The sequence below is a fragment of the Ambystoma mexicanum genome, chromosome 13, assembly GCF_040938575.1.
Source record: "Ambystoma mexicanum isolate Mex_15411 chromosome 13, UKY_AmexF1_1, whole genome shotgun sequence".
Classification (NCBI taxonomy): Eukaryota; Metazoa; Chordata; class Amphibia; order Caudata; family Ambystomatidae; genus Ambystoma; species Ambystoma mexicanum.
The window spans coordinates 262224024-262512381 of NC_090938.1; positions in this window are offsets into that span (position 1 = coordinate 262224024).

Consider the following 288358-nt stretch of genomic DNA (forward strand, 5'->3'; position numbering starts at 1 on the left):
GGGGGTGAGGGTAATAGGGGACATGAGTGGGGGCCTGGTGCAGGCTGCCCCTGCACTGCTGGGGGGTGGGGGTGGTGGTATACATGAGTGGGGGCCTGGTGGAGGCTGCCCCTGCACTGCTGGGGGGTGGGGGTGGTGGGAGACATGAGTGGGGGCCTGGTGGAGGCTGCCCCTGCACTGCTGGGTGGTGGGGGTGGTGGGAGACATGAGTGGGGGCCTGGTGGAGGCTGCCCCTGGTGGCTGGGGGGTGGGGGTGGTGGGAGACATGAGTGGGGGCCTGGTGGAGTCTGCCCCTGCACTGCTGGGGGGTGGGGGTGGTGGGAGAAATGAGTGGGGGCCTGGTGGAGGCTCCCCCTGGTGGCTGGGGGTGAGGGTGGTGGGAGACATGAGTTGGACATGAGTTGGGGCCTGGTGGAGGGTGCCCCTGGTGGCTGGGGGGTGGGGGTGGTGGGAGACATGAGTGGGGGCCTGGTGGAGGGTGCCCCTGCACTGCTGGGGGTGGGGGTGTTGGTAGACATGAGTGGGGGCCTGGTGGAGGCTGCCCCTGCACTGCTGGGGGGTGGGGGTGGTGGGAGACATGAGTGGGGGCCTGGTGGAGGCTGCCCCTGGTGGCTGGGGGGTGGGGGTGGTGGGAGACATGAGTGGGTACCTGGTGGAGGCTGCCCCTGCACTGCTGGGGGGTGGGGGTAATAGGGGACATGAGTGGGGGCCTGGTGGAGGCTGCCCCTGGTGGCTGGGGGGTGGGGGTGGTGGGAGACATGTGTTGGTGATCAGTAGTGCAAGGTGACATGTGGGTTGGCTGGTGGGCATGGCCATGGTGGATGGGTTGCCTGTGGGACATGAGCAGGGGTGCAGGGTAGTACCCTGTGGTGTGGGCTGCCTGCAGGGGCCGTGGAGGGTGTAGAGGGAACACCTGGGGGGACCAACATGGCCAAATAGCATTCCCCGGCACCACCGAAATACACGTACCCTGCAGAAATCGCGTGTGAATCTTCTGCGCACATCGGAATACACGTACCCAGGCCAATCGCGTGTGGAACTTCCCGCGTACCCCAAAGTACACGTACCCAGGCCAATCGCGTGTGGAACTTCCCGCGCACCCCCACCTAGCCAGGCCAATCGCGTGTGGAACTTCCCGCGCATCCCGTAGTACACGTACCCAGGCCAATCGCGTGTGGAACTTCCCACACACCCCCACCTACCCAGGCCAATTGCGTGTGGAACTTCCCGCGCACCCCCACCTACCCAGGCCAATCGCGTGTGGAACTTCCCGCGCACCCCGTAGTACACGTACCCAGGCCAATCGCGTGTGGAACTTCCCATGCACCCCCACCTACCCAGGCTAATCGCGTGTGGTACTTCCCGCACACCCCGTAGTACACGTACCCAGGCTAATCGCGTGTGGAACTTCCTGCGCACCCCGAAGTACACGTACCCAGGCTAATTGCGTGTGGAACTTCCCGTGCACCCAGGAACACGCGCACACGCTATTTTTCACACAGCGGGTGTCCGTGTTTGTCGGTGCCCCTTTGCACCTCATTTGTCCTAGAGGGCCACTGTATGGGCGATTCATCATGGCTGTATATGGGTGCTTTTTGTTAGCGCACATTTTGGCGCACATTTTTTTCAGTCGCAGGGGCGCTACCGCCTTCTTTCTTGTGGCGTACTTGTTTGGCCCTGTGCGCGTCTTTGACCGTGCGCTGGTTTGCCCTATTCGATTCCATGAATACGGGTTGTAGGCAAGCGTGTGGGCGTTCCGCGCACTTGCCTCCTGTACTTCCCCGTGACGCCCATATTTTCACGCGTTGTTCCCCATTCCGAGTGTTACGCCCCGTGTTCCGCCTACTTTTGTGATGTGCGCCGCGCTATGTGCGATTTTGCAGTGGCCGTGGCGCATGCTGTTGGATGACCTGTGCGCCGGCGTGCGTGGCGCACATTTTTAGCGCACATCCAATGTTTTTCTCTTGCACAGACTTCCATGAATCGCTGTGCGCTGGTTTTCCTGCGATTTTCGCACTTGGACTGCGATTTTCGCACTTTTCCTGCGATTCGCACGTTTTGGCACCTCTGCGCGGGAATTTTCGGCGCACATTAATTCCATGAATCGACCCCATAATGTCTTTCTACAACCCATAGAAATAGGCAGTTTTAAATTAATTGTAATTGGGGTCAAAAGATACATCAAAGCGAGAAAAAGCTCTTTTTAAATCTTGTAAAAACTGGTGAGGGGATGTGTTTGGCCCAGCTGTAATCATGTAAGGAACTTTCTTCGCCTCTTGTAATGATTGGAATGGAGAAAAATGCTGTCTAATCTCCTTTTCAAACTCTGCCCATGTCTGTTCTGCTGTTCATTTAATTCTATAATGATACTGGCTGTGGGAGCATCCAGAGTTAAATGAAAGTATTGTCCATATTGTTCTTTAGGTATCTGGAGGGCTTTACATATATTGTGCACCGCTTCTAAATGGTCTTGTATGCAGCACTCCCCTCCTTTTTGAATGGTTTGATTAGGGCCTTATTTGATTTCATTATTTTGATAGGGCTACTTGTTGCTATGCATGGGACTGCACTACTTTGTGATTCAACCCTTGTTTCAGACGTATGGGATTGGTGGCGGCCCCCAATGGGTGTGTCAAATCCCCCAAGGGCGCTGTAACCAAGTTCAGTCACTGGCCCAGCCACTGGGGTACTAGCTCTCTGTGTAAAAATAGAATTCACCTCAATTCCATTGAATGTGGTGCCCTGTAGTTTGTCCTGGGACCTGGAAAAGCATATTTGCTGTCCCAAATCCTTGCACTTTTTAAGGAGCCTATCTGCCTCCTTACGCAAATAATTGTTTTCATCACCCATCTTATTAATCACATTTTGCATATCGCTCATTTGCATTTTGCATTCATTGAATTCTTTGTCTTTCTTGTCTCTTTCTTGAAACATTTTAACTATCTCTTGTTCAGCATTTTGAAGATCACTTTCTTTCTCAAAATGTTCTTTTTGTAAAATCTGCATTTCCAAAATAACCTTGTCTTTATCTTGTCTAATATGATCTACCAACCCTTTCAAGTGTTTTAATTCCTCCTCACTATCCTCAAACTGTTTCTTTCTTTGGGACAATTGAGTGTCAAGATCTTTACATTTTGACTGCATGTCCTTTTGGCATACCTCCAGTTCTGCTCTTAATTTTTCCTCTTGTTCACTGGCTCCTTCTAGTTCAATTTGGAATCTGTTAATCAGCTTGGTATCATTTTCTTGTATTCGCAGAGACCTATTTAAAATGAACCATGTCTTGGCACATAGCCGTATCAGACAATCTTTCTCTGCATGTTTATCAGCAGCATTTAATAATCTCAAAAGACAGACCTGAATGATGCTACCTTCTGCAAAAATGTTGTCCAATGGTTCTTTCTGCACTTCACCATAAAACGGTCATGCCACTCTGTGGCATTATTTGATGACCATATCCCATGTGCATATAACTTTGCCTCCAGATATTGCACTAATTCTGGGAATGTGGCCTCCATTTGAGACATTCTGAAATTCACTTCTAGTGTCATACTGCTCTCATAAAATGGGTTCCCATTAATGCACGTATGGTAATTTTAGACAGACTTGCCATGCCCAGTAGGTGCTCTACAGCCACTTTCCCGGTCAACGCACCATTATCTATAATAGATTTTTGATTTATTGGGGTAAATTTGGGATTTGGCTGTATTTTCTTACTGTAAAAATAGTGCCTGCAATTTGGTGGTAAATTAGTCTTGCACTTAGATCGAGTTTGGCATCACATTATTTTAGTGACCATACCTTGTTAGCTTATATTGGTGGTAATTTCAATGGTATTTTGTTTTGTGATAATTATTTCTGTGGTATAGTGGTGAGCATGGCTTTCTTCTTTATACTATAAGCCCATCATAAAACAAAACTTTCCCTTCTATTAGAATACCTCTTAGTGATCTATAAAGAGCCTCAGACTTATGCACTGTTAGAACCCAATGATTTTATTTAGAGCGCCACCTATAGTGTGTGGCTGGTATCACTAGCTTATATACATCCAGTAATCTATGTTTCATAAAGTATCACTGCCTTATTTATATCCAGTAATCTATGTGTCATAAAGTATCACTGGCTTATTTACATCCAGTAATCTATGAATCAGATCATTTCCCATCAGCATGCAAGAAAAGGGCATTCATCATACCGCACACAAACCTTCTCTTATCTGTTACTTTACTTGCATTGGTAAATTGGCAAATGCACTACTGCACTAATATGAGCCTGCCCTTTAGACATTACCTGTGTAAAACAATTCACAGGTGCATGAATGACACAAGATCCCATTTGTTTTCATAGGTACTTATTATAATAAATTACATTTACATGTCATCAGGTATTACCATGGTTATTTACAGCATCCTCTGGAATACAAAAGACAGCAAAACAGAACAAGCAGGTCTATTTGAAACATAGATTAATGTTCCACATTCAGAGAATAACAAAAATAAACTTGCAGTGATTTCCTAACCTTTCTACACTGTAATAAATCTTTACCAAACATACGGCATTCAAATGATCCTCACTTGGCACATATCTTACCAAGATTAGCACTTCTTTGAAGTTCTCAGCACGACCTTGCTCCACTCGCAAAGGCAGGCCCGGTGACAGCACAAAATGCTTCTATAAATCTTGTGTGGGGAGCACCAACGAGATATCTCTCATAGCCAGCACTCCAACCCCTTGAAGCTTCGTCTGTCTTCACAGCCCAGTCTGAACTAACTTTTCTCTGCATGTCTTGTCCCAAGAAACCCTCTGTGCTTCCCCTTTTGACATTTTTCATCTGCCTATAATTTCCCCCAATCAGGTTAACAGGAATGCATTCTGTATCAACCCTCTGGTTTAGAACAATGAGGGCTTTAGGCCTCCCTGAATAAATGTTTCATTCTGTTTCCTGCTGCCTCTTTCCCTCTGCTCTCCACAAGCTAACACAGAAAAGAAAATGCCAGTGTGCATTTAAAAATTAATTACAGCAGTGCCACCAAACATGGATTTTCAACTCATTTTGCACTTGAGACTACATCATAATGTTAAGGAAGTTAGAATTTAGTGTTTTAGCAATCTTAATTATGTTAGTCAATTATAACTTAATGTAGTCTCCATGTATTAGGTATCCCAAAAAAATATGGTGCACTTCATTATTTGGCCTAGCAGCACTAAGCTTTTTTTTGCGTGCATTACAGTCTCTGCAATTTCAAGTTGGGCTTGGCTGTGTTGTAAAACCTGTATTTTGCATGCCACCAACAACACCTTTATATGTCATAATGGCAAAAAAAGATATATATATATATTTATATATTACATGGCCACGGTAGTGGCCATGTAGTTATGGTTAAGTTGCTGTTTCCATAGGAAGAACACTTTTTGGGTGTCTTATAACTTTGCTCTCCCTGGACGGATCCTCACCAAACTTTGCAAAAAAAGTATTTGGGTCACTCTGAATATTTTTGCAAAGTTTGGTGAGGATTTGTCCAGGGGGGGCAAAGTTATAGGGGGGGTCCCAAAACTTTTTTTTTTCCCATAGACTGAATGGGAAAAAAAAAATGCTCGCGCCTACAGCCCAAACTGCTGGATGGATTTCCACTAAATTTGGACCAGGAGCAGCAGCCTGGTCCCGAAAGTGTGCTTTTGCAAATTTGGTGAAAATCCGTCCAGTAGTTTTTTTTAAAATTACCAAAAAGTAGGTAAAAAAAAATTACTGATATCTGTGTTCGGTTCGCGGACACAATTCCCTGTTCGCTCCGCGGACAGTGTCCTGATTGGCCAATCGTCTTGCGTGATGTTCGCGGACATGCAACGTGTTCGCTGATTGGACGGCGTGGAGCATGAAGCGCGTCAGATTTTTCAGTAGCGCCCGCCATCTTGGATTCGCAGACGTCCACGGACAGTGCGGTGAAACTTTGTTCAAAATATGTATTTTGTAGAGTGTGTTGGTGTGTAGGAGTGTTTGGGGAGGGTGGGAGTGTATGAGATAGGATGAAAGTTGTGTTTTTTATGTGTTAGACGTTCTTTTTGTGTTCGATTTGTTTGCGGACATCACGGGTGTTCTGAAATGTTCTAAATAAACTGACTGGGGGGTGTTCTAAGGACTCAATATGTGTCCGTTTTGTTCGCAAGCTAAGTGAAACTGTTCTAAGAACACTCGCGGTGTCCGGGGAGTGTTCGTAGGGGGTGTCCTGAGGACGCTGTCCGTATTGTTCTCTGTCAAGTTGAATGTGTTCTAAGAACACCCGCGGTGTCCTGAAATGTTCGCAAATAAACAAAATGGGGGTGTTCTGAAGACGTTTTTGAGAACACTCCCAGTGTCCTGGAATGTTCGTAGGGGGTGTCCTTAGGACGCTGTCCGTATTGTTCGTTGTTAAGTTGAAAGTGTTCTAAGAACTATCGCGTTGTTCTGAAATGTTCGTAGGGGGTGTCCTGAAAACGATGTCCGTATTGTTCGCTGGCAAGTTCAAAGTGTTCTAAGAACACTCACATTGTTCGCGGACATTAAAAGTTTCCCATAGATCATAGTTGAAATGTTTGACTCTACGGATGTGATATGCTGCGGTGGTTCTAAGAACACTCGCGGTGTCCGGGGAGTGTTCGTAGGGGGTGTCCTGAGGACGCTGTCCGTATTGTTCTCTGTCAAGTTGAATGTGTCCTAAGAACACTCGCGGTGTTCAGAAATGTTCGCAAATAAACAAGATGGTGGTGTTCTGAAGACGCTTCTAAGAACACTCCCGGTGTCCTGGAATGTTCGTAGGGGGTGTCCTGAGGACACTGTCCGTATTGTTCTCTGTCAAGTTGAATGTGTTCTAAGAACACCCGCGGTGTCCTGAAATGTTCGCAAATAAACAAAATGGGGGTGTTCTGAAGATGCTTCTAAGAACACTCGCGGTGTCCGGGGAGTGTTCGTAGGGGGTGTCCTGAGGACGCTGTCCGTATTGTTCTCTGTCAAGTTGAATGTGTCCTAAGAACACTCGCGGTGTCCTGAAATGTTCGCAAATAAACAAGATGGTGGTGTTCTGAAGATGCTTCTAAGAACACTCGTGGTGTCCGGGGAGTGTTCGTAGGGGGTGTCCTGAGGACGCTGTCCGTATTGTTCTCTGTCAAGTTGAATGTGTTCTAAGAACACCCGCGGTGTCCTGAAATGTTTGCAAATAAACAAAATGGGGGTGTTCTGAAGACGATTTTGAGAACACTCCCGGTGTCCTGGAATGTTCGTAGGGGGTGTCCTTAGGACGCTGTCCGTATTGTTCGTTGTTAAGTTGAAAGTGTTCTAAGAACTATTGCGTTGTTCTGAAATGTTCGTAGGGGGTGTCCTGAAAACGGTGTCTGTATTGTTCGCTGGCAAGTTCAATGTGTTCTAAGAGCACTCACATTGTTCGCAGACATTAAAAGTTTCGCATAGATCATAGTTGAAATGTTTGACTCCATGAATGTGATATGCTGCGGTGGTTGTTGCCAGGGCATAGAGTCTTGGGTACATGGCTATTTGGCCATGCACCCAAGACTGTATGCCCTGGCAACAACCACCGCAGCATATCACACTCATATTTGCTTATAACTTTGGGTGAAAAACAAATGTATGGTTCTCTGTCAAGTTGAATGTGTCCTAAGAACACTTGCGGTGTCCTGAAATGTTCGCAAATAAACAAGATGGTGGTGTTCTGAAGACGCTTCTAAGAACAATCGCGGTGTCTGGGGAGTGTTCGTAGGGGGTGTCCTGAGGACGCTGTCCGTATTGTTCTCTGTCAAGTTGAATGTGTCCTAAGAACACTCGCGGTGTCCTGAAATGTTCGCAAATAAACAAGATGGTGGTGTTCTGAAGAAGCTTCTAAGAACACTCCCGGTGTCCTGGAATGTTCGTAGGGGGTGTCCTGAGGACGCTGTCCGTATTGTTCTCTGTCAAGTTGAATGTGACCTAAGAACACTCGCGGTGTCCTGAAATGTTCGCAAATAAACAAGATGGTGGTGTTCTGAAGACGCTTCTAAGAACACTCGCGGTGTCCGGGGAGTGTTCGTAGGGGGTGTCCTGAGGACGCTGTCCGTATTGTTCTCTGTCAAGTTGAATGTGTCCTAAGAACACTCCCGGTGTCCTGAAATGTTCGCAAATAAACAAGATGGTGGTGTTCTGAAGAAGCTTCTAAGAACACTCCCGGTGTCCTGGAATGTTCGTAGGGGGTGTCCTGAGGACGCTGTCCGTATTGTTCTCTGTCAAGTTGAATGTGTCCTAAGAACACTCGCGGTGTTCTGAAATGTTCGCAAATAAACAAGATGGTGGTGTTCTGAAGACGCTTCTAAGAACACTCGGGGTGTCCGGGGAGTGTTCGTAGGGGATGTCCTTAGGACGCTGTCCGTATTGTTCGTTGTTAAGTTGAAAGTGTTCTAAGAACTATCGCGTTGTTCTGAAATGTTCGTAGGGGGTGTCCTGAAAACGGTGTCCATATTGTTCGCTGGCAAGTTCAAAGTGTTCTAAGAACACTCACATTGTTCGCGGACATTAAAAGTTTCCCATAGATCATAGTTGAAATGTTTGACTCTATGGATGTGATATGCTGCGGTGGTTGTTGCCAGGGCATAGAGTCTTGGGTGCATGGCCATTTGGCCATGCACCCATGACTGTATGCCCTGGCAACAACCACCGCAGCATATCACATTCATATTTGCTTATAACTTTGGGTGAAAAACAAATGTATAAGGAACAAAGGTATTAGATACTATGGATGTGATATGCTGCTATGGTTGTCCTTATTATTGTATACTTACTGTTTGGTCTAGTAATTGGAGTCCATGTTTTTCTTCTTCATTTCTGTGATAAAAGAAAATAGCATGTTAGTATTAGTATTTTGTAATTACTTATTACATTGTATAAGCAATATACTTTTATTTTTTTTCGACCCTCATATTTAGTAGAGTACAAATCAGAGTACTGTGCAATTTGCTCAGTTTCTGTATTTGTTGCTAAAATCATTGGGTCTGTGGGAGAAAAGAAAATCCATGTTGGATTAAAAAAAACCCTTTTTCTGTTATGCTACAGTTTATTTGTTTGTTTGTTTTCAGTGTTCACTTGTTGTTTCTGGCTAATGCTTTAGACTTTGCTTTGTTGTATTTTTTTTGGAGCAGTAACAGATTCTTCATTTGTTTTGATATTATAAAATTTTGGAGCAGTTAGATACCAAATGGCGCATTCTAACTGTCTATTTTTTTAATATATTTTAGTGGTTTTGATTTATCTATTTGGATATTGTTAAATTTTGGGACAGTTAGATACCAATTGGCGTATTCTAACTGTGTATTTTTTGGCCTAATTTAGTGGTATTCATTTATCTGATTAGTTGTTGTAGAATCTTTGAGCTGTTAGGTAGCATTTGGAGTATTCTAACAGTTTATATTATTTTAACACAAATTTATAATTTTGGGACAGTTAGATACCAATTGGCGTATTCTATCTGTGTATTTTTTGGTCTAATTTAGTGGAAACAAAGCAACATCCAGACATAATTGTAATTCATTGTGGAGGGAACAGTTTAGGACATGTGACTGGAATTTTTTTGCAATTTGCTATGAAAGAAGGACTTAGGAAGGTTATGGACATGTTTCCTAATTCTCAAGTGATATTTTCACGGATTGCGCAGAGACAAATGTTGCTTCGTTCTTCTTCATTTGGTCCACAAATGGAAAAAGCAAGGCGCAATGTTAATAAGGCTGTTTGTGCCTTTCTAAGAGATTTTGGCATGTCTTCTTTTCACAATGAAATTATTATGTTTTGTAGTACATACATTTTTCGCAGAGATGGAGTCCATCTTACTTATGCTGGCAATCAGATTTTTCTGAGAAATGTACAAAATGCATTGCGACCTTTTTTGGAATTACAACAATGATTTTGAAGTAGATGTTAAGCATTTACAATTTTTGACTTACAAACACCACCCAAAGGCTCTTTTCAGAGCCACCACTTCTTTCCAGAGAAAATTACAATGTTTGTGATGGAGTAGCAACCCAATTTTTTTAATGTTCACGAACTGTCCGCGGACTTCTAAAAAATACAAAGAGCCCTGCTTCATTTATTTTCACTTCTATTTTTTAACTGGGAAAGGCGGCTCTGAAAAGAGCCTTATTTTTTTTGATTTTTGTAATTTTGTATTTTTTTTGGTTTTTCAGACACGACACACTAGGAGAGGAGGGTAAAGGAGGGTAAAGGGGGGGACACCAACCACAGGGATAAGAAAGGGTGAGCTGAGAGAGGAAGATGTAGAGTGGGTTTTATTTGGGTAGTGAGCAGGTCTTCTCGTGCTCTGAGACGATAGTCTCAAAAGCACTCCGAAGTCGCTCCCCCCTGCAGAGTACTGTGTCACAGTACATACATACAACTGTGACCCTGGAAAGGTAAGGGTCATCAGCATTCTGTATGGCCTGTGAGGCAGCTTGAGGAAGACGCTGTCCCACAGAGGTGGTCCTTGTGGTGACAGGATCAGAAACAGAGGATGAAGTAGAGGAAATCAACCTGCTACGTTCTTCGCAAGGTACAACCCTGCGAATAGCCCCAGAGTGAAATGACCTCAGGTGTCGCTTCATAGTAGTGGTCCCAAAGCTGTACTTACCGTGCTTCCCGCGACTGAATATCATTTTGCACTCATTGCAGGTAACACGGTTCGCACGAGCCTTAGGAACATTACCATGAATGGTAAATAACCGCCACACCCAAGACTCACGCCTAGTGCGGGTAGTAGGGTTTTCCTCTACCTCATTCTCATCATCCTCTTCTTCCTCCTCCGCATCCTCACTCCTGTTCCCCTCTTCAGGCCCTTGGGGAGGTGGTGGTGGTGGAGGGGGTGGGGGTGGTGCTGAAGCAGGTGCAGCACCAAGTGGCAGTTCAGCAGCCAAGGATGCCATCTCGATGATGGTGTAGTCTGCAGGTGGCAGCAAAAATCACTGTGTTCTGAAGAATAGCCAGAAACACAATGGGAATAAGCTCTTGGGCGTGGTCTTTTATAGGGGTGCTTGTGCGCGGTTCGCGGACATGCGCACTGTCCGCGGACAGATCGAACACAAAAAAAGGATCGAAAAGTTTCAAAAGGTATATAGAAACTCAAGATTGCTATGTGGGACTTGTGCCATGGTGACATTTTATTGAAAAATATTATGGATTAACTGAAAAGGTACTTTTAAATTGTTTGGGGACTCGAACAGTGTCCGTATTTCAGGACACACGATGAGCGTGGGCACGGTCATATGATCCGTTCGCGAACTAGTCCGCGAAGGAAGCGCCTGTCCGCAGGACACCAAGTGCACGGAGATTGGTTAGCGCATGCGCATTGATGTCCTACGGACACTGTTCGGGTTCTGAAGTAATTAAAAGTGCGTCACACGTGAAACGAACATTTCAGGACACCGCGTGTGTTCTTAGAACAGTTTAAACTTGGTAGCGAACAGTAAGGACAGGTATAGTGTTCTTCAGGACACCTCCATTTTCGTTTACGTACGAACATTTCAGGACACCAATAGCGTTCTTAGAACAGTTTGAACTTGCTAGCGAACAGTACCGGACAGGTATAGTGTTCTTTAGGACACTTTAATTTTTGTTTGTTTACGAACAATTCAGGACACCGCGTGTGTTCTTAGTACAGTTTCATGTTGCTAGCGAACAGTACGAACAGGTGTGGTGTTCTTCAGGACACCTCCATTTTCGTTTATGTACGAACATTTCAGAACACTCGCACTGTCCGCGGACACTTTTATTGTTTTTTTTTTAAAAAACGGAAACTATTCACAATACAATATAAAAATTAAACTTTATTTAACATATATTAATAATTTATGACAGAGAAGGTGAGGCAGAAACAGAAACAAAAACAGGAGAATTTGGGGTTTCAACATGATTGGTATTAGGTGAAGAAGGGATGGAAGTCTCATCAAAACGTTTTGGATTATGGAGAGGGTTTGGGGATAATTGACAGGGATATGGTGAGGAGGGACAAGTACATGTGGGGCAATGGTACGAGGTTTTTGGTTTGAAATGATTTTCTACAAAAGTTTTTAAATTATTAAAATTAGCCAACAATACATCAATTTTTTCTTCTATATTGTGAAGACTGTTATCCATAACAGGGTTTTCTGAAGTTTGTTTCTATTTTGGTATGCTCTGTACAAAAAATATATATATATGTTAAATCTATATAAAAAAATTAATAAATAAATGGTTTATATTATAAAGTGTTTACCATTAGTTTCACTATCTTGTGACATTTCTTCATGTGGGAAATTGTCCTCTAGCCATTCCAGAGTACTAGACATTTCTGTGAGAAAAAAAAAAGATAATATATTTTTTAATATAATACAGAAAGTTTATAAATATATGAGTAAAATGAAGTACACTTACTATTTCTGGTAAGATAAGTCCTATGTATTCAGTGGGTCTGGTGTTGTTCTCAGTTCTGTTGTGTCTGTGAGGTAATTATGTTGGAAGCCAATTTATCTTCTTGTAGTATATTCCATTTCAGAACATATTGTATTTAAATGAATGGTTAGTGTGTTACATATATGGGTTACATTTCTTATGTATTACTATATATAATGTGTTTGTGTGCTGCTTTTTGAATTTGTTAAATGTTCCTATATTATGATATAACAATCAAACATACCCCCCCCACACAGTTTTTAGGTAGTGGTACTGTGCTCCGAACATGTCCACGAACATTAAATAAGTTTGCGGACATCAAGTTCATAAGAAGAGATCTAGTCAGTTCCATATGACATGTATATAAAGTCAAAGTCATTATTGTTAAGTTGTGCTACTAAAAACCTATGAAATTCAGTGAAAAAACTTTGTTAAAGGGACGTTATGGTTAAGTTGCGCTACTAAAAACCTATCAAATTCAGTGAAAAAACGTTGTTAAAGGGACGTTATGGTTCCAAGTAAAACCGAAAAACCCTTGAAATTCGCCAGTTATGGTAAGCTAAGCAACCATAACTCGCGCCACCACCGTGCACTGCTAAGACTAACACCCAGGACATCAAAGATGACATCACCAATGTCATTGATGACATCACTGATGACATCACATGTCTGGCTCACTATTTTTTCTTTTGCTGACATATCTAGGCCACATGGTTTTCTTCAGTAGCAGTCAGAAACTAAGAATTTTATTTTATTTGTAGACATATCCTTCTAGTAGGTTCTTACAGTAATTCCCTTAGAGTACAGTCACATCATATGAAACATATACATATGGGAAAACACAAGCTTGAAAGACAGCAATCCTTTTTGTGCATAAAGATAATCACTAGACTTATGAGCAGTTTCTGATAGTTCTGTTGTTTTTTTTTATGGCTGTACTTTCCCTGTATATGGTCATATTTGTATACATTGTACTCACACTACTTTCCTTAGGGTCCAATCACATCAAGTGATACATATACATAGGCTAAATAGCAGCTTTGAAACAGAGCAATCATTTATTTGCATGAATCTAATCAGTTAAGTTATGAATTGTTTCTGCTACTACTTGTGCTTTTTTGCTAACTTCACTTTCCCTGTATATACCCATATTGGTATGTGTTCTTGTGTCTTTGTGTTTTGTCTATAGTAATGCAATTATGTAATACATGGGTTTTATTAGCTACTTATTACATATTTCACAGTACACAAAAATTTGTTAAGAAAACAATTATCATTTAATTATTCAACATATTAACATTACGTACGAATATCATACCTTCATCTTGTACGCTGCACACAATGTTATGTTTCTGTATGAGCAGCTTATTATACTAGATAGAACCCCATAATAGGATGCTATTTATATCAATGCATCGTTCAATGCACTTATTAGGGTATATTTCTTGCAATGATTCTTGACACTTTTTTCGCAACATAATAAGAATCCCTTCTACACATATTTCATGAGAAGTACATAAACATGCACGGTGGTGGCGCGAGTTATGGTTGCTTAGCTTACCATAACTGGCGAATTTCAAGGGTTTTTCGGTTTTACTTGGAACCATAACGTCCCTTTAACAAAGTTTTTTCACTGAATCTCATAGGTTTTTAGTAGCGCAACTTAACCATAACGTCCCTTTAACAAAGTTTTTTTCACTGATATATATATATATATATATATATATATATATATATATATATATATATATATATATATATATATATATGCAATATTACTGCTGGCAACAAAAATGCCACTACATTTTGCAATAAAAAAATGCCATTACATTTTGGTAAAATATATGTCCATTGCTCCCATGTTGGGCAGGGTTCGATTAGAATTTTAAATGCTGCTTGTCATGCAAGTGTTTACAATGGATCCCTATGCGTCTGCCTGTTTTATTCTGGTGCATAAAGCAGGTGGTCACCACAGGGATCACCAGCATTTACACTAGCATGACAATTCATGCCAAAGCAAATCCTGGAGCATTTGTATGGCAGAGGAAGGAGATGGGGGGAACACAAGTTGAATTCCGCCCTTCCTATCTGCCATACAATTGAGCCGTGACCTTAATTGACGGAGTAAAAGTCTTACGCAAGGCCTTTACTCCTTTCATTAATGTTGCTGCTAAAATGAAAATTAGCCTCTCATTGTTACATTTTCTGCATATTTTAAGTTTATTATTTTCCTTTATAAATAAGTGATCCATTACAAGTTAACACATAGGGAGATCATTTTGATAGAAGTAGGGTTGACATTTTTCAGTAAACCTTAGCTTTTTTGCTAATTTCTCTCATCTGCCAACTCACAAAAGCTTTCCTTGCTTTTTTGTATATAGGTTTCAATATATCAGAGACATAGTGATAGTGAGTGTGAGTAAAAGTGAGAGTGAGAGAGAATTTGACAGTGTTGAAGTGAGCAAGCTAGTGAAATGGGACCTGTCTGTAATACGGGGTGTTAAAAGAGTGCAGGGCTGCAGGTGGTTTTGCATTGTAAGGTCCTCTTCCCCTTCTGCCAACCAACCAACTTCCCACTAGTATCTCCTATCGCCTTAGATAACATGCAACACCACCCCCAACTGTCGCCAACGCCTAGTTATTAGCACATCAACATGTATTTATTCATTTATATGCATACATACTCACAGGGAAACAAGCTCTTTGGTCACAAAATAGCATACAAAAGGTAATGCAGCAGATTAACAGGCAGCAGTGAGCCTCTTACAATGGAGAAAGTTTGTGTGGCATGATGACCAGGTTTGAGAAGGGATATATTAGACAGATACCGGGCAACATACAATGATCAAACTTAGGAGAAGAAAGTGTCAGCAGGTAGACAGTCTAGCCATCTAAACATGATCTGCGACCTCAAACTATCAAGTGCTAGTGTGGTGGGAAAAAGAGAGGGAAGAGGAATCCAGTTAGCAGAGAAGGAAGGTGTTAGTAGTAAGGCTGGAGAGGTGAGTCAAGAGAATAGCTCAGAAGCAAGGAGGTGGCCTTTCAATTTGCTCTTGAATACATCGATGTGTACCATGTATCAAATTGCAGAGGGGAAGGAGCTCCAAGTAAGTAGAGCAAGAACAATGAAAGAGCAAAAGTGAGATGAAGCACAGGGTGGGCGGGATGCCACAAGGGTGGTGTAGGAGGCAGAGTGAATGCTGCAAGAGGGTTTGTAGGAGTTGATAGAAGAGGATAACTACAGTAGTCTTACCATGGGTTAATTTATGCATTATTAAGAGAAATTTGAATTTAGACCTGTTTGGCAAAATCAGCCAGTCAACTTGTTGGTAATAGGCAGAAGTAGGGATGAAGCAAGTGATTTCAAAGAGTGTACTGATAGCAAAGTTAATAATCTTATCAATGGGACTACAGAGGATACTGGCACAGTAGTCCAGTTTAGAGAAGAGAAGAGTGTTTAGGAGATATTTGGCAGTTTTGAAGGGAAGGAATTTCACACTTATTTTTCAAAGCACATGTCCAGCTAAAATCAAGGCACCTGAAAAAATAGGAAGATCAAAGCAGACATTTTTGAGATATTTGGGCTGAAACAATATTTGTTTTCCTGTGGGAAAACCACATGTTAAAAGCTGTTCAAAAGGCAATAAAAGTGAACATTTTCTAAACTATGAAGCTATTAATGTACACATTTGACATTTTGCATGCAGAGGTGGCTGCCTCAAAAGATTTCTTTGGACTAGTTTCAGATTTTTTCATGCATGTTTTTGAAAGTTATTAAGAAAAGTATTTTTTCTGAAATGGCATAAAGACATTGGGGCTCATTACGAGTCTGGCAGTAACCATGCCGGTACTACTGGCAGGTTGCCGCCGGACCCCTAAATATTTCCCAGCGCCAGACTTGCTGGAAACACCGGGGTATTACAACCGCAGTGTTCCAGAAAGTCAGGCACTGATAAATTGTATGTCCCCATTCCCATGGAGTCCAATGGGACTCCATGGGAATGGGGACCACGGGAGCACCGGCACTGTTATTCCATGATGGTCTGCCTAGCGTGGCCGCTGTGTCCAGCAGGTTTTGCCCCGTTGGGCACAGCGGCTTCGACAAGCAGATTTGTAGTATGCCGGTAAGCTTACTGGCACCGTTGTTTCCAGACCAACATACTTGGAATGAGCCCCATTGTCTTACCCTTAACCATGCCTAGTGCTAGCATGCAGGCACAATATATAAAGGGCTGATTCACTAATCTAAATAAGTACCTTAAGTAAGACAAAATGTACTAGGCTCAAAAGAAATTGTGAAAGGACTTAGGCTCTTACTTAAGCTACTTATTTGGAGGTCATTAAGTTAAGAGTTCAGCAGAATACAGACAAAGTGGTGGTAATGGAATTACTGCCACATTTACCATTCCGCTTAATTATGAGTTGCTGGTAATACCCTCAATGGTAATTACACCGACGGTATCACCGCTGACTGCACAGGGCACAGGTTGCTGGGAGGCGTAGGAGGAAAGGTCATGGAAGGTGAGCACCCATTCCAAGGGTCAGGCCTCTCCCTGGACCCTCATGTACGTTCAGCTGGTAATCCTGTACCGGCTGAAAAGGCAGACCACAGATGAGCCGCTCGCCATTATCCAGGGGAGCGTTGAGAGCAGGATTAACAACAGAACTGCTGTGCCCCCACTGGTGAAGCTGGCATCCATCCTGCAATTCCTGGGAACAGGCCCCTTTCAGCACTCCGTGGCCATGCTGCACGGCATGTCGCAGCCAACATTTTATATTGTGCCTGGACAGGTGCTGGAAGCTAAACTGCACCATATGTGATGGTATATCGCCCTGCCCACCACCCCAGCCCAGTAGAAATCCATGAAGGCACAGTGTTATGTTGTGGCACACATGCTAAACGTCATTGCCGCCCTGGGCTGCACCCATGTGGCATTGTTGGCCACCCAGGCACATGAAGCGGTGTACCGCAACATGAAGAACTATCACTCACTCCACGTCCAAGTGACCTGCGATCCTTAACTCTACATCACACAATGTTGTGCCCCTGGTTCCACCCACAATGACATGGTCCTATGCAACAGTAAACTGCCTGGATACATGGAGAGGTACAGAGGCCAATGTATGTGGATAGTGGGTGAGTACAAGTGTCATCACTTAATGTCAATTTGCTGAACTGCAGAAAAGTATTGTGAAGAGGGTGCATAGGCAAAAGAGACAAATTAATGCCCTCACAACGTCATGTAAATCCAGGACTTGCCCTCTCAACACACAAATGACAACCTACTACACAAAGGACTAGGACATGATGTACAATGCTGCATGAATATGCATATGCACATTGGCACAACAACCTACCAACACACACGCACATGAATACAGGCACCACCATGCAACATAATGCATCCCTAATCATTGTACCACAAAGAGCAACACAATACCAAAGAAAAGTAACACTGGCAGTTTTTCATCACTCAGATATAAGATGTCATCATGGAATAGATGCAGACAACAGAAACCCGCTAAGGTACAACTAACCAACCAGGGCACATTCATGAGAGCAATGTATAGGCCTAAAACAGGCACCATGGCATCCTGCTATAGCAATACAGACCCTAGAAATGGCAACTGCTGGCAGTGAGCTGTGTGCATGGGGTAACACAACAATGCAAATATTGATAGAGTCCATGTGCACATACTGTGATAGCAAGACACACGGTGCAATGAGACATAGAATGCATGCACAGAATGTCAATCAATATGCTGTATTAAATGGCAACACATCCATAATTACTTTTAACTGACACCTTTGACTTTGTCATTGCAGGTGACTCTGGATCCCAGCTGCTGTGGCTCATGACACCTGTGTGGAATCCACAGATGACACAGGAGGTGGCCTAAAATGACTCACACAACAGGATCAGGCTCTGTATTGAGCAGAACCTTTTCCCCTGAAGGCCCATTTACGTAGTCTGGACTGGAGGGCCACTCAAGTATAGGCCTGAAAAGGTTTGCAATATTGTGCGTGTCTGTGCCATGCTGCACAATGTGGGCCTCAGGAGGAATGTCCCTCTACCCCCTTAAGTGGAGATGCCACCCCCTGAAGAGGCGGATACACTGCTTGTGGCTGATGCAGCTGCATGTCGTGGCCAGGATGAGGGCAGAGCTGGATGAATGGTTCATCAGGAACTCATGGACAATTTTTAATTAGCACATTTCTTTAACATGCCATGCACCACTGTATATATTATCATAGGAATGTCCTGGAATTGCTTCAGGTGAACTCATATTTAATGTGAAAATGTGCAGACACCCAACACACCCTACCTCCACTTTTGACCTTCCCACAAATCCATCCCCAACACACCTTCCCACAACCTCCCCCCACCTCATAATACCATCCCCCACACACCCTCCCCCAACCCCCTTCATAACAACACCATCCCCAAGACTGCTTCCCCCAACTCCCCCCTCCCTATGGCCTCACTATAGCACCATTCCCAACACACTCTCCCCACCTGTCTGCTCCCCACAACACCATCCCCACCACAAACTCCCCCACCTCTCCCTCCCCACAACACCATCCCCAACACATCATCCCATCCCTTCCCACATCACCATCCCCAACAAACCCTCCCCACCTGTCTGCTCCCCACAACACCATCCCCAACACACCATCCCATCCCTCTCCACATCACCATCCCCAACACACCCTCCCCACCTCCTCCTCCCCACATCCCCCTTCCGAAAACACCATGCTCAAGACACCCTCCCCCCAACTTCCCCCTTTTCACAGCACCATCCCAAACACACCCTTGAGCCTGTCTACAAATGTCCAGTCACTTGCATGGCCTCTTTCCATTACTGTTGTCCCCCAGTTCCGTTGGGCTAGAATGCATACTGAGCAATACCTTGGGGTGCTGGGCAATGAGCCCTCTATGGAGGTGACAGAGCTGGAATGCTCAAACTCTGGCCCGCGGATATGTTGCATGCTGAGCTGCATGGTGGCCTGCATGGCCTCAGGAAAGCCTGATATGCCAACTGTTAAGTCCTGCGCCCTCTGCCCATTGACAGTCAGGGCAGCAGATGTTGCAACTGCCTGATATTGGTCAAAGTCCATGGCCCTCAAAACCCTGCATGTGGCACCCTGGACAGATTACCCGAATGGCCTGGACGTGGAGGACCTGCATGTTGGCTAGTGTTTCCAGGTACACCTGGCACTGTTCCAGCATGTCCAGCTTTCTTATCAGTGCATCATCCTATGTAGCATGGGGAATGTGTTGAGGGGTAGGGGGTAGAGTGGGACGGAAGCACGATGACCCATAGGACCCGATGTCTGAGTCACCCTCGGTCTCCTGCCCTGGCCATGCTGCCCATGATGCTGGCTGTCCCCCTCAGTAGACCAGAGTGTTTCCTGGACCTGTTGGGTGGTTGGATACACAGTGTCTCCTGCACGCCTGCCAGAAACCGGCTCCCACATCACCTTCACATTGGCCGGCTATTAGGGGCAGTTGGAGGTGACAGGGGTGCAGTCCCTGTGTCTGTGTACCCTTCACTTCCAAAGAGTGCAGTACTGGTGCTGGCACTGGCAGGTGTGGAGCTGCTGGACCCTGGTGTCGCTTACTGTCCCTTTCACCTGCCCCTCCATCGCTCGGTGGTGCAGGGGTTGTGGCTGATGGTGTAGCCCTGGAGGTCCGGCCATGGGATATTGGTGGCTCTTCACCCTCCTCCACCTCCTCCCCCTTAATTGGCAACAAACAGGTTGGGTGAGAAATTACATGCTGTCAGTCAACATGTGCACATGTACATTATCTTGCTAGTCACACATGCTACATGGTGGAAGGACATCCCACACATGTGGATTTAAGGGCATGGTTGTTTGCAGGCCATTGCATATGACCACAGCAAGGTGGATGGAGTGGTTCATGAGGGTGTACATCCCATTGGCAGGTGCTCTTTGCCCATTATGGTGCCATGGTAGCCTTTCCATACGGTTGGGCTAAGGGTCCACTTTGGCACTTGGCCTTTCTCAGCACATGTAGGTGCTGCACATAGTTGCATGTGCACCCATGATACGATATAATATGATAATTTATTTGTATTGTGCTCACACACAAGTGTTTCAGAGCGTGACGAGGCAAGGGAGGAAAACGGGAGAAACAAAACAACGATCTTACTAGGCCCAGTGACATTGAGAACGTGCAAGTGCATGGGAAAGGGAAAGTGGAAAAAGTGCATGGAAGGGTGAGAGTGGAAAGTGCGGAGCAGAGGAGAAACAGATAAATAATAATACATAAAAATAAATAGAATAATAGAGGCAATAAACAATGGTAGTGCAGCCAGCAAGTGGCAAGTGTTGTGTTTACGGCAGCAGACTTGATAAGTCTGATAAGTGCAGAAAAGAAGAAAATGAGGGTGAGGGGGACTGTTTGGGTACAGATACAGTCCCCAGTGCAAGGGGTGACCAGGTGAAAGTGCAGGACGGTGGCAGGGTGAGCAGGTACCTGGGCCCAGGGGGCAGAAGGTAGTCAGGTGCACAATGCCAAGAGAGAGCAGATCAGCAAGGGAGAGGGGGGCGAAGGCAGAAGCAAAGAGGAAGGTCTTGAGGTGCTTCCGGAATCAGAGATGGTTCTCCTCAAGTTTTAGAGTGGCAGGGAGGCTGTTCCAGAGGGAGAACCCAGCCGAAGAGAGAGATCTACCCCCAGCTAATTTCTTTGGAAAACAACTGACCCTGAGGGAGTTAGAGATAGAGGAACAAAGCGCTCCAGACAGAAGGTATTTGCAGAGGGATAGCTGAAGATATTTTGGACCCAGGCCTGAGAAAGCCTGGTGGACAATGCAGAGGGTTTTTAATGTAATCCTTGCATCCACTGGGAGCCGATGGAGCGATTTCAGAGCTGGAGAAATACGATCACAGGGCTTGAGGCCAAGGACAATTCTTGCAGTCCTGTTCTGGATTATTTGCAGAGGGCGCAAAAGAGAGGCAGGTAGATTTAGGAAGAGGCTGTCACAATAGTCCAACCTAGAGAGAACCAGAGCTTGGGAGACAGTGAGCTTCTGGGGTAAGGTGAGGAAAGGCAGAGTACCTCTGAGGAGGTGCAGTAGGAAGTTTGACTTTTTAGAGACGTCAGAGATGCGGATACAGAAGGAAAGTGTGGAGTCAAAGATTACCCTGAGGTTCTTAGCCTCGCAGGTGGGGGTAGGAGGCGGGCCAAGGGAGGCCGGCCAGAGAGTGAGGGGAAAGGATGGTGAAGGTGTGCCGATGAGGAGGATCTCTGTCTTACTGGCATTCAGACAATGATCATTGGTGGCACACCAATCTTGAATGGCAGTGAGGCAATCAGAGATGAGAGAGGCAGAGGAGGTGGCCGAGGGCAGCCTGAACATGAGTTAAGTGTCATTAGCGTAGCACTGGGATTTTGAGCAGAAAATGGCAATGCAGTGGGCGAGAGTTGCCAGGTATTGGTTGAAAAGCCAGGGCGAGAGGTAGACCCCTGGGGAACACCACAGGTAGAGAGGAAGATAGATGATAGGAAGGACCCGAGTAGGACCTGGGAGGGTCTCTCAGAGAGGAAAGAGGTCAGCCAGGCAAGAGCCTGATCAGTGATACCCAGGTTAATACCTAGACGGTTGAGCATGATGGTATGGTTGACCGCGTCAAAGGCAGACGAGAGATCGAGTAGGATGAGCACAGAGGGAATGTTAGAGTCAAGGTTGGAGAGCATATCTTCACGGATGTTCAGGAGAGCAGTTTCGGTGCCTCTGGCCACTCTGAAGCCAGACTGGTGGTCATGGAGACAGCCAACAGAATCGGAAGGAAGGTTAAGCTGAGAGATGACCAGCTTTTCCAGGAGTTACCAGAAAGGGAGTAATGGAAATTGGGCGATAGTTGGCAGAACAGGAAGGATTAGCTGTGGGTTTCTTGAAATGAGGATGCACAAGGGAGTGCTTTATAGGGGAGGGGAAGGATCCTGAGGCAAAGGAGTGGTTGCAAAAATCGGCAAGGGCAGGAGTGAGAGTGTCAATGTGGTCCTTAATGGTTTTAGAGGAACAGGGATGAACCTGTTTTGACGAGGCTTTCATAGATCGGACTTGTCTAGCAACCTCATCAGGGGAGAAAAGAGGAAAGGACGAGAAGGATGGTGGGGGGTGTTTAATGGTGGGTCAGCAAGCACAGGCTGAGAGGGAATAGGAGGGGAAGGGGAGCAGACGGTGGACAGGATGTCCTGGGTTTTTTAGATAAAGTGAGAGTCAAGGGCATTGCACAGAACCTTGGAGGCAAGGGAAGGGGTAGAAACTGCAGCAGGGTTGGCAAGCTCCTTGCATATTTTAAAGAGTTTGGCCCAGTTTGGCATGCATGCCCAGTGCATTGTCTGGAGTGGGGTGGGTCTGGGGGGATCGAGGGGGCATTCACACTCACCAGATTGGTCTTGGCAGCTGGCTCTGGTCTCAGCTCCACCAACTCCCTCAAACCTCTCAATGTGGAGAATGGAGCTAGCCACAAGTTCAAGACAAGGCACTCCATGGTGGCCCCTCTGTGGCCAATGACTTTGGCTGGTGTTGTGAGAAGAGGCTGCACACACCCTGACCTTGAGGTCATTCCATCTTTTTCTGCAGTCCTCCCCATCCCCATCCCAGTGGGCTGTGCCCACAGTTGTCACCTTCTGGCAGATGGACGCCCAGATGGTTGACCTCCGCTGCCCTTATGTTTTGCAGTGGGGGCTGCCATATAGTTCAATGAGAACCTGTAGCTCTGCCTCACTGAATTTAGGATTTCTGAGCCTGTGTTCAGGCACCTTAGCTTTGGATGTATACTTTTGCTGTGGTTTGCTATAGGAAGCGGTGGATTCAGATCGGATTGGGTTTTCAAAATGGCAGCAGATGTGCTTCCCGTTCCGGTGATGTCGCTATTTCTGCCAACAGTTTAGTTAGCAACGAAAGTATAGCAACAGTAATTCCACCGTATATGATTGGATTTACCATTGCAGGCTCAGTTTTGGCGGTAATTCTGCCGGGTGGAATTACCATTACCATCAATGGTGTGCGCGCTCTCCTAAAAATGTGTAATATAGCGGTAATTCTGCCAGACAACACTGCGTTAATGGTAATTCCGCAACTCGTAATGAGCCCCATTGTATGGTAGATCCAAAAAGTGAATGGAAAAATCAATCCAAGGAAGCATTAATGGAGTGCACAATGTGTAAGAAAAACATCTTTAATACATGCAAATTACACGTGCGAGGGTCAGTCAGCTCCGTAGAACTGAAATCTGAAAATGCTCTTGACTGGCCCACATTGAATTACAGTATTTTAAGACAAAAAACACAAAATGTGAATAGATTGCAAGTACCAAGTACATGTTAACCCCACGTTCCCTATTGTTTCCCACCTATATAGAAATCTAAACGCAATATACATTAGTATGCACTATTTGATAGTACATTACCCATGACCATCATAAGTGCAGCTCCCTATGAAATACCTAATTTTGCAGGCAGCTGAAAGTACTCCATCCTGATAGGCCAAATGTATACATATAACATTTACTAAAATGGCATACCCTCATTGGTCCAGATGTGCCGTCCCACCGAAACAAGAACCACGGCTAAGTGCCCTAAATAACAGAAGTCAACACACTCGAAAAGTGCCTAGTTCAAAATGGCAGGACTTCAGCTAATGTGGCAAGAGGCCTTTATGCCAATGAAAACCAGTAACAATATCTTTGCTTCCCATCATTCCACCCTATACTCTGTAGCCTATTGGTCTCTAGAATGTGGCAAAACTGAATGCAATTAGAAAGTTGTTTGAACTGCAGCATAAAATGAAAAAAACACTGACACTAAAAATGACAAAAATGTTTGTGATAATAGAATTTCCACAGCTTGTACTTCCTCCCACGTTTAAGGTATTGCACCTGCATCCTACCTTTCCCCCTTTAGTTAATTTATTATCAAACTTTTTTATGCTTCTTTTATTGCGTCTACATCAGTCTTTTGTACCCATATCTTACTAACATAGTGCAGGTTGCCTCCTTGCACTGCATATTCCTCTGGGGTATTAGCCCAAACACAGTAACCCCATCCCATGTGCAGTCAACATACTCTTTGCAATAGTTCTTTGAGTCGGAAGGAGGATAAGGACGTGTTCCTGGTAGACCAATCGGTTGCTCTATTCTAACGATGTGGTACTCATTCTCGCCATTCCATCTGTCTGTCTGTGTGTGTGCATGTTTCAAAAGTGACATCACCTGTTTTAAGTGTAATTGACATCATAGGCATTCCCTTGGGCAGCGTCTTTGTGCAGTAATTCATAACCAGCTGGCAAGAAAAAGAAGGATAAGCAACAGAACAAGAACAGGAATCAGCACTTTACCCATATATTATTATATTACATATTATATATTAATATATTACCCATCCACAATGGTACCCACGAAAACAAAGACGTAAACCAATCTTTTTCTGTGACCCCCTTCCTTCTCAACCCTATTGTGAAAAGTGTGTAGCGAGTGGACTGCTTCAGTTAAGGTGCCCTTCTCTGCGTCACTGGAAGGTATTTAATTACAGCAGGGACTACCTATCTTGGTGCAGATGCCACCCTCCACGGCAGTTAGTAAGTCGAGTATGTTTCTATTTTGGAGGGTGGTAAATCTAATTGCTCTCAGTTACCCTCTAACAGCACCTGGTCTATGCTAGTTTTTTTCTGCAAGTTGGATGAGCTCCCAATTCGGAGCCATTTCGCTGCTGCCTGTAAGCCGGTAGCAAGAAGAGAAGCAAAAAATGTTTTAGCTTTACTAAACAGCCTAAACTCTTCATGAATACTGAAGAAGACTACTGAATACTAAATACTCTCCCTCTAGATCTTTACGTTCCTCCGGCACAAACTCTCTGTGTGTAAAGCGCTTCGCTAACAAGCGAGCTGGTGGCTGAACTCTTTCCTCAGCAGGCTTCATCCTATGGAAAACCTCCCCCTTCCTCTTGGCCTTGAGCCAGAGCGTCCTTCCTCCTCTGCTGAACCCCACTGTTGCTAAAATGGTGATAAGGGCCCTTATGTGGCCTCCTGGGTCCTGGCCTCCCAAAGCCAATCACCTACAGCCTCTACCCGCTCCCAGCACTTGCCTTGGCACCCACTGGCCCATGCCACCACAGGTCTGTACTTATTTATTAGCAGCTGATCATTCCAATAAGGCATTACAGCTGCTTACTCCCTAGCACTTCCCTCTTGATACACCTAGCTCCTACCCCCCACTCCCTCATCCCTTCTCTCTCTATCTGCTCACAAGGCCTAGTAGGTCTTCTCTATCTTTCATTGTTACAATGTACAAGATGTATAAGCACCTTACAAATGCACAATAAATAAATAAATACATACAAAATAGCATTTAGTCTGTTACTAGAGTCCTGGGAGGGATAACTGCTACAGCAATGGTGTTGCAAGCCCAAGGAGCACCGGGCCCACTGATGCATAAGGTGCACTGGTTTCAACATGGGGTGCTTGCTGATTGTGGTGAGATTGACATATGGGACAACGAGAATGGGATATTACAGTGTTGCCAAGAAACACACACCCTTCCAGAGTGTTGGCAATTGGGTGTAGGCCAGACCCCCACAAATCCAATTGACATCCATGAGGGCTGCTGCCCCCCCTTCGATGTCTGGAAGATCGATTGTCTTGTTACACCATATATTAGTCCCCACATGCATGCTGCCATTGCCTAGGAAACATGGGGAGACTTGTGTAGAGTTTCAGTAGTTGGGTAGGCTTCTCATGCTGACCAATCCAAGTAACTTTGTAACATAGTTCTCCCAAATAACAAAACAGGTCTAATTTGTTTGTGATAATGCACTTTTTGATAGTCCAACCATCCCTACTGCTTTGAACCCAATCAGTCCTTCAACCCACCCATCTCTGTGATAAACAGCCCTTTCTATCTGCAATTGAGGTCTTGTTTTTGCATTGATGATGCTTGTGTCCTACTTCATCAGGACACCCGTTCAGGGGTGGTACCATTAAGACATCTTCACTTTACCTCTGCCCTACTGTCTGATAGTTCAGTATAAGATTATTTGAATTCTCGGACTCTTCTATCTTCCTAATCTGTATGTGCAACCTGTGGCGTCAACTTCTACCTATTGTGCTTGTACCCTGTGTCCCTGAATCAATACCTTACATAAGGCAAAATGCACTAAACATTGTACTCCTTCTGGTGGTAATTCCTGTGGTATAAACAGTCTGGGTGTGCCTGTTGCATTGGGGATTAAAGAAAACACATAGCAAGAGTTGCTTTACTTCCCTTTTCCCACTACCTTCATGTGGTTGTAACACATATTTTCACTTTCAGGGTGATGCACATGTTTGCCACTACCTAAATAAACTCCTGGGTTTGAAACATCCCTTCTAATTCTGATCAGGGATATACTACTATTCACTGGTACACATGCAGTGTTAATGACGTCAACAGACCCACCCCTAGAAACAGCCGTATAAATTCAACCATAAGGAAGAGATAGGAAAAAAGGGAAAAATAATACAAGGCTTAATCTTTTCAACATTGTCTGTTGATCGTGAATGCTGTGAAAAAGTGTTAATGTTTGTCCGCCCAAAGGGGTGCATTAAGTTCAGAGAATTTAAAGAAATATCAATATCACTCATCTTTTTCTCCCCCTTTTCCTTCTCCTATTACTGGAAAGGGGCTTTGGATCTGATGTCCTTCCGGGTGTTATATGAATCAACCTCTTCCAACCTGCAACCATGACTGCTGTGGGTGTGGCGTAGATGACGGTGTCCTTCAAATTTGGGTTGAACCACTTCTCTATGAAATTGCGGATGAATATTTTATTGCCGTTGAAGAGCTGCTGTTTCTGTGGAAGTGCTGAATCTTGTTGTTCTGTTGGTGTGTCCCTCACAGGTCGCTATAGCTTTCTTGGGTTTGGCCTGATCTGGCAGGAGATAAATCTGACAGATTTTGTTAAGTGCCTAAAATGTCCCTGAAATTCATAACCTAGAATCTGTGCAGAATTTGGTGGATCGGAAGCTACGCATGCGGGTGTCAGTGGAGTATGCAGCCTCCTGCCTGTTACTATCTCCTGTGGAGTAAAATGATAATCTGACCCCGGCAAACAATGGTAAAGGCAGACAGTAAAGCCAACTCTTTTTCAAGGCACATTTTTGCAGGACAATGTTTCAATAGACCATTTAGGTGTTCCACAACACTGTTGGCTTGCAGGTGATACTCTGAGCACAACATGTGCAATATACCCAATAAAAGGGACATTTCTTTGAAGAGCAGATTAAAGAAGTGAGTCCCATTATCAGATTTGGGGACATCACATGTTCCTCAACGGCAAAACTCTTCACATACCAGAAATGTAGCTGCAAATTTGCCATTAGAGTGGACACAAGGACTTGCTTCAAGCCACAAAGAGAACGGGCACAGCAAAATAATTAGATAATGGATGTTACTGCACCTGTTAAACATTTACATGTAGTCAATGTGGAGGTGTTGAAATGGTACCTTCAATTTCTTAAGGGTGTGGCCCGTAGTGTACATTTGGCATTTGATACAATTAAGTATTAAATTATCAAGATGCTTTTGGAGGTTGGGAACAAAGCATTCTTCCTGTAAATCAGCTACACTGTATGGCTTGGATACATTCATTGGGTAGTGCAACTGTAAGTAGTTCCTGGGGCATTACAGATTTTCCTGAAATATTCTCTCTCCAAATGAAATTTGTGGGGGATCAAGAACACCCTCTTTTGTTCCATAACTCCTCTCTTGCTGGGCAGCCTGTCCCTGTAATTCGATAATCTGGGTCACTGGGATTGCATTGCAAGGAATCTTTAGTTCTACTTGGTGTAATATTACCTCTGGGGACACTGAGGGATTCCAGATATGTTGTTTTTCTTGCTGCTTAAGCTGATGCCTCGTTCCCTCAAGAGAGTGTGTCTGTATTCTTGGTGTGAGCTGCACACTCTACTACTGCCACGGCTGTGGGAAGTGTTAATGCATCAATTAACCTAGAAAATAAGGCAGCATGTTGAACAGATGTGCCATCTGAATTCTTGAACTCTTTCATCCGCCACCTTGAAAGGCCTAAATGAACTGTCAATGTGACATAAGCGGAATTGGAGTAAATATTAGTGAAGCACACTTTGGATATTTCTAATGCTGTTATTAGTGCTATGAGTTCTGCAATCAAGAATCTTAAATCTAACAAGGAGATAATAATAAAAGAAGCGGACAAGGGTGATAATAGTGTGATCTTAGACAAAACAGATTACATTAGAATGGCCAAAACACATCTGGCAACCCCAGGATGTTAAAACATTGGACAAAAAAGCTTTATAACAGAAAGCATGAAAGAACTACAAAACTAGTCAAAAAGATGGCACCAAAAATTGCTTATCAGTGTTGATGAAAAGTCAGTCATGCTCATTATCAAACCAAAGGTCCCAACAATATACTTCTGGCCAAACTTTCATAAGGAATACACTGATCTACCAGAAGTAAGACCTGTTGTTAGTGGAATTGGGTGGGCTACAGAGAATGTATCAAACATTTTTCTTTTTTTTTTATTTTACTTGTATTTAATCATTTATGATTTTTTACAAGATTGTCATACAAAAATGATTTTATACAATAATTCAAAATCTATAAAATTTTTCATGAAATTAAAATTCATCAAATTAATCATCTATTGTCATAGGCAAACAAAGGTTATTCATGAAATTGACAGAGGCAATAAGTATACTCATGTTAGGTGAGTTTAGTAGACAAGACCATGTTAGGAAAGATTTCGTAATTGTAGGGAATTTTCCTTCCATGTGGCAACCCCTAAACTTTTTGCTATTGTTTTTAACCTTGTTGTTGACTTTGCCAGAGAAGTACAGCCTTCTGCCGCACTTCTCTGGGCTTTCGCTCCTTTCTTACGGGGAAACTGACATGCCCTTAAGACAGTCAGTACCGGGGAACATGGTTTCCCGTAGTTTCTTCTATCGTGTCGCAGCTTTAGTGCAACACGACACAAGAGGGCACTGTAAGCTAAGTTACAGCTCTCTTGGGTCTCTAGCCTTCTACAGGCCCTAGATACTCTTTTAGGAATGTATTTGATCGGTGCAAGTCATTCAGGGACTCGAATGGTGGCAGCGATCGTATTGTTTATTTTGAGCTCCTTTTGGCGTTCTGAGCACGTTTTTGCACTGAACCCAAAATGGTGGCCTGGCTCCCAAAATGGCCAGGCCGCGAGGCTCCTTTGTCTTGTCCACTGACCGTCTTGCTCCCTTCACCTTCCCCAGGTCCGGCGACCCGGGGCCTTCCTTATTTGGGCATGTACTTTCCCGCGAAACGTGGTTGCTTTCGCGGGCTTCTACATGTCGTTTGTGTGCCTCCAGGGTGTGGGCTGGGATGTCTGGTCCCAATACACATCCTGGGTGCCAGAGAGTCTAGGGTGGTGTGAATGCCTGGGACCACCGTGGTCCGTGATTGGTCCACGTATGGTATGTGTTTTGATGAGCAGATCTCCCATTGGCTCCCCTCCGTTTTGGCGCGAAGGGAACCGTGGATAAGAGGGGGCTGGAAACACCACTACCATGTCGATCTCCTGAGTTCTCACGAACGAAGGAATACAGGAGCCAAGTATCCTGCAACTACGAGGCTGGACCGAGGAATCGCTGGTGACCCGCTGAAGGAATCCTCCTTTGCACTGCTGTCGTCCGGAGAGCCCCTGTCCTCCTTTGATCGAACCAGAAGGCCTGTACTGGTGCTTCGACCTTTGGAATAGCAGGAACAGCTATTCCCGGCATCTTCAACCATCTCCCGCCAAGTAAGCCTTCGGAAGCGTCTCTGGGCCATCCAGTTGACTGACCAGCTTACAAAGGGGTTTGGCTCTGCAACCGCCGCCAGGTTGTGTTGTATTGCGAGTCCTTGTCCCTCTCCCACGCTTCGTACGCTTGGCGTTCCCAGGTCTGAAGGGAGGAGGGTTCATTTGGCTCGAATACACACGGCCGCTCCGTTGTCCTGTGCGGCAACAAAACTGTGCTGGTTTCGTCGATTGGGATGTCTTTTTGCTCTACACGACTACAAAGCGTCTCCTGCTCTTCTGAACCTGCCAGCTGCTGAAACTATCGTGGAGAAGCCTGGGTCTGCTTGCTTCGGGGACCGGTGAGTAGTATATCTAGGATCTGGTCGCCCTCCTGCAGTATCCCATTGCTTTTCCCTGCTGTGTAAAAACAGCACCCTTTTGCCGCGCTCGCGCTCTGCTTCTGCCCGCTGTGGAGGCTGCGCTTGAGTTGCGGAACCTGTTCTTCTTCTGCTGTGCACTAACGTGAACCGCCTGACTTCCTCCGAAGAGCTTCCCCTTGTGCCCGTCGGCACCGGCGTGGCAGGTACTTTGAGCACAAGGCTCCACTCTTCGCAGGGCTCGGACTTCCATCTAGTTAGGTGCCTATGAAGGCGAACTAAGTCGAAAGCATTATCGCACTGCCTGTTTTCCTTCCCTGGCAGGTGGACTACATATTTCGTGCTTTAAACGCTTGCGACTGTGTATTTGTATATATATTGTGTTGATATGGTATGTGTTGGTTTAATATTGTGATATTGTGATTTTCTCGCTACGGTCATTATTTTAAAGGCCTTAAAATAAATGTGTATCTATTTTTGATATAACAACTGTTTGGAGTAGTTTGTTAGCGCTCTTGCTTTGTGTGCTCATTGCGGGCTTTCAGTCACCCTCACCCCTCTTGAGACCTAGTCTTGACCGCCGCGATCGCTACCTTGATTGGTCTGGCTTGTCCAGAGGTTACCCTGTTCCAAGTAATTAGGTTGGCCTTCTGAACTTCTGCGCCACCAGGACAGAGTTCAGAAATCCGTCTTAACAAATTGGTGTACATCGGTGGGATACGACTGAAGGTATCCAGTGTTGCGCTCGAACTAAGGCATTTCAGGTTATTCCAAACAGTACACGTAGTGAATTGTTATAGTATAACTTTAAAAAGGCCATAGTCCTATCAAACAGTATGGAAACAAGTACGTTGTTAACTTTAAATGCTTCCAAATCAGAAACGCTGAAAAAGATGTGTGCGGAGAGAGGTGTTTCCTCTCAAGGCACGAAATTGGAAATGATCCAAAGAATCGTGGCGTGGCAAGAAGCGCAGCTTGACGCTATTACTTCAGAGGACAGTGCGGAAGGTGGTGGGGCTGCTCTCACTGGTAGAACCGACGGTTCTGCCGCCGCACTGTTCCACCGCGACCACGAGGACAGGGAGGACGAGCTGTCTAATGTTTCCTCTGCCAGTGCTGATGGGGAGGCTATGCTTGAATTCAAGAAGCAAGAGCTGCGGTTTAGGCAGCAGGAGCTTGAATTCAGCATAGCCAAACTAAAAATCGAACAGGCAGAAAAACAAAAAGACAGGGATCACCAGTTGGAACTGGCCAAGCTTCAGGTTGCAAATGGATCCAAGGGTCCTGGACATGGGTCTGGGGCCTCCTCTCATCCACGGTTTCCAAAAGATCTGCTCAGTGTGTATGAAGAGAGGAATGACATTATGGACTGGCTGAATGCGTTTGAGTATGCATGCGAGGTCCAGGAAGTTGACAATGCTGATAAGATTGCGTGGTTGCTCAGTAGACTGCCCCATTCTGGCTGTAGTGCCATTATAGAAATGTCGAAGGCTGAGCGGGCTGATTTCGCAATGTTAAAGCAGACTCTCATTTTAAAGTTTGGGAAGACTCCGGCCCAATATTTAAAGCGTTTTCGAGAGTATAAGAAAAAGGAAGGTGGTACTTGGGTATCTTATGTCGCTGAATCTTTGAAAAACTTAACTGGCTGGGTCGAAGGCTATAAGGTTTCTACCTTCGACGGCATGATAAATCTTGTCATGCTGGAACACATTTTTGCTTCTTCTTCCCCGGAGCTTAAGCAGCATTTGGCCGATTCGAAGGAGATAGATCCTAAGAAGCTGGCCATTGCAGCAGACTTATGGGTGTCACATCGAGTGTCCCATAAGGACAAAACTCATCCTGGTAAGCAGGAGGAGGGGAAAAAGTCCAAAGATATGGAGGGTGGGGAATCTGCAAAATCTTCTTCCCAAAAGGGCCACAAAAAGAAAAACAAGGGTACGACACAAGAGAACTCACAGGGTAGTGGAGGTGCGCCTCCGAAACAGAACTCTGGTTACAATAAGCCTCCCTACGTAAACAGACCCACTGGGGCTTGTTTTTCTTGTGGAGCAACTGACCATGTGAAGGGGGATCCCCGTTGTAAGGTTAGACCTTTGGGGGTCCACTCCGCTAATCTGGCCTTCTCCTCCTACGAGGAAGAAGAGATTACAGGAGCATCCTTCTCCTCGGACTCATTTCCCAGCGGAATAGAGGCCGAGGTAGTTTTAGTGTCCCTGGGTTCCTGGGAGCCTAAAGTCGCAGAGGCGTATGCTAGGATTCCGGATAATACCAAGCACTACTTTAAAGACAGTGTGCTGATCAATGGAGTGGATACTCCAGCTCTTAGGGATAGTGGGTGCAGTCGAACTGTAGTGGATTCTACCTTGGTAGACTCAGAGGAAGTTGCCAGAGCTACTCTGATGCCCACTAAGTTGGCTGACGGCCCCCTCCGTATGTTTCCCGTGATCCCTGTTAATCTAACTTTAAATGGTACAGCTGTCAGGATTCCAGTGAGCATTCAGAGAAACGTCCCGGGAAAGGTCTTATTAGGTAATGATCTCAGAGCTTTAGGGCTCGTAGGAGACACTGCCGAACGACCCTACACACGGTCTCAAGCACGGGCAGCATTGGCCAAGTCCAATACGCCGCCCCAGCCGAAGGGGAAACCCAAGGTGAAAGGAGTCTACAAGTCAAGACGGGGGAAAGAGAATATTCCCCCGAGCTCGCCTACCACTGCGGTGGAGGAAGTTGGTCAATCGCCCGAGCCTGACGAGGAGGTGGCGATGCCTGAAGTATTCGACCCCAACGATCATCCTGAACTAAAAGACTTGTTAGTTGAAGGAGGTCCTGATAGGGACGAATTCAGTAAAGGCCAACGTGAGTGCCCATCTCTGGAAGGCCTAAGGAGACAGGCCTGCTCCCAGCTTGAGGGTGAACCTCCTGGGAAGCATAGGATTTATCGGGAAGGTGGACTCCTGTATAGTGAGCCCACAGAGTCTACAGAAGGAGACCATAGGAGGTTGGTGGTTCCCCTTGCTGTTAGACCCTTCCTCCTGCAGTTGGCGCATGAAGTTCCCCTTGCTGGTCACCTTGGTATGAGGAGGACCAAGCAAAGGTTATCCATGCACTTCTACTGGCCCAAGATGGGGGTGCAAGTAGAAAGTCACTGCAGGAGTTGCGCCTCCTGCCAGTTGTCTGGTAAGGTTGGCGCGACAATCCAAGCTCCGTTGGTACCGCTCCCAGTTGTGGGGGTACCATTTGAAAGGGTAGGGATCGACATCGTCGGTCCCCTTGACCCGCAAACATCCTCGGGCAATAGGTTTATCCTGGTGCTGGTCGACCATGCAACCAGGTATCCTGAGGCCATCCCATTGAAAACTGTAACTGCCAAGTCATTTGCAAAAGCTTTACTCGGCATATTCACTAGGGTTGGCTTCCCTAAAGAAGTTGTGTCAGATCGTGGCAGCAACTTTATGTCGAAGTATATGCAGGCTATGTGGAAAGAATGTGGGGTCACCTACAAGTTCTCTTCTGCATACCACCCCCAGACCAATGGTCTGGTGGAACGTTTCAACAGAACGTTAAAGAGCATGATTGGGGCTCTGGAGGAGCCCCAGAGAAGAAAATGGGATCTTCTTTTACCATGCTTGCTGTTTGCCTACCGAGAGGTACCACAGGAGGGTGTTGGCTTCAGCCCCTTCGAACTTCTGTTCGGTCATCCCGTACGGGGGCCCTTAGCCATTGTCAAGGAGGGATGGGAGATGCCCACTCCCCCTGTTACTACCAATGTAGTTGACTATGTGCTAGGGCTCAAAAAACGGATGGTACTTCTGATGGGCTTGGCTAGTGATAAGTTGAAGGCAGGGCAAGCGCTGGTGAAACATTGGTACGACCAGAAAGCTTCCCTCATCAACTTTACACCTGGTCAGCAAGTCCTGATCATGAATCCAATAAGGCCTCGCGCTTTACAGGACAAATGGTCAGGCCCTTACACAGTGGTGGAGCCCCTGGGTGAGGTGAACTATTTAGTGGACCTTGGAAGGCCTGGACAGGCTCCAAAAGTGTTCCACGTGAATAGGCTGAAGGCTTTCGTCCCAAGAGTCGAAATCGCAGCACTGCTACTGGCTTCAGATATTGAGGAAGAGGAGTCAGAACCTCTCCCCGACCTGTTCCAAAGCGGTCCTTCAGATAGCTCCGTTGAGGGTGTCCGAGTGGCCCCTCACCTGACTTCTGATCAGCAGGCTGAGGTGAAAAGTTTGCTTAGGCAGTTTTCCCCCCTGTTTTCACAGTCCCCTGGTTTGACACCTTGGTGCAAACATAACATTGACACAGGAGACAGTGTACCTACCAAAAGTAGGGGATACAGGATGTCAGATAAAGTACGGTCTTATATTAAGACCGAGGTCAACAAGATGTTAGATCTTGGGGTGATTGAACCCTCTAGTAGTCCTTGGTCCAGTCCTGTGGTTCTGGTTCCAAAGGCAGGCACTTCTGAATTGAGGTTCTGCGTGGATTACAGGGCTCTGAATGCTGTCACCAAGACAGATGCCCACCCCTTGCCTCGAACAGATGAGCTGGTGGATACTTTGGGTGCCTCCAAGTACCTCAGCACGTTTGACCTTACTGCTGGCTATTGGCAAATAGCTTTGGCAGAACATGCCAGGGAGAAGACAGCATTTTCGACGCCAGACGGCCTTTACCAATTCCGGGTAATGCCGTTCGGGTTGAAGAATGCACCTGCCACTTTCCAGAGGCTTGTGAATCATGTGTTGAATGGGTTGGACGAATTCTGTCTTGCATATCTGGACGATATAGCAGTTTTCAGTGCCACCTGGGAAGACCATGTGAAACACCTCGGGATTGTGCTCCAGGCTCTTCAGAAAGCCCACTTGACCATAAAGGCTAGTAAATGCCAGATTGGACAAGGCTCAGTGGTTTACCTTGGACATGAAGTAGGTGGAGGGAGGATACAGCCTCTACCCACTAAAGTACAAGCAGTACAAGACTGGCCTACCCCCACTACGCAAACCCAAGTGAGAGCCTTCTTAGGACTCACGGGGTATTATCGCAATTTTGTGGCAGACTATGGCACCATAGCTGCTCCTCTGACTGCCCTCACAACTCCGAAGAAACCCAAGAAGGTAACTTGGACCGACGAGTGTGAGAAGGCCTTCAATGGCTTAAAAGACTCCTTGTGCCAGGCCCCTGTGCTCAGGGCCCCTGATTATCAAAGACCTTTTATCGTGCAGACGGATGCCTCTGACACTGGGATAGGAGCTGTACTATCACAAGTAGATGAGAAGGGTAAGGAACACCCTATCGGTTTTATTAGTCGCCAGCTTAAGGACAGAGAGCTCAGGTGGTCCACGGTAGAGAAAAAATGTTTCTCTGTTGTGTGGGCCCTAAGGAAGCTGAGGCCCTACCTCTATGGGACCCACTTCACTGTGCAGACTGACCATAAGCCGTTAAAGTGGCTAATGAACATGAAGGGGGAGAATCCAAAGTTGCTTAGGTGGTCCATAAGTCTTCAAGGCTTCGACTTCACTATTGAGCATAGACCAGGTGTCCAACATAGCAATGCTGATGGGTTGTCCAGAATGTTTAACCGACCTGAACAAGAGACTCATCCAGGGGTGGATTAGTTCCCCCTGTCCATAGTCTGGGAGGGGCGAGTGTTAGGAAAGATTTCGTAATTGTAGGGAATTTTCCTTCCATGTGGCAACCCCTAAACTTGTTGCTATTGTTTTTAACCTTGTTGTTGACTTTGCCAGAGAAGTACAGCCTTCTGCCGCACTTCTCTGGGCTTTCGCTCCTTTCTTACGGGGAAACTGACATGCCCTTAAGACAGTCAGTACCGGGGAACGTGGTTTCCCGTAGTTTCTTCTATCGTGTCACAGCTTTAGTGCAACACGACACAAGAGGGCACTGTAAGCTAAGTTACAGCTCTCTTGGGTCTCTAGCCTTCTACAGGCCCTAGATACTCTTTTAGGAATGTATTTGATCGGTGCAAGTCATTCAGGGACTCGAATGGTGGCAGCGATCGTATTGTTTATTTTGAGCTCCTTTTGGCGTTCTGAGCACGTTTTTGCACTGAACCCAAAATGGTGGCCTGGCTCCCAAAATGGCCAGGCCGCGAGGCTCCTTTGTCTTGTCCACTGACCGTCTTGCTCCCTTCACCTTCCCCAGGTCCGGCGACCCGGGGCCTTCCTTATTTGGGCATGTACTTTCCCGCGAAACGTGGTTGCTTTCGCGGGCTTCTACATGTCGTTTGTGTGCCTCCAGGGTGTGGGCTGGGATGTCTGGTCCCAATACACATCCTGGGTGCCAGAGAGTCTAGGGTGGTGTGAATGCCTGGGACCACCGTGGTCCGTGATTGGTCCACGTATGGTATGTGTTTTGATGAGCAGATCTCCCATTGGCTCCCCTCCGTTTTGGCGCGAAGGGAACCGTGGATAAGAGGGGGCTGGAAACACCACTACCATGTCGATCTCCTGAGTTCTCACGAACGAAGGAATACAGGAGCCAAGTATCCTGCAGCTACGAGGCTGGACCGAGGAATCGCTGGTGACCCGCTGAAGGAATCCTCCTTTGCACTGCTGTCGTCCGGAGAGCCCCTGTCCTCCTTTGATCGAACCAGAAGGCCTGTACTGGTGCTTCGACCTTTGGAATAGCAGGAACAGCTATTCCCGGCATCTTCAACCATCTCCCGCCAAGTAAGCCTTCGGAAGCGTCTCTGGGCCATCCAGTTGACTGACCAGCTTACAAAGGGGTTTGGCTCTGCAACTGCCGCCAGGTTGTGTTGTATTGCGAGTCCTTGTCCCTCTCCCACGCTTCGTACGCTTGGCGTTCCCAGGTCTGAAGGGAGGAGGGTTCATTTGGCTCGAATACACACGGCCGCTCCGTTGTCCTGTGCGGCAACAAAACTGTGCTGGTTTCGTCGATTGGGACGTCTTTTTGCTCTACACGACTACAAAGCGTCTCCTGCTCTTCTGAACCTGCCAGCTGCTGAAACTATCGTGGAGAAGCCTGGGTCTGCTTGCTTCGGGGACCGGTGAGTAGTATATCTAGGATCTGGTCGCCCTCCTGCAGTATCCCATTGCTTTTCCCTGCTGTGTAAAAACAGCACCCTTTTGCCGCGCTCGCGCTCTGCTTCTGCCCGCTGTGGAGGCTGCGCTTGAGTTGCGGAACCTGTTCTTCTTCTGCTGTGCACTAACGTGAACCGCCTGACTTCCTCCGAAGAGCTTCCCCTTGTGCCCGTCGGCACCGGCGTGGCAGGTACTTTGAGCACAAGGCTCCACTCTTCGCAGGGCTCGGACTTCCATCTAGTTAGGTGCCTATGAAGGCGAACTAAGTCGAAAGCATTATCGCACTGCCTGTTTTCCTTCCCTGGCAGGTGGACTACATATTTCGTGCTTTAAACGCTTGCGACTGTGTATTTGTATATATATTGTGTTGATATGGTATGTGTTGGTTTAATATTGTGATATTGTGATTTTCTCGCTACAGTCATTATTTTAAAGGCCTTAAAATAAATGTGTATCTATTTTTGATATAACAACTGTTTGGAGTAGTTTGTTAGCGCTCTTGCTTTGTGTGCTCATTGCGGGCTTTCAGTCACCCTCACCCCTCTTGAGACCTAGTCTTGACCGCCGCGATCGCTACCTTGATTGGTCTGGCTTGTCCAGAGGTTACCCTGTTCCAAGTAATTAGGTTGGCCTTCTGAACTTCTGCGCCACCAGGACAGAGTTCAGAAATCCGTCTTAACAGACCATCTCAGGTTCGGTTGGATATTAGCAACAGTGGATAAATGTCTTTTAAACATGTTGATTCGTATTGAACATAATGCAGGGCACTCAACAATTAAGTGCTCTAAAGTTTCCTTTTGAAGCAGATTGTTACAAAATCTACAACCATTATCTGATTCGGCTAGTTGTCTACGCTGTGCCAAGATATCTCGTGTAGGCCATAAGTTGAAACGTAATTTCATAATCGCCATACGAACATGTGGTGAGGGCGATTTAATCAAATAGTTTGCCATAGTTCCCAATTTTTTGTCAGGGAAGATGAGGATGTTAAAATTTTTGTAACCTAAACAGATCTCTCGGTTATCAAAATGAATTGACAGAATCATTAGGCCACAAGTGTACAAACTTAACTCGTAATTCCGAGATACTATGCACATTCTAGAAATACTAACTGATGTAGAATGGAATAAAGAGTACATGTTTGTCACCATGGATGTAAAAGCGTTATATACGTGTATAGATCACAACTTGGCAATCAAAACAATTGATTTCACATATGAAACTGTATCGGCTTCACATTAGCTGCTCATAGAATGTGAAGAACCTCTTCCAGACCTACTAGATCAGCCAACGCCAATTGCCTCCAAGGTCAGCGCTTCAAACTTTCCACCATAGGAGGAAATAGCTTCCCGGTTAAGGCTGCGCAGTTATGGAACTCCCTCCCTCATGACTTCAGAGAACCCCAGCCCTTCGCAAACTTTAGACTGAACCTTACTAGGTGGTTAAGAGCCAAGGACAGCCAACTAAGCTAACTCGCGTGACCCTATATGCCACACTGTACATAACTGTATATGATTCATATTTCGCGACCTTGACTACGCAGGAGATTGCTCCCCGCTCCCCTGTTCCTTGATCGCTCCTTGTACATAATTGCTTACTGTAACACTGTCGATGCCTATACTATCTGCTTATTTCATGTACGTGCAACTAGCTGAGCATATCTGTAACCAAGCTCAGCATATTTCTGCACCCTCGTATTATTCTTATGTAACTGTAACCAAGTTGAGCATATCCTTATCTTTTTGCGCCCTGATGCTCCAGGGCATGGCGCGCCATACAAATAATAAACTAAACTAAACTAAAGGAACTGTTGTACTTTATGTTAAAAAATTATGTTTTTATTTTCAATGAGACATTATACCAGCAAACACTAAGGTCATAGCGATGGGCACCTGCTTTGCACAAGCTATGGCAAATCTGTATGTAGGGGAATTTGAATACAAACATGAATGCAATCATCCAAGCCTGTCACAGAAGGGTATAAAATGGCAACACTATATAGATCCTATTTTTATGATATGGAATGGTAGCGAGACAGAAATAAATGAATTTTGTAAGTACCTCAATGACAACAACTATGGCTACAATTCACAATTGAGACAAGCAGGACTGAGATGACATTCCTGGACCTATACATATTTGTGGACGGTGATAGGTTGGAAAAAAAGACCTATCACAAAAAGACTGAGGTTAACACCACCCTACAAGCTAATTGCTGTCACTTAAAGTGTACAATTCACAATATCGCTATTGGGGAGTTCAATAAGGCAAGAAGAAAATACAGCCAGGACAGTATGTATAGCACTGAAAGTAGCCTCATCCAAGACAGATTTAGCTCATGAGGATACACCAAGTAATGCATTCAAAAAGATAAAGTAAAAGTGGATGGCAAAATAAGGGTAGACTACCTCAAACCCAATGACAAAAACAACAGGCTGACTCAGTAAGGATGATCACACAATGCACTAGGGACAATGCAGCATTATGAAAAATCTTCCAAGGGAACTGGCACTTACTATGACTTGACCCAGACCTATTAAACTACATATCACACAAATCTAACATTATCTGTACTAAGGCCCCCGCCTTACGCACAGAACTCAGCCCGAGTTTCATGGACGGAACTAGACATGAACATCAAACTAACATTTTGATTGGCAAACCACTTAAGGGGTTTTACAAATGCACCAATTGTAACATGTTCAAATATGCCGTCAATAATATACAAAGTTACAAAACTTCAAATGGAAGGGATGTGAAAATTAATAAATTTGTCAACTGCAGAACGACATTTGTCATTTATGTGATGATATGTGTATGTAACAAAATCTATGTTGGTAGTATACGCAAACACCTGGGAAGCATCTCTAACCAATGGAACCAGTCAGCATTTTCAGAAAACCATCAGAATGACAAGAAAGAAAACATCAAATTCTTCAGAGCAAAACCCTTGGACTGGGACAAACGACTGTGTGATCGTGAAAAATGCTTACGTCAACATGAGTGCAAACTAATATGTAACCTTGAAGAGCAAGCATTGAAGGACTAAATAGGCACACAGAAATACACCACTTTTTGTGGTAGAATGAATGGACCTAGTGGAAGTGGATACAGGATACCCCCAATGACCCCTACTCCTGATCTGAATCTAATAGAAAAATGACGGGGGAATCAAACGAAACCCCTGCCCTATGACTAACACTGATGTCCCCACTCATAATATGGAATAGACCCTTACCCATTAAGGTTTTTCTAATCAAATTAACCATTTTTGGGTATTTTGTGTCCTGATGCCTGCAGGCTTTCGGCGCACTATAAGTGAAAATATCAATAACAATAACCAGGTTTACAGGTCTGTACATCACATTTCCACAATGGACTATGATTACAGAACAACACGTGGGACTGCCAGGAAATGCAATTCTGACAATATAGAGGTATTGATAATATCTATTTACTTGTTATGAACGGCCCGATACATTTCCAATTTCGAGAGGGTCCTCACATGATAAACCAGACACATGGTAATGATTTATCTGATGACAGAAGCACACTCGATCATACACAAAAAGGTCATACAACAACTGGTATCTGGTAATGTGCAAGATGGCTACTTGCTGTTTACACATGTGCAATAAGCAAATACAACTAGATCAGTTCTAAATAATTGTCTCACGAAGAAGGAATATAATATATACTTGACACTTGGTAACTAGCGCAACATCACGTATGAAAAATCTCACAATACCATTTGACCAGGATCGGTGGGGACGGCCTGTAAAGCACTTCCGGATGACATCAGTGAATACGCCTCATAAACCCAGGTCGCATGCTTTCTTGTCAAAGCAGCTACATCACGGGAGGAACGAGACACGTAGCAGAGCAACAACTGTAACCACGGACACCAAAGTTATTAAGGTAAGAAATAGTAATCATCAATAATGACTTCTATAGTGAACACATTACTACATGGGGCAACAGCGCCAATCTTACCTACACCACGCTATGTGCTTGTAAACTTTAGATTTACTAATGCTGTAATCGCACATTATCGTTGCACTAAAATTGACTACCTGGGATCCCTCGCTGCGATATACCTAACTTGAGGCAACCGTGCCATCCATATTTATATCGCTTTATGCACTTTCAAAACTTAGATACACTAATGCATTATTCGCACACTATCAATGCATTAAGTTTTACTGCCAGGTAGCCCAGGCCCCCTTGCCACAGTATACACAATATCAGTAATGTAATTCGATAACCCAAGGAATAACAGGAACAAACCGAATCCAATGGCATTCCCTAGGTTCGGTGGTCGTGACTTACTATATGTAAAAGAGATATGATTACAAATGGAGAAGATAATGGCTCCTGTAATCAGACCGGCATTTTACGCGATGCATACCATGCGTCCAATTAATGAACCTCTGACACAATAGAACAGAGCCGGAAAATATTCTCAATTTTTAAGAATAGAGCAAATGTCATGATTTTAACAAAGCCTTTGCCCCACTCGGAGGTTGATTAGTAAAACCTCTAATTACATGCTGCTCAATGAAAATAAATGACAAACAATCGCACTCATTGAGATTCTTGCTAACTAACCTAGTATGACACTATGAGCAACATGGCATAATGATCCTGCCACCGCCACAAAATGGAAACTATGGATTGCACTACCCTACCTTCAGGGTAACTGGAACATTTGCAACTTACATGAGCATCTGGCACATGACCGACATGCTCCCCAGTGGTGAAAAGGCACAACTTTGGTACTACTTGAGCAAACTAAACACAGTCGCTAATGCACTATAATGGCAGAATGTAAAATTCGCTAAATACGGTCGAAAGAGCACCACGGCATAGTTAGCTCAGGGTTACAAACGGACCATCTAGTAATGATGTAATATAGCTGTACCTTTAGGGAAGAGCCCATTACCAGCAAAGTCTCATAACTTGCAATTCCAGCTGCAATAACCACAGAGGATACTGGACCCAAGGAAACTCAATAAGCAATGGCTTTATGACAATAACAAGAACCCACGATCGGAACAGCCTTATCTTACACATAAGGTAAGCAGCATCACAATTGCTTTTACTTTAACACATGCTTGTGTGATCTTAACACTGAACCCACCACTCAAATTAGAACCTCTTCCATTTTCCTGTTCCCCTCCAACCCCTCAGAACCACAGGAGACTTGTCTACTCAGTCACAAACTACGGAAAACATAGAAATAATTGTTTTTACAGTATGAGTACTATGTCAATTAAGGCAAACAATATGCCTAAAGTCATATGTTAAACATTCAATGAAAAACTGTTGTATGAACTGCTTTATTTGAGCCTAGAGAAAGCCAGAAGAAGGGCGAAACACATGCAAGTGCCTCCTAGCAAGGTTTTGTTGGCACCACGATATCAACACGCATGACGGGCGAGAAACTAATAACAAAACTTTATTGAATACACTGTGGAAAACTGAATAAACTATAAACGTGATGTCATCATTGTGGTCAAAGGCTGCGCAACAGGAGCGAAGTTCAGGTGGCTTCACTGAATTTCATGGGTTTTGTTGCATCAAGTTCTCACCCTAATGTCCCTGCAACTAACGTTTTTTGTTTGAATAATACAGGCCCTGTAGTTATGGTTCAGTTGCTCAACTCATAGCAAGAGCACTTTTTCTGTGGCCTATAAATTTGCACTCCCTGGACAAATCCTCATAAAAGTTTGCAAAATAATTATGTGGATCCCTCGCAATGCTTCTGCGAAGATTGGTCCGGTTTTGTCCAGGGGGTGCAAAGTTATAGTGGGGTCCCAAAATGTGTTAAAGTCCATATCGATGCAATGGAAAAGAAAATGTGCTCATGCCTACAGCCCAAACCACTGGACAGATTTTCACAAATTTTAGAATTTTGAGAATGGGGTTCATAGTGATGTTGAGGACATAGGCGATGTGTTGTCAAAGCATTGGCTTACAAAGTATTGTTGGTTCTATAATATTATTTTAGAAGGAGTGTTTGAAATTAGAGGTTTATGCTGCAATTATGGAGAAATATTTTTGACAGGGAGCAAAGGTTTTTTCTCTTTGGGAAAAAACAATGATTTAATCATCTGAAGAAAGATCACAGAGAAATCTTCCAAGGTTTCTTGAACTGTAATAGCAGTAAAGAATATTTCTCTTATTGAAAATATATGTTTTGGTTATTTATTGGTAAAATGACCACAGGACAACTTTTTAAGTATATTACAAGAGGAAAATACCTTTGATGCCTTTAAAGTAGCAGCAGTTACAACAGCAGCCAATGAACTGTAGTGCCATGTCAGATGGATTATAGCCGCGGGTACCACTAAACTAATTGGACATTGTGTATTCTTGGTGGGTGTAGCCACATCTATAACTATTGCCTTAGCCACAGGTATGGCGATTCCAATTTCTGTGCATTGATCAGGTTGTTTCATTGATTTTGCACTACACAATTTTACATGTGTTTCTGATTCTATGCCCCCATGTGTACCTTTATGTTCTATGCCCCCATGTGTACCTTTATGTTGTTTGAGTTGTTATACCTTGTCAATATGTGTTTTTGAATCTTGAAAAATGTTACAGGTAGCCATGGCTACTGGCAGTTGACTCAATCCGCGGCTATGAATGCTCCAATCGTATGTCGTACTTTGCGGTGGGCTTTGGTAGCCATGAGCATGAACCTGCTCATTGTACCCTTGGTTGTAGCTGGTTGTATTTTGATGCTGTGCTCATATTATTTTTGTATGTGTTAACACTGATTTTTACATATGTTTCTGTTTGGATGTTCTCACCTCAAGGCATGTGTGATTTAAATTTGAAAACTTTGCAATATGTGTATTCCAGCACAATTTTTTGTACCTGCGTCTGTAGGAGGGTCTGTGCCATCTAACCAGGGTTATTGCAGTGGTTATGTAATTTGTCAAATTAAGGAAGAAAATGTGTTTTATTCAATTGTGTTTGTACATGTTCTACAAAGTATTCTTTTGAAGGATTGTATTGGGGTTTATTAACTGGTATAGGTTGTAATAACAACGTGTTGGGCATGTTACGTGTTTGCTTTCTACAGTCCTCTTTTTGTGCTAATGATTTCTGAAAGCTATTAAAGTGACCTTTTTGTGAACTTTTGACATTCTGATTGCAGAACTCAGAGTGTGCACATGTTCTGTGTTTGGCTAATGTGAACATCTATTCATTATATGGAGCAGCTGAAGGGGAGTGATTGAGTTTTTTCAAAATGTTATATATTTTATGAATGTTTGTATTTCTAAGATAAATTTAGTATGTTTAGGTGTCTTATTTAGTCAAGTTTATAAGTAATGCCGGTCAAGTGGCAAAGCGAGTAGAGCACTCGCTTTGACATCCGTGCAGAGCTTGCTAACGCAGGTTCGGAACCCGGTTGGGCCAAACTCAGCCTTTCATCCTTCCGAGGTCGATAAATGAGCACCACACACCGTGGGTAATAATAAGCAGTGCTCAGATACCTGAGGGTTTGTAGCGCTATATAAAATTCCAAATTATTATTAATGTTTTTAAAGTATACTTTTTATGAGAGTGATGAAGCAGTATCAAATGGTATGCTTTGGTTATGTGTGACAAAAATATATTTACAATTAAAGGTTGTTTCTCATTGACATTGGAAGATGTGATATGAAGGGGGTGCATAAGAAACCCTAGTGTCAACCAAGCAACACAACTATACCCATGACAAATAACTTGATTATGATGTTCAACAATGCTTGTTTGCTTATTTGTGGAGATTTGTGGATTCTGCTAGTTTACTGGGAAAGTTCATTTGAACTGGGAAATTTAGAGTCAACATTTATTCTCTTGAGAAGAGGTGTGGGAATTGTACTGTGAGGTTATGGCCATAGTATTACAGGTATTATTAATGTATTTTGGCATTTCAGGCAAAATACAACTGGTAAACGGTTTCTGAGAAATGATGAAGCAAAGTCAAGAAGGCGAATTAATAGTGGCTAAGTGAGTAGGGTCTCATAGTTTGCATTTCAGCTTTATGCAGTAGTGTACTAAATGTGTTTGGCTCTTTCTGTATAGTTATGATCTTGCAAATGACATGGTTTATGCATATATTTCTCTTAATATGTGCATGCTTTATCATGAATTGTTAGTTTATGAAAGAAATGGGTACTATGGCATATAAGATCAGCTCACTTTTCATTTAGGATTTTCATTCAAAAATTGTACTGTGACAACCACAGATATATCACAAACCAACAAACTTAATGCCCACCTAGTGAAACTCTACTTTTCTCATATTTATTCTATATGAGCAGCTATATAGCATCTCACATTACTCAAGTACATAGAGGAGAGGTCTTCATAGGGCACTCTTTTATACTGCAGTACTTCCGCTCCCATCAAGTGGCCAAAGTGAGCGGAAATGGTCAGGAGCAGAGTTCCACTACTTTTATATTTTACTGTTATCAGTTCCACTACTTTTTGTGCAACATTTTCATCATTCTATAACTGTTCTTTGTGAAGTTAAAACACATTTCTCCACGTTACCACCCATTAGCAGTTACAGCTGAACTGAAATCTGTTTCAAGTCAATTGGCTGTCAAACAACATGGCTGCAGCCCTTAAAAAAATGTGTTGCACATTGCTCCCTGTCCGGGTCACTAGTTTATTTGGTATACTTCTACCACGGCTTCCATCTATTTTTTTTTAAACAATGTTTATTAATTTTAACAAACAAGATCAACCAGAAAAAAAAAGAAGAGGAAAAAAAAAGAAAAGGTCAGACAGTGAGTATCAATTATAGCTTCCAAATAATATATACAGTATTGTGATATGTCCACTGCCTTCCGATTACCCTTCCCCCAAACGTGAGCCAATTACACCTCACCACCTTCTATCATTCCATCTGGGGGTGTCCTTCTCTCTGCACCCCCTGAGGAGTCATCATCTCATGAGCTGGTCAGGACAGACGGAGACAGTGCAGCTACTAAGTGCCTCCAGGCCACCAATGTCGCTGCTTCCCCGTCTCCCCCTCTGTTGACTGCTTCACTCCACACCACTGTTTCCACATCCACCCACTTCTGTAAGTCGTGCCACCAGACTTCTACCTTTGGTCTATTGTTTGCTTTCCAGCCCATAGCTATTCTGCGCTTGGCAAGTATATAAGTCAAGTCCTTGAGTTTACTCACATGGTCCAACTTACGTGGCCTAGAAAAAAAACCCACCATGCACGCCCACAGGGAATCAACCTCCAGCTTTATCCCTTTCTTGGTCATAAGGGGGGCCACCTGCCCCCAGAATCTCCTTATTTCTGGGCACGCCCAGGACATATGCATCATTCCTGCGTTCACCTCCCCACATTTAGGACATGTTTGTATTCCTGCATCTTTGAACCGTGCAATCCTCTGAGGACTCATGTACGCCCTACGGCTAATATATAGCTGGATTTGTTGCAGCCTCATGTTCCTGGACACTTTTTTGTGGTATCTCTGCACCCTCACCCACAACCCGTCACTCATAGTTTCCCCGGCTTCCTCTTCCCAATCTCTTCCCAACTGGAGCACCTCCTTTCCCACCCTCAACATTAGCAGTTTTTAAATTCGGGATACCTCATGGCTTCCTTCTGATATGTCAAAAATGTTCCCTATGGCCGTGTCGGGCAGACCTTCCAGCACTATTTCTGCCCAAGTGTCTTTTAACATTTGCATCAATCTGTTGTAAGTGATATACTGTCCCCGGTGTAGACCAATGTCTTCCACCAGTGTATCAAACTCAAATCAAATTATCTTCCTCAATTGCCCGTCTACTCCATTCAGTGCCACTAGCGGCATTTGTGGAGAACACAGGATTGGGTTCTCCATGACTCTACACGCCCATTGCCAGATCTTCCATCCCAAATCTAACATTCTTGACCTCCCGTCCTGCTGTGGTTTCGGCAACCATATCCATTCCCTTAGGAAAAACGGGACATATTCAGCCCTCAACAGTCTAGACTACGATGTGGAGTCTTCCGTTAACCATCTAGCCACATATTGTAATTGGCTGGCCAAATAGTAAATCTCAAAATTGGGCAATTTAATGCCCCCTTGGTCATATGTGTTCTGCAGCTTCCATAGTGCTATTCTGTTTCTAGTGTTGTGCCATATGAACCCTCTGCATATACTCTGGAGTTTACCAAAGAGTCGCCTAGGTATCATTTATGGTATATTTACAAAAAAGTGCAACAACCTAGGTAGCACCACCATCTTCAACAATGCCACTCTCCCCATCATGGCTAACGGAAGCTTGGCCCAGAACCTCATGCTTTTTTCAATGTTAGCTATGGCCTACTCTATGTTTTGTTTGTATTCTGCCTCGACTGTGTGATATTCCTCAATCCCCAGGTATCTAAAGGTCCTAGTCTCCCACTATATTTGTAATACTGGCAGTTCCTCACGTGGTATCCCTTTATATCTACCCAGGCGAAATATACATTATTTCTTAGGATTCACTGTAATGCCAGACAGAGCCACATAGCACTCCATCACTTCCAAAATATATTGTAGGTTCTCCTCAGGATATCCCAAATACAACAGCATATCATCAGCATACATCGATATCAGGTGTTGCCCTCCCTTTGTGCTGATCCCCACCTCTCCATATTGTTGTCTCAAATATCTCGCATGGGGTTCTAATGCTAAAATGAACAGCATCGGAGACCACGGGCACCCCTGTTTAGTGCCCCTTCTAAGTTGCCATTGATCTGAGATGGTCACTCCCATCTTAACTTGAGCCAGTGATGTACTGTACAGCAGTTGTACCCACCTCAAGTATGTGGGCCCACCCCCATAGTCCTTCAAGGTCACCATCATTATTGCATCCTCTTGTGGGTCCTTCTCTGTATGTTCTATGACATGATGGAGCCTCCAAAGCTTGTCAGATATGCTTCTGCATGGGACATACCCGGTCTGATCGGGGTGTATACGTTTGTTGATAACCAGTCTCAGCCTTTTCGCTAGCACTGCTGAGAGTATTTTGCTATCCTGATTAAGCATGGATAGAGGTCTATATGACTCGCAGTCCATGCGTGGTTTGTTGGGCTTAAGATGCAGGATAATAATCGCCTCCCTTAGAGATTCTGCCAGCATCCCAACACTTCATTGAGCATTGTTAGTAACGGGGGGAGCAACTCCGCTCTACCTTTTGTAGAAGTCGCTGGGGAGTCCATCCGCCCCTGGTGCCTTACCAGTAGGCAAAAGCTTAATCACTGCAGCGCGATTGGAACCTCCAAGTTCTCCCGCTCCGTAGTCCCCAATTTGGGAAGGCCTATGTCCTCCATTGTTTCCATCACGTCTGCCTCTGCCCCCTCTCTGACATCCCTATACAACAGCTGGTAAAACTCCAAAAGCCTTTATTCACTCCTTCTTGGGTGTCTAGTATTTGTCCATCCATTCCCCATATTGCTCTAATTTTTTGGCTGGGTGTCTCACTCTTATATAACCAGGCTAACAGCCTGCCCGGCTTGTCTCCCCTTGCATGTTGTCTTTCCACTTCTTTTTTATAATTCAGTTTGCATAATCTCTCCTAATACTCTCCACAATCCTGCTGCAATTGCTTTATAGTTCCAGCCTCTTCAGGGGAATGCCCTGTCCTACGCATTATTGTCTCTAATTTCTTTTCTGCTTCGTGTAGCTCATGCGTTATTCCTCCTGGCCGACCTTTAGATTTGGATATTGCTACTCCTCTCACCACCACCTTAAAAGCCTCCCATAATGTGCCCGCCGATTCTACACTCCCGCTGTTATGTGCAAAGTATGCCACTATTTCTCCCCTCAGATCTTCCCTGAATACTGTATCTTTCAAGGCCTCGGCCCTAAGTCTCCATGTCGGGATCCATGCTCTGGCTGGCGAGTACTGCCATGTTACAACCAGTGGCAAGTGGTCAGAGAGAACTGTAGCTTTATATTCAGACTGCACTAGTTCTGTCACCATCTCTGGGACTGCAAACATATAATCTAGTCACGTGTGCAGGTTTTGTGGGGGCCGAGAAATGAGAATATTCTCTATCCTGTGGGTGGTGTATCCTCCAAACTTCCACCAGTCAGAAATCATTCAATAGTGTCTTCAGGGCTTTAGCCACTGTGGTAGGCTTTTCCTGCTTTTCATCTGATCTGTCGACCCTTGGATCTAACGTGCAGTTAAAGTCCCCTTCCCATACAACTGGTCCTCCAACATATGGGCTAATGTTGCTGTATAGAGTTCTGAAATAGTTGATTCAGGGTATATGTGTTGATAATGCTCAGTTCTCTATTTTCTACTAGTCCTCTTATGAGCACCATCCTCCCATTGGGCTCTATTGTAGACTGTAACAGCTTAAAAGGGATGTGTGGCACTATCCACACAATCACCCCTCTGGCATACGCCAAATAGGTTGCTCATATGGTGATTCCTCTCAATTTCCTCCCCACCACTTCCTGTTTTTTTTTTGTCAAGTGAGTTTCCTGTAATAAAGCAATATCTATTTTAAGATACATCATGACCTTATTCCTTTTCAAGTAACTATGGAGTCCCCTGACTTTCCAGGTGGCTATCTTAAGGTCATATCCATATCCTTTTTTGCCCCTGTCTCCCGTAGTCTCCCCTCCCAAGTGCAGTGATTTGTAGGTGCTTGTTTCCCCACCCCCTTTAACACCATCTCCAACTCCCCAGCTCACCCCCACACCCTGCCGTCCTAATCCCCAACTGTTGCCCAGCTCCATCCCTGGATCTCAGGCTACCCTGAATCTAGTCCTTTCTTGGACTCCACCAGAACTCGGAACACAGCAAGTGGATACAACCCTACTGGTGTCTCAACTAAACTAACTACTGGGGATAAGAACGCACTACCCATTTTCTCTCGAATCAATGCAACAGTATACTTGCACACCTGAATTTTGCCTGATTTTACCCGTGTGTATATTCTAGTCCCACTAGTCCACATTTTGGGCGTATGTCACGGTCTATATTTACTCCTCTGTTTACACATCCAGTGTAGAAAGAGCTGAAAACCACAAAGCACACGTATTGAGTAGTTGGTTGGTTCAGTTGATTAAAGATATTCTGAAAAACCTTAAAATGTTAGTACCAGTGTACCATAATGGGTTTCAGTACTATGTTGCAATTATGGCAAAATTTAAAAGCCGATAAATTAACATCTGCATAATCAAGCAGTAGTGGGGTGCAGGGTCACTTATCCTGTCCGCCTCGATCCTGGCCATCCGTATCCGCCGGGCAACCTTGAGCGTCCAACCAACTCGCTGTCTCCTTGGTGGTCTCGAAGAAGAATGTGTTGCCCTTGTGTAGGACCTTGAGCTTTGCAGGATACAAAAGCATGTATTTAAAGCCAGATTTTCTCAGTCATCTTTTCACCGCCACATAGTTTACATGTTGTCTCTGTACCAGCATGGCGTAATCTGGATATGCTGTGACAGTTGCTGATGCCCTGTTTATCATTCATCCCTTGCAAAAATATTCCAGGATCTTTTCTCTAGCTTTATAGTTCAGTATCTTGGCGCACCGGGCTCCTGGCTGGCGCTTCCTTTTTGGGGCCCTGTGCGCTCTTTCAATTGTGAACCCTTGGGTGAGCCTGCCTGCCCCTATCTCTTGGATCAGCATGTTCTCCACGTAATTTGTTGGGTCCATGCCCTCCTCTCCTTCAAGTAGCCCAACCACTCGAATGTTGTTATGTCTTGCTCGGCCTTCTGCTTCCTCTGCTCGGCTTTCCAAGTTGTGCACGTGTTGCTGCAGAATATGAACCTCCTTGGCATTGGTCGTGCTGACGTCCTTGTTGGTTGGTATTCACTGCACTTTGTAGGCCGCTCGTGCGCTCTGCCAGTGCTCTTACATCCTGTCTTAAGAGGTTAACATCCACACTGACCGTGTCAATTTTGAGTTTCAGCTCCGTTATGGCGTCAAGGATTCGATGATCATCATGCGGTAGGGTGGTTGTCCCCCATGTGTCACCCTTTACATGTGAGGACATGTCTGTGGATTGCGGTGGTTTGGTGAAGATGTCCAAAGTGGGTTGTTTCCCTATAGCTTTGCTGCTTTTGAACACCATCACTTTAGTCATTTACTGGCCTTAATCGCTCGCTACACCAAGTTATGTTGTCCTGTGCAGTGCAAATTTTCGTCTTCCGGCCCTGGTTATTCTCGGAAATAATAAAGAAACATAATGATTGACCTTCACATCCCAATTTACTTTTTACAGCTTTTCTGCGAGATGCCCTCAAGAAACCATCAACAATGTGCCATATGAAAGAATCGTGTGCAGGGAAGTAACTTTTTAAATGTTATTATTTTTAAAAGTAGTGTTCTTAAATCTGTACATACACATATTGTAGATAATACAATATCTGTTATCAATAATACTTTTAAAAATCTGCAATTTCAAGTAGGAGATGTGCCAAATGAACAAATTGATAGAACCAAGAATGTTTTAGTGAAAGTAAGAAAAGAAAACATTTATCAAATCTGTTAGTAGCTAATAAAAAAAACAAAGATTTTTAGAAGAAAAGATAGCAAATGTGCTATCAATATGAAACAGAGGAATAAAGATATATATTTTGGAAAATGTACCACTCTTGAGTTTTTACAAATCTTTGGAAAAGTGTGAACCCAAAATCTAGAAATGTTGTAAGGCGTTTTTTGCAAAAGAAAAAAGTAGAAGTAATAATTAAAAAAGCTTTTCATTTGAAAAAAAAAATGTTAATTTTCGTATTGAATAAACTTAAGAAATTACTTAAGGTGACTTCACCATTCTATATAAATATAGAAATAGTTAATGTACTTACATGTGACAAAATTTGTGATGTATTTGGTAGTGAGTGGAAACACACTTCTCATACTGAAAGATTTTTTAATGAGGAGAGTTACATTCAAGGAAATAATGTTCACCTAGCATTGATGATAGTGGACGTAGCTATAAAGTCTGAAATGGTGTGATTTCTAAAAAAAGAAGAAATCATTAGGTCTAATAATACTGAAATGGAAAGGTTAGATCAGTCTAGAATAAAACCTAGAAAGCATTGTGAGGTACGGATGTGCAATGTCTTGTGCAATATTGATACGTTTCCTTGTAAAGTCTTAAAGAGATTTTTGCAGGTTTTGCACAAAAATAATAATGTTTAAAGGCAAATCAAGATGCTACAGAGAAAATATGACTGTGAAGTTCATGAAAGAACAGGACTTCTGGGTCACTCTCTAGCTTATCTTGATAAAAGTAGATGTAAGAGTCAGTTTTATCATATCTTATATGGATGCTGGCTGCACATCATACTAAAATGAGACACCTACTGAGCCATCAGTAGCCGTGTCGCAATGGATATAAAGCAGTGCCAGTAATGCCCCCAAAACGCCCCAGTGCGCAGGAAAAAGCCAGTGAAATGTCTACTACGGCGCAAGGCCCCGCGTCATACGTGGGACAGCACACAGCCCCCCGTCGTAATTGTGTGAAAAATTGTGTGAAAAATCACAGCACACCCCGGCCGCAGCAGCCAAATCGAGTGGAAAGACCTGCGCCTACCCCATCCGCACACCAACGAAATTGCGTACCCCATTCGCACAAGCCAAATCACCCAGGCATCCTAGTGGAGGAATTCAATAATGCTATGTCCTTTGCCCTTGACAGAGTTGCTCCGCTTAAACCTAGGAACAGCAAACCAAAAAAGCACCTGAACTCCTGGTTTACACCCCACCTAAAAAACTTAAGACTACAGAAGAGAAAATGCGAAACAGCATGGAACCAGCATCCTACCGCTGAAAATAAAACTAACCTAATAAACATCTGTTCGCAATACAAAAAAGATATTATCTTGGCCAAACAAGAAACCTATAATAACAGGATCACCCAAGCCAACTCCAGTATGAAGGAGCTATTCACAATCCTAAAAGAATTGGAAACTCATATCGCAGTACAGGATGACTCCATTAAAGATAAAACTTGGTGTACAGACATACAACTGGCACTAACCAATAAAGTGGTCAACCTCCAAACTAAAATTGCCCTAAAGAAAGCCTCATTACCAACCCAACCTCCTTTGGACAAAACTCCCACACCTAAACCTAAAGAATCTACCCAATTCCGTTTCTCTAAGGTCTCAGTGACTGAGGTAGAGAAGACCATTCTGACACTTAAACCGTCTAATTGCAAAGGTGACCAATGCCCCGCACAACTGATCAAGGATGTGGCTAGAGATCTAGCCCCCGTCATCACAAAACTTATTAATGCCTCCTTCACTACGGGACCATCCCACACAACTTAAAGGAATCCTGGGTACTTCCCCTTCTGAAAAAACAAACACTGGACCCCAACATTCCCACAAATTATAGACCCATCACCACGGTGCCTTTCTTACTAAAAATATTAGACAAGGTAGCGTACACCCAAATCCAGAACTTCCTTGAGATGAACCATCTCCTTGGCACCCGCCATTCCGGTTTCCGTCCGCAACACGGCACATAGACTGCCCTTATTGACTTAAAGGCCCAAATAGACTCACTCAGAGACGAGGGCAAATTAGCTCTCCTCCTCCTTCTAGACCTCTCAGCCGCCTTTGATTTGGTGGACCTATGCGGCCCACTTCTCAGGGGAGGCTATAGTCTGGATACAGTCATTCCTTAGTCATTCCTTAGTGACAGGACCATGAGGGTGTTCTCCCCCGCAGCAGCAGCAGACCCGATACCTATCACTTGTGGAGTGCCCCAGGGATCCTGTGTCTCGCCAACACTCTATAATATCTTCACCAAGCCACTCTTAATCTGGGTATCACCTATACCAACTATGCAGACGATACCCAGATTCTCCTACCACTTACAGGGGATTACGTTGAAGATCTGGCTCTGGTGAACAGAGTCTATAGCATCGTTCAAGCATGGATGGCCAACCATGGCCTATGCTTGAACGATGACAAAACAGAGCTCATCATCCTGGGCACTACAGCCCGCATCTCCAAAATCAACCAAAACTACTCAGCCTTCATCATCGATGGCAACACTATCAAGGTCGCCAGAGAAGTAAAAACCCTAGGTTTCTACCTTGATGCGACACTATCCTTTACCAAACAGGTGAACTCACTGGCCTCATCCACGGCCTATACATGTAAATTAATACAAGCTGGGAAACAATTCTTATCAGATGACAGCTGTCTTATCCTAGCCAGAGCCCTCACCTTATCAAAATTAGACCATTGTAACGCCCTTCACATAGGGACAACTAAACAAATCCTCAAAATAATTCAAGTGCTCCAAAATAATGCACTTAGAGTGGCCCTAAGTATCCCTAGAAGAGCACATACCTCAGAAATAAGACGTAAAAACAAATGGCTTTCCACCCAAGAAAAAATCAACCTTAAATCTGCCTCCCTCATCCACAAATGCTTAAACAACAAAGCCCCCCACTACCTTTCAGAACGTTTTAATAGAAAAAATCCCACTAGACTTACAAGGACAGTCAGCCCTAATTGCCTCCTAGTGCCCAGATTTAAACTAACCATTATCGGAGGATCCAGCTTCCCAGTCAAGGCAGCTCAATTATGGAACACCCTACCTCATGCACTTAGATCCGACCAAACGTTCAACAACTTCAGAAAGAACACCATAAAATGGCTCATCGAGAATGCGACATAAATGGCACTCTACCCCTTGCACCTCCACTTGTACTTCACCTGACTCGCAATGACTTACTATATTGTTCATCATAGATTTGACTGTTTGGCTGCGCCTTATCTGCACTTGTACTTGTCTCATCTTGCAGAGTCAAGAAATGTCCTCTTTGCCTGCTCTGTAACTTGTAACGTCTGTAACTAAGCTGTAAACCTCCTTATCTCTTGCGCCCTGCTACCTCAGGGTCCGGTGCGCACAATAAATAAACAAACAAACAAACAAACAAACAAGCAAACAAACATGGAAAGGCCTGCGCGTACCCTGTCTGCACCCCTGCGTAATCACATAACCCGCTCGAACCAGCCAAATCGTGTGGAAAGGCCTGCGCCTACCCCATCCCCACCCCTTTGAAATCACATACCCTGCTCGCACAAACCAAATCACGTGGAAAGGCCTGCGCATAACCCGTCCGCACCCCTGTGTAATAGTGTACCCCCTCCACTAGCCAAATCGTGTGGAAAGGCCCGCGCTTACCCTGTCCGCACCCCAGCCAAATCGCGTACCCTGCTTGCACCAGCCATATTGAGTGGAATGCCCAGCGCGTACCCCGTCCGCACCTCAGTGACATTGCATACCCCACTCGCACCAGCCAAATCATGTGGAAAGGGCTGCGCATTCCCCGTCCACACCCCAGCAAAATCGCGTACCCTGCTCGCACCAGCCAAATCTCGTGGAAAGGCCTGCGCATACCTCGTCCACACCACTGCATAATTGCATACCCCGCTCGCACGAGCCAATTCACTTGGAAAGGACGCGCATATACCATCCACACCCCTGCGTAATCATGTACCCCACTCACACCAGCCAAATCCCCCATGACCATACCACACAGGCAGCCGACAACACTGGGACCCCCACCATCACCTGTGACCATACCCTGCAGGCAGCCCACAACACATGGAATCCCCACCATCACCTGTGACCATATCCCGCAGGCAGCCCACACCACATGGGCCCTCATCACCCGTGACCATATCCCGCAGGCAGCCTACAACACTGGGACCCCCACCATCACCTGTGACCATACCCTGCAGGCAGCTCACAACAAATGGAAGCCCCACCATCACCTGTGACCATATCCCGCAGGCAGCCCACACCACATGGGCCCTCATCACCCGTGACCATATCCCGCAGGCAGCCCACAACACATGGGCCTCCCCCATCACCTGTGACCATACCCCGCAGGTAGCCCAAAACACATGCCCCCCATCACCCTTGACCATACCCTGCAGGCAGCCCACAAGACCAGCACAGCCCTGGAGGAGAAGGAGCCCTTCCAAAACTGCAGGAGCAGTGCATCGATGTAGGAGGGAAGCTGGAGCTTCCTTCCACATTAGAGGTAGGCCCTTGGGCACTTCCAACCTCTTAAAATCACCCTGAATGCATGGGCGAAAAACGTTGAGATTGTGCTTCGTATCCTACAAAAATACGATTTCATTTTGCTGCCTAATTTGCCCGACGCCGTTTTAGTGCTTTATTGTGCTTTCCCATGTGTTCCTGCCTCACTGGACTACGTGGTAGCCATTCCAAGATGGCCGTCATTTGCTACTAAGCATCGGCCTCTCTGCTTTGTCCACATAGGCAGCTGCCACTTCCTCATTGGCTGCCTTCACCCTCATTTGGCCCAACCAGCAACCGGCAGGCGTAAGCCGGCCTCCACCACCAAGGCCGACACAATAAGGATTCTGCCTGTCCCAGCCTGTCCTTTGCCTGGCACTTGCCTTTTGCAGCAACTCTGAATCTCAGACCCGACCTCAGACTGCTACCACAAGGTTCTGTGACTCACAGAACTCTCCCTTGAACAAGGCCTGGACCGCGCCCATAAACGCCCCTTGGTTGCGTTTCCCGCTTCCTTATTGACACTTTGGGCTTAAGTACGAGCCAATGTCCCGGCTAACTGTAAGATTTGATGTTTGCTGTCCTACATGCTCCCTTAACTACTATCTGCCGCGGTAACTGCATTACTAATCTGAAAGATTTGAGCGTTGCATTTTTTGTTGTGTTTCATGGTGCAACTCAATCCCTATTGTCTCTTGTATCTGCGCTCTGACTCGCTTAACTATATGCTTTGCCATAATCATGCACTGAGACACAATAGTCTGTATGCCTCTGACTACTGGGTGGCACTAATTAGGTTAAGATGATACCTAGCATGTTGCTAGTACTGCTGACTAGACGCCCACCCACATTGTAAATGTACTGTAAATGCACCCTCTTGCCTATATATGTACCACTACATGTCTTGCCTCAAGGCAGCTAAACTTTGAATTTTAGTCACTGCCTTGATTGTCACATTTAGGTGCCTTTTACTTTATGCATATTAGTCATTGCTGGGAGTGTCACATTTAGGTGCCTCTTATTCCATCCTCTTATTCCATGCATTTTTAGTCATTGCTTTGATTGTCGCATTTAGGTGCCCCTTATTCTCTGCACTTTAGTGATTGCTGGGAGTGTCATACTTAGGTGCCTCTTATTCTATGCATTTTTATTTATTGCTTTGGTTGTCACATTTAGGTGCCCCTTATTCTCTGCATTTTAGTCATTGCTGGGAGTGTCATACTTAGGTGCATCTTATTCTATGCATTTTTAGTCATTGCTTTGATTGTCGCATTTAGGTGCCCCTTATCCTCTGCATTTTAGTCATTGCTGGGAGTGTCATACTTAGGTGCCTCTTATTCTATGCATTTTTAGTCATTGCTTTGATTGTCACATTTAGGTGCCCCTTATTCTCTACATTTTAGTAATTGCTGGGAGTGTCATACTTAGGTGCCTCTTATTCTATGCATTTTTAGTCATTGCTTTGATTGTCGCATTTAGGTGCCCCTTATTCTTTGCATTTTAGTCACTGCTGGGATTGTCACACGTAGGTGCCATTGCTACCTGTCTCCCATCATGTGCACTACTAAGACTCGCCTTATATACATACCCTGTTCCCTACTCTGGACTATCCTCACTATCACCTCAATAATGGCCCCTTCTAATGCCACACCTTGCAACCTGCACGAGAGAAATATGCGACTTAGAGCGAGACTGCCACGTCTATACGACCTCAAAAAAAAAAGAACTAGACCCCCCGGTTCCACATCTACTCTAACTGACTCTGACCCTAACCCCTTTGCCCTAGCTGCTGAAAGGCGCCCCAAAATACACACTGACCTATTTCACAACCAGAAGAGACCCTACCTTCCAAATCCTATACTCATCCAAAAAAAAATCACAACCCCTACCTTATCAGGAGCCCTCATCAATGCAAGGTCCCTCATAGCACACAACACGGAAATTACCGACATACTAGCCATGGACAACCTTGATCTCCTAGCTATTACTTAGACTTGGCTCCATGATGCCGCTGGCCCTGCACTCATGATTGCTATACTAGATGATTACACTATACTATGAGCCGATCGGCCCAACTCTAGAGGAGGCGGCCTTGCCATCATCGCCAAAACTAACTTAGCTGTAAGACTTACCCCACGCCCAGCCATCACATCTTGCGAACTTCTTTCTGCTAAAATACCTATCTCTAATAACAGTACACTAAATGTCCTGCTGGTGTACAGACCACCAGGCCCACTAGGTAACTTTGAGGAAGACCTATCTAGCTTTCTCACAAATATCATCAAAGACTCCACCCAGCTCCTTCTACTAGGTGACTTTAACCTGGGATTCAATGACGATGAAGACAAACAGGCCCACTCCATCCAATCAATCTTAGTCGATCATGGCCTTACCCAAAAAGTCTTAGCCCCGACACATATAAAAGGACGGACATTAGATTGGATAGCCAACCGAAACTGTGCCACTACCATCTCTAATATTTTACCACAAACATGAACTGACCACCACCTCATCTGCTTCTCATCCACCATAGAACCTCCTATATTAGATAAGCTAGAAACGGTACCACCTATGCCTACCAGAAGCAAAAAAGAAATCACGTCTGAAAAACTACTCCCACTCCACCTACCAGCTCTCACTGCTAGCGCTTCTAATACTGACCCTAATATGCTAGTTGAGACATTTAATAACACTATGTCCAAAGCCTTGGATAAAATTGCCCCTATCAAACTGCGCAAAAGCAAACAAGAATCTCATCTCAACTCATGGTTCTCCCCTCACCTCAAAGAATTACGGATCCAAAAACGTAAACTCCAAGCTATTTGGAGGCATACACCTTCAGTTGAGAATAAAACTCTACTTGACAACCTTGCTAAAAAATATAAGAAGGAAATAATCCAAACTAAAAAGAACACATTTAATGAGAGAATTAGTAAAGCCAACTCTAACTCCAAATAACTTTTTGCCATCCTCCGGGAAATGGAAAACCTGATTGCTCCCACAGATAATGTCCCCAAGGACAAACAATGGTGCACCAGCATCCAAAACGCCTTAGCTAATAAAATCCCACCCTCCAATCCAAAATTGCAAAGAAGAAAGCATCCTTGAACCCCACTGGAACGACACTTCCCACATCATAGATACACCTAGAACAGTCACTCAAAGTAACTGCAAACCATTCAGATTTATCAACATATCCATATTGGAAACTGAAAAGGTGATATTATCTTTGAAAACGTCCAACTGCCAAGGTGACAGTTGCCCAGCACAAGTCATTAAGGATGCAGCTAGATACCTACCGCCCTTCATTTATAAATTAATAAATGCCTCCTTTAGATCCAGCACTGTACCTACCAACCTCAAAGAATCTTGGGTACGGCCTCTCCTTAAAAAACAGACCCTTGACCCAGCCATCCCGACCAATTATAGGCCCATCACCACGGTCCCATTTCTCCTTAAAATCATCGACAGAGTAGCTTTCCTCCAAATCCAAAATTATCTGGAGACAAACCAACTACTAGGATCACGCCAATCTGGCTTCAGACCACTACATGGTACTGAAACGGCCCTAATCGACCTTAAGACACAAATCGATGAGTTGAAGGATAAAGGTAAAACAGCTATGCTCCTCCTCCTTGACTTATCGGCGGCCTTCGACCTAGTGGACCACGCAGTGTTATGCAACCATCTAGCGTCTGCCGTCCATTTCTCAAGTGAAGCTATAGCCTGGGTACAATCCTTCCTAGCCAACTGTACGTTGAGAGTGTTCTCCCCATTAGCCTCAGCGGACCCAATACATATCACCTGTGGCGTCCCACAAGGTTCATGTGTCTCCCCCACTATGTACGACATCTTTACTAAGCCACTCTTCGACAAACTTGACAGATTGGGGGTAACCTACACCAATTATGTGGATGATACGCAGATCCTCATACCCCTATCTGGCAACTTTGTTGAAGACACAGCTCTAGTTAACAAGATTTACCTCATCATTCAGGCATGGATGGCCTCCCACGGCCTCTGCCTGAATGACGACAAAACTGAGATACTGATCTTTGGTTCCGACTCTAACCTCAAAAAACTCAGCCCTAATTATCTCGCCTTCAATATAGATGGCAATATAATCAAAGTGGCAACTGAGGTTAAAACTCTAGGTTTCTAACTCGATTCCACTCTATCCCTCAAAAAACAAGTTAATTCCCTTGCTTCCACCACAGCCTATACCTGCAAATTAATCAGGGCCTGCAGACCCTACTTGTCCAAAACTAATTGTATCACACTAGCCAGTGCCTTAGTAATGTCCAAATTGGGATACTGTAACGCCCTATACGCGGGCACTAATAAAACTGTCATAAACAAATTGCAAATACTACAGAATATTGCTCTTAGAGCAGCCTTGGACATACCCCGCAGAGCACACATATCCAACATCAGGAAAGACCATCATTGGTTTAAAATAAGTGACAGAGTTCTCCTTAAAACACTATCGCTCACACACAAAGGACTGAACAACACTGCGCCCCCATACATCTCGGCTAGACTGACCAGAAAATCCTCTACTCACTACACTAGAGCCACCAACCACACCTTACTTGAAACTCCCAAATTTAGACTAACTAAAGCGGGTGGAGCAAGCTTCCCTGTTAGAGCGGCCCGTGCCTGGAATGCTCTCCCTACTGCACTGAGAGCTAATCTACCTTACTATAGATTCAGACGTAATGTGAAAAGCTGGCTTTGGATCAATGACAACTAACTACTTTGACTCTTCCAATACCGGACTACAAACTACCTCATTGCCCACAAGATGTGAGGGACACACATCTTGTATCTCTTGTATATTAGTATATTTGTATTGTATATATGTTAATAACACATTTAATGCATCTTCTGTATGTATCCTCGGTATGTATGTAACCTAAGCTTAAGTATTCTTGCTACTGCTGCGCCCGGCTACCCCTGGGTTTTGGAGCGCATTATCAAATAATAAACTAAACTAAATAATAAACTAAACTAAACACATGGGTCCCCCATCACCCGTGACAATACCCCACAGGCAGCTCACAACACATGGGGCCCCCACCATCACCTGTGACCATACGCCGCAGGCAGCCCACACCACATGGGACTCCCACCATCACCTGTGACCATTCCCTGCAGACAGGCCCCACCACATGTCGCCACCACCCACCTGTGATGGCAACCTGCAGGCATGCCCTGCCACAGGTCCCCACCACACACCTATGACAGCAACTTGCAGGCATGCCCCACCACATGTCCCCACCACCCACCTGTGACTGCAACCTGCAGACAGGCCCCGCCATATGTCGCCACCACCCACCTGGGATGGCAACCTGCAGGCAGGTCCTGCCACATGTACCCACCATCCACCTTTGACTGAAACCTGCAGGCAGACCCTGTCACATGTCGCCACCACCCATCTGTGATGGCAACCTGCAGTCAGGCCCCACCACATGTCCCCATCCCCCACACCCAAAAACACTGTGGACCGATAGACATGAATGCAGCAGATGTTAAAGGAAATGCCACCACACACTGCACAGTCCATGTGCACCTTAACACCCTTAACACCCATCCATTGGCTATGCACACCACAACATGCCAGATGGCAATGAAGTGAAACATGACAAATGCATGCATGTGTGCACAAACATATAAAACAACGGCCAGCATCATTGACATAGAACAGAGTAAGCAAGAGCAAAACGTGCCCTAAACAACAGACACCACTTTGATTTCAAATAAAAAATATGTATTAAAAACAGTATTTAAGTCATACTCATATAAAACACATTTACCAATGCACCACCAAATGAGCAAATAAATAAAATATTGTCAAATAGAAAATCAACTGTAAGTCCAAAAAATGAAGATAAAAGCAAAGATGTGGTCCATGTCCATGAAGTTGTGAAAAAATGAAAACACAAATCCAAACAAAACCATTACTCCATGGTGAAATGAAACATATCTGTTAAAAAGAGAACTATTAACAAAAATCCGGGGGTCCATTCTCCCTAACCATATTCGAAAAAGAAGAAAAACATAAAATCGAACTATGTACAATACGTGGAGGAAAGTCCAAAAACTCCAAAGGAAAAAAATTACAAAAGGACACTTAAACCTAAATAACTATGCACAGTGGCAGCGGGCTAGTCCTGTGACTCATCATTTTCCCCCAAAGTCTCAGCCAGGGCATCATCGAACTCTGTGTCGATTTCCCCTAGGCGGTCCTGTGCTCTTCCTTCAAGGGCTTGCAGGGACTCCAACATGCTCCTCTCATACTCCCTGCAAGTCTCCTCGAGGAACTCTGCCCGCCTCTCTGCCCGACGCAGGGTATTCTCCATCCTGGCGATGGTGAGTTGTTCCCTCTGTGCCCGCTGCCACTCTGCTCCGATCTGCTGGCCAAAACGCCCCAACACGGAAGACATCCTTGTTGTGAGGTCCAAATTTCCCTCCTGCCCAATGGCCGATACCTGCCCCAATTCCATTGGAAGCCCTGAGTCCCGTCACCTCCTACGCTAAGCCTGCTGCTGCCGCATAGCCCGGTGCCTGCGCCTCAAGGACAGCCTCCAGGATGATGACAACACCGGGGCTGTCGTGCATGTGCCCTGCTGCTTGGTGCCTGCTCTTCCTCCATTGCCACATGTCCTATCGCCGGCTGGTCCTCGGTGGTGACCACCTCTGCTGATCCTCCTTCAACTCCCGACTGTGGCAAGGATGTGATCTCCACCAGACTGGCAGACGGGGTTGGGACAGGTACACAGGGGGCCCTGGTGGTATCTGGGCCGGAAGACGGCAGGGAGGATAACTGGTGCACAGAGGAGGAAGAGGAGGAGGGGGTTGCAGCAGTTGCCTTCACACATTCCAAATTCGTGACCAGGAACTGAGGTATCCAGTTAACGAGGCGACAGATCTCAATGAGATGATGTGCAAGCCCCCGATTAGAAGCCTGCACATCATCACGAATGGTGCCTGTATGCCTCGCGATACTGGCTAGCAACGGTTCCACCCTGTCACGAATTGCTTCATCCGCAGGTAGTGGTAAATCCGTTTGCGTGGATACATCTGCCACCTGGGAATAGGTCTGGCCTGAGGCATGACCGCAGGTGCATACTGGTGCAGTCGCAGTTCCAGGGACAAGATTAGGCACAGGCCCCTTCACAGTGACCTGCACTGCCTCCGGCCCCTGACCCTGGACTGCACCATTCACCTCTATGTTATCACCCCCACAGGGCGCCATGTGCTGGGCTGATGCGGCCTCCTCCTCCACCTCCACCAACCTGGATGCCTCCCCATTGTGTTCTGCATCGGATTGCTCCTGTGTGGGCTCACCTGTCCCTCCCACCGCCGAGGAGCCCACAACCAACTTCAGCAGCTGCAGCCGTTGTTGCGCACGCGGCACCAGTGTCCTCGCTCCCGGAAAATGATGGTACCTGGGAGGATGACTGGGCCATGCGTCTGTGCCTGGTGGAGGCATCCCTGCTGCTGTGCTCCACAGCACCTTCTCCGCCCACTTCTTCCATTGTCGCTGTGGATAGGGAAACATAGAACACAAACATCAGGCAACTGAACATATGTGTGTATGTGTGTTTGTCACAATGCTAATGTACATCAGTGGCACTGTCAGAGGTCAAAGGCATCATCACCGTCCATTACACACAGGGAAGTCCTATTCACACACATGCACAATCATGTCTCTAATGCATAACAGACATTCACATCCTTGGACAAGGCACTGGCAGCACGTCAGAATTGTGCCTCCAGCTCACATGCATCATGGGTCATACACTTCCCATTCACACACATCACCTGACAGTCATGAAGCAGGCCATGGAGATATCACATGACTATGCACCCGAGGGCAAATTGGCAGCGTGAGGCAATCACAAATCAAGAACTCAAGTAACATACATCCCGGAGTGTTGGACAGTCACACACTCACTACTCAGAGACATGCACATGTACACCATTCATGTCCATGATGTTGACATAAGCGCCCATGTGGCACACCTCTCGCATGCCCCAGTCCTGACACAGGTATGCAAACATGTGCGCATCATTACATGCCGGTGTGTATCACGTATTGCAACACAGACACCATTGATGTGGGTCACGCTTGAATGAACTCACATGCAGTGCTGTCAGGGACAGGCACACAGACATCTGTACATGAGGCATGCCAGACATGAGCCCAAGGTGCACACTCCAGCCACACGTCAACATGCACATGCACTATAGTGGACAAGAACACATGAATACTTACCAGTCGACACCAGACAGAGCACCAACTCCAAGACCTGCGTGTACAGTGCTGGGTAGAAGTGCTCCAGGACCCTCATCTCGTCGGTGGTCAACCAGCCCTGGCACCCCACTCCCTCATCACTAGCCTTGAGGAGGTGCCGGGCCTTGTTGAGGGTCCTGGACTTGAAGTCTTCCCAGCGCTTGTGGACATGATGGTAGTCGCGAGGTGCCACCCCCTCTGCATTGATGGCACCCATGATATCTGCCCAGATATTCTTCATTGCCAACTTGCGATGGGCCGTGGAAAAAGGCATCATGATGCCCCAGGACTTGCTCCACCAGGATGCCAACTTCCCTGGGTGAGAAGGTGACAGCCCTCTGCCTCTCTGCCAGGGGGTTGCAACTTGCCTCAAATGGTGTTGTGTCAGACATGGTAACCCCAGAGACAGGTGTGGGTGGGCAAGGTGGTCCTGGGGCTGGGCTGCGGATGGGTGGTATGGCAGATGGGAGTCTTCAGGATCAGCAGCGGTGGTCACAATGACAAGATCACTGGCAATGGCTTCAGAGCAGGCACCAAAATGCAGGGCACATGGGCAGCAGGCACACAGAGTGACTCTGCACGTGCGGAAACAGTGCGTAAGCGTGAAATCAGAGGAAAGGCCCTAAGTGTGTAACTTACGTGACACGTGCTGAACATTGGCCGTGGCATTCAGGGTTGGGATAAAGTTAAGCATAGGAGAGCATCACACACTTGCTGAGTTGTAGTGGACGGACGTGTGGACTTCGTTTCCTCGCGATCTCTTCACTGCGTGCGAGCCTCTTCTTTTGGTGGGGTATTGCCTCCGCACAAATGCGCGCGTACTTTTGAGGCTGACGGTGAGTTGCGTATGCATGTTGTTATCTGTGGGTGCCCTTGTGTGCCACACAATCCCCTTATTTAACATCACTGTAGCTAATTTACATGTCCTTCGCGTACATATTTTTTGTGTTGCTGGGTACAGCAGCGTAATGTGTTAGGTTATTTTCTTTACACCTGAGCTGTAGAGGGGTCGTGTACATGTTTATTTCATTTTGGGGTGCCTGTGCGTCATGCGGCCCATTTATTTTTTCCCCAGGGGTTACATTGAGCCTTGCTGGGGCACACTGGTACGTTTGACATCACGTATACTGCCCCCTCACTCAGATTGCCCAGGACACCATTCCATCTGTGCCATGACTGGGAGGGCAACTAGTGCGAAGGAAGGCAAAGGTGGCTGGGGTGGCAGAGGCACCTGAGGTGGTGGAGGCTCCCAAGATGGCATAGGTGCCCCAGGTGGCGGATGTGTCCAGCCCCGTGCAGGGGGAGCCAGGCCCCCCACCCAACAGGGTCAGGAAGCTGCAGGGGCAGCTGAAGCAACCACCACCCAGCCTCCAGGTCACTCATCCATGCCTGTGGTGCTCCCGCCTCAGTCCACAGAGACGCAGGGGCAGATGCCATCCGTGCATCGAGGGGGAAGGGAAATGCTGTGCAGTGTCATGGCACCGGCACCCAGGGCCCAGATGCAGCAGTGTCACCTTCTGTATGCACCCACCAGGGTCAGGTAGCTGAAGGGGCAGATGTAGCAACCAACACCCAGCCTCCAGGTTACTGATCCTTGCCTGTAGTGCTCCCCGCCCTGGTCCACGGAGATACAGGGGCAGATGCCATCCGTTCATCGAGGGCGAAGGGAAATGATGTGCAGCATCATGACATCGGTACCCAGGTACAGCCACCTGCAAGGGCACCTACAGTCACACCATCAGTGTTTGATGCCACAGCCCAGGCAACCAGTGCTCCGGCCCCTACCGAACCAAGTGGTCCCTGCCACTTGGGCTGTACACGGGCTCGTAAGAAGGCAAAGCATGCAGTAGGCAAACGGGCTCAGTCCCAAGGCACGGCACAGGAGACCTGCACGTCGAGGAAGATGAGCTTCAATGTTGAGGATCTCCAGGTCTACGTGGACTACGTGCAGCTTCCCCAACGCGATATTCTTGTGCAGGCAGGGAGCACACAAACGCCTGCCCAACGTATGGGCAGTGTGTCGCTGACCTTATCAACACCTTGGGTCATGAGAGGTGCTCAGCTGCTGATGCAATGAAGCGTTGGTATGACCTGCGGAGCTGAGCCCAGGGTAAGATGGGTGCCAACTACGCCTCTACTCTGGTGACTGGAGGTGGGTCAACAGAAGAGGATGATGAACTCACTCCACAGAAGGAGATCATAGGTGTTATGATTTATGTGGAGCAGATCCGAGGCATGGGAGACCTGCCAATCTATGAGGATAAGTCTGGTAAGTGGTGATGCGTGTGTCTCCAGGTCATGTGTATGCTGCGTGGATGAAGTGAGCTGGTTGTCTAGCAATTCTGGCTGCATTGGCATGATTGCAATGGGTGAACCATGTCATGGTGGACTGACACATGCTTGTTGACCTGCAGACTGCATACACACAATGTGGTGCACACCGTGATGAACACCATCACCACACCAGCTCACTCCTTCCATGTCACTCTGTCCAGGCTCTCTTGGCCCTCTTCCTTCTCCAACCGTTGATGGCGTATAGCCTGTCACAATCTTGCACTCCACACTCGCCTTCTCTCCGCACATCTCTGACGGGTCACCGTGCCAGCTGCACCTCCTCAGGGGGATTCCTCCTTTCCTCTGATTACCCCAGTAGCTCAGTGTCTCCAGAGGCCTGATCATACTTATGGTGGTGTACTGCAACATCCTATGGCCAGTCGTTGTGCCTGTACTCTCTTCCCTCTGCAACTCAATGTTAGGGAGAAACCTGTGCAGTTCCCTCTGGGACCACTGCAAAAGATTTAGGACTACAGGTGTTTGGCAGTAAACCCACTTGGTAGCAGTCTGTACCACACAGATTCACTTGGTAGCTGTGGCTAAGCAGTCAGACTTCCCTCAAGAAGAGTTAGGCAGTATACAGAGTATTCACAATAGGTCAAGAGAACACAACAGAACAAGTAAACACTGACCAGGGCTTGGTGTAAAAGAGATATCATTATTTATTTAAAACCACATCTAGAAAAACACACAGGCACTAATAGTAAGCAATTCAAAAACACGGTCACTAAAAGATATACACTCCCTTAATAGAATATTAGACAAGTCTTAAGTAAAGCCCCACTTATTTTCAGACAGCGGTGAGCGCTTAACCTAGATGGCACTCTAATAATTTGTTTTAGAAAGGGAGAGAAAAGCAGAGAATAAATTGAAACAGATCCCAACACTTTTTCACGAACACAACAAGAGAGGAATGCAAAGTAACACCGGGAATTCAGAGTCAGTAGGCCGGATCCGCTTTAAGAGGATCAGAACAAAATGTGTCCAAGGTCACACGGTTGCAGTGCACAAAAGTCTTGTAACGGTTCAAAAAGGAGTTGGACCAAAGAAAGGGACCATTTAGAGGGTCAAGGCGGCCAGCCCAGCCCAGAAGGTTAAGGGGTTATTATTACCTTGTAGCAATCTTTAGAAAGTGAGGCCTGGCGGACATGGCACTTTAAAGTGGTGAGAATACTCCAGCGGGGGCAGTTGTTCCTGGCAGCGGATGCAAGTCAGTGCCTCGTCCGGGGGAAGAGAGGATCTCGTCGGGGAGGAAGACAGGAGTCCATTGCACTGCCAGGGAAGAAACCCGCCGCAGAGTTTCTCAGGTACAAGGAGCAGTCCGTTGATTCGCGGTCCAGTGGTAAGTGGCTATCCGGCTGCCAGGTTGCTTGGCACGGGCAATTAGACCACAAACCGGTCTGGGGTGAGAAGAGAAGAAGGAAACTGGTTGTGCCCACCAGTCAGGGGAAGAAGCCTCTCCAGCCGGGAGACCTTCTCTGTCGTCGGGAAGTGGTGAGTCGGTTCTGCAGGGCTCCACCGGTGGTGTCGTCGTGGTAGGTCGGCTCAACTTTTCCCTCGTCGGATTCTCAGGTCCTGTGGCGACTTCTGAAGTTCCAGTCCCCAAAGCCCTGCTTTTATGCAGCATACCCCCATTCACTCAGCCTAGCTGTCAATCAAACATGCTAAGTGGTGAGCCGGCCGACTCACCACTTGGGCCAATCACACAAGAGTGTGACTTGAGTTACCAAGGTAACTCAGTCCAGGGTGCCTAAACCCCCTCCCACACCCCCTCTGGTAACCAGACAGAGTGGCACCACTTTTGGAGGCTTCTGTGGAGAAGCCCGCCAAAAAGTGGAACAAAGGGCTCGACTTGGGTTGGAGTCACAGAAGAGAACACAAACGCCATTTTAGAATCGAGTCCTGGCACAAAATACCAACAGGCGAATTAATATTAATTAAAGAAACCGGCGGTATGTTCGGGGATATGAGAATTAAATAATTAAAGTTGGTAGCCTCGAACAATGGGAAAATCCCATAGGGAAATATTCGCGGTCGAATATAAAAAGTAGTTTCCACTGCCATCAGCCAAAACTCGATCAGGTCCAACCAGACCGAAACACGTGTCTGGGATGCTGTTGGTACTCTTGTTCAGAGGAGAATTGCCTAGCATTTCGGTGCTGGACTGCCCCAGGGAAGGACAAAGACTGATATGTTTGGGATATTTCTTCTCTGTGAAAGATAGTGAGCTAAAGACTCTGGGTAAGTCTCTCATAACCAGGACTAATGTCTGGCAGAGAGACTCCCAGGACCCCCCTTGTCAATTTGCATATTCAAGTAACTTTGGGTCTCACCCTAAATTAGTAGGGGAATCCAGACGTGGACCCCTTGCTCACTATTCTTAGAGAGGCACAGCTCCTCCCTACTGATGAGGTCCAACCAGACCGAAACACGTGTCTGGGATGCTGTTGGTACTCTTGTTCAGAGGAGAATTGCCTAGCATTTCGGTGCTGGACTGCCCCAGGGCAGGACAAAGACTGATATGTTTGGGATATTTCTTCTCTGTGAAATATAGTGAGCTAAAGACTCTGGGTAAGTCTCTCGTAACCAGGACTAATGTCTGGCAGAGAGACTCCCAGGACCCCCCTTGTCAATTTGTCTATGGTGAGGTGTCACTATGACACCCCTGTGTTACTGCACAGAGGGTGTTGTGTAACACACATAGTAAAAACACATGAGACCCTATGGAGTAAAGGACCCCATAGCCCATAAAACACATTAACAATCAAAGGAATACCATAAATCATGTCCAAGAGTGGGACAAAAACAGTCTCACTCTTGGCAGGAGAAAAAAACAAACTCCAGAAATCCAGCAAAGCTGCTGGGGGACTCACTAGGTTAGGAAATTCAGCCTAAAGAGAGAATTCTCGCTAACACTCGCCCCCCCCCCCAGACTAAGGGACAGGAGGATTTAATCCACTCCTGGATGCATCTCATACCTCTAGTTGATGACATACATCCTAGAGAAACCATCAGCATTTTGGTGGTGACACCCTGACCTGTGCTCAATGGTGAAATCAAACCCTTGCAGGCAGATTGACCATCTCAATAGATTTGGGTTTTCCCCTTTCATTTGCATTAACCATCTCAAGGGTTGGTGGTCAGTCTGAATGACAAAAGTAGAACCATACAAGTATGGCATAAACTTCTTCAGAGCCCACACAATAGCAAAACACTCTCGTTCAATGGTTGTCCACCTTGTTTCAGGATCCTTCAGTTTTCTACTGATTAAGCAAATGGGGTGCTCCCTACCTTTCCCATCCAGTTGACTGAGGACTGCACCTATTCCTACATTTGAAGCATCTGTTTGCACAATGAAAGTTCTGGTGGTAGTCAGGAGCTCTGAGTACTGGGGCTTGGCAAAGAGCCTTTTTCAGGGTTTCAAAGGCCCAATTACATTCCTCATTCCACCTAACCTTTTTAGGGAATTTAGGAGAGGAGATGACATTCCGTGGAGAAACTATGGATCCATAGTTCTCAATGAAATTCCTGTAATACCCAGTGAGACCTAAGAAGGCTCTCACCTGGGTTTGAGTAGTAGGTGTTGTCCAATTTTGCACAGCTTCAATCTTACTGGGCAAAGGCCTTATTTCTCCACCTCCTACCTCATGTCCAAGTCAGACCACTTTACTCTGTCCAATCTGGCATTTACTTGCCTTTATGGTCAGATTGGCCTTTCCAAGAGCCTTTAAAAACATATCTCAGGTGGTCCACATGTTCTTCCCAGGAATTGCTGAACACTGCTATGTCATCCAAGTATGCCATGCAGAAGTCCTCCATCCCATTCAGAGCCTGGTTTACCATCCTTTGAAATGTAGCAGGTGCATTTTTCAATCCAAAAGGCATAACCTTAAACTGGTATAAGCGAACTGGGGTAGAAAATGCAGTTTTCTCCTTGGCATGGTCTGGCAGGGCTATTTGCCAATAGCCTGACGTCAAGTCAAATGTGCTGAGGAACTTGGCTGCACCAAGTCTATCCAGCAACTCATGTGTCCTTGGCAAAGGGTGGGCATCAGTCTTAGTGGCTGTATTAAGAGCTCTGTAATACACACAGAATCTAAGTTCTTTAGATCCTGCCTTTGGTACTAACACAACTGGGCTAGACCATGGACTAGTAGAGAGCTCTATTACCCCGAGATCAAGCATCTTGGGGACCTCACCTTTGATGTGGGTTCTTACATTTTCTGACTTTCGATATCCTCTGCTTTTGACTGGCAGACAGTCACCAGTGAGTATGTCATGCTGTCCCCAAGGGGCCAAGCCTGGTGAAAGTAAGAACAGCGAGGCAAACTGATTCAACATAGATTTGCACTCTTCCTGTTGCTCAGGTGTCAGATTTGTAGCGAGATTTACTCCTTCAATCTTTTCGTCTAAAGGTAAGCCTCTGAGGAGATCAGGAAGAGCTTCACTCTCTTCTTCTTCCTCTGATGATGCTAGAAGCAAAGCTCCTACATCAGGTCTGGAGACATACGCTTTTAGTCTGTTGGTGTGGAAGACTGTTGAAGCCTCCTTGGGGTTGCCCAAGTCCACCAGATAGTTGACCTCTCCAAGTTTACCCACAACTTTGAAGGGTCCCATCCATTTGTCTTGCAAGGCCCTCTGCCTTGTTGGAATCATAACGAGAACTAGCTGGTCCTGAGTAAACTCGACCATGATAGCCTTTTGGTCATGCCAGTGCTTGACCAATGCTTGTCCAGCTTACAAGTTATCACTTGCTTCTGCCATCATTTGTGACATTCTCCCACGGAGACCTATCACGTAGTCAGTCACTCTGACTGGTTTGGGGGAAGGAGCACTCTCCAACCCCTCCAGGATCAGGGCCATTGGACCTCTGACTGGATGACCATAAAGAAGTTCAATGGGAGAATAACCTACTCCCTCCTGAGGGACTTCTCTATAAGCAAAGAGAAGGCATGGCAGTAGAAGGTCCCACTTTCTTTTAAGGGGGTCCTCTAAAGCACCTATCATGTTCTTCATGGTTCTGTTGAACCTTTCAACCAGTCCATTTGTCTGAGGGTGGTATGCGGTTGAGAACTTGTAAGTAACTCCACAGGTTTACCACATGGCTTTCATGTAGTGGGACATAAAATTTGACCCCCTGTCAGAGATTACTTCCTTAGGAAACCCAACCCTGGTAAAAATACCAAGGAGGGCCTTAGCCACAGTCGGAGCTGTAACAGTCCTCATAGGAATTGCCCCAGGGTACCTAGTAGCATGGTCTACTACAACAAGTATAAACCTGTTGCCTGAGGAGGTTGGAGGATCAAGGGGACCAACAATGTCAATCCCTACTCTCCCAAATGGGACTCCCACAACTGGGAGAGGCACTAAAGGTGCCACATTCTTGGAGCCAACCTTACCAGAAGTCTGGCAGGTGTGGCAGCTCCTGCAGTATTTATCTACTTCAGCCCCCATCTTTGGCCAATAAAAGTAGAGTGAGAGCCTTTCCTTAGTCTTCTTGAAACTCAAGTGACCAGCCAAAGGAATCTCATGGGCTAACTGCAAGAACTGTGGTCTGTTCTCTTGGGGTACTACAAGTCGTTTGTTGTCCCCAGGTGCAGACTCGGTTGGTTCACTGTAGAAGAGGCCATCTTCCCAATGTAACCTAAATTTCCCAGGCTCTTGCCCTTCAGCCTGAGCATCTGCCTGGCGGTGAAGACCTTCCAGAGTTGGACATTCTATCTGTCCCTTACTGAAGTCTTCCCTGTTGGGTCCACCTTCTGCCAGTAAAGACTGCAGCTCAGGATGGTCAACAGGATCCAGATCTCCAATGAGTTCCTGGCCTTCCACTATCTCTTCTTCAGAGTCTGGTTCAACCACACAGGGTTGTGCCTCCCTCTCAACCTCAGCTGGGGGGGGGAGTTACTGGTGTAACTTTGGACAACATAGGGGAAGTCCGTGTTGGCTGCACTGGAGTGCTCACTGCTGGTTTCTTGTTAGAAGTCTTAGGTTTCCCCTTTGCTTCCTGTTGCTTAGAGACAGCAGCTGACATCTCCAGTGGAGCAGGAGTGATCTCTTTCTTCAGCATCTCCTTGGGAGAACCTATCAGGGTTCTCTCCCTTGCAGGTCTGGTGAGCTCCTGTAACCTTTTACTAGGAGGTCTGCGGGTATGTGACACTACTCCAAGAGTTTTCAAGTCATTACCCAGCAGAACCCTTCCTGGCACCTCACTTTGTATGCTGACAGGTATCTTCACAGTCATGTCATTAGACTGGATGAGAACTGGTAATTGGGGAAGCATCTGCACAGGCCCTCCAGCTAACTTGGTGAGGGGTTTGGGTGCCTTAGCAACATCCTCAGCCTGAAAAAACGATTTGACCACTACAGTTATGCTGGCCCCAGTGTCCCTAATGGCAGGAGTCTCCTGACCATTCACCTGGACACTGTCCTTATAATACTCTTTAGTATTATCTGGGATAGAATTATAGACATCTAAGTTCTGTTGTTCCCACAAACCCAGAGACACTAAAGAAACACTTTCTGAGACTCCAAATGGGTTCATCAGCCAGTAATAGAAAGTTTCCACTTGCCATTTGTACTTCCTCCTCTGGAGCGAAGGCTAAGGAGACAAGCTGGACCCCTGAAGGTTTACCCTTATATCTGGGATCTCCTTTCACATGGTCAGTAGAGCCACAAACAAAGCATTTGCCAAATGCTTTCTGGAATGGTGGCTTGTTCTAACCTCCTTCTGGTTTGGCACCAGGAGGTACACTAGCCTGATTTGGTTTCCCTGGTGGCTTACCCTTTTGTTTCTGTTTGGGGCCCTCTTTGGAATTGGAGTTATTAGAATTCTCTTTGGAGTCCTTCTTTGGCTGTTTGTCCTCATCCTTTTTCTGAGTAGCCCCAGAATCCTTGTGAGTGGCCCTGTTGGCAACCCACAAGTCAGCAGCCTTAGCTAACTTCCTGGAATCGAATTCCTTTGAATCAGCCAAGTGCTGTCTGAGCTCAGGAGAGCAGGCATCATACATTGACTCCAACATTACAAGATTCTTCATTCCTTCATAAGTGTTAACTCTGTAACCCTTAATGCATCCCTCTAAGTTTTTCAAACTTTCACTCACCCAGGCCAAGGGGTACCATCATGCTTTTTGAGGGTCATAAACCTCTTAAGGTACTGGTAAGGGGTCTTCCCAAATCTAGCTATCAAAGCTAGTTTCACACATTCATAATCCTTCTTATCCACCTCCCCCAACTCCTTTACCACATCAGTTGCAACAGGGGGAAGCCTAGAGAACAATCAGGGAAGTAACTCATTCCCTATGATGTCCTGGAGCCCATGATTATACTCAAACATTTTCAACCAATCCAACACATCCAACTTAGGTTCATACATTCCCACTAATTCCTTAGGCATCCGGGGTCTTTTGGGATTGGAACTCCTAGAAGAACCAGAGGAGAGAGAAGCATTTTCCACAGACAACTTTTTTCATTTCTAGTTCATGATTAAGCTCTATTTCTCTGAGTCTTAACTCAGCTTGCTTCTGCTCAGCATGGGCATTCATTCTTCTGAACTCTAGCTCTTGGTTTCTTTCAGATTGAGCAATAAAACATTTGTACTCTAATTCAAGCTTCATTTTTTCAACTTCAAAATAAGCAGGGTTACATGTAGGACCTGGTATAGGCCCAGTAGGTACAGTAGGTAAGGCAGACAGAGGCTCAGAGTGGCTAACTTCATTAGGTTCACTTTCCTCTTCTGACTCATTATCAAGACTTTGATTCAGATCACTACCATCACTGTTTTCTACATTTGCTGGGGGGGTAGATTCCTCTGTAACACCCAGACTTTGGTTTTCTAACAATCTTTCTATAAGTTCCATTTTCTTGCCCTTCTCAGAGAGATTCTTATGTCTACACAATACTTTTAAGCAATCAGCAGTTTTGGCAGACAATGATTCTAGGGTATAACTCTCCATAGCAGACATAGTTAGAAAATCAGCTTTTTAGTGCTAAGCTCTGTGGTTAGTTGTCCTAAAGTGTTCAACAAGCACTCTAAAGTGTATACTCAATACAAATCCCACCGCTGTACACCAGTGTTAGGCAGAAACCTGTGCAGTTCCCTCTGGGACCACTGCAAAAGATTTAGGACTACAGGTGTTTGGCAGTAAACCCACTTGGTAGCAGTCTGTACCACACATTCACTTGGTAGCTGTGGCTGAGCAATCAGACTTCCCTCAATAAGGGTTAGGCAGTATAAAGAGTATTCACAATAGGTCAAGAAAACACAATAGAACAAGTAAACACTGACCAGGGATTGGTGTAAAAGAGATATAATTATTTATTTAAAACCACATCTAGAAAAACACACAAGCACTAATAGTAAGCAATTCAAAAACACGGTCACTAAAAGATATACACTCCCTTAAAAGAATATTACAAGTCTTAAGTAAAGCCCCACTTATTTTCAGACAGCGGTGAGAGCTTAACGTAGATGGCACTCTAATAATTCGTTTTAAAAAGGGAGAGAAAAGCAGAGAATAAATTGAAACAGATCCCAACACTTTTTTACAAACACAACAAGAGAGGAAGGCAAAGTAACACCGGGAATTCAGAGTCAGTAGGCTGGATCCGCTTTAAGAGGATCAAAACGAAATGCGTCCAAGGTCACGCGGTTGCAGTGCACAAAAGTCTTGTAACGGTTCAAAAAGGAGTTGAACCAAAGAAAGGGACCAGTTAGAGGGTTAAGGCGGCCAGCCCAGTCCAGAAGGTTAAGGGGTTATTAATACCTTGTAGCAATCTTTAGAAAGGGAGGCCTGGCGGATCCGGTACCTTAAAGTGGTGAGAATACTCCAGCGGGGGCAGTTGTTCCTGGCAGCGGATGCAAGTCGGTGCTTTGTCCAGGGGAAGAAAGGATCTCGTCAGGGAGGAAGACAGGAGTCCATTGCACTGCCAGGGAAGAAACCAGCCGCAGAGTTTCTCAGGTACAAGGAGCGGTCCGTTGATTCGCGGTCCAGTGGTAAGTAGCTATCCGGCTGCCGGGGTGCTTGGCACGGGCAATTCGACCACAAACCGATCTGGGGTGCGAAGAGAAGAAGGTAAACTGGTTGTGCCCACCAGTCAGGGGAAGAAGCCTCTCCAGCCGGGAGATCTTCTCTGTCGTCAGGAAGTGGTGAGTCGGTTCCGCAGGGCTCCACCGGTGGTGTCGTCGTGGTAGGTCGGCTCAGCTTCTCCCTCGTCAGATTCTCAGGTCCTGTGGCGACTTCTGAAGTTCCAGTCCCCAAAGCCCTGCTTTTATGCAGCATACCCCCATTCACTCAGCCTAGCTGTCAATCAAACATGCTAAGTGGTGATCCGGCCGGCTCACCACTTGGGCCAATCACACAAGAGTGTGACTTGCGTTACCAAGGTAACTCAGTCCAGGGTGCCTAAACCCCCTCCCACACCCACTGTGGTACCCAGACAGAGTGGCACCACTTTTGGAGGCTTCTGTGGAGAAGCCCGCCAAAAAGTGGAACAAAGGGCTCGACTTGGGTTGGAGTCACAGAAGAGAACACAAACGCCATTTTAGAATCAAGTCCTGGCAAAAAATACCAACCGGCGAATTAATATTAATTAAATAAACCGGCGGTATGTTCGAGGCTATGAGAATTAAATAATTAAAGTTGGTAGCCTCGAACAATGGGAAAATCCCATAGGGAAATATTCGCGGTCGAATATAAAAAGTAGTTTCCACTGTCACCAGCCAAAACTCGATCAGGGGGGACGGAGACGTGCCCCCTCGACTAACAGACCCCGGGGCAATCGAATTGCCCCGACCAGTATGACCACAATATGATGGTTTGTACTGGTTTCTGTTAATAATTTGGGACCAGTAAAGCCAATGGTGACTTTACATGCCCTGGGAGACAGTAGTCAGTCCCAGGGTATGAAGTCTATTGTGGAGTGTCACTATGACACCCCTGTGTTACTGCACGAAGGGAGCTGTGTAACACACATAGTAAAAATACATGAGACCCTCTGGAGTAAAGGACCCCATACCCCATAAAACACATTAACAGTCAAAGGAACACCATAAATCATGTCCAAGAGTGGGAGAAAAAGAGTCTCACTCTTGGCAGGAGAAAAAAATAAACTCCAGAATTCCAGCAAAGCTGCTGGGGGACTCACTAGGTTCGGAAATTCAGCCTAAAGAGAGAATTCTCCCTAACACTCAACCTAGCCTGGGCAGTGAGGATTGTCCTTTTGTTTTGGTGCCAGGTATTGTTTCTCCCTAGGACTGTGATGATTGCACTGGCTCTCTGTGGCTACGACTGGTCATTGTCAATCGCTCTGCGTTGTCCACTGGGCCTTATGGCTCCTTCAACTCCATCTTCCCGATTGGCTGCCTTCTCATGGTATTTGACCATCCCTTTCCTACTCCCTCAGGGTCTGTGACTTCTCTGAGCAAATAGTTGGTGGTTTATGTGTATCTTCGGCTGGGGACTTCCTCTGCTACAGCCTCCCTGCATCAATGACACTGGAAGTGAACCTTCTCTGGGTCTGTGGGCTCTTATGGTCATTCTTCATGTGTTCTGCTTTCTCTGCCTCCTCTCCCCTACTGGAGTCCTGGATGACTGGGAAAATGTACTAGTCACCTGCCCACACTATGATCTCCGACATGAGCCTCTGAGCCACCAGTTGTACCCATGCACTGCCTCCTTGCCATAATCCACACTCAGTGGCTGTTAACTGTATCCCTACAATCCTCTAGCAGATATTGACGGGTCATGTCTGCCGATACAATTCCACCAATACACCGCATTTTCATTGATTATAAAGTAGTTGTATTTATTTGGTATGCCATTCCCATGTACTGCACTGCCCACTCACACTTCCAACCCCAGGTCTCTTCTTTACCATGCCTATTCACCTATTCACTTGCTTGATGTCAATGTGAGCTGGCCTCATGGGTTTGGCCTGTCTGGCTTCACTCCATTCCACCACCCTTGCATCTTCGCAATGTGTGACACCTGTGTGCATTGAGTATGTGATTTACATGTCATGTCATGTCACTTCCATTGTGCATGGCTCTGGGACAGTAGTTAGCAAGTCACATCTAATGCAGTATTGCAGATCAGGTCTGGCTATGGTACGTGGCATATGTGTTTTTGCATCTGTGATGTTGGTGCATGAACTATGCCAGTCAGGTGCTCATGTGTGTTGCAGGCGCTATGCACCATGCACTACAGGTTATATTTAGCCTTTCCACACAGCTCCGTGGCTGCTTCCAAACTAACCTTCACTTGCATTGACACTGCGTAGGTGCGGGAGTTTGTGACATGGCAGTTTGATGTGTTACATGGGGACATTGTGATGCCTATGTGTGTGGTCTATGGTATTTACATGGCTCTTCATTTTCTTCCTGTCCATGTGCAGGTGATGAGGCACTGAATGTAGAGGAGGAGGTGGAGGAGGAACAGGATAGTGTGCCATGACCAACCACCAGTGGAGGACGTGGTGTGGTAGCCCATGAAGATCCACTGGTGCTACAGGCCATCCTGGCCCAGACACAGTCTGAGTCCGCCTCCAAGGAAGCCTTAGGCTCTGGTGGTGAATCAGATATGGAGATCTTTGTGATGTCGCAGGTGAGTGCATTGACTGTGGGTTCTGTTGCATCCCATATGTCTGTAGGGGGGAACACCCATCACACAGCCAGTCAGTGTCATGACGTCCATCTGTGGTGGTTACAGTTGCAGGGTCACGCTCCACAGTATTGACTCCTGGTCCTGGGGCAGCAGATAAAGGGAGGGATGCAGTCCTGCAGCCACAGGTGGCGTCATCACATCAAGGGCCAGGTACCCTTATCTAGGCAGGCGTGGTGTCTGCCAACGCGATAGCCATGTGTTAGCTGGCAATACTGTGTGGGAGCAGTCCATGTATGCTTTTGCACAACAACAGGCTAATTCACATGAGATGTTGGGTCAGGGCATGGATAGGGTGGCTAATTCCATGATACCCCGAGCAAGACAGCTGGAGCACCAGCAGCAGCCATTGCGGTCCACATGCTGCTCATACAGGCTGAACTTGGTGGCCAGCAACAGGAGCAGACGGGCGGAACTGAGGGCTCTGCGTGCATCCTTGGCTGCAGAGGGTCGGGCCAACAGGCAAGCCGTGAGGTCAGAGTATAGGTCCCTACACCGGCTGCACTCGAGGCATCCAGCAGTATACGGTCTGAACAGCAGAAGCAACTGATGAATCGTACCATCACAGAGGAACTGCGTGCATCCCGTAAGATGTTGCATGGAGACCTCTGGGCCATCATGTTGCAGATACAAGCATCTCACTCCTGCATGGCCACTGCCATGGAGGATCAGACCAGGGCTATGTGCGGTTATCCTCCCTTTCCACTACCACATTCTGATGCAGCACCAGAGGGTGGTTACCGCAGTGACAAGTCTCCCACTCCATCATACCTCTGTGGCCCATTATCCCAAGGAGGGTCCTTTTTTGACATCCACACATGTGGTTGTTGACGTGCACCCTGCACCTCCTCCCTCCTGGGTGCCCCCCGGTTCTCTATGGGCATTTTTGTATTTTTTTATTAGTTTTTTGTCTATTGTGCATTTATTTGATAGTGTGTTGCTTTGTGTGTCAGCTGAGGGCACCCACTGTAGGTTCCAGCTGGTGCCATAGAGGCTTATCTCGTGTTGGTGTTTGTGCCTTGGGTCCAGACACATATGCCACTCCTGCTTCCCCTTTCTATGGGCTTGCTAGGAGTGCAGCCTGTGAAAGTAATTTACACAGTGGCATTGGGCTTCCATTCTATCTGTTGGCAGTCTCAAGTCCGACCTGTGTATACACACCTAATGTGTATTTGGGTATGGTCACGGTTAGACAGATTGAATCTTGGGTACTGTGTTTCTGGTTTGTTGTACTGGCCAATTGATGTTTCTGTGTAAATGATTATGTTGATGTGTGAGTCATTTGTGGACTTTTTAGATTGATCGTTGCATGCTTTGTGACAGTAGTGTTATGTGTTGGCCATTTATTTCTCTGTTTTGACATTGCATGCCATGGCATGGTGTGTCAAGCAGGTGATATGAAGTGTGGGAGGGTTTAGGTGACATACTGGCATTTTGATGTGTACTTTGTCATTCTGTTTCTGGACTACTCCATCTTCAATGTGTTCCTTTTGTGCACTTAGGGATGGACACAATGTAGCACTCCCAAGGACACATTCTGAGGGTGTTAAGTTTGGGACAGATGATTGCCCCTTTGTCATCATCGATTGTGACCTGGAATGTGCCAGGCCTGTGTGCACACTGCAGGGGTTGGATTTTAGGTGAAGAATTGTGCCACAAGCTGGGTACGGGCAGCCTCGCCATGTGCGCTTTCCCCTCCCATGCGCAGCCGCCGTGCATGTGGTTGGGCATGTGGGGGCACCACCATGTCCACCGGTACACCACGCTGTGTTGCAATGTTGTTCAGGACACATGCTGCCACAATGATCCTGCACACTACTGGTGGCGCATATAGTACCTCACCACCTGAGAGGTCAAGGGAGCGGAAGCGTGACTTTAGCAATCCAAATGTGCGCTCCACTATGGCTCTAGTTGCAATGTGGGCTGCGGTGTATCTTACCTGGGGTGGTGTGGTGGGGTTCCGTATTGGCGTCATCATGTAGGTTCTCAGGGGGTAGGCACTGTTCCCTGTAGAGGTGAGATGGGTTGTCAGTGGTGTGGTTTTGTCTGTGTGAGACAAGCATGCATTTGCAGGGCCATTTGTACTCAACAATGAGCCATGTGTTGCTATGCCTTCCAGCTTCCAGGGCCCGCTGTAGGGGTGACATTCTGAATAGGGAACTATCATGGGTGGACCCTGGATAGTTGGCATATACAGAGGTGATGATTCCCTTGGCATAACATACAACCTGCAAGTTGATGGAATGCCAATGCTTGTGATTGCAATAGATGTGCTCTGTGGCCCTAGGGGGACGTAGGGCCACATGGGTGCAATCAATGGCACCAAGTACTTTAGGGAAGTGCGCCACCCCATAAAAGTCCTGGACCACGGCCTGCCTTTCTGTGGGTGTTCTGGGCATGTATATGTGCATGCGGACTGAGGGGCATGCAGTCATGATTGTCAACACCTTTTGTATGCGGCGTGAGTGCGTGGCCTGTGAAATGCCCCCGACAATGGCAGCTGTCTGCTGAAATGACCCAGTGGCCAAACAATGCAGTACATTGAGCACCTTTTCCAAGGTGCTCAGTGCTTGGGAGCACAGGGTGGATGATGTGAGGTCATCTTCCCACTCCTTGACCAGGTCTAATATGATATGGGGTGGGATCCTATACCTGCCATAGACCTGGTCATTAGGCATCCTGCACTGCCCCGGGAATGCTTCAAAGCCAGGCATCACCTCCCAAAGCACTATCTTCGGGTGGCAGCCCAGCAGCACGGCACCCAGCACCTGATCGAGGCACCAGCAGGAAGCAGGATCCCAGAATGAACTCTCCACACCTCAGCTCAGCTGCTTATTTTTTCTCTCTCTGTACATCATAGTTAGATCTGCCTTTCTTTTGATGTGCCTGCCACCTCCCAAGATTCTACCAATCACATTACAAAGGCCTTCATGTAACTTTTTACTTCCTTTGAGAACAAAAGGAGTTTTCAGATTGCACAATAATACATCTCAATTTTTTTTATATTTCACTTCCATGAAGAAATACCAAGGCAAAATATCCATGCGAGTTTGCTGAAATTGCATTTCAATGTTAATCAGGAAAAATAATTAGTTAAGGTTTTGTTAATAGGGAAGTTATATATGTTATTTTCCTCCAAATGCAATTCTTCACAGACTCTTGACAGATAAGAATGCCCCAAATGGGAACTCTCCTAATTGTGTCTATGTGCACTGCACACCAAATCCACTGTTTTCTTTCTGCATTCTGTTTTGCAATGAAATGCCTGACTGTTCTAATAACCCAATGTGGCATTTCCTTCGAGTTAATCCCATTACCATGCTGAACTGCACCCCTAATTTGCACCCACTTTAAAAATGTCTGCATGTTCCATTTAGTGTTTCTTAAAGTGAAAACATTTTGCTGAGTGCTTTTAAAAATGAGCACTCATTTGCTGGCTGCTACTGATAACACTGTCATTAGTACACCTCTACACCCATTTTATTTCTTCAATTAAAACACTATTATATGTTTCTACATATTCCCTCCTTTTTCGTACAACTATGACTGGTAAATTCATAATTGGAGGAAATGCACATCAATTTCTAAAATGTATGTGTCACAGGATATCTCTCCTTCCCCATTGTCGCTAGTAGCATGAACAACATCCTAATTTTTATAGTCAAAGCAATCAGCCATTCGCCCAACAACATTACCAAAATTGCCACACACCATACTCCACCCCACCCAGGTTCCCCAATAGAAGGTATATATCTCCATTATGCCCAATTTATTCACAGTGATGTTATTTTTTCTCAAGTTCATCTTAATGGTGTGCCTTTCCTTATGGCTCAACGCAAATTCCACATCTGGGTCAATCGGGAACAAGTCCCTTTTGAAAAAAATCAATATTTTCCACCTAACTTTCCCATATATCATTAGCAACATGAAACAGAGTTAAACCCCCAATTCAGACAATTGTGTCCTTTGGAACATATATGTAAAATACATTGTATTTCAACTGCTTAACAACAAATGTTCTATGATTTAAATGGGTGACCATGTAGTTTTTCAGAGAAGTATTGACCAACCACCTGTTCTTAATCAGCTTAGCCTGTGACAGTTCCTCACTACCCAAATTGCTAATGACCACTTCACATCCCCCCGACACCCCCGGATTAGGTGTCAACCCACAAATGGCATCTGCAGCATGGGGAGCAAATGGTTTACCTGGACACATGTAATTTTGCTCTTTAAATCTCATATATGTGTCCAACTTTGGAATCAAGTAAACATCGGTTCCCAGGACAGAAATGCCACCACCTCTGGAGTTTTGATTTTTATATATTTACTGTTTTGCCAAAATCCCACATTGTGTATCAATTTAGTTGGGTAAATGAGCTCAGGAGAAATATATTGCACACATAACCAGAACCCAATTTCCATTCTCTCCAAGTTCACATACAGGGGTATTGCGCTCCCCATCTTAAATGCAATCTTGACTTGCATCACCTCTATTTCCCTTTGGGTAATCCTTGCCATCATTTGATCAATGATTTCAGATAATACAAAACACAATGGTATATGCCCCAAAATTAGTTGTGAAATTGCAGCTTGAACCTCTCCCATATATTTCACCAATAACCTACCGAGAGGATTAATTATGTTTACAATGTCACTTAACACCCAGTCATGTTTAATCACAACATTTGTGCTGTGTTGCACAATTTCGGCCTGCTCATTTAATAGAACAGCAGTCTCATTAATGAATCACACTTGTTCATCCAGTCCGCAACTAATTCCATCTAAGGTCCTTTGGGTTATATCCAGGTCGTGAGTTAACTATTGTTCTTTAGCACTTAGCGTCCCTACCGAGATCGCATTGGCTGTAGACATCCTAGTGCCCACTACAGCCCCAATAATAGTCAACACCAGAGAGGCCACCAGTAAAACTGCCACCCTCTTCCCCCTTCTTTTCTTTGTATCAGATGAATTTACAAAAGTTTTCTCCAACTGCATGGCAATGTCTCTGATCGCTTGCCTAGCAACATCCTCCTTTCACAGCTCCAACCATTCCTTGGTTTGGTCAGATGCAATCACAGTCTTATTAATAAACTTTTCAATTATAATATCAGGGTTTATGGTGATATACATATTCTGGTAAATCAACCGTCTATTCCCCAGAATAAAACCAGGTGCTTCCTCTACTGCAATTCCAGATGCCGGTCCGGGTTTAACAATGACTTGTGCTCCTGTGGCTTTGATCCTCGACAATCCCACCATGAGCAGCACAACCAGTACCAATGTAACAGTCTTGATCATCATTGTCTTTCTTTCTGCAGACTTTGCCTTCGCCCCCATCTTTCGATCCGGAGCCCCTCCAATCCCGTGGTCTTCGGTCCTGTAGCCTCCGTGCCGTGGTCTCCAATTCTGTGGAACTTGCCCTGCCAGGACAATATGTTATTCGCATCTAAATTCAATAGCAAAGAAACAGGTTAAGTACATGACACAAAACAATTTTCTATCCTAGATTTGCCACTTTTAAACACCTGCAAGTAAACACACATAATAGCTAAACAAACAACATTTTACACCTTGCATCATTATACATTACAACAATCCTCATGCAGACATTTTTTTACTACACTGTACTAGAATAGCTTTGAATAGCATAGTCTGTTACAGCGTCTTTTACAAAACATGGCCCCATATTTTTATCAAAGACTAGATGTAGCATTTGATTGCTTATTCACCAGACCATATTTCTGATTATTCATCGAGTTAACTATACACCACCTTGTACCTGCCCTCATGTCTTCAGGTTACATGCATTATGAAACAGATACTCTTCAATGCATCCGCCAACAGAAACACATACTGTGCTTTTATCATTCACTTCACTGCCAGCATTATTTTTCCATGCAATCAGTACACCTAACCTGTTTCCACCTGCTGCAGTCTCCTAATATCATGCTTTGGATGGCAGGGCCTAATTTGGTTAACATGGAGAAATTGCTCTGTCACCATCTCACCCTCTGTCCTCAATATTTTATGCACGACAGGAGATATGTTATCTACAATCTCAAATGGCCCTTGCCATGCTGCGAGAAATTTTGAATTTTTATGCCTATTTGTTCCAAAATGATATTTGTATAACCGGTCACCTATCTCATATTCTTTCACAGATGTCTTTTTATCATAATAGGTCTTTGCACTTTCAGCAGCCCTTTCTAAATTTCAATTGTGCAAATGCAAATGCATGTTGTAAGGGCTTCCTTAATTTTTCCACCTATTCGTGAACTGTGGTGGCACTCACAAGTGTTTTCTTATGTGTCCTGTACAATAAATGTTGTGGCAGGACCTTCCTGTCAATACCTCATGGGGACTGATGCCTGTTGCTTTAGCAGGAGTCGACCTAATGGCCATTAACACTAAAGGTAACCGTAGATCCCAACTGGAACCTGCCTCTGCAACATATTTCTTCTGTATCTCCACAATAGATCTATTGCTACTTTCAACATTTCCAGAAGAGGCGGGCTGGTAGGAGATGTGCATTTTCTTTTTACCCCCATTATCTGCCGCACCGTGCTCATCAAAGCGCTTGTGAAATGACTTCCTCTTTCTGATTCTATCCTTTGGGGTAACCCGAACCTTGAAAATATATGATTTACCAACAAGGTGGCTGTTGTTTGTGCACTACAATCGTGCACAGGAATGCATTGCACCCATTTTGACATTAGACATACCACTGTCAATAAATACCTATTTTCCCTGGCTGATCTTCTTACAGGCTCAACATAAACTATTTGCAAATCAGACCATGGAAGAGTCAAACCTCTTTTCATTAACAGAGCTCTATGCATTGTTGAAAAAGGTATAAATTGTGCACATACCAGACACCCTCTAGTGTATAATTCCACATCCTGGCACATATGTGGCCAGCAAGCATAGTCATTCAGAATTTCTAAAGTTTTTTGGGAACCCCCGCAGTTATTGCATCAAGTGCATGGTGTAACAGCCCTCTAAATGAAAGAGACACTAACCACTGTATTTGCACTGTTACAGACTCCCTACTCATCAAACCATCCTGTAGTTTAATTTGTTTCTTGTTCTTTAGTAACACTCTCAGCTCCTTCTTTCCTGTACAATCATTTTCAGTTAATGGGTTTTGTTCAGGGTCTATCAAATAATCATAATCAATCCCCAATACTGGATCCTCTTTTTATGCCTTAACAAGATCCTGATCTGGCGCATCGTAACACCACTATACAATAGGATGTTCAACTTCTTTTGGAGATTTGGAGTGTGTAACTGCATCCACCTGAATTTCACCAATTAAATGTTCAATGGGCAATAGTTCCCCCATGACAGCCCCCATTTTTGCCAATTTATCTGCTTTATCATTTCCCTTCTTATCCTCACCTGGTACCTTTAAATGTCCCCGAATTTTCCTCCAGTGTATTATTAAATAATTCCCTGATACCAATTTATATATAGCTTGAATCATTTTCCCATGTTTAAGGGAATTTTGTCACATGTGAGCATACCTCTCGCTTCCCAGCCAGGCAAGTACTCCAGGAAACTGTTTTGTGCATAATCAGAGTCAGTTACCAGGACAATCTCTTTGCATCCGTTAGCAACTGCAGTATTAATTGCCTTATGAATGGCAGCTAACTCTGCTATTTGGCTACCTCTGGCCCCAATTCCCATTCCTATACTAGGAATGTCCTGAAATCTCAACCAGACATTTCATGTTCCTGCCACCAGCTGTTTATCACTATCACTTTCAATATGATAGGCACACCCATCTACATACATGGTTGGCACATCTTTGCACATGTTTTCATTAAAAGCTTTGTGTGGTGATTGTTCAAATTAATTTAAACTGGTTTCTACTTCTATTTCATCTAAAACACACTCAGCTGCACAATCATGCAGATCTGCTATCCCTTGAGCAACAGGGCTATTTTTGTTCTGTCCATATCTTACCTCCACAGGGAATCCCTGCAATGCCAATGTCCAGGAAGTAATTCTGGACGGTGCTAGGCTACCTAATCTAATCCTTTTACTTTGTAAAAATTGTAACAGACGATGATTCCTTTCAATGATCACCTTTTCTCCCTCAATAATGGGAAGGAATTGTTGTAACGCCCAGACAGTGGTCAGGAAAGACTTTTCACATTCACTGAATTTAGTTTCAACCTGGGATAACACCTTGCTCACATAGGCAATAGTTTTATGATTTGAATCATGCTTTTGAGATAGATAACACAGTTGATATACACTTTTCATTGAATCCTATTTCTACATGAAAATCTTGATTCTTTATGGGATAGGCCAAGCATGGTGTCTTCATCAGACATTCTTTCAATTAATCAACTGCCTCAGATTGATCTTTTTCCATTTCCAGGGTACATTCTGCTTCTCAAGGGTTGAGTGATTTCAGCATATTTTTCAATACATTTCGTGTTATATCCTGTCATCCCTAATAGACTTTTTAAACCTTTCATATTTTTAGGATGTTTCAATTTCTGTACCACTTCCACCTTTTTCTTTGGAGATTTTAACCTATGTTCTGTTACTTCATGGCCTAAGAAAATCACTCTCTTTTTGCACCATTGAGCCTTCTGCAAGGATACCTTAAGCACCCCTAAGCACTCCCTTGTGCATCCTCTTCTCAAGAAACTCACAGCTTATCCTTCCTGTCCAGCTAACTATTGCTCAATTTCCATGACCCCCTTTCTGGGCAAACTCCTGGAAAAGCTGGCCATCTCTCAGCTTAACCTTCATTCTGATTCTGTTGGCTGTCTCCATGACCACCATTCTGGCTTCAGAGTGGCCAGAAGCATGGAAACTGCTCTCCTGAATATCCGTGAAGATCTGCTCTCCAACCGGGACTCTAACATTCCCTCTGTCCTCATCCTTCTTGATCTCTCTTCTGCCTTCGACACGGTCACCCACACCATCCTGCTCAACCGTCTCAGTGATAACCTGGGCATCACTGATCAGGCTCTGGCCTGGCTGACCTCTTCCCTCTCTGATCGACCCTCTCAGGTCCAACTGGGGAAATTCCTATCATATATCTTTCTCTCTTCCTCTGGGGTTCCCCAGGAGTCTAACCTCTCACCCTGGCTCTTCAACCAATACCTGCCAACTCTCGCCCATTGCATTGCCATTTTTTGCTCAAATTTCCAGTCCTACGGTGATGACACTCAACTCATTATCCAGCTGCTCTCGGCCACCTCCTCTCCCTCTCTCATCTCTGACTGCCTAACTGCCATTCAAGATTGGTGTGCCGCCAATGATCTTTGTCTGAATTCCAGCAAGACTGAGATCCTCCTCATCGGCACACCATCTCCATCCTTCTCCCTCACCCTCTGGCGGCCTCCCTTGGTCTTCCTCCTACCCCTACCTGCAAGGCTAAGAATGTCAGGGTTATCTTTGACTCCACACTTTCCTTCTTCTACCATATCTCTAAGGTCTCTAAAATGTCAAACTTCCTACTGCACCTCCTCAGAGATACTCTGCCTTTCCTCTCCTTCCCTCAGAAGATCACTGTCTCCCAAGCTGTGGTTCTCTCTAGGTTGGACTATTGTAACAGCCTCTTTCTAAATCTACCTGCCTCTACCCTACGCCCTCTGCAATTTATCCAGAACAGGACTGCAAGACTTGTCCTTGGCCTCAAGCCCTGGGATCATATCTCTCCAGCCCTGAAATCTCTCCACTGGCTCCCAGTGGATGCAAGGATTAAATTCAAAACCCTATGCATTGTTCACATGGCTTTGTGGGGTCCAAAATACCTTCAGCTACCTTCCACAAATACCTCCCTTTTTGAGCTCTTCGCTCATCTACTCTAACTCCCTCTGGGTAAATCGTTTTTAAAAGAAATGAGCTGGGGGTAGATCTCTATCTTCGGCTGGGGCCTCCCTCAGGAACAGCCTCCCTGCCAATCTAAAACATGAGGGGAACCATCTCCGGTTCCGGAAGAACCTCAAGACCTTCCTCTTTGCTTCTGCCTTCGCTCCCCTTCACCCCTGATGATCTACTCTCTCATGGCACTGTGTACCTGGCCACCCTCTGTCCCCTGGGCCCAGGTACCTGCTCACCCTGCCACCCTCCTGCACTGCCTCCTGACCACTCCTTGCATTGGGGACTGTATCTGTACCCATACAGCCCCCCATTTTTCTTCTTTTTCTGCACTTACCTGGTCTGTTGCCTTAAACACAGCACTTTCCACTTGCTGGCGGCACTACCACTGTTTATTGCCTCTATTTTTCTATTTATTTATATGTATTATTATTTATCTGCTCTCCTCTGCTCCGCACTGTCCTCTCTGGCCCTTCCATGCACTTTTCCCTTTTCCCTTTCCCATGCACTTGTGCATTCGCATGTCACTGGGCCTAGTAAAATCGTTGTTGCTGTTGTGTTCTCTCCTGTTCCCCTCCCTTGCCGAGTCGCGCTGTGAAACACTTGTGTATGAGCGCGATATAAATAAAATATCACATCACATATCACCCGCTTTCTGCAATTGGCTAAGTGCATGTATAATTTCATCAAAATGACTTCTTAAGCCTTCAATTTTTTTATCAGGACATCATCTACATAAAATATGGTCCCTTTTTCTGCTGCATCTGGCAGCGCTTTTCTCCAAAATATGCCAAACTCACTCCCACTGTTGACATGCTCAAATGGTGTTCTGGACCAAGCATATTGAGTTTTATCAAATGAAAATGCGAACAAATTCTGAGGGGGTAATTCATAGATTTCAGCGCAGAGGCAGCTCACACGAGCAGCGTAGAGAGGGAGCGTGTACCAGCGTGCGCCAGCATGTGCGCTAAACAGCATTCTGGTGCAACGCGTATGATGGAATTTCCAAGCCATTTTCAGCACTGGTGCAGATAACATTCCGCAGCGCCAGTTACACCCCCAAGAACGCCCCTTGTGTAAGGAAAAGCCAATGAATTCCCCAATGCATCGCAAAGGCCAGCGCTAACCCTGGACCAGCTTACAGGGCCGCTACACTGTAATCGCGCGAAAATACTACACGTACCCCGCTCAAGGCAGACAAAACGTGTGAAAATGTACTCGCGCACCCCTCGGAATACGCGTATCCCTCTCGCGGCAGGTAAATTGAGTAGAACAAGCACCCCCTGTGGTGTAGGCTGCCTGTGGGGCATGCCCAGGGTGGATAGCGGGGTATGTGTATTTCGGGTGTGTGCGGGGAGTTACACACGCAATAGGCCTTGTGCGAGTGGGGTATGTGTATTTTGTGGGTGCGTGGGGATTTTCACACATGATAGGCCTTGGGCTAGCGGGATACGTGTATTTCAGGTGTACGCGGGGAGTTACACACGTGATAGGCCTTGTGCGAGTGGGGTACGTGTATTTTGTGGGTACACAGGGAGTTTCACACGCGATGGGCCTTGGGCGAGCGGGGTATGTGTATTTTGGGGGTACGCAGTGAGTTTCACATGCGATAGGCCTTGTGCGAGTGGGGTACATGTATTTCGTGGGTGCGCAGGGAGTTTCACACGCGATAGGCCTTGGGCGAGCGGGGTACGTGTATTTCGGGGGTACGCAGGAAGTTTCAAACGCGATAGGCCTTGTGCGAGTGGGGTACGTGTATTTTGTGGGTGCGCGGGGAGTTTCACATGTGATAGGCCATGGACGAGCGGGGTACGTGTATTTCGCGGGTACGTGGGGAGTTTCACACGCGATAGGCCTTGTAAAAGTGGGGTACGTGTATTTTGTGGGTGCGCAGGGAGTTTCACACATGATTTTGCATTGTGGCCCTTCCCCATGCCCTGCAGGCAGCCCACACCACAGGGAAGTACCCTACAACCCTCACCATGCCCTGCGGCAACCCACATGGCACCATGCACTTGTGAGCGTACTTGTGAGCCCCGACTCATATCCCCCCACCCACCCACCACTGACGGGCACCTGCCAGCAGGCCCCGACTCATGTCCCCCCACCCACCCACCATTGACAGGCACCTGCCAGCAGTTCCTGACTCATGGCCCACGAACCAACCAACCCACCATTGACGGGCATCTGCCAGCAGGCCCCGACTCATGTCTCCCCACCCACCCACCATTGACGGGCACCTGCCAGCAGGCCCCGACTCATGTCCCCCACCCATCCACCATTGACAAGCACCTGCCAGCAGGCCCTGACTCATGTCCCCCCACCCAACACATCATCACACTTCAGACCCATGGCCCTTATGGCCACCCAAATCCCACCCCATGATAGAAAATAAATAACCAGCATGCCCATGAATATATATCCCTCATACCCACACAATGGTGACACATGACTGTGAAAAACCACATTGTGACATGCACAAAACAAATGAGAGAAGACCACACAAGTAAAGCACTGAAAACAGTGTATTGAAGAACAAACCAAATGAATAAAACAAACGCACACACCAACAAAAAGAATATTCCAAGTCCGGAAGTCCATAAAAGAAAAATGAAAATGAATGCTGTAACCAATAAAATCCAAAGTAAAATGGCTCCAATGGGTCCGTCCATCAAACAAAAATCAGAGTTAAAAAAAAGCAAAGTATTCCACCATGGGTCCAAGAAAATGAAATCCAGCTCCAAAACTATTTACAAATGAACATCCACGGGTCCATGAGCCCAACAATCCAAAGGAAACCTAACCTAAATCCTACCTAATTAATAACTATATACAAAAAAGTGGGGCATAGTCCATGCACCCCAAAGGGAAAAAAAATAGAAAGGAAACTTATACCTACAGAACTATTTACAAAGGCGGCGGGCAAGTCCAATGGCTCACTTGTTGATGTCCCGGGCCAGGGCATCATCGAACTCCTCTTCAACGTCCTGGAGGCGGGCCACTTCCCTGGCCCCGAGGTCTTGCAGGGATAAAGCCATGTTCACCTCCAACTCCCTGTGAATTTCCTCAAGGCACTCAGCCTGCCTCAATGCCCTGCGCATGGAGTTCTCCGCCTTGTCCATAGTGAGCCGTGCCTCTTCTGCCCGCCGCCGCTCCACATCTATTTGCCGGCCCAACCGCTGCCACATGGAAGACACTCCCAATCCAGGGTCCTCCTGCCCTCTGGCCGATGCCTGCCCCTGTGATATTGATGGCCCCGAGCCATCATCGCTCCCACCTTGAGCCTGCTGCTGCCATGGATGTGCCCTGCCTGTCGATGCCTGCATATCCTCCTGCTGGTGTCCAGTTGTTGGGTGGCCACCCATGCTGGACCTCCGATTCCTGACTGTGGCAGGGATGTGTCCTCCACAAGCCTGGCCGCTGGGTCAGGGGCAGCTCCACAGGGTGCCCAGGTGATGCTTGGGCAGGAAGATGGTACGGAGGATGACTGGTGCATAGGGGGTTCAGTTGAGGAGGGGGTCGGTAGAAGGTCCAGCACACGGAGGAACCAAGCACTGGTAACCTGTCCTAGTAGGTCGACAGGTTAACACGGTCCTGGAACGTCATGTCCGCAGGGAGAGGAAGGCCAGTTGTGTGCCAATCCCCTCCCTGAAAACCGGTCTGGACTAAGGCATCCCTGCTGGTGCCGGATGATGCAGTCACTGGATTGGGGACAGGATTACACACAGGCACCTCTTCGGCCGCCTGTGCTGCCTCCTGTCCCTGCCCCTGGACTGCACCACTAGAACCAGTGGAATCCCCCCTCCACACCCCGCGCATGGCCCTTCCACGGCCTCCTCCTCAACCAAACCCCCCAACAACCTGGATGACTCTGTGTCATCTTCCTCCATAGGCCCCTGTGGGGGTCTCAGCTGCCCCTTCTGCTGCCGAGGAGTCCACCTCAGACATCTGCCTCTTGGACCTACCTTCAAACTCCTCACTCCCCGACAAGATGACAACACGGGAGGGGAGCTGGTCCTTGCCTCTCTCCGGCCTGCAGTGGGATCCCTGCTGCTGTGCTCCACAGCACTGTCTACGCCCTCTTCATCAGTTGCCGCTGCAGACAGGGAGAGACAGAACACAGGCATCAGGGCACTGCACAATGGTCTGATACACACATGACAGTTGCACATGAGTGGCAGTCTCAAAATTCACAGATGGCATCACACTCCCCAACACACATATCATTTGAACCCACACACATGCGCAAATTAACTGGAATGATGCAGCAGGCAGCACCATCCATGCAGATACAACAGCATAAGCATCCAAAGGTCAGCCTGACGTCACATGCAACACGGAGAGTGCCAAACACATGCACACACGCCACCAGACATACATGCATCTGTACATCTCCACCACCTGTCACAGTGAAATCATCGGCAACTATGTCACATCTGCCAATCAGCCTCCTACATGTCGGTGTCACATGCATCCATGGTGTATCACAGTGGCGCACATGTCAAATACACACACACGCACATGTACACTGTGCAAGTACATGAAGGTGGAACTAACATACATGTGTCACACCCCAACCATGCCATAGTACATACACAGAAATGTAAACATGTGTGCACCCACACATGCATTTGGCCATCATGCATTTCAACACATACACCATTGATGTGACTCACACATGACTGGACTCACATGCGGCAGGCTCATGTCCCTGTACATACACAGAATCAAACAATTGGGCTCCTGGTATGGAACCTATTCTACCCAGGAGGGTTAACTGAAGAACAAAGCAGACAAGTGAATAGGTTCAAGAACACTATTGCTCATACACGCGAAATCCCACAATTTTTTGTGTAAACTCTGCCGTTTCTTCAATGAGACAATACTCATAGAGGTTATATCGTAGAGAAAAAAATCTCTCAGACACAATTATTTTATATATTGGAACTGTGTGAGTGGTGTACATAAAAGCACAATTCCAGGGAGAAAACAGACATCAAAATGGTTTCTTGGACCACAACAGAACAAACAAGAATATGTTTTCAACACACTGTATCAAGGCGTTTTTCAGGCAAAAATAAAGACATTGTGTGTATAACAAACCCAATCTGTGTGGGGGTTTGTAAAAAATGCACAATTCAATGGTGTGAAGTTACAAAACAAAGTTCTTAAAACTACATAAAACATTTGCAAGGACAAAAAAGAGAAATTTGCATGTGTGGACAGCAATATATGCGCTGTAGTTTCAGGGAAATAGTGCGTCTACACCAGGTGTTTCGGCCATTTGGAGTTGAGCTAGATGAGCCTCATCATTCATATGGCCATCATCAGGATGGGTTCTGTGTGAAATGATGTCTGTGCTGCAGGGGAGGGAGACCACAATCAGACGGGTGTATGAGAAAAAATAATTTAAAAAGAATAAATCAGAGGTATTGTGTAATCAATGTGATTAGAAAACACACAGCTTACTTATGGGGTAAATTCACAGGCACTGTATAAGAGATCCGCTAGCCGCGTTGGCTATTCTCTAGGTAATCCTGTTATACAAAACAGAACAAGTACTATTGGTGGGGAGTTGAAAAACCCTCCAGTGTCATGTACATAATAGTTATAAAAGTACATGCTTTGTTGAATGTAAATGAGTCTTACCTCTCACCGGCAAAATCCAGGTAAGAAAGTCAAGGAGTGCTCTCTCAAAAAACAACAATCCGCCGTTGGGTGCACGGCTCAAAGATAAATATAAAGTAACAATGAGAGTCCAGAACTACAGGATCCTCGTTTTAGTCTAAGCTGGGACCGTAGAAGTAGAATTACCTTGGATTGTGTATCAGGCAGAACTGGTAGTCTGCAGGAAAAAGACAGCGGGCAGCGTCTCCTCAAGCTGCTGAGTCACTGGGGAGAGCGGGCAGCAAAGTGTTAGTAATGCTGTTGGCAGGACAGAGAGGCTGTTTTATATGGCAGCCATCTTAGAGTCGGGCTAGGAGCGAGTGCCCCAGGAATTGGTGTATAGCACTTGATCCAGATTAGTATGATTGCACTAAAACAAATACTAGTGTACCTAATGTTCAAGTGATTATGAAAAAGCAATTTAGGGGCTATTTTCAATCTAAAGGTTGCCATGGCAACCATCGACCACAAATAAATTCAAGAACGGGTGGAAAGGGGTCAAGGCATTGCGGCAGTGGCGCATGTCATGAACACATAGTATACATAGTATGCTGAAATAAGAAGTGCTTACAAATGCATAGAAAAATGAATGCATGCTTCATATGGTCCTCAAAAAACACACAACAAACACCAGGCTATACTTGTTGGTGCAGTGCATATATCATATAGTAAGAGAAAACCATATGTTAGGCCAATTCAGACAGTTACCCACACAGATGGAGTAGGGTGAATTAATGCTCTGAAACAAGTAGAAACAACATTGCACTGGGGAAAAAAACCAACAACACATGAATCAGTGGTTACAGAAAGGATTTCCATTCTACTGAAACATTTAAACCAGCATGTACGGTGTTCAGTCCGTGTACCCACCACTGTTCTAACTGGGTGAGTGTTTTATTCAAATCCCATCCCCCCCTCTTGGATGGTTTAACATTTTGGAGGACAAACCACCTTAAATACGTGTCCCTGTGGTTCTTATCAGTGAAATGATCTACTAAGGGCTTGTCTGCTACCTTATTTCTGATGCAGGAACGATGCTCCGAGATCTGCATTTTAATTGCACGTATGGTCTTGCCTACATACAGGAGCTTGCATGTGCATTGTATTATGTATATGACACCCTTGGTATTACAGTTGGTGAAATCATTCATTGTCCATTGTACTTTGTCATATTCAAAGGATTTCTTTTGCAGAGTCAGTGGGCAGGCCACGCAATGGCTGCATTTATGGTGTCCAGAAATGGGGGGTAGGTCCCAGAGTGTATGCTGTGGTTGCGAGCGTGGCTCTATGTAAGTGTGAACAAGAGCATCTCTAAGATTCCTGTTTTTTTAAAAGCGAAACAAGGCACATTTTGCAAAGTTCTGGGATGGGTTACCAAGTGCCAGTTCTTCTTGATGGTTTTCTGGATTAGGGCACTCAGGGGCCCTAAAGTGGTAACGCACACGAGTCTTCCCAAATCTTTCTTTGGTTTGTTACCCAGGCAGATCTCTCTTGGAGTGTATCATGCTCTTTTCTTGGCCTGACTCACAGCTTTTCTTGTGTAGCCTCTTTCAGCAAGTCATTGGGTTAATCCTGCCGCATGGAGATGGAACTTCTCCCAGTCGGAACAGTTTCTACGAATGTGCAAAAGCTGTCCATACGGTAGATTGTACTTGAGGCCCATCGGGTGATAGCTTGTGAAATGCAATAGGGTGTTGTGGTCTGTTGGTTTTCGAAAAAGCTCAGTTTTTAGTCGGTCTCCCGTCTTGTAGATATGGAGATCAAGGAAATCTATTTGATGGTGGTCCCAATGCATGGTTCCATCTCCATGCGACAGGATTAAACCAACGACTTGCTGAAAGAGGCTACCCAAGAAAAGCTGTGAGTCAGGCCAAGAGTCAGGCCAAGAAAAGAGCAAGATACACTCCAAGAGAGATCTGTCTGGGTAACAAACCAAAGAAAGATTTGGGAAGACTCGTGTGCGTTACCACTTTTGGGCCCCTGAGTGTCCTAATCCAGAAAACCATCAAGAAGAACTGGCACTTGGTAACCCATCCCGGAACATTGCAAAATGTGCCTTGTTTCGCCTGAAAAAAAACAGGAATCTTAGAGATGCTCTTGTTCACACTTACATAGAGCCACCCTCGTAACCACAGCATACACTCTGGGACCTAACCCCGATTTCTGGACACCATAAATGCGGCCATTGCGTGGCCTGCCCACTGACTCTGCAAAATAAATCCTTTGAACATGACAAGGTACAATGGACAATGAATGATTTCACCAACTGTAATACCAAGGGTGTCATATACATAATACAATGCACATGCAAGCTCCTGTATGTAGGCAAGACCATACGTGCAATTAAAATGCGGATCTCGGAGCACCGTTCCTGCATCAGAAATAAGGTAGCAGACAAGCCCTTAGTAGATCATTTCACTGTTAAGAACCACAGGGACACGGATTTAAGGTGGTTTGTCCTCCTAAATGTTAACCCAGCCAAGAGGGGGGGGGGATTTGAATAAAACACTTACCCAGTTAGAACAGCGGTGGGTACACAGACTGAACACCGTACATGCTGGTTTAAATGTTTCAGTAGAATGGAAATCCTTTCTGTAACCACTGATTCATGTGTTGTTGGTTTTTTCCCCCAGTGCAATGTTGTTTCTAATTGTTTCAGAGCATTAATTCACCCTGCTCCATGTGTGTGGGTAACTGTCTAAATTGGCCTAACATATGGTTTTCTCTCACTATATGATATATGCACTGCACCAACAAGTATAGCCTGGTGTTTGTTGTGTGTTTTTTGAGGACCATATGAAGCATGCATTCATTTTTCTATGCATTTGTAAGCACTTCTTATTTCAGCATACTATGTATACTATGTGTTCATGACATGCGCCATAGCCGGAATGCCTTGACCCCTTTCCACTCATTCTTGAATTTATTTGTGGTCGATGGATACAGAACTTCTTTCAGGAGTCTTCTGTTCCAGCAGGGCTGGTCACAGCAACTGGACCCCTGCAGATGGCTGACGTGCAGGTACCAAATAGCAGGGCACGTGGCCAGCAGGCAGGCAGGCAGCAGCAGATGGCAGGTGGGAGCATGCTCGGGGCTCTGGGGGCCGGAAAATGGCCTTCTGAGCAGGAGCATGGTCTTCCGTGTGTTGTCACGTGGCCAGCTTGATACGGAGTGAATTGGCACTTGAAAAAATAGCATGTCAGCGTGTAATTCGCAGAAAGGCCTTTAGCACGTAAGCACGTCTCTGACGTTACGCGCGCGGGTATTTCCCTCCACACGGGTGCATGTTGATTGTACATGTGCAAAAACTGCACATCCGGGTGTCACTGCATGTAATTGGAGGAAAGGCCCTTAGCGCATATGTGCGTAAGTGACGTTGCACGTGTGGGCTGGGTTAAAAGGTACGTGTAGTACGCCATTTTCTTGTACGTGTTTTTTGTGGAGAACGAGCAAGTGATTCTTGTACTTCTTGTCGGTTCACACGCGATTACTTCACAACAGTTCCAGTTCGTACTCCTTGTATACTCAGACAGCGTTCAAATCTTCTTTTGGCGGGAGTGTTGCCAACATGCACACGTGCTTCTTTTTCACGTTCTTTTTCCAGGCAGACAGTGAGTCGTGCACGTATTTTTGAACTGTGGTTGACCCCGTGTGTCACGTACCCATTCAGAGATCATTGTAGCCTACGTGTACCTCGCGTACGATTTTTTTTGTGTTTCTTGGTGCCACAGCGTAGTGCGGGTTCTTGATTCCACGCACGTGGGCTACCAGGGGTCTCGTGCACGTTAAATTTTGTTTTCGGGGTGCCTGAGCATTGCGTGACCCATCCTCTTCCCCCAGGGGTCACAGACATCCTTGCTAGAGCACTAGGGTACGTATTCCATCTAGTACCCTACCCATTTCACCCCAATTGCCCAGGACAATTGTTAACTGCACCTTCCATTCGCACAAGAACATCAGTGCCATGGTTAGGAGGCAACCAAGTGGTAAGGGAGGAAAAGGTGGCTGACCTCCAAGAGGTGGCCGCGGTAGGGGACGTGGCCAGGATGTGCAGGGTGGCCCAAGAGGCCAGTGTGTGGAGGACCAATCAGGGACACCTATGCCCCTCCCCCAATGGGTCAGGGAGAAGCAGCTGACACCATCCCAGCTCAGGCCTTGTTAACCGGCCCATATTGTCAACCGAACCGGCACAGGATGACTCCCAGGCTGACTTCCGTGTCACCAAGTCAAAGCCACGTGTGGCGGTGAAAGTTGATGTCACCAGGCCTTGTGGATCTGGGGCAGCAATGTCATCTGCTGCCCCAAGTAGCCATGGTGAGGAGGCTGCAGGGGCAGCTGCAGCTCAATCCACCCAAGCTCCGAGTCACCCATCCGGGACAGTGTTGGTCCAAGTCCATCCCACGGAGGCTGGTCCTGCCAACATCACCCAGCAGCCAATGCCTGCTGTGAGACCTTTGGTCATCGTGCCTTTGGCTACTTCCAGTGCCCAGTCTACCTGCCCTTCAGCCCCTACCAACCAGAGCGGCGTAAGCCACCCAGCGTCTGCACCACCTCTCAAGAGGAAGAAGGGTGCTCTTGCAGTACAGGCTGGGACCCCAGACACGGCTCCCCCCTCCGGCACGTCAAGGAAGCGTAGTTTCAATGATGTGGAACTAGACGCACTTGTGGGGTACGTGTCGGCCCATGGACGTGAAATGCAGGTGATTGCAGGGTGCAAGACTACGACTGCTCAACGTAGGGCCCACTGGCAGTGCATCGCAGACCAGATTAGTTCCCTTGGATTTGTGAGGCGCACAGCTGATGATTGCTCTAAGCGGTGGAATGACCTCAAACGCAGAGCAAAGAACAAGCTGGCTTCCAATCATGCCTCTACTGTGGTGACTAGCAGTGGGTCTCCACCAGAGGAGGAAGTACTCACAGAACATGAGTCTTTCACTGGAGGCTTCATCACAGAGGATCAGATCTAAGGCGTGGGAGACCTACCAGATCTTGAGGCAAAGTCCGGTGAGTGGCCATGCATGTGTGTGCAAACCATGTGTATGTTTGCTTGGGCAATGTGTTTTGATTGAGTGCCAGGTGAGGCTGTGTAGTCATGACTGCTATGGGTCACCCATGTGGTGCCTCCAAACCATCTCCCGGCCTTGGGTTTGGGTTTTACAGCATCCTTTCTAACCGCAGTTCACAATTTGCACTCGATTACTGCACTTGCCCTTCAACTGCCATCATAGCACAACATTGTTTGTTTTCCTGTTCATTCTGCCATATTGATGAAATCCTTTGCATGTATACCACACATTTGTGTGCTGTTCTGCCCCAAATGTAACATACTTCAGACATAGATTACACCCCACAATGCCCCACATTTCTTTATTCATTATGGGAATGATTTAATCAATCAGGCTGATTGAGTATTGTGCACCTACACATGCCCTGCACACAATCACTTCGGGGCCCTGTTTGAATGTTCAGCATGACAATTGTGTTCTGTCATGTCCAAGTGACCAACCATTGATGTATCCATGTGCCTCCCATCACTGCATTAATGAACACTGGTTTTGTTGCAGCGTGTGGCACATGCGTGTTTTGTCACACTCTTTTGCATGTTCTATTTCATGATGCCTATCTCACATGGATGGGTGAGAGCACTGATTTGCTACCATCTGGGTGTCCTTGTCAAATCTGCCATGGCTATGTTACATGCCATCTGTATGCTGGCATGTGTCATGTATGTGGATTGTCCATGCCACTCACAGCCTAATGTGTGATGTCGGTGCTATGCAGCATGCAGCACATGTGTTGCTTTCCCATCTTGGAGTCCTCAGTGGCTGCTTTTAGGCTCCCCTTCCACTACATTGCCAGTGCATGCATGCCAGAGTTATTTTCATGTGTGACATGCGTCATTTATGTATTCGATGTGTACCTCGTGATGCCTATGTGTGTGGGCTATATTGCTCATGCCTGTCTTCATTACTTTTCTTTTATGTTTTTGCATGTGATGACGCACTAGATGCTGTTGAGGAAGAGGAGATGGCGCAGAGGCAGGAGTACTCACAGCCACAACCAGTGGGTGACGTGGGGTGGTGGGTGAAAATCCATTACTCCTACAGACCATCCTGTCCATGGGTGTCAATGGGTATACCTCTGCAGACCTCTACAGCTCAGGTGCTGAATCTGACATTGAAACAAATGTCCTGTCGCAGGTGAGTGTTTCTGGCAGGGATGCTGTTCTGTCCAACCCACCTGCACTGGGGGTAGACCCCGCTATGGGCCATTCAGTGTTGGAAAGTCTGCCTTTGGCGGTTACAGAGTCAGGGTCACACTCCACTATAATTGCTCCTTTTCCTGGGCCAGCAGATCAAAAGCGGAATGCAGTCCTGCAGCCTCAGGCAGTGCCAGCACAGCAAGGTGCACATCACCTTGCCCCAAACAGGTGTGGTGCCCACCAACGTGGTGGCCGTGCGCCACCAGGCAATACTGTGTGGGAGAACTCCATAAATACTATTGCAGCACAACAGGGGGAATCATGTGAGATGATGGCTCAGGCCATGGATAGGGTGGCCACTTCCATTCTCCCCCCTGAAAGGCAGGTGGTGCACCAGCAGCAGGCAACAGAGTCCATGTGCCTCTCACACAGGGAGGACATGTTGGCATCCAACAGGGACCGACGGGCTGGACTGGAGACTCTGCGCACAGCCATATCTGCAGAGTCACAGGCACACAGGGATTCCCTGAGGTTAGAACACACGTCCCTCAGAGATACTCTGGGTGCACTTGAGGTGTCCCAGAGTACAAGATCAGAACAGCAGCTGGAGCAGCTAACACGCACACTCTCAGCTGAGCTCCAGGCAACCCGTGAGGAGATCCGGGCATCACGCAAGGCCTAATAGGCAGAAATGCGTGCTACCCATGAGGTGCTGCATGGGGATCTCTGTACCATCATCATGCAGAACCAAACCTTTCAGACCCGCATGCTTGCTGCCATGGAGGAGCATGCCAGGGATTTGCATGGTCTGCCTCCCATATCACACGCACCTTCTGATGTACCACCAGAGGGTGATGACAGCGATGGCAGTTCTCCCACTGTAGGGTAGCCGTGCAGGCCATGAGCCCATGGAGGGTTTTTTCTTTTTTTTCTCAACATCCATGCATGTGGGTGTTGGGGTGCACCCTGTACCTCCTCCCTCCTGGGTGGCCTCCCCCTCGGTCGACACATGGACATTTTTGATTATTTTTTTTCTTTTGGTTTTTTCAAATTTAATTCCGAATTGCAAAATGAAATTAGTATTTAATTCATTTATTATGTTTTTTTATCTTCTTTTTTCTATTTATTATTTTCAATTTTTCTCATTTGTAGTTTATTTTAATTTTCATAGTTTTTTTTAAGTTAAATTGTATTCTGATTTTTCCTTTATTTTATTTATTTGGTTTACTTTACATTTACTTTTTCTTTTCCTTTATTTAATTTGCTTTTACTTTTTTGTTCATAACCATTTTCTTTAAGATTGTGAATTCATGTTACAGTGTGTTGCTTTGTGCGGCTCTCGTAGGCATCCACTGTGTATTCCAGCTGGGCACATGCAGGCTTGTCCTGTCTTTGGGTTAGAAACTTGGGTTCCTGACACACACGCCCCTCCTGCTTCCCTTTTCCATGGGCATGCAAAGGGTGTGACCAAGTGACAGTAACTTACACAGAGGCATTGGGCTCCCATAAATTGGGTGGGCAGTCTGTAGTACAAACTGTGTATGCATCCCTAGTGGGAATTGGTGTTCATTTCTCCACTGCATGATGGATTTGTATATGGTTTTACATACAGGATTTCTTGCATATATACATGTAATTTCTTTATGTCTTAACGAGCCTGTCTCCATTGCAGATGCAGTTGTGTGCAGTACACTGCCACATTTGGCTACCAGCAACACACTCCAGTTGGAAGCAGTCGATGTGCTGCCTTTGTCAGGTTGTGACACTTGCACTACTTTCATTTTTTACTGTCATATGTTGCACTGTTGGATCCTGTACTGATGTTTTGTCTTGCTAGTAAGTATTTGTTCATGTGTGATGTTTTTTTCATTAGTGAGAAGAAATAGTCTCTGGCCTGTTTCACTTTGGGACGGTGCACTTTGTGACACTTGAGTCATGTGTTGTGCATTCATTTGGTTGCTTTCACATTGCATGCCATGCCATGGTGTGTTGGGTAGCTGAGATGGGGTTAGGGAGGGGTTGGGTGACATGCCCCTGTTTGGATGTAGTATTTTGCAAGGGGGTAGTCCTTTATGCTGCATGAATGTGTGCCTTTTACTGACACAGCATTGGGTGTGTTTAAGTAGCTAGGGGTGCACATAATGTAGCGCTTCCAGGTAAACAATCTCAGGGTGGTATGGTTGTGACAGTTGACTGTCCCTTTTGTCATCATCATAAATTGTCAGCTGGTATGTGCCAGGCCTGTGTGCGCTCCGCAGGGGTGGGATTTTAGGTGACGAAATTTGCCACAAACTGAGTACGGGCTGCCTCACCATGTGCCCTTTCACCTCCCATACACAGCGGCCGTTCATGTGGTTGGGGATGTGGGGGCACCACCATGTCCACTGGCACGCCCCGCCAGGTTGCAATGTTGTGCAGGACACATGCTGCCACTATGATCCTGCACACTACTAGGGGCACATATAGCAGCTGCGCACCAGAGCGGTCAAGGTAGCGAAAGCATGACTACTTCAGCACTCCGAATGTGTGCTCCACTATGCCCCGGGTTGCAATATGGGCTGTGCTGTATCTTACCTCGGGTGGTGTGGTGGGGTTCCATATTGGTGTCATCATGTAGGTGCTCAGAGGGTAGGCACTGTCCCCTGGGGAGGTGATAATGGTTGTCATTAGTGGGAATTTCCCATTTCTCAGTGTCTGACATGCATGCATGTGCAGAGGCATTTAAACTCACCAATTAGCCATGTGTCGCCATGCCTCCCAGCTTCAAGGTCCCGGTTTAGGGGTGACATTCGGAATATGAAACTATCATGGCTGGACCCCGGCTAGTTGGCATATACTGAGGTGATGATTCCCTTGGCATCACATACCTGTACGTTGATGGAATGCCAGTGCTTGTGGTTTCGATAGATGTGCTCAGTGGCCCTGGGAGGACGTATAGCCACATGTGTGCAATCAATGGCACCTAGCACTTTGGGGAAGTGTGCCACCCCGTAAAAGTCCTGGATGACGGTGTGCCTTTCTGCTGGTGTTCTGGGCATGTATATGTGCCTGTGGACTGAGGGGCGTGCAGTCATGATCGCCAACACCTGGTGTAGGCATCGTGACTGCGTGGCCTGTGAGACACCCCCAACTATAGCACTTGTATGCTGAAATGACCGAGTTGCCAATAAGTACATTGAGCACCTTTTCCAAGGGGCTCAGTGCTTGGGAGCACAGGGTGGGTGATGTGAGGTCATCCTCCCACTCCCTGACCAATTCTAGGATTATTAGTGGTGGAAAACTGTACCTCCCATACACCTGGTCATCAGGCATCCCAAAAACGCTGGTCCTGGGTAAAAGAATGCGGGACCTGGCTATCCTCCTCCTCCTGCGGTATCCCACAACCACTGCTGCGTGGAACGGTATATTCATTGTAGCGTATTAGCTTTGTTGTTTGCGCGCACTTTTCTGCTACGCGGGGCTGCTTACGCCTGCTTTGTGCTGGCGTACGTGTTTCTGGATTAGTGCGTCTTTTTTGGTGCACGGGTTTCCCCTGTTCGATTCCATGAATACGTGTTGTTAGCGCGCATGTGGGTGTTGCGAGCATTTACCTCCCGTACTTCCCCCGTAACGCCCACATTTTCATGCATTGTTCCCCCTTTCTTGTGTGTGCTACACGTTGTGTTCTTTTCCTGTGCACATCGTGCACAGCGTTTGGTGACGTGTGCGCCTGCGTGCGCCACCCACGGATTTGGCGCACATCCCAGGGTTTACACGCGCAGCGCATACCATGAATCGATGAACGGCTGCATGCGCGGCGTTAGCACGTATATGCTTCGATTTTCACACTTGCGCTCCCCTGTTTTGCGCACATTTATTCCATGATTTACCCTATGAATGCCTTCTGCCAATGGCACACACCAGTAGCCAGATGCAAGATCTAATGTGGTAAACACCTTTGACCCATGTACCTGAGCAAGACCTTGATCAATGAAGGAGAGTGGCCATCTAGACACCGGCACCCTTTTATTTAGTTCTCTCAAGTCAGCACACAAACGCCATTGACCATTTGGCTTCAAAATTCCTAAAATAGGGGTGTTTGAGGTACTATGAATGGGTCCAATGGAGGAACCTCTGTGCTTTCTTCAAACTGTGTGGCTGTATCTCTTTGCAGTGTCACCACTTTTAAATATTTTGGAATATCAGTCTCCATTTCAATGGGCTGATCAGGCTCTGGCCTGTCTGACCTCTTTCCTCTCTGATCAACCCTCCCAGGTCCAACTGGGGTCCTTCCTATCATCTATCTTCTTCTCTACCTGTGGGGTTGCCCAGGGGTTTAACCTCTAACCCTGGCTCTTCAACCAATACCTGGCAACTCTCGTCCCACTGAATTGGCATTTTCTGCTCAAATTTCCAGTGCTATGCTGATGACACTCAACTCATTTTCCGGCTGCCCTCGGCCACCTCCTCTTCCTCTCTCATCTCTGACTGTCTAACTGCATTCAAGATTGGTGTGCCGCCAAAGATCTTTGTCTGAATGCCTGCAAGACTGAGATCCTCCTCATCAGCACACCATCTCCATCCTTCTCCCTCACCCTCTGGCCGGCCTCCCTTGTCTTTCCTCCTACCCCTACCTTTGTGGCTAAGAACCACTGGGTCATCTTTGACTCCATACTTTCCTTCTCCTCCCATATCTATGAGGTCTCTAAAAAGTCAAACTTCCTACTGCACCTCCTCAGAGGTACTCTACCTCATCTCTCCTTCCCTCCAAAGCTCACTGTCTCCCAAGCTCTGGTTCTCTATAGGTTGGACTATTGAAACAGCCTCTTTCTAAATCTACTTGCTTCTACTCTACGCCCTCTGCAACTTATCCAGAACAGGACTGCAAGACTTGTCCTTGGCCTCAAGCCCTGGGATCGTATCTCTCCAGCCCTGAAATCTCTCCATTCGCTCCCAGTGGATGCAAGGATTAAATTCAAAACCCTCTGCATTGTTCACAAGGTTTTGTGGGGGCTTGGTCCAAAATACCTTCAGCTATCCCTCCACAAATATCTCTTCTCTCGAGCTCCTCGCTCCTCTACCTCTAAATTCCTCCGGGTAAATCATTTTTCAAAGAAATGAGCTGGGGGTAGATCTCTATCTTCGGCTGGGGCCTCCCTTTGGATCAGCCCCCCTGCCAATCTAAAACTTGAGGAGAACCATCTCCGGTTCCGGAAGAACCTCAATACCTTCCTCTTTGCTTCTGCTTTCGCTCCCCTTCTCCACTGCTGATCTGCTCTCTATTGGCACTGTGCATCTGGCCACCCTCTGTCCCCTGGGCCCGAGTACCTGCTCACCCTGCCACCCTCCTGCACTGCCTCCTGGCCACTCCTTTCACTGGGAACTCTATCTGTACCCATACAGCCCCCTCCCCACATTTCTTCTTTTTCTGCACTTACCCAGCCTGTTGCCTTAAACACAGCACTTGCCACTTGCTGGCTGCACCACCACTGTTTATTGCCTCTATTTTTCTATGTATTTGTATTTATTATTATTTATCTGCTCTCCTCTGCTCCGCACTGTCCACTCTGGCACTTCCATGCACTTTTCCCTTTTCCCTTTTCCCTTTCCCCTGAACTTGCGCATTCTCAATGTCACTGGGCCTAGTAAGATCATTGTTGTTGTGTTCTCCCCTGTTCCCTTCCCGTGCCTAGTCGCGCTCTGAAACACTTGTGTATGAGCGCGATACAAATAAAATATCACATCATATCATCTACATTAACTATGGTCCCTTTTTCTTCCGCATCTGGCAGCGCTTTTCTCAAAAATATGCCAAACTCACTCCCACTGTTGACATACCCAAATGGTGTTCTGGACCAATCATATTGTGTTTTATCAAATGAAAATGCGAACACTTTCTAAATGTCTTCTGCCAATGGCACACACCAGTAGCCAGATGTAACATCTAATGTGGCAAACACCTTTCACCCATGTACCTTAGCAAGGCCTTGATCAATGAATGGGAGTGGCCATCTAGACACCGGCACCCTTTTATTTAGTTCTTTCAAGTCAGAACACAAATGCCATTGACCATTTGACTTCAATATGCCTAAAATAGGGGTGTTTGAGGTACTATAAATGGGTCTGTTAATTCCTCTGGATTCTAAATTCTTAATTATTTCTGCCAGAGACTCCAAGCATGCCAGTGGCAACCAATGTTTGTCCACAAATACTGGATTTCTACCATATCCCTCTGGCAATGTGGCAACATGCAAATCAGTTAGGCCTCAATCATATGCATCTTTGGTAAAAACCTCCTTAAATTCCATAAATATTTTTCTCTATTTACTATCACGTGCATCTGCTGACAAAATGTGCTCCTCTACCATTTTTGAAAATTCTGGAAAATCCTCCAATGGAGGAACCTCTGTGCTTTCTTCTAACTGTGTGGCTCTATCTCTTTGCATAGTCGCCACTTTTAAATATTTGGGAATATGAGTCTCCATTTAAATGGACTGATTTCCTGTTTCATTTTCACCTGAATCAAATACTATGCAATTCTCTTGGTGTCTGCACACTGTCTCATTGGAATCATACGGATACACAGACTGAATTTTGAACATCCCTTTGGGTTGAGAATCCGGAGACTCTGGCAAAACACCCTGTGCATCTACATAACTCTCAGGGATATTCCCAATCACCATATTGTTGAAATCTACAGTATAATAGGATTTTTGTATTGCCATTCCTAATGCGGAATTCTCTAAATAAATATCTTGACAACCTTTATTATCCACCACAATTTTGAAGAGCCCTTCCCCAATATCCACCAATGGGGTATATTCACAGCCCAGCCCTTGCTGCTTCATATATTCACTTATGCATACAAAAGCATCTGAATCCTTCATCTGCTGTCCACTTTTACGCTTTAGTGTTATAGCAATCTGACTTGTGAACGCAGGAATGGTAATATCCTTTTTCACCTGTAGTTCAATTGCATATGGCACCAACTGTGCGCAATGGTACGCCTTTCTTTTGTCTTCAAAAATCCAACACCATACACATTCTGTGCATAATGTCATTTCCCAAATAAAAATCAATTTGTTTTCCACTCACTATCCACAGATTGTGGTATGTGGTTTTCTGACCAATGGTAATCTTTAGCATGCATCTTCCTGCAATTCTATTTTCATAGTCCGAATTGTCCAACCCAGAAATATATTGGTTTTGAATTCTGACTTTTGGGATCTCCTCCCTTTCCATTATTCTCTGAAGTAATTTCTCACTAATAAAACTCCTCTCTTGTTCAAGTGCTAAATTTGCTTTTATCACTTCAGAATGGCCATTTATACCAATATGAATCCATGGCTGCTCATCTTCCATGTGTATTTCAGAAAGGGTTGTGATATGTTTTTCTGTTGCTACTTCAGGGATAGTACTTTTCTTGCACTTCTCCTCTCTTAGATAACATCACAATGTGTTTTCATCTATTTCAGTTTGCCATTTTTTCCTAGGATCTAAATAAGTCTGCATGGATTGTTTCTCCTTTTCCCTTTGCTTTTCACCCTGACACATTCGGATGACAGTGACACTAGGAACACAGCCATTTTGAAGATATACCTCCACTGCATCATTTGATTTCGCAACAGTATGGCATTCGTTTACACTGCTGTGTTTTTACTTTTTTTTCTTAGGCCTTAATGGTTTCTTTATCAGAGAGCACAGGACACCATTCACTCCATCAATGAGGGGCAAAAATCTTTTCAGGCAATCTGTTCCCATCAGGAATAATTTCACTGATAGATGTGATCAATACTTCCTGTCTCATTCTGTGTTTTCCTTTCTTTATGTCAATCTCAGTGACACCTTCGATAGGTACCTCTTCCCCGTTAAAATTATGCACTGGACCTTGTTTTTGTCTCACTCTGATCTGATTTTGTGGGGATCTCCCTTCATTGATACGTTTTACCAACTCTTTGGACATAATCGTGGCCTGTGCACCTGTGCCAATTATTGCAAATGTATTGCACTTTTATTCCACAGTAATGGAAGCATAATACTTGACTTCAACTGCCTCCAATACACACAGAAAGTGTGAATTTCTGCTGATTTCAGGACTTACTTTTCTCAGGCCCTTCTCACTTTTTGCCAAACGCAGGGGTAAATGAAAAAATATCTTTCCCTCCTTTTTGCCCATCTCATTTCTGGAATCTTGGAGTGTAGCCACTATCTGCCTCTCTGTATGGGGACCATCAGTGTTCACACTGCAGTTCTTCCACTGAACATGTTCATAAATATCACATGGTAATTTGTCATTTTTTGACACTGAGCGCCTATTTGCATCTGGCACAGCATCATACTTTTTAGTCTCTTGAAATATATATGGCTCAAAGAACTCTTCAGGTGACTGGGCTGTACCCTCCTTTTTAGTACTCATTTTTCCTGTTTGCATTTTCTATGTGTTTTGAGGATCTAGGGAGACTGTTTCAAAAGTCAAATCTACTTCTCCATCAGTAGTCTTATCAGGGCATGTGAAGTCTTTTGAATATGTCTCTTTGTCGTCTTGGTGTTTCTTGTTTATCGTTTCTGTTCTCTTTTTCATTTGTACGTACTTCAATAGTTTGATTCAACGCCAGATTAAACCAAACCTCCCTTTAGGTGTGGTTGCAATCCCTGCCTCATTCTCATTTGCGGCCATCTTCATGTTTAAATCAGCAATCAATTCAGGAACATTACACAAAACTGGTTTAATGGATTCTGTACTTTTATCATTGCAGGTGCCATTAGCATTTAGTCACTTATTATCAGAAGCCACCAGATCACCCCTTCACCCTTCTGCCCCTTTGTTTGATTACTGTTTTTGAACTACACAGAGCTTCCCTATCTGTTCAGACAACATTTTTACTTGGGCCTCAAGGCATTGAAATCTGTCAATTTCTCTAGAATCTTCTCTTTGTGGCCTAGACCGGTATTGCTTAATTTCACCCTGGTTAAATCTTTTCTGGTATCTCTCAGGAGATTGATTTCTATTTGGATTGTTTCTGAACTCTTGATTCATGGAGGGTGGGGAACATGGTGTGCTCATTCTTTGGTTGTGATCCACTGGTGGTGGTGATTGATTATAGTGGCGTTGGGCATAGTTCATATATTGTCTTCTATTTTGTGGGTACTGTCCTCTATGTTGTTTTCCGTTTTCAATGAACCGATCTACATGTCGTGGTCTGTCCTGGTTGCCATACACCATAGTATTGGGGTCATACACCATAGTATTGGGGTCAAATCTGCTCTGTGCCCCCAACGTCTGATAGAGACTATTATTTATTTGATCCTGATTTTGTCTCTGATTGTTATTCATACCTGACATATTGGGCCGGTATCCCACTCTCCCATGTACCTAGGGCTAATGTAACTCTCTCTATTGCTTGGATCATGTGACTGAAATATTGGCGTCAGGGGGGTGGCCTCTGTGGTGCATCCCTCTGATCGGAGGTCATTGTCTTTCTGACTGGATTTTGAGCTGAATCGAGCTGAATCGAGTGACATTTTGGCAAATCTTATCCCCATTACTGTTGCTGAGGAGTCTTTAGATTTTAATCTTGTTTCTTTTATTTTATCTCCCTCTCCACTCTGGCAATAGAGTACCTCATATAGTTTAGTACCTTGGTCTGCAGTCCATTCAAGAGACTCAAATTCGCAAATTAACTGTGATATAATATCTTTTGTAAGCCATAGAAATAAGCAGTCTTTGGGCCTCATTACACGTGATGCGGTAAACCATGGTGCTATTAGCACCATGGTTGCCGCCGATACCATACCGGTACCACCATGGAGAAAAGGGGAATTATCACCCCATTCCAAGGTTGGCGGGCGGTAATTCCCCCTTTCTCCATGGCCCTTCCCCATTCCCATTTTTGCCCCATAAGGCTCAATGGGAATGGGGAAGGAGCTAATTACGGTACCGCAAATTGCGGTACCGTAATTAGCACCAATGTCCCTTTGCAGGTCCCAACTTTAACGGCTGGTCTACACCAGCCGTTAAGGTCGGGTCCCGCAACGGGACCTCGTAGTAAGGCGGTAAGGGTTTACCGGTACCGGTGCCCTTACCGGTACCGGTAAACCCTTACCGCCTACCGTGTAATGAGGCCCTTAAACTCAGTGGAGTTAGGACTAAAGGATACATCAAAACGAGATAATGCTCTCTTCACCTGTCGAGGTGACACATTTGGCCAGCTGTCATTGTATATGCAGCTTTCTTTGCATCCTGCAGTGAGTGATATGGAAAAAAATTGTGCCTAACCTCCTTTTCAAATTTTGCCCATTACATGTTTTCCATTCAAACCTCTGATAATGCTTGCTGTGGCTGCATGCAGAGTTAAGTGAAAGTATTGTCTGTATTGTTCTTTGGGTATTTTTAGGGCCTTAAATATATTGTGTACCATTGCCAGATGATCCTCTATACAGCAATCACCTTCTTTTTTGAAGGGTTTATTTAGGGCCTTGATTGATTTCATTATTTTAACAGGGCTACTTGGTGCTATGTTTGGAGTGGCATTATTCTGTTGTTCATTCCTACCATCTTTCTCTATGTTGTCTTTCTGGAGAGTTTACATCTCTAATATAACCTCCTCTTTGTCTTGTCTGATGTCACTTACCAATCCTTTCAGATGTTTTAATTCTTGTTCATTGTCCTAAAAAGGCATCCTCATCTGAGACAATTGGCTGTCAAATTCATTACATTTTGACTGCATTTCTTTTTTACATAACTCAAGCTCTGATTTTAACTTTTTCTCTTGTTCATTAGCTCCATCTAATTCGATTTCATGCATCCATATAGATCTATTCCATATGAACCATATTTTGGCACATAGCCTTATCAAGCAGTGTCTCTCAGAATTTTTGTCAGCAGCTCTAAATAATCTCAGAAGATAAACCTGAATTATGCTGTCCTCTTCAGAAATGTTATCCAGCGGTTCTTTCTGCACTTCCCCACTAATGCGGTCGCGCCATGGTATAACATTGTCTGACGATCATACCCCATGCGCATATTATTTTGTCTCTAGATATTTTACCAGCTCAGGAAAAGTGGCTTCAATTTGCGACATAATGGAATTCAATTTACAGCGCTATATTAATCTTGCAAAGTGAGTTCCCTTCAATGCACGGATGGCAGTGTGAGACACGCTTGCCACGCCCAGTAGCTGCTTCACAGTCTGTTCCCACAGGGCCAACACACCATAATATGTAGGAGATTTTGTTTTTGGGGCTGTTACCTGATTTAGCAGCATTTTGATATTGTGGTTTTTTGGTGGTAAATTGGCCTTACTTCATTTCAGGTGGTAGTTTATTATTACCCTATTCTGGTAGTAGTTTAGTATTATCGTATTTGGTGGTAATTTAGTGTTAGCTTACTTTGGCAGTAATTTTGGTGGTATCTTGTTTTGTGGTGATTTTAGTGGTGAGCATACCTTCATTAATACAGCCCTATGATAAAACAAACCTTCCCTTTTTATAAATATGATACCCTTCGTACTGACGGTAGAACACCCCCAGACTTAGCACATTTTCAAAGAAGCCAGCAGTACCATAAACAATGTTATTTTCTTTTACATAGCTCATGTCAGTGGTTTATTTACACCAAATACCTAAGTCCCATGAAGGACACTGCTTCCCTTTGTTTGCATGCAAGGTGAATCACATCCACATACAAGTTCTATCTTGCATATAGATCTCAGCTTTTTTCTAACATTACTTCATGTGGTATTTTTACCGCTGTGGTATGAACACTAGAGCCTCCTAGATATCTTTCCCCACTGAAACATGAAACTTTGGAAACATAAAAGAAAACTCCTTACACCAAACTAATCCAAAATGTTAATGATTCTGTTAAGCATTATGTGATTTACAATAACAATGTAATCCAATCAAGAATAACACTTTCCCCACAAATCTTACCCACATTAGTTCTGCTGAAGCTCTTAAGAGAAAATCCATAAACGATATTGCATAGCATTGATATAATTTGTTAACCTTTCATTTTACACTATCATCATTTAGGAAATGCGAAATGAAAACACCCAGTTTAAAAAAATAAATAAATAACCTGTGCTGACTGAAACGAAATGTACACATTCCACATTCTCCTCAATTGTCAACAGCACTTACAATGATCTGCAAAGCTCCTGTATTTCGTCTGGTTTATCTCTTCCTGCCTTGGATATCTACGCAGGAGTAGCACAGCCTTTGCACTGCCCCAGGAATGCTTCAAAGCCAGGCATCACCTCCCCCAGCACTATCTTTGGGTGGCAGCCCAGCAGCACGGCACCCAGCGCCTGATCGAGGCACCAGCAGGAAGCAGGATCCCAGAATGTACTCTCCATCCCACAGCTCAGCTGCTTATATTTTCTCTCTCTGTCCATCAAAGTTAGCTCTGCCTTTCTTTTGACGTGCCTGCCACCTCCCAAGCTTCTACCAATCACATTACAAAGGCCTTCATGTAACTTTTTACTTCCTTCGAGAACCAAAGGAGTTTTCAGACTGCACAATAGGACAGCTCAATGTTTTTTACATTTCACTTCCATGAAGAAATACCAAGGCAAAATCTCCATGCAAGTTTGCTGAAATTGGATTTAAATGTTAATCAAGAAAAATAATTAGTTAAGGTTTTGTTAATAGGGAAGTTAGCGTTATTATATATGTTATTTTCAAATGCAATTCTTCACAGACTCTTCACAGATAAGAATGCCCCAGATGGGTATGCTCCTAATCTTGTCTATGTGCAATGCACACCAAATCCACTGTTTTCTTTCTGCATTCTGTTTTTCCATGAAATGCCTGACTGTTCTAATAACCCAATGTGGCATTTTACTTCAAGTTAATCCCATTACCATGCTGAAGTGCACCCCTAATTTGCACCCACTTTAAAATGACTGCATGTTTCATTTAGTGTTTCTTAAAGTGAAAACATTTTTCTGAGTGCTTTTAAAAATGGCACTCATTTGCTGGCTGCTACTGAACACACCGTCATTAGTAAACCTCTACACCCATTTTATTTCTTCCGTTGAAACATTGTCATATGTTTCTACAATTCTACAGCAAAACCTGACATTGTTTGCGTTTCTTGTTGACATACATTTTATAAGTCACAAGTGCAACAAGTGTACATTGAGGAGAAAATTAAACACAGTGTAGAAGATGTTTGGAAGAGAACTTTATTTGTATTTGTAGAGGAACAATTTGACACAAGTGAGGCACTTTATGTTTGTAGACACTGTGCTGGGTTTTTATAATCAAAGACGTTTTTCTCCTATAAGTGTCTTCAAGGACATGGCAGTGCCTGATATCCCTGTTGTGCTTCAAAAAAAAGAACATGTTTGAAGTGATTGTGTCTTAAAATGTTCATCCTTTCCATGTTATTGTTAGATTGCAAACAGATGTCAAATCTGTCTAAAAACAATTAGTGCAAGGTGTGAGAGTCAAAGCTGCATATTTACCACTCAATTTGAAAAAAAAAAAAGAAAAAACTCTAGGAGTGAAGCATGACATTGCAGATTCTTTGTTTGTTTTAGTAAATGGTGTTGCCATTAAATATAAGAGCATTTGGCAACAGCTTATAGATATTGGAAAAGTGAAAAACACATTGGCGTTTCTATTGGAGCACAATGATTTATACAAATGCAATCTGACTGTACCAGACTTGTCTATGCTTGATGTTGAGTCAACAAACAAAACCTGTGAAGGTCAGTTCCAACTTTTATCTGTTGCAGAAGGAAATAGTTTGTATAAACATTACACTATTCATCCTCTGCACTCACGTGAAGTCATGGGTGACTGTTTAGAAGTGTATCAAATGAAAGCACCGAAAGGTGCACCAATCAGTGTCTAGGAAAGGTTTGAATCTCTTTTTCAGAATATCATTGTACAAGAATGTATTCTGAAGATTCCCGATTCCACCCCAATGTTGAATTTATTTTTCACTTATTCTATGAAAGTGAATTTTCAATATTATGTTATGCTGTTGCTCATACACTTCAGACCAGAACTATATTTCAAAATCTTTCTGCATGTGAGATGCTGCAACAGGTGAAAGAAAATAAATTAAGTTTTAGGGGGTAAACTTACCAATATTCTTGCTACAATGAGAGAAAACAAGGAATATTGTCCTAGGGGACACTCTGAGGTTAGATGCATGATCAGAAACCTGGGCCCTTCAACTTGGTTTGTGACTTTAAGTTGCGCTGGATATGGTTGGAATATTCTTGCTGAGTGGATTTGTGAAAGTAATACACAGCAAGAAGATATAGAACAGATGACACCAGGAGAATTGTGTTCCATGGACCCTGTTAGTGAATCACGGTTCTTTCATCACAGATTTATAGCCATGTTACACTTTGCATGTAATAAAGAAAATGGTCCATTTAGCACTGTGTAACATTTGGTGTGTTGGATTAAAGATGTCCTCAGTTTGGTAATGAACGTGATGGCTGTGTGATGGAGTTAATAAGAAAATATATGACTTGCTCCACTCCTGCTCAGCATGTGAATTCTGATCTACAGAACAAGGTGGAAAGGTTTCACAGGCACTCACATGGAAAGTACAGTCAGAGAAATTACAAAGATAAAGACAAGTACTGCATATTTCACTTTCCAATGCCTGCGACACCAGTTGATCGAGTGAATAGTTTGATGTCATCTGTTTGACACAATGTTATGGGCAATTCACTAAGAAATACATATCATTGAAAAATTCAGTCGAAACATACTTTTATTCGGCATTTTGCCTTTAAGTTTCAATAAAAAGTGAACATCAAAATAAAAGAATTACTACAAATTAGCAATCAATTCAATGCAAAATGCACAATTATCTCAACAAACTAAAAACAAATCAACTGCATGTCATACATAGCTCTCGGATTTATCTCGACAGACTAAAAACTTCATATAAATTACAGGCCAATTGAGTTAAAATCATCAGCATATCATAGATAGCTCTCGAGGTTTTGCCTGCGTACTGGGCATACATTTGTTATAAGTTTATTATGGTGGAAGTTTAAAGTTTAAGACTAAAATCATTGCCCACACACTGTCAGTTACATTAGTACACAGATAATCAACATGTGTTTTTTGTCATAATGGTGACTGAGGAGAGCAAAAGCTTGCAGCCTCAGGCACTTGTTTCTCTCTGGCCGTCGTGCCAAGACCACTCTTCAAAATCTTGTTCCTCAGAAACTATGCCATATAGATAACAGTTGCAATTCGGAAAACCACATGAGGGAGTGAGCATTTTCTTAGGTACCTAACTACAGGGGTTACATGACAAATACCTGCATTGTTCAGAATTGGTCGAAGGTACATGCATCTTATACAATGGGTTTTAGTGCAGATTAATACAAAATGCACAATATTTTCTGTTTGAGAGCTACACATTGTGCAGAGGTCCGATTGTCGCCCCTGCCACCCTTTGGTTATGAAAGCTATTGGAAAAAACCCAAGCCTGAATAGGACATAAAAATACTTTTCCCTTGCAGAGAGGATGGTCTCCAAATAAACCTTGAACCCTAGTTCTACAGTGTATTCAAGGTATTCCTTTACAAATTTCAACTTTGCGCATCGGCTATCATGTTTTCCTACATTAACATTTTTGCCTTGATCTTCAAGGTGTTGTGGTCTCATACCTGGTACACCTGGGGATTATTCCACAGATCAGGTGTATTGATGCGGAAAAGACATGCCTTTACATGTGCAAACCACTTTAAGCTTTCCCCCTTGTGGCTCAGGACATGTGACAGGGCGTTCCTACACGTCTCTAATCCATCACCCTTGCCTAGAATAATATTGGTTTAAAAGAGGTCTGAGCCGCTATACTAGTATTTTCTAGTTCTAGGTGAACCAGGGCTGAGGGGACTGCCAGATGTAAGAGCAATAGTTTGTTTAGAAAAGTATTTTCACAGGTAGACAAATCAGCGATTTTAACGTGTCCCCACAATTCAGATCCATACATAGCTGCTGGTATGACTTGTTTGTGGAATAGTTCCAGTGCAGGGGAAATTGCACCTCTGGCATGCTTGGCAAAAAAGAATGAGATACCACCACAGTATTAGGTCATTAAGAGTATTGATTTGGCAACCTGTGGCTTCCAAATTACCTGTGTCCTCAAAACAGACACCAAGGTAGTCAAAGTGGTTAGCTTGTTCAATACCCGAGTTAGATACACTCAAATGAAGTGTTCTCCTTTTAGTGTCGGGCGGCTTGAAGACCATCACTTTGCATTTTATGATGTTTATGACTAAATTCAACTCAGTACATTTAGTAGATAAAATAGACAAAGCGTGCTTCAGGCCATGGGGCGTGGTGGACAGGAAAACTGCATTGCCTGCATAGAATAACGCTGGGTATGCATCTGCTTCCATCTTGGGGCAGTCCTGGCACCCACTTAACAGGGCATCAATAATTTCCTGTATATAGATATTAAATAGTATAGGTGCCAGGTTGCTGCCCTGCCTTACTGCAACATTCACCTCAATTCTTCAGTCTGTGCCCCCCTGGGCCATACCTAACAGAAGCTTTAATGGCAGAGTACAGTGAGCATGTGATTGCCATCAGGTCAGGTGAAGCACCACGTCTCAGCAGAAATTCCCACAATAAATCTCTTGACACAGTGTCAAAAGCTGTTTTTAGATCTAGAGATCCAGAAAGACCACATAAAGGTATATTTTCTTCAGGATAGTATACTTAACAATGATCAAGAAGAACAAAAACAATGTTTTTTGTACCCCTGAATGGCCTAAACCCAGCTTGAAGGTAGTTAACTACATTTAAAAATAAATAAGGAATGCCAATTCATTAATGATTTCAATCCTGTCATTGCTCAGCTTTGGAATGCAAATACTGATGTACAGTATATTGCTGATGATACAACAACTGTTGCTTGTTATGTTACAGAATAAATGACAAAAGCTGAAAAGAGCAAAACAGCTGAGGTATGGGCAGATTTATCAGCAGATAAAAGTCTTAGTCAAAATTTTCTAAACTTTGGCCAGAAAATGCTCTCACATAGAGAGTGTGGTAGCTATGAAGCTGCAGATTGGCCAACTAGTTTTCCTCTGTATTGATGTAGCATTAATGTACATTGGTTAAGTCTTGGCCCAGCTAGTACTAGAAATCAGGTACTGAAGCCTTTGAGTGAAAATCAGCAGTTAGCTGAAGCAGAACCTGAAAGTATAGAGATACTGAAAACCAACTTGATTGATACATATTATCCAAAATCGATCTTTAGAGTTGGAGGATCTTTGCTTATATGAAGTAGCAGAATGCTACTCGTATTGAAATATTGAGGCAAACAGTTACAGAGAACGGTTAATAGTACACAGATGTACTGGTTGTCTAGTGAGACATGAGAAGGAAAGCCTCATCAACCACATGATACGGTCTTGCTAAACTGAAGAGGAAAGAAAATTATTGTATTTTTGTCTTTTGCATGTGTTCTTCCCATGGCTTGTAGAGAATGATTTGCTTGGAAGTTTTGAAACTTTTGCAGAATCTTTTTGTTTGCTAAAAAAAAGCTCAATCAGATATCCACAATGTGAGCAGTATTTGGAGTTACTGGAGAAAGTACGAGGTCATGAAAGACCTTTGGCATCTGAATTGGCAAACGGGGAAGTCAAGATTCTGCAACAGGAATTCAAACTGTGCTTGGTGAGCCAATTAGTTAAACTTTATTATAAAATTAAAGATAGGTTCTTACGTGGTTACCGGCATGACAAGCATGAATGCTCTTGTGTGCAATACAAACCTGTATGTTGTATGCTAGTGGATAAGCAGGAACAGGTACATCTTTTTTAATTCATTCACTAAGAGCTATGATCCAAAATGGAACGGATTGCTTTTTTCATGGATTGTAACAGCTCCAACAGGTTTAGCAGAATTTAATTTAGGAGGTATTACTTAACATCGACTTTTGATGCTACCTATGGAGCATGATGACAAACTAGAGTATCAAAAATGTGTATGTATCAAGTGCAGTACAAGAAGTAGGAAAAGTTCTTTGAAAATGAAATACCTTTATTGTAGATGAAGTATGTATGGTGTCTAACTTGATGCTAGCTTACATTCACTTGCGAATTCAAGAGGTTCTAAAGACTGACTACAACATTTTGTTTGGAGGTACACATGTACTTGATTTTGGAGACTTGTTACAATTAACTCCTGTGGAAGGTCAAACAGTTTTCAAAATGCTTCAATCTAAGGATAGTCAAAAAAGTAACGGAATTATCAGTCATTTTAACCTTTGAAATTTTTTGAATTCCAGGAACTTACCATTAATATGCGACAATCTGCAGATAGAGTATGCAGCAATTCTTGATGAGATTTGTATAGGTGTTCTTAAGGAGAATGTGAAAGCAGTCTTAAAGGGAAGATTGATTTCTAACATGTTTCATTCCGATTGCAGTCCAGTAATCTTATTACATGTTGACTCTTAAGGAAAGAAACATTTCTTGTGTTGCTTTGATATGCACACTTGCAGAGTGTAACTCTACAATGCTACTGTCATCAAATCATGTGATGTTTTAGATGTTCATCTTATGCCATTAGAGTTAGATAAGAGAGCAAATCCTCGATTAGGTCAACTAGAGAATTCAATTTGTGAAACAACAGCAGGTCTAGAAGCAGTTTCAAAACTGTGCATCAATGCATAAGTAATGCTAAAGAGGAACTTGAATGTAGGAATTGGTCTAGTCAATGAAGCAATTGGAAGAGTGATTGAATTTCACTCTTCTCCTCACAGTACACATATTGAACATGTTGAAGTAAAGTTTGACCCTGTATAAGAAACTCATTTGATTTCTCAGACCTTTGCAAGTTTCATGCTTTTTAAGAATACCTTTGTGAAAAGAGGGCATTTTCCATTATGCTCTTGTATATTCAATAGCTTTTCATGAATCACCAGGGTTGACTTTAGAAGCAGCACTTATTGACATTGGTCATACAGCGTTTACAGGAGGAATGTCATATGCATCTTTAGTTTAGTTTAGTTTATTCATTTGTATTGCGCACCAGACCCGAGGGTATGAGGGCGCATGAGCAGCAAGGTGATTCAAAGCTTGGTTACAGGATGCTTATACTTTACATTACATAATTATACTTTACATTACATAATTACAGTGTGACAATGAAGGAACATGTGTACAGTTTGGCAGGAGAGAATGCAGTAGATGTATTTAAAGAATTACAAATATATACAAGTTTAGTATTACAAATTTACAGATTCTCTTAAAGCATGCAACGCGGAGAGCAGCCGTGTGGTGTTAGAGGTGTTAGTGGTTCGTGTTCTTTAACCAATGGATGTAGTTGCGTCTAAAAAGTGAGTAAGGTTGGGGAGTTCTGAGCGATGGTGGTAGGGAGTTCCAGTGTTGAGGTGCTTTCACCTGGAAGCTGTTGCCACCCATTTTAGTGCGTTTAAACCTGGGGACGGTGAGCAGATTAGCATTGGAGGTTCTGGTGGGTTTAATGGGGCTGTGTCTGCATATTCTGTCTGCCAGATAGCGTGGGGCAGCATTATTCAGGCATTTGTGGGTGAGCGATGCTACTTTAAGCAGGATTTTGTCTGTTGTGCTGAGCCAGTTATGGGATTTCCTGATATTGGAAATGTGTTCCCTCCTGGGAATATTGAGTGCTGCCCTAAGGGCGTTGTTTTGTAGCGTCTGAATTTTGTTGGTGATTTGTTTGGTGGCTCCTATGTAGGGGGCGTTACAATAGTCCAGTTTGGATAATAACAATGCTCTGGCTAGTGTAGTGCAGCTGTGGGTGGAGAGGAAGGGTTTGGCTGCTCTTATGAGCTTACATGTGTAGGCCGTAGAGGATGCCATCGAGCTAACCTGTTTGTGGAAGGTTAGGGAGGAGTCGAGGTATATTCCTAGGGTTTTTACTTCTTTTGAAACCTTGATTAGGTTCCCATCTATGATGAAGTTGGCATAATTGTGGTCGAGTTTGGTTAGGTTGGACGTAGAACCAAGGATGATGAGTTCAGTTTTGTCATCATTCAGGCATAGACTGTGCGAAGCCATCCATGCCTGGATGATGAGATACACCCTGTTCACCAAGGCCAAATCCTGGTTGTAATCTCCCGTCAACGGGATGAGGATCTGTGTATCATCGGCATAGTTAGTGTAGGTGATACCCAGGCCATCTAGATCATCAAACAGGGGCTTTGTGAACACGTTGTACAGAGTGGGGGAGACGCACGAGCCCTGTGGGACTCCACATGTAATGGGGATGGGTTCGGCGGCGGAAGAGGAGGAGAAGACTCGCATGGATCTGTTGTTGAGTAATGACTCAATCCAACTGATGGCTTCTTGTGAAAAGTGGGCAGCTGAGTCTAAATGATTACATAGGATTTTATGGTCAACTAGGTCAAACGCCGCAGAGAGGTCTAGCAGGAGTAGTAATGCAGTTTTCCCGTTATCTCTAAGGTCGTCTATTTGGGCTTTCAGATCTATCAGGGCTGTTTCAGTTCCATGTTGGGGTCTGAAGCCGGATTGTCTTATTCCTAGAAGGTGGTTTGTTTCAAGATACTTTTGAATTTGTTGGTATGCTGTCTTGTCTAGTATCTTGAGCAGGAATGGGACGGTGGTAATCGGTCTGTAGTTGGTTGGGATGGACGGGTCAAGGGAGGGTTTTTTGAGGAGAGGGAGGACCCAGGACTCTTTAAGGTTACTGGGGACTGTTCCTGAGGAATTGATGAGTCTGGTGATGAATGGCGAGAGGTCTCGTGCCGCGTCTTTAATGATTTATGGGGGGCAGAGGTCACCTTTGCAGTTGGAGGGTTTGAGGCCAAGAATGATTTTTTCTACTTCGAGGGAAGAGACTTTGGAAAAGCTGAAGCGAGCAGTGTTAGGTGTGTGGTGTGAGGGTGGAGGGCTCGAGTGGGCGTTGATGGGGTTGGTAAGATTGGTGAGGGAGTCTTTCTTATTTTTAATTTTTGTTTGAAGGCCAGTGACTTTGTTGTTTAGTGCATTTTGGACACTGGTGCACCATTGTTTGTTTTTAACGCAAGTATCTGGGATTGTTACCGGGGTTTCCAATTCTTTCAGGATAGTAAATAATTCTCTGGAGCTGGAGTTGGATTGGGAGATTCTCTGGTTATAGGATTCTTGTTTGGCCGCTATGATTTCTTTTTTATAGTTGGCCGTTATTTTGTTAAGCAATAGTTTGTTGTGGTCAGTCGGAGATTGTCTCCAGACTTGTTCCAGTTTACTCTTTTCCAATATAAGGGTTTTAAGATGGCTGGAGAACCATTGGTTGAGGTGCTTTTTTGGTTTGGATTTTCTAAGTTTCAATGGTGCAATGGCGTCTAAGGCTATGCGCATGTTGTTGTTATAGCCTTCTACGAGGTCATAGGGATTAGAGTCTTGGAGTTGGCTTAGTGTAGGAAGAATGAGTGGGATCAGTTTTTCTACTGTAATATTTTTTTTTGCTTCTCGTGTGGATGGCTGGGGCTAGTGCCATGTTGGTTGTAGGGCTTGAGGCCTCAAGTGAGAAGGAGAGGAGGTGGTGGTCGGTCCAGGATTGGGGAGTGTTGTTAGTGATCGATACGGCACAGTTATAGTCTGCTATCCAATCAAGGGTTCTCCCTTTGTTATGGGTGGGGCTGGTTACTTTTTGTGTGAAGCCTAGTTCAGACAGGGTGTTACTGATGAGAGTGGCTTGATTGTCTTTGGGGTCTTTGTAGCCTAAATTGAAGTCTCCTAAGAGAAGGCATTGTGAGGAGTTTTTTAGGTTGTCGGTAAGGATGGCATTGAGGTCTTCCTCGAAAGATCCCGGGGGTCCGGGCGGTCTGTATAGTAAGTGAATGGATATTGTTTGGGAGTTAGCGATGGGTAGTTTGGCTGTAAGTGATTCACATGATGGGTGGTGTGTGGCGGAGTTGAGTCTGATGTTAAGGTGGGTCTTGGCAATGATGGCCAAACCACCGCCTTTAGCTTCAGTTCTGTCCGCTCGGATGATGGTGTAGTCAGTGGGGATGGCTAGCGAAAGGGCTGGGCCTGCGGCTGCATGAAGCCAGGACTCTGTTATGGCTAGGAAGTCTAGATCTTCAGCTAAAATGAGATCAGCGATGTCCGTGGCATGGGCAATCATGGAGCGTGCGTTGATGAGGGCACCTTTTATAGGTATCTTTGAAACATGTGAATAATATAGAAGGTTGATTTTGAATAAACTTTGATGAAAGAAAAGTGACAGCTGACATTTCTTGCATTGAAGAATATCATAAGTTGCCTGTAGTGTATGCTCCTCACCTGAACCTTATACATGTACCTGCTAAGCACTTAGCAAGGAAACATAAGAAGTCAGAGAAAGTACGTTCCAATTAAATCATTTTTTTTAGACTAAGAACCAATGGAATATACCGGAGGTGGAGAGTTGTTCAAATATAACATACTGCCTTTGCAGATTAAGTAATGAAAAATGAGTTGAATGCTATTGCAATGCAGCATTGTGTATGTTGTTTCAAATGACTCAATTGATGCAAGAAGTAGCTTTCACAGCAGAGAAGCAGCTATGTGTGGAACGTTCATTTCCTAAAATATCTGTAGATGTAAAACCACAAAGTACACATTCAGCAATGTCAATCCGAAAAGTTATAGCTTTTACAAGTGGAAATAAACAATTTTAAATGACTATCTTCGATCTATCAGTGCAGGAAACTGTTAGTGTACATAGATATGTGGGAATTAGTTACGAGTGGAATCACATGTGTCCACAATGTAAGAAAGATTACACTACTCAGGATTTTCTGAAATATTTTCCTATCCCTGATCAGAAAAGTGTACATTTTTCTGATCTTCTAAGTAAAGCATTCCATGACAAACAACAATGCAGTGACTGTGGTTGTAATTTACAATATACACTGCAAAGTCTAGTTTGTAATAGGTATGTATTGATAATGTTTCAAAGATACAGTATAGATGGTAGGAAAATTAACACATCAGTAATGAATTGTGTAAATAATCAAGTTTTTATTACTAAAAAACGTTAAGGTGTGTGCAATTATTTTGCGAGGCATGGGCATCCATTCACTGTTGACATTTCCTTGTGAATATAAACATGCAAAATAAAAGTTTGAAATGGAAGAATAGGGTAATAAGTTTTTATGTAAAGTAGAAGATGGATTGTTACTAGAATGTATTTTAAAAACAATATGAAATAAATGTAGAGGTAAGATATGAAAATGACATAAATTAGAAGAGAAAACAACATTCTGCAATCTTCTACTTCTGTTTAATTGTGTAAAATAGTTTCTATTTTAATATGTACAAGTGTTCCCTATAAGTGCTAGGTTATATAAATGGTTCCATGTACTTTATTTTGAGCGTTAGGGAGTGTAGAAGGCCATGACTGATTAGATATGAAACAAGTAGACAGTAGGTTGCAGATAAAAAAATGTTTGTAAAATATATATGAGATATAACGACTAATAAGAGTTTTAGGGAAGAATTTAGATACACTTAATTTACTTGTTATGTGTATAGGTGGTGAAAATAAGGATGCACACAACATTTTAAAAAAAGTATTCCAATTAAACCAAAAAATGAAAACAACTTACTTGAAGTGTTACTTTGTTCAATGTTCAAATATGTTCTATATGCAGTGTGGAGGTTTTCAGAAACTCGTACAATGTATTGAGTCAGTAAACCATGGAATCACATTTCCCCCAAATAAACCTGTTCTTAAAAAACTTTGTTTGCACATTTACTTAACTTTTTTCTAAAGTGTTTACATTTATATGTACTGTTGATAAATATAAACCTATTAAAGTGTTACAGTAACTGGGTACAAATACTACACTCAATGTATCCTAAAATAAATCTTTTTACGAGACTAATGCCCACATATATATCTATATAGGTTTTAAAAGGAAATCTGTTTTATAGCTGCAGCTATAAAAATGCATGTGCGGCTAAGTGCAGCAATGGTTCGGGGGGTTACCTGCGGCTTCCACAGGGCATAACCACTGCTATAATGAATACTGTATTGAAAGGATCAATACAACGTCTTTGATCCACATTTACAGTATGTGTTTTATTGCCTATTTTTATAACTGAAAAGTTGGCCCTGAAAAAAGAGCTAGATACTGGGAAGGTAAACACTAAAATTCATACATATAACAAAGAATAGTCTTAAACAAAAAAATGTCACTTACAAATTTAACTAGGGTTGGCAATTGGATGTATTTTCCAAAAGAGCCTTTCTCAAACCGTCTAGGGTGCCACCCTCCACCTCGATCAAGCTGTAACAGGTTTTTCACATTACAATAAAGTTAGAAAGATCAGGTGCAGGAGAGATGGACTGAGGTCGGGTGTTAGATGGTGGATAATAGTTAGTAATCACTCGGGACAGTCATAGTATCCGCAAATTCATAATGGGGCTTTAAAAAAAAAACAATATCACACAATGATATACAACACATTTATAGTTTAAAAAAATACATTTATTCATGAAAGGGATGGCTTAGCAGAATGAGAAACAAATAGGAGAATTACGAATGTCTGTACAATAATGATGCTGGGAGGAAGGGAGTGATGTTTTATCAAAGCGTCTTTGTTTAAAATGTTCAGAATTTGATGGGGATGATTGCTGGAGATAAGGGGAACAGGTGCAAGTTAGACCCTGATAGGGAACATTTTTAATGACATGATTTTTAACATACTGTAAAAGTTCTTTAAAATCATTACTTAGTTCTCTAATTGTGTAGACACGTTCATTATTTGATTATTTACAGTTGGGGATAGGGCTTCTCTTTGTGATTCTTGGGATTGTGAACAATTAAACTGTGACGTGGTTTCTTCATGGAAACTATGCACTGTAAGACCTTCATTTTTCCCCTTCCCTTTCTATTCTTATTCAGAATTTTTTCCATTTTAATTCCTACTGTGTTTATCTGAAATTGCCCTTGAATCTTGATGAGTATTAAATGTGCCAAGCACTTTGTCTCTAAAGTCAGCACTTCCTTAGATAAGAACAGTCTGGGGGTGCCAACCACATGCGGTATAAGCCCACATATGTAACATGACCCATTTATTTGAGCCCTACTAGTTGATTTCATTGTGTCATATCAATTAGTAGTACCATCAGAACGGTGCTCCTCCAACAAATCACTCTTTACACCTGTATTCAATTGTCTTTTGTGTCTTGTCACAAGGCTATTTCTTATAGTGGCTATATTTACTACTTCTCTACCATTGTTTGCTTTTCCTCTAAAACCTAAGGTCAACGCTGTAGTTTCCTATGCCACGTACACGGCCAAACTGATAAGAGCTAGCCACCCTTTCCTCTCTTTTAAAAACACCATCACACTGGCAAGAGCATTAATATTGTCCAGGATAGACTACTGTAACTCTCTCTTCACTGGAACCAGTATTAGAAATATAAAAATGCTACAAACAGTGCAGAATAATGCCATAAGAGCTGCATTAAATATCCCAAGACACAACCGCATCTCTTCTACTAGAAGGAATATTCATTGGCTTCCAGTCCAGGACAGAATTAAACTTAAAATCCTATCCTTGACTCAAAAGTGTATTGCGAAAAAGGTGCCTGAATACCTTAGTAACCTCATTTCCAAAACTAGCTTCAACAGACCTACTCGGACTGCATACACTAATCTGCTCAACATACCAAGATTCAAGACACTGAAAGCAGGAGGTTCTAGCTTCCCAGAAATAGCTCTTACATTGTGGAACGCTCTTTTGCACCACCTGAGAAATGACAATTCATACTGGTCATTTGGAAAAAAACTAAAAACTCTCCTCTTCAGGTCTGACCTCCAGTAACAATTTATTGTAATCTCGCACCTAGCATACAAAGGTTATGTACCTACACTGTTGAATGAAAAAATGGTAACTTGTGTGTAACTATGCTACTGTGAATATCTGAATATCCTGCAAATAGGATGTTTATTGTAATATTTATAACAATGTCTGCTTTTCAAGAAATGTAAACATGTAACCACTTTCGTAAGACTATAACTGAGCGCCTAGATGCCTCTGGGCTAGGTGCACTGTACAAATACAAAAATAAATAAATAAGGCCATTAGCTCCATTAATGGATAAGAGAGAAGAAGAGGAAAGAATAAACAACATATTCCTAAAAACATATTCTGTGATTTCTATAATTGTTAATTTTGGCTTCCTCAATGTTTGCTTCTGAACTGGCTCTGGTGTGGCCAAAAGGTTGAATTCTCTTAAGGTACATTTTCATAATTTATAAGTTTGACTCAACTATGGCAGCTGATTCCTGTTGTGGTCTCGATGTCTGCTGTGGTTCAATGTTATGTTGATGTGCTGGTGTCCTTACGTAGATCAGGCAGGAGCACCCAGGCATGACAGTTCTTCACATTTTCTGCAGTTTTGTGTAGCTTTTCCCACCTCATAGGGTCCTGGAAACTTGATTCCAGCGTAGTGTGTCCTGTCTGGTCTAGACTATGTCGCCTTGCTGCAGCTGAAGGGTTTCTTCTGTCGCTGGTCATGTTGGTCTGCCTGAGCGAGTTGCTGCACTTTGATGTTTATCTGGGAAGAGATAAGCTTAGCACAGTTCGACATGTTTTTGAGATACACATTAAACTCTTCCCCCAACAAATCAGCACTTCTATGTGTGTCAGATACTGTTTGTGTGGGTGCAGCCGAGTCATGCATACTCCTTCCCATTATCACCTCATGACGTGACAAGTGGTGGTCTTTGCATGGCTGAATATGTAGACTGAACAGTGTGAGAGGCAAGCAATAGAGCCAGCTCTTCTTTAATGTGTCACACAGTCTGGTCAATTTAATCTTAATTATACAGTTCAAACATTCTACCATCCCATTTGCTTGGTGGTGATAGGCTGTGCACAGCCTGTGTTTAGTGTCTAACAATCTTGTTACCTCATTGAAAAATGAATTCACAAAATGAGGCCCATTATCTGACCTCCCTATTTCACACTTATCCCATCTGGGGAAAACTTACCATAAAAGGAATTGGACAGGTGATTTGGCATTTCACACAGGTCCCCACTTTGATTCAACTGGAATATGGGCACACAAATATTATTGCATACCTGTATGTGCTACACCTATTTAACATGTTAATGTAATCGAGGTGGAGCTCTCTGAAGGGTCCTGATGGGTGGGGCAATGTTGCTATTAATTTCTTGAAAGTATATACTGGATGAAACTTGTGGCAGGTGATGCAATTTGCCATGAACATATCAACTAGATTAGCCAATTTAGACACAAACCAGTCATCAGTGATCTCAGCACTGATGTGCTGCCTAGGTGTATGCATGGGGAAGTGAAGTTGCTCCATGGCAATATTCAATAGTTCTAGGGGCATTGCTATTTTACCTGTGCTGTTCCGTCCCCAAGCATACTTAACCAATGTAACAATACTTATCTTCTGAATGTATGTCTTGATGTGCAACAGTTTACTGCACTACTATGTAATCTATGTAAATGTATTTTTCTTTTGGAAACTCAATAACTTGTAACCAATTTCTTTGTGCTAGCGCCTAGTTCCCTCTGGGCATTGCGTGCTTTAAAAATGTACAAATCAAATGAATAAAATAAATAAATGATGTTGGTGGCTGTTAAGGCACATCCGCTTTTTACCCACATAGCCCTTTCCTATGGTGGTGCTCTTTCTTGAACTCAATAATGTGATCTTTTGATAAGGTACTATAAACCTCTGGTAATCGCTCTTGTTGTATTGCTATAACATGCATTTGACTTTCCTCTGGCAACAGCTGAGTTTTCATGTGAAATCAGTTCTTTCCCCTTGGAGTGCACTGAAAACTACACAATAGCTACATGAATGGAACTTTTCAAAGCTTCTATTAATGTGACTAATAGGGTTGCATTTTGGACTGATGATCCATCAGCCCTTCTGTATCCTCTTCTCTTCTACCTTGATAAGCCTGAATGTATTGTAAATGTTATGTAAACTGAGTCGGTATATATAGTAGCATCATCAGCTAATGATGCCTCTAGTGCTTATATGAGTGCTATAAGGTCTGCTGCCTGTGCTGAGTAATGTGGGCTCAAATGGTTTAGCAATGAACATTGCTGGGTACACAATATGGCATCTCATTATGATGATAGCTGGGCTAGTCAAGATTACCCCATACCCACTAGCCCTCTGGGTTGTGAGCGTTGATTTGTTCCTCTCTAACAAATTGAGAAAACTGCATGCTCAACATACAATTTGACTGGACATCCCATCACTATAATGCAGCAACCAATGCTTGCTTGTTTGTAAAGTGGCCTTGCATTGCTGCATTTCTAAAGTATACTAATAGTTTGTGTCTCTGTCAATATCGTTGTGTGATTATTTCTGTCATGACCTGTCCATTTGAATGCGAGAATAAGAAAAACTGTTTGTTGTAGTCTGGAGTTGCTGGAGTTTCTAGTACGGTGCACTGCTGATAGCGGTTTTGAGGTCCTCAAAGCATTCTGTCATCTGTTCTGTCCATTCAAGCGTGCCTTTTATCTTCTGTGCTCCTTTGAGTGCATGTAACAGGGGTCTAACATATGTTGAATAGTCAAGTACCCATGTTCTACCGTAATTACACAGATCTAGGAATTGCTGCATTTCTCTGAATGTTTTAGGCTGTGGAGTGTTTCTTACTGATGTGGCTCTGTCTGGGCTTCTCCTGCTGAGGATATGTTCTGTCCCAACAATATTACTTCCTTTTGACAGTAATGTAATTTTTTTTTGTCCACTTTGTAACGTTTGTCTGCACTGTTCCTCTGTAGTGCTGCCTACAAATAGGTCTTCTACATACTGTAGCACTGTGCTGGCCATGTGGATGTCTTCTAAGTCCATCTGGAGGACTCTGTTAAAGACAATAGGGGATTCACAGTATTCCTGTGGTAAACAAGTGTGCTGGAATCTGTGTCCGCAATAGGAAAACGCAGTCAAGTACTGGGAATCTGGATGTAATGGTATGATGAAGAATGCATTCTTGAGGTCAATTATAGTGAAATAGACTGCATCTGAAGGGGTATGTCGTAGTATTTATACAGGGTTAGACACTAGTGGGTATTCTGCTTCTATGTCGTTCAGAGTGCAGAGATCCAGGATCCTGATCCATGATGACCCTTTTGCTTTCTTTAAGGGGTATATAGCTGTGTCACATGTTGAGTCTGAGGGCACTTTAATGGCTTGGTCATGTAGTGCCTTGATAGTGGTGAAGACTCTCTCATCTACCTCTTTGGATAACGGTCATTGTTTTACTCTGTGGAGTATTGCTCCTGGTTTGAGATTGCTTTTTACTATCCCTATACTAGTCAGTCGCCCTACATTGTATGGGTTGCTTGTCCACAGTCATTGGATACTTTTGCCAGGTCCTCCTGTAAATGTGAAGGTGCTGCTGTGGCTGTCAATATTGTCTTTGGTACTTATCTGTGTTGCAGTACCATGTGGGAGGGTATGTTGCTTTCAAAAAGTATCATTCCATTCATTTCCATGTCTGTGAATTACTGTTCGTCTCTGATGTCTCTTTATAGCAGTGTGGGGTCTATGCATAATACTGTCCTCTGCTTCATTCATTGCCTGTTAGGATGACTGTGTCCTTCCTAATGATAACTGCCTCTATGTGCAATGTGAACATTGCACCCGGCGCTGTCTCATGTGATACTGCTGGTCTGAAAAGGAATTCTGCTGGTAGGCAAACTATTACATTATGCACACCTGGTAACCAGCCAATAATAATGGCCACTGCATATGTATATAGAGTCTCATGTAATGGTAGGGCTTGGATTTGGTTGTTACTACAGAGTGCTTCTATTACTGCAGCCACTCTGTTGTAATGCATGTCAGGTGTAGAACTCAGGTTTCCCTTGTCAGTGAAGGAAATGGTCATATTTTGCTTCTGAAGGAGGTCCCTACCTAATAGATTCATTAGTGTCTCTCTGCTGTAAAGTAATGGTGCTACTATTGCTTGAATCCCTATAGTAAGGGGTAGTTTGTCTATAAAAAGAACCTTTACAATAGCCTCAGAGAATCCCTGTGTTTCCATACTGTAGATCGGGTGTCCCCTGTGTCCACCATGCAGGTGAGCATTCTGTCCCCTAGCCTTACTCTCACTATAGGTTCCTTATCTGGTTCTGGGGTGATTGAGGGGACTAGGCACATCAGGGCTCGATCTGGGTTGTCCTATTGTGCATATGCATTTGTCCCTGGAAGAGGACATGCATTGCTCTCTGACGGTAGCTCCAGTATAATGCATCACTGTTCCTCTCATAACGGCATTTTGTTCCCATGGCGCTGAAATTGCTTGAGATGGAGCCTGATGGGTGACATTCTGCATGATATTTGGAGTTGGGTATTGTATAAATTGTCCCTAAGTAGGTGCAATTACTTGCACTGGGCCTACATTCTGGGGTCATGCAGATCCTGGGGCATACATGGGTCTGGGGACTATGGCTTGGTTTGTGACATAGGCTCTCTGGGGTGTCCCTCAATATGAGGGGTCCAGTGTATAATATGGAGCTGGGGCGCTCCTGCGTGGTATTGCATGGGAAGTCTCCTTCGACAATCTTTGGCTATGTGCCCTATTTTTCTACATGTCCTACATGATCCTCCGAATCATGGTTGTGACCCCCAAATCCTCCCCTTGCCGTTTTTGTGAATTTCTCCATGCTCCTTGAACCCCTCCTGTCTCTTTGACTGTTGTCTGGGTTATTTGCCCTCTCTTGTGATGGCCCTGACTGCTGTTGGGCATCTGTGGTATTAGTTACTACTGTGCCTGCCATGCTCACCTTTGCCAATTTCTTCTGTACTCATTTTGCCTCTGTGTTTACAAAATTGTACTATGCACGCCTATATTTTGCCCCACCATTTTTCTTCCACACCTACTATTCTTTCTAATTCTACGTGTACCTCTGTAGGAAGGCCCTTTCATATTACATGGTAGAAGAATGGTACATTCTTTTCCCATGTCCCCTCTTTCTTCTCTCGCCACATCTCTTGGATGGAATGAATCTATGAAGCTGGGTTCTCTTCGTGTTTCATTGTATATGCCATGATGGAGCCCACATCAGGTTTATCTGGGTATGCCCTTCTCAATGCATCCGACACACAGGCTTGGCAGTTGTTAAATAGAGCTCCATCGTGTGTGTTGCCCTATAATCGAACTCCTGTATACCCTACTCTTTCCGAAAAGGGGGCTTGTCTGATCCCCTATTATGCTAGCTAATAAACCTTTTTTGTACCTCCTTCTTCTAAAGTGGCCTCTGCTGTGTGTTTTTTCTAATGCATAGATCCACTTGCCCACCCCATTGTAAGAGTGGGTAGGGTTTTTATCAAACTGCCTTTGTCCATCTGGGACCATGGTATGTATAGAAATATACCTACCCCTTTCTGTATTAATGGGAATGGCCTCCCCCTTTGTGGGCTACGATGTGTCCTAGCCTTATTCTTCCCTTTAAGTACTGACATTGTTCTGGAGCGATGTCTTAATCTTTTCTCCCATGGAGTTCTCTCTTCCTGATCAATAAGTTTCCCAATTTTCTTTACTTTCTTCTTGCTCATCTTCACTCTCTACTACCTCGAAATTATAGTCTACATCCTGTTGCTCTGGCTCTTCTGTTTCCACTTTTATATTTTCATCACTACCTTATTCAATTTTAGTAATATTTCTCCCACTACCCATGTGTCAGCGTCTACCATAGGGCAAGACCCTTCTCTTGCTGCCCTTGGCAATTGCTCTTCTGTTTTATGTATCACTGCTTCTAACTAAATCTCAACACTCTTTATTTTTCTATTTTTACTATATCTGGATTTCACCTGTCGCTAGGAACACCTGTTTCCCAAAATATATTTGTTTCTGAATAGGCAGGGGGTTTTTACCACGGGTTTGTATACCATAATGCAGGTTTTAGGGTATACATTCTGTGTGTGTACAGGGCTGTTGGCTGTGGAGGCGCTGGAGCATCTGCCAACTGGGTGCTTTCTTGTAAAGCTGTCTGGGGGAACGACTATGCTGGCATCAAAGCCTGTGTCGCATTTCTGCTGTCTGAAAGGAACAGGACTGTTATACTTTCTCTGTCCTCCTTTTCTTTATTCCCTCCCTCAACTTCCTCATAAAACTTCCATAATTCTAGCATAATATGTCAGTTTTTCATCTTTTTTTACCCTTGTATGTGCTGGTTTATATTTATATCATGCGTGCCCATGCTGTAAAACGGTTCCCTTCGATTCCCACAGCCCATTCATTGTTGAAGTTAATTATCTTCTCCCTATAGGTTGGGACCTCCTTGACAATCTGCTCCAATGGAGAACTCATTTTTTCTAAACAGTGAGCTCACAAACACAACTGATCAGTACCTATTACTTACAAGAGATTAAAATAATATTTTCAATAATACCTCTAAGGGCCGCCCCCCATGGTACACCCCTGAGTAACCTCTTAAATGCAAAACACAAAAAAGCAACCAAGGAAACAACACTTGAACACAAAATCACAGTGCTTCTTCGCGCATGAACAAAATCACCAAAACCAGCCCTCTCACAAATACGATCTTCACCCCAATCTTTTCCGCTCACTCAAAACCTTACAACAAACACTTGCCTCTGAAAGCCTGATACCTCTTTTATATACACTTTATACAATTCAATTGAAAATCACACTTATTTACACCATTTTTTATGTTCTCTGCCTCTCGTCCCTCACCATGGATGAAGGGTAGAGTCCTCGCTAGTGCTGACTTCACTCTATTTCTCAAGCAGCACTGCCCTTCCTTGTCTTATTGAGGGATGTGTACAGTTCACTTACCAAGTCTATGACTACCGTGATATCAACGTTCATTGCTACGCAAGTCCTCTTCAGTTTCTCCTAAAAGGGAAAAATTACAAAACAAGGCAAAAAGTACCACATGGTTCACACTGTCACTCACTCCGCTCTCGTATTAATGCTCACTCTCTCGTTGCAGTTCTTGGATCAGATGCACTGGCTCGCTATGGTCTTCCGAGGTCCTACGGGACTGTTTCTCCCCACAATGGGCCTGCACTCATGGGTCAGACCCGAGGACTGAAGCGATCAGGCATGCCTCTGGGTAAGACCGGTGCTTGCAACCTCTGCAAGTCTGCACAGTCATCTGCTCCCTCCATCTAGGTCCCGCTTTCCCAGAGTGCAGCATAGGAGCCCACAGCTGTCCAGAAGAGACCTGGAATCCATGTACAGGCCACCAACAACTGCAAGGCAAGTCCTAAAAATGAATAATAAAAAATCAATCCAATGAGCCAAAAATTAATGCACAAGATTTGAGAAAAACAAAAGTGAATTACACACAGCCTGTGCTGGGGAATAATCAGAAAGACGTTCAACGTTGCATCATAGAATGTCTGCATTTATGGTAAGAATTAGAGGTGAGGTGACAATTAATGTTACATGTTATTCACAAATCTGTAGCCTGTAATTGGGAAATGTTACTATTAACAAGAACAGGGCAGAGTTAATGTAGACAGAGAGCTCAGCATAGATAAAGGAGGTTCTTATTTATTTCTGTGCCTCTGTCTCCTTCCTGTGTCCTTCATTTCCTCTTAGTACAAAGTACTTTGGGAATGCTGTGAAAAGACAAAGACCACTTGTCTCAAGAACAGGACTTCGACCCCTGAAAACAGGATTACCTTTGTCCAATCACCTATGAATTTTGCCTTTATAAGAAGGGCTATCCAACTCCTTATTTGATTCACTTTGGAACAAACACCTGAGGAAGAATTGAGGTGAAGACAAAGTGTCCAAGGCAAGCTCTGCTTCCTTCCATGCCCAGGGCACATTGAGGTAACCTGCTGCTGGAGCGTGACCTCCCTCTTTGTCAGCCACAAAGTGTTTCAGGTCCCTTGAAGGTGAGTATCAACCTCTGATTTGCTTGGGTGCATGATAAGAAGGACTTCACTTGTCCCTGAAAACCTGAAATGGGATTCACAGCACTTAAGGGCCAAGGCAGCGACAATCCCTGTGTTTTCACTGTCAAATGTAGGCAAACCATGATTTGAGCCTATTCAACCCTGTCAAACCAACAGGATCTTCCAGAGCCGCCTATGGCACTTGCCCAAACTTTCAGCACATTGTTGCACCCACTGCATTCATACTCCCTTTTGAACCTCCCTTATCTTCATTGCTGATCGTCATTGACAGCCGGCCAGACCCTGGGGGTCCTTCAAAATGTGACCTTTGAACATCACACTGAACTGCCTGATTTTAAGAGTGCATCCAATCATCCACATCTTCACCTTCGAACCAGCTGTTGAACCAACCAGGGAGGCCCTCATGATCCACACTTTGCTAAATGCTGCTTTCAAACCACTTTTCAAACTGCCAGCATCTTCAGGGATGATCTTCACGACCAGTCGAACCAACCTTGTTGGGCTCACCAAATGGTGACCCCCAAACACTGCTTTGGACCACCCACCTCTAACTGCATATCCAGTCACCAGTACCTTTGCAGTTGAACCAACTGTCAAACTAACCCTGATGGCCCTCCCAATCAGCACTTCTTTGAACCGCATAAGATCATATCTCTTTAAAAGAACATTGTGTTTTTTTAATTTACTTTTCCGACCTGTTTATAGCCTAGTGTGCTACATCTTTCTATCTCTGCATATTCCCTGTTCCTTCCACAGGGTTGTGTTTTCTATAGTGTTGTTCTATTTAGTTGCAATTGCAGATGGTGTGTTTAATTAAAATAGATGTATTTTTAAAGAACCTTGAGTAGACATTCCCATTTATATTTATTTATTTTTACATTTGTATAGCGCACCTAACCCTGAGGCAACTGGGTTATAGATTACATGAGAGTGATGGTTACGGTAGTTACATATTTCAGTTGATTACAATATGTGCAGCTGAGGCTGTATGAAAGCAGTAAAAACATTGCATGCATGGTTTGCTATATACAGTTGGTAGCAGATAAAAATAAAGGTAGGTTACTATTACATAATTGTGATGAAGGGTATAATGTTTTAATTCCTCTAGGTTTCTTGAGAAAAGAGCCAGGTCTTAAGCCTTTTTTGCAGAAGGACCAAAGGAAGGGGTCTGATCTGAGCACTAAGGGCAGTGAGTTCCATTGTTTGGCTGCAATCACATGGAAGCTACAACCTCCTGCTTTTTGGCACCTGCATCTAGGGATGGTTAGGAGGTGTGTGTAGGCCGAGCGGGTGGGTCTGTTGGTTTGGGTCTTAGAGATTTTGTCTGGCTAGGTAGAAAGGGGCACTGTTAGATTGGCTTTTGTGGGTTAGAGATAAGGTTTTTAAAAGTGATGGGCCTCATTACGACCCAGGCGGTAAGGGGTTTACGGCGGCGTAAACAGCGCCGACCCTTACCGCCTGATTCCGAGGTCCCTTAGCGCCATGGAGGTTTTAACACCTGCTTTTAGCAGGTGTTAAAATCCATGGCGCTAAGGGACCTTGATGTTAATTACGCCAGCGTAATTTACGGTGGCGTAATTAACGCCTTCCCCACTCCCATTATGCCCTATGGGGCAAAAATGGGAATGGGGAAGGGTAAATGGGGATTGGGGACTTACCGCCCCGCCAACCTCGGAATGGGGCGGTAAGTCCGCCAACCACCATGGCGTAAACGTAGTTTACGCCATGGTGGTAAAGGTACGACCCAGGCGGTAACTTACCGCCTGGGTCGTAATGAGGCCCGATGTGTTTCTAGACCGGGAGACAGTGGAAATTGCATCTAGCTGATGAGATGTTGGGCCTCATTACGACCCAGGCGGTAAGGGGTTTACGGCGGCGTAAACAGCGCCGACCCTTACCACCTGATTCCGAGGTCCCTTAGCGCCATGGAGGTTTTAACACCTGCTTTTAGCAGGTGTTAAAATCCATGGCGCTAAGGGACCTTGATGTTAATTACGCCACCGTAATTTACGGTGGCGTAATTAACGCCTTCCCCACTCCCATTATGCCCTATGGGGCAAACATGGGAATGGGGAAGGGTAAATGGGGATTGGGGACTTACCGCCCCGCCAACCTCGGAATGGGGCGGTAAGTCCGCCAAACACCATGGCGTAAACGTAGTTTACGCCATGGTGGTAAAGGTACGACCCAGGCGGTAACTTACCGCCTGGGTCGTAATGAGGCCCGTTTGTCTTTTTTAGGGATGTTGAGTTCAGTTCTAACCGTGTTGTTCTGGATGGTTTGTAGTTTGTTGAATTTGCGTGCGTTAGAGCCTGCAAAGAGGGAGTTACAGTTGTCACTCTTATACAGTATAAGGGCTCTGGCAACGGTGATACAGTTGTCAAGACTGGTCTACTGGCGCTGATCAGTTTGGCGGTGTAAGCTGCGGCCTAGGCGATAGCATTTCCCTGTCTTGTTAGAGAGAGTGACAAGACTAGACATACTCCTAGGGTTTTTTTGTCTTTGGATACTGTGATGGTGTTTCCGTTTATGGCAAATGATTTGTAGGAGTAAGGAAGGTTGTTTAGACGAGATTGGGTGCCAATGAGGAGTAGTTCCGTTTTCTCATCAATTAGGCAACGTTTGTGTTCCGCCATCCAGGCTTGGATGGTTAAGTATATTTTGTTCAGTACGTTGGAGTTGGTGTCATAATTGCCAGTGATGGGTAGGAGTATTTGGGTGTCATCCACGTAGTTGGTGTATGTGACACCCAGTTGTCTAAGAGGTCAAAGACTGGCTTGGTGAAAATCTTATAAACTGTTGGTGAGACACAGGAGCCTTGTGGTACTCCGTAGGAGACTGCGGCTAGGGGGTGGTGGGGCTGCAGCAGTGTCTGAATACACTCTCATTAAGTGCTTGGACAGGAAGGATTTTATCAATTTAATGGCTGTGTGAGTGAAGTGGGCAGCTATGGCGAGGTGTTGGGAGAGTATATTGTGATTTACCAAGTCAAAGGCTGCTCAGAGGTCGAGTAAGAGGAGGATGGCTAGGTTATCCTTGTCTTTGATCCCATGGATTTTGATGTCTAAAAGGGCAGTTTTGGTTCCGGGACCGGGGCGGAAGCCAGACTGGCGGAGACCAAGGTGGTTGTGCGTTTCCAAGTATCTTTGAATCTTCAGGTAGGCCACTCTATCAAGTATTTTAAAGAGGAAGGGTACTGTTGTGATAGGGTGGTAATTTGTGGTGACATTGGAGTCCAGTGTTGGTTAGAGATGGGAGAACCCAAGCTTCTTTGAGATTTTCTGGAACATTGCAAGAGGAGAAGGATTTGTTAATCAAGGCTGTGATGAAGGGGGCAAGCTATTCAGCACAGTCTTTTATGAGGGAGGTTGGGCAACTGACCCCTCGACATCTGGAGGGTTTCAGGCATTTGATGATTTAGGTGGTTTCTGTAGTGGTTATAGGGGTGAATTTGAATCTAGGCATGGAGCTAGAGGGTATGGGTCGCTGGTCATCGGTCTGGTCTGCTGGGGCAAGTTTAGTTTTCTTTGCTGAGATTTTGTTCTGGAGCAAGGTGATTTTGCCAAGGAGGGTGTTTTGGATGTTTTCGCACCAGGGTAGGTTTTACTGCAGTAGACTGGTGGAGGGGCAGGTGTTTCGAATTCACATAGAATGATGAAGAGCTCTCTTGTGCCTGAATTAGCTTTTGCGATTCTTTCATTGTAAGAGTTGCCATTGGATTGGAGTATGGCTAGTTTATACTCTTTGGCCAAGACGTTGAAGTGTAGTTAATCTCCGGAAAGTGTGTTTTCTTCCATGCACATTCTGCCATTAATTTTAAAGAGCGTAAGGCTTTAAGACCTGGGGTGAACCAAGAGTTTAGGTGGGCTGTTGGTTTGGGTTTGTGATTGCCCAGTGGTGCTACTTTGTTGACAGCTTTTTGGAGAGTTTGGTTGTAAAGCGAGACTATCACAGTGTAAGGGTTGTTCCCTCAAAAGTTCAGCAAGCAATTATTCATTGTTGTAGCCCACTGGGCATGTTGTTGTAAGACCGAAAGTCTAGCACTCAAAATATTACACCAGAAGAATACTAGAGCAAGCACGGCCCTGAAAGTCGAATATCTGAACCCAGAAATCCAAGGGCCTTAGTCCTGTGCTAGAAAGTAAGTGTATATCATTCCATATTCACAGAATGGTGTAAAAATTAAGCCCTAATCAGCATCCATTTAAACAAAAAAGGTGAATAACATTTAAATCATACTATATTTAATCAAGCACTCAACCTAAAGTACAACTCAAGGGACATGAAAAGAGATTTGATATCACCTAGGACCCTGTGTGTCACAACTCTGGCAATGAGATAATGTGATGATCATGTAATCTGCGTCTCCCAGTATATTTCGAATTTATGCCTTGCTGCTGTGAACTAAATACAGTAGTTGTTTGCATAATAGGAAGCATCTGTGGAACTCCTTAATGTCAAGTTGATTTCCTAGTTTGATTAATTAGTTTAGGTTGTGATTTTGAATATATTGCTAGCTTTCTAGAAAGCTATCTATATAAACATCTAAAATACTAGTCATTGATAAAATGTGCTTGAAAAACAAAAAAGAACACTTTTGAACTTCTGATCACCTGTCCTCTCAGACCCATTCTTGTTAAACTATTAATAGGAAGCTCTTATAATCAGAAAAGCACTATTCACTAATATATCCTGGCATGCTTTTTTCGTTTGTTTCGAAGTACCGGTTTGACGTTAATCTTTTACTTTAATGTCAATAAAAGATGGCAGCTCTGTTAAAAAAGGAAATCATTAGAGCTGTGTTTAATTAAGAGAAAATAACACACATTTGGGATTGGATGAGCACTGTATGGGATCTGGCATCTAGTCACATTGCAGAAAGTTTTGTGTCCAATTAAAACAAATTAAAGCAGCATGTTCAATTGAAGGCCTAAGGGAAAACAAGGTTGATTAATGTAGGCTGATCATTCAGTTAACTTGCGAATGTTCTAATCGTGCAACAAACAATAACTAATGAGTCTTGAGGGAGCAGACTTGGCATCTGAAGGTAATTAAGCATCAGGGACGAAGACAAAAATATGCATGGAATCTTCCACCACAGATCCCTAGGTTATTCATTACCTGAAATCTATCTTCTGTCCTTGGAGGTGTGCTTCTCAATTTACAATGTTTCTCACCAATTAAAATGTTGCATCTAGCAATGACTTCTAAACAAGTGTGGGATTTACCAAATGATCACCAGACGATGTTTTAGGGCTTGGAAGATTCCACAGTGAATTCTCGTGTGGTTTACTCTGTCCCAGAATGAAATTCAATACTAGCAATCAGATCTCTCACTCCATTGTACAATTATAACACCTTCTTCCTATGATCGACACTCCATGGTTAAATGTGATTTATCTTGTCAGCCATGTCAAATCGTGAGCCGATTACTTACTGGTAATCTTTATAAATCCTAGTCCTACTCGTTCTGGTCAGAGTACTTACTTTAAAAATGACCTCATCCCGATCAGGGTCCAATAACTATTTCTCTACTCCTGGACCACCCCCTGAATCCCTATTGGAGGAGATATATACTGTCCGCACCCCCACATCTATAGTTATTATGTACCACTGATATCATTAACTTTTTTCCTCCTGTTGGGAGGGAGAGGGGGGCTCTAATTGATATGATGAGAAGGAGTAGGACTAGTAATGATGATTACCTACATTCCCCTCTTCATAGTGCATACTTTTAGTGAATGCGAATTCCATGTACCCAGGGGGCCAGAGATTAAAAAAACCTGGATCTATGCTTATTTGTTACAGTCATTTTTTCGATGGGTTTTTTGCCGAATTTCTCCTAGACATTTTTCTTTTTTTCCTTTTGGGGGTTCCATTAGCCCCCACAATTAATGTAATACTATACCCGACCCCCACCCTGTATATACCTTTCCCCAACCTCCCCTATGTTTTAAGATGAGTTTTTTTCAGAAAAATATTTTCCGCAAAAATCCCATCCAAAAAATGACTGTCGGTAAATGAACGACATACCAGAAACACAGGCTGAAGAAAGGCTGCCTGCCACCCTTAGAATGCATTGCAGAGCAGATTTCAATTAGTTATTGCACTCTATATTCGTGTTCCAAAGGAAAAAGGTTGATGCACTCCACATTCAGTCTAGAGTGTCAGATGACGTGTTGGGATCAGCACGTGTGTGCCCTCCAAATGTCCACCAAGGGAACTCCGTGAGCATCTGTACAGAATACTGCCATGCCCCTTGTGGATATGTCCTGTTTCTGAGAAGGCAGTGTAATCCCCACCTCTGTACATGCTTTGCAGATCATCAAACAGATATGTCTACTGAGAGACACCAGAGACCGTATTTCCTGCTGTAGATGACCAAAATGTCACAAAGAGATTGCGTGACATTCTCAGAAGACCCAGCTTCTCCACATATGCCAGAACTTCCCTTTAGATGTCCAGCTCATGTCATAGTTTCTCCTCTGGGATTAATGGAATAGGTTTAAAGGCTGGAAGCACCATGCCCTTAGACTGAATGAACTTTAGCAGAACCTTTAAAAAAAAGGAGTGGGAATACTTTAGGATGATACCAACTGAATATGTTTCTACAAATAAAGAATTGAAAACACTGGGCTTATATGCTGACCCTATCTATCACCTCTGCAACCACAACAAGTATACATTTAGTTGCTCTTTCAGTTTTGCTATATGTGATTATCTAATATGTGTCAAGCATAACTAAAACTACGTGTGCTTCTGCCACACTACATTCAATCTGCTCCAGTGATAGTTCCAATAGTTCTTTCTTAACCAGAATTGTTTGGCCTGGTTGGGATGCTGTACGAGCATCCCGACATTACCCAGATTTATTTGAAAGTAAGAGCAGATTTTCTGCATAGTGTAGTGGAATGCATTGAGGAGGTCGGCGAATGGGTGACTACTAACAGGCTCCGCACCGCCAAGTACCGGACAAGTACTGTTTGCTGTTGCTGGAACGTCGTGCTGCCTTGCTAGGTGGCGCTTTTGCCTAAATTTGGAGTTTCTTCTGTATTGCCTTGGACTTGTCGATTTGCCGGGACTTTTGCAATTCAGCCGGAGGACGTACTTTTCGGGTGCACCTTTGTGCCTGACCTCGAGGCTCTTCCTGTTTAGGTAGCCACGCCTCCCTGTGACGTGCCACACGCCCTGCGACTTGAAGTACTGCTGGTCTCGCGCACCTGAGCCGCGCACCGCCAAGTACCGGACAAGTACTGTTTGCTGTTCGCGGTGCGCGGCGCGGGTCGCGTTGCTGCTCTGCTTCTGGGATTTGGGTGTTGTGGCGGTAAAATCCGAGGTAGGTTCTTGATTGCTTAGGTGGAAACAAGTGGCTTTCTTGCTTAAAAATGGTCAAGAAACTACGTAATGGAAAGAGATGCCTAAACGGCTCTCCTACAACAGTCTCTGACGGTAATAGGTCAGACGAAGAGCCAAAGCAGGACATAGTTATTCAATTCGAGAAAGAGGGCAAGGGTCTAAACGAAAAATTGGGCCATAATCAGCATGTGATGATATCTCCAAACTCTAATATGGTGAACCAAGCAATGTCAGATTCTGCACAAGCCTCTAATGTGATGACTATAAAGGAGACAAATGTAGTGGCCCAACTTCATAGTGAAGTACATGGTAATAATAATCAAACTACTAAGTTAATCCAGAATGTCCCTATCACTGATAGCTCAATATTGGGGGCTGTAAATGATGAGGAGAGCATGCCTGCCATTGATGTATCTTTGGTTGCGCCGGCTGTGTTAGCGGAATTGCATAGTAGAACACGACTTTCGAATGGGCCATCTACTCCTGCTGCCGAGTCAATGGGCCTTAGGGAACAAGTTCATTTTCACGCGGCTATAGTAAAAAATTTAAACCAATTGAAAGAAACACATAAATATAAAGGAGGTTGGGGGGCCCGAGACTTGTTACACTCTGCCAGCTCACCCTCCCATGAGGACCTATATATTCCTTCTGATACTAAAGATCTTCATTCTCCAGTATTGAGTTGTGAGCCCAGGTCTTTGGAAAATAACTTGGGGAAATCGCGTTTGCCGAATTCCTCTCTTCCACTTTTTCCATTAGAGGAGACTTTGGTAGACCTAAATTCTCAAGAATTACAGAATTTTCCAGTCTTAACTAGAATACTAAATTTGCTGGACAAGGGACACGAGTATACGCATGGAGCTATTGGTGCCCTGAGTCTAGCAACTGCTGAAATCAACTCAAGAATGAGTAAAATAGAGGGCTACCTGTTTGCTCAGGAAAAATGTCATGTGTTTTGGGCCGAGCAACATATGAGTGAAAAACGTCTGCAAGCCCAAAAGATGGAAACCATAGCAGAGGAGATTGAGGCTGGGAAAAATAGAATTTCTATAGCTACTCAAACTGAGTTTGTAGACTGGAACAACGCATTGTGTACAAATTCAGTATCTATAATAAAAACTGTGCCAGAAAATGTGACTCCGCCATATGTGGAAATAGCGAAAGTACAGCATGAAAGGATACTGGCATTAGAAAAGATTGTCCATGGGGCAAACTTATTATCGCCAGAAAGGTTGTCAGCTGTACCGAACGAAAAGGATGAATTTTTATCATCCGTAGCTATAGATAATCCTGATAGTCCCTCTGTGTTGACAGACTTGATCGACTTGAATTTGGAGACCACGCAGTGTGGCCATGAATGCATTGGTGAATTGGATGAAGACGCAAATGGGAATCATAGTACATTCTTCATGTCTAGAAAAGCAAAAAAACTATATAATAAAGCTTTAAAAAAACAAAAAAATGCAAATTCTCAAGATCTAAGACCTCAAGGCATTTTGAAGTTGAAGCAAAATAATAAAGCAAAAACTAAAAATAAAAATTCCGTATTATTGGAAGAACAGAGTAAAAAAAAGCTCAAATTGCAACAAAGGCATAATAATTGCGTTAGTATGGGTGAAAATAACATCGATACTACACAATTAAACAGCCAAAGTCAGGCCGCTCTGGGTTCATCTGAGTATGGGACACTTAAAACAGAGTCCATGAGCATTGAGGTGGCTACCACAGCAATTACACCAGCCGAGACTAAATTATACCCTAAACCTAGCGCTGCCAATAAAAGTGACGAAAATATGCCTTTATCACCTATTCTGATACAGACTCAGTTACAAAGCTTTTTTGAAAGAATTGATAAAAAAATCTCCGACTTGGCACAAAAGCCTCAAAACACTGTTGAGAGCAGTTCAGAATGTCATGGGCTCTATTCTTGACAGTAGTAACCACAATGCAAATGCCCAGGTTGCGATTGAGGCTGGCGACATTCAAGATCCTGATATTTTGAGGCCACAGAGTATGAATGAAACCTCTGATACTCGGATAAACCATCAGCCCATAACTTCCCTTTCTATCCCCGAGGGAGAATGTGGGGATAAATGGTTGCAATATCATTCTTTAGGGTCTGAAATGAAATTGGTAATGGGATGGACTGTGGATCCGGCAAAGGTTGATAAACCAAATTTAAACCGTACCTCTCTCATGAAAGTATTTCATCAAATACCTGCATTGTGGAACCTAGTATCGAATGATATAGATTGGGTCCGTTTACCATACATCTCTAATGGCAGAATGTTATGCAAATTTCAGAATACAATCATTGCTGCACTAATCTGGAAACACTTACAGGACTTTCAATTGCTAGGCTATGACTTATCTATGTTTAAATCAATGGAAAATTCCACATTATTTGTAGAATACCAACCATCTATGCCCGAAAACAATTCTCATATGGAGGGACATGACAAGCAGTTTGCTACACTACACGAAAAAATCAGAATGCAATCGGAATCTGTTGCTAAGATTGCGTCTAGTCTATCACGGCTTGAACCATTGATGCAAAATATAATAAGCAGTATGCCAGGCATAGAAAAACAATAGCATGACACTGTGGTCATTAATTCATGGAATTGTTGTGGCTTCAACAACCTTTTGAATTGGTTTTCAAAAAAATTGGGAGTTGAACTGCCAGCAATTATTATCTTGCAGGAAACTATGGCAATTAAAGATATCTATTTGGAGGGATATGTAGCCTTTTGTTCTCATGTGATAAAGGGGAACCATGGCCGTCCATATGGTGGGCTTGCGATCTTAGTGAGACATAGATACCAATTGAAACTGCTTCAAATCTATTCCTCCCCGGAGATTCTAGTGGTTGAAGTGACATTACCCTCTTGTGTGCCAATTCAGATGATAATAGTGTCGTTATATTGGAACCCTGCGTCATCATCTTTAGAGGAAATTATTGTAAAAGTTAATCATGTTTTGTTATTAGTGGCAACAGACGCTCCACATGCACAGATCATCCTGGGTCGGGACTTTAACTCAAATCTTAATGAAACAATGTCCAAATTTGACATAGTCTCATCATATGAAATACTGCCATTTGAAAGAGGGATGCTTTGGCGCAAATATATATCAGAATGGGATCTGCAGGTTGTTCCTTTTGAACAAAAAACTGAAGTACATACCTGGGCACGTGGCACAAAATGTACTGCAATAGATTACTTAGTAATCTCAAATTCCTTGGCTGAATTGACTTCAAGTTGTAAGATCATTGAAACACATCTAAGTGATCATTGTATTTTGGAGTGTCTGTTAGTGAGAAGTACCCCAATGTTTGAAACTATGCCAGCATTGGGAGTATTGGAGATTGATCGTAAGGCACTTTCTATCAGGTGGAATGCTCATTTATATAGGAAGTTAAATTATTTAGTTAACAGAGATTTGATAAAGGCTAATGTTGAATCTTTGTCTAATGACGATCTTCTAATTTGGGAAAGGAAAAATGTCAGAATGATACGTGGCCACCTTAATAATTTAGCAAAAAAACATACAGCAGCTAGTAAATATGACTATATGAAAAGATTTAATGTCGAAATTGCATTAAGGAAAACACAAAAGAATAGCGTACTTCGCAAATTGCTGAAAGAATCTGTTAATACAGTGGATTATACGATTGAGAAAAAGAGAATCTTGGTTAATTATAGAAATGATGTTAAATATATTAAAATTCATGCTTCTATTGAAACTAATCAAAGGATGATCCAAAATCTGGTTGGCAAGAACTCGAGGGAAATTTGGGCTACTTTGAAGGATCCTTTACTGCAAGGCAAACCAGATCTGTGTTCCGCAGTAAGTGGAGAAGTCTGGTGTAAGATATATGAAGCAAAATATGCCATGCCTGTGAAATTCTGTAGCTTAACGTTCCCTGATCTGGCTAGCAATATTCCCTCTATATGTCCTTGGGGATTGAGTGATATCATAGCTATAATTGCAAAGCTAAAACCTTCCAAAGCTGCTGGTCCTGATGGTATTCCTCCATGCGTAATCAAGGACGACCCTAACTTTTGGCCAAAAATCATTCTAAAGAGGTTGGATTGTGTATTTAAAATAAAGAAAATTCCTGAGTCATGGATATCTGCGATCGTTATTCCATTACATAAAAAAGGTCCTTTAAATGACCCAGCTAACTTTAGACCCATAGCCCTCATTGACACCTTCGCAAAAATCTTCTCAGCTTTAATTTTGAAGGACCTAAATGAGTTTATCTCGAAACAGAAAATTCTTTCGAGGTATCAGACTGGTTTTCGCAAAGGTTTGGGTACACAACTAAATGCAACCCTGTTAGCTCACATATTGAAAATTTCTAGGGTGAAGGATCATGGACCAGTGTATATGGCATTAGTAGATATATCAGGAGCTTTTGACTCTGTGATTAGACAAGTGTTGTGGCAAAGGATGCAGGATATGCAAATTCCTTTGTACCTGATAGCATTGATCATCCTGCTTCATACTAACACAAGCTATAGGATCAAGTTGGATAAAGAAGGGTCCTTGACGCCACCAATCAGTACTTATATAGGGGTGAAGCAGGGTTGTAACCTCGCAGCAACCCTGTTTAACCTATATTTGTCTGATATAGCTTCAATATGGTCGACGTGTAACTCTTTTGCGCTTAAAATAGGGGACCTTTGCTTAGATTGGTTAGCGTTCGCGGACGACTTGGTAATGTTTGATTCTACTCCCTTTGGGCTTCAACATAAATTAGAGTGTCTTGTCGATTTCTGTGAGAAGCGTAATTTACATTTAAACCCGAATAAATCTCACATCCTGGTATTTTCAAATAAGAGAAAATTGGTAAGATACCAGTGGAAAATAAATGGCTTTGTGATTCCACGTGCCTTAGGTATGATTTATTTGGGCTATAATTTGAATAATTCCGACTCATGTGATAAATGGAATAGAGAAATTTCTATTAAAGCAATGCCTTTGATCGCTCAAATGAAATTAATCTATCTAAGAATCTGTAATTTCTCCATAATTCCACTATTAGATTTCTATAAGCTCAAAGTTGAAGCAATTATTTTATATGGCTTAGACTTGTGCTTTGCGGAAATTGGCCCAATATTAAATAAAATACAAGGCAAAATTTGGAAGAAGGTCTTACAGTTGCCTATGTCATTTCCGAACTCTATTATTATTCATGAACTAGGTCTATCTTCCTTGGCTTCTAAACACCTATGGAGAAAGCTTACGTCCTATGCTAAAATCTTGGAGCCCTTACCGAATTCATTATATGAAGATCTTCTAAACATGCTAAAAAAGGGCAAGCCTGTGTCAGTGGCGACTGAAGGTATAAGATGCGACAAAGAGCTTGAAAAAATAGAAATTGTAAGGGACGACCTTATAAATCGTCCTCAGATTGTAAAGTTCAAGCTCATACAATTTGATTGGGCAGTCAATTCAGATAAAATTGGTGAATATCTTCTATATAGGGAGTATGCAAAATATCGGCATAAACAGTCATGTTTACCTATATATCTGAAATTGTGTCCTAGCCATAAGATACGCACTATGTACATGAGATTCAAATTTAATCTAATTCCGACATTAGAGCGTATTAAGAATTGGCTAATTTGTGCTGCCTTGGTAAATAGGGGTTGCAGATTTTGCGTTAATTCGCAAAAAGAAACGCTGAAGCATCTTGTCTTGCAGTGCATGTATTTTGAAAAAACACAACAAAATAGCTTGTTAAAAAATCAAAGTCTAATATCTGTATACCAAAGTGAAATGCTATGGTCGCAATGTATGTGGGGCTATCGTATGTCAATGATTATTGACTTAACTCAGTTGTTGTTTATAATTGAGAAGAGTTTAGTGCTCAAAAACTCATGTGAATTTGGAGTGGGGACTGAGTTTCGTGATCTTCCAGCCAAATTATGATTAGGGCATACAATAGATGGCTAACTTTTATAAAAGGAGAAGTATGTAATGATGTAAATAATTGTGTCTAACTCAGGCTCTTAAGGTATTTTAATTTAAAATCTGGTGGTTTGAGTTACCATAATGTTATATTTACGTGTTCGATTGTGAATAGGTGCTGCTCTGTCATGTCGGCTTTTAATATTAAAGTTATGACAATGTATTAGAGTTTTTACCCTGTAACTTTTAGGTACACTGCATTGTAACGTATAATGTCAATGCTTTATTTTAAGTTTTGTAACAAATGAATTTTTGTAACTAACAGGCTCCAACTGAACCCAAAAAATCTGAGATTATTTTGTGTGGGACTAAACATCTGCTAGGGGATCATACCTGTTGTCCACCTCCACTGTGCATCTTTGGCATACCAACAACCTTTGTAATCAAGGCCACACAATTGGGGTGACAATGGCAGTCCTGCTCTACCCATTTATCCCCCAGAAAGAACCTGCGTAATGGTTGTAGCATTGGTCAGTTTCAGAATGGACTATGGGAATAGTACCCTTATGGGTACAACTGACAGACAAATGTACTGCTTCAGAGGGCTCAGAATGCTGAAGTCCGATTGATATGTAAAGCACCCAAAACAATGCACAGGTCACTCCATTTCTTCCAGTCAAGCAGAGGATTGACTTTAAAACTCTCTGCGTGCTGTTTAAATGCCTAAATAATGTAGCTCCAAGCTATTTGTCTAGTAGTATGGTTTATTATAAGCCCAAGCACCTTTTTAAATCTCTTGACAAACACGTAATAGTGATTCAGAAGTGTCTATAGGGGTGACAGACACTTTTTGCTATATGGACCTAGATTATGGAACTCACTGCCTTTGGTTATTCAATGTATCACGTCACTTTTTTCTATTTCTGGCGGCACTAAAGACCCCTTTGTTTACATAGTAGTTCTGCCTGTTCACTCTCTCTCTGGCTATGAGTATTAGTGATACTGGTGTAGATGAGCTCTTAGCAACATCTGTGCTTGGATGGAGTTAATTCTGCCGGAAGATGGTTAGAAATACATCAAAATCATATAAAGAAAGGGAAAGCAGTCTAGATTTATGAATATGGAAAAATGTGTGCTACCTTACGCACTGTACCGGAGGAGGGGATCAATGACCTGGAAAAGGGGGTGAATGTCATGACAAGTAAACCAACATCGATGTTCTTTGCCTTAAATAAGAAAGCAGTTTCCCATCCCGTGATTCTGCAGGGTCCCTCGCTGAGGGTAACAGCGGCTTCCAGAAAGCAAGCCCTAAGGTCATTGATCTTCAACAGTCACTTCTTGCTAGTCCTGGTGTTTCTCTCAGGAAGAAAAAGAGGTGCAGGATGAAGACCGATAGGGGGTTGTCTTTAAATCAGGACGAGACACCAGCTATGTTGGCAGTGGTGTTCCCCACCCTCAAACTTCAGAATGCCAAAGGGGATCTATCGCAAACTGACAAATATTTGGCTGTTAATACTTTTCTGGATTGTTCTATATGATAAGTGCCACTGCACAGACCTCTGGATGGAAGGTTGCCCACTATTGATTCAATGGCGGCTAGTGGCTCTCTCCCCTCTAACAACAGAGGCAACAAAGCACCTGGCCCCTTGGCCAACCTCAATGCAGAAGGTCATTATTTCGGGCCCAATACTGGGGCCTTCGGGCAGGAACTCCCTAGGCCTATTTGCACTCAGGGGGTCCATGGCGAGGGCACGTCGAACCCACTCCTTGCGGCATGGCAATCATGTGTGAAGTCAGCGAGTAGGCCATTTGTAAATGGGGGGCCGCATTCAGATAGCATTAGGAACTGAGCAGGTTCAAAATATGTTAAGATAGTTGAACGTGAGCCTTCGGCAATCCAGCTCCTTTTTTAATCGAACATGGCTGCTTCAGCTGTTACAGCTCATCCCCAACTTCAGTGGACTCACCTCTGAGGCTATACTTAGTCTAGAGCTGCCTCTTTATCACAGCACTACCAATTGGGTGCTGATGAAACTGGTCTCCCCTCTGATAGAAGAATGTGTCTGTAAAAAGGTTAAGTTACTTTGTGATTAGGGCTTTGACATCTTTGCCTTTCATCCTGCTGCAGATCAGGTTGCCTGGGTCGATAAGACACATGGCAGCCCCATTGGAACCAGACGGGCAGCAACACGGGTAAATGGTAATGAACAAGGGGCACTGTCTATTAAGGGGAGAATGACTGGGGCCTGGTCACATGTCCCTTCATTGGATTGAATTCAGGAAACTTCCCCTATCCAATTTACATTACTCTCCTGGAACACTGGTGGACATCGCTCATTCCTGACAAACCCTTTGGGGGCAAATGAACTACTGTCTTCTCATTTTTTTTGTGTCCAGGAAACATGGCTTACTTCCACCTTTTCATTGGATGGCTACACCATGTTTTTTCGCCTCCCCACCATATTGGGTCGTCCTAAAGGTGGGCTCTGCATTGGGGTCATGTCTAAGTATTCCCCTTCTTCTTTCTATTTTGTAAATAAGCAGGATAACATTTTGGTAGTCACCATACCAGACGTCCCTGCAAAGGTGGGTGTACACTGGTGGTTACATTATATGACCCCCACGAGACGATCAAAACTAACAACCTCATGGACACTGCACATGACACTTTGTATGCATAGTTAGGCCAAGCAAAGGTGGGGGGCATAATCTTTACCAGTGACTTTAATGTGGACTGCCTAGATGAGTCTACTTCTCCAGCAGTGGCACAAATGGGTCCCGCTACAACAAAACGAGCAAGCGAGTGGCGTGAACTACTGTCTGTTTTCGATTTAGTTCCTTTTCTGTTGGGCCTCCCCAAGCAAATTTTACATGGTCAAATGGTTTAAGTCACAGTATAATTGATTTCATTTTTGTAAATGAGGCCATTCGAAATCCAGCACCCCAACCTTGCACGCAACTTGTAAACATGAGCGATGATGTCACATTTAGAATGGTCTGTAAAAAGGTTTATACTAAACCCATGGACTATCTTCGGGTTAATCCTGAAGTTAATCTATCGGGGAACAGATTATTTTGGACAACGGTCAACATTGGCTGTTCCAATCGCACATTGGCCAGGGATGACCCTATGATAGAATCTGTTTTAGACAGATGCCATTGGGATTTCGCTCAACTAATGGATGTCTTTTTGCCACAGGGGCTTAAACACTTCTGCCAGCGTATTAAATCATGTATGTTGGGTACCCTCTATGATGCGATAATTGCTCCTAAGAAAAGAGAAATGAGGACCACACTGAGATATATCAAGCACAATATGGGCAGATCTAGCCAGATCTCTAACCCTAACGATTTAGTCGACCTGTACAATAACACCATCAACTCGGCGATTGACGCCATTGCGCTGCTGAAACTCATTAAATCTAAACCTATTGCCCATCTGAACACCTGGTTCACTCCCACGCTAATATCCCTACGCAAAGAGAAATGACATGCAGAAGCCTGTTGGAGAAAAAACCCTTCTCCCCACAACAAAAACCTTCTCACTGCCCTTACTAAAAGCTACAAAAAGCAAATCATTCAGGCAAAAAAAGAGACCTTTAATGACAGAATCAATGAAGCCAACTCGAATACCAGGGAAATCTTCTCCATTCTGAGAGAATTAGAATCCCCAATTGCACCCAAAATATACAAGACAAAACATTAGCCAAAAAATTTGCCCTCCACAACATTGCCCTCTCTACGCAAGAAACCATACACCAGGAACTTGCCGCCAACCAAACTAAACCCCCTAACCAATTTAGCTTTAGAGCTATCTCTACTGCGGAAACTAAGAACATCATCGTGTCCTTGAAACCGTCCCGATGCCTTGGTGACACCTGTCCAGCCCCAATTATTAAAGAGGCTGCACACGAACTAGCCCTGTTGGGTATTTTGTATAGATTTGGGGCCAAGCGGTATTTTCTTACCGCCAAAATGAAAATAATTCAGTAATAATCACTCTTTGCATTCAGATTAGATTTGGTATATAGTACTACAGTATACATACATTATTTCAGCACACTGATACATTTAGTGGTATATATTATGTTGGTATGCATTATTGGTGGTATTTCTGGTGAGCATAATTCCTTTGTTTTATATGTGGCCCCAACATCCAGAACCCCTTATTTTTGCTTAGTTTGTTCGTGTGATCACTAGAGAGGCCTCAGGCTTACATTTCAGGAACACCACATTTTCAATTGGAGTGCCACCATGGGCTGTCCTCGCTGTCTTATCTACGGCAGCGAGCTAACATGCAGTATTTATCACCAACTTATCTACATCGGTGAACTATGTCCAGGGCCTCTCTTTCTGCTGACTCATGTACCTCCAGCAGCAGTCTATTTCATTATATTATTATTATATTCCGTTCAAAAACATACACTTATATACTAAATGGAATCATGCACACAGCTACCGCTAAGTCTTATTTTTAGCTAGCTTAAAAATGACAATTGCACTGCCTAAACCTCTCCCTACATCATCAGCACTGTAATGGTAAATGCACAAAGGAAAGAGAAAATAAAACACACTACCCGTATGCTTTCAGATATTTTTGTGTATTATAAAAATTGCATTTAACACGATCTTACTCTTTTTACAGAGATAAATGAAATAGCACAGTCAACATTATCTGTAACAAAATGAGAAGAGGGCGACGAGAACAGTCACAACATTAAACCTTTTGATAAGACACTGGAATTCTTTCTTCTACACTGACTTAATAGTTTCGCATTCACGCACACTGCCCCCGTACTTTGCAATGTATAATTACCTAATCTGTTCAGCATGTGAAATTCTTCGGCTGGTCGCCTTCTGGATGTGGCAATTCCCTCTTCAAGCACCCCCAGTGAAAACAGGCATCTGCCGTTACTCAAACCAGGGATTATTGTCCGGGATTCCCAGTCTCTGCAGCAGTGCAGCTGGGATCTGCTTTTTCAATCAGGAACTCAGCCACCAGCCAGGTCTTTCTCCCATCTGTGTGAAAAGTCTTCTGCCTCTCTTTTTCCCCCAGATTCTACAGAAAAACTTGGTTACAGCCTCTAATATGATGCTTGTCCAATAAGAATCCCCTATGTCCTATACTCCTCCTGCACACAATAGAAATCTTTTACAGTAAGCAAATGTAACATAACTGATTTCCTGCTTATTCGAATCTTTGCTTCCTGCAAATACTGTGGACAGAGCAGCGCAGAGCAGCAAAAAGAAAAAATCTGGATGCGCGTTTAAAATGACTTTCAGAGCCTGTCTTTTCCATCCATTTTGCACTGGAGAACACATTATTTTATTAATGAGTTAGCATGTTAGTTTTTTGTTAATGAGGTTAGTTCATTAATCCTCAAATGTGTCTCCTGCAACAGAGGAATTTCAGGTAAAAAAATATATGCTTTTAACTGTGAAAAAAAAATGATTTACATTTTATTTGTAGAAATCGTTTTTGACTGCATAGCACCACCTTATGGCAATGCACCAAACCCATGCAGTGGTGCTGCACTTCAAAAAACATGCTATACATTGATCCTGTGCAGTGGTGCTGTGCTCTGTGCTCCCAAAACACGCTAAACAATCCTACATATCCCCTCCTTTTTTTTATCTTGGCTACGATCCAAGCCAATTGGAAAAAAAACAATTTGCCCCCCTATTCAAAGTGTAGCAATCCCATACAATGAATATTTACGTGCATAAATGAAAAGGTTGAAAACCACTGCTCAACATATATTAAAATTCATCTGAGTCTATCAGTTCTTTTAAAATGTTCTACATTTGCCTTCCCAATGGAAGTGTCCATGGTTCAGTGTTTCAATTTTATACTTGAAGTCAATTGAAAACAATAAAATAAAACAACTAACTAAAACAAATAATTAACATAACAGATTAAAACAATTAATTAAAATAATAAATACGTGGAACTCCATATGCCAGGACACTTGTCTGCCTCTTTTGGTTCATTCGGGTACTCTTTCATCTTGGCATTCATGGATCCTTTTCTATAGAAGTCATCTTTTCTTTGGCATTCCGGTTACTTTGTCTTCACCTCCACCCGGAGGCAGGCACCATTCGATCTTCATCCAGGGGAATCCAGGACTCCATCGTCTCCCGTGACCTCCGGTACAAATATGTTAATATTCTAAATAAAATAGAAAAGAAATATATTAACAGGCCGATTCATGGAATAATTAGCGCGGCGCAAGTGGGCAAAAACGTGCGAATCGCAGTGGAATAGCGAAAATGGCAGTGCAAGTGCGAAAATCGCACGAAAAGCAGCGCACATCGATTCATGGAAGGCCGTGCGCGAGAAAACCATCGGATGTGCGATAAAAAAGTGCGCGGCGCACGTTGGCGCACAGGCCATCTAACAGCGTGCGCCAGGTCACAGCGAAAATCGCACAGGCCACAGCGAAAATCGCACATAGCGCGGCGCACGCAACAAAAGTAGGCGGAACACGGGGCGTAACACTCGGAATGGGGAACAACTTGCCAAAACGTGGGCGTCACGGGGGAAGTACAGGGTACAAGTGCGCGGAACGCCCACACGCTCGCCTACAACACGTATTCATGGAATAGAATAGGGCAAAAAAGCGCACGCTCAAACCAACGCACAGGCACAAACACGACCGCCACAAGAAAGCAGGCGGTAGCGTCTCTGCGCCTGGAAGAAATGTGCGCCAAAAGGTGCGCCAACAAATAGCACCTATATACAGCCATGATGAATGTCCTATACTGTGGCCCTCCAGGACAAATGACGTGCAAAGGGGTACCCACAAACACGGACACCCGCTGACGAAAAATACGTGTGCGTGTATACCGGGGTGCGCGGGAAGTCTCACACGCGATTTCGGCAGGGTACGTGTATTTCAGGGGTGCGCGGGAAGTTCCACACGCGATTGGCCCAGTGCGAGCAGGGTACGTGTATTCCATGGGTGCGCGGGAAGTTCCACACGCGATTTCAGCAGGGTGCGTGTATTTCAGGGGTGCGCGGGAAGTTCCACACGCGATTTCAGCAGGGTATGTGTATTCCAGGGGTGCGCGGGAAGTTCCACACGCGATTTCAGCAGGGTACATGTATTTCAGGGGTGCGCGGGAAGTTCCACACGCGATTGGCCCAGTGCGAGCAGGGTACGTGTATTCCATGGGTGCGCGGGAAGTTCCACACGCGATTTCAGCAGGGTGCGTGTATTTCAGGGGTGCGCGGGAAGTTCCACACGCGATTTCAGCAGGGTATGTGTATTCCAGGGGTGCGCGGGAAGTTCCACACGCGATTTCAGCAGGGTACGTGTATTTCAGGGGTGCGCGGGAAGTTCCACACGCGATTGGCCCAGTGCGAGCAGGGTACGTGTATTCCATGGGTGTGCGGGAAGTTCCACACGCGATTTCAGCAGGGTACGTGTATTTCAGGGGTGCGCGGGAAGTTCCACACGCGATTTCAGCAGGGTATGTGTATTCCAGGGGTGCGCGGGAAGTTCCACACGCGATTTCAGCAGGGTACGTGTATTTCAGGGGTGCGCGGGAAGTTCCACACGCGATTGGCCCAGTGCGAGCAGGGTACGTGTATTCCATGGGTGCGCGGGAAGTTCCACACGCGATTTCAGCAGGGTACGTGTATTTCAGGGGTGCGCGGGAAGTTCCACACGTGATTTCAGCAGGGTATGTGAATTCCAGGGGTGCGCGGGAAGTTCCACACGCAATTTCAGCAGGGTACGTGTATTTCAGGGGTGCGCGGGAAGTTCCACACGCGATTTCAGCAGGGTATGTGTATTTCAGGGGTTCTGGGGAGTACGACACGTGAATTGGCCGTGTGGGTCCTCCCAGGTGTACGCTCCACAACCTCCACGGCCCCTGCAGGCAGCCCACACCACGGGGGACTACCCTGCACCCCTGCTCATGTCCCGCAGGCAGCCCATCCACCATGGGCATGCCCCCCAGCCAACCCACATGTCACCTTGCACTACTGATCAACAATGCATGTCTCCCACCACCCCCATCCCCCAGCCACCATGGCCAGCCCCGCCAGGCCCCCACTCATGTCTCCCACCACCCCCACCCCCCAGCAGTGCAGGGGCAGCCTCCACCAGGCCCCCACCCATGTCTCCCACCACCCCCACCCCCCAGCCACCATGGCCAGCCCCCACCAGGCCCCCACTCATGTCCCCTATCACCCCCACCCCCCAGCAGTGCAGGGGCAGCCTCCACCAGGCCCCCACTCATGTCTACCACCACCCCCACCCCCCAGCCACCATGGGCAGCCCCCACCAGGCCCCCACTCATGTCTCCCACCACCCCCACCCCCAAGCCACCAGGGGCACCCTCCACCAGGCCCCCACTCATGGCCCCTATCGCCCCCACCCCCCCCGCCACCAGGGGCAGCCTCCACCAGGCCCCCACCCATGTCTCCCACCACCCCCACCCCCCAGCAGTGCAGGGGCACCCTCCACCAGGCCCCCACTCATGTCTGCCACCCACCCCCACCCCCCAGCCACCATGGCCAGCCCCCACCAGGCCCCCACTCATGTCTACCACCACCCCCACCCCCAGCCACCAGGGGCACCCTCCACCAGGCCCCCACTCATGTCTCCCACCACCCCCACCCCCCAGCCACCAGGGGCAGCCTCCACCAGGCCCCCACTCATGTCCCCCTGCACCCCCACCCCCCAGCATCCAGGGGCACCCTCCACCGAGGCCCCCACTCATGTCCCCCTGCACCCCCACCCCCCAGCATCCAGGGGCACCCTCCACCAGGCCCCCACTCATGTCCCCCTGCACCCCCACCCCCCAGCATCCAGGGGCACCCTCCACCAGGCCCCCACTCATGTCTCCCACCACCCGCACCCCCCAGCCACCAGGGGCAGCCTCGACCAGGCCCCCACTCATGTCCCCCTGCACCCCCACCCCCCAGCATCCAGGGGCACCCTCCACCAGGCCCCCACTCATGTCCCCCTGCACCCCCACCCCCCAGCATCCATAAGCACCCTCCACCAGGCCCCCACTCATGTCCCCCTGCACCCCCACCCCCCAGCATCCAGGGGCACCCTCCACCAGGCCCCCACTCATGTCTCCCACCACCCCCACCCCCCAGCATCCAGGGGCACCCTCCACCAGGCCCCCACTCATGTCTCCCACCACCCCCACCCCCCAGCCACCATGGTCAGCCTCCACCAGGCCCCCACTCATGTCTCCCACCACCCCCACCCCCCAGCAGTGCAGGGGCAGCCTCCACCAGGCCCCCACTCATGTCTCCCACCACCCCCACCCCCCAGCATCCAGGGGCACCCTCCACCAGGCCCCCACTCATGTCCCCCTGCACCCCCACCCCCCAGCATCCAGGGGCACCCTCCACCAGGCCCCCACTCATGTCTCCCACCACCCCCCAGCCACCATGGCCAGCCTACACCAGGCCCCCACTCATGTCTCCCACCACCCCCACCCCCCAGCAGTGCAGGGGCAGCCTCCACCAGGCCCCTACTCATGTCTCCCACCACCCCCACCCCCCAGCATCCAGGGGCACCCTCCACCAGGCCCCCACTCATGTCTCCCACCACCCCCACCCCCCAGCAGTGCAGGGGCAGCCTCCACCAGGCCCCCACTCATGTCTCCCACCACCCCCACCCCCCAGCAGTGCAGGGGCACCCTCCACCAGGCCTCCACTCATGTCTCCCACCACCCCCACCCCCCAGCAGTGCAGAGGCACCCTCCACCAGGCCCCCACTTATGGCCCCTATCACCCCCACCCCCCAGCATCCAGGGGCACCCTCCACCAGGCCCCCACTCATGTCTACCACCACCCCCACCCCCTAGCAGTGCAGGGGCACCCTCCACCAGGCCCCCACTCATGACTCCCACCACCCCCACCCCCCAGCAGTGCATGGGCACCCTCCACCAGGCCCCCACTCATGTCTACCACCACCCCCACCCCCCAGCATCCAGGGTCACCCTCCACCAGGCCCCCACTCATGGCCCCTATCACCCCCACCCCCCCCCCGCCACCAGGGGCAGCCCCCACCAGGCCCCCACTCATGTCCCCTATCACCCTCAGCAGTGCAGGGGCACCCTCCACCAGGCCCCCACTCATGTCTACCACCACCCCCACCCCCCAGCCACCATGGGCACCCTCCACCAGGCCCCCACTCATGTCTACCACCACCCCCACCCCCCAGCCACCATGGGCACCCTCCACCAGGCCCCCACTCATGGCCCCTATCACCCCCACCCCCCCGCCACCAGGGGCAGCCTCCACCAGGCCCCCACCCATGTCTCCCACCACCCCCACCCCCCAGCAGTGCAGGGGCACCCTCCACCAGGCCCCCACTCATGTCTCCCACCACCCCCACCCCCCAGCCACCAGGGGCACCCTCCACCAGGCCCCCACCCATGTCTCCCACCACCCCCACCCCCCAGCAGTGCAGGGGCACCCTCCACCAGGCCCCCACTCACGTCTACCACCACCCCCACCCCCCAGCCACCATGGGCAGCCCCCACCAGGCCCCCACTCATGACTCCCACCACCCCCACCCCCCAGCAGTGCAGGGGCCCCCTCCACCAGGCCCCCACTCATGTCTCCCACCACCCCCACCCCCCAGCAGTGCAGGGGCAGCCTCCACCAGGCCCCCACTCATGTCTCCCACCACCCCCACCCCCCAGCAGTGCAGGGGCACCCTCCACCAGGCCCCCACTCATGTCTACCACCACCCCCACCCCCCAGCAGTGCAGGGGCACCCTCCACCAGGCCCCCACTCATGTCTCCCCCCACCCCCACCCCCAGCAGTGCAGGGGCAGCCTCCACCAGGCCCCCACTCATGTCTACCACCACCCCCACCCCCCAGCCACCAGGGGCAGCCTCCACCAGGCCCCCACTCATGTCCCCCTGCACCCCCACCCCCCAGCATCCAGGGGCACCCTTCACCAGGCCCCCACTCATGTCTCCCACCACCCCCACCCCCCAGCAGTGCAGGGGCACCCTCCACCAGGCCCCCACTCATGTCTCCCACCCCCCCCACCCCCCAGCAGTGCATGGGCACCCTCCACCAGGCCCCCACTCATGTCTACCACCACCCCCACCGACCAGCATCCAGGGGCACCCTCCACCAGGCCCCCACTCATGGCCCCTATCACCCCCACCCCCCCGCCACCAGGGGCAGCCTCCACCAGGCCCCCACCCATGTCTCCCACCACCCCCACCCCCCAGCAGTGCAGGGGCACCCTCCACCAGGCCCCCACTCATGTCCCCCTGCACCCCCACCCCCCAGCATCCAGGGACACCCTCCACCAGGCCCCCACTCATGTCTCCCACCACCCCCACCCCCCAGCCACCATGGCCAGCCCCCACCAGGCCCCCACTCATGTCCCCTATAACCCCCACCCCCCAGCAGTGCAGGGGCAGCCTCCACCAGGCCCCCACCCATGTCTCCCACCACCCCCACCCCCCAGCAGTGCAGGGGCACCCTCCACCAGGCCCCCACTCATGTCTACCACCACCCCCACCCCCAGCAGTGCAGGGGCACCCTCCACCAGGCCCCCACTCATGTCTCCCACCACCCCCACCACCCAGCCACCAGGGGAAGTCTCCACCAGGCCCCCACTCATGTCTACCACCACCCCCACCCCCCAGCCACCAGGGGCACCCTCCACCAGGCCCCCACTCATGTCTCCCACCACCCCCACCACCCAGCCACCAGGGGAAGTCTCCACCAGGCCCCCACTCATGTTCCCCTGCACCCCCACCCCCCAGCATCCAGGGGCACCCTCCACCAGGCCCCCACTCATGTCGCCCTGCACCCCCACCCCCCAGCATCCAGGGGCACCCTCCACCAGGCCCCCACTCATGTCCCCCTGCACCCCCACCACCCAGCATCCAGGAGCACCCTCCACCAGGCCCCCACTCATGTCTCCCACCACCCCCACTCCCCAGCCACCAGGGGCAGCCTCCACCAGGCCCCCACTCATGTCCCCCTGCACCCCCACCCCCCAGCATCCAGGGGCACCCTCCACCAGGCCCCCACTCATGTCCCCCTGCACCCCCACCCCCCAGCATCCAGGGGCACCCTCCACCAGGCCCCCACTCATGTCCCCCTGCACCCCCACCCCCCAGCATCCAGGGGCACCCTCCACCAGGCCCCCACTCATGTCTCCCACCACCCCCACCCCCCAGCAGTGCAGGGGCAGCCCCCACCAGGCCCCCACTCATGTCTCCCACCACCCCCACCCCCCGGCAGTGCAGGGGCACCCTCCACCAGGCCCCCACTCATGTCTCCCACCACCCCCACCCCCCAGCAGTGCAGGGGCACCCTCCACCAGGCCCCCACTCATGGCCCCTATCACCCCCACCCCCCAGCATCCAGGGGCACCCTCCACCAGGCCCCCACTCATGTCTACCACCACCCCCACCCCCCAGCAGTGCAGGGGCACCCTCCACCAGGCCCACACTCATGTCTCCCACCACCCCCACCACCCAGCAGTGCATGGGCACCCTCCACCAGGCCCCCACTCATGTCTACCACCACCCCCACCCCCCAACATCCAGGGGCACCCTCCACCAGGCCCCCACTCATGGCCCCTATCACCCCCACCCCCCCGCCACCAGGGGCAGCCTCCACCTGGCCCCCACCCATGTTTCCCACCACCCCCACCCCCCAGCAGTGCAGGGGCACCCTCCACCAGGCCCCCACTCATGTCCCCCTGCACCCCCACCCCCCAGCATCCAGGGGCACCCTCCACCAGGCCCCCACTCATGTCTCCCACCACCCCCACCCCCCAGCCACCAGGGGCAGCCTCCACCAGGCCCCCACTCATGTCCCCCTGCACCCCCACCCCCCAGCATCCAGGGGCACCCTCCACCAGGCCCCCACTCATGCCCCCCTGCACCCCCACCCCCCAGCATCCAGGGGCACCCTCCACCAGGCCCCCACTCATGTCCCCCTGCACCCCCACCCCCCAGCATCCAGGGGCACCCTCCACCAGGCCCCCACTCATGTCTCCCACCACCCCCACCCCCCAGCCACCAGGGGCAGCCTCCCCAGGCCCCCACTCATGTCCCCCTGCACCCCCACCCCCCCGCATCCAGGGGCACCCTCCACCAGGCCCCCACTCATGTCCCCCTGCACCCCCACCCCCCAGCATCCAGGGGCACCCTCCACCAGGCCCCCACTCATGTCCCCCTGCACCCCCACCCCCCAGCATCCAGGGGCACCCTCCACCAGGCCCCCACTCATGTCCCCCTGCACCCCCACCCCCAGCATCCAGGGGCACCCTCCACCAGGCCCCCACTCATGTCTACAACCACCCCCACCCCCAGCCACCAGGGGCACCCTCCACCAGGCCCCCACTCATGTCTCCCACCACCCCCACCATCCAGGGGCACCCTCCACCAGGCCCCCACTCATGTCTCCCACCACCCCCACGCCCCAGCCACCATGGCCAGCCCCCACCAGGCCCCCACTCATGTCCCCTATCACCCCCACCCCCCAGCAGTGCAGGGGCAGCCTCCACCAGGCCCCCACTCATGTCTACCACCACCCCCACCCCCCAGCCACCATGGGCACCCTCCACCAGGCCCCCACTCATGGCCCCTATCACCCCCACACCCCAGCAGTGCAGGGGCAGCCTCCACCAGGCCCCCACTCATGTCTACCACCACCCCCACCCCCCAGCCACCATGGCCAGCCCCCACCAGATCCTCACAATCCCCAATCATGTGCGTTATGGTCAGCCTCCACAGCCAAAAAGCCCTACCAAGTAACCCATTCAACCACATGGAAATGGAAATTACATGTTACACCCCCAATGTTCATAAAGCTAATGAACCCATGTCCGTCACACACAATGGTTGCAATTGAATGGGAAAACACCCAACATGACATGCATGAAACCAATGAGATGATACCACACAGTGAAGTATGAAAACAAAATTGTATTAAAAAAAAATTAAGAATGCAAAAGAAATGAAACAAACTACAATGGGAATGAAAAAAAGATAAGCTGCATGTCCGGTTAAAAAAATAAAATCACCAAATCCTAATCCAAAAAAATGTTGTCCAAAGTCAAATGAAAAATAAAATCAATCCAATGAAGAACTATGTACAAAACATCCAAGGGTCCATGAGCCCAACTGAACAAAGGAAACCTACAAAAAACCCTAACTAAAATGCAACTATATACAAAAAGTGGAGCAGTGTCCGTCGACTCCAAATCATAAGAATAAACAAAGGAAACCTAAAACTAAAGAACTATATACAAAGGCGGCGGGCAAGTCCAGCGGCTCACTCCGTAGTGTTCCGGGCCAGGGCATCATCAAACTCCTCGTCTATGTCCCGGAGGCGGTCCTGTTCCATGGCCCCGAGGGTCCGCAGGGACGACGCCATCTGCTCCTCCAACCCCCTGCGGATTGCCTCGAGGCACTCGGCCCGCCTCAGGGCCCTCCGCATGGAGTTCTCCGCCCTGACCATCGTGAGCCGCTCCTCTTCCGCCCGCCGCCGCTCCGCACCTATCTGCTGGCCCAACCGCAGCCACACGGAAGACACTTCCTGTCCTGGGTCCTCCTGCCCTCTGGCCGATGCCTGCCCCTCCGATGTCGATGGCCCCGAGCCATGATGCCTCCCACGTTGACTCTGCTGCTGCCTCCGACGCAACTGCCTCTTCCAGCACGACGGCATCCAGGCTGATGGAATCCACCGACGCCGTCGTGCACATGCCCTGCCTGATGATGCCGGCACATCCTCCATCTGCTGGGGTACAGTTGCTGTGGTGTCCACCCCTGCTTGACCTCCGACTCCCGACTGTGGCAGGGATGGGATCCCCACCGAGCTGGCTGCATAGGTCAGGGCAGGTCCACAGGGGGCCCTTGTGGCATCTGGGCTGGAAGACGGCAAGGAGAACGACTGGCGTATAGCCTCCACAGAGGAGGAGAGGGCCGCCAGATTGGCCGACACATGCAGGAAACCCCCGAACATGGAAGATCCCAATTGGGCCACGTCGGCACGGTGCTCTTCGTGATGATGTGCGTGCTCCTCCCGGGAAGCACGCACCTCATCACGAATTGCACCCGCACGCATTGCAACCCCAATCAGGACCTTCTCCATACGGACACGGGTCCCCTCGTCCGCAGGTGGAGGGGAGTCAGGTGACATGGACATCCCCTCTACCAGCGGACGGGCCTGGGACGGGGCAACCCTGCTGGTGCATGGTGGTGCACTCACAGGGTCAGGGACAGCGACATGCACAGGCCCCTCCACGGTGACCTGTGCTGCCTCCTGCCCCTGGCCCTGGACTGCACCACTTGCACCAGCAGGGATGCCCCCACCAGGCCCCATGTGTGCCCCTGTGGCGGCCTCCTCCTTCTCTGTGGAAACCACCAACCTGGATGGCTCCTCACCGTCTTCCACCGTAGCAGGCCCCTGTGGGGGCTCACCCACCCCTTCCGCTGCAGCCGTGGGGGCATCCCCGCCGCCTTGCTCCACAGCGCTGTCTCCGCCCTCTTCTTCACTAGCCGCTGCGTAGAGGGAAACAAAGAAAACAAGCATCAGGGTACTGTACAATGGTCCCCTAGACAGGAAGCAATAGCAGATGAGTACCACTGTCAAAGTGCACTTCCATCATGTCCCTCCACAACACATGGGTCAGTCCAGGCAAAACACACACAGTAACAGGCATGGTGCATGCCATGGACATTTCCATACATGTCCAATGGACTCTTGAAACATACAATGATATGGAACTCACATGCATCATGGGTCATGGCCATCACATGCACACACTTCACCTCAGTCACATCCATCTGGCCCCATACACCCCAAACACAGCGGATACAAGGGTAACTAGGCTGCATCAGTGAATCTGCATTGTCACACACATGTGTCATGCATCCATGGCATGCACAAGTCACAGACACGCAGGTCAGGCACACAGACATGGCTACCATATATGTACTTGCCATCAGCACCCATCCCTCACCCCCACCCACGTCCAGGAGCAGAGACTGGCATGCTCTCATGTCTAAAATCTGCATAGGGCTCCCCATGTGGCATTTAAACACATGCAACAACCATGTGGTTCACACATCACTGGTCGCACATGCATTACCATGATGTCCCTGCACACATACATGCATACATGGCCTATGTCACACATACAGGCAAGTATCAGAGAACCAGCACACCGCAACATGCCCTGTCTCACACAGCAATGCTTGGACACTTACCGCTCAACTCCAGACGGGTCTCCCTCTCAAGGATCTGGGCGTGGAGCGCTGGGCGTACGCGTTCCAGGACCCTCATCTGGATGGAACTCATGCGGCCCCGGCCCCCCTCCACGAGGCGCCGGGCCTTCACGAGGGTCCTGGACCTCAAGTCCTCCCAGCGCTTCTTGATCTTCTGGACGTCGTGGGTTGCCACCCCCTCCGCGTTGATGGCAACCACACAGTCGGCCCAGATCCTCACCCGTCCTTCCTTGCTGGCGCGGGACGATCCAAAGAGGGCATCATACTGCCCCAGGACATGCTCCACCAGGACACCAACTTCGGTGGCAATGAAGCTGGTGCCCCTCTGCCCCTCTGGCCTGGGGTTGCCACTGGTGCCAGATGTGGAAGTGCCCGACATGGCAACCCCAGAGGCAGGTGTGGGTGGGCAACTGGGTCCTGGGGCTGGGCTGTGGAGCGATGTTATCCCAGTCGGGAGTCTTCAGTTCCAGCAGGGGTGGACACAGCAACTGGACCCCTGCAGATGGCTGATGTGCAGGCACCAAATGGCAGGGCACGGTGGCGGCAGGCAGGCAGGCAGGCAGGCAGCAGCAGATAGCACGTGGGAGGCTGCTCGGGGCACTGGGGGGCAGTAATTCGGCCTTCTGGTCAGGAGCGTGGTCTTCCGTGTGTTTTCGCGTGGCCAGCTTGATACGGAGTGATTTGGCACGTGAAAATCCTGCACGTCAGCGTGAAATTCGAGGAAAGGCCCTTAGCGCGTAAGCGCGTCAGCACGCATACGCGATTCTATTGGACCAAAGGCCCTCAGCGCGTAAGCGCGTCTGTGACGTGACCCGCACGGGTGTTTCCCACACAGCACGTGATGACAGAGCACACGTGGAAAGACTGCACGTCAGAGTGTCATCGCGTGTAATTGGACAGCACGTCAGAGTGTCATCGCGTGTAATTGGACAAAAGTGCGCGTACACGCGATTGGCCTATGTACGTGTATATCAGGGGTGCGCGGGCACTTACACACGCAAGTACGTCAGCGTACCTGTATCCCGGGGTGCGCAGGAATTTCCACACGCCATTGGACTGGGTACTGGATTTCAGGGGTGCGCGGGTCACACGCTCGCCTACAACACGCACAACGCATAAATGTGCGCGCTAACAAAATAACAAGCTCAGACCCAGGATGAACATACCGTTCCTAGCAGCAGTGGGCGTGGGCTACCAAAGGAGGAGGAGGATAGTCAGGGCCAGAATATTCACACCCAGAACCAGCCTTTTTGGGATGCCTGATGACCAGGTGTATGGGAGGTACAGGTTTCCACCACACATAATACTGGACCTGGTGAGTGAGTGGGAGGATGACCTCACATCACCCACCCTGTGCTCCCAAGCACTCAGCCCCCTGGAGAAGGTCCTCAATGTACTGCACTTCTTAGCCACTGGATCATTTCAGCGGACAAGTGCCATAGTGGGTGGGGTATCACAGGCCACCCAGTCACGCTGCCTACACCAGGTCTTGAACATCATCACTGCACGCCCATCAGTCCGCAGGCACATATACCTGCCCAGAACACCTGCAGAAAGGCATGCTGCCGCCCTGGATTTTTACGGTGTGGCACGATTCCCCAAAGTGCTAGGTGCCATCGATTGCACCCATGTGGCTCTACGTCCCCCCAGGGCATCAGAGCACATCTATAGGAACCGCAAGCACTGGCATTCCATCAACGTGCAGGTAGTATGTAATGCCAAGGGAATCATCACCTCAGTATATGCCAACGATCCCGGGTCAACCCACGACAGCTTCATTTACCGAATGTCCACCCTAAGCCGGGACCTAGAAGCTGGGCGGCATGGCGATACATGGCTGCTTGGTGAGTATGAATGCCACTGCACATGCATGCATGTCAGATACTGAGCAAGGTCACAACCCCACCAATGATACCAATCACCACCTCCACAGGGGACAGTGCCTACCCTCTCAGCCCCCACATGATGACGCCAATTCGGAACCCCACCACGCCACCCCAGGTAAGATATAACACAGCCCACATTACAACCCGGGGCATAGTGGAGCGCACATTCAGAGTGCTAAAGTCACGCTTTCGCTCCCTTGACCGTTCTGGCGGGCAGCTGTTGTACGCTCCCCCAGTAGTGTGTAGGATCATAGTGGCAGCATGTGTCCTGCACAACGTTGCAACACGCCGGGGCCTGGCCGTGGACATGGTGGTGGCCCCACATCCCCAACCACATTCACAGCCGCTGCGCATGGGAGGGGAAAGGGCACGGGGGGAGGCAGCCCGTACACAGCTAGTGGCTAATGACTTCACATAGAAATCACACCCCTGTGGAGTGCACACTGCCCTGGCACATTCCATCTGACAATCAATGATGACTCAACCTGACACTGATCCTGAATGTCTGGAGAATGAACCGTGAAAACCATATCAGCCTGAGATTGTTCACCTGGAAGTGTCACAAGGTGTGCATCCCCACCCACACAGACACCACCAATGCAGTTTTGTGAAGTAACACATTCAAGCAGCTAAAATGAATACCCACTTGCAAAATGCAACAAGAGGACAGTGCCATGTCAGCCAACCCATCCCCAGCACCGCCACACGACACACCGTGCCATGTCATGCTATTTGCAGGTAAACAAAGTAATCCCCACAACATGACACTAGTGTCACAATGTAGAGTGTCCCTAATTGAAACTTGCAACACCTGAAATGCTCACAGTAATGCAGGACCAACAACAAACTTGAGCAGGTACTACCATTAACATGACATCACAAATGTTATATATTAGTAGTCTCACCACCTGGAAATGCCTGCACTCCCACTACTACCAACTGTGCAGTGGTGGCGCCATGTAGAGTTGTAGGTGCACTGCTGCCAACATGGACCCGATCTCCAAACTAGAGGGCCTTGTGTAGACATGAGGAAGGGACCTGCAAATTGGGAGGTAGACACAGATGATGAGTTACACATCCATGCAACATGCAGTGTACAACACAACAGCAATATGCACTAGGAATGTATACACAGTATTGACTAGACTACCCACACATGTAGTGGGAGTCCAATGTCACCATGTACGTCAATGTCACTTGGGCACACCCTTTGCAAGCTCATGGAAACGGGAAGCAGGAGGGGTGTGTGTGACTCAAACCCAAGCATCTGAACCAAATACATGACAAGCCTGCATGTGCCCAGCCACAATGCAGCGTATGCCCACAGGAACCACGGAAGGCAACAAATTGTCCCCAAAAAATTGGGAAAAAAATAATTAAAAATAAAAAAAAATAAAAAAATAAAAATAAAAATAAAAAAAATCAAAAATGGCCATTGATGGGCCCGGGGGGGTTGGGGAGGCCACCCAGGAGGTCCGAGGACAGGGTGCACACCAGAACCCACCTGTGTGGATCCTGGGAAAAAAAAACACCTCCATGGGCTCATGGCCCACACGGCTACCCTATTGTGGGAGTAGCACTGCTGTCGCTATTATCACCCTGTGCAGCTGCATCCGGAGGTGGTTGCACTATGGGAGGCAGCCCACCCAAGGCCCTAGTCTGCTCCTCCATGGCTGCAAGCATGCAGGTGTGGTAGGTCTGGTTCTGGAGGATGAGTGTGCGGAGGTCCCCATGCAACAACTCACTGGATGCCCGGACCTCCGCCCTCGTTGCCTGCATCTCAGCTGAGAGCGTACGGGTGAGACGCTCCAGCTGCTGTTCTGTCCTTTGGTGTGTTGAAGCCTCAAGCTCAACAAGAGTCGTCCTGAGGTGAAGGAGCTCCTGCCTCAGGGCTTCCCTGTGGCCTTTGGACTCTATGGAGATGGCCTCCTGCAGAGTCGCCAGTGCCGCCCGCCTGTCCCTGTTGGACGCCAACATGTCCTTCCTGTGTGACTGGCAGATGGAGTCGGTTGCCTGCTGTAGTCGCTCCATCAGCCTTTCAGGGGGGACAATGGAAGTGGCCATCCTATCCATGGCCTGAGCCATCATCTCGGATGATGCTGCCTGTTGGGTTGCCATACCGTAAATGGATTGCTCCCATGCGGTATTGCCAGGTGGCGTACGGCCACCACGTCGACGGGCACCACACCTGTCTGGGGCAAGACGAACTGCGCCTTGCTGTGCCGGCACTGCCTGAGGCTGCAGGACTGCATTCCCCCTCTGATCTGCTGGCCCAGAAACAGGATCAGATGTCGCGGAGTGTGACCCTGCATCCGTAACCACCAAAGGCGTAGCTGCCAACACTGACATCCCCATTGAGGGTTCTGACCCTGGTGCAGGTGGGTGGGACAGAACAGAATCCCTCCCTGGAACACTCACCTGCGACGGCACGTAGGTCTCATCCAAATCAACACCTGAGTACAGCTCGGGGGAGGTGCAGCCAGAGACACCCCTTGAGAGCACGACCTGCAGCAGTTGTGGGTTCTCACCCACCACCACACCACGTCCCTCACTGGTGGTTGGTCGGCCCTCGGACCCCTCCTGGGTCTGCACCATCTCCACAACCCCAGCAGTATCAGGTGCGTCTTCCCCTGCAAAGACATAAAAACAAAGAAATGGAAACAGGCATTAGCACCATGGCACACAATGAGGGCTGAGAAGCAAGAGAACCAGTACTTGATTGACACATGTCCCACATGACTAAAACCCTCCCATGCATGCACCCTCACTGCATATGAAGGGCAGGCAAATGGCACACACTGATGACACCAAGATGGAAGATGAACACATTTACTGCATGCTGCCTGGCAGTGGCATCACACATTGGCCTGTGATTGCCAGGTGAAACACACATGCCATCACACAGATGGCATGTACCATTGCTATTGAGTGAAGAGTTAGAGGAGGGCAGCACCTATTCATTCAGTCCAGTTCCCGCATGTAATAGCTTTTCTAATTCAAACAGGTCAGATTTTTCAACTTGAGCTGCCAGTCCGAAATGGTCCAATTGCACAGGGACATGTGTGAACAAATGATATCCAGGTAAAAAAAATTCACTCCACTTTACCATAGCCATGTCAGACATGTGACTAGAGGACTGCGAAATTCCTAGTAAAAGTGGTGGAATGCAAACAATCTGACTGAATGAACAGTGAAAAATAAGCAACAATGTTGTGGCAAGGTGACACTTCAAGGGCAACTGGCGTGCAGTTGGGCTAGATGTCTACTGTTGGCAGAAGGGATACTGCTATGGCCAAATGCAGCTGCGCAGGATGTATTGCATGAAGCACATGGCTGACCCATACGACTCAGGCGCACACACTCTCACCTGGCACACAAACAGAAGCCCTCACACACACCATGCACATGGATGACACACACATGCATGTGCACTCACCGGACAATGCCTCGTAATTAGGCAGATCTCCCACGCCTTGGATCTGTTCCTCCGTGACGTAGGTCCCAGCGACTGACTCATGTGGAGTGAGTTCCATGTCTACTACTGGAGACCCACCTCCAGTCACTAGAGTTGCGGAATGACTTGAGGCCAGCTTACTCTTTGCCCTGCGCTTTAGGTCATTCCAGCGCTTATAGCAATCATTGGCTGTGCGCCTCACGATTCCAAGGGCACTTACGATGTCCGCAACGGTCTGCCAGTGTGCCTGGCGTTGTGCAGGTGTGGTCTTGGATCCTGCAACAATGACCATCTCGTTGTCATGTGCGGACACATACTCGACAAGTGCATTCAGTTCGTCATCCGTGAAGCTGGGCTTCCTCGACGGGCCGGACTGTGTAGCCGTGTCTGGGGCATCAGCCTGTGCCGGACGAGCACTCTTCCTCTTCCGCTTGGAAGGTGGTGGTGATCCTGAGTGTCCTGCGCCGCTCTGGACACTAGGGGCAGGAGCCCTGGTGGACTCTGTATCAGGAGTGTGGGATTGCACACTCAGCATGGGAGTTGGTGCAGGCATTGGCTCAAGTGTGATGGTGTCAGGGGGAATGTCAGCAGGATGGACTAGGACCGACACTGTCCTGGCTGGGTGTGTGAGGGCTGGGGTGGATGGAGCCGCAGCTGCCCCTGCAGCCTCTCCACCCTGCCTACTTGGGGCAGCAGATGACCTTGCTGCCCCAGATGCACTTGGCATGGTGACATCAACGTGCACCAGCGCACGTGTCATAGGCCTGCTGACCTGGAAGTCAGTCATGGAGTCAGCCAGGTCTGGTGCCACAATGGGGTGGTCCAACAAGGGCTGAGCATGGATGGTGTCAGCCACATCAGCCTCAACAGGAGGGGGGGGATTATGGGTGCCCTTGACTGGTCCTCCACACATTGGGGGACAGGCTCACCCTGCAAGTAACGACCACGTCCCCTACCGGATCCACCACGGCCACCACTTGTGGCTCTTCCACCTTTGCCACCCTTAGGGAATCCTCGCCTCCCAGCCATGGCACTGATGTAAATGTGCATATGGGAGTGGCTGTAAACTATTGTCCTGGGCAATTGGGGGTCAAAGGGGTTGGGTACCAGATGGTAATTGTACCCTAGTGCTCTTGCAAGGCTGAATGTAACCCCTGGGGAAAGATGACGGGTCACGCTACGCACAGGAGCCCCAAAAAAGGGAGATGACGTGCACGCAACCCCTCCTAGACCACGTGTGCAGAAAGAAAAACCTGCACTACGCTGTGGCACCCAGTAACACAAGAATGAACGTATGCGTGTCACACGCAGCCTAGAATGACCTCTGAAGGGGTAGGCTACACACGGGGCAAGCACAGATGTTAGATACGTGCGTGACTCACCGTCTGCCAGGTAAAAGAGCGTGAAAAAGGAGCGCGTTTGGTTGGCAACACCCCCGCCAAAAGAAGATTTGTACACTGTCTGAGGAGACAGGACAACAGTAGAAGGGAACACTGTTTGAGGGAACAGGCCCAGGTAAACCAGTAAAAGAGAAAAAAGAGAAAAAGCTGTCAGAGGTAACAGGGAATACGAACTTGAAACGCCGTGAAGTAAATCGCGTGTGAAACAACAAGAAGTACAGAATTCACCCACTCGCTCTCCACTAAAAGCACGTACAAGGAAATGGTGTTCTACACGTACCTTTTATACAGGCCCACACGTCCAGCGTCACTTACGCGGCGTGTACGCGCTAGGGCCATTTCCACCAATTACACGCTTTGTCACTTCTGCGTGTAGGGCCATTTCCACCAATTACACGCTTTGTCACTTCTGCGTGTAGGGCCATTTCCACCAATTACACGCTTTGTCACTGCCGCGTGTACGCGCTAGGCCCATTCCCACCAATTACACGCTTTGACACTCGGACGTGTCTTTCTTATTTTTTCACACGCAACATTTTCAAACGTGTGCCCAATTCAACGTGCACGTGACTTCATAGACGCGCATACGCTGCCGACGCGTTTACGCGCTAAGGGCCTTTCCTCGAATTACACGCAGACGTGTTGGATTTTTCACGTGCCAAATCACTCCGTATCAAGCTGGCCACGCGTAAGCACACGGAAGACCACGCTCCTGCCCAGAAGGCCGAACTACTGCCCCCCAGAGCCCCGAGCACGCTCCCACCTGCCATCTGCTGCTACCTGACTGCCTGCTGCCCACGTGCACTGCCATTTGCTGCCTGCACATCAGCCAGGGGTGCTGTTGCTGTGACCACCCCTGCTGGAACTGAAGACTCCCGACTGGGATTCCATCGCTCCACAGCCCAGCCCCAGGACCCAGTTGCCCACCCACTCCTGCCTCTGGGGTTGTCATGTCGGGGCAAACACCATCTGTGACCACTGACAACCCCCGGCCAGAGAGGCAGAGGGGCACCAGCTTCAGTGCCACCAAAGTTGGTGTCCTGGTGGAGCAAGTCCTGGGGCAGTATGATGCCCTCTTCGGAAGTTCCCGCGCCGACAAGGAAGGACGGACTCGGATCTGGACTGACATCGTGACTGCCATCAACGCGGAGGGGGTGGCAGTCCGCGACTTACAACATGTCAGGAAGCGCTGGGAGGACTTCAGGTCCAGGACCCTGAACAAGGCCCGGCGCCTCTTGAAGGCAGCGGATGCCAAGGGGCGCCGGGGCCACTTGTCGGAAGAACAGATGTGGGTCCTGGAAAGCATATCCCCAGCGCTCCACGTCCAGGTCCTAGAGAAGCAGACCCGTCTGGAGTCGAGCGGTGAGTGTACATGCATCCTGATTGTGAGCAGTGCGTGTGGTTTTTATTCGGTAGTGTGCAGGTTGCACATCTGTTTGTATGGGGTCGAGTATGGGTGGGGGTGTACAGGGCCGTGGGGCTGACACATGCGAGGGCTGTAATGTGTGAGACATGGATGGTGCTTGTGTGTGTAGGCTTGCATGGCAAATGCAGTTGTGTGGGCACACATGTTTGGATGAATGTGTATGTAAGTATACATGTCCATGATGTCACGCATGTATGTTGTTTTCGGCTGCATGCATCAGCACTGTGTACATGTGCATGTGTGTGTATTTGACAAGGGTGCAACAGTGATGCAACATGGATGCATGTGACAGCGGTATGTGGAAGCCTGATTGGCAGATGTGACATGGATGCCCGTCTGAACAGTGTGACACTTGGCAGAGGTGTACACATGCATGCAAGTGTGGTGGTGTGTGTACATGTGTGGTGCACTTCCTGTGTTGCATGTGATGTCTGGCTCACCTTTGGCTGCTCATGCTGTTGTATGTGTAGGGATGGTGGTGGCAGTTGCGATATGGCTGTGGTATGGCTCATGTGTGCGAGTTGTAATGACATGTGTGTTGGGGATTGTGATGACATGTCTGAGGTTTGCCAATGCCACTCATGTGCAACTGTCATGTGTGTATGTGTCCATTGTACAGTGCCCTGATGCCTGTGTTTGTTTCTCCCTGTCTGCAGCGTCAACTGATGAAGAGGGCGGAGAAGGTGCTGTGGAGCACAGCGGCGGGGATCCCACCGCCAGCCGGAGACGCAAGGCCCGGCTCCCCTCCTGTGTTGTCATCTCGTCGGGGAGTGAGGAGTCCGGTGCCGCGTCCCAGGCCGCAGCTGCCGGGGGGAGGTCCAAGAGGCGGAGGTTGGAGTTGGACTCCTCGGCAGCAGAAGGGGCAGCTGGGGCCCCACAGGGCACAGAGTCATCCAGGTTGGTGGGGGGTTTGGTGGAGGAGGAGGCCGTGCAAGCACCAGAGACGGGGTCTGGAGGTGGGGATCCCACTGGTGCTAGTGGTGCAGTGCAGGACCAGGGACAGGAGGCAGCACAGGCCGCCGCGGAGGTGCCTGTGTGCAATCCTGTCCCCGATCCTGTCCCTGCATCATCTTGCACCAGCAGGGATGCCTACGTCCAGACCCGTTTTCAGGCAGGGGATGAGCTGACGTCAACTGGCCTTCCTCTGCCTGCGGACGTGGCTATCCAGGTCCGGGTTGAGCCTGTCCTGGCTGGTGTAGCGTTGCGTCAACGGGCCATGCGAGGTGACCTGCAGTCTTTTCATGGTGAGACTGCACGTCATCTCGAATGGCTCGTTGACCACGTCAGCCTGCTGGGACAGGTCACCCAGGCCGGATTCCTCCGTCTGATGGGGCTTGCTCCGACCCCCTCCTCAACTGGACCCCCTACGCGCCAGTCGTCCTCTGTGCCATCTTCCCACCCATCAGTCACCTGGGTGCCCTGTGGTGCTGCCTCTGACGGTGCGGCCAGGCTGGTGGAGGAGGCATCCCTGCCACAGTCGGGAGTCGGACGTCCAGCAGGGGTGGCCACATCTACGACTGCACCCCAGCCCGGCGGAGGATGTGCAGGCAGCAGGAGGCAGTGCACGCGCAGAGGCAGAGCAGCAGCAGCAACATGGTGGGTGCCATGAAGGCTCGGGGCCTTCGACATCGGAGGGGCAGGCATCGGCCGGAGGGCAGGAGGACCCAGGACAGAGAGTGTCTTCCGTGTGGCAGCGGTTGGGCCACGCCATAGGTGCGGAGCGGCGGCGGGCGGAAGAGGCGCGGCTCACAATGGTCAGGGCGGAGAACTCCATGCGGAGGGCCCTGAGGCGGGCCGAGTGCCTCGAGGCAATCCGCAGGGGGTTGGAGGAGGACACGGCGTCGTCCCTGCGGACCCTCGGGGCCATGGAACAGGACTGCCTCCGGGACATCGAACAGTAGTTCGATGATTGCCTGGCTCGGAACACCACGGAGTGAGCCGCTGGACTTGCCCGCCGCCTTTGTATATAGTTCTTTAGTTTTAGGTTTCCTTTGTTTGTTCTTATGATTTGGAGTCGACGGACACTGCTCCACTTTTTGTATATAGTTGCATTTTAGTTAGGGTTTTTTGTAGGTTTCCTTTGTTCAGTTAGGCTCATGGACCCTTGTATGATTTGTACATAGTTCTTCATTGGATTGATTTTATTTTTCATTTGACTTTGGACAACATTTTTTTGGATTAGGATTTTGTGTTTTAATTTTTTCAAATGGACATGCAGCTTATCTTTTTTTCATTCCCATTGTAGTTTGTTTCATTTCTTTTGCATTCTTATTTTTTTTAATACAATTTTGTTTTCATACTTCACTGTGTGGTATCATCTCATTGGTTTCATGCATGTCATGTTTGGTGTTTTCCCATTCAATTGCAACCATTGTGTGTGACGGACATGGGCTCATTGGATTTATGAACATTGGGGGTGTAACATGTAATTTCCATTTCCATGTGGGTGAATGGGTTACTTGGTAGGGCTTTTTGGCTGTGGAGGCTGACCATAACGCACATGATTGGGGATTGTGAGGACCTGGTGGGGGCTGCCCATGGTGGCTGGGGGGTGGGGGTGGGTGGGAGACATGAGTGGGGGCCTGGTGGAGGGTGCCCCTGCACTGCTGGGGGGTGGGGGTGGTGGTAGACATGAGTGGGGGCCTGGTGGAGGGTGCCCCTGGATGCTGGGGGGTCGGGGTGCAGGGGGACATGAGTGGGGGCCTGGTGGAGGGTGCCCCTGGATGCTGGGGGGTGGGGGTGCAGGGGGACATGAGTGGGGGCCTAGTGGAGGCTGCCCCTGGTGGCTGGGGGGTGGGGGTGGTGGGAGACATGAGTGGGGGCCTGGTGGAGGGTGCCCCTGGATGCTGGGGGGTGGGGGTGCAGGGGGACATGAGTGGGGGCCTGGTGGAGGGTGCCCCTGCACTGCTGGGGGGTGGGGGGAGACATGGGTGGGGGCCTGGTGGAGGCTGCCCCTGGTGGCGGGAGGGGGTGGGGGTGATAGGGGCTATGAGTGGGGGCCTGGTGGAGGGTGCCCCTGGATGCTGGGGGGTGGGGGTGGTGGTAGACATGAGTGGGGGCCTGGTGGAGGGTGCCCATGCACTGCTGGGGGGTGGGGGTGGTGGGAGACATGAGTGGGGGCCTGGTGGAGGGTGCCCCTGCACTGCTGGGGGGTGGGGGTGGTGGTAGACATGAGTGGGGGCCTGGTGGAGGGTGCCCCTGGATGCTGGGGGGTGGGGGTGATAGGGGCCATGAGTGGGGGCCTGGTGGAGGGTGCCCCTGCACTGCTGGGGGGTGGGGGTGGTGGGAGACATGAGTGGGGGCCTGGTGGAGGGTTCCCCTGCACTGCTGGGGGGTGGGGGTGGTGGGAGACATGAGTGGGGGCCTGGTGGAGGCTGCCCCTGCACTGCTGGGGGGTGGGGTTGGTGGGAGACATGAGTGGGGGCCTGGTGGAGGGTGCCCCTGGATGCTGGGGGGTGGGGGTGCAGGGGGACATGAGTGGGGGCCTGGTGGAGGGTGCCCCTGGATGCTGGGGGGTGGGGGTGCAGGGGGACATGAGTGGGGGCCTGGTGGAGGGTGCCCATGGATGCTGGGGGGTGGGGGTGCAGGGGGACATGAGTGGGGGCCTGGTGGAGGCTGCCCCTGGTGGCTGGGGGGTGGGGGTGGTGGGAGACATGAGTGGGGGCCTGGTGGGGGCTGCCCATGGTGGCTGGGGGGTGGGGGTGGTGGGAGACATGAGTGGGGGCCTGGTGGGGGCTGCCCATGGTGGCTGGGGGGTGGGGGTGGTGGTAGACATGAGTGGGGGCCTGGTGGAGGCTGCCCCTGGTGGCGGGGGGGTGGGGGTGATAGGGGCCATGAGTGGGGGCCTGGTGGAGGGTGCCCCTGGATGCTGGGGGGTGGGGGTGGTGGTAGACATGAGTGGGGGCCTGGTGGAGGGTGCCCATGCACTGCTGGGGGGTGGGGGTGGTGGGAAACATGAGTGGGGGCCTGGTGGAGGGTGCCCCTGCACTGCTGGGGGGTGGGGGAGGTGGTAGACATGAGTGGGGGCCTGGTGGAGGGTGCCCCTGCACTCCTGGGGGGTGGGGGTGGTGGTAGACATGAGTGGGGGCCTGGTGGAGGGTGCCCCTTGATGCTGGGGGTGGGGGTGATAGGGGCCATGAGTGGGGGCCTGGTGGAGGGTGCCCCTGCACTGCTGGGGGGTGGGGGTGGTGGGAGACATGAGTGGGGGCCTGGTGGAGGGTGCCCCTGGATGCTGGGGGGTGGGGGTGCAGGGGGACATGAGTGGGGGCCTGGAGGAGGGTGCCCCTGGATGCTGGGGGGTGGGGGTGCAGGGGGACATGTGTGGGGGCCTGGTGGAGGGTGCCCCTGGATGCTGGGGGGTGGGGGTGGTGGGAGACATGAGTGGGGGCCTGGTGGAGGCTGCCCTTGCACTGCTGGGGGGTGGGGGTGGTGGGAGACATGTGTGGGGGCCTGGTGGAGGGTGCCCCTGCACTGCTGGGGGGTGGGGGTGCAGGGGGACATGAGTGGGGGCCTGCTGGAGGGTGCCCCTGGATGCTGGGGGGTGGGGGTGGTGGGAGACATGAGTGGGGGCCTGGTGGAGGGTGCCCCTGCACTGCTGGGGGGTGGGGGTGGTGGGGGACATGGGTGGGGGCCTGGTGGAGGCTGCCCCTGCACTGCTGGGGGGTGGGGGTGGTGGGAGACATGAGTGGGGGCCTGGTGGGGGCTGGCCATGGTGGCTGGGGAGTGGGGGTGGGTGGTAGACATGAGTGGGGGCCTGGTGGAGGGTGCCCCTGCACTGCTGGGGGGTGGGGGTGGTGGGAGACATGGGTGGGGGCCTGGTGGAGGCTGCCCCTGGTGGCGGGGGGCTGGGGGTGATAGGGGCCATGAGTGGGGGCCTGGTGGAGGGTGCCCCTGGTGGCTGGGGGGTGGGGGTGGTGGGAGACATGAGTGGGGGCCTGGTGGGGGCTGCCCATGGTGGCTGGGGGTGGGGGTGGTGGTAGACATGAGTGGGGGCCTGGTGGAGGCTGCCCCTGCACTGCTGGGGGGTGGGGGTGATAGGGGACATGAGTGGGGGCCTGGTGGGGGCTGGCCATGGTGGCTGGGGGGTGGGGGTGGTGGGAGACATGGGTGGGGGCCTGGTGGAGGCTGCCCCTGCACTGCTGGGGGGTGGGGGTGGTGGGAGACATGAGTGGGGGCCTGGTGGAGGGTGCCCCTGGATGCTGGGGGGTGGGGGTGCAGGGGGACATGAGTGGGGGCCTGGTGGAGGGTGCCCCTGGATGCTGGGGGGTGGGGGTGCAGGGGGACATGAGTGGGGGCCTGGTGGAGGGTGCCCCTGGATGCTGGGGGTGGGGGTGGTGGGAGACATGAGTGGGGGCCTGGTGGAGGCTGCCCCTGCACTGCTGGGGGGTGGGGGTGGTGGGAGACATGAGTGGGGGCCTGGTGGAGGCTGGCCATGGTGGCTGGGTGGTGGGGGTGGTGGGAGACATGAGTGGGGGCCTGGTGGAGGGTGCCCCTGGATGCTGGGGGGTGGGGGTGGTGGGAGACATGAGTGGGGGCCTGGTGGGGGCTGCCCATGGTGGCTGGGGGGTGGGGGTGGTGGTAGACATGAGTGGGGGCCTGGTGGAGGCTGCCCCTGCACTGCTGGGGGGTGGGGGTGGTGGGAGACATGAGTGGGGGCCTGGTGGGGGCTGCCCATGGTGGCTGGGGGGTGGGGGTGATAGGGGACATGAGTGGGGGCCTGGTGGGGGCTGGCCATGGTGGCTGGGGGGTGGGGGTGGTGGGAGACATGAGTGGGGGCCTGGTGGAGGCTGCCCCTGCACTGCTGGGGGGTGGGGGTGGTGGGAGACATGAGTGGGAGCCTGGTGGAGGGTGCCCCTGGATGCTGGGGGGTGGGGGTGCAGGGGGACATGAGTGGGGGCCTGGTGGAGGGTGCCCCTGGATGCTGGGGTGTGGGGGTGCAGGGGGACATGAGTGGGGGCCTGGTGGAGGCTGCCCCTGGTGGCTGGGGGGTGGGGGTGGTGGGAGACATGAGTGGGGGCTTGGTGGAGGCTGCCCCTGGTGGCTGGGGGGTGGGGGTGGTGGGAGACATGAGTGGGGGCCTGGTGGAGGGTGCCCCTGGATGCTGGGGGGTGGGGGTGCAGGGGGGCATGAGTGGGGGCCTGGTGGAGGGTGCCCCTGCACTGCTGGGGGGTGGCGGTGGTGGGAGACATGGGTGGGGCCCTGGTGGAGGCTGCCCCTGGTGGCGGGGGGGTGGGGGTGATAGGGGCCATGAGTGGGGGCCTGGTGGAGGGTGCCCCTGGATGCTGGGGGGTGGGGGTGGTGGTAGACATGAGTGGGGGCCTGGTGGAGGGTGCCCATGCACTGCTGGGGGGTGGGGGTGGTGGGAGACATGAGTGGGGGCCTGGTGGAGGGTGCCCCTGCACTGCTGGGGGGTGGGGGTGGTGGTAGACATGAGTGGGGGCCTGGTGGAGGCTGCCCCTGGATGCTGGGGGGTGGGGGTGCAGGGGGACATGAGTGGGGGCCTGGTGGAGGGTGCCGCTGGATGCTGGGGGTGGGGGGGTGGGAGACATGAGTGGGTGCCTGGTGGAGGCTGCCCCTGCACTGCTGGGGGGTGGGGGTGGTGGGAGACATGAGTGGGGGCCAGGCGGAGGGTGCCCCTGGATGCTGTGGGGTGGGGGTGCAGGCGGACATGAGTGGGGGCCTGGTGGAGGGTGCCCCTGGATGCTGGGGGGTGGGGGTGCAGGGGAAATGAGTGGGGGCCTGGTGGAGGGTGCCCCTGGATGCTGGGGGGTGGGGGTGCAGGGGGACATGAGTGGGGGCCTGGTGGAGGGTGCCGCTGGATGCTGGGGGTGGGGGGGTGGGAGACATGAGTGGGGGCCTGGTGGAGGCTGCCCCTGCACTGCTGGGGGGTGGGGGTGGTGGGAGACATGAGTGGGGGCCTGGCGGAGGGTGCCCCTGGATGCTGGGGGGTGGGGGTGCAGGCGGACATGAGTGGGGGCCTGGTGGAGGGTGCCCCTGGATGCTGGGGGGTGGGGGTGCAGGGGAACATGAGTGGGGGCCTGGTGGAGGGTGCCCCTGGATGCTGGGGGGTGGGGGTGCAGGGGGACATGAGTGGGGGCCTGGTGGAGGCTGCCCCTGGTGGCTGGGGGGTGGGGGTGGTGGGAGACATGAGTGGGGGCCTGGTGGGGGCTGCCCATGGTGGCTGGGGGATGGGGGTGGTGGGAGACATGAGTGGGGGCCTGGTGGGGGCTGCCCATGGTGGCTGGGGGGTGGGGGTGGTGATAGACATGAGTAGGGGCCTGGTGGAGGCTGCCCCTGCACTGCTGGGGGGTGGGGGTGGTGGGAGACATGAGTGGGGGCCTGGTGGAGGGTGCCCCTGCACTGCTGGGGGGCGGGGGTGGTGGGAGACATGAGTGGGGACCTGGTGGAGGCTTCCCCTGCACTGCTGGGGGGTGGGGGTGATAGGGGACATGAGTGGGGGCCTGGTAGGGGCTGGCCATGGTGGCTGAGGGGTGGGGGTGGTGGGAGACATGAGTGGGGGCCTGGTGGAGGGTGCCCCTGGATGCTGGGGGGTGGGGGTGCAGGGGGACATGAGTGGGGGCCTGGTGGAGGGTGCCCCTGGATGCTGGGGGGTGGGGGTGCAGGGGGACATGAGTGGGGGCCTGGTGGAGGGTGCCCCTGGATGCTGGGGGGTGGGGGTGCAGGGGGACATGAGTGGGGGCCTGGTGGAGGCTGCCCCTGGTGGCTGGGGGGTGGGGGTGGTGGGAGACATGAGTGGGGGCCTGGTGGAGGGTGCCCCTGGATGCTGGGGGGTGGGGGTGCAGGGGGACATGAGTGGGGGCCTGGTGGAGGGTGCCCCTGCACTGCTGTGGGGTGGGGGTGGTGGGAGACATGGGTGGGGGCCTGGTGGAGGCTGCCCCTGGTGGCGGGGGGTGGGGGTGATAGGGGCCATGAGTGGGGGCCTGGTGGAGGGTGCCCCTGGATGCTGGGGGGTGGGGGTGGTGGTAGACATGAGTGGGGGCCTCGTGGAGGGTGCCCATGCACCGCTGGGGGGTGGGGTGGTGGGAGACATGAGTGGGGTCCTGGTGGAGGGTGGGTGCCCCTGCACTGCTGGGGAGTGGGGGTGGTGGTAGACATGAGTGGGGGCCTGGTGGAGGGTGCCCCTGGATGCTGGGGGGTGGGGGTGATAGGGGCCATTAGTGGGGGCCTGGTGGAGGGTGCCCCTGCACTGCTGGGGGGTGGGGGTGGTGGGAGACATGAGTGGGGGCCTGGTGGAGGGTGCCCCTGCACTGCTGGGGGGTGGGGGTGGTGGGAGACATGAGTGGGGGCCTGGTGGAGGCTGCCCCTGAACTGCTGGGGGGTAGGGGTGGTGGGAGACATGAGTGGGGGCCTGGTTGAGGGTGCCCCTGGATGCTGGGGGGTGGGGGTGATAGGGGGACATGAGTGGGGGCCTGGTGGAGGGTGCCCCTGGATGCTGGGGGGTGGGGGTGCAGGGGGACATGAGTGGGGGCCTGGTGGAGGGTGCCCCTGGATGCTGGGGGGTGGGGGTGGTGTGAGACATGAGTGGGGGCCTGGTGGAGGCTGCCCCTGCACTGCTGGGGGGTGGGGGTGGTGGGAGACATGAGTGGGGGCCTGGTGGAGGCTGGCCATGGTGGCTGGGGGGTGGGGGTGGTGGGAGACATGACTGGGGGCCTGGTGGAGGGTGCCCCTGGATGCTGGGGGGTGGGGGTGGTGGGAGACATGAGTGGGGGCCTGGTGGGGGCTGCCCATGGTGGCTGGGGGGTGGGGGTGGTGGTAGACATGAGTGGGGGCCTGGTGGAGGCTGCCCCTGCACTGCTGGGGGGTGGGGGTGGTGGGAGACATGAGTGGGGGCCTGGTGGGGGCTGCCCATGGTGGCCGGGGGGTGGGGGTGGTGGGAGACATGAGTGGGGGCCTGGTGGAGGGTGCCCCTGGATGCTGGGGGGTGGGGTGGTGGGAGACTTGAGTGGGGGCCTGGTGGAGGCTACTCCTGCACTGCTGGGGGGTGGGGGTGGTGGGAGACATGAGTGGGGGCCTGGTGGAGGGTGCCCCTGGATGCTGGGGCGTGGGTGTGCAGGGGGACATGAGTGGGGGCCTGGTGGAGGGTGCCCCTGGATGCTGGGGGGTGGGGGTGCAGGGGGACATGAGTGGGGGCCTGGTGGATGCTGGGGGGTGGGGGTGCAGGGGGACATGAGTGGGGGCCTGGTGGAGGCTGCCCATGGTGGCTGGGGGGTGGGGGTGGTGGGAGACATGAGTGGGGGCCTGGTGGGGGCTGCCCATGGTGGCTGGGGGGTGGGGGTGGTGGTAGACATGAGTGGGGGCCTGGTCGAGGGTGCCCCTGGATGCTGGGGCGTGGGGGTGCAGGGGGACATGAGTGGGGGCCTGGTTGAGGGTGGCCATGGTGGCTGGGGGGTGGGGGTGGTGGGAGACATGAGTGGGGGCCTGGTGGAGGGTGCCCCTGCACTGCTGGGGGGTGGGGGTGGTGGGAGACATGAGTGGGGGTCTGGTGGAGGGTGCCCCTGCACTGCTGGGGGGTGGGGTGGTGGGAGACATGAGTGGGGGCCTGGTGGAGGCTGCCCCTGCACTGCTGGGGGGTGGGGGTGATAGGGGACATGAGTGGGGGCCTGGTGGGGGCTGGCCATGGTGGCTGGGGGGTGGGGGTGGTGGGAGACATGAGTGGGGGCCTGGTGGAGGGTGCCCCTGGATGCTGGGGGGTGGGGGTGCAGGGGGACATGAGTGGGGGTCTGGTGGAGGGTGCCCCTGGATGCTGGGGGGTGGGGGTGCAGGGGGACATGAGTGGGGGCCTGGTGGAGGGTGCCCCTGGATGCTGGGGGGTGGGGGTGCAGGGGGACATGAGTGGGGGCCTGGTGGAGGCTGCCCCTGGTGGTTGGGGGGTGGGGGTGGTGGGAAACATGAGTGGGGGCCTGGTGGAGGGTGCCCCTGGATGCTGGGGTGTGGGGGTGCAGGGGGACATGAGTGGGGGCCTGGTGGAGGGTGCCCCTGCACTGCTGGGGGGTGGGGGTGGTGGGAGACATGGGTGGGGGCCTGGTGGAGGCTGCCCCTGGTGGCGGGGGGGTGGGGGTGATAGGGGCCATGAGTGGGGGCCTGGTGGAGGGTGCCCCTGGATGCTGGGGGGTGGGGGTGGTGGTAGACATGAGTGGGGGCCTGGTGGAGGGTGCCCATGCACTGCTGGGGGGTGGGGGTGGTGGGAGACATGAGTGGGGGCCTGGTGGAGGGTGCCCCTGCACTGCTGGGGGGTTGGGTGGGGGTGGTAGACATGAGTGGGGGCCTGGTGGAGGGTGCCCCTGGATGCTGGGGGGTACGGGTGATAGGGGCCATGAGTGGGGGCCTGGTGGAGGGTGCCCCTGCACTGCTGGGGGGTGGGGGTGGTGGGGAGACATGAGTGGGGGCCTGGTGGAGGGTGCCCCTGCACTGCTGGGGGGTGGGGGTGGTGGGAGACATGAGTGGGGGCCTGGTGGAGGCTGCCCCTGCACCGCTGGGGGGTGGGGGTGGTGGGAGACATGAGTGGGGGCCTGGTGGAGGGTGCCCCTGGATGCCGGGGGGTGGGGGTGCAGGAGGACATGAGTGGGGGCCTGGTGGACGGTGCCCCTGGATTTTGGGGGGTGGGGGTGCAGGGGGACATGAGTGGGGGCCTGGTGGAGGGTGCCCCTGGGATGCTGGGGGGTGGGGGTGGTGGGAGACATGAGTGGGGGCCTGGTGGAGGCTGCCCCTGCACTGCTGGGGGGTGGGGGTGGTGGGAGACATGAGTGGGGGCCTGGTGGAGGCTGGCCATGGTGGCTGGGGGGTGGGGGTGGTGGGAGACATGACTGGGGGCCTGGTGGAGGGTGCCCCTGGATGCTGGGGGGTGGGGGTGGTGGGAGACATGAGTGGGGGCCTGGTGGAGGCTGCCCATGGTGGCTGGGGGGTGGGGGTGGTGGTAGACATGAGTGGGGGCCTGGTGGAGGCTGCCCCTGCACTGCTGGGGGGTGGGTGTGGTGGGAGACATGAGTGGGGGCCTGGTGGCGGCTGCCCATGGTGGCTGGGGGGTGGGGGTGGTGGGAGACATGAGTGGGGGCCTGGTGGAGGGTGCCCCTGGATGCTGGGGGGTGTGGGTGCAGGGGGACATGAGTGGGGGCCTGGTGGAGGCTGCCACTGGTGGCTGGGGGGTGGGGGGGTGGGGTAGACATGAGTGGGGGCCTGGTGGAGGCTGCCCCTGCACTGCTGGGGGGTGGGGGTAGTGGGGAGACATGAGTGGCTGGCCTGGTGGAGGGTGCCCCTGCACTGCTGGGGGGTGGGGGGTGGTGGTAGACATGAGTGGGGGCCTGGTGGAGGGTGCCCCTGCACTGCTGGGGGGTGGGGGTGGTGGGAGACATGAGTGGGGGCCTGGTGGAGGGTGCCCCTGGATGCTGGGGGGTGGGGTGCAGGGGGACATGTGTGGGGGCCTGGTGGAGGCTGCCCCTGGTGGCTGGGGGGTGGGGGTGGTGGGAGACATGAGTGGGGGCCTGGTGGGGGCTGCCCATGGTGGCTGGGGGGTGGGGGTGGTGGGAGACATGAGTGGGGGCCTGGTGGGGGCTGCCCATGGTGGCTGGGGGGTGGGGGTGGTGGTAGACATGAGTGGGGCCTGGTGGAGGCTGCCCCTGTACTGCTGGGGGGTGGGGGTGATAGGGGACATGAGTGGGGGCCTGGTGGGGGCTGGCCATGGTGGCTGGGGGGTGGGGTGGTGGGAGACATGAGTGGGGGCCTGGTGGAGGGTGCCCCTGCACTGCTGGGGGGTGGGGGTGGTGGGAGACATGGGTGGGGGCCTCGTGGAGGCTGCCCCTGGTGGCGGGGGGGTGCGGGTGATAGGGGCCATGAGTGGGGGCCTGGTGGAGGGTGCCCCTGGATGCTGGGGGGTGGGGGTGGTGGTAGACATGAGTGGGGGCCTGGTGGAGGGTGCCCATGCACTGCTGGGGGGTGGGGGTGGTGGGAGACATGAGTGGGGGCCTGGTGGAGGGTGCCCCTGCACTGCTGGGGGGTGGGGGTGGTGGTAGACATGAGTGGGGGCCTGGTGGAGGCTGCCCCTGGATGCTGGGGGGTGGGGGTGCAGGGGGACATGAGTGGGGCCTGGTGGAGGGTGCCGCTGGATGCTGGGGGTGGGGGGTGGGAGACATGAGTGGGTGCCTGGTGGAGGCTGCCCCTGCACTGCTGGGGGGTGGGGGTGGTGGGAGACATGAGTGGGGGCCAGGCGGAGGGTGCCCCTGGATGCTGTGGGGTGGGGGTGCAGGCGGACATGAGTGGGGGCCTGGTGGAGGGTGCCCCTGGATGCTGGGGGGTGGGGGTGCAGGGGAAATGAGTGGGGGCCTGGTGGAGGGTGCCCCTGGATGCTGGGGGGTGGGGGTGCAGGGGGACATGAGTGGGGGCCTGGTGGAGGGTGCCGCTGGATGCTGGGGGTGGGGGGGTGGGAGACATGAGTGGGGGCCTGGTGGAGGCTGCCCCTGCACTGCTGGGGGGTGGGGGTGGTGGGAGACATGAGTGGGGGCCTGGCGGAGGGTGCCCCCTGGATGCTGGGGGGTGGGGGTGCAGGCGGACATGAGTGGGGGCCTGGTGGAGGGTGCCCCTGGATGCTGGGGGGTGGGGGTGCAGGGGAACATGAGTGGGGGCCTGGTGGAGGGTGCCCCTGGATGCTGGGGGGTGGGGGTGCAGGGGGACATGAGTGGGGGCCTGGTGGAGGCTGCCCCTGGTGGCTGGGGGGTGGGGGTGGTGGGAGACATGAGTGGGGGCCTGGTGGGGGCTGCCCATGGTGGCTGGGGGATGGGGGTGGTGGGAGACATGAGTGGGGGCCTGGTGGGGGCTGCCCATGGTGGCTGGGGGGTGGGGGTGGTGATAGACATGAGTAGGGGCCTGGTGGAGGCTGCCCCTGCACTGCTGGGGGGTGGGGGTGGTGGGAGACATGAGTGGGGGCCTGGTGGAGGTGCCCCTGCACTGCTGGGGGGCGGGGGTGGTGGGAGACATGAGTGGGGACCTGGTGGAGGCTTCCCCTGCACTGCTGGGGGTGGGGGTGATAGGGACATGAGTGGGGGCTGGTAGGGGCTGGCCATGGTGGCTGAGGGGTGGGGGTGGTGGGAGACATGAGTGGGGGCCTGGTGGAGGGTGCCCCTGGATGCTGGGGGGTGGGGTGCAGGGGGACATGAGTGGGGGCCTGGTGGAGGGTGCCCCTGGATGCTGGGGGGTGGGGGTGCAGGGGGACATGAGTGGGGGCCTGGTGGAGGGTGCCCCTGGATGCTGGGGGGTGGGGGTGCAGGGGGACATGAGTGGGGGCCTGGTGGAGGCTGCCCCTGGTGGCTGGGGGGTGGGGGTGGTGGGAGACATGAGTGGGGGCCTGGTGGAGGGTGCCCCTGGATGCTGGGGGGTGGGGGTGCAGGGGGACATGAGTGGGGGCCTGGTGGAGGGTGCCCCTGCACTGCTGTGGGGTGGGGTGGTGGGAGACATGGGTGGGGGCCTGGTGGAGGCTGCCCCTGGTGGCGGGGGGTGGGGGTGATAGGGGCCATGAGTGGGGGCCTGGTGGAGGGTGCCCCTGGATGCTGGGGGGTGGGGGTGGTGGTAGACATGAGTGGGGGCCTCGTGGAGGGTGCCCATGCACCGCTGGGGGGTGGGGTGGTGGGAGACATGAGTGGGGTCCTGGTGGAGGGTGGGTGCCCCTGCACTGCTGGGGAGTGGGGGTGGTGGTAGACATGAGTGGGGGCCTGGTGGAGGGTGCCCCTGGATGCTGGGGGGTGGGGGCGATAGGGGCCATTAGTGGGGGCCTGGTGGAGGGTGCCCCTGCACTGCTGGGGGGTGGGGGTGGTGGGAGACATGAGTGGGGGCCTGGTGGAGGGTGCCCCTGCACTGCTGGGGGGTGGGGGTGGTGGGAGACATGAGTGGGGGCCTGGTGGAGGCTGCCCCTGAACTGCTGGGGGGTAGGGGTGGTGGGAGACATGAGTGGGGGCCTGGTTGAGGGTGCCCCTGGATGCTGGGGGGTGGGGGTGATAGGGGGACATGAGTGGGGCCTGGTGGAGGGTGCCCCTGGATGCTGGGGGGTGGGGGTGCAGGGGGACATGAGTGGGGGCCTGGTGGAGGGTGCCCCTGGATGCTGGGGGGTGGGGGTGGTGTGGACATGAGTGGGGGCCTGGTGGAGGGCTGCCCCTGCACTGCTGGGGGGTGGGGGTGGTGGGAGACATGAGTGGGGGCCTGGTGGAGGCTGGCCATGGTGGCTGGGGGTGGGGGTGGTGGGAGACATGACTGGGGGCCTGGTGGAGGGTGCCCCTGGATGCTGGGGGGTGGGGTGGTGGGAGACATGAGTGGGGGCCTGGTGGGGGCTGCCCATGGTGGCTGGGGGTGGGGGTGGTGGTAGACATGAGTGGGGGCCTGGTGGAGGCTGCCCCTGCACTGCTGGGGGGTGGGGGTGGTGGGAGACATGAGTGGGGGCCTGGTGGGGGCTGCCCATGGTGGCCGGGGGGTGGGGGTGGTGGGAGACATGAGTGGGGGCCTGGTGGAGGGTGCCCCTGGATGCTGGGGGGTGGGGTGGTGGGAGACTTGAGTGGGGGCCTGGTGGAGGCTACTCCTGCACTGCTGGGGGGTGGGGGTGGTGGGAGACATGAGTGGGGGGCCTGGTGGAGGGGTGCCCCTGGATGCTGGGGCGTGGGTGTGCAGGGGGGACATGAGTGGGGGCCTGGTTGGAGGGTGCCCCTGGATGCTGGGGGGTGGGGGTGCAGGGGGACATGAGTGGGGGCCTGGTGGATGCTGGGGGGTGGGGGTGCAGGGGGACATGAGTGGGGGCCTGGTGGAGGCTGCCCATGGTGGCTGGGGGGTGGGGGTGGTGGGAGACATGAGTGGGGGCCTGGTGGGGGCTGCCCATGGTGGCTGGGGGGTGGGGGTGGTGGTAGACATGAGTGGGGGCCTGGTCGAGGGTGCCCCTGGATGCTGGGGCGTGGGGGTGCAGGGGGACATGAGTGGGGGCCTGGTTGAGGGTGGCCATGGTGGCTGGGGGGTGGGGGTGGTGGGAGACATGAGTGGGGGCCTGGTGGAGGGTGCCCCTGCACTGCTGGGGGGTGGGGGTGGTGGGAGACATGAGTGGGGGTCTGGTGGAGGGTGCCCCTGCACTGCTGGGGGGTGGGGTGGTGGGAGACATGAGTGGGGGCCTGGTGGAGGCTGCCCCTGCACTGCTGGGGGGTGGGGGTGATAGGGGACATGAGTGGGGGCCTGGTGGGGGCTGGCCATGGTGGCTGGGGGGTGGGGGTGGTGGGAGACATGAGTGGGGGCCTGGTGGAGGGTGCCCCTGGATGCTGGGGGGTGGGGGTGCAGGGGGACATGAGTGGGGGTCTGGTGGAGGGTGCCCCTGGATGCTGGGGGGTGGGGGTGCAGGGGGACATGAGTGGGGGCCTGGTGGAGGGTGCCCCTGGATGCTGGGGGGTGGGGGTGCAGGGGGACATGAGTGGGGGCCTGGTGGAGGCTGCCCCTGGTGGTTGGGGGGTGGGGGTGGTGGGAAACATGAGTGGGGGCCTGGTGGAGGGTGCCCCTGGATGCTGGGGTGTGGGGGTGCAGGGGGACATGAGTGGGGGCCTGGTGGAGGGTGCCCCTGCACTGCTGGGGGGTGGGGGTGGTGGGAGACATGGGTGGGGGCCTGGTGGAGGCTGCCCCTGGTGGCGGGGGGGTGGGGGTGATAGGGGCCATGAGTGGGGGCCTGGTGGAGGGTGCCCCTGGATGCTGGGGGGTGGGGGTGGTGGTAGACATGAGTGGGGGCCTGGTGGAGGGTGCCCATGCACTGCTGGGGGGTGGGGGTGGTGGGAGACATGAGTGGGGGCCTGGTGGAGGGTGCCCCTGCACTGCTGGGGGGTTGGGTGGGGGTGGTGGTAGACATGAGTGGGGGCCTGGTGGAGGGTGCCCCTGGATGCTGGGGGGTACGGGTGATAGGGGCCATGAGTGGGGGCCTGGTGGAGGGTGCCCCTGCACTGCTGGGGGGTGGGGGTGGTGGGAGACATGAGTGGGGGCCTGGTGGAGGGTGCCCCTGCACTGCTGGGGGGTGGGGGTGGTGGGAGACATGAGTGGGGGCCTGGTGGAGGCTGCCCCTGCACCGCTGGGGGGTGGGGGTGGTGGGAGACATGAGTGGGGGCCTGGTGGAGGGTGCCCCTGGATGCCGGGGGGTGGGGGTGCAGGAGGACATGAGTGGGGGCCTGGTGGACGGTGCCCCTGGATTTTGGGGGGTGGGGGTGCAGGGGGACATGAGTGGGGGCCTGGTGGAGGGTGCCCCTGGATGCTGGGGGGTGGGGGTGGTGGGAGACATGAGTGGGGGCCTGGTGGAGGCTGCCCCTGCACTGCTGGGGGGTGGGGGTGGTGGGAGACATGAGTGGGGGCCTGGTGGAGGCTGGCCATGGTGGCTGGGGGGTGGGGGTGGTGGGAGACATGACTGGGGGCCTGGTGGAGGGTGCCCCTGGATGCTGGGGGGTGGGGGTGGTGGGAGACATGAGTGGGGGCCTGGTGGAGGCTGCCCATGGTGGCTGGGGGGTGGGGGTGGTGGTAGACATGAGTGGGGGCCTGGTGGAGGCTGCCCCTGCACTGCTGGGGGGTGGGTGTGGTGGGAGACATGAGTGGGGGCCTGGTGGCGGCTGCCCATGGTGGCTGGGGGGTGGGGGTGGTGGGAGACATGAGTGGGGGCCTGGTGGAGGGTGCCCCTGGATGCTGGGGGGTGTGGGTGCAGGGGGACATGAGTGGGGGCCTGGTGGAGGCTGCCACTGGTGGCTGGGGGGTGGGGGTGGTGGTAGACATGAGTGGGGGCCTGGTGGAGGCTGCCCCTGCACTGCTGGGGGGTGGGGGTAGTGGGAGACATGAGTGGCTGGCCTGGTGGAGGGTGCCCCTGCACTGCTGGGGGGTGGGGGTGGTGGTAGACATGAGTGGGGGCCTGGTGGAGGGTGCCCCTGCACTGCTGGGGGGTGGGGGTGGTGGGAGACATGAGTGGGGGCCTGGTGGAGGGTGCCCCTGGATGCTGGGGGGTGGGGTGCAGGGGGACATGTGTGGGGGCCTGGTGGAGGCTGCCCCTGGTGGCTGGGGGGTGGGGGTGGTGGGAGACATGAGTGGGGGCCTGGTGGGGGCTGCCCATGGTGGCTGGGGGGTGGGGGTGGTGGGAGACATGAGTGGGGGCCTGGTGGGGGCTGCCCATGGTGGCTGGGGGGTGGGGGTGGTGGTAGACATGAGTGGGGGCCTGGTGGAGGCTGCCCCTGTACTGCTGGGGGGTGGGGGTGATAGGGGACATGAGTGGGGGCCTGGTGGGGGCTGGCCATGGTGGCTGGGGGGTGGGGTGGTGGGAGACATGAGTGGGGGCCTGGTGGAGGGTGCCCCTGCACTGCTGGGGGGTGGGGGTGGTGGGAGACATGGGTGGGGGCCTCGTGGAGGCTGCCCCTGGTGGCGGGGGGGTGCGGGTGATAGGGGCCATGAGTGGGGGCCTGGTGGAGGGTGCCCCTGGATGCTGGGGGGTGGGGGTGGCAGTAGACATGAGTGGGGGCCTGGTGGAGGGTGCCCATGCACTGCTGGGGGGTGGGGGTGGTGGGAGACATGAGTGGGGGCCTGGTGGAGGGTGCCCCTGCACTGCTGGGGGGTGGGGGTGGTGGGGGACATGAGTGGGGGCCTGGTGGAGGGTTCCCCTGGATGCTGGGGGGTGGGGGTGCAGGGGGACATGAGTGGGGGCCTGGTGGAGGCTGCCCCTGGTGGCTGGGGGGTGGGGGTGGTGGTAGACATGAGTGGGGGCCTGGTGGAGGCTGCCCCTGCACTGCTGGGGGGTGGGGGTGGTGGGAGACATGGGTGGGGGCCTGGTGGAGGGTGCCCCTGCACTGCTGGGGGGTGGGGGTGGTGTGAGACATGAGTGGGGGATTGGTGGAGGGTGCCCCTGCACTGCTGGGGGGTGGGGGGGTGGTAAACATGAGTGGGGGCCTGGTGGAGGGTGCCCCTGGTGGCTCGGGGGTGGGGGTGGTGGGAGACATGAGTGGGGGCCTGGTGGATAGTGCCCCTGGGTGCTGGGGGGTGGGGGTGGTGGTAGACATGAGTGGGGGCCTGGTGGAGGCTGCCCCTGGTGGCGGGTGGGGTGGGGGTGATAGGGGCCATGAGTGTGGGCCTGGTGGAGGGTGCCCCTGGATGCTGGGGGGTGGGGGTGGTGGGAGACATGCATTGTTGATCAGTAGTGCAAGGTGACATGTGGGTTGGCTGGAGGGCATGCCCATGGTGGATGGGCTGCCTGCGGGACATGTGCAGGGGTGCAGGGTAGTCCCCCGTGGTGTGGGCTGCCTGCAGGGGCCGTGAAGGTTGTGGAGCATACACCTGGGAGGACACACACGGCCAATTCACGTGTAGTACTCCCCAGAACCCCTGAAATACACATACCCTGCTGAAATCGCGTGTGGAACTTCCCGCGCACCCCTGAAATACACGTACCCTGCTGAAATTGCGTGTGGAACTTCCCGCGCACCCCTGGAATACACGTACCCTGCTGAAATCGCGTGTTGAACTTCTCGCGCACCCATGGAATACACGTACCCTGCTCGCACTGGGCCAATCGCGTGTGGAACTTCCCGCGCACCCCTGGAATACACGTACCCTGCTGAAATCGTGTGTGGAACTTCCCGCGCACCCCTGAAATACACGTACCCTGCTGAAATCGCGTGTGGAACTTCCCGTGCACCCCTGTAATACACGTACCCTGCTGAAATCGCGTGTTGAACTTCCCGCACACCCATGGAATACACGTACCCTGCTCGCACTGGGCCAATCGCGTGTGGAACTTCCCGCGCACCCCTGAAATACACGTACCCTGCTGAAATCGCGTGTGGAACTTCCCGCGCACCCCTGAAATACACGTACCCTGCTGAAATCGCGTGTGGAACTTCCCACGCACCCCTGGAATACACGTACCCTGCTGAAATCGCGTGTGGAACTTCCCGCGCACCCATGGAATACACGTACCCTGCTCGCACTGGGCCAATCGCGTGTGGAACTTCCCGCGCACCCCTGAAATACACGTACCCTGCTTGCACGGGCCCAATCGCGTGTGGAACTTCCCGCGCACCCCTGAAATACATGTACCCTGCTCGCACTGGCCCAATCGCGTGTGGAACTTCCCGCACACCCCTGAAATACACGTACCCTGCTGGAATTGCATGTGGAACTTCCCGCGCACCCATGGAATACACGTACCCTGCTCGCAGTGGGCCAATCGCGTGTGGAACTTCCCGCGCACCCCTGGAATACACGTACCCTGCTGAAATCGCGTGTGGAAGTTCCCGCGCACCCCTGAAATACACGTACCCTGCTTGCACGGGGCCAATCGCGTGTGGAACTTCCCGCGCACCCCTGAAATACACGTTCCCCGCTTGGCGTTTGCTGTTTGCCAGCCCGGTGAACTGGTCCAGGGTTAGCGCAGCCCTTTGCGATGATTTAGCGATTTTGATGGCTTTTCCTTGCGCGAGGGCGTTCTTGGGGGCGTTACTGGCGCTGCTGCAGGGTCGCTGCGATTCTCTGCGCCACGGCTGGTTTGGGAGCCTAGAATCCATGAATACGCTGTGCGCGGAAATCGGTTTTAGCGCACGTGCCTGGCGCAGACAATCGCACGCGGACACTCTGCGCCAGCCGCTTGCGACACTTTTCTGCGAAATTCTATGAATTACCCTGTAAGTATATAGCACAATACTAGCTTCACCTTTTTGCCAAAAATAAAACATGCTTTGGAAAACATTTCGCCCTTTTTCTCTCACCTTCTGAAATTAAACATAGGTTACAGAGAACAACACACATAAATTCAATATTTAATGCATTTTCATTCTGCACACCAACCATGAGCTTCCATTATTTATTTATTTATTTATTTATTTTTTATATTATCTATATTTTATACATATTTATATATATTACGGTGTTTATGTACCATTTCAACCATCTTTTTTTTAACTTCTCTGTCACTGCCTCCTGACTAGACATATTCACTCCACCTTTTTAGGTTCAAGGGACTTTATCTGTTTCTACATGCTCAAGCTGCCTGATCTCGTGTCTGGGATGGCATGGCTTAATCTGATTTACGTGCACAACATGCTCTATTGTTGTTTCACCTTCAGTCTTTAAAATTTTATAAACTACAGGAGAAACCTTATCTATAATTCGAAATGGCCCCTGCCAGGCTGCTAGAAATTTAGAATTTTTCTGTTTACTTTTTCCAAAATGAAACTTATACACCTGATCCCCTACACTGTATTCTCTCACTGATGTTCTTTTATCATACTATGACTTTGCACTGTCAGCAGCTCTTTCTAGATTTCTCTGTACAAAAGCAAATGCATGTTGCAAATGCTTCCTCAATTCATTAATGTACTCATGAACTGTGGATGCACTCACAAGTGTCTGCTCATGTGTTCTGTATAGCAGGTGTTGTGGTAACACCATTTTCCTACCTGTTAAGACCTCATGTGGGCTAATACCTGTTGCTTTGGCAGGAGTTGATCTGATTGCCATCAAAACCAACGGTAAACGTAAATCCCAGCTGGAACCTGCTTCTGCCACAAATTTCTTTAAAATGTCCACAACAGACCTATTGCTCCGTTCAACTCCACCTGAAGACGCTGCCCGATATGCGATATGTAGTTTCCTTTTCACACCCAGTATTTGCCATACCTTACTCATTAGAGCACTTGTGAAATGACTTCCTCTGTCTGACTCAATTCTTTGTGGCAACCCAAACCTTGAGAACACATGGTTCACCAGCAATTTGGCTGCTGTTTGCGCACTACAATCTGGTGCAGGAATACATTCAATCCTCTTTGACATTAAACATACCATACTTAAAATATAACGGTTTCCTCTGCTCGACCTTTTTAAAGGGCCTACATAGTCTATTTGCAAATCTGACCATGGAAGAGTTAGGCCTCTTTTCATCAATGGGGCTCTATGCATTGGTGAAGCAGGTTTAAATTGGGCGCATACTAGACATCCTCTAGTATATAATTCCACATCTTGGGACATATGTGGCCAGTAAGCATAATCTTTTAGTATTTCCAATGTTTTTTGTGAACCTCTGTGGCCTGCAGTTATTGCATCATGTGCATGTTGTAGCATTAGCCCTCTGAATGAAAGGTGTACCACCAGCTGTATCTGTCCTGTTATGGACTCTCTAGTCATGAGTCCATCCTGTAATCTTATTCGTTTTTTATTCTTTAATAGCACCCTCAACTCTTCTTTTTCCATACAATCATTTTCTGTTAAAGGGTTTTGTTCAGGATCTATCAAATGATTATAATAGATTCCCAAAATTCGATCATTCTTTTGTGCTTTAATCAAATCTTGGTCTGGCGTATCATGACCCCACTGTACCACTGGTTGATCTACCTCCTTTGGTACTTTAGAACGTGTTACTGCATCAATTTGTATTTCACCCAGTAAATCATCTATCGGTAGCAATTCTCCCATCACAGCCCCAATTTTAGCCAGGTGGTCTGCCTTATCATTTCCCTCCTTATCCTCTCCGGGTGTTTTTAAATGCCCACGAATTTTACTCCAGTATATTTTCAAATCATTTTCTGACACCTATTTGTCTATGGCTTGTATCATTTTTCCATGTTTAAGTGGCTTTTTGTTGTATGTAACCATGCCTCTCGCTTTCCAGCCAGGTAAATACTCCACAAAGTTATTTCGTGCATAGTCAGAATCAGTCACCAGGACAATTTCACTGAATTTATTATTTTTGCTGCACACGAACTAGCCCCCTTTGTCACATCATTTATTAACTCCTCATTTAAATCATGCTCTGTGCCAACTAACCTTAAAGATGCCTGGATATTACCTCTCCTAAAAAAAGTTAACCTGGACCCCAATGTCCCAACGAACTATAGGCCCATAACAACTTTCCCGTTCCTCCTTAAAATCTTAGATAAAGCTGCATATCTTGAGATCCAAGCTTATCTGGAGATCAACAATCTGCTAGGGACAAGACAATCAGGATTTAGGCCAAGACATGGAACTGAAACGGCTCTCCTTGATCTTAAAAACCAACTAGACGAGTGCAAAGACAGAGGAGACATCTCTATTCTCCTACTCCTAGACCTATCAGCTGCCTTCGACCTGGTAGATCACAAGATACTTTGCAATCACCTCAAATCGGCAGCCAACTTCTCTACAAAAGCCACGGCATGGATAAATTCATTCCTGGACCAGAGAACCATAAGAGTCTTCTCACCTTCATCAGCAGCGGATCCAGTCCCCATCACCTGTGGAGTCCCTCAAGGGTCATGTGTTTCCCCCACGTTATACAATATTTTTACAAAGCCTCTCTTTGATATATTGGACAAACTAGGTGTCTCATATACCAACTACGCCGATGATACCCAGATTCTTATCCCAATCCAGGGGGACTATGAAAAGGACACCAGACTCATAAATAACATTTACCAAATCATCCAAACTTGGATGGCCACACATGGCCTATGTCTTAACGACGACAAGACTGAGCTCTTAATCATCGAGTCTACCAACAAACTGAATAAATTACCCCAGCTGTACAATTCCATCATGATCGATGGCATCAAAATCAAGGTAGCCAAGGAAGTTAAAACCTTAGGATTCTACTTAGACTCAGCTCTCACCATCGACAAGCAAGTAAATGCTACCGCCTCAGCAACCAGTTACACCTGCAAACTTATCCACGCCTGCAAACCATACCTATCCACAGATAGCTGCACCACCATAGCGCGAGCCCTCATCCTCTCCAAATTAGACTACTGTAATGCACTGTACCTAGGCACCAGTAAACATAACATCAACAAACTCCAAACCCTGCAGAACAATGCCATTAGAACAGTGCTAGGAATTCCCAAAGGGCAACACATATCTGCCCATAGAAGAGCCATCAACTGGCTGGCCATCAATGACTGTATCAAATTTAAAACTCTGAACATAACACACAATTGTCTGAACAACAAAGCTCCTGCATACCTCACAGAAAAATTCACAAAGCACACTTCTGAACGTCCCATCAGAAAGGCCCTCTCAAACAGCATCAAAGTCCCCAACTTTAAACTGAAAAGAACTGGGTGGGTCCAGCTTCCCGGTTCTAGCAGCTCATCTCTGGAACTCCTTCCCAGATGCACTTAGAGCCACCCCTTCCTTCCATGTGTTCAAAGCTAACGTTAAACTCTGGCTTAACACCAACGACTGCTAAATGCCCCAACTGTACCAAATACTCTGTATATTTTTTTTGTAAACACTTGTAACTGTAACATATCTTTCATGTAAGTCATCCAAAATTGTAACGTAAGAAATGTTTTGATATATGTAACATATCTCACATGTAAGTCTTCCGACATTGTAACATAACAAATGCTTGATATATGATCCTGTAACATAAGAAATGTAACTTATTTATGTACCTGTAACCCAAGATTTATTTTCTGTAAGCGCCCAGTTGCTTAACGGCCAGGTGAGCTCTATAAATAAATAAACAATACAATGGGTAAGTAGCCATTGGCATGCAGAGATTAATCCAAAATTATAAAAAAAAACAATAGCCGGCGTGGCTAAAGGGTCACAAAGCAAGCTAAATATCTGCGAGATGGCAGTTTATTGACACCTGAATTGTAACCCACTATTCTAAGAAATGTTGGCAAATGCTGGATGTTTTCGAGCTAACTCAGTGCCCCAGGAAGTTAGCTGCGTTGCAGAGATAGACTGGGGTGGTTACATCATGAAAGTAATGCAATGTCCTATATTGGGATGTACCTATTGAAATAAGCATATACAATTGTGCAAACAATGTGAATGACAATGAAAAATAATTGTCCAACATTGGAACTATGTGAGAAGCCAATTCAAAAACAATTAAATGAATTGTCTACCTCTTGAATTCTTTTAAATACAATTATATTTTGAAGCACAACAGTGGAGTACTTGTGGTTTTTCTTTTTCTTTTCGTTACATCACAGATCCTTATTATTCCTCCAAGGCGTTTAGTGCCCCCTTACAGCAACCGCTATGATAAATACTACAGTCTGGTCCCATGTTGCGACGGCCGATTTGGTGGGAATTATTATGAAATCCAAAGCTTCTCGGGCTGTGGGTCCTGACGAACTTTGCAATGCAGTCCTGAAGATGGATCCAACCTTCTGGACTGCCTTGCTGAAACAGCTTTTCTTTTGCATTTGCAAGGTAGGCGACATCCCACAATTTTGGCAAGATTCGATATCGATCCCTGTTTTTTAAACAGGGATCTTGTGACAATCTGACCTGCTACCACTTATTAGCTATGCTAGACTTCAGTTCCAAGCCTTTTGCAGGGTTGCTTCAACTGTTGAATGAGTGGATGGAAAGCAAGCATCTTCCGAGCCCACATCAGTCAGGCTTCAGACAAGGTTTTAATACCACCCACTCTATCTGGATTATCCAGACACTTATATCTGATGCTTCCAATTATTCAGGTACGCCACTGCATTTATGATTTGTGGATTATTGTGCTGCCTTTGATAGTGTGATCACCTCCCCGGTATGAGATAAACTGCTAGCGTGGGACATTGACAGTACACTGTTTCACTTCATAAAACTCCTGTATTGCGACATCAGGGTTAGAGTCAGACTCTCACATGAGGGAGCATTGTCAATGTTCTATCACACTAATATGGGACTGAAGCAGGGGTGCGCCATGGCACCCTTCCTTTAGAACCTCTATGTATCTGACATGCAGCAGTCTTTAAAGTCGTCTGCGATTTGGCAAGGTGGAGGCAGTTAATTTTATGCACGACCAATGACACAGTGGACAGCGACATGGACAGGACCGCCATGGGATTGCAAAAATCTCTAAATGTGCTGCAAGCATATTCTAAACGCAATGGTTTGAAAATTAACATCTCTAAGACCAAGGCCATGATTTGCGGAATAAGGGCAAGGAGGCATTTTTGTGGGCACTTGATAGTGTTCAGCTGGACACACTCCATGCCTATAAGTACTTCGGCTTGCATGTATAGCCTTCTCCAGCTTTGTCTCATATGGAGGATGGGATAGTGACACAAACTCTCTGGTACTACTTTACCTGGGCGACTGCAGAGCATGCTTTGTGTTACTTTGCAGCTTGCAACGTGTTCGCTCACCGTGTCCAGCTATTTCCTTGAACCTCGGAGAAGCGGAACCTGCAAGGAGACAAAAGGAACATCATTAGCAGCAGCATCTTACCTGCAGTCTTCATCTTTAAACACTCACAGCTACTGAGAACAGCTTCCTCCAATCTGCACGCCTCCCGGACAGAACGACCTGAAAGAGGAAGATAGAGGCAACATTAAAGAAAGCTGTATAGACATTTACAAATTACGAACTGCTCAAACGACTTACCTGGCTGGTCGCCTCTCAGCTGGCACCACTCCGGACATTCCACTCGCGCTGAAGAACAACGTGACCTACACGGAAGGAAAACACAGCTTAGCAAAGGCAAGACTTTGCAGCGCTGCGCATAGCGCTTATTTACCGCATCATAGCTCTCTTAATGCGCCATCATTTACCAGCAGGGCTCAACCAAGCCAGTTTGCCACGCTGAAGCTCTGCATACCTAAGCGAGAAAAAAGAGACATTTTAAACAAAGAAAGGCATGCAGGATAGCAACAAAACTAAAGAACAGCAATAAGACCTACCTGAACAATATCAAACGTGGCGGCGTCAGTGAAGTAACTGGACCGCACTCGCCCATGAAAGACAAATCGCCCCTGCGAAGAAGGCAGGACGGCGAGCACGCCTAATTCTACCACATGGTGAGGAGAGGGTGCCAGAGGGACTGAAAGCATACGGGGGTGGAGGGAGGATACTTACCCCAGTCGGTCAGTCTTGAACACAGTCCTCCTGTATTTTCAGGCAGAACCTTCCCCGCAGACCACATCAGGGCAAAGCTGAGAAGCATGCCAGCGAGTAACCCAGCTGGGTGGCGTCCCTGTGGATACCATGTGAGCGTAACAATGGCGTGACATGCCCTCACAGACTGCAAGATTTTGAATGATATCTACATAAGAGAATATGTAAAATGTGTCAAATTTGGCTTAGAGTATGTTATATTGTGGTGAATCATATGTGGTGAATCATATGTTATATGTTATCCTTGCTTCTGTCTTTTATGTCTGGCTCAAAATTAACTTTACACATTCTTCAAGCGACCACATATCGAGAGAATTAATTAATTTATGATTTATGATTAATTCAAAAATGTGTAAATTGAAATGCTCACCTATGACTATTTTATCGGTTTTTGAGAATGTATTTTTGTATTTTGAATGTCATTTTAATGTCATTCTATTGTATGTTATTGATTTTATGTGCGAAAGAACGTAATGTCTCCTAAATGCACAAAATACAAAAACAAATATGGAAAAATGTAACTTGAAATAAACATCTGATCAATTCTTTCTTAGGCAAAACCCAGTCAATCTCACCAGGATACAACCTTCCAGTGGTGAAATGGCAACATCTGGTAGTCGTATAACCTACCATTGGCTAATAGTGGTAAAACCCTAGTGTGGTCCAACATTGCAGTGGAAGAATATGATTGTGATTTAGCTTAACAGTGGTTCAATTTGGTAATATTGTGCAGTGGTAGGACTTAACAGTGGCTACATCTCAGTGTAAAAGAACCATACAGTGGTACAATCTCATATTGGTAAAGGCCTTAAAGTGGCAAACACATTAGTGGATAATTCTGAAAGTGATGGAATCTAACAGAGTTTACCTTTCTCAGTGGAAGAACCTTACAGTGCTAATGCCTCACAGTGTAAAACCTTAACGTTTTGAACATTCATAATGGTGAGGCCTTAAAGTGTTAGAGTCTGATAGGTTAAAAGTGGTAGAAACTTACCAGTGGCAAACTCTCACATTGCAAGAGCCCAAATGTGGCAACATTTTGCAGTGGCAAGATATGATATACGTATGAACATTATAGTGGCTAGATCCCACAGAGATAACATTTGATATTGCCAAAATCTCACAATTGCAGGAACATCAAGTTGCAAGGTCTCACATTGGCAGCAAATGATGTTGCTAAGTACCTTGTCCTGGCTAAATCAAAGTGTTGGAACCTTACAGTGTCAAGATCCTACAGTGGCAAAACCTCATGGTGGCAGAACCTCTCAGTGGCAAAATCTCACAATGGTCAAATATGAAGTTGGTAGATATCTTACAGTGGCTAAATCTCACACAGCAAAACACCGCAGTGGCAAAATCTGACAGTCGTCACAAGTGCTAGAAATTACTGTAAACATATTGGTGCAATGTAATGATCTACACGAAATAAGTTGTATACATCTAGGGAACTATGTAGACAAATTTGATTGGTTTATTATGGACCAATTGTGGGCTAATTGAAAATCTCACCAATATAGTTCGCTTACTATTGCACTTATGCACTTTTGGAGGGTGATTAATAAAATATTAAATACATGATTACTTGCTGTTTTTGAATCATGCGTTATAGAATATTAGTATGGATTGTAAAATAGACTAGTCATTTTACATGTGATATGTATGATTTGTTAAATTAATGTTTTGTCTAATTGTGTGTAGTATTCTAACACAAATACATTTAAAATAAATGCAAATAGCCCATTATGCTGGCACCTGCCGAATTTGTAATGTTGACAGGATTCGTAAAATCACAAGCAGCATGTATCTTGGCCAGGTATTTCTTTTAAAAAATAACCAAGGAATGGACATGCAATTTACCTCACAGGAAATTATACGATGTAATGTTATTTGTGACAATTCAGCCTTTTTGTTGGACCACATTGTTAACCGGAGCTTAACAGACTCATAATGCAAATAATGCTCGAGATGAGCCCCAACCAGCTCATCGTGGACAGCAACGGGGCAGCGGAAGATGGCAAGTTTAGAAGGTTTTTAAAAAAAAACACGTGTTTCGTCTGTCTGTAATCATGTCAGGTGGCAAATGCCCATAAACTGGCACTATATTTAAGTATATCCTTAGGTTTTGCTTCAAGAATTCTTAGGGCCAGAGCATTCGGTTTTGCGTTAAAACATTTAATGAATCTAGATGTCCCTCCTATTGCTTGCAAGATTTTCATTTGCTGTTTCATGATATGCTGCACATCACACAATCTTCGGTTAAAAGATTGTCATACCATGCACACATTTTGATAGCGTTCTTATCAGATTTTGAGGCATTGACTGACAGATCCAATTTCCCCATAAAATTGCGGTACGCAGCTTGTAGGTGTTGAAGCACAAGAGGAGTTCTAGCGATTAAGACTGAATCATCTATGTCCAACAAAACTGGGGTAGGTACATTACCAAAACACAGCACATCAGCAATACAGTCGATAATATGCTAATATAAATGATGTATATGAAGCATGGATTCAAATGACATTTTGGACCTGAAAGTACGCGCCTTATTGTTAAAATATAATAAAGAGACTAGCCTTTTTAACTATGCAATAAAGTTCATAGAGCTTAACTTTAATCATAGTTGACTTTGGTTGATTTTGTCAAAAGCAGATCCGAGATTCATAAATATAATACATAACATGTATGTCTTCAGATAGATGACAATCGACACAATAAGGTACATGTTCACAGTTTGTTCATCTGTCCTAAACCCTCGCAAAATCCTAATTGCATACATGCTAAAATGCCATATATTCCGATTATTTTGATGGTAGAGTCAAGAATAGAGATAGGTCTATAAGACATAGGTAACTCTCATGATAAAAATTAATCCTGGGTGTGAGAGACCCCCTCTTTAATAGGCTCAAGGTCCCGCAGAGGTAGAAGAAAGCAAGTCTTCTTTAAGGTGGTGGGCCGAAAGAGTAGCTCAGTGGCAACGCGTTTGTCCTGGAGGCAAGACAATGCAGAGCCACACAGGTTTAATGACCAGTCCCGCACTTAGAGACTGGTCTCCGGTAACACTCGTGTTATAAAAGATGAATGAATGAATGAATGAATTAAGGTGCCCAATCCCTATCCTTGTCACAAATGGTCTTTCTCTGGATGCATCATACCCAAAGTGCTTTGTGCTAAAGAAAGTATACGGGTAAGAATGGAAGAAGAGGTACAGAGTAAAGCAAGGTGGTGGACTCCTTTCCCATCTTTGCTGAGCTTGCTCTGACTACATTCACCTTGCCGCTTTCTCACATCCATAGCATCAAAGGTCTTTTGGTATTTAACACTCATTTGTTAGGCTAGTCCATTTGTTTAGAGTGTGTACTTTGATTTCTGTTTCCCAGAACAGCTCCTGCTGAGGTGCTGTACTGGTGGAGGGTCGTGTTACCTGACCCGGAAAAAAGAGAGACAGCTCCTACTGCATTTTGTCCTGCAGGGTGCATCAGAGAGAGCCAGTCTAGGGGGAATAGTGTTCATTATAATTATGTACTTTTGGACCAGAAGTGCAAATATAAATGCAGCCTATGTGCTAAAGTGAATTTGATGTCACCCCAGCTATCAAGTGGGCACTTGTAACCTTTGATCCTGCTCTTTTCCACTAAAGAGTACTGCAGATCAGGACACTCATGCAGCAGGGCACAGGTGATCACTATAGTGTTGTCATGGAGTTTGTTGAAAGGGAGGTCGGGTTGGCAGACCATCCTTTCTGAGATGTAATTCCCTCATCATCACTGATTTCTATACAGAAGCTTTTGAGTGGGCTCCAACTGAGATTTCATGTAATTGATGAAGTTGATGGTTATTAATACAAAAGGCGGAGTGTCACCCTTCAAATCATGATTGATAACCATATAAAAGAATGGGTTGAATGTTTGGACTATTCGGGGGTGAGAATTCAGGCAAGCCCCGGATGGGCCCACCAGCTAGCCAGGTTGGCAGCCATGCTTTACAAATATAGAGGGGCAATCCAGTCCTTCTTTCGCCATCACAGGATAGATGCAATTTAAACAGCACTATAGTTATATCAGATGTAGGCAGTCTCATCTGCCTTCTATGGCTCAGAGATATAGGGGTATGAGAATGTAAAGACCCTGCAAATAATAGAAAATAATTGTATTCAACAAAAACTATTGCAACTACCACCAAGTGCTCCTGACGCATTGATGCAATTGGAATGTGGCACACTCCCTTTGAGCCTATCCATTATTTATCGGCCTGGTTCCCTTTGGGTCAGATTGTGGACGAGACCAACCCTTGAACTGTGTAGGGAAGCGAACCTGTAGGCACTCTAAGACTAGGTGGCGCTCCTATAGGATGTATGGGGATGCAGAAGTTACTCAAACATCAATAAAAAGATCGATTCAGGAAGTTGGCAAAAGGTGTGCTGTTTTATCAACAATTCTCTAAATTAGGGAGTACAACAAACATCAACGGACATCTCATGGCAAAGTCTCAAAGATTTCCATAAAAAACATGTTTTTATAGTAAAATGTTGTGATCACTGACGTCACAAAACATGGCAAACTATAAAAACTTAAACTGGATTGTGGTTGGATAGCAGGAAACATCTACATATACTTTCTATGGGGTGTGGGGTTGTGAGTGGGTCTCCATTGTCAGGTGGGCAACTAAACCCTCCTCTAGTGCAAGTCATCCTAATCATCATAAAATATACAACGATTTACTGGTTCAAAAACTATAGTGATCTTTGATACATGACCCTCTATAATTGGTTGGCACACTTGTACCCTCCTGGAGTATTCCACATGCTCGCAGCACGCAAGCTGGTATCCCAGGTGTTGGTGGGTTGGGCTTAACCATGCCTCCCCATCCAATTAGCCCAACATCTATCATCACTCTTACTTTCTGTCGTTCAATTAGCCTTTGAACATGTCCTTGCAAGCTTCACAACTCCTGGGAATGAAAAGGAAGTGCGAGCATGCTTTCATCTTCTCGTGTCAGCGTCCTCTGCCATAGTCTATTTGCATCTCGGTCACATGACTAGAGACCACGTTTCAAGCTTCTTCTCTGTATTTGATGGTTTTAAAACAAATACAACTTGGCACTCATTGTCCTTTTGCTGTACCTTAGCAGGGGCTTGGCCATCTCTTGCATTCATTGTAACTCTTGAAGCTAGACAACCAGTTCTAGGCTGCACTGGCCTTTTAACACTGGGCCAGACAAGCCCTCTTGGATTTTTTCTTGCTCTTCAGCTACTTTTATTAACTGTGCCACACTTTTGGCTTCCCTGTTCATGGTATCCCAGCTTGCTAAAACATAATGTGGAGCATCCAGATTTGTATGAATTTATATACCATGGCGCATCGCCACAATCGGTTCACTACGTATAGCCAGCCTTTATGATTACTTGGTCTTCTTGAATTACAGCATCTGTACAATTATAAAATGGTTTGCATTTTCATCTGTGCTCTTCACACGTGTAATTTTCATTTTACATGTGAACGTTTACTCAATTCTTACTTCATCACCAGGTTCTATATGTTCTCTTTACTTTCTCTTCTGTTATCTCTTCTCAGTGTGACTTTACAAGAACGGTTTTCTCAATGGGTACTTTGCTTCAAAGGCTGCTCGTGTTATTGGCATCATTACAGGTGTCGCCTTTGTCACTATTTCCAGTTCCCAACATATATGCAATTTAGGGGCGGGACTTCTGGTAGAGGCTGTTGACTCCTCCTCTACATTCCCTGCTCTGGTTGATTCATTGACCACTCTCTCACCAGTCTCCACATTTAGACATCCTCTTTTGAAGACATGCTTCTTTGGGGTCCATATCTTCATTACCCCCTTCAAAGATCCTACTGATTTTACATGGTCATCAACGCTCGAGGTCATAAGCTTGTATTGTCCACCTGGACTGCAGTAGATCCATTGTCCCACAAACTTCTAGTGGTTTCCTGGATAAAGGGACTTTGTTCCTTCATGTGCAGAGATACTGGCCTTTATACAGTCTCTAATCTCTTAATAAGTCAGTTCTTTGGGTTCTAGCCCAGATTCAACATTGATCATGATCTTCATTCCTACTGCTTTCTTCGTTGTCTTTGTTGTCTTCTTGCACTGCTTAATTATCATTCTAATCACACAGAATCCACGCATTATCGTCACCAGCAATGCTCCAAGAAACATAAAGATGTTCCTAGTTTGAATTTCTAGTAGTTTGTACGAGCAGGGCATGGATGATGTGTGTGATTTGGAGTTTGTAATTGGTTGATGGTACTGTTGTGATTATCCATGGCTATCCAGTACATAGCATTGATACCCTCGGGTGGATCCCTGTGAAGCCGCAGTGATATTAGGGCTAATGGAACAGCGTGTGTTTGGGGACGTTCGTAGCAGCGGATATCTACCATTTTGGGTGAGCTACATCATAGATGCATTGCATTTTTTTGTGGATTGGGAGAGACCAGGAGAGTGGAGGAGGAGCATAGGGAGTGGAGGGGGGCTTGTATGTGTGTTAGGACACTTGCTTGGTGTTTGGGGGAGTGGAAACCAATTTTTTTATTCAATGTTTTTGCATATAGCCGCGGCTAGCAGCCAATGTCCACAAAGGACTTTTGTATAACCACATCTGTAAAAAGCATGTGTGAAGGCGCATCAACGTTTTCCATCATTTTATTGGTTGTACCCATAGGCACGGTTATAATTACAGCTGTGTCTATAAATATACATTTTCTGTGCAATAATCATATTGTTATGTTGAAAATACAGCACAGAATGTTATTTGTGTGTCTTATTTGATCGGCTTAAGTGTTGTCATATTTCATTTGAAATTTTGGAGGCCGACTTAGTTTGATTTTGACTTGCATCAAAATCTACGGGTAGCCGCGAATACAAAGCAAGATCTGAAGCTGCGTCTAATAGCTGCGGCTATGAACGATGCTGGGTGGGGAAAAAATAGATTTCTGTGAGTTTCATTATTTGTTATTGGTTGTTGTTATTTTTCAATTTCTCTAGCTGTCCATGATAGGTTGTGGTGAAAATGTGTCAATCTTAGTAGTTTTATGTGTATATAGTCCCCTTTTTCATGGTATTAATTTTGGAAAGTATAAAAGCCAGCATTTTGTGCAATTTCATCCTTTTGATTGCACAACTCTGCCTGTGTACATGGCAGGAGTGTGGGTGATGTGAAAGTGTTATTAAACATTAACATGTTTGAAGGTTTATTTACAGTGTTGTGTGTGTTAGTTATATTAATTACTGCTATGAGATGGTGTTTATTATCATTTTTTTCATCTGTTTTGATTGTGTGGCAAGTATTATTTAATGTATTTTTTAACTTTCACTAACATTGGACTACAAAATTAGATTTGTCAATCAATGGCATTTATATGTGGGCATTTAGTTTTTGTATTGATGTTAGTGAGGTTGAAGGTTGACTTGATTGTATTTGTTGTAATTATAATGCGGTTTCAGCTATGCAATACTTTTAGCTGTTTTTAATTGTCTGTGAGTTAGTACAATTGATGGTGTTTTGTAAGTTCATTTGAGTCATTCTTTTTATTTTTGTATTGTATTGTGTTGTAGCTGTATTGTTCTCATCATCCCAGTCGATTGTCACCCAATGTTGGACAGTTAACTTCTGTGAAAGGCCAAACTATATTCAAAACATAGTGATACTACTGGAGATGGGAGCATCACATTTGTTTTTGAAAAGCCTTTTTTCAACCTCTCTGGCATTCTTGGTTATTCTTGGAATGTATTGCTGGGGGTGTTTCAAGTCTCTGGTTGTTGGTGGCAGCACCTTTAATGTGTGGAGTTTGATTCTGCACAACCACTGCTTTTTTAAAGGTTTTTTCTAATCCAAATTGAATTTTTTTCTATCCCTATGACCCACTGATTAGTATGTGGAAAGAGAACAACAGTTTTGTATGCACAAACGTATCTTATATAGTGCATGTTATACACTGCATACAACATATGAGGGTCAAAAAACGTGTGCATTCAATTGAGTTTCTGAAAGTGTGTGTGTTGTTTAACTGATTAGGCTTTCTTTTTTTTCAGGTAGAAGAATATTATTATTCTTTTTTTTTTAACATAGATGAATAACCTCAGCTATGGTGTAGCTCAATGGACCGTTGCATATTGGATGTTTGGTTAACTGCAGCAACGACTGGGGCGGGTGCTAGCCACGGTTTGTTGGTCCATACCCGTGGCTATAAGCCGCAATGTGGAAAAAAGTATGCAGGTTTTACTCAAAAGAGTCCATTCTAGAACTGATTTATTATGTATATATTTATAACAAATCTATGTGAATAGCCCCACAATGTTTAAAATTGTAACAGTGGCTAGAATAAAAGTCAATCAACTCTAGCAGCGCCTATGAATGAGGAGTAGCAACAACTGGGGGTTGTTTGTGTGCGGCTATACCAGACCCAACTTTATGTATGCGCGCTAATGGAAAATGTTGGGGGAAAAAATGACATGTGGGCATTGTTCAGTGTAGTGTTTGTAAACGGTTGTTGTAACATTTAAAATGCTTTCTATTCATTAATAAATCATATAAGTGTACACACTTGAAAAAGGTAAATACATATGCAAACAAAGTTTGTTGAAAACAGGTTTATTTGGGGGTTATGTGGTTGTGGGTTTTCTTTTTCTTTTAGCTGGAACACATGATACATCACCTTCTTTACTCCAATTATCTGGATTTTTACTGTCCATGATTTGTCTTAAATGTTCATTGTCCTTTTTGATTAATTGTACTTCTTTTTGAACATTAATTAATCATTGTTATATTCTTTTAATCAATCCATGATTAGTTTTGTGGGTAGTTCTTCTGGTGCTTCGTGTTTGATTCTTCTTGATACTTGAATGACTTCTTTATCTGTTTGAACATATTTTTAATATTTTTAAACAATTGAAGATATAGTCCGCTTTAAAAATGTTTGTCTTGGTTGTATAGACATTTGATAGTAGGTAGATAAAGTATATGTTTTGGGTGAGTGTTATGTGTTCCTTAAAATATTATTCATAGTCTGTCTCATTCTATATAAATATAAAGAATGGACTCACAAAATCCTGAATGTGGTACATTTTCTTCTGGTTCATTTTCTTCAGCGTCTTCTTTTTTAATTTCCTCTTCTGTAGGGTAATTGTCCTCCAGCCATTGCATATAGTTTTCCATTTTAGGGTCTATGAAGAAATACTGCTTGTCACTTCAGATATTCAAATTACCATAACTTTCTGATTGGTTGTTCATTATCTGTGTGATGTTTGGCTGCCACAGGGATGTCAAGTACCTCAGATGCTGTTGAATTGTTCAACCTATCAAAACATTTATTTTTCAGGGATGTTTTTATATGCCAATAAAAATGTAAATTATATTGTATCATTGTATTGAGTTTTTTTTTACATAGTACATTTGTGTTGCTTCGGAGTGAGGTGTAGTTGTAGGAGATTGTGCTATTTGTGGTGTTATATTTATTGTTTGATTGGATATTTGAAACATGCAGCCAATTTTAGAAGGAGAAGATTTTGATTGTTCAGAAGACTGTGGAGAATTTGAGAATTTGAGAATGGGGTTAATAGTAATATTGAGGACATAGATGATGTGCTGTCAAAGCTTTCTTGGTTGGTTCTATAATATTATTTTAGATGGAGTGTTTGAAATGAGAGGTATATGTTGCAATTGTGGAGAAATATTTTTGACAGGGGGCCCAAGTTTTTTTCTCTTTGGAAAAATATAATTAATTAATCATCTAAAAAAGAGCACACAGAAATGTTGCAAGATTTCTTTAAGTGTAATAGAGGCAAAGAGTATTTCTCTGATAGTCTTTCTGTTGGGATGTTCTCACCTCAAGGCATGTGTGATTTAAATTTGAAAACGTTACAATATGTGTTTTCCAGCGCATTCAAAATGTATGTGTACCCACTTCTACAGGGGGGTCTTCGCCATGTAACCAGGGTTATGGCCGCTGTTGTGTAATTTGTCAAATTAAGAAAAAAATGTTTTATGTAATTCAATTTGTACACGTTCTACAAAGTATTCTTTGGAAGGATTGTGTTGGGGTTTATTGACTGTTATAGGTTGTAATAAAATGTGTTGCTCATGTTACTTGTTTGCTTTCTACAGTCCTCTTTTTGATTTCTGAAAGCTATGAAAGTTACCTTTTTATGAACGTTTGACATTTTGATTCAGAGTGCGCCCATGTTCTGTGTTTGGATATTGTGAAGATCTATTCATTATTTGGAGCAGCTGAAGATGATTGATTGTGTGTTTTTCTATATTTATGTATATTATGAATTGTTGTATTTCTAAGATAAATGAAGTATGTGTAGGTGTCTGATTTAGTCAAGCTTATAAGTATTATTTGGAAAGTAGGGTTTTCCATGTTTGAATTCTCTGTTTTTAGGAGAGTGATGAAGCAGTATTACATGTTATGCTGTGATTATGAGTGATAACAACATCTATTATCAATTAAAGGTGTTTCTCACTGGCTTTGGAAAATGTGATATGGATGGGGGAGCATTAGAAATCCTAGTGTGAACCAAGCAGCATAACTGTATCTTTGCCAAATATTGCAGCTCTGTGTGCTTTGTAGTTGGATTTTAAGGTGTTTTCTTTGACCCTATATTGATGATTTGCTACTGTGTTAGAATTGTAGAAGTGTTGGAATGTGCCTTTGAATTCATTTTATCAGGCAGTGCAGCTGATGAATGCTAACTTGGTGATGATGTTTGATAATGTTCGTTTTCTTATTTGTGGAAAGTTGTGGATTCTGCTAGCTTACTGGGGAAGTTAATTTGAACTGGTAAGTTTGGTGTGTACATGTTTTCTTTTGAGAAGTGGTTTTGTAATTGTACTGTACAGTTATGGCTCGAGTATAGCTTGTATTATTAAAGTATTTTGACATTTCAAACAAAATACACCAGGTAAATGGATTGTGAGAAATGATGAAGCAAAATGAAGAAGGTGAATGCATAGTGGCTAAGTGGGTAGGGACTTATAGTTTGCATTTCAGCATGTATGCAGTAATGTATAAATTGTGTTTCTGTTTCTATATAGGTATGAACTTGCAAATTACATGCTTTATGCATATATTTCTCTCAATATGTGTATGCTTTATTATGAATTGTTAGGTTATGAAAGACATGGGTACTGTGTCCTATAAGATTGGCTCACTTTTCATTTAGGCTTATCATTAAAAAAATGTGGTGTGCCAACCACAGATATATATCACAACCAGAGAAACTTAATGCCCACCTCATGAAAATGTACTTTTCTTATCTTATTTACGCTATATGAGTTGCTGAATAGCATCCCACATTACTCAAGCAAATAGAGGCAACGTCTCCATGGGGCATTCTTTTATACTGCAGTATTTCCACTCCCATTTAAATGTAATATTGCTGCTGTGTTTGTGCTTTGAAGTTGGATAGCAAGCTGTTCACTACGATCCTATATTTGTAACTACGTTTGTGTTAGATTTGTGGATATTTTAAATGTGGCCTCAAATATGACAAGTCTTATGATGGACTGCAGCTGATAAATGCCAACTTGGTTTTGATGTTGGGAAATGTGTTTTTTATTTGGGCTAATTTATGGATTCTGCCATTTACAGGGAAAGTTAATTTCAATTGGTAAGATTCTAGTGAACATTTTTTTTCCTCTATAGAAGTGGTTTGGGAGTTGTACTCTGAAGTTATGATTACAGTATGTCAGGTATTACTGAAGAAATGTTCTGTGGGATGGGGCAAGGGTATTATTTATGAGTAAAAAAAGGTGGGGTGAGGTGCGCACTCCAATTCCTGGGCAATATACTACCTGAAGAAAGAAAAAATATATAACTGGGTTAAATCCCAAAAGTGTCCAATTCACAGGGTTAGATCCCAATTGTTGCCAACATGTTCAAAGGGTTAGATCCCTTCTGCTGCATTTGTGCTGCTGTTCTCCTCCTCCTAGCGCTTTCGTGTCCCTACACTCTTCAGGGAGGCTGTGTTGCCTTGCTTTTCAGGTGAATCCAATTAAATTGCTAATGCAGTCTCTAAGGATTATGGGAGCTTTAGTGAAAAAATGTTGTTCAGTTCAGGTGACCAAGGAAAGATACCCCTCCAGGAGCACACATCTTACCCTTAGCAGGGGGAGGGGGGAAAACCGTAACTATGGTTCACTGTGGGGCAAAATATCCCTGGTGCTGCAGCCTCTGGAGTCCGGATCTCCACAAATTACATGTAAAAAAGGGGGGGAGGGTGCGCACTCCAATTTTGTGTTGCCTTGCTTTTCAGGTGAATCCAATTAAATTGCTAATGCAGTCTCTAAGGATTAGATTATTTATGAGGTTGACTACAGTAGCTTTCTAGTGCTGCCAGGGTACTTGGCCATTCAAACCCTAGTGAGAGTAGGGATGGACAGTGGAGGGAGGACATACATGCTGACATCTTTTGTTGAGTAGCAGTAGTAGTGATTATTTTGTAGGTAAAATGCAGGATAGCGAATTAGGCCATTTTACCTATGATGTTTGAGTAGCTGCGAACAAGGGAGTTGCTTGACTTTGCATGTTCTTTGAAGAGGACACCTAAGTAGGACTGATTAAATGGGTGACGGGAGAAGCGAGGGTGTGGATGGGTGGGCCCAGTTATGTGTCCAGCAGTATACTCAATGCTGTGTGCCTGAAGTTGGCCTACTGTTCTTAGTAGAGGCTTTTAAGGCGTACATACTGGAGCTGGGTGAGCAACTAAGTGGCAGTACATTATCTTGCAGCTCTCTTCACTTATCATCTTCCTCATGAATTGAGGACATACCAATAATATGTTTGACTGTTTGTATATAGGTATGAGTTTGCAAATGGCATGGTTCATGCATAGCTTTCTCTTAATATGAACATGCTTTATCATCAATTTATCATCAATTGTTAGGTTAGGAAAGAAATGGGTACTGTGGCGTAGAAGATTAGCTCACTTTCATTTAGGATTATCATTCAAATAATGTACTGTGCCAACCACATATATATCACAACCCGACAAAGTTAATGTCCACCTAGTGAAACTCTACTTTTCCCATCTTATTTACACTATATGGGTTTGCGGAATAACATCCCACATTACACAAGAATTTAGATGAGAATTCCACCTGGGCCATTACTTTATACTACAGTATTTCCATTCCCATCTAATTGTTGGTAGTCATTTTGCAATAATAATCAGCAACCATATTTGGTAGTTTCACAATTTGCTTGGAAATGTTCTGGTTTAAAAGGGCAAGAACCTATTTGTGTGTTATGCTACATGATCTCGTATGCTGTTACACAATGCACTGACATAGGGAGATGTAAAATGAATAGCGCTACATACAAATTTGTATAATTAAACAAGCAGCATATATCTACCCTTGAAAGATACTGCTGCTGTGTTTGTGCTTTTAAGTTGGATAGCAATCTCTTCACTATGATCCCATTTTGTAACTAATGTGTTACTCTATTTTTCCTACTCGGCTGCCTTTGAAACTGTTGATCACTCTTTACTTCTCCTGTCACTTTCTTCTTTTGGTTTTACAGGTTCTGTTTTGTCTTGGTGTTACTCCTATTTGTCCAGTTAAAAGTTTTCTGTCTCCTGTATGGGCAAGACCTCTATGTCTTTCTCGCTTACCCATGAGGTACCTCAAGGGTCAGTCTTAGGCCCCTTTCTCTTCTCTTTGTGCACATTGTATCTCGCTATCCCATCACTTTTATGCCAATGACACTCAACTGTTTCTATACCTTTCTTCTTTTTCTCCTGAAATCCATCATGCTCTTTTGGCTTGCTTAGTCTTACCCTTAGTTTGATTTGGAAAAAGGTTCTCAACTTGCCAGGTTCACAACCTATGGCCAGGCTACACTCCAAATTAGGATTACAATCCTTACAATCATATGTAGAATGGAGAAGGATTATGCTTTATAGATCCATCATAAGTCCTCTGAAGAACTCTCTCTATGTAGACATAGGTGGTTTGATGGAAAGCAATACCAATGACTGTCTCTGGTGGTTGAAACAGGATGCCATAGCCCTGTAACTGAAATGCCAGTCATCTGAAAAAGAACTGATTGATAACCCACTGAAGTTGAAAAATGTGACTGGTCAGAATGATTGGATTTTAACAAGGGCATCATTTGCAAATGGAAATGTTTTAGGTACTTTCCTGTAACCGACAAACTGCTAGGGTATGTACTTTCATGTAACCGACAAACCTCTAGGCTACTTTATCTTAGGAGAGTCCCAAATACAAAGTGGAGGGCGGACTTCCTAAGGTTTTGCATGAACTTTTTTGTCACCCATGATTTACAGAGAATTAGGAATAAGGGGTCTTTGCCGGAAGGTCTGTGCAATCTCTGTAACTCCGGTAAGTAACATGTGAAACATCTACTTATATCATGCATAGGTATAAGACAGCAAAGGGTTCACAACTTTTCTTGTTTCATCCACAATATCTAATGGTTATATTCTGAGGAATGCTGGAATTGATTGTCAGCAGAGAGGGACACATTTTTATCTTTAGAAGTTTTAAGGTAGGTTTTTAGCTAAATTGTATTTAATTATTAGGGTCTGAATGCTTGTAAGATTGTAAAACAAATGGACGTATGTAGTGCAATGAATTTGATTGGTGTAAAAGTTTTGTTCAAGCAGGTTTTTATTTTTTGTATAAGTGAATTTGTTTTTATTTTATTTTTCTTATTTATTGTGAAAAGTCAAATGTTAACTAACCGCAAAAATAAAAAATATATATCTCAACCAAAATTGAAAGTTTACGATACTTCCCATTTATTCCACATATTTACTATAATATTGCACATATGTCCTTCTCATAGCACTACATGATGTTAATACAGGTGTTGTTGTTTCAGTCTGTTGGCTATCAAGACATAATCGACAGGTGTGTTAATCTTTTGGAATGTGAAGCCAAGCACCTTGAATATCCAGAACCTCAGGCATATCTAGTCTGAGGAACATAAATGTTCTTCTTAATCTTAATGAGGGAGAAATCCTTACATACTATTTAGGCTTTTTCAAACTAAAACACATCTGGGCAAAAGTTGTAAGTGATTTCATTTTAAGTACTTTTTCATGACTTTTAATCCAGTCTCATCTTTTAGAACATTAGGGAAAGATTTCAGTACATATCCAATGCCTTCCTCTCATCTTGTGGTCCACCCAATTAACGCAAAATAGCCCCCATTCCGTTTTTTAAAGTTTCCTAGGGTAGCACATTTATGAATAGTCATGAGCAGCCTCCCAATATTTAACAGGGAACCATCCAGGGCATACAGTAACTTAATATATAGCTTCCCCTGATTTATCTTTATCTGGCTGGCTATAGAAAATAGCCGCAACCCCAGTCTAACATCTTCTTTGTTGATGATTCCGGTAACACCAGGATCTTCCTCCAAAAAGTACCTTCTATTTTATCAGTCCATATGGTGTAGTCACTATACAATGTTTCCAATGCATAGAGATGTGATGGTAAAAGCTCCTGCTTATAAACATGTAACACCCCTATGAGGCTGTAACCAGCTCTACTTTTGGAGAACTGCATTATAGCAGCCAGAAGTGAAAGCACCTTTGATATTCTTTTCTTTAATAATAGATTGGAGCACAGACCGATTTCAATTTCATAATCCAGGTAATTATAACTAGGTATTCTATCCACAACACCCAAAGTGAACCGAATTCTTGTGTGTCTAGAGCATTTTATGCCAAATACCATGTATTGGGTTTTATTCAAATTCACAATCAACCCATTTTTGTCTGCATACTCTAAAACGGCTTGCGCACTGTGATATAGGTCAGTATAGGTACTTTCTAGGATTGCAAAGTTGTCAGCATAACATAGCCAACCGATTTTCCTAGTACCCAACCTTGTGGGAGCATTCTTAACTAATCCCAAAGCACTACCAATGTCTGCTACATAGATATTAAGCCGGAGGGGAGCCAGAGCACAACCTTGTCTGACTCCCCTCCTGATAGGAACAGTATCAGACAATTCCCCCAAACCATTTATTTACACTCAGCATTATTGTCATAGTATAACAGCTGACACGCATACAATAAGTCATTTGGCAAGCCCATTTCTCCAGTTTTAACAAAAACGTACTACAATCTATAGTGTCAAATGTGGACGTAAAGTCCCCAAATAAAACCTATAGAGATAGGGCATCTTTTACTTTAATTTGTTCTATCAATGTGTCGCTAGCAAAAATGTTTATGCTAGTGGAGAGCCCATTCCTAAAGTCAGTCTGGACCAGTTCAGGATGTAATTTTTCTCAACCTACCTGTTCATTTCTTTCAGTATAAACATTGAACAGCTCTTACTGGCCACATAAAAAAGAGCCAACAACCTGTAATTTACAGGCTTATTACAATTAACTTTTTTGTTAACTGGCACCATATGTGAAATCATCCAAGAGTCTGTGACCAGACCATGAGCCGCTACCTTTTTAAATAGGTAACACAAAATATCTGGCCACAGCAAGGGATTTGATTTATGGATTATATTGCAAACCCCATCTGGGCCCGGAGCACTTCATTGTTTTAGATTCTCCACAAAAGAGGCATGATTGAAAACAATCCCAGTCCCACTATTTATTACAACAATTTCATCATTACCTGCAAACGTCTTCATAAGAAAGTCCAACCAAGTTGGTCCACTAATGCAACACGCCAAATTTGTTTGGCTCTTTTGAGTGATAGATTTGTAAGATGTTCACAGTTTGTTACTGTCACCTGCCTCTAAGACTGTAACCATCGCATGCCAGGCCACATTAACAGATGATGCTATATAGCACTTCAGCTAATTTATATGTTCATCTTTAATTTGTTTTTTAAGACGACTCTTTTCTTCTTCTATATAGTTAGCTCTCTCAATACCTCTGATTTCTCGTCTCATATCTCTTTTAACAAAAGCTATGTTTTTATCATACACTCTTCCTTGGAAGACATTTTTATTGATAGATATACCATTTCCAATAGGCAAATAGTCATGGGCAATAGATGTTATACATTTTACCATATCATTGTCAGTAGTTAAGATGTTAAGACAACTTTTCCTTGACACATGAAGGACTTCATTCTTTCCAGAATCCTATCGATCCAGCCTAGCCGATTCCCATCTGAACTGACCTCGATAGCAGCCACTTTATCATACATTTTTCCCCTCAGCTCAACATTGCAACAATGTGATAATATAGTGTGTTCATAAATATATAATATATAGTTTCATAATATATAGTTGTTCATCACCACATTGAGGTCTTTTACCAAATGCATTACACTTTCACTCATGTAGATATAGTCAATGGTAGTGAACACCTTGCCATTACTCCATGTGAATGCAGCTGGCACATCCCCTCTCAGGTGCCCATTCAACCTATAGACCTCGAGATCTTCCAAATGCTTGGTCCATTCAAGTGACTTCTTCATTTTCAATACATTACGTAAAAATTATCCTTTCTTTGAGCATACCTTAGGATCAACCTCTGACAGCAAACAGTGTGTAGATCTCCACAAACGATAATGTTAACATTCAATTGCAGTAGCAACTGATCACACAGCATTTTGATAAATGCAATACTGAATATTTTGTGTGGCCATACCTCCATGAGGATCATATATATTCACTACTAATGTTATATCTTTAAGCAAGAGATCAACTTCAACCACATACACATTTTTGCTATCATCTTTTAAAGGAATCACCTTAGATGTAATGCCATGTTAGATATATTTTCTAGAGGAGTTACACCTAATCTTGTGGTGTTTTATTATTGTGGTAAATGGTGGTATCTTATTATGGTATATTATTATTGTAGTGATACATTGGTGGATTTCCTTTATAGTGGTGAGACTGTCCTTAGAATATAGTCTAACACTTGTCCTTTTTATCCCACGGTCTCTCACAAATACCTGCTACTGGACTTATTACACATAATATGGGACGGTACCCTACCTCTCAACGCCTTATTTACAATGTTGATATATGCTCTAGCAGCCAAAGTGCAAAACATATCACATTATGAGTAGGTAATTGTATACACACACCATACACTCCTAAACGCACTTACTAGAAAACCAAAAACATACTTCAGATTTTACCACCTGTGGTAAAATGAATTACCACCTATGGTAAAATAGTCCTAATCCATGTGAAATCTCAGTCTACATGCTAATAGTGCAGTCATACAATGAAAACCCGACTCTCTTGTTTTAAATTTCTAATTTTATAAACAAATGATATTCAGAATTGATCAGATTAAAAATACATCATGCAATATAAACCATGTGTTCATAAAATGAGAAATGATATTTGACATTAAAATACTTGCACACATTAATAGACTCTACTGAGCATTATCTTACCAAATGGCCTTGTGCACAATAAAATTGGGAGGCGAAGCTGTTTGAGAGATAGAAAAAAATCACAACAGCAATACAAATTCCTTCATGAACCTTTGAAATCGAATTTACTTTAAACATTGATAAACATTACACATGAAAACAAACTGCTCTTCTGTCTGGCTGCCTGTCATGCATTTGTGCAGCAAATCCTCACTTGTGAGTCAAATTACCTCCAAGCTGTAAATTTCTTTGTTTGATCAGACTGGAATACCCCTCCGTTTATCCGCCCACAGCACACAGATAAGAAAAGCTGCGAACACTGGACTCTGCCTTCACGTCTCAGCTTCAGCATTCGGAAAGGTTTCTGCCCGTCTCCCAGAAGGTTCCTGAACATCTGATCAGCACACCCACTAACAGTCCCTTTTATGACCTGTCACTGCCACTCAAAAGGAATCCTTATCCGTCCTGCCCAGTATTTTTCCTTTTGAGCCTGCTAACTACAAATGTAACATCTTCTTCCTGCGCACACAGTGGTGTTCTATAGCAGAGCATATTTCATATTTCGAAGCTTGCCACAAGCTGCTGCTATGCTGAATGAAGCCACACAACTGCTACTTACACACTTAAATGTTTTCAAGTTATTTCATCTGGACCAATTTGCACAAATTTGTTAAGGACACGTTACAGGTTACTGGGAAGGGGTTAACCTGTTACTTTATGTTAGTATTTAGATGTGGCTGGAGAGGTGGGTGAGTGGGATGAAGGGCAGGTGGATGTTTGGTGTCTGTGGGAAAGTGTCGATGAAGGAGGATGCGGGAAGTCTGGAATGGAGGAGGGGGAGGAGGTGATGCTGAATCGGTTGAGGATAGGGCATGTGGGGCTGAATGACTGTCTGTATCGAGTGGGGAAGCTTGAGTCGAGGGACTGTGCAGTGTGTGGGGTGCCTGAGACTGTGGGACATTTTTTGCTTAGGTGTGAGAGACATGTTGTGGAGAGAGAATTGATGAGGGTTTGGTTGTCTGCGCTGGGTGTGGCTGAGATTAGTGGGAAGGCTTTGCTGGGAGGTGACGGGGTGAGAGGCAGGAGGAGGAGCAGTGTGTTGTTGGATTTTGTGAGACAGACGGGGCGGTGGGAGGAGTTGTGAGTTTATGTGGGCTATGTGTTGATTGGTGGGTTGGTGCAAATCATCCTATTGGATGGGGAAGCGCCTGCGTGAGTCCACCCACGCATTCAGTAATTAAGAAGAAGAAGAAGTATTTAGATGTAGAGATAGTCAGTAAAATGAAATATTATCCTGAAATAAAAAAGATTTATAAACATCTGCTCTCTCTGATGATGTGCGCATTTCCGTCTGGTGTGCGTGCCGGCTGCAATTGCCATTGCTTGCATGTGTTTCTATTGCCCTGTCTCTAAATAAGCCCACTAACACTAAATATGCATTCTAAGCCCATAGTCCCCTGTAACACAGCCCCCTAACAATTCAGAGCCCCCCAGCTATTCAAAGCCCACAACTTTTCCAAGCCCCAACTATTCCTACAGCTGTTAGATACCATTGTAATCATACCCCAAATGGATGATCCTTTTCTACTTTTATTGCTGATTTAATTTATCAGGAGTACCCATCCAATGTGGGTGCCACCTGCATTATATCTGCAGGCATTAGGGGACCAAAAGAGCCGTCTTGACTAAATAAATGGTTATGGCCCCTAGTATTAGATTATTTAATTATTAGATCCGATCATGGTTTGGTAAACACTGGAGGGAGAAAACAGCAAAACCGTTCCCACTGGGCTTTCACCAAGGGGTCCCATACAGATAGTAAAGATGGGGGATCTGTCACATAAACCGCTTTCATGATCACCTTTCCAGACACAACCCTACTTTCTGTGTTATTAAATGTTTTCTGGGGAAAGGCACAGTCTAAATCATAGCCCATCTTTGGTAGAGACTCAGAATTGGCTCTGAACAATGAGACAACCTCTGAGATATTACAATGTATAATTGATACTTTAGCCTCACCAGACTTATCCTGTTCCACATACACAACTCCTTGCTTATTATTCCCCACCAGGCAGACATATTACCAAAAATAGAAAGCAGTTGACTATGATTAATGGCCAAGCCAGAACTAGCAGAAACTGGATATCAGAAATTGCTTGCGGGATAGAGTATTTACTCTTTTCTTCTAAACTGGGTTTTTTAATTGCACGATAGCAGTGCCAGTAGTTGCCTACGGAACGTGATTGGCAACCTGGTGCTGCATTTTAACATTACCTGGTTTATTGACCACCATTATTTGATCAAACATAGATACAATGCCCTCCTGCAAACTGTCTGCTTTTGTTGAATGCATTGCTTGATTTACAACTGCCAATCTACACGTAGCTTTTTCTCTCTATTAGTCAGTAGCCAACTTGTCAAATGACCACCTATTTGTAGGCCCGTTCTGTCTTTCCCTGCAGTCTTTCTCCGTGTTTTTTTAAAAAATTGGCAATGACATTTCATGTAGGCCAGCATCATCTTGGGCAATTATAGATGCCACTTTAGATGAGAATCTTAATTTCTTCGCTTTTTACATTTTCTTCTTGCTATACTAGAAAGTGGAACCACAGACTCTTTGTCGTCATCACTGCACAATAATATTTCTACTTTTGTAGACTCCAAAATGTCATTACATATAGTCTCTAGGGCAGTGACAGGCAGAAAAACATCATGTTCTGATTTGGGGGGAACAGGGGCAGTTAAATTATCACCACTAACATCACGTTTTTTTAGGATATTTTACAGCATCAAGGAATTTTTTACACCAAGCAGTGGATATTAAAAGTTATTTTCAAAAAAGAGTTTTAAAGCAAAGCTCGTTGCCATAATATGCACATCTAATGTAGAGCAAATCTCGTTTAAACTATCCATTGCATTTGATTATTTCCAATTTCCTCCTCAATCTGTAATTCTGTCAATGAAGTATTTGGACTTAGGGACAGTTCTTCCATTAAGCCTGTTAAAGAGGGGAATGGCGATAGTCTTAGTGAACAATCCTCCACTTGACCAACCTCAGGTAAAGTACTTTTCTCTTGCACATTCGTTCCCATGGGGTTTCCCACAGTTGATAAGTGCATTTGTAAAGTTTCTGCTTGTATAGAATAGCAGTGATTCAAAAGTGAGCTGTTATTATCAAACTCAGCTGTGATAGATGCCCCTGTGTTGCAAGTAGTGTCACAGTGGGTAGGTATCCTTGGTGTCTTTGGTGCCTGGAAACACTTTGTTGTATACTTGCAAATACTCAATAAATAAATAAATATTTAGCCCACTGGCTAAAAATAAAGGACAGAATCCTCCTCAAAACTATATACCTCACTTCCAAATGTCTCAACACTCTAGCACCTCCCTACCTTTTGGACAAAATCACTAGGAAACTCACCTCACGACCTCTGAGATCTGCCAATACCTTCCTGCTTGACATCCCTAGATTCAAACTCACCACGGCTGGAGGAACCAGCTTCCCAGTTAAAGCTGCTCAAGCATGGAACACACTCCCTATCGACCTCAGATGCCCCTTACCATACACTAGAATCATAGTCAATGCTGTTCGAATGATCCATAATCTCCTCACTTGCTAATAACTACTATCTAAGAACCTGCAATTTACCCATCTTCTCACTCATTGCTGTAACCATAAGCTCTCACTCACCTACTACTACTGTCTAGTCCTAATGCTCCATGAACAGTAAAGACTACCCTACCTCACTTCTGTATCCACATTATACCAATTGACTGTACTGTATCCTGTATTGTAATTCACTTTGTAATCACATGTATTTACTATATTTTGACAGGCATTGTAACTAAGTTTCGAGAATTCTTGTATTGCTGCGCCCAGCTGCCCAAGGGCTTGGTGCGCATTATCAAATAAATAAAGCAAACAAACAAACAAACAAACAAACGTGCTGACGCGCGTTCAATGGTATTTTAGGTCTGATGTCTCCACAGCTGCAGGTCACAATGCAGAGTGCAGAGCGATCTCTGCAGACCTGCAAAACAGAGTGAAGATACTCTGTGAAATTGCTGATACCACTCCAAGTCCAAAATCATGTCAGTTGCAGACAGGAGTTTCCAATAGATTCCCACACCAAGGCAGACTCTCAACGCACACCTGATGTGCCAGTTACAAACTTCACAGGGCAGCTAGCTTGCAATACAGTGGCAAACTTCAAGGTGAGCAGGGTTTAAATTTGTGGCAAACACTGGCAGGATTCAAAGGGCAATAGTGACTAGCTTTTTTTAGAGAGGGGCACCAAAGAATGAGGACATGGACCCACAAGTGACATGCAGCATGAGAGCCTTGTGGTGTACTTGTCCACTTACAATCTGACCCCAGACGAAACAAAGATCCTAAGGAGACAAATGGGCTTTGTAGCCACTAACCGTCACAACACATTTCTCTTCCAACAGGAGATCTTCAGCTTCATGAGGAAAATACACTTACAACGATTCTTTTACAATAAAGAGTCGGAAAATAGCCTATAGATACGGTTCTCCCTAGAAAATCCCTCTGCTGTGTGCCAACACAAGCACAAAGTGTAGAAGTGAATGTGTTTGAGAACAAGGTGCTCCGTGATCTCGATCATATAGAAAAACAATCAGGTGGCAATAGCATTTTCAACAACATCAGCAATAAACAAAAAAAAACAGCGATGAAGAGTCTGCTTGCCAACAGAACGATTGTAATTTGCAAAGCCAATAAGGGAGGAGCCATTGTAATAGAAGACAGAGAAGTTAACATAAGAGAATGTGACAAACAGTTATTAGATCTCAACTGCTTTGAACCACTCACTAATGACCCCACGACTAAGCTACAGAAAAGCATTTCAAACAAAATTGAAAAAGCGAAGCAAAGGGGCTGGGTATCCCTGAAAGAGGCAGATTTCCTCATAATGGACAAACCCAAATTACCACAATTCTACACGCTACCCAAGAGTCATAAATCCACAAAGGACCCCCCCGGGCAGACTTATTGTATCTGGGGTCAATCCAGTGCTTGAACCACTGTTCCGATTTGCTGATGACTTTCTACAACAATTGGTACGAAAGATGCATTCATATGTAACAGACACAACACAAATCATAAAAAAAATTGAAGGAATGGATTTAGATCCAGAACACAAAATTATATTAGGGTTGGATGTGGTTGCCCTATACACCAGCATTCCCCAAAGGGCATCAATTGAGATGCTCGAAGAAAAACTAATTCAGGACTATACAGTCATCAAAACACTAGTCTCCTTCATACTGTGGTGTGCAGAAATGATGCTCACTGAAAGTTATTTGCACTTCAACAGGGGTTTCTACAGACAGATAAGCGGTACCCTGATGGGAGCGACTCTGGCACCAAGTGTAGCAAACTTATACAAAGAAGCATTTGAACTCAACAAAATTCTTAGCTATAACAACCCATACGAGCATGGGTACGCTATATTGATGATCTCTTGGTCATATGGAATGGAAGTACAACAGATTTGCAACTGTTCTGCAAATGGATAAATGATCAGGATAGATATCTCAATTTCACTTTCAATCACAGTTAAGAACAACCTGGAGGCCGATTCATGGAATAATTAGCGCGGCGCAAGTGGGCAAAAACGTGCGAATCGCAGTGGAATAGCGAAAATCGCAGTGCAATTGCGAAAATCGCACGAAAAGCAGCGCACGTCGATTCATGGAAGGCCGTGCGCGAGAAAACCGATGTGCGATAAAAAGTGCGCGGCGCACGTTGGCGCACAGGCCATCTAACAGCGTGCGCCAGGTCACTGCGAAAATCGCACAGGCCACAGCGAAAATCGCACATAGCGCGGCGCACGCAACAAAAGTAGGCGGAACACGGGCGTAACACTGGGAATGGGGAACAACTTGCCAAAACGTGGGCGTCACGGGGGAAGTACAGGGCACAAGTGCGCGGAACGCCCACACGCTCGCTTACAACACGTATTTATGGAATAGAATAGGGCAAAAAAGCGCACGCTCAAACCAGCGCACAGGCACAAACACGACCGCCACAAGAAAGCAGGCGGTAGCGTCTCTGCGGCTGTAAGAAATGTGCGCCAAAAGGTGCGCCAACTAATCGCACCTATATACTGCCATGATGAATGTCCCATACTGTGGCCCTCCAGGAACAAAGACGTGCAAAGGGGTACCCACAAACACGGACACCCGCTGACAAAAAATACGTGTGCGTGTATACCGGTGTGCGCGGGAAGTCTAACACGCGATTTCAGCAGGGTACGTGCATCACAGGGGTTCGCGTGAAGTTTCACACGCGAATAGGCTGGGCGCGTGTATTCCAGGGGTGCGCGGGAAGTTCCACACGCGAATAGGCTGGGCGCGTGTATTCCAGGGGTGCGCGGGAAGTTCCACACGCGAATAGGCTGGGCGCGTGTATTCCAGGGGTGCGCGGGAAGTTCCACACGCGAATAGGCTGGGCGCGTGTATTTCAGGGGTGCGCGGGAAGTTCCACACGCGAATAGGCTGGGCGCGTGTATTCCAGGGGTGCGCGGGAAGTTCCACACGCGAATAGCCTGGGCGCGTGTATTTCAGGGGTGCGCGGGAAGTTCCACACGCGAACAGGCTGGGCGCGTGTATTTCAGGGGTGCGCGGGAAGTTCCACACGCGAACAGACTGGGCGCGTGTATTTCAGGGGTGCGCGGGAAGTTCCACACGCGAACAGCCTGGGCGCGTGTATTTCAGGGGTGCGCGGGAAGTTCCAGACGCGAACAGCCTGGGCGCGTGTATTTCAGGGGTGCGGGGGAAGTTCCACACGCGAACAGCCTGGGCGCGTGTATTTCAGGGGTGCGCGGGAAGTTCCACACGCGAATAGCCTGGGCGCGTGTATTTCAGGGGTGCGGGGGAAGTTCCACACGCGAATAGGCTGGGCGCGTGTATTCCAGGGGTGCGCGGGAAGTTCCACACGCGAATAGCCTGGCCGCGTGTATTTCAGGGGTGCGCGGGAAGTTCCACACGCGAATAGCCTGGGCGCGTGTATTTCAGGGGTGCGCGGGAAGTTCCACACGCGAACAGACTGGGCGCGTGTATTTCAGGGGTGCGCGGGAAGTTCCACACGCGAACAGCCTGGGCGCGTGTATTTCAGGGGTGCGGGGGAAGTTCCACACGCGAACAGCCTGGGCGCGTGTATTTCAGGGGTGCGCGGGAAGTTCCACACGCGAACAGCCTGGGCGCGTGTATTTCAGGGGTGCGCGGGAAGTTCCACACGCGAACAGCCTGGGCGCGTGTATTTCAGGGGTGCGCGGGAAGTTCCACACGCGAACAGCCTGGGCGCGTGTATTGCAGGGGTGCGCGGGAAGTTCCACACGTGAATAGCCTGGGCGCGTGTATTTCAGGGGTGCGCGGGAAGTTCCACACGCGAACAGCCTGGGCGCGTGTATTTCAGGGGTGCGCGGGAAGTTCCACATGTGATTTCACAGTGTGGGTCCTCCCAGGTGTACCCTGTACACCCTCCACGGCCCCTGCAGGCAGCCCACACCACAGGGGACTACCCTGCATCCCTGGTCATGTCCCGCAGGCAGCCCACCCACCATGGGCATGCCCCCCAGCAAAGGCACATGTCTCCTTGAACTAATGAACACCAACTCATGTCCCCTTGCACCCCCACCCCCCAGCACTGTGGGGCACCTGCCAGCAGGCCCCCACCCATGTCACCCACCACCCCCACCCCCCAGCAGTGCAGGGTCACCCTCAACCAGGCCCCCACTCATGTCTCCCACCACCCCCACCCCCCAGCACTGTGGGGCACCTGCCAGCAGGCCCCCACCCATGTCCAACTCATGTCCCCCACCCCCCCCAGCACTGTGGGGCACCTGCCAGCAGGCCCCCACCCATGTCCAACTCATGTCTCCCACCCCCCCCACACCCCAGCACTGTGGGGCACCTGCCAGCAGGCCCCCACCCATGTCCAACTCATGTCTCCCACCACCCCCACCCCCCAGCACTGTGGGGCACCTGCCAGCAGGCCCCCTCCCATGTCCAACTCATGTCTCCCACCACCCCCACACCACAGCGACCAGGGGCACCTGCCAGCAGGCCCCCACCCATGTCCAACTCATGTCTCCCACCACCCCCACACCCCAGCCACCAGGGGCACCTGCCAGCAGGCCCCCACCCATGTCCAACTCATGTCTCCCACCACCCCCACACCCCAGCCACCAGGGGCACCCTCCACCAGGCCCCCACTCATGTCTCCCACCACCCCCACACCCCAGCCACCAGGGGCACCCTCCACCAGGCCCCCACTCATGTCTCCCACCACCCCCACCCCCCAGCAGTGCAGGGTCACCCTCCACCAGGCCCCCACTCATGTCTCCCACCACCCCCACCCCCCAGCAGTGCAGGGTCACCCTCGTCCAGGCCCCCACTCATGTCTCCCACCACCCCCACACCCCAGCCACCAGGGGCACCCTCCACCAGGCCCCCACTCATGTCTCCCACCACCCCCACCCCCCAGCAGTGCAGGGTCACCCTCCACCAGGCCCCCACTCATGTCTCCCACCACCCCCACCCCCCAGCAGTGCAGGGTCACCCTCCACCAGGCCCCCACTCATGTCTCCCACCACCCCCACCCCCCAGCAGTGCAGGGTCACCCTCCACCAGGCCCCCACTCATGTCTCCCACCACCCCCACCCCCCAGCACTGTGGGGCACCTGCCAGCAGGCCCCCACCCATGTCCAACTCATGTCCCCCACCCCCCCTCCCCCAGCACTGTGGGGCACCTGCCAGCAGGCCCCCACCCATGTCCAACTCATGTCTCCCACCCCCCCCACACCCCAGCACTGTGGGGCACCTGCCAGCAGGCCCCCACCCATGTCCAACTCATGTCTCCCACCACCCCCACCCCCCAGCACTGTGGGGCACCTGCCAGCAGGCCCCCACCCATGTCCAACTCATGTCTCCCACCACCCCCACACCCCAGCCACCAGGGGCACCTGCCAGCAGGCCCCCACCCATGTCCAACTCATGTCTCCCACCACCCCCACACCCCAGCCACCAGGGGCACCTGCCAGCAGGCCCCCACCCATGTCCAACTCATGTCTCCCACCACCCCCACACCCCAGCCACCAGGGGCACCCTCCACCAGGCCCCCACTCATGTCTCCCACCACCCCCACCCCCCAGCAGTGCAGGGTCACCCTCCACCAGGCCCCCACTCATGTCTCCCACCACCCCCACCCCCCAGCAGTGCAGGGTCACCCTCCACCAGGCCCCCACTCATGTCTCCCACCACCCCCACACCCCAGCACTGTGGGGCACCTGCCAGCAGGCCCCCACCCATGTCCAATCCATGCCCCCCTGCACCTGGGTCCCAACATTCCCCAATCATGTCCGTAATGCCCATCCTCCCCTGCCAAAAGGCCCAACCAACTATCACACCCACCCACATATCAAAGGCAATTACATGTTACACCCCCAATGTAAATAATGCAATTTAACACATGTCTGTCACACACAATGGCTGCAAGTGAATGACAAAACACCCAACATGACATGCCTGAAAGCAATGAGATGATACGACACATTGAAGAATAAAAAAATATCATGTATTGAACATCAAACAAGAAAAAACACAAAGCAAATCAAACTAAACAAGATGAATGTCCAAGAAAAAATTCTGAATTATTAAAATAAGGAAATTAAGAAGATCATCCTGGGTCCATGAGCCCTAGCAAATAAAACCTAACTGACTACTAACTAAAAAGTGAACTATATACAAAAAAGTGGTGCATTGTCCAATCGCAACCAAAAAAAATTCAAAAAAACAAAGGAAACCTAACCCTAACTATACAACTATATACAAAGGCAGCGGGCTATTCGGACGGCTCACTGGTTGTTGTCATGGGCCAGGGCATCATCGAACTCCTGGTCAATGGCTTGGAGGCGGGCATGTTCCCTGGCCCCGAGGTCCCGCAGGGATAACGCAGTGTCCAGCTCTAACTCCCTGCGAAGACCCTCGAGGCACTCAGCCCGCCTCAGCGCCCTCCGCATGGAGTCCTCCGCCCTGACCATCGTGAGCCGTTCCTCCTCTGCCCGCTGCCGCTCCGCACCTATCCGCTGGCACAACCTCTCCCACACGGAAGCCACTCCCATTCCAGGGTTCTCCTGCCCTCCGGCCGATGCCTGCACCCCCGATGTTGATGGCCCCGAGCCATGATGCCTCCCACGTTGAGCCTGCTGCTGCCTCCGACGCAACTGCCTGTGCCAGCACGACGGCATCCAGGCTGATGGAAACCACCGACGCCGTCGTGCACGTGCCCTGCCCGATGATGCCGTCACATCCTCCATCTGCTGGGGTCCAGTTGCTCTGGTGTCCACCCCTGCTGGATCTCTGACTCCCGACTGTGGCAGGGATGGGATCCCCACCGAGCTGGCTGCATTGGTCGGGGCAGGTCCACAGGGGGCCCTGGTGGCATCTGGGCTGGAAGACGGCAAGGAGAACGACTGGTGGATAGCCTGCACAGAGGAGGAGAGGGCCGCCACATTGGCCAACACATGCAGGAAACCCCCGAACATGGCCGATCCCAATTGGGCCACGTCGGCACGGTGCACTTCGTGATGACGTGCGTGCTCCTCCCGGGAAGCACGCACGGCATCACGAATCACAGCCGTGCGCATTGCGACCCCAATCAGGACCTTCTCCGCACGGCCAGGGGTTCCCACGTCCGCAGGTGGAGGGGAGTCAGGTGACATGGACATCCCCTCTACCTGCGGACGGGCCTGGGACGGGGCATCCCTGCTGGTGCATGGTGGTGCACTCACAGGGTCAGGGACAGCGACATGCACAGGCCCCTCCACGGTGACCTGTGCTGCCTCCTGCCCCTGGCCCTGGACTGCACCACTTGCACCAGCAGGGATGCCCCCACCAGGCCCCATGTGTGCCCCAGTGGCGGCCTCCTCCTCCTCTGTGCAAACCACCAACCTGGATGGCTCCTCACCGTCTCCCACCGTAGCAGGCCCCTGTGGGGGCTCACCCACCCCTTCCGCTGCAGCCGTGGGGGCATCCCCGCCGCCTTGCTCCACAGCGCCGTCTCCGCCCTCTTCTTCACTAGCCGCTGCGTAGAGGGAGACAAAGAACACAAGCATCAGGGCACTGTACAATGGTCCCCTAGACAGGAAGCAATAGCAGATGAGCACCACTGTCAAAGTACACTTCCATCATGTCCCTCCACAACACATGGGTCAGTCCAGGCAAAACACACACAGTAACAGGCATGGTGCATGCCATGGACATTTCCATGCATGTCCAATGGACTCTTGAAACATTCAATGATATGTAACTCACATGCATCATGCCTCATGCCCATCACATGCACACACTTCACCTCAGTCACATCCATCTGGCCCCAAACACACCAAACACAGCGGTTACAAGGGTAATTTGGCTGCTTTACTGAATCTCTGCATTGTCACACACATGTGTCATGCATCCATGGCATGCACAAGTCACAGACACGCAGGTCAGGCACACAGACATGGCTACCATATATGTACCTGGCATCAGCACCCATCCCTCACCCCCACCCATGTCCACGTACAGAGACTGGCATGCTCTCATGTTCAAAATCTGAATAGGGCTCCCCATGCGGCATTTCAACACATGCAACAACCATGTGCATCACACATCACTGGTCGCACATGCATTACCATGATGTCCCTGCACACATACATGCATACATGGCCTATGGCACACATACAGGCAAGTATCATAGAACCAGCACACCGCAACATGCCCTGTCTCACACAGTAATGCATGGACACTTACCGCTCAACTCCAGACGGGCCTCCCTCTCAAGGATCTGGGCGTGGAGCGCTGGGCGTACGCGTTCCAGGACCCTCAGCTGGATGGAACTCATGCGGCCCCGGCCCCCCTCCACGAGGCGCCGGGCCTTCACAAGGGTCCTGGACCTCAAGTCCTCCCAGCGCTTCTTGATCTTCAGGACGTCGCGGGTTGCCACCCCCTCCGCGTTGATGGCAACCACACAGTCGGCCCAGATCCTCTGCCGTCCTTCCTTGCTGGCGCGGGACGATCCAAAGAGGGCATCATACTGCCCCAGGACATGCTCCACCAGGACACCAACTTCGGTGACAGTGAAGCTGGTGCCCCTCTGCCCCTCTGGCCTGGGGTTGCCACTGGTGCCAGATGTGGAAGTGCCCGACATGGCAACCCCAGAGGCAGGTGTGGGTGGGCAACTGGGTCCTGGGGCTGGGCTGTGGAGCGATGTAATACCAGTCGGGAGTCTTCTGTTCCAGCAGGGGTGCACACAGCAACTGGACCCCTGCAGATGGCTGATGTGCAGGCACCAAATGGCAGGGCACGGTGGCAGCAGGCAGGCAGGCAGGCAGGCAGCAGCAGATGGCACGTGGGAGGCTGCTCGGGGCACTGGGGGGCAGTAACTCGGCCTTCTGGGCAGGAGCGTGGGCTTCCGTGTGTTTTCGCGTGGCCAGCTTGATACGGAGTGATTTGGCACGTGAAAATCCTGCACGTCAGCGTGAAATCCGAGGAAAGGCCCTTAGCGCGTAAGCGCGTCAGCACGCATACGCGATTCTATTGGACCAGAGTCCCTCAGCGCGTAAGCGCGTCTGTGACGTGACCCGCACGGGTGTTCCCCACTCAGCACGTGATGACGGGGCACACGTGGAGATACTGCACGTCAGAGTGTCATCCCGTGTAATTGGACAAAAGTGCGCGTACACGCGATTGGCCTATGTACGTGTATTTAATGGGTGCGCGGCCACTTACACACGCAAGTACGTCAGCGAACCTGTATCACGTGGTGCGTGTGAATTTCCGCACGCTATTGGACTGGGAACTGGATTCCAGGGGTGCGCGGGTCACACGCTGTATCCCGTGGTGCGTGTGAATTTCCGCACGCTATTGGACTGGGAACTGGATTCCAGGGGTGCGCGGGTCACACGCTGTATCCCGTGGTGCGTGTGAATTTCCACACGCTATTGGACTGGGAACTGGATTCCAGGGGTGCGCGGGTCACACGCTCACCTAGAACACGCGCTAAGCATAAATTGCGGATTTTAACAATAACAAGCTCAGACGCCAGGATGAACATACCGTTCCTAGCAGCAGTGGCAGTGGGCTACCAAAGGAGGAGGAGGAGGATAGTCAGGGCCAGAATATTCACACCCAGAACCAGCCTTTTCGGGATGCCTGATGACCAGGTGTATGGGAGGTACAGGTTTCCACCACACATCATACTGGACCTGGTGAGTGAGTGGGAGGATGACCTCACATCACCCACCCTGTGCTCCCAAGCACTCAGCCCCCTGGAGAAGGTCCTCAATGTACTGCACTTCTTAGCCACTGGATCATTTCAGCGGACAAGTGCCATAGTGGGTGGGGTGTCACAGGCCACCCAGTCACGCTGCCTACACCAGGTCTTGAACATCATGACTGCACGCCCATCAGTCCGCAGGCACATATACCTGCCCAGAACACCTGCAGAAAGGCATGCTGCCGCCCTGGATTTTTACCCAGTGGCACGATTCCCCAAAGTGCTAGGTGCCATCGACTGCACCCATGTGGCTCTACGTCCCCCCAGGGCATCTGAGCACATCTATAGGAACCGCAAGCACTGGCATTTCATCAATGTGCAGGTAGCATGTAATGCCAAGGGAATCATCACCTCAGTATATGCCAACTATCCCGGCTCCACCCACGACAGCTTCATTTACCGAATGTCCACCCTAAGCCGGGACCTAGAAGCTGGGCGGCATGGCGATACATGGCTGCTTGGTGAGTATGTATGCCACTGCACATGCATGCATGTTGGATACTGAGCAAGGTCACAACCTCACCAATGATACCAATCCCCACCTCCACAGGGGACAGTGCCTACCCTCTCAGCCCCCACATGATGACGCCAATTCGGAACCCCACCACGCCACCCCAGGTAAGATTTAACACAGCCCACATTACAACCAGGGGCATAGTGGAGCGCACATTCGGAGTGCTGAAGTCACGCTTTCGCTCCCTTGACCGTTCTGGCGGGCAGCTGTTATACGCTCACCCAGTAGTGTGCAGGATCATAGTGGCAGCATGTGTCCTGCACAACGTTGCAACACGCCGGGGCCTGGTCGTGGACATGGTGGTGGCCCCACATCCCCAACCACATGCACAGCCGCTGCGCATGGGAGGGGAAAGGGCACGGGGGGAGGCAGCCCGTACACAGCTAGTGGCTAATTACTTCACATAGAAATCACACCCCTGTGGAGTGCACACTGCCCTGGCACATTCCATCTGACAATCAATGATGACTCAACCTGACACTGATCCTGAATGTGTGGAGAATGAACCGGGAATTCCATGTCAGCCTGAGATTGTTCACCTGGAAGTGTCACAATGTGTGCATCCCTACCCACACAGACACCACCAATGCAGTTTTGTGAAGTTACACATTGAAGCAGCTAAAATGAATACCCACTTGCAAAATGCAACAAGAGGACAGTGCCATGTCAGCCAACCCAACCCCAGCACTGCCACACGACACACCGTGCCATGTCATGCTAATTGCAGGTAAACAAAGTAATCCCCACAACATGACATCACTCTCACTATGTACAGTGGCACTATTAGAAACCTGCAACACCTGAAATGCTCACAGCAATGCCGGACCAACAACATACTTGAGCACGTAGTACCATTAACATGACATCAAAAAGGTTACATATTAGTAGTCTCACCACCTGGAAATGCCTGCACTCCCACCACTACCAACTGTGCAGTGTTGGCGCCATGTAGAGTTGTAGGTTCACTGCTGCCAACATGGTCCCCTTCGCCAGACTAGAGGTCCTTGTGTGGACTTGAGGAATGGACCTGCAAATTGGGAGGTAGACACAGAAGATGAGTTACACATCAATGCAACATGCAGTGTACAACACAACAGCAATATGCACTATGAATGTATACACAGTATTGACTACAGACTGGCCACACAGCTCATGGGAGTCCAACGTCACTGTGTAATTCACTGTCACTTGGGCACACCCTTTGCAAGCCCATGGAAACGGGAAGCAGGAGGGGTGTGTGTGACTCAAACCCAAGCATCTGAACCAAATACATTACAAGCCTGCATGTGCCCAGCCACAATGCAGCGTATGCCCACAGGAACCACGGAAGCCAACAGATCGGAGCCAACAGATCGGAGCCAACAGATCGGAGCCAACAGATCGGAGCCAACAGATCGGAGCCAACAGATCGGAGCCAACAGATCCTCCCAAAAAAATTGGGAATAAAAGAAATCAAAATAAAAATAAAAATAAGAAACAATCAAAAATGGCCATTGATGGGCCCGGGGGGGTTGGGGAGGCCACCCAGGAGGTCCGAGGACAGGATGCACACCAGAACCCACCTGCGTGGATCCTGGGAAAATAAAACACCTCCATGGGCTCATGGCCCACACGGCTACCCTATTGTGGGAGTGTCACTGCTGTCGCTATTATCACCCTGTGCAGCTGCATCCGGAGGTGGTTGCACTATGGGAGGCAGCCCACGCAAGGCCCTAGTCTGCTCCTCCATGGCTGCAAGCATGCGGGTGTGGTAGGTCTGGTTCTGGAGGATGAGTGTGCGGAGGTCCCCATGCAACAACTCACGGGATGCCCGGACCTCCGCCCTCGTTGCCTGCATCTCAGCTGAGAGCGTACGGGTGAGACGCTCCAGCTGCTGTTCTGTCCTTTGGTGTGTTGAAGCCTCAAGCTCAACAAGAGTCGTCCTGAGGTGTAGGAGCTCCTGCCTCAGGGCTTCCCCGTGGCCCTGGGACTCAATGGAGATGGCCTCCTGCAGAGTCGCCAGTGCCGCCCGCCTGTCCCTGTTGGACCCCAACATGTCCTCCCTGTGTGACTGGCAGATGGAGTCGGTTGCCTGCTCTAGTCGCTCCATCAGCCTTTCTGGGGGGACAATGGAAGTGGCCACCCTATCCATGGCCTGAGCCATCATCTCGGATGATGCAGCCTGTTGGGTAGCCATACCGTAAATGGATTGCTCCCATGCGGTATTGCCGGGTGGCGTACGGCCACCACGTCGGCGGGCACCACACCTGTCTGGGGCAAGGCGAACTGCGCCTTGCTGTGCCGGCACTGCCTGAGGCTGCAGGACTGCATTCCCCCTCTGATCTGATGGCCCAGGAACAGGATCAGATGTCGCGGAGTGTGACCCTGCATCCGTAACCACCGAAGGCATAGCTGCCAACACTGACATCCCCATGGAGGGTACTGACCCTGGTGCAGGTGGGTGAGACAGAACAGAATCCCTCCCTGGAACACTCACCAGCGACGGCACGTAGGTCTCATCCGAATCAACACCTGAGTACAGCTCGGGGGAGGTGCAGCCAGAGACACCCCTTGAGAGCACGACCTGCAGCACTTGTGGGTTCTCCCCCACCACCACACCACGTCCCTCACTGGTGGTTGGTCGGCCCTGGGACACCTCCTGGGTCTGCACCATCTCCACAACCCCAGCAGTATCAGGTGCGTCTTCCCCTGCAAAGACATGAAAACAAAGTAATGGAAACAGGCATTAGCACCATGGCACACATTGAGGGCTGAGAAGCAAGAGAACCAGTACTTGATTGACATGTCCCACATGACTAAAACCCTCCCATGCATGCACCCTCACTGCGTATGAAGTGCAGGCAAACGGCACACACTGATGACACCAAGATGGAAGATGAACAAATTTTCTGCATGCTGCCTGGCAGTGGCATCACACATTGGCCTGTGATTGGCAGGTGAAACACACATGCCATCACACAGATGGCATGTACCATTGCTATTGAGTGAAGATGGAGAGGAGGGCAGCACCTATTCATTCAGTCCAGTTCCCGCATGTAATAGCTTTTCTGATTCTAACAGGTCAGATTTTTCACCTGGAGCTGCCAGTCTGTAATGGTCAAATTGCACAGGGACATGTGTGTACAAATGATATCCAGGTAACAAAGTCACTCCCCTTTACCATACCCATGTCAGACATGTGACTAGTGGACAGCGACATGCCTAGTGAAAGTGGTGGAATGCAAACAAACTGACTGAATGAACAGTGAAAAATAAGCAAATCTGTTGTGTCAAGGTGACACTTCAAGGGCAACTGGCGTGCAGTTGTGCTAGATGTCTACTGTTGGCAGAAGGGATACTGCTATGGCCAAATGCAGCTGCGCAGGAAGTATTGCATGAAGCACATGGCTGACCCATACGACTGAGGCGCACACACTCTCACCTGGCACCCAAACAGAAGCCCTCACACACACACCATGCACATGTATGACACACACATGCATGTGCACTCACCGGACAATGCCTCGTAATCAGCCAGATCTCCCACGCCTTGGATCTGTTCCTCCGTGACGTAGGTCCCAGCGACTGACTCATGTGGAGTGAGTTCCATGTCTACTACTGGAGACCCACCTCCAGTCACTAGAGTTGCGGCATGACTTGAGGCCAGCTTACTCTTTGCCCTGCGCTTTAGGTCATTCCAGCGCTTATAGCAATCATTGGCTGTGCGCCTCACGATTCCAAGGGCATTTACGATGTCCGCAACGGTCTGCCAGTGTGCCTGGCGTTGTGCAGGTGTGGTCTTGGATCCTGCAACAATGACCATCTCGTTGTCATGTCCGGACACATACTCGACAAGTGCATTCAGTTCGTCATCCGTGAAGCTGGGCTTCCTGGACGGGCCGGACTGTGTAGCCGTGTCTGGGGCATCAGCCTGTGCCGGACGAGCACTCTTCCTCTTCCGCTTGGAAGGTGGTGGTGATCCTGAGTGTCCTGCGCCGCTCTGGACACTAGGGGCAGGAGCCCTGGTGGACTCTGTATCAGGAGTGTGGGATTGCACACTCAGCATGGGAGTTGGTGCAGGCATTGGCTCTAGTGTGATGGTGTCAGGGGGAATGTCAGCAGCATGGACTAGGACCGACACTGTCCTGGCTGGGTGTGTGAGGGCTGGGGTGGATGGAGCCGCAGCTGCCCCTGCAGCCACTCCGCCCTGCCTCCTTGGTGCAGCAGATGACCTTGCTGCCCCAGATCCACGTGGCATGATGGCATCAACGTGCACCAGCGCACGTGTCGTAGCCCTGCTGACCTGGAAGTCAGCCATGGAGTCAGCCAGGTCTGGTGCCACAATGGGCTGGTCCAACAAGGGCTGAGCATGGATGGTGTCAGCCACTTCAGCCTCAACGGGAGGGGGGGGATGATGGGTGCCCTTGACTGGTCCTCCACACATGGGGGGACAGGCTCACCCTGCAAGTTACGACCACGTCCCCTACCGGATCCACCACGGCCACCACTTGTGGCTCTTCCACCTTTGCCACCCTTACGGAATCCTCGCCTCCCAGCCATGGCACTGATATTAATGTGCGTATGGGAGTGGCTGTAGACAATTGTCCTGGGCAATTGGGGGTCAAAGGGGTTGGGTACCAGATGGTAATTGTACCCTAGTGCTCTAGCACGGCTGATTGTAACCCCTGGGGAAAGATGACGGGTCACGCAACGCACAGGAGGCCCAAAAAAGGGAGATGACGTGCACGCAACCCCTCCTAGACCACGTGTGCAGAAAGAAAAACCTGCACTACGCTGTGGCACCCAGTAACACAAGAATGAACGTATGCGTGTCACACGCAGCCTAGAATGACCTCTGAAGGGGTAGGCTACACACGGGGCAAGCACAGAAGTTGGATACGTGCGTGACTCACCGTCTGCCAGGTAAAAGAGCGTGAAGAATGAGCGCGTTTGGCTGGCTAAACCCCCGCCAAAAGAAGATGTGTACGCTGTCTGAGAAGACAGGACAACAGTAGAAGGGGACACTGTTTGAGGGAACAGGCCCAGGTAAACCAGTAAAAGAGAAAAAAGAGAAAAAGCTGTCAGAGGTAACAGGGAATACGAACTGGAAACGCCGTGAAGTAAATCGCGTGTGAAACGACAAGAAGTACAGATTTCACCCACTCGCTCTCCACGAAAAGCACGTACAAGGAAATGGTGTTCTACATGTACCTTATATACAGGCCCACACGTACAGCGTCACTTATGCGGCGTGTACGTTCACCAATCACACGCTTTGTCACTCCTGCGTGTAGATCCATTTTCACCAATCACACGCTTTGTCACTTCTGCGTGTAGATCCATTTTCACCATTCACATGCTTTGTCACTTCTGCGTGTAGATCCATTTTGACCAATCACACGCTTTGTCACTTCTACGTGTACATCGATTTTCACCAATCACACGCTTTGACACTGGGACGTGTCACGCAACAATTTCCTGCACGTGCAGGTGACTATAGGCGCGCATATGCTGGTGACTATAGGCGTGCATATGCTGTTGACGGGTTTACGCGCTAAGGGCCTTTGCTGACGTGTGGGATTTCACTACCTATCAGGCTGTCCACGCGTTCACACACGAGAGACCACGCTCCTGGCCAGGAGGCAAAATGACTGCCCCCCAGAGCCCTGAGCACGCTCCCACCTGCCATCTGCTGCTGCCTGACTGCCTGCTGGCCACGTGCCCCACAGTGCTGGTGGGTGGGGGTGTTGGGAGACATGGGTGGGGGCCTGGTGGAGGGTGCCCCTGCACTGGTGGGGGTGGTGGGAGACATGGGTGGGGGCTTGGTGGAGAGTGCCCCTGGTGGCGGGGGGTGGGGGTAGTGAGAGACATGGGTGGGGGCCTGGTGGAGGCTGCCCCTGGTGGCGGGAGGGTGGGGGTGGTGAGAGACATGAGTGGGGGCCTGGTGGAGGCTGCCCCTGCACTGCTGGGGGGTGGGGGTGCAGGGGGACATGAGCAGGTGTGCAGGGTAGTCCCCTGTTTTGTAGGCTGCCTGCAGGGGCCGTGGAGGGTGTACAGGGAACACCTGTGAGGACCCACCCAGCCTAATCGCGTGTGATGATTCCCACGCACCCCTGTAATACACGTACCCTGGCTAATCGCGTGTTAAACTTCCCGCGTACCCCTGTAATACACGTACCCTGGCTAATCGCGTGTTAAACTTCCCGCGTACCCCTGTAATACACTTACCCTGGCTAATCGCGTGTTAAACTTCCCGCGTACCCCTGTAATACACGTACCCTGGCCAATCGCATGTTGAACTTCCCGCGTACCCCAGAAATACACGTACCCTGGCCAATCGCGTGTTAAACTTCCCGCGTACCCCTGTAATACACGTACCCTGGCTAATCGCGTGTTAAACTTCCCGCGTACCCCTGTAATACACTTACCCTGGCTAATCGCGTGTTAAACTTCCCGCGTACCCCTGTAATACACGTACCCTGGCCAATCGCATGTTGAACTTCCCGCGTACCCCAGAAATACACGTACCCTGGCCAATCGCGTGTTAAACTTCCCGCGTACCCCTGTAATACACGTACCCTGGCTAATCGCGTGTATAACTTCACGCGTACCCCTGTAATACACGTACCCTGGCCAATCGCGTGTTAAACTTCCCGCGTACCCCTGTAATACACGTACCCTGGCCAATCGCGTGTTGAACTTCCCGCGTACCCCTGTAATACACGTACCCTGGCTAATCGCGTGTTAAACTTCCCGCGTACCCCTGTAATACACTTACCCTGGCTAATCGCGTGTTAAACTTCCCGCGTACCCCTGTAATACACGTACCCTGGCCAATCGCGTGTTAAACTTCCCGCGTACCCCTGTAATACACGTACCCTGGCTAATCGCGTGTATGACTTCACGTGTACCCCTGTAATACACTTACCCTGGCTAATCGCGTGTTAAACTTCCCGCGTACCCCTGTAATACACGTACCCTGGCCAATCGCGTGTTGAACTTCCCGCGTACCCCTGTAATACACGTACCCTGGCCAATCGCGTGTTAAACTTCCCGCGTACCCCTGTAATACACGTACCCTGGCTAATCGCGTGTATAACTTCCCGCGTACCCCTGTAATACACGTACCCTGGCCAATCGCGTGTTAAACTTCCCGCGTACCCCTGTAATACACGTACCCTGGCCAATCGCGTGTTGAACTTCCCGCGTACCCCTGTAATACACGTACCCTGGCTAATCGCGTGTTAAACTTCCCGCGTACCCCTGTAATACACTTACCCTGGCTAATCGCGTGTTAAACTTCCCGCGTACCCCTGTAATACACGTACCCTGGCCAATCGCGTGTTAAACTTCCCGCGTACCCCTGTAATACACGTACCCTGGCTAATCGCGTGTATGACTTCACGTGTACCCCTGTAATACACTTACCCTGGCTAATCGCGTGTTAAACTTCCCGCCTACCCCTGTAATACACGTACCCTGGCCAATCGCGTGTTGAACTTCCCGCGTACCCCTGTAATACACGTACCCTGGCTAATCGCGTGTATGACTTCACGTGTACCCCTGATATGCACGTTACCCGCTTTGCGTTCCTTGTTTGGCTGCCCTGTAAACTGGTCCAGGGTTAGCGCAGCCCTTTGCGATGATTTAGCGATTTTGATGGCTTTTCCTTGCGCGAGTGCGTTCTTTGGGGGCGTTACTGGCGCTGCTGCAGGGTCGCTGCGATACTCTGCGCCACGGCTGGTTTGGGAGCATGAAATCCATGAATACGCTGTGCGCGGAAATCGGTTTTAGCGCACGTGCCTGGCGCAGTCAATCGCACGCGGACACTCTGCGCCAGCCGCTTGCAACATTTTTCTGCGAAATTCTATGAATTACCCTGTTAATTTTCTGCACATCACAATCACAGTGGAACAAGAAAAGAAAATACTTTTTGTGAAAGCATTCCACAAACCATCCGACAGAAATTCAGTTTTCCATTACAAGAGCTTCCATCCCCATCATGTGAGGGACAATCTTCCAGTAGGGCAATTTTTACACCTAAAGAGAAACAGTACAAAGGCGACTTCAAAAAAGAAATGATTGAACAGCCACACCATCAAGGCTACCCACTGAAACTAACTTCACAATCATTCAAAAGAGCTAAAAACAACAATCAAAACTCGCTGTTGGAATACACAAATCCACAAAACAAAAATAAAGGAGACAAACTAGTGTTTTTCAACACATATAGCCATCTATCCAACGCAGTCAAAAAGATCATCATCAGAAATTGGAACAGCTTAGAAAAAGACAACAAACAAGTGATTAGACCAATGGTGGCAATTAAAAGAAGCAACAATGTAAAAGACCAGATAACACAGAATGATATTAGCCTTAATCCTGAGAAACAAAGAAGCCTGCCCGAGCAATGGGGCATGTCTGAAATGATTGGCCATTTCCCATGCAGGAATTGCACCTGTTCTCTCATCACTAAAAGCAGAGGGATAGACATTGGTCTACCTAAACCATGGAAACAAAACAAATTCATGAATTGCAGTTCAACAATGGTCATATATGGTATCTGGTGCCCATCCAATAAATTATAAATTGGTAAAACAGAAAGAAAATTCACACTAAGGATAATTGAACACAAAAGCTGCCTCAAAAACCGGGCTCCCAATGAACCCCTAGTGTGACACTGGATTGAACAAATACATTAACCAGAAGAACTCAGATGGTCAGTTCTTTTCAAATTAAAAACAGGCATGGACAGTAGCCTGGATAAGAGGATGCTCCTAAAAAAGAACAACAGCTAATTAATTTAGCAAAAAGCATCGATAAAGGCCTAAATGAAAAATTGGATTGGCTGGTCTAGTAAGGCTAAAGAAGAAACATGGCTTAAATTACCATTTGGAGACTTAGAATGAAGAGGATTGCACTTAAAACAGAAGGACCACAATGTTAGAATGAGAGAGATGTCTATGCGCAATGGTGGCATAATGTAGTGACTCTAATCCAACGTGCGACACTATTCAACCTTGGTACCATAATAATGGCAAAACAGTTCGTTTCAACACCAATACCGGTGGCAGCACCTTATCTGTACTTAGTTCAGCACAATCTGCCATTAATCAGCCTTTTGGGTTAATGTGGCTCTCTAAGTGTATGCACAAAGGTTTCGATCAACAATGAGGGGCAGGCATTTTATCTGGACAAATACTCTGCATTATACATAATCCGCCATTATTCATGCTTTTGAGCGAATGGGGCTTTCTAAGTGTATGCGCAAAGGTTTCGATCAACATTGAGGGGCAGACTCTTAAGCGGACAATCCCTCTGCAATATACATTGGGAACCAGTATCTTATATACAGTCGCAATAGTAACAAAGGTAAAAAGAGGACTAAGCCACCAGCAGTCATGCAAAGGAAATGAGCCACAGAGAGCCAGCCCATAAAATAGAAAAAGGACCTAGCCCTAAACAAACGGTAGAAGCCAGAAACGCTAGAGGCTCAAAGAACGGCAGTACTCTGTGACTAACAGCAAGGCCACAGCAACAAGGGTGACCGCTGCACACAACTGTAAGCAGCAAGCAAGGCCACAGCAACAAGGGTGACCGCTGCACACAACTGTAAGCAGTTAACACAATGTTCGCCATTAGACCATGTGTCTAGCCCCTTGAAAAAATGGCTGCCTTTAACCACAGTCTCTAACTTTCAGCACATGGACCAAATCCTGCTACAGTCTGTGTACCCACAATAGCCAACCACATTGAGCACAGGAAAACCAAGCCCTCCTGCCATCCAAACATTACAGAGACCCACGCTAGAATGAAGGGCGCAGTCGTGCACCCATGAATTTGAAAGATAGGTAAGGACGCAATCATTTTCTTTCTCTGACCTGAATAAGGGTATTATAAACCGCGCCTGGAGCGATACGATATCATGCCATAGTTGCTAAGCATGTGCTATTGCATTCGCCCACAGACACCAACATTTTATCCCAACCCCAAGCAGAAAGTAAAGACGCAGAAGCATCACGCTCTGTTCAGCAAGCCATCACCGTGCACGGTGGCCTACCCATAACTGCGGGTAAGTCTCCCACTCACTCGGTAATGCTTACAGATGGCTTAATGATAGTGTGTAGTTTTTACATGAGACACACAGTTCAGGTATGCAACCTACATTTAACAGGCTAATGAGTTGTGCTAGACCTCCTCTGCAAGCCCAAAGCAAAGAGACAGAATTGGGGTCTTAATTTAGGTTAGAATCAATTCTGTACCCCACCACCCTCAATTAGAGGGTGCCCTTCTCGACCTACAGGCCTTTATGCTTTCTAAGCTGGAAGAAAGTAGGTCGGGGCTGCTGATGTTGCTGGACTTGTCAGCAGCTTTCGATCTGCTTGATCATAACATCCTTCTTGACAGAATGCAGCTGGTCGGGGGGCTCTCTGTACATGCTATAGCCTGGTTGAGATCTTTTCTAGAGGGTCGATGATCACAGGTATATTGGGGGGACAGTGCCTCTGAACCACAACTACTAACTTGTGGAGTCCCACAGGGGGCTTGTCTTTCCCCTTTATTGTTTAATATTTACATCCTCCCCCTCTGTAATGATTTGGAACTCTTCCGGATATTCTTCTGTAACTATGCGGATGACTTTCAATTGGTCCTTGACATCACTGGTAATCATGATACTGACCAAAACTTGGTGGACATGGTGTATCAATTAATAAAAAAGTGGATGTCTACCAATTGGATCTGCCTAAATGCTTCTAAGACTGATTTTATGGTTTTTGGACCCCGCCAAACACTAACTAAACTGGACCAAGCATACTCAGGCTTTAGAATTGATGGCAGTGACATAAAAGTTGTGCATAAAGTTAAAACGTTAGGCACGTCCATGGAGAGTAGTTTAGATTGTGAGGCCCACGTTACAGCTATCTCAAAGAGCACTAATTACCATCTCAAAGTGCTCAGACAGATTGCCCCACTTGTTTCCATCGAAAATCGTTCCAAACTTGTGAGAGCTGTTATTTTACCTCGTGTGGATTATTGTAATGCACTTTTATGTGGGGCAAGTAAAGCTGATCTCCATGAACTCCAGAAAGTACAAAATAAAGCCATCCGCATCATTTTCCAGATGAAAAGCTCTGAACAGATTACTGCTGACAGGAAAAAATTACACTGGCTTCCTGTTGAGGCCCGCATTCAGTTTAAATTACTTACAATCTGCCGTAAATCTATTTATGGGACTGCACCTAGCTATCTGAAAGATGTTGTAAATGTCTATCAACCCTCTAGAAGACTTAGATCAGTGGAAGATCTTGTATTAGTCCACCACTGTGTGAAACAAGCCCGTGGGCTTGGCAGAGCATTTCATATCCAAGGCGCCAAGGCTTGGAACGCCTTACCAGCTACCTTGTGTAAAACCGGGGACCTATTTGTGTTTCGGAAACTCTTGAAGACTCACCACTTCTATTAGCATATTCCTCCTCATTGGTAGCCGCCTTATCTGTCTCTCGGCGCCTGGATGCCTACGGGCTTTGGCGCGGTATAAGAAAAATAACATAACTTAACATAACATAACATTAGAGACCCCAATTCCCAGGTAAAAGACATTTGTGACAAGCTCCAATGCATGCGACAGAATGACCTCATGTTATGAGTTCCAGCTCAACAAATCAATGCAACTATTATGAAAAAGCACAGATGAATGTATTTAAATGTGTGTGCTTAGAAGGTAAATGACTTGAGAACATATGGCATATTGGTACCAATGTTCATTATGTTTCAGGTGAGGACATGGGGCCTCATTACATGGTAGGAGGTAACCATGCCGCTATTAGCGGCACGGCTACTCCCTTACCGGGTACCGGGTCCAGGTAGGTGGTATGGGGATTTACCGGGTCATTCCGACCCTAGAGGACCCGGTAAATCCCCATTCCAAATACCATTCCCCATTCCCATTTGAGCCCCCATAGTGCTCAATGGGAATGGGGAAGGAGCTAATAATGGTACCGCAATTTGCGGTACCGTTATTTGCTCTGAAGTCCCTCAGCGGGTTCCGTCATTAACGCCTGGTCAGACCAGGCGTTAAGGACGGGACCCGCTGAGGGACCTCGTAGTAGGGCGCTAAGGGATTACTGGCACCGGTGACCTTACCGGTGCCGGTAATCCCTTAGCGCCTACCGTGTAATGAGGCCCATGGTATCCCGTGGACCACACCATAGACTAAAACCTACGAGCACATCATCACTAATAAGAAGCGAAAACATTGCCCTCTAAAATCAATTATTTTATGTAGTTTGTTTTGTCAGTTCCACCAACAAGACAGGTAGCTCCTGAGGAATTTCCGGTAATGTCATTTCAATCTGATGTGGAGGAAGGAAACATGTTGGGATGTACGAGTATGAGTCAATAAGAGAGAATGATTTGTAGTAGAATGTTTGATGCAAGTTATTTTGGAGAATCTCCCTTGCACAGTACTTGACACTTTAGGAATACCAGTGTAACAATATAGAATTACACCTGTTGTAGTAAACTGTCTTTATGTTTGTTGTGCGTATTGTACAAACAAAACTTTTTTAAGATATATGTATAAAAATAAAATATGTATTTTTGTAATCAAATCCTAGGTGTTTGACTAGTTCATTACATTTCTAGATCACACATATTGGCTGGCCAATAGTGGTGGAACCTTAGCTATAAATGAACCCGTACCCTCCTGAAACTTATTTCTATCCACAAGCACATTTGTCGTTAACTAAAGGTTCACATCCTTGACGAGGGGTTGCTTGTAGAGGTAGGTTTTTCTCCCTCACACCTCTCACAGTATTACATAGGATTCAAAGGGCAACAGTACCCTATTCAACCTAGTGGTTATACAAAGAAATGCAGCTGAATTTGAACATGGGGGCTATGCTAAAAAATGCACCTAAATGTAATACAGAGGCTATACTCAGAATTCACCTAGATTCAATACAGTGGCTACATTCAATGTACACCTAGATTCAATATAGGGGCTTTACTTAAAAATGCACCTATACTTAAACACACAGTTTATACACAAATTGAAATTCAATACAATTCAGAAGATGCAAATATAGCACTGCTATGCAACCAAATGGTTGTCTCTTACCTGGAAGTTGCTGTAGACAGCCTTTGTGAATTGGCTGGGATGCCCAGAGTGAACAGACAAACAGGTAAGGAAGGTTCTCTAGCGAGGTGCACTATGAGGTGCCCTTTGCTGTGGCCCTTTGCCAGCTGCCCAGGCAAGGCTGCCCTGGGACTCTTGGTGTGGTTGTTCTTCCTCTAAGCCTCAACGAATCACATTGGGTGTGGTTGTGAAAGGGGAGAGACCAGTGCAGGGGTAGGGAAGCAATGGGAGGGAAACACAGGGGATCACATTGCATGATGCATTGGGCCTACAGGTGGAGTCTGAGGTGATAATACATAAAGTAAATGCCTGTTAGGCTTGAGTTGTAGCTGACCCCCTCCTCTGTTAACAGTTCTTGAAATAAATGTTCCTCGGGTTATTGCTGACCCCTTCTCAGGTAACAGTTCTCAAAAATAAATGTTCATCACAGTTTTCAGTGTTTGACCTTTGCCACAGTCCCTTGCTCAAAAGTTGTTTAGTTTTGATGCTGTTCATGAAAATACGATACACTTCTTAATCAATTTCCAATGAGCTGGTTTTCAGTTTTTCTCAAGCCTAAAAATGCCATTGAAGTAGAGAAAAGTTGACTTTTCTCACCCCCTTCCAAATACTTAGTATATATCTTGATAGCCCTCTTTTCAGGGCTACTCTGCCACCTCTCTGTATTGAGTCCACTTTCTGTATTTTGGTAGCATTCTCTAATTGATTTATTGATTGATTATTTGTATAGCGCCTATACACAATATGTTTCAAATCCCTTCAAGGAGGGAGGGGACTTGGGAGAATACAGTTACATTCTTACAGGTCCTTGAAACAAATCAGAATCTGAGAATAACTATCATATAATAACAGATAGTACAAGTGCATGGAACAATAAAGGAGAGGAAGGAAAAAAAGGAGACAATACTAGCAGTAGCATTACTATGCTTGATGACAATTGTTGCAGTGCAAGAGTGACAAGAGGAGGGGGGAAGGGGCAGTGTGGTGGAGGGGAGAGTAGGGAAAAGGAGAGGAACAAACAAGTGACTATCTTAAAGGGACAGCGACTGGTCAAGGTAGTGCTGGGGAGGGAGAGGAAGGAGAAGACAAGGAGGTAAGGGGGCAGACAATCTGTTATCAGAGGTCAAGGGACAATGATAAGAGTAAGTGCTAGGTGACTGAAGTTGAAGGGGGGCAAGGGGAGAGCAAGATGGCTGTAGAAGGCGGGCAGCTACTAATTACTATGCCTGATGGCAATTGGGGTAGTGCTGAAATTCCACAGGACAAGGGGAGGGAAAGGTTGCAAAGACAAGCGGCTACAATTACTATGCCTGACAGCAATTGGGGTAGAGACGGATTTTGACAGAAGAAGGGAAAGGAAGGGAAGGAGGGGCAGGTGGGGGAGGGGAAGAGAAGGGGGCACAGGATGCTTAAGACAAGCTAGGGGTGAGGGGAGGGCAAAGAGACCCTCACGAGGGGCAGATAGAACCCACAAGGAAGGCATGGAGTGGTTGGGGGTAGACTTGGAGACAAATCACAGGGGTAAGGGGTGGGGAGGGGACTAATGATGGGGTGAAGGTAAATGATCTCCTGGTCCACTTCATTATCTGCATCTTGGTTTGGTCACTTTAGACTTTCACTGGGCCCTCTACCCCATGGCATGCATCCTGCTTGAGTTTCTCTCCATGTGTAAATCTTTTTCACTTATAAGTTTGCCCTGGTTTATAAGGGGCTGACAATTAGCATTCACATAAGCTTCACCCCTCTCGGACATTAATGACACTGGTACTGTCCCATCTTCCTCTTACTCTATGGTGCTCTCTCCAGGGAGGGTCAGTGGTTCTGGTTGCGGTGGACTCCCTAGCTTTGAGCCACCTTCTGTCATTTTCTAGTGGCAGCCTTCTCGCTGGCTCGCCAGAAACTATTTCTCTGATTTTTTCTTGCGACAGCCTTCCCGTCTGCTTGCCAGTGTTTGTTCTGCTTCTTTAAAAGGCCTAAATGAGAGGTGTTAACCAGGGGCTCAATAGTGGCAGCCACGTGACCATGATGTCACTCGGTTGAGTGGAGACAACCAGGGTAGTCATGAACAGACAAGGATGAAACTTGAATAGTTGGTGTGGGCCTGATAATTATGTGGTTTCATCAGTCACCATACGACAACCAGCCTTGGCTTCTATTTAGATATTGCCTTACCACCAGACTTATATCGGCAGATAATTATTATATTTAAAAATAGTACATCGATCTGACACAACTTTAGGTCACAGACATTGTCAGGCATGCTTTTGACATGTAACTTTATGAAAGGCGGATCTGATTAGTGGATTCCGCTATCAGAACCAGAATTAACTACATAATTATATTTGAATGAAAATCCAAAACGTTACGGCTTTCACACCTGTGCCAGATGGCATTCTGTTAGATTGTCTGTGTACAAGCCTGTCATCTCATGTATTTGTTTCTCTATGGCTAACGGGTTGCTTGCGTTCACAAATGGAAATGGAGGGACACAAGGAGCAAACACTCCTTTCATGACTTAGAGCAGAGCCTGCTTCCAGTGCCCATCCAGATTGCAATAGTGGCACTCTGTTACTCATCACTTAACCACTTCCATGTCAATGCAGATGAAGGCCTTGAACCTCATGGCTTTTTACCTTGCCCCCCAAAACGCATTAGTGACTTTTGCATACCCCTGCTGTTTCTATAAATTATGTAACTGAAGAGTCCTTAATTAACTTTCCTGATTCTTCCCTTAAAAGATCAAAAATCCCTGCACTAAAGCAGAAACTACTGCTTTATGAGCTGACTCTTCAGATTTATTAATACCATAATTTAGTGTCAACACAACCATCAACCAGTATAGATAACCTGCGGGAGTCTTGTCCTTCTTTTGTTTCCATTTCCAATGTATCCCTAATCAGTTTCCAGGGGACACAGAGTAGACATGTTATATACGAGAGCATCACTTGCTCAAATTCACCACTGCCCTCCATATCCTCAGTAGGTCAGCCATTCTTTTGAGTCAAACACTGGTGTACCTCAGCAGACATAATCACTCTCAAGAGCTGGTTCATATCAGCCCATGAAGGATAAAAACACTAGATTATCGTGTGCAACTCTTCAATGATCCTTTCTGGTTTGTCTCAGGGCCTTGATCAATTTCAAGGCTACTATTTCCAATGGAACTCAGCACTTTATCCTAGTAATTGTCGTAGTATGGCTTCTAATGGTGTAGTTTTTTTTTTAGTTTTTTTTTATTTATTGTTTGGCTGTATGAAACAACCTTTCAATAATTACAAAAATGAATAAAAATATATCATAAACATATTACAATTCAATTCATCAGTATATAACAACTTTTCAACATTTTACACCTGGCATCCAATGTATATAAAACATAATAGCAGCATTTTATTCCATCACCTTCCCCTCATAAAAGCATTCACAATTACTTTGGGTATAATTCATTTAAAAAACCTGTTGTTGCTAATCTAATTGACATTCTCTTTGCACCAAAAATCAGTAGCCATAATTCTTCCATATCGGTTATCATTTACGCTTTAAAGCAATGGAAATAGTATTTACGACGTATAGCATATAATGCAGTACAGTAGGCGATGACATGTTTCAACGTTTCTGTGGTATCAAGGTCCTTACAAAATTGACAGATGTTCTCACTGGCATCTATTAGTTTTCGCCTAAATAAAATATTCTTTGTATGCCACAAATTTAGACGAAAACGAATATAGTCATCTCTAAATTTTGGAGATGGATATTTTAAGATATAAGATTCTACAACTCTAAATTTTTTGTGGCCAAACTGGGCAATGTTCCAGTCTTTAGAGTGGGAACATTTTTCCAAAGTATATATCCAATCTTGCCGATACAGTTTAATTTTAGCTTGCGTCGGATTGTTGATTAAAGTATCTAAAGAGATGTCCGCATCAGAAAGAATGTTTATAGCTGTATTTAACCAGCATTTTGGGTATTGATGATCTGAATATAGTAAATATTTACCCAAAATACAAGATATATCTACACATTGTAATGACAGAATGCATTTTCTCAACAGAGCTATCAATTTCCATGCAATAGTAATATATAACGATAGCAGCCCTAATTCAAAACAAATCATTGCAATGGGGACACAGGTAGGCAAGTTAAGAATTGAGCGCCAGTATTTACCCTCCAATTGATCCCACACTAAACGGGGCAACATCGATACAGCTTCAGAGCCATACGAGATAATGGGTTTTGCTTTCATGGAATAAAATGATATTATATTATTGCACGTAAACTTTCCGAACTTATATAAAATAACCCTAGATTGGGAGATTAGGGTTTGCAGTTTCAATTCAAGTTCTTTTTGAAACACTTTATCATTGTTACCCTGGCTAATCATAATACCCAAGTATCTATATATTGAAGTTGAGAGAATGTGCTCCTTTTTTATATACCACTTGAATTGAGAGTATTTTGTCATTTTACGATTTTGGCACATCATAATTTGAGTTTTCGTTAAGTTTATAGTCATGGCATTTTCTACGGTATACTCCGATAACCCATTAATCAAGTGTTGCCGGAGTTTTTGACAATAGAACAAGATTGTCTGCATAAAGGATCCATGGTATCTGTTCTTGGTCTAGTTTGGGGGCGTCAAAGTTAACATTCTGAAATTTTTCACCCATATCAAGGATAAATAGGTTAAATATAGTAGCCGCCAGGATGCATCCCTGCTTCAGTCCTCGATATGTTAAGATGGGAGGAGTTAGCATCCCATCGCGAGTAAGACGGATATGAACTGATGTGTTTTCATGAAAGATAGAAATTAACTTGACCAGTGAATAAGGGCAGGCCAATAGCAGCAGTTTATGCAGCATTAGATTGCGGTCTATAGAATCGAATGCTTCCTTGAAGTCTACAAAAGCAACAAATAACGGTTGCCTATGCTGACAGCAGAGAGCCTTGATTGCAGTCAAGGAGACAATATTTATAGCCGTTCCCTTACCAGCCACAAATCCTGTCTGAAACCTATCTCTCATGTTCGATGAGTTGATCCATTGTTGGAGATCTCTTAGAATTAATGAGGCAAAGATTTTCCCTTGAACATCTAATAAGGCGATTGGCCTATAATTTGCGGGGTTTTGTCTATCGCCTTTTTTATAAATGGGTACAATCAATGAAGTACACCACGATTTAGGGATCTTTTGGGTAATTACAACTTGAGAGAAGATTTCAAACAGGATGGGAGCCTATAAATCCGGAAATTCTTTTAGCATGGCATTAGAAAGCCCATCAGGGCCTGGAGCACGGGATCTACTAGCTTTGTGAATAAGATAAAGAATATCGTCTATTGTAAAAGCTATTGAGAAGGGTCCCTCAAGTTTTACAGAAGGTACGCAATTAGTAGGAGGGAGAAGAGCATAAAGACCAGCAAAATGGGGGATCCATGTGGAAGAAGCAACATCATTAATCTGCATTTGACATTGGGTGGTGTTATATGTGTCTGTTATTAATGACCAACATCCTGCAGAGTTTTTTGTCAAAACTTTAACCAACATTGCCTCACCATCTTTTTGATATAATAGCGAATGATAAGTTCTTCTCCAATTCCTATGTTTGGTCTTAATTGCTTTAAGAGCAGCCGAGCGCTGATCAACTGGTAGAGATTGGACCGCTTTCTTATTTTTTTTAAATAGAGCTTTCGCTTTCTGCATATCTTGATTGTAAGAATGTGCTGCAACTGAATATCTTGTTATCTTAGTAGAACCAGCAAATTGATACATTAGTTTTGTGTAATCAATATCAGCATTCCAATCATTTAGCGAGGTTTTACATGATATTTTAAGACAATCTGTAAAATGCAATAGTTTGGTACTAGACCATCGTAAACGGTTTCAACCAGGATTTACATCAATAGTACCTTCCATTGTTATAGAAGACACAAGTGGAGCAATTCCTTGATTACCAGAGTTCAGTGGCCAGTGGAGATGCAACATATTATGATCACTAGCCGAAGATGGCAAAACCTGAAACCCCTTCAGAAGATGGAACAATGAACGGCTAACATAAATGAAGTCAATGGTAGCCACAGAACTACCCCTTTTCCATGTCGGGTGGGGAGGAGAGTCCTCAGGAAATGATCCATTCACCATGAACATATCTTTCGACTGTATAAACGCATTCCAGCTTCGTAATCGATCGTCGGATAATACTTTGCTATTATTTAAACAATGGAGATTTAAATCTCCCGCTAAAATTATGTGCGATTGTTTCTTGTATTGGTATATTTTTTCCCATAAGCGTTCAAGAAAGCGCAAGTAGGAATCGGTGGAGAAAGCAGCTGGATTCCAATATGTATTAATCAGAGAATACTGACAATCATCAATAGATAATTGGGCTAACTGGATATACGGGGTCAAGGTTTCATGTGAGATAACACTCATGGATGGAGTTGTTTTCAACATCATCAACAGAACAGACATTGGGCGGCCCTTAGTAGCAGAAATAGCAGGATTTAGGATTGGATAATAACCATCCTACGACGGGCAGTTAGATAGCCATGTTTCCTGTAGTAGTATAAAATTGTACTCTCTTAATTTAATGGCAGCATCAGAAAAAAGATGTTTGAAGCCTCTAGTATTCCAGCTTAATAATGAGAGTTGCTTACCAAGGGAAACGTTAAGCTTCAGAGGCATGTAGGGTATTTTGTGGATATTTGGGGCTTTGCGGTATTTTCTTACCGCCAGAATACCTTTAGCAATAATCACTCTCTATATTCATATTGGATCACACATAACAATAATACAGTGCGTTATTTCAGAGCTCAGACATATTTAGGTGGTAAACGTGGTTGATTTGCGTGGTTATAGTGGCAAGCATAATTCCTTTTTTCTATTTGTGGCCCCAACATCCAGAATCCCTTGTTTTTGTTTAGATTGTTCTTGTGATTACTAGAGAAACCTCAGGCCTACATTTCAGGAATACCACATTTTCAGTGTTAGTGTTAGTGTGCCACCATGGGCGATCTCACTGACTTATTTACGACAGAGAGCTATATGTGGTAATTTTGTGGTAATTTCCACTACCTTATATACGGTAGGGAACTATGTCCAGAGAGTCTCTCTTCCCGTTGGCTCATGTACCTCCAACGAGCTATGCTACAAACAGTCACTCACAACTGTCCATACTGAATATGATCATGCACACATCTGTCTTAAAATGACAATTGCACTGTTTAAAAATCTCCCCACATCATCAGCACTGTATTGGTAAATATAAAACACACCACCCGTCTGCTTTCAAATATTTTTCTGTATTATAAAAGTTGCATTTAAACATGATCTCACTCTTTACAGAAATAAATAAAATAGCACAGTAACAGCATTGTCTGTGATACACTGAAAAGAGAGTGGCGGAGACAAGAACTCAATTTGCAACATTAACATGAGATTAAAGCACAGGAATCTCCTTTCCTACACTGACTGAATATTCTCATACACACTCAGCCCCCACACTCTGTAATTACCTTATCTGTTCAGCCTGAGTTTTCTTCAGCTGTTCTCTTTCTGAATGTGGCTCCCTTGAAGATTAACCCCGGTGAAAACAAGCGTCTTTCGTTCTCAAACCGGGGTTATTGCCTGGAACTCTCAGCTTTTTCATCAGAAATGCTCCAACCAGGAAAACAGGTCCTTCTCCCAGCTCTCCAAATCCCGACTGTTCTCCCCCTCTCTTCAAACTCCCCCCAGCAAAACCCTCATCACTGCCTCTAGCATGATACTTGCTATGACGCTGCTCCAATCAGAAATTAATCATGCCATCTCCTTCCTCTCTACACAATGGCTCCTTTTTACAGTAACCATTTGTAACCAACTGATTTCCTGTATCTTCGAGCCCTTGGCTTCCTGAGTTATGTGGTATTGACTGTAAAAATAGATTTGCATCTTATATGTTAAAATTGTTTTTGACTGAATAGCCTGTCTTTCCATGTTAATCTGGTAACACATATAGCAATGCACCGCACCCATGTGGTGGTGCTGCATAAAAAAAAATTGCTACCTGTGCAGTAGTGCTGTACTCTGTGCTGTAACACGCCAAATATCCTTACATACCCTCCTTTTGTTTTTAGAACTTGGCTACAATCCAAGCCAATTCCTAAAAACAACTTGTTCTTTTTTTTTTCTTTTAAAATGCATGTGTATTGGGATATCTTTCTCTTCCTGACGTAGCTAGTAAAATCAGTAACATTTTCATTTTTACTGATAGCACAATCAACCATCCACCCATGATTAGCACCAGGACAGCCAAACCCACTATTGAGCGTTCCCCCCAGGTTCCCCAATTAAATCTTTCCACTTCTATTATCCCCAGATTACTAATTGTAATATTGTTTTTTCTCAAATTCATTTTTATAGCATGTCTTTCTTTGTGATTCAATAAATATTCCACATCCGGGTCTATTGGAAAAGTATCCCTTTGAAAAAAATCGATAATATCCACTTGGCTTTCCCAAACATCATTTGTTACATGAAACAATGTTAACCCCCCAATTGACACAATTGTATCCTTTGGAACCTGTAAATAAAAAAAATTATATTTCACCTGTTTAACCACGTATGTTCCATGGTTTAAATGTACTGCCGTCATGTTCTTTAAACAGGTGCTGATCAACCATTTACCTCTGACTATCTTAGCCTATGCCATTTCTTCACTCCCCATATTGCTAATATTCACTTCACATCCCTCTGATATACTTGGGTCAGATTTCAAACCACAAATAGCATCTGTGGCATCAGGAACAAACGGTTTACGTGGACACATATAATTTTGTTCTTTAAATTTTACACATGTTTCCAGGCTTGGTATTAAATAAACTTCAGGTTCCCATGACTGAAATGCCACCACATCTGGAGTCTTAATCTTAATAAATGTGTCCTCTTGCCAAAATCCCACGTTGTGTACCCACTTCGTTTGATAAATAAGTTCAGGGGCTACATATGGGATGCATAGCAAAAATCCGATCTCTAGTCTTTCCAAGTCCACATATAACGGCATTTCATTACCCATTTCGAATGCAATTTTTACCTGTATTATATCAATTTCCCTCCTGGTCAAAATTTCTATCATTTGACGAATAATATCCTGCGAAAAAAATACAAGGGGATATGTCCTTGAATCAGTTGTGAAACTGCAGTTTGAACTTCTCTCATATAATTCGTTAATAGTCTATCAACAGGACTCATTATGTTCAATATTTCATTTAAAGTTCTGTCATGCTTAAGTATTATTTTAGTCGCCCGTTGCATTACATCCGCTTGTTCATTTAGAATGATTGCAGTTTCATTTATGAATCTTACTTGTTCATCCAGTCCCCCTCTAATTCCATCTAATGTTTTTTGTATTATTTCTAGGTCAATACTCAGTTGTTGCGCTTTAGTACTCAGTGTTCCTACCGAAATAGAATTGGCTGTTGATATTGTGGTACCTATTATGGCTCCAACTATAGACATTACCATTGATATCGCGAGCATACCGCACCTCTCTTTCCTCTCTTCTTCTTAATGTCTGCTGAATTCACGAATGTTTTTTCCAATTGCATTAATATATCTATTATTGACTGCTTAGTGTCCTCTTTTCTTATTTCCAGCCACTCTTTAGTCTGTTCAATCTTAATTCCGGTATTTTTCAAGTGTTTTTCAATCAAAATCTCAGGATTCAATGGTATGTATATATTTTGGAAAATCATCCTTCTATCACTCATGATGAATCCTGGTGCCTCTTCCACCGCGATACCAGATGCTGGTCCAGGTTCAATGACAACCTGTGCTTCTGAATTCTTGAAGATCCCTCCAAATATCATCATCATTAACCATATCATTGGTATTATCTTCAATGCTGATCGCTTTGCAGCCTTGGTCTTCACCCCTCTTTGGGGCTTTCCCGGAATCCGTCCACGTGGGCTCCAGGACTCCATCGTCTCCCGTGGGCTCTGATCCCGGAACCTCCGACCAAATAATGTTAATTTTCTAAATCAAATAGAAAATAAACAAATTAAGTACATAGCACAATACTAACTTCACCCTTTTGCCAAAAATAAAACATGCTTGGTAAAAATATTTCGTTTTTTTTTTTTTTTTTTTTCTGAAATTAAACACAAGTTAAAAGAAAACAAGCACATATAAAACAGCATTCAATATTTAATACATTTTCTCTCTGCACACCAACCATGAGCTTCCATTATATATATTTATTTATTTATTTATTTATTTATTTTATATTATATATTTTTACATATATTACAGTGTTTATGTGCCATTATAACAATCAACTTTTTAACTTCTTTGTCACTGCCTCCTGATTGTACCCATTTATTTTCTCTTTTTGTGTTCAAGGGACTTTATCTGTTTCTACATGCTCAAGCTGCCTGATCTCATGTCTGGGATGGCATGGTTTGATTTGATTTACATGGACAAACTGCTCTATTGCCGTTTCACCTTCATTTTTCAAAATTTTATAAACTACAGGAGAGACCTTATCTATAATTCGAAATGGCCCCTGCCAGGCTGCTAGAAATTTAGAATTTTTCTGTTTACTTTTTCCAAAATGAAACTTGTACACCTGATCCCCTACACTGTATTCCTTTACTGATGTCTTTTTGTCATAATAAGACTTTTCACTGTCAGCAGCTCTTTCCAGATTTCTCTGCACAAAAGCAAATGCATGTTGCAAATGCCTCCTCAGTTCATCAATATATTCATGAACTGTGGATGCACTCACAAGTGTCTGCTCATGTGTTCTGTATAGTAGGTGTTGTGGTAACACCATTTTCCTACCTGTCAAGACCTCATGGGGGCTAACACCTGTTGCCTTGGCAGGAGTTGATCTGATTGCCACCAAAACCAACGGTAAACGTAAATCCCAGCTGGAACCTGCTTCTGCCACAAATTTCTTTAAAATATCCACAACAGACCTATTGCTTCTTTCAACTGTACCTGAAGACGCCGCCCGATATGCGATATGTAGTTTCCTTTTCACACCTAGTATTTGCCATACCTTACTCATTAGAGTACTTGTGAAATGACTTCCTCTGTCTGACTCAATTCTTTGTGGCAACCCAAACCTTGAGAACACATGGTTCACCAGCAATGTGGCTGCTGTTTGCGCACTACAATCTGGTGCAGGAATGCATTCAATCCACTTCGACATCAAACATACAACACTCAAAATATAACGGTGTCCCCTGCTCCACCTTTTTAAAGGACCTACATAGTCTATTTGTAAATCTGACCATGGGAGAGTTAGGCCTCTTTTCATCAATGGTGCTCTATGCATTGGTGAAGCAGGTTTAAATTGGGCGCATGCTAGACATCCTCTAGTATATAATTCCACATCTTGGGACATATGTGGCCAGTAAGCATAATCTTTTAGTATTTCTAATGTTTTTTGTGAACCTCTATGGCCTGCAGTTATGGCATCATGTGCATGGTGTAGCATTAGTCCTCTGAATGAAAGGGGTTCTACCCACTGTATTTGTCCTGTTATGGACTCTCTAATCATGAGTCCATCCTGTAATCTAATTCGTGTTTTGTTCTTTAATAACACCCTCAACTCCTCTTTTCCCATACAATCATTTTCTGTCAAAGAATTTTGTTCGGGATCTATCAAATGATTATAATAGATTCCCAAAATTTGATCATTCTTTTGTGCCTCATTGAAATCTTGGTCTGGCGTGTCATGACTCCACTGCACCACCGGTTGATCTACCTCCTTTGGTGCTTTAGAACGTGTGACTGCATCAATTTGTATTTCACCCATTAAATAATCAATAGGTAGCAATTCTCCCATCACAGCCCCAATCTTAGCCAGGTGGTCTGCCTTATCATTTCCCTCCTTATCCTCTCCTGGTGTTTTTAAATGCCCACGAATTTTTCTCCAGTATATTGTTAACTTATTCTCTGACACCAATTTGTCTATGGCTTGTATCATTTTTCCATGCTTAAGTGGCTTTTTGTTGTATGTAACCATGCCTCTTGCTTTCCAACCAGGCAAATACTCCACAAAGCTATTTCGTGAATAGTCAGAATCAGTCACCAGGACAATTTCACTGAACTTTTTATCAACTGCAGTAGCAATTGCTTTATAAATGGCTGCCAATTCCACCACCTGACTGCTCCTATCTCCAATCCTCATCCCTATACTGGGGACACCTTCACATTTCAACCAGACATTTCCTATTCCTGCCATTAATTGTTTATTACTGTCATTTTCAATGTGAAAAGCACAACCATCCACATATACAGTTGGCAAATCCTTGCATATTTTTTCATCAAAAGCTTTGTGTGGTGATTGTTCAAATTCCTGCAAACTAGTTTCTACTTCCATTTCATTTGGTATTTGTTCAGCTGCACAGTCAAGTAAGTCAGCTAACCCTTGAGCAATTGGGTTCTTTTTATTTTGTCCATATCTCACTTGTACGGGAAAACCTTGTAATGCCAGCGTCCATGAAGTGATTCTGGATTGCGCTAGATTACCTGATCTAATTCTTTTACTCTCTAAAAATTGCAAAGGTTGGTGATTTGTTTCAATAATCACCTTTTCTCCCTGAACAATGGGGCGGAAATGTTGTAGCACCCACACAGTGGTTAATAGGGCCTTTTCACATTCATTAAATTTCATTTCAACTTGGGAAAATGCCTTACTTGCATATGCAATGGTTTTGTGATTCAAATTGTGTTTTTGTGATAACACAGCTGACATACAATGTTCAGAAAAACCTATTTCTATAAAGAAATCCCTGTCCTTTATGGGGTATGCTAAACATGGTGCCTTTACAAGACATTCCTTTAATTTAGCCACTGCATCAGACTGCTCTATTTCCCATTTCCAGGGAGTATTCAGTTTAAGCAGTTTAGTCAATGGTTGAGTGATTTCTGCATAATTTTCAATGAACTTTCTGTTATAGCCTGTCATCCCTAATAAACGTTTTACTCCTTTCACATTTTTAGGATCTTTTAATCTTTGTATGGCCTCTATTTTCTTCTTTTGTGGATTTAGCCCATGTTCAGTCACTTCATACCCTAGAAAGTTCACTTTTTTCTTGCACCATTGTGCTTTTTGCAAAGATACTTTGGCGCCTGCTTTCTGCAATTGGCCAAGTACATGTCTTATTTCATCAAAATGGCTTTTCAGGCTTTTATTTTTTATCAGGACATCGTCCACATAAACTATTGTTCCTCTTTCCGCTGCATCCGGCATGGCCTTTCTCAAAAATATGCCAAATTCACTCCCACTATTGATGTACCCGAACGGAGCTCTAAGCCAGGCATATTGAGTCCTGTCAAATGTAAAGGAAAATAAATGTTGTATCTCCTCTGCCAATGGCACGCACCAATATCCAGAGGTGAGATCTAATGTGGTAAATACATTTGAACCATGTATCTGAGCTAGGCCCTGATCAATGAATGGCAGTGGCCATCTAGATACTGGTACTCTTTTATTTAACTCTCTCAAGTCTGCACACAGCCGCCATTGACCATTTGGCTTTAACACACCTAAAATAGGTGTATTGGATGTGCTATGAATGGGCCTGATGATTCCCCGCGATTCCAAATTTTTAATAATCTCTGCCAATGATTCTAAACATGCCAGCGGTAGTCTATACTGGCGTACAGACACTGGATTTCTGCTACACCCTTCTGGTAGTGTGGCCACATGTAAATCAGTTAAACCACAATCATAAGCATCTTTTGCAAATACATCCTTAAACTCCATAAATATCTCCCTCAGATTGTCCCTCTCTTCATTGCTTTCACACGCATTCGCTAAGGAGATCTGTTCTTCTACCATTTTGGAAAATTCTGGAAAATCTTCTGGTAAGGGAATCTCGGCGCTTTCCTCTAACTGTGTGGCTGTGTCTTTTTGTAAAGCTGCCACTTTTAAATATTTTGGCATATCAGCTTCCACTTCAATGGGCTGATTTTCTGTTTCATTTTCATTTAAATTAAATATTATGCAATCCTCTTGATGGCAGCACACTGTCTCATTTGAATCATAAGGATACACAGAATGAATTTTAAATATTCCTTTGGGCTGAGAGTCCAGGTGTTCTGGCAACTCACCCTTGGCATCTACATACTTTTCAGGAATATTTCCAATCACCATGTTATTTAAATCTGCCGTATAATGTGATTTTTGTATGGCCATTCCTAATGGGGAGTTTTCCTCTAAATGAATATCCTGACAACCTTTATTATTTACCATAATTTTTACAGATCCTTCACCAATATCTACCAATGGAATGTATTCATAATCCAGGCCTTGCTGTTTTATGGATTCATTCAGGCATACAAATGCATCAGAGCCTTTCATCAGCTGTCCATTTTTGCATTTCAGTGTTATTGCAAACTGTTTTGTAAATGCAGGAATAATAGTATCTTTCCTCATTTGTAATTCGATTGCATAAGGAACCAGTTGTGCACAATGATAAGCCCTTCTTTTGTCTTCAAATTCAGGTGCCGGACCACCTAGGCGTGACCATATTTTTTGATTAAGGAAATCTAACACCATACACATTCTGTGCATGATGTCATTTCCCATGTAAAATTCATTTTGTGCTCCACTCACTATCCATACATTATGGTAAATTGTTTTCTGCCCAATGCTAATTTTAAGCATGCATCTGCCTGCAATTCGGGTTTCAAAGTCTGGACTGTCCAAGCCAGAAACATATTGGTTTTTAATCCTAAATCTCGGGATTTCTTCCCTCTCCATTATTTTTTGCAACAATTTCTCATTAATGAAACTCCTTTCATGTTCAAGCGCTAAAGTGGCTTTTATTGTTTTAAAATAGTCATTTATACCAACATGAACCCATGGTTGCTCATCTTCCATGTGTATTTCTGCCAGAGTGGTAATGTGTTTTTCTGAATCTGTTTTAGGAGTAATATTCTGTTTGCATGTTTTCTCTTTTAAATAAAAACGTAATGTGTGCTCATCTATGGCAGCCTGCCAATTTTTCCTTGGGTCCAAGTATATTTGTACAGGTAGTTTTTCATTGTCGCTCTGCATTTTGTCTTGACACATTAACATAACAGTGACACTAGGTATGCAGCTATTCTGGAGATATACCTCCACAGCATCATTTGTTTTGGCAACGGTGTGACATTCATTTATATTGCTGTTTTGTGATTTTAGTTTCTTAGGTCTCAATGTTTTTTTGGTTAAGGACCACAGCACTCCATTCACCCCATCTATTAGAGGAGACAATCTTTTCAGTCAATCTGTCCCCATCAGAAATGGAATTTCACAAATAGATGTGATCAATACCTCTTGTTTCATTCTGTGCTTTCCTATTTTTATGTCAACCTCAGTTACACGTATGATGGGCACCTCCTCCCCATTAAAGTTATGCACTGGGCCTTGATTTTCCTTCACTGTGATCTGACTCCGTGGGGGTCTCCCTTCATTGATACTCTTTACCAGCTCCTTGGACATAATTGTGGCCTGTGCGCCAGTGTCAATCATAGCAAATGTGTGGCATTTTTCTTCTACAGTGATGGGTGCATAATATCTGTCCTCAACTTCCTCTAATACACATAAGAAATGTGAATTCTTACTGATTTCAGGGCTCACCTTTCTCAGGTCTTTTTCACTTTTGGCTAAACACATTGGTAAATGGAAAGACATTTTTTCCTCCTTTTTACCCATTTCTGCGCGAGAGACTTTATTCATTTCTCCGTGATCAGAGGTTTTTTGGAGTGTGGCCACTGTTCGCCCATCCATCTGGGTAACATCAGAGGCCACATTATAACCTTCCAACTGAACATGTGTAACAACATCATTCATCAATTTGTCATTTTTTAATTCTGTGCATTTGTGATCATTTAGTGTGATACCAGCCCTTTCAGCCTCTTCAAAAATATGTGGCTCAAAGAATTCTTCAGGTGATTGACTTGTACCATCCTTGTGAGTATTTCCTTTTTCTGTCTGTGTTTGGTCATTGTTTTGCTTGCCCAGGGAAGGAGCTATAGCATCCCCACTTACTCCCTGTCCACTGGTATTCCCCATGCATGAGTCATTTTTCTTAAGTCTGTCCCTTTTTTCTTTTGGAATTCCTAATGTTTCTTTTTCATTTGTACAAATCTTTACTGTTTTATTTAGCTCTAGGTTAAACCGTACCTCTTTTTTAGAATTATTTGCACTTTCTGTCACAAGTTAATTTACTGGCACTTTCACATATAATCCATTAGGCATCTCAGAGTCGTTATGAAAAATTATATCAGAGCAATCTGTCATTTTGGCACTGCAGTTATCATGAGTACTTAGTCACTCTTCGGAAGCCCCCCGGTCATTGCTATGGCCATCAGCCCCCTCTTTGGAAGGTTGTTTTTGCGCTGTACAGAGCTTTCCTATTTGCTCAGCTAACATTTTCACTTGGGCCTCAAGGCACTGGAACCTTTCCATCTCTCTAGGATCCTCTTTCTGTGTTCTAGGTCGATATTGGTTGTTTTCCCCCTGATTGGATCTATTCTGATACCTCTCAGGTGAATGATGTCGGTTGGGATGGTTTCTGAACTCTTGATTCATTTGTGGAGGGGAGCGGGTTGCACCCATCCTTTGATTATAATCCCCTGGTGGGGAATCATTGTACTGGCGTGGATTGTAGTTCACGTTTTGCTTCATGTCCTGTCTCTCAGATTGTGGGTACTGGCCCCTAGGTTGATTTCCATTATCAGTAAATCGATCCACATATCGGGGCCTATCCTGATTACCATATATCATGGTGTTGGGATCAAATCTGCTCTGTGTCCCCAATGACTGGTAGGGACCATCATTTCTTTGATCTTGATTTTGTCTCTGGTTATTGTTCATACCTGCCATGTCAGGCCGATATCCTACCCGGGGTCTGTCCCCTAAATACCTAGGGCTGATGTAGCTCTCTCTATTACTAGGATCATGTGATTGGAACATTGGTACAGGAAATGGCGATCTTTGTTGATTACCCCTTTGTTCAGGTGTCACATTATTTTTACCTTGGCTTTGAGCAGACTCAAGGGACATTTTGGCTGACCTGATTTCCATTACTGTGGCTGAGGGTTCTTTAGATTTAGGTCTAGTATCTTTCATTTTATCACTTTCTCTACCCTGACAATAAAGTACCTCATATAGTTTTGTGCTTTGATGTACAATCCATTCAAGGGACTTGTCACTGTCAAATTCATGGACCAATTGGGATATGATGTCTTTCTGTAGCCCATAGAAGTATGCAGTTTTAAACTCATTGGAATTTGAGTCAAAAGATACATCAAAGCGAGAAAATGCTTTTTTTAAGTCTTGTAAAAATTGGCGAGGGGATGTATTAGGTCCAGCAGTAATTGTGTAAGCGACTTTCTTTGCCTCCTGCAATGACTGAAAAGGAGAAAAATGACGCCTAATTTCCTTTTCAAACTCCAACCATGTCATATTCTGCTGTTCATTTAATCCCCTTATGATGCTGGCCGTCGGGGCATCTAAAGTTAAATGAAAATATTGTCTGTACTGTTCCTTAGGTATCTGGAGTGCTTTAAAAATGTCCTGCACCGCTTCTAAATGATCCTCAATGCAGCATTAACCTCCCTTTTTAAATGGTTTGATCAGGGCTTTAATGGATTTCATTATTTTTATGGGGCTATTTGTTGCAATGCATGGAATTGCACTATTTTGTGATTCAATCCTGTTTTCAGGTGTATGAGATTGGTGGCTGCCCCCAATGGGAGTATCAAATCCCCCAAGGGCGCTGCAACCAAGTTCAGTCACCGGCCCAGTCACTGGAGCACTAGCTCTTTGGGCAGAGCTAGAATTCACCTCCACTCCATTGAATGTGGTACCCTGCCGCCTCTCCTGGGACCTGGGAATGCACATTTGCTGTTCTAAGTCCTTACACATTTTAAGGAGTCTGTTGGCTTCATCTTGCAAATAGTTGTTTTCACCACTCATCTTATTAATCACCTCCTGCATGTCGCACATTTGCATTTGGCATTCATTGAACTCTTTATTTCTCTTGTCTCTTTCTTGAATCATTTTAATCATTTCTTGTTCTGCGCTCTGGAGATCACATTCTTTTTCACAATGTTCTTTTTGTAAAATCTGAATTTCTGAAACAACCTCATCTTTATCCTGTCTAATGTGATCCACTAAGGCTTTTAAGTGTCCCAATTCTTGCTCACTATCCTCAAATTGTTTCTTGCTTTTGGATAACTGAGTATCAAAGTCTCTGCATTTTAATTGCATGTCTTTTTGGCATACATCCAATTCTGCTCTAAACATTTCCTGATTTTTACTTGCCCCATCTAATACAGTCTTTAACCTGTTAATTAGCTGAGTATCATTCTCTTGCATTCGCAGGGACTTGTTTAAAATAAACCATATTTTGCCGCATAGCCGTATTAAACAGTCTTTCTCTGCACTTTTATCGGCTGCATTCAATAATCTTGTAAGGCAGACCTGAATTATGCTGCCTTCTGCAAAAATATTGTCTAGTTTTTCTTTCTGCACCTCAACCTGAATGCGTTCACGCCATTCTAACGTGCTATTCGACAACCAATTTCCATGTGCAAACAACTTTGCCTCTAAATATTGCACTAGATCTGAGAATGTGGTTTCCTTTTGTGACATTCTGAAATTCGTTTTTAGTGGCACACTGCTATTATAAAATGGGTTCCCTTTAATGTGCAAATGGCAGTGTGAGACACGCTTGCCACGCCCAGTAGGTACTCTAAGATCACTTTCCCGGCCTGCAACGCACCATAAATATGTAGGGTATTTTGTGGATATTTGGGGCTTTGCGGTATTTTCTTACCGCCAGAATACCTTTAGCAATAATCACTCTCTATATTCATATTGGATCACACATAACAATAATACAGTGCGTTATTTCAGAGCTCAGACATATTTAGGTGGTAAATGTGGTTGATTTGCGTGGTTATAGTGGCGAGCATAATTCCTTTTTTCTATTTGTGGCCCCAACATCCAAAATCCCTTGTTTTTGTTTAGATTGTTCTTGTGATTACTAGAGAAACCTCAGGCCTACATTTCAGGAATACCACATTTTCAGTGTTAATGTTAGTGTGCCACCATGGGCGATCTCACTGACTTATTTACGACAGAGAGCTATATGTGGTAATTTTGTGGTAATTTCCACCACCTTATATACGGTAGGGAACTATGTCCAGAGAGTCTCTCTTCCCGTTGGCTCATGTACCTCCAACGAGCTATGCTACAAACAGTCACTCACAACTGTCCATACTGAATATGATCATGCACACATCTGTCTTAAAATGACAATTGCACTGTTTAAAAATCTCCCCACATCATCAGCACTGTATTGGTAAATATAAAACACACCACCCGTCTGCTTTCAAATATTTTTCTGTATTATAAAAGTTGCATTTAAACACGATGTCACTCTTTACAGAAATAAATAAAATAGCACAGTAACAGCATTGTCTGTGATACACTGAAAAGAGAGTGGCAGAGACAAGAACTCAATTTGCAACATTTACATGTGATTAAAGCACAGGAATCTCCTTTCCTACACTGACTGAATATTGTCGTACACACTCAGCCCCACACTTCTGTAATTACCTTATCTGTTCAGCCTGAGTTTTCTTCAGCTGTTCTCTTTCTGAATGTGGCTCCCTTGAAGATTAACCCCGGTGAAAACAAGCGTCTTTCGTTCTCAAACCGGGGTTATTGCCTGGAACTCTCAGCTTTTTCATCAGAAATGCTCCAACCAGGAAAACAGGTCCTTCTCCCAGCTCTCCAAATCCCGACTGTTCTCCCCCTCTCTTCAAACTCCCCCCAGCAAAACCCTCATCACTGCCTTTAGCATGATACTTGCTATGACGCTGCTCCAATCAGAAATTAATCATGCCATCTCCTTCCTCTCTACACAATGGCTCCTTTTTACAGTAACCATTTGTAACCAACTGATTTCCTGTATCTTCGAGCCCTTGGCTTCCTGAGTTATGTGGTATTGACTGTAAAAATAGATTTGCATCTTATATGTTAAAATTGTTTTTGACTGAATAGCCTGTCTTTCCATGTTAATCTGGTAACACATATAGCAATGCACCGCACCCATGTGGTGGTGCTGCATAAAAAAAATTGCTACCTGTGCAGTAGTGCTGTACTCTGTGCTGTAACACGCCAAATATCCTTACATACCCTCCTTTTGTTTTTAGAACTTGGCTACAATCCAAGCCAATTCCTAAAAACAACTTGTTCTTTTTTTTTTCTTTTAAAATGCATGTGTATTGGGATATCTTTCTCTTCCTGACGTAGCTAGTAAAATCAGTAACATTTTCATTTTTACTGATAGCACAATCAACCATCCACCCATGATTAGCACCAGGACAGCCAAACCCACTATTGAGTGTTCCCCCCAGGTTCCCCAATTAAATCTTTCCACTTCTATTATCCCCAGTTTACTAATTGTAATATTGTTTTTTTCTCAAATTCATTTTTATAACATGTCTTTCTTTGTGATTCAATAAATATTCCACATCCGGGTCTATTGGAAAAGTATCCCTTTGAAAAAAATCGATATTTTCCACTTGGCTTTCCCAAACATCATTTGTTACATGAAACAATGTTAACCCCCCAATTGACACGATTGTATCCTTTGGAACCTGTAAATAAAAAACATTATATTTCACCTGTTTAACCACGTATGTTCTGTAGGGTATTTTGTGGAGATTTGGGGCCTGACGGTATTTTATTACCGCCGAAAAATAACTTAGCAATAATCACTCTTTGTATTCAGATTTGGCCATGTGCAACAATAATACAATGGACATGCATTATTTCAGCACCCAGACCTGCATATTTGGTATACGTGGTTGGTGGTATTTTGGTGAGCATAATTCCCTTGTTTTATTTGTGGCCCCAATGTCCAGAATCCCTTATCTTTGCTTAGATTTTTCGTGTGATCACTAGAGAGACCTCAGACCTGCATTCTAGGAATACCACATTTCCAGTGATAGTGTTGGTGTGCCACCATGGGCGAACTCACTGACTTATTTACGACAGAGAGCTATATGTGGTAGTCTTGTGGTAATTTCCACTACCTTATATACGGTAGGGAGCTATGTTCAGAGAGTCTCTCTTCCCGTTGGCTCATGTACCTCCAACAAGTTATGCTACAGTTACTCACAATTATTCATACTGATTCTGACATACACACATCTGTCTTAAAATGACCATTGCACTGTTTAAAAATCTCCCCACATCATTGGCATTGTAATGGTAAATAGAAAATAAACCACCCGTCTGTTTTCAAATATTTTCTGTATTATAAAAGTTGCATTTAGACATGATCTCATTCTTTACAGAAATAAATAAAATGGTACAGTAAAAGCATTTTCTATGTCACACTGCAAAGAGCGTGGCGGAGAACAGAACTCAAATTGCAACATTGGTATTTGATTAAGACACGCACAGGAATCCTACACTGACTGCATATTTTCGTGCACACACCCGGCTCCCACGCTTAGGTAATTACCTTATCTGAGTGTTCTTCAGTTGTTCTCTTTGTGAATGTGGCTCTCTTGGATTAACTCCAGCAAAAAGGAACGCTTGCCTTCTCAAGCCGGGGTCATTGCCTGGAATTCTCAGCTTTTTCAGATAGGAATGCCTCAGCCAGTGGAAAGGTTTTTCTTTCAGCTCTCCCCAGTCTCGACTGCAGCAGGACACCGGAATCTGCATTCAGTCAGGACCCCACAGCCAGGTCTTCTCCCCAGTAGTGCAGAAAGATGTCTGCCTGTCTTTTTCCCTGATACTGCCCACTAAAACTTTCCTCTCAGCCCTCTGTATGACGTGTCCCAATGAAATCCATCATCTCTCATCCTCCTACTCTTCAACAATAGCTTCGCTTATACATTTGCAATTGTTGCAAATCTGACTTCCTCCTTCCTGCAGTTACTGTGCACAAAAACACGGAGAATCAGGCAGAGAAGAGAAGAGAAAAAATCTGCACACACATTTAAATGGTTTTCAGAGTATGCCTAATTCTGCAGTGGAGAACACATTTTATTAGTGGGTTATATTAAAATAAGGTTTTATTAGTCAGGTTAATGGTTAATAGGTTAGCTGTTAATTTTCAAATGTGTCTCTAGCAATATAGGCATTTCAGGTGAAAAATAGTGTGCATTTTTAAATGAACACGTGTGCTTTTAACTGTAAAAATAGATTTGCATCTTATATGTTAAAATCGTTTTTGACTGAATAGTCTGTCTTTCCTTGTTAATCTGCTAACCCATATAGCAATGCACCGCACCCTTGTGGTGGTGGTGCTGCAAAAAAAAATGTTGCTACTTGTGCAGTATTGCTGTACTCTGTACTGTAACACGCCAAATATCCTTACATATACCCTCCTTTTGTTTTTAGAACTTGGCTATAATCCAAGCCAATTCCTAAAAACAACTTGTTCTATTTTTTTTTTACAATATAGCAATCCAACAAAATGAATATTCATGTGCATCAATGAAAATTTGCAATCAACATTTCATCTGAGTCCATCAGTTCATAAAATGTTCCACATTTGCCTTCTCAGTGGAAGTGGCATTACTTTAAGTTTAAATTTTCCAAGTCAATTAAAAACAATGAAATAAAACAACTAACTAAAACAAATAAGTAACATAACAAGTTAAAATAAATAATTAAAATAATAAATACGTGGAACTTCATATGCCGGAACTTTTGTTTTGTCTCTTTTGGTATGTCCCGACCAGCGATGTTATTCGGTTCATTCGAGTACTCCTTCATCTTGGCAATCTTGAATCCACAGTAGTCATCTCTTTTGGCATTCCGGTTATTTTGTCTTCACCTCCACCTGGAGGCAGGCATCTTTTGGTCTTCATCCAGGGGACTCCAGGACTCCATCGTCTCCCGTGGCCTCTGATCCCGGAACCTCCGACCAAATAATGTTAATTGTCTAAATCAAAATAGAAAATAAACAGATTAAGTACATAGCACAATACTAACTTCCACCTCTTGCCAAAAATAAAACATGCTTGGTAAAAATATTTCGTTTATATTTTTTTCTGTTTTTTTTTTTCTGAAATCAAATACAAGTTAAAAGAAAACAAGCATATATAAAACAGCATTCAATATTTAATACACTTTCTCTCTGCACACCAACCACGAGCTTCCGTTATATGTGCATTTATTTATTTATTTATTTATTTATTTATATTATATATTTTTACATATATTACAGTGTTTATGTGCCATCATAACAATCAACTTTTTTTAACTTCTTTGTCACTGCCTCCTGATTACACCCATTTATTTTCTCAAGGGACTCTATCCGTTTCCACATGCTCAAGCTGCCTGATCTCATGTCTGGGATGGCATGGTTTGATTTGATTTACATGGACAAACTGCTCTATTGCTGTTTCACCTTCATTTTTCAAAATTTTATACACTACAGGAGAGACTTTATCTATAATTCGAAATGGCCCCTGCCAGGCTGCTAGAAATTCAGAATTTTTCTGTTTACTTTTTCCAAAATGAAACTTGTACACCTGATCCCCTACATTGTATTCCTTTACTGATGTCTTTTTATCATAATATGACTTTGCACTGTCAGCAGCTCTTTCCAGATTTCTCTGCACAAAAGCAAATGCATGTTGCAAATGCCTCCTCAGTTCATCAATATATTCATGAACTGTGGATGCACTCACTAGAGTTTGCTCATGTGTTCTGTATAGTAGGTGTTGTGGTAACACCATTTTCCTACCTGTTAAGACCTCATGGGGGCTAACACCTGTTGCTTTGGCAGGAGTCGACCTGATTGCCATCAAAACCAATGGTAAACGTAAATCCCAGCTGGAACCTGCTTCTGCCACAAATTTCTTTAAAATATCCACAACAGACCTATTGCTTCTTTCAACTGTACCTGAAGACGCCGCCCGATATGCGATATGTAGTTTCCTTTTCACACCTAGTATTTGCCATACCTTGCTCATTAGAGTACTTGTGAAATGACTTCCTCTGTCTGACTCAATTCTTTGCGGCAACCCAAACCTTGAGAACACATGGTTCACCAGCAATGTGGCTGCTGTTTGCGCACTACAATCTGGTGCAGGAATGCACTCAATCCACTTTGACATCAAACATACCACACTCAAAATATAACGGTGTCCCCTGCTCGACCTTTTTAAAGGACCTACATAGTCTATTTGCAAATCTGACCATGGGAGAGTTAGGCCTCTTTTCATCAATGGTGCTCTATGCATTGGTGAAGCAGGTTTAAATTGGGCGCATACTAGACATCCTCTAGTATATAATTCCACATCTTGGGACATATGAGGCCAGTAAGCATAATCTTTTAGTATTTCTAATGTTTTTTGTGAACCTCTATGGCCTGCAGTTATGGCATCATGTGCATGGTGTAGCATTAGTCCTCTGAATGAAAGGGGTACTACCCACTGTATTTGCCCTGTTATGGACTCTCTAATCATGAGCCCATCCTGTAATCTAATTCGTGTTTTGTTCTTTAATAACACCCTCAACTCTTCTTTTCCCATACAATCTTTTTCTGTTACAGGATTTTGTTCAGGATCTATCAAATGATTATAATAGATTCCCAAAATTTGATCATCCTTTTGTGCCTCAATCAAGTCTTGGTCTGGCGTGTCATGACTCCACTGCACCACCGGTTGATCTACCTCCTTTGGTGCTTTAGAACGTGTGACTGCATCAATTTGTATTTCACCCATTAAATAATCAATAGGTAGCAATTCTCCCATCACAGCCCCAATCTTAGCCAGATGGTCTGCCTTATCATTTCCCTCCTTATCCTCTCCTGGTGTTTTTAAATGCCCACGAATTTTTCTCCAGTATATTGTTAAATTATTTTCTGACACCAATTTGTCTATGGCTTGTATCATTTTTCCATGTTTAAGTGGCTTTTTGTTGTATGTAACCATGCCTCTTGCTTTCCAACCAGGCAAATACTCCACAAAGCTATTCCGTGCATAGTCAGAATCAGTCACCAGGACAATTTCACTGAACTTTTTATCAACTGCAGTAGCAATTGCTTTATAGATGGCTGCCAATTCCGCCACCTGACTGCTTCTATCTCCAATCCTCATCCCTATACTAGGAACGCCTTCACATTTCAACCAGACATTTCCTATTCCTGCCACTAATTGTTTATTATTGTCATTTTCAATGTGAAAAGCACAACCGTCCACATATACAGTTGGCAAATCCTTGCATGTTTTTTCATCAAAAGCTTTGTGTGGTGATTGTTCAAATTCCTGTAAACTAGCTTCCACATCCATTTCATTTGTTATTTGTTCAGCTGCACAGTCATGTAAGTCAGCTAACCCTTGAGCAATTGGGCTCTTTTTATTTTGTCCATATCTTACTTCTACAGGAAAACCTTGTAATGCCAGCGTCCATGAAGTGATTCTGGATTGCGCTAGATTGCCTGATCTAATTCTTTTACTCTCTAAAAATTGCAAAGGTTGATGATTTGTTTCAATAATCACCTTTTCTCCCTGAACAATTGGGCGAAAATGTTGTAGCGCCCACACAGTGGTTAATAGGGCCTTTTCACATTCATTAAATTTCATTTCAACTTGGGAAAATGCCTTACTTGCATATGCAATGGTTTTGTGATTCAAATCGTGTTTTTGTGATAACACTGCTGACATACAATGTTCAGAAAAGCCTATTTCTATAAAGAAATCCCTGTCCTTTATGGGGTATGCTAAACATGGTGCCTTTACAAGACATTCCTTCAATCTAGCCACTGCATCAGACTGCTCTCTTTCCCATCTCCAGGGAGTATTTAGTTTAAGCAGTTTAGTCAATGGTTGAGTGATTTCTGCATAATTCTCAATGAACTTTCTGTTATAGCCTGTCATCCCTAATAAACTTTTTACTCCTTTCACATTTTTAGGATCTTTTAATCTTTGAATGGCCTCTATTTTCCTCCTTTGTGGATTTAGCCCATGTTTAGTCACTTCATGCCCTAGAAAGTTCACTTTTTTCTTGCACCATTGTGCTTTTTGCAAAGATACTTTGGCGCCTGCTTTCTGCAATTGGCCAAGCACATGTCTTATTTCATCAAAATGACTTTTAAGGTTTTCATTTTTTATCAGGACATCATCCACATAAACTATTGTTCCTCTTTCCGCTGCATCCGGCATGGCCTTTCTCAAAAATATGCCAAATTCACTCCCACTATTGATGTACCCGAACGGAGCTCTAAGCCAGGCATATTGAGTCCTGTCAAATGTAAAGGAAAATAGGTGTTGTATCTCCTCTGCCAATGGCACACACCAATATCCAGATGTGAGATCTAATGTGGTAAATACATTTGAACCATGTATCTGAGCTAGGCCCTGATCAATGAATGGTAGTGGCCATCTAGATACTGGTACTCTTTTATTTAACTCTCTTAAGTCTGCACACAGCCGCCATTGACCATTTGGCTTTAACACACCTAAAATAGGCGTATTGGATGTGCTATGAATGGGCCTGATTATTCCCCGTGATTCCAAATTTTTAATAATCTCTGCCAATGATTCTAAACATGCCAGCGGTAGTCTATACTGGCGTACAAACACTGGATTTCTGCTACAACCTTCTGGTATTGTGGCCACATGTAAATCAGTTAAACCACAATCATAAGCATCTTTTGCAAATACATCCTTAAACTCCATAAATATTTCCCTCAGGTCGTTTCGATCCCCATCGCTGTCACATGCATCCGCTAAGGAGATCTGCTCTTCTACCATTTTGGAAAATTCTGGAAACTCTTCTGGTAAAGGAATCTCAGCGCTTTCCTCTAACTGTGTGGCTGTGTCTTTTTGTAGAGCTGCCACTTTCAAATATTTTGGCATATCAGCTTCCACTTCAATGGGCTGATTTCCTGTTTCATTTTCATTTAAATTAAATATTATGCAATCCTCTTGATGGCAGCACACTGTCTCATTTGAATCATAAGGATACACAGAATGAATTTTAAATATTCCTGAGAGTCCAGGTGTTCTGGCAACTCGCCCTTGGCATCTACATATTTTTCAGGAATATTCCCAATCACCATGTTATTTAAATCTGCCGTATAATGTGATTTTTGTATGGCCATTCCTAATGGGGAGTTTTCCTCTAAATGAATATCCTGACAACCTTTATTATTTACCATGATTTTTACAGATCCCCCACCAATGTCTACCAATGGAATGTATTCATAATCCAGGCCTTGCTGTTTTATGGATTCATTCAGGCATACAAATGCATCAGAGCCTTTCATCTGCTGTCCATTTTTTGCATTTCAGTGTTATTGCAAACTGTTTTGTAAATGCAGGAATAATAGTATCTTTCCTTATTTGTAATTCGATGGCATAAGGAACCAGTTGTGCACAATGATAAGCCCTTCTTTTGTCTTCAAATTCAGGTGCCGGCCCACCTAGGCGTGACCATATTTTTTGATTAAGGAAATCTAACACCATACACATTCTGTGCATGATGTCATTGCCCATGTAAAATTCATTTTGTGCTCCACTCACTATCCATACATTATGGTAAATTGTTTTCTGCCCAATGCTAATTTTAAGCATGCATCTGCCTGTAATTCGGTTTTCAAAGTCTGGACTGTCCAACCCAGAAACATATTGGTTTTTAATCCTAAATTTCGGGATTTCTTCCCTCTCCATAATTTTTTGCAACAATTTCTCATTAATGAAACTCCTTTCATGTTCAAGCGCTAAAGTGGCTTTTATTGTTTTAAGATAATCATTTATACCAACGTGAACCCATGGTTGCTCATCTTCCATGTGTATTTCTGCCAGAGTGGTAATGTGTTTTTCTGAATCTGTTTTAGGAACAATATTCTGTTTGCATGTTTTCTCTTTTAAATAGAAACGTAATGTGTGTTCGTCTATGGCAGTCTGCCAATCTTTCCTTGGGTCCAAGTATATTTGTACAGGTAGTTTTTCATTGTCGCTCTGATCTTTGTCTTGACACATTAATATAACAGTGACACTAGGTATGCAGCTATTCTGGAGATATACCTCCACAGCATCATTTGTTTTGGCAACGGTGTGACATTCTTTTATATTGCTGTTTTGTGATTTTAGTTTCTTAGGCCTCAATGGTTTTTTGGTTAAGGACCACAGCACTCCATTCACCCCATCTTTGAGAGGAGACAATCTTTTCAGGCAATCTGTCCCCATCAGAAATGGAATTTCACAAATAGATGTGATCAATACCTCTTGTTTCATTCTCTGCTTTCCTATTTTTATGTCAACCTCAGTTACACCTATGATGGGCACCTCCTCCCCATTGAAGTTATGCACTGGGCCTTGATTTGCCTTCACTGTGATCTGACTCTGTGGAGGCCTCCCTTCATTGATACTCTTTACCAGCTCCTTGGACATAATTGTGGCCTGTGCGCCAGTGTCAATCATAGCGAAGGTGTGGCATTTTTCTTCTACAGTGATGGGTGCATAATATCTGTCCTCAACTTCCTCTAATACACATAAGAAATGTGAATTCTTACTGATTTCAGGGCTCACCTTTCTCAGGTCTTTTTCACTTTTGGCTAAGCACATTGGTAAATGAAAAGACATTTTTCCCTCCTTTTTACCCATTTCTGTGCGAGATATTTTATTCATTTCTCCATGTTCAGAGGTTTTTTGGAGTGTGGCCACTGTTCGCCCATCCATCTGGGTAACATCAGAGACCACATTACAACCTCCCAACTGAACATGTGTAACAACATCATTCAGCAATTTGTCATTTTTTAATTCTGTGCATTTGTGATCATTTAGTGTAATACCAGCCCTTTCAGCCTCTTCAAAAATATGTGGCTCAAAGAATTTTTCAGGTGATTGACTTGTACCCTCCTTGTGAGTATTTCCTTTTTCTGTCTGTGTTTGGTCATTGTTTTGCTTGCCCAGGGAAGGAGCTATGGCATCCCCACTTACTCCCTGTTCACTGGTATTCCCCATGCATGAGTCATTTTTCTTAAATCTGTTCCTTTGTTCTTTTGGAATTCCTAATGTTTCTTTTTCATTTGTGCAAATCTTTACTGTTTTATTTAGCTCTAAGTTAAACCGTACCAGTTTTTTAGAAGTATTTGCACTTTCTGTCACAATTTCATTTACTGGTACTTTCATTTTTAATCCATTAGACATCTCAGAGTCGTTATGCAAAATTATATCAGAGCAATCTGTCATTTTGGCACTGCAGTTATCATGAGTACTTAGTCACTTTTCGGAAGCCCCCCGGTCATTGCTATGGCCATCAGCCCCCTCTTTGGAAGGTTGTTTTTGCGCTGTATAGAGCTTTCCTATTTGCTCAGCTAACATTTTCACTTGGGCCTCAAGGCACTGGAACCTTTCCATCTCTCTAGGATCCTCTTTCTGTGGCCTAGGTCGATATTGGTTGTTTTCCCCCTGATTGGATCTATTCTGATACCTCTCAGGTGATTGATACCGGTTGGGATGGTTTCTGAACTCTTGATTCATTTGTGGAGGGGAGCGGGTTGCACCCATCCTTTGATTATAGTCCCCTGGTGGGGAATCATTGTACTGGCGTGGACTGTAGTTCACGTTTTGCCTCATGTCCTGTCTCTCAGATTGTGGGTACTGGCCCCTATGTTGATTTCCATTATCAGTAAATCGATCCACATATCGGGGCCTATCCTGATTACCATATATCATGGTGTTGGGATCAAACCTACTCTGTGTCCCCAATGACTGGTAGGGACCATCATTTCTTTGATCTTGATTTTGTCTCTGGTTATTGTTCATACCTGCCATATCAGGCCGATATCTTACCCGGGGTCTATCCCCTAAATATCTAGGGCTGATGTAGCTCTCTCTATTACTAGGATCATGTGTTTGGAACATTGGTACAGGAAATGGCGATCTTTGTTGATTACCCCTTTGTTCAGGTGTCACATTATTTTTACCTTGGCTTTGAGCAGACTCAAGGGACATTTTGGCTGACCTGATTTCCATTACTGTGGCTGAGGGTTCTTTAGATTTAGGCCTAGTATCTTTCATTTTATCACTTTCTCTACCCTGACAATAGAGTACCTCATATAGCTTGGTGCTTTGATGTACAATCCATTCAAGGGACTTGTCACGGTCAAATTCACGGACCAATTGGGATATGATGTCTTTCTGTAGCCCATAGAAGTATGCGGTTTTAAACTCATTGGAATTTGAGTCAAAAGATACATCAAAGCGAGAGAATGCTCTTTTTAAGTCTTGTAAAAATTGGCGAGGGGATGTATTAGGTCCAGCAGTAATAGTGTACGCGACTTTCTTTGCCTCCTGCAATGACTGAAAAGGAAAAAATGACGCCTAATTTCTTTTTCAAACTCCAGCCATGTCATATTCTGCTGTTCATTTAATCCCCTTATGATGCTGGCCGTCGGGGCATCTAAAGTTAAATGAAAATATTGTCTGTACTGTTCCCTAGGTATCTGGAGTGCTTTAAAAATGTCATGCACCGCTTCTAAGTGATCCTCAATGCAGCATTCACCTCCCTTTTTAAATGGTTTGATCAGGGCTTTAATGGATTTCATTATTTTTATGGGGCTACTTGTTGCAATGCATGGAATTGCACTATTTTGTGATTCCATTCTGTTTTCAGGTGTATGAGATTGGTGGCTGCCCCCAATGGGAGTATCAAATCCCCCAAGGGCGCTGCAACCAAGTTCAGTCACCGGCCCAGTCACTGGGGCACTAGCTCTTTGGGCAGAGCTAGAATTCACCTCCACTCCATTGAATGTGGTACCCTGCCGCCTCTCCTGTGACCTGGGAATGCACATTTGCTGTTCTAAGTCCTTACATTTTTTAAGGAGTCTGTTGGCTTCATCATGCAAATAATTATTTTCATCACTCATTTTATTAATTGCCTCCTGCATATCGCACATTTGCATTTGGCATTCATTGAACTCTTTATTTCTCTTGTCTCTTTCTTGGATCATTTTAATCATTTCTTGTTCTGCACTCTGGAGATCACCTTCTTTTTCGCAATGTTCTTTTTGTAAAATCTGCATTTCTGAAACAACCTCATCTTTATCCTGCCTAATGTGATCCACTAAGGCTTTTAAGTGTGTCAATTCTTGCTCACTATCTTCAAATTGTTTCTTGCTTTTGGATAACTGAGTATCAAAGTCTCTGCATTTTAATTGCATGTCTTTTTGGCATACATCCAATTCTGCTCTCAACATTTCCTGATTTTTACTTGCCCCATCTAATTCAGTCTTTAACCTGTTAATTAGCTGAGTATCATTCTCTTGCATTCGCAGGGACTTGTTTAAAATAAACCATATTTTGCCACATAGCCGTATTAAACAGTCTTTCTCTGCACTTTTATCGGCTGCATTCAATAATCTTGTAAGGCAGACCTGAATTATGCTGCCTTCTGCAAAAATATTGTCTAGTTTTTCTTTCTGCACCTCACCCTGAATGCGGTTACTCCAGTCTAACGTGCTATTCGAAGACCAATTCCCATGTGCAAATAACTTTGCCTCTAAATATTGCACTAGATCTGAGAATGTGGTTTCCCTTTGTGACATTCTGAAATTCGTTTTTAGTGGCACACTGCTATTATAAAATGGGTTCCCTTTAATGTGCAAATGGCAGTGTGAGACACGCTTGCCACGCCCAGTAGGTACTCTATGATCACTTTCCCGGCCTGCAACGCACCATAAATATGTAGGGTATTTTGTGGAGATTTGGGGCCTGACGGTATTTTATTACCGCCGAAAAATAACTTAGCAATAATCACTCTTTGTATTCAGATTTGGCCATGTGCAACAATAATACAATGGACATGCATTATTTCAGCACCCAGACCTGCATATTTGGTATACGTGGTTGGTGGTATTTTGGTGAGCATAATTCCCTTGTTTTATTTGTGGCCCCAATGTCCAGAATCCCTTATCTTTGCTTAGATTTTTTGTGTGATCACTAGAGAGACCTCAGACCTGCATTCTAGGAATACCACATTTCCAGTGATAGTGTTGGTGTGCCACCATGGGCGAACTCACTGACTTATTTACGACAGAGAGCTATATGTGGTAGTCTTGTGGTAATTTCCACTACCTTATATACGGTAGGGAGCTATGTTCAGAGAGTCTCTCTTCCCGTTGGCTCATGTACCTCCAACAAGTTATGCTACAGTTACTCACAATTATTCATACTGATTCTGACATACACACATCTGTCTTAAAATGACCATTGCACTGTTTAAAAATCTCCCCACATCATTGGCATTGTAATGGTAAATAGAAAATAAACCACCCGTCTGTTTTCAAATATTTTCTGTATTATAAAAGTTGCATTTAGACATGATCTCATTCTTTACAGAAATAAATAAAATGGTACAGTAAAAGCATTTTCTATGTCACACTGCAAAGAGCGTGGCGGAGAACAGAACTCAAATTGCAACATTGGTATTTGATTAAGACAGGCACAGGAATCCTACACTGACTGCATATTTTCGTGCACACACCCGGCTCCCACGCTTAGGTAATTACCTTATCTGAGTGTTCTTCAGTTGTTCTCTTTGTGAATGTGGCTCTCTTGGATTAACTCCAGCAAAAAGGAACGCTTGCCTTCTCAAGCCGGGGTCATTGCCTGGAATTCTCAGCTTTTTCAGATAGGAATGCCTCAGCCAGTGGAAAGGTTTTTCTTTCAGCTCTCCCCAGTCTCGACTGCAGCAGGACACCGGAATCTGCATTCAGTCAGGACCCAACAGCCAGGTCTTCTCCCCAGTAGTGCAGAAATATGTCTGCCTGTCTTTTTCCCTGATACTGCCCACTAACACTTTCCTCTCAGCCCTCTGTATGACGTGTCCCAATGAAATCCATCATCTCTCATCCTCCTACTCTTCAACAATAGCTTCGCTTATACATTTGCAATTGTTGCAAATCTGACTTCCTCCTTCCTGCAGTTACTGTGCACAAAAACACGGAGAATCAGGCAGAGAAGAGAAGAGAAAAAATCTGCACACACATTTAAATGGTTTTCAGAGTATGCCTAATTCTGCAGTGGAGAACACATTTTATTAGTGGGTTATATTAAAATAAGGTTTTATTAGTCAGGTTAATGGTTAATAGGTTAGCTGTTAATTTTCAAATGTGTCTCTAGCAATATAGGCATTTCAGGTGAAAAATAGTGTGCATTTTTAAATGAACACGTGTGCTTTTAACTGTAAAAATAGATTTGCATCTTATATGTTAAAATCGTTTTTGACTGAATAGTCTGTCTTTCCTTGTTAATCTGCTAACCCATATAGCAATCCACCGCACCCTTGTGGTGGTGGTGCTGCAAAAAAAAATGTTGCTACTTGTGCAGTATTGCTGTACTCTGTACTGTAACACGCCAAATATCCTTACAGTTCCATGGTTTAAATGTACTACCGTCATGTTCTTTAAACAGGTGCTGATCAACCATTTCCTGTGCCATTTCTTCACTCCCCATATTGCTAATAATCACTTCACATCCCTCTGATATACTTGGGTCAGATTTCAAACCACAAATAGCATCTGTGGCATCAGGAACAAACGGTTTACCTGGACACATATAATTTTGTTCTTTAAATTTTACACATGTTTCCAGGCTTGGTATTAAATAAACTTCAGGTTCCCATGACTGAAATGCCACCACTTCTGGAGTCTTAATCTTAATAAATTTGTCCTCTTGCCAAAATCCCACGTTGTGTACCCACTTCGTTTGATAAATAAGTTCAGGGGCTACATATGGGATGCATAGCAAAAATCTGATCTCTAGTCTTTCCAAGTCCACATATAACGGCATTGCATTACCCATTTCGAATGCAATTTTTACCTGTATTATATCAATTTCCCTCCTGGTCAATCTTTCTATCATTTGACGAATAATATCCTGCGAAACAAAATACAAGGGGATATGTCCTTGAATCAATTGTGAAACTGCAGTTTGAACTTCTCTCATATAATTCGTTAATAGTCTATCAACAGGACTCATTATGTTCAATATTTCATTTAAAGTTCTGTCATGCTTAAGTATTATTTTAGTCGCCCGTTGCATTACATCCGCTTGTTCATTTAGAATGATTGCAGTTTCATTTATGAATCTTACTTGTTCATCCAGTCCCCATCTAATTCCATCTAATGTTTTTTGTATTATTTCTAGGTCAATACTCAGTTGTTGCGCTTTAGTACTCAGTGTTCCTACCGAAATAGAATTGGTTGTTGATATTGTGGTACCTATTATGGCTCCAACTATAGACATTACCATTGATATCGCGAGCATCACCGCACCTCTCTTTCCTCTCTTCTTCTAAATGTCTGCTGAATTCACGAATGTTTTTTCCAATTGCATTAATATATCTCTTATTGACTGCTTAGTGTCCTCTTTTCTTATTTCCAGCCACTCTTTAGTCTGTTCAATCTTAATTCCGGTATTGTTCAAGTGTTTTTCAATCAAAATCTCAGGATTCAATGGTATGTATATATTTTGGAAAATCATCCTTCTATCACTCATGATGAATCCTGGTGCCTCTTCCACCGCGATACCAGATGCTAGTCCAGGTTCAATGACAACCTGTGCTTCTGAATTCTTGAAGATCCCTCCAAATATCATCATCATTAACCATATCATTGGTATCATCTTCAATGCTGATCGCTTTGCAGCCTTGGTCTTCACCCCTCTTTGGGGCTTTCCCGGAATCCGTCCACGTGGGCTCCAGGACTCCATCGTCTCCCGTGGGCTCTGATCCCAGAACCTCCGACCAAATAATGTTAATTTTCTAAATCAAATAGAAAATAAACAAATTAAGTACATAGCACAATACTAACTTCACCCTTTTGCCAAAAATAAAACATGCTTGGTAAAAATATTTCGTTTTTTTTTTTTTTTCTGAAATTAAACACAAGTTAAAAGAAAACAAGCACATATAAAACAGCATTCAATATTTAATACATTTTCTCTCTGCACACCAACCATGACCTTCCATTATATATATATATTTATTTATTTATTTATTTTATATTATATATTTTTACATATATTACAGTGTTTATGTGCCATTATAACAATCAACTTTTTAACTTCTTTGTCACTGCCTCCTGATTGTACCCATTTATTTTCTCTTTTTGTGTTCAAGGGACTTTATCTGTTTCTACATGCTCAAGCTGCCTGATTTCATGTCTGGGATGGCATGGTTTGATTTGATTTACATGGACAAACTGCTCTATTGCCGTTTCAATTTCATTTTTCAAAATTTTATAAACTACAGGAGAGACCTTATCTATAATTCGAAATGGCCCCTGCCAGGCTGCTAGAAATTTAGAATTTTTCTGTTTACTTTTTCCAAACTGAAACTTGTACACCTGATCCCCTACACTGTATTCCTTTACTGATGTCTTTTTGTCATAATAAGACTTTGCACTGTCAGCAGCTCTTTCCAGATTTCTCTGCACAAAAGCAAATGCATGTTGCAAATGCCTCCTCAGTTCATCAATATATTCATGAACTGTGGATGCACTCACAAGTGTCTGCTCATGTGTTCTGTATAGTAGGTGTTGTGGTAACACCATTTTCCTACCTGTCAAGACCTCAGGGGGCTAACACCTGTTGCCTTGGCAGGAGTTGATCTGATTGCCATCAAAACCAACGGTAAACGTAAATCCCAGCTGGAACCTGCTTCTGCCACAAATTTCTTTAAAATATCCACAACAGACCTATTGCTTCTTTCAACTGTACCTGAAGACGCCGCCCGATATGCGATATGTAGTTTCCTTTTCACACCTAGTATTTGCCATACCTTACTCATTAGAGTACTTGTGAAATGACTTCCTCTGTCTGACTCAATTCTTTGTGGCAACCCAAACCTTGAGAACACATGGTTCACCAGCAATGTGGCTGCTGTTTGCGCACTACAATCTGGTGCAGGAATGCATTCAATCCACTTCGACATCAAACATACCACACTCAAAATATAACGTTGTCCCCTGCTCCACCTTTTTAAAGGACCTACATAGTCTATTTGCAAATCTGACCATGGGAGAGTTAGGCCTCTTTTCATCAATGGTGCTCTATGCATTGGTGAAGCAGGTTTAAATTGGGCGCATGCTAGACATCCTCTAGTATATAATTCCACATCTTGGGACATATGTGGCCAGTAAGCATAATCCTTTAGTATTTCTAATGTTTTTTGTGAACCTCTATGGCCTGCAGTTATGGCATCATGTGCTTGGTGTAGCATTAGTCCTCTGAATGAAAGGGGTACTACCCACTGTATTTGTCCTGTTATGGACTCTCTAATCATGAGTCCATCCTGTAATCTAATTCGTGTTTTGTTCTTTAATAACACCCTCAACTCCTCTTTTGCCATACAATCATTTTCTGTCAAAGAATTTTGTTCGGGATCTATAAAATGATTATTATAGATTCCCAAAATTTGATCATTCTTTTGTGCCTCAATCAAATCTTGGTCTGGCGTGTCATGACTCCACTGCACCACCGGTTGATCTACCTCCTTTGGTGCTTTAGAACGTGTGACTGCATCAATTTGTATTTCACCCATTAAATAATCAATAGGTAGCAATTCTCCCACCACAGCCCCAATCTTAGCCAGGTGGTCTGCCTTATCATTTCCCTCCTTATCCTCTCCTGGTGTTTTTAAATGCCCACGAATTTTTCTCCAGTATATTGTTAACTCATTCTCTGACACCAATTTGTCTATGGCTTGTATAATTTTTCCATGCTTAAGTGGCTTTTTTGTTGTATGTAACCATGCCTCTTGCTTTCCAACCAGGCAAATACTCCACAAAGCTATTCCGTGCATAGTCAGAATCAGTCACCAGGACAATTTCACTGAACTTTTTATCAACTGCAGTAGCAATTGCTTTATAAATGGCTGCCAATTCCACCACCTGACTGCTCCTATCTCCAATCCTCATCCCTATACTGGGGACACCTTCACATTTCAACCAGACATTTCCTATTCCTGCCACTAATTGTTTATTACTGTCATTTTCAATGTGAAAAGCACAACCATCCACATATACAGTTGGCAAATCCTTACATGTTTTTTCATCAAAAGCTTTGTGTGGTGATTGTTCAAATTCCTGCAAACTAGTTTCTACTTCCATTTCATTTGGTATTTGTTCAGCTGCACAGTCATGTAAGTCAGCTAACCCTTGAGCAATTGGGTTCTTTTTATTTTGTCCATATCTCACTTCTACGGGAAAACCTTGTAATGCCAGCGTCCATGAAGTGATTCTGGATTGCGCTAGATTACCTGATCTAATTCTTTTACTCTCTAAAAATTGCAAAGGTTGGTGATTTGTTTCAATAATCACCTTTTCTCCCTGAACAATGGGGCGGCAATGTTGTAGCGCCCACACAGTGGTTAATAGGGCCTTTTCACATTCATTAAATTTCATTTCAACTTGGGAAAATGCCTTACTTGCATATGCAATGGTTTTGTGATTCAAATCGTGTTGTTGTGATAACTCTGCTGACATACAATGTTCAGAAAAACCTATTTCTATAAAGAAATCCCTGTCCTTTATGGGGTATGCTAAACATGGTGCCTTTACAAGACATTCCTTTAATTTAGCCACTGCATCAGACTGCTCTTTTTCCCATTTCCAGGGAGTATTCAGTTTAAGCAGTTTAGTCAATGGTTGAGTGATTTCTGCATAATTTTCAATGAACTTTCTGTTATAGCCTGTCATCCCTAAAACACTTTTTACTCCTTTCACATTTTTAGGATCTTTTAATCTTTGTATGGCCTCTATTTTCTTCTTTTGTGGATTTAGCCCATGTTCAGTCACTTCATGCCCTGAAAGTTCACTTTTTTCTTGCACCATTGTGCTTTTTTCAAAGATACTTTGGCGCCTGCTTTCTGCAATTGGCCAAGTACATGTCTTATTTCATCAAAATGGCTTTTCAGGCTTTTATTTTTTATCAGGACATCGTCCACATAAACTATTGTTCCTCTTTCCGCTGCATCCGGCATGGCCTTTCTCAAAAATATGCCAAATTCACTCCCACTATTGATGTACCCGAACGGAGCTCTAAGCCAGGCATATTGAGTCCTGTCAAATGTAAAGGAAAATAAATGTTGTATCTCCTCTGTCAATGGCACGCACCAATATCCAGAGGTGAGATCTAATGTGGTAAATACATTTGAACCATGTATCTGAGCTAGGCCCTGATCAATGAATGGCAGTGGCCATCTAGATACGGGTACTCTTTTATTTAACTCTCTCAAGTCTGCACACAGCCGCCATTGACCATTTGGCTTTAACACACCTAAAATAGGTGTATTGGATGTGCTATGAATGGGCCTGATGATTCCCCGCGATTCCAAATTTTTAATAATCTCTGCCAATGATTCTAAACATGCCAGCGGTAGTCTATACTGGCGTACAAACACTGGATTTCTGCTACACCCTTCTGGTAGTGTGGCCACATGTAAATCAGTTAAACCACAATCATAAGCATCTTTTGCAAATACATCCTTAAACTCCATAAATATCTCCCTCAGATTGTCCCTCTCTTCATTGCTTTCACACGCATTTGCTAAGGAGATCTGTTCTTCTACCATTTTGGAAAATTCTGGAAAATCTTCTGGTAAGGGAATCTCGGCGCTTTCCTCTAACTGTGTGGCTGTGTCTTTTTGTAAAGCTGCCACTTTTAAATATTTTGGCATATCAGCTTCCACTTCAATGGGCTGATTTTCTGTTTCATTTTCATTTAAATTAAATATTATGCAATCCTCTTGATGGCAGCACACTGTCTCATTTGAATCATAAGGATACACAGAATGAATTTTAAATATTCCTTTGGGCTGAGAGTCCACGTGTTCTGGCAACTCACCCTTGGCATCTACATACTTTTCAGGAATATTTCCAATCACCATGTCATTTAAATCTGCCGTATAATGTGATTTTTGTATGGCCATTCCTAATGGGGAGTTTTCCTCTAAATGAATATCCTGACAACCTTTATTATTTACCATAATTTTTACAGATCCTTCACCAATATCTACCAATGGAATGTATTCATAATCCAGGCCTTGCTGTTTTATGGATTCATTCAGGCATACAAATGCATCAGAGCCTTTCATCTGCTGTCCATTTTTGCATTTCAGTGTTATTGCAAACTGTTTTGTAAATGAAGGAATAATGGTATCTTTCCTCATTTGTAATTCGATTGCATAAGGAACCAGTTGTGCACAATGATAAGCCCTTCTTTTGTCTTCAAATTTAGGTGCCGGACCACCTAGGCGTGACCATATTTTTTGATTAAGGAAATCTAACACCATACACATTCTGTGCATGATGTCATTTACCATGTAAAATTCATTTTGTGCTCCACTCACTATCCATACATTATGGTAAATTGTTTTCTGCCCAATGCTAATTTTAAGCATGCATCTGCCTGCAATTCGGGTTTCAAAGTCTGGACTGTCCAAGCCAGAAAGATATTGGTTTTTAATCCTAAATCTCGGGATTTCTTCCCTCTCCATTATTTTTTGCAACAATTTCTCATTAATGAAACTCCTTTCATGTTCAAGCGATAAAGTGGCTTTTATTGTTTTAAAATAGTCATTTATACCAACATGAACCCATGGTTGCTCATCTTCCATGTGTATTTCTGCCAGAGTGGTAATGTGTTTTTCTGAATCTGTTTTAGGAGTAATATTCTGTTTGCATGTTTTCTCTTTTAAATAAAAACGTAATGTGTGCTCATCTATGGCAGTCTGCCAATTTTTCCTTGGGTCCAAGTATATTTGTACAGGTAGTTTTTCATTGTCGCTCTGCATTTTGTCTTGACACATTAATATAACAGTGACACTAGGTATGCAGCTATTCTGGAGATATACCTCCACAGCATCATTTGTTTTGGCAACAGTGTGACATTCATTTATATTGCTGTTTTGTGATTTTAGTTTCTTAGGCCTCAATGGTTTTTTGGTTAAGGACCACAGCACTCCATTCACCCCATCTATTAGAGGAGACAATCTTTTCAGACAATCTGTCCCCATCAGAAATGGAATTTCACAAATAGATGTGATCAATACCTCTTGTTTCATTCTGTGCTTTCCTATTTTTATGTCAACCTCAGTTACACCTATGATGGGCACCTCCTCCCCATTAAAGTTATGCACTGGGCCTTGATTTTCCTTCACTGTGATCTGACTCCGTGGGGGTCTCCCTTCATTGATACTCTTTACCAGCTCCTTGGACATAATTGTGGCCTGTGCGCCAGTGTCAATCATAGCAAAGGTGTGGCATTTGTCTTCTACAGTGATGGATGCATAATATCTGTCCTCAACTTCCTCTAATACACATAAGAAATGTGAATTCTTACTGATTTCAGGGCTCACCTTTCTCAGGTCTTTTTCACTTTTGGCTAAACACATTGGTAAATGGAAAGACATTTTTTCCTCCTTTTTACCCATTTCTGCGCGAGAGACTTTATTCATTTCTCCATGATCAGAGGTTTTTTGGAGTGTGGCCACTGTTCGCCCATCCATCTGGGTAACATCAGAGACCACATTACAACCTTCCAACTGAACATGTGTAACAACATCATTCATCAATTTGTCATTTTTTAATTCTGTGCATTTGTGATCATTTAGTGTGATACCAGCCCTTTCAGCCTCTTCAAAAATATGTGGCTCAAAGAATTCTTCAGGTGATTGACTTGTACCATCCTTGTGAGTATTTCCTTTTTCTGTCTGTGTTTGGTCATTGTTTTGCTTGCCCAGGGAAGGAGCTATAGCATCCCCACTTACTCCCTGTCCACTGGTATTCCCCATGCATGAGTCATTTTTCTTAAGTCTGTCCCTTTTTTCTTTTGGAATTCCTAATGTTTCTTTTTCATTTGTACAAATCTTTACTGTTTTATTTAGCTCTAGGTTAAACCGTACCTCTTTTTTAGAATTATTTGCACTTTCTGTCACAAGTTAATTTACTGGCACTTTCACATGTAATCCATTAGGCATCTCAGAGTCGTTATGAAACATTATATCAGAGCAATCTGTCATTTTGGCACTGCAGTTATCATGAGTACTTAGTCACTTTTCGGAAGCCCCCCGGTCATTGCTATGGCCATCAGCCCCCTCTTTGGAAGGTTGTTTTTGCGCTGTACAGAGCTTTCCTATTTGCTCAGCTAACATTTTCACTTGGGCCTCAAGGCACTGGAACCTTTCCATCTCTCTAGGATCCTCTTTCTGTGTTCTAGGTCGATATTGGTTGTTTTCCCCCTGATTGGACCTATTCTGATACCTCTCAGGTGAATGATGTCGGTTGGGATGGTTTCTGAACTCTTGATTCATTTGTGGAGGGGAGCGGGTTGCACCCATCCTTTGATTATAATCCCCTGGTGGGGAATCATTGTACTGGCGTGGATTGTAGTTCACGTTTTGCCTCATGTCCTGTCTCTCAGATTGTGGGTACTGGCCCCTAGGTTGATTTCCATTATCAGTAAATCGATCCACATATCGGGGCCTATCCTGATTACCATATATCATGGTGTTGGGATCAAATCTGCTCTGTGTCCCCAATGACTGGTAGGGACCATCATTTCTTTGATCTTGATTTTGTCTCTGGTTATTGTTCATACCTGCCATGTCAGGCCGATATCCTACCCGGGGTCTGTCCCCTAAATACCTAGGGCTGTTGTAGCTCTCTCTATTACTAGGATCATGTGATTGGAACATTGGTACAGGAAATGGCGATCTTTGTTGATTACCCCTTTGTTCAGGTGTCACATTATTTTTACCTTGGCTTTGAGCAGACTCAAGGGACATTTTGGCTGACCTGATTTCCATTACTGTGGCTGAGGGTTCTTTAGATTTAGGTCTAGTATCTTTCATTTTATCACTTTCTCTACCCTGACAATAAAGTACCTCATATAGTTTTGTGCTTTGATGTACAATCCATTCAAGGGACTTGTCACGGTCAAATTCACGGACCAATTGGGATATGATGTCTTTCTGTAGCCCATAGAAGTATGCAGTTTTAAACTCATTGGAATTTGAGTCAAAAGATACATCAAAGCGAGAAAATGCTTTTTTAAGTCTTGTAAAAATTGGCGAGGGGATGTATTAGGTCCAGCAGTAATTGTGTAAGCGACTTTCTTTGCCTCCTGCAATGACTGAAAAGGAGAAAAATGACGCCTAATTTCTTTTTCAAACTCCAACCATATCATATTCTGCTGTTCATTTAATCCCCTTATGATGCTGGCCGTCGGGGCATCTAAAGTTAAATGAAAATATTGTCTGTACTGTTCCTTAGGTATCTGGAGTGCTTTAAAAATGTCCTGCACCGCTTCTAAATGATCCTCAATGTAGCATTCACCTCCCTTTTTAAATGGTTTGATCAGGGCTTTAATGGATTTCATTATTTTTATGGGGCTATTTGTTGCACTGCATGGAATTGCACTATTTTGTGATTCAATCCTGTTTTCAGGTGTATGAGATTGGTGGCTGCCCCCAATGGGAGTATCAAATCCCCCAAGGGCGATGCAACCAAGTTCAGTCACCGGCCCAGTCACTGGAGCACTAGCTCTTTGGGCAGAGCTAGAATTCACCTCCACTCCATTGAATGTGGTACCCTGCCGCCTCTCCTGGGACCTGGGAATGCACATTTGCTGTTCTAAGTCCTTACACTTTTTAAGGAGTCTGTTGGCTTCATCTTGCAAATAGTTGTTTTCACCACTCATCTTATTAATCACCTCCTGCATGTCGCACATTTGCATTTGGCATTCATTGAACTCTTTATTTCTCTTGTCTCTTTCTTGAATCATTTTAATCATTTCTTGTTCTGCGCTCTGGAGATCACATTCTTTTTCACAATGTTCTTTTTGTAAAATCTGCATTTCTGAAACAACCTCATCTTTATCCTGTCTAATGTGATCCACTAAGGCTTTTAAGTGTCCCAATTCTTGCTCACTATCCTCAAATTGTTTCTTGCTTTTGGATAACTGAGTATCAAAGTCTCTGCATTTTAATTGCATGTCTTTTTGGCATACATCCAATTCTGCTCTAAACATTTCCTGATTTTTACTTGCCCCATCTAATACAGTCTTTAACCTGTTAATTAGCTGAGTATCATTCTCTTGCATTCGCAGGGACTTGTTTAAAATAAACCATATTTTGCCGCATAGCCGTATTAAACAGTCTTTCTCTGCACTTTTATCGGCTGCATTCAATAATCTTGTAAGGCAGACCTGAATTATGCTGCCTTCTGCAAAAATATTGTCTAGTTTTTCTTTCTGCACCTCACCCTGAATGCGTTCACGCCATTCTAACGTGCAATTCGACGACCAATTTCCATGCGCAAACAACTTTGCCTCTAAATATTGCACTAGATCTGAGAATGTGGTTTCCCTTTGTGACATTCTGAAATTCGTTTTTAGTGGCACACTGCTATTATAAAATGGGTTCCCTTTAATGTGCAAATGGCAGTGTGAGACATGCTTGCCACGCCCAGTAGGTACTCTATGATCACTTTCCCGGCCTGCAACGCACCATAAATATGTAGGGTATTTTGTGGATATTTGGGGCTTTGCGGTATTTTCTTACCGCCAGAATACCTTTAGCAATAATCACTCTCTATATTCATATTGGATCACACATAACAATAATACAGTGCGTTATTTCAGAGCTCAGACATATTTTGGTGGTAAACGTGGTTGATTTGCGTGGTTATAGTGGCGAGCATAATTCCTTTTTTCTATTTGTGGCCCCAACATCCAGAATCCCTTGTTTTTGTTTAGATTGTTCTTGTGATTACTAGAGAAACCTCAGGCCTACATTTCAGGAATACCACATTTTCAGTGTTAGTGTTAGTGTGCCACCATGGGCGATCTCACTGACTTATTTACGACAGAGAGCTATATGTAGTAATTTTGTGGTAATTTCCACTACCTTATATACGGTAGGGAACTATGTCCAGAGAGTCTCTCTTCCCGTTGGCTCATGTACCTCCAACGAGCTATGCTACAAACAGTCACTCACAACTGTCCATACTGAATATGATCATGCACACATCTGTCTTAAAATGACAATTGCACTGTTTAAAAATCTCCCCACATCATCAGCACTGTATTGGTAAATATAAAACACACCACCCGTCTGCTTTCAAATATTTTTCTGTATTATAAAAGTTGCATTTAAACACGATCTCACTCTTTACAGAAATAAATAAAATAGCACAGTAACAGCATTGTCTGTGATACACTGAAAAGAGAGTGGCGGAGACAAGAACTCAATTTGCAACATTAACATGTGATTAAAGCACAGGAATCTCCTTTCCTACACTGACTGAATATTCTCGTACACACTCAGCCCCCACACTTCTGTAATTACCTTATCTGTTCAGCCTGAGTTTTCTTCAGCTGTTCTCTTTCTGAATGTGGCTCCCTTGAAGATTAACCCCGGTGAAAACAAGCGTCTTTCGTTCTCAAACCGGGGTTATTGCCTGGAACTCTCAGCTTTTTCATCAGAAATGCTCCAACCAGGAAAACAGGTCCTTCTCCAAGCTCTCCAAATCCCGACTGTTCTCCCCCTCTCTTCAAACTCCCCCCAGCAAAACCCTCATCACTGCCTCTAGCATGATACTTGCTATGACGCTGCTCCAATCAGAAATTAATCATGCCATCTCCTTCCTCTCTACACAATGGCTCCTTTTTACAGTAACCATTTGTAACCAACTGATTTCCTGTATCTTCGAGCCCTTGGCTTCCTGAGTTATGTGGACAGAGCAGCAGAGAAAAAGAAAAAAAAATGAATGTGCGTTTAAAAGTTCACTTTCAGAGTAGGCCTATTTCTGCAATGGAGACACATTTTTATTAGTGGGTTGTGTTAAATGCAGTTTTATTAGTCAGGTTAGTTATGAATAATGTTAGTTATTAATTTTCAAAT